At 47.8% G+C, this 286,937-nt stretch overlaps 6 protein-coding genes and 1 pseudogene across 8 annotated transcripts in view; 1 reads left to right on the plus strand and 6 right to left on the minus strand.

The window, feature by feature from the left end:
* Positions 1-13,133: 13,133 nt before the first annotated feature.
* On the plus strand, positions 13,134-96,958 carry Gdpd4 (glycerophosphodiester phosphodiesterase domain containing 4). Its single transcript, XM_051149323.1, has 16 exons — positions 13,134-13,322; positions 17,166-17,269; positions 29,141-29,234; positions 31,623-31,682; positions 34,295-34,393; positions 34,464-34,557; positions 35,339-35,416; positions 36,293-36,438; positions 42,554-42,636; positions 59,783-59,933; positions 74,852-75,073; positions 76,137-76,291; positions 79,694-79,841; positions 81,872-81,954; positions 82,897-82,952; positions 96,852-96,958. The coding sequence occupies exons 1-16, from the start codon at positions 13,134-13,136 to the stop codon at positions 96,956-96,958; spliced, it is 1,869 nt and encodes a 622-aa protein (XP_051005280.1).
* Positions 96,959-103,514: 6,556 nt separating this feature from the next.
* Positions 103,515-165,166, minus strand: Myo7a (myosin VIIA). The gene is made up of 49 exons (XM_051148986.1): positions 165,026-165,166; positions 160,593-160,706; positions 156,364-156,516; positions 153,397-153,414; positions 152,075-152,259; positions 151,486-151,607; positions 151,261-151,403; positions 151,003-151,116; positions 149,782-149,935; positions 148,810-148,886; positions 148,427-148,546; positions 147,662-147,804; positions 146,801-147,011; positions 146,147-146,282; positions 143,459-143,565; positions 137,236-137,373; positions 135,398-135,556; positions 135,006-135,098; positions 133,104-133,198; positions 131,926-132,010; positions 131,216-131,434; positions 130,719-130,826; positions 129,725-129,934; positions 129,130-129,333; positions 128,713-128,889; positions 128,196-128,285; positions 127,165-127,292; positions 125,321-125,447; positions 124,765-124,884; positions 124,206-124,379; positions 123,252-123,479; positions 121,831-122,001; positions 119,163-119,280; positions 118,479-118,605; positions 117,725-117,894; positions 116,816-117,006; positions 116,195-116,319; positions 115,664-115,821; positions 114,385-114,538; positions 111,588-111,743; positions 111,008-111,113; positions 109,962-110,075; positions 109,085-109,172; positions 108,798-108,904; positions 106,414-106,599; positions 105,891-106,007; positions 105,051-105,134; positions 104,105-104,224; positions 103,515-103,894 (listed from the first exon to the last, which is right to left on the minus strand). Exons 1-49 carry the CDS (start codon positions 165,137-165,139, stop codon positions 103,805-103,807), a joined length of 6,648 nt encoding a protein of 2,215 aa, XP_051004943.1. The 5' UTR covers positions 165,140-165,166; the 3' UTR covers positions 103,515-103,804.
* A 12,189-nt stretch (positions 165,167-177,355) lies between these two features.
* Capn5 (calpain 5) lies at positions 177,356-232,577 on the minus strand. Of its 2 annotated transcripts, none has more exons than XM_051148987.1 (13): positions 232,388-232,577; positions 215,701-215,895; positions 206,240-206,371; positions 190,702-190,910; positions 186,920-187,112; positions 185,881-186,074; positions 185,283-185,360; positions 183,739-183,934; positions 182,943-183,065; positions 180,511-180,707; positions 179,770-179,885; positions 179,189-179,325; positions 177,356-178,188 (listed from the first exon to the last, which is right to left on the minus strand). In XM_051148987.1, exons 2-13 carry the CDS (start codon positions 215,863-215,865, stop codon positions 178,006-178,008), a joined length of 1,923 nt encoding a protein of 640 aa, XP_051004944.1. In that variant the 5' UTR covers positions 215,866-215,895; positions 232,388-232,577; the 3' UTR covers positions 177,356-178,005. The 2 variants fall into 2 exon arrangements, with proteins under 2 accessions (XP_051004944.1, XP_051004945.1); XM_051148988.1 differs by lacking the exon at positions 232,388-232,577 and adding an exon at positions 216,061-216,126.
* Omp (olfactory marker protein) lies at positions 199,276-200,886 on the minus strand. The gene has a single exon (XM_051148990.1). It carries the CDS (start codon positions 200,126-200,128, stop codon positions 199,637-199,639), a length of 492 nt encoding a protein of 163 aa, XP_051004947.1. The 5' UTR covers positions 200,129-200,886; the 3' UTR covers positions 199,276-199,636.
* A 14,211-nt stretch (positions 232,578-246,788) lies between the features above and the next one.
* B3gnt6 (UDP-GlcNAc:betaGal beta-1,3-N-acetylglucosaminyltransferase 6) lies at positions 246,789-254,144 on the minus strand. The gene is made up of 2 exons (XM_051148991.1): positions 254,004-254,144; positions 246,789-248,532 (listed from the first exon to the last, which is right to left on the minus strand). Exon 2 carries the CDS (start codon positions 248,385-248,387, stop codon positions 247,209-247,211), a length of 1,179 nt encoding a protein of 392 aa, XP_051004948.1. The 5' UTR covers positions 248,388-248,532; positions 254,004-254,144; the 3' UTR covers positions 246,789-247,208.
* Positions 254,145-271,558: 17,414 nt separating this feature from the next.
* The window catches only part of Acer3 (alkaline ceramidase 3), a 97,497-nt gene continuing 82,118 nt past the window's right edge, over positions 271,559-286,937 (minus strand). For both annotated transcript variants that reach the window (XM_051148993.1, XM_051148992.1), the window contains exons 8-11: positions 279,976-280,077; positions 276,635-276,739; positions 273,166-273,211; positions 271,559-272,475 (exon numbers count right to left, since the gene is read on the minus strand). In XM_051148993.1, coding sequence (XP_051004950.1) covers positions 272,422-272,475; positions 273,166-273,211; positions 276,635-276,739; positions 279,976-280,077 — 307 coding nt within the window. In that variant the 3' untranslated portion in view covers positions 271,559-272,421. The remainder of the gene's footprint in view (positions 272,476-273,165; positions 273,212-276,634; positions 276,740-279,975; positions 280,078-286,937) is intronic.
* On the minus strand, positions 276,751-278,277 carry LOC127192349 (DNA repair protein SWI5 homolog; annotated as a pseudogene).

A 286,937-nucleotide genomic window follows, 5' to 3' on the forward strand; every position in this document is an offset into this window, starting at 1 on the left:
CTCCCAAGTGCTGGGATTAAAGGTATGCGCCTCCATGCCAGGCCTCTAACACAATCTTATTGGAGTTCTTCACACTTATTTTATTTTTGTCTAGGATCAGATAGGGCCCAATAAACTATCTATGGCAATATTGTATCTACAAAACGGTGTCAGTTCTGTTGGGGTAAAATAAATAAGTACTCTCCCAGATATCAGTGGGAGCCTATGGTTTTAAGAAACCTCAAGTCCCCAAGTCAGCTTTCATAACTGATTTCTAACAGCCTCCCGTGGGAACCTGTCAAGTAAGTATTCTTTGAAAGGAAGATGTTGTAACTGGATTTTTTGATCAATTCTTTGATATTCTTTTTAATCTGTTTTGAATGCTTTAATTTTGTTTCTCTTGCTTGAACATGGATCTTTAAAATTAGGACTAATGGGATCAGGCTATCTTTGCTCATACCCAAGACACCGACAGCTACAGCTTACTTTGGTGTATCTTGATGAGTGATAAGGGTGAGCCTCTCAAGAAACAGTCAGAGTAGAATTTTCAAAAAGTCTGCATATCACCAAAGATTGCCTAACCCTTTAACAATTACTGAATCTCAGGGGATGCCAGTAACTTAGGATTTCAGAATCAAACTGAGAAGAAAGGGTAAATATTTCAAGGCTTAAACTTCTTTTCTTCATCTACACAATTGTTGCTCTATCCACCTGACACCATACAACTAGAATCAAGGGAATTCAGTGCAGTCAGAAAAGGTGCAGCCACTGCGTGCAGTTTAAGGGTTGGTGGGTCTGTAGCTTCCAGGTACTTATTTAAACAACTATTAACTGACACTGGCCCAGAATTTCAACTGGTACTGATAGTAAAGAGATGAGCAGATGTGGTTGTCTTAGCTACTTTTTTCTGTTGCCATGACAAAACACTAAGGCCAAAGCAATTTAGAGAAGAGTTTACACTGGGGGCTGTTTCAGAGGGTGTATCCACGACCATCATGACATGCTATGGCAGCGGGGGTGGCAGCAGGCATGGCACTGGAGCAGTAGCTGAGCTTACAGTTTGACTCAAAGATAGCTAAATGAGAATGGGTGGACTTTTGAAACCTCAAAGCCCCAACTCCAACAAGGCCACACCTCTTACTCCTTCCCAAACAGTTCCACCTACTGGAAGACAAGTTCTCAAACGAGCTTGTGAGGAACATTCTCATTCAAACCACCACAGTTGTCTAGCCATTAGCAGCAAGTTGATTACAAAACCTCAGAAAACCAAAATAAGTAATTAACACCAGTGTGGCTAATACAGTAGTAAAAGGTTTATTCTGAGGGAGGTAAGAGGGTATTTAGGACAAAGTATTTAAATGAGTCTGTTGACAAGGCATAGCATTGAAGAAGCTGATCCTTGCATTAAGACTTACCCAAAGGGGCTAGAGAGATGGTTCACTGGTTAAAAGCACTGGCCACTCTTTAGAGGATCCAGGTTCAGTTCCTAGCACCCAGACGGCAGCGCAGAAAGTCTGGTGGTGCTGGGTAATCAGTATAAGTGGGGATGGAGGAAGAGGGAAAGTGAGGATGGACAAAGGGACAGAATCTGAGTCGAGAAGATTAAACTTGAGCTTTAGGGATACATTTGAAGGATAGTCAGTGCTGTTAGAAGATCAGGATGACCTGCTCTTTGTGGGGGACGGGGCTTGGGAGAGTGTGAGTAGTAAGATTAACTCCCTCTTAAAAGGTTGATGCACACTGAGGTGTCTAGGGGCTTTTAATCGTCTTTGAGGGCAAGAATAGAGAGAAGCAGACAAGAAATATTACAAGCAAAGCAAAATTTGGTCACTTTGCCAAACTGCAAAGGAAAGGGAGGTGTTAAGAATGAGACACTGAAAAAGAAAAGAAAAAAAAAAAAAAAAAAAAAAAAAAAAAGAATGAGACACTGGTTCCAGGCCCTATCATTTAGAGCCACAGGAGATGGAACAAACATGAAAAGAAAAAGAATGAATTTAATCCACAGTTTATAGACTTTTAAGTAACACATGGCATTGAGGACAGCCAGTGTGCTGCCGAGTTTCTGATTCAGTGAGAGACCTTGTCTTGGAAATAAAGCAAGAGCGACAGAAGAAAAGACCAGAAATGTCTGCCCATTCCCACGTGTGCAGACACACACAAACACACACACACCAAAGCAAACAACAAAAGCCAAACCACCTTAAAAAAATAAAATAGACTACAAGGTAAAGCTGGCTCATTGTCATGTTTGAAATATGACATCTTCGTTCTCCTTTAATGGGGGAAGAAGAGAATTAAATGGTGATCTGAATAATTTCACTACAAAAAATAGCTATCATGAATTAAGCAAGCAATAAGAACTACGCTTATTTTTTATACAAACCATAATAAATCAGAGAGCATTTACCTTTGAAGGCACAATTAAAACCCCAAGCATCACCCAACAACAGCAACCACAAACCAACCACAGTACTTGCTCCGGCCCCGTTTGAGCATGGCCACGCCCCCATGACGAGTGACCACGCCTCCGCGCATGCCCTCTGGCCAGCAGCTGCCGCTTACCCGTCCACCATCTTGAGAGACGACAGTCTTCACAGGTGTGAATTCCACATTTGCGTTGGGGACGGTAAAGTCACCGTAAGTAGTGAGCCCATCTCTGTGGCGCTCCCAAACATCACCCAAAACAGGAAGTAACATTGGGTTTACAGCCCGCAGCCAACCCTGCGGATCTCAGACCCAGGATATCCACCGGGGCCACAGGCCATGTTTCCTCTAGGGAAGAAGGGGTTTCCTCTCCACAGCTGTCAAGGCACAGGGGCAAAGCTCGGAGGGCCACCCGGAGTGCCACCCTGAAGTCCCTTCAGGATTGTTTCCTTGTCTGAGGATCACAGTCCTATGCCGCCTCTCAACGCTTTATCACTCTAGTTTTTGTGGCAAGAAGAAATGTGTTCTCTCAGTCCCGGGAGTCACTGATTTTCTGCCCAGTCTACCTGGTGTATGGTAGCATCTTTTAGATTGAGATTGGACGGACTTCAGGAGGAATAGATTTGGGAGGGTGTAGTCATGGTTCAGTTTTACACATATTTCTTTTGAAGTACCTTTAAGAAATCTAAGTGGAGATTTCTTCTGACTGTTGGAATGGGTGAGTAAAGAGGCGTGGGATGGAAATGACTTAATCGATCTGCTCCGAAGTATTACAGTTTCATGTGGATCAGCCACCATGACTAGTGCGTGAACTCAAAACGGATCGTGGGTACCTTGAAATGCTAGCGGTAATGGCTCTGAGTAAAAAGCTGTCTTTTATTGAGTATTCAGTTTATCCTCCTCCTGTCACAGAGCCTTTGTTCACATCTGCTGTTAGGTTGCCCAGTATTTACAACTAGTCACACCAACTACACACACAAACACACACACACACACACACACACACACACACACACACACACACACACACACCCTCAAATCAAGTTTCTTATTTCCATTGTGATTATTTTGTGTTAACTCATGATTCCTTTATAAATGTATTTCATTCCCAAATGTAAAGTATTCCAGTTAAGATTCCACGAACCTTACTGATTCGTGGATACATTTCCCTGCTGTTTAAAAATAATGGGGGTTGGACACAGGCCATTTGGAAATAAGAATTTTTTTTAAAAAATCAGACTTATCTTCCTTGATGTACATAGTAAATACAAGAGGCAGGGGGCAGAGCTGCAGAGAAAAATCAAAGGAGGAAGAATAGCATCAAATGGCCGGTTGGCCATGTACATCCTTTGCAAAAGCCACAGTGAAAGAGACAAAGCAATCCTTTTTCCACTGAAAGAAAGGCTTAGCCTTTCTCTGTAGCCTTTGTGTTCTCCACTGACTCCTCCTTCCCTGGGCATGATGTCATCTGTGTTAGCATGGAGTGTTTGTTTTTTATTGGTGCAAAATGTATTAAATCTGGCTTCTAGAAAAAAGATACATTCTTAAGACATCAATACTTTAATGAGGGTTAAAGCTAGTTACATGGCTTAATATATGGTCACTTCTTTTTTCCCCCTGACTTCACAAATGTTATGCAAGTATTCTGTTACTAAGCTATATCCCCATGCTGTCATTTTACATGTGATCACTGGAATTGCTAAAAACAAATTTTCTCATGAATTATGTTTTTAACTTGCAGTCATTTTACATGTGATCACTGGCATTGCTAAAAACAAATTTTCTCATGAATTATGTTTTTAGCTGGATACAGTGTTCCATAAATGTTAAGACTGGTTTGTTGTAATCATCTATACAAGTTTTAAGAAACTATTCCTTCTGTGTCTGTGTGTATATACATATGTCTGTGGATTACAGGTACACATGTGCTATGACTCATATGTGGAGGTCAGAGGGCAACTTCCCAGGGTCCTCTTCTTCCACCGTGGGTTCCGGAGATTGAACTCAGGTCATCAGGCTTGCATGGCAAGAACTTTTACCCACTGGGCCATCTCACTGGCCCACATACAGTTTTGTTTTGCTTTTGTCTTTTTATTGTGTCACTGATAGGTATGTTAAGCCTCCTACCCAACGTGACTGTGGATTTGTTTATTTCTCTTTTGGAGACTATGTGATTAAGTACATGTACATTTAAAACAATTTTTAAAATTATTTCTCATCGTTGCGTTCTTTTCTCTTTTGTCTTCAATAAGACAAAGGAAGATTACTTTGGAATAGAGAATAGATTTGGGAGGGCAAATGTGTGTACAGAGCCACTGCTTAGGAGGCTGTTGTGTAATGCTTGAGTAAGGACCCCAGGTGGGGAAGTGGCCAGGGAGGGAAATTATGAAACAAGATCATCTCCAAAGGTTCTGTTAGTTCTATGGACCTGTTATTTCAAGCTTCAACAGGAAAACTGAGTAGTCTAGAAATTACCTATAGTTGTCTAAATTATCCTAATCCTCAGAACCTGTAAGTCGAGTAATCTCCTGTTATATTGGAGGCCCTTGGCAAATATGATTAAGTGCAGGGTCTTAAGATGGAAGGACACCCACATTATGCAGATGTGTCCAGTGCCAGCCATGGCTACATAGCGAGTTGAAGCTCCCCTTGGTCTATATGAGTTTCTAACTTTAAAAAAGATAAGCAAACAAAAAACTCAGATAGAAAAACAAACCAACCAGCCAAACAAACAAAACTTATCTATCCCTTCTCTAGTGAATTACCTTACTATTTTGTAAAAAATGAATTGACGCATATGTTTCCTTTTTCTCTACTTCTGTACATCTTAGTTACTCTATCTTTAAGTCTTGGACTTAGTTTGAGTCCTCAAGATATATTGTTTGTGTGGTACATTTACACTATGGAATACTGCTCAGCTATTAAAAACAAGGAATTTCTGAAATTTGTGGACAAATGGATTGAACTAGATATGATCATAATGAGTGAGTTAACACAGAAGCAGAAAGAGTCAGATGGTATATACTCACTTATATCTGGACACTAGCCCAAGGGATATGTCCCATGAAAGTCTTCACTTACCAGGAAAGTGGGACAGAGGGGAGGACATCCTATTGGGACTCTAGGTGAGAGAAGCATGGGAGAATGGGGAAATAGAAGGATCCAGAAGGTCCTAGAAACCTACAAGAGGAACATTATGATGAGCAGATCTGGGTCCAGGGGTCCTGCTCAAACTATGGCACCTGCTAAGGACAACACGTGCAGTAAATTTCGAATCCCTACACAGATCTAGCCAATGGACAGGACATTCTCCACAATGAGTGGAGAGTGGGGACTGACTTTTACACGAACTCTGGTGCCCCGTATTTGACCACGTCCCCTGGATGGGAAGGCCTAGTGGCACTCAGAGGAAGGATAGCAGGCTACCAAGAAGAGACTTGATACCCTATGAGCAAATACAGGGGGAGGAGGTCCCCTTCAGTCATAGTCGTAGGGGAGGAGAGTAAGGGAAAAATGGGAGAGAGGGAGGAATGGGAGGATACAAGGGATGGGCTAACAATTGAGATGTAATATGAATAAATTAATAAAATATATTTTTAAATAATATATTGTTTGGCTTTATATTTCCTTTCTTTTTCTGAACACATCGTCCATCAGTATATTGCTTTCTATCAAACACTCCCTAGAGGTCTGTTGGAATTGGAATTGTGTTGAACCTGCAGAACACGGTAAACTAAGGTCATACTTGATTTTTCCTTCCCTCTCTTTTCTATGAAACAGTCTGAGAAGCTTGAGTGTCAGCTCTTCTTTAACGATTTGGTAGGATTTGGCAATGAATCCTGGTCCTGGCCTTTTCTTTGTCAGAGACATACTTGGTTACTGCTTTAGTCTTATTAATACCTATGGATCTGTTTAAATGTGCCACATTTCCATTATCCATTCACCAGTTAATGGTATCTAGGTTGATGCTAGATCTTTGCTACTGTGAATACAGCAGCAATAAACATGAATGTATCTCTGTGGTAGGATATATAGAGTCCCTTGGCCATATGCCCAGGAGTAATATAGCTGAGTCATATGGAAAGACTCTTTTTAGTTTTCTAAGCCACTGCTTGTTGATTTCCACAGTGACTGCATCTGTTTATACTCAGCCAAGCAACAGATAAAGATTCCCCTCTCTCAGCATCCTTAAGAACATTGTTGCCTATGCTCTCCTGATGATAGCCATTCTAACCAGAGTGAGATGGAATTTCAAAAGAGTTTCTATTTGCATTTCTTTGGTGGATAAAGATGTGTAGCACTTTTAAAAATAATTATTGGGCCTTTGTATATCTTTTTTTGAGATCTCTATTTAGTTCCGTAGCCTTTTTTTTTTTTTTTAAATCATGTTGTTTTCTTGCTTCTTTTCTTTCTCTTTTAAAAAAAGTTTTAAACATTCTGGGTATTAATCCTTTGTTAGCTATGTAGCCGGCAAGTATTATGTCCCATTCAGTACAGTCTGTCTCTTCATTCAGTTAACTATTTCTTTTCCTGTACCGAGCTATGGGATTTCTTGGTTTCTCATTTGTTAGTTGTTGGTCTTTTCCCTTGGGACTTATTACCAGTCAGGAAGCCCTGCCTGTGCCTGTATCTTGAAGTGGGTTTCCCACTTTTCTCTCTTAGTTTCAGAGTTTTAGGTCTTACATTAAGGGCATTGATCTGTTTAGAGTTAATTTTTCTGCATGGTGAGAAAAAAGTGTTTAGTTCCATTCTTCTACATGTAGATATCCCAGTTTTCCCATCACAATTTATTGAAGAGCCTCTTTTCTTCCAACGCGCGTTTTTAGCATCTTTGTCAAAAACTAGGTGGCTGTGGCTGTGGCTGTGTGAGTGTTGTTATAAAGGATGAAAATCCCAAATCATTCGATTTTATGCATGAAGACTCAGGAGTCAGATGCTGGGGTGAAAACCTACTAGCTCAGAGAGGTAGAGAAAGCACCCAGCTGACCTTCCTACTCAGCTCATATTCCCAGATGGAAAATGGAAAAACCCAAAAGTTAAAGCCAATGAGTTCAAGGCCAAAAGCATGCTAGCTCAGTTGATGGCCTAGAAGGAAAAAGCCAACGAGCCCAAGGCCAAAGAGCCCAAGGCCAAAGATCTCCTTCTGCTTCTCTACGCTGTCTTGAATACCGTCTCTCACAGTCTCTCCTCCTACTTAACCCCTGTCAGCTGGTTTCTTGCTCCACCTCTTGACCTAGGGTTAACTTTATTAAATCCTGTGCACAGAAAGCTCTTGGGTTAGAGGTGTGTGTAAGGGCTGGGCCACACCAAACAAGAAACAGGCTTATACAGTTCACAATTGGGGTCCACAATAGGATCAAATGTCCTGCAATATGTGTGCTTATACTGGGTCCTACATTCTATTCCATTGATCAGTATGACTGTTCTGTATGAGTGCTATGCTTTTTTATTACTGTGGCTAATCTGTAGTATAATTTGAAATTAGATAGAATATCTTGAGACAAGGGTGTTCACTCACCCTACTCCTCTTCAGTTTAGTGCTTGAATACAACAATGAGACAAGAGAAAGAAATACTCATTTTCCTCAATATTGCTTTGTCTATCTGGAGTCTTTTGTGCTTCCGTTGCCTGAATTTCTGTGTTGGAATTTTGAGGGAAGGGTTTCAATGAATGTGCAGATTGCTTCTGGAAGGACAACAATGTCCACAATATTAATTCTCTCAATACATGAGCACGAAGTCTTTCTGTCTTCTAGTGTCTTCCTCAGTTTCCTTCTTCAGTGCTTTAAAACTTCCACTGTTGTGGTCTTTCACTTCCTTGGTTAATTAGGCTTATTCTAAGGTATTTTCTAGGCTATTATATGAATATATGAATAGTTTGTTTCCTTTTCTCAGCATGTTTGTCATTGGTTTGTAGGAAGGCTGCTGCTGCTTTTTGTTTAAGTTTGTATCCTGCCACTTCATTGAAAGTGTATCATCTTTAAGTGATTTGAGCAGTGTCTTTATAGTCTCTTATGTTTAGAGTCATCATCTGAGAATAAGAGTATTTTAATTTTTCCCCCTACTTGTATCTTTTTTATTCCTTCTCTTGTTTTATTCTTGTTCTTGATAGAAATGCTTTGAGTTTTTCTCAATGTACTATTATGTTGGCTGTGGGCTTATTATATAAATTCTTTCCTATGCTGAGATATATTTCCACTATTCCTGATCTCCTCATGGCTTTTGTCACTAAAGGACATTAGACTTTGTCAAAGGCCATTTCTTCATCTCTTGAGATGATCATGTGACTTCTGTCCTTGAGTTCGTTTGTGCGTTAATTTGTGATGTTAAATTATTCCTCCATTCTGTAACGAAGCCACGTTCATCCTAGTTAATAAACTGTCTGATGTATTTTTAAGTTCTGTTTTTTTCTCCTGAGACAAGGTTTCTCTGTGTAGCCCTGGCTGTCCTGGACTTCACTTTGTAGACCAAGCTGGCCTCTGCCTCTCTGAATGCTGGGATTACAAGCGTGTGCCACCATGCCCAGAAGATCTCTGAACTTTTAATTGGGCACTTTTCACTACAAACTTCCCTCTTATGATTACTTTCTTTGTGTCTTAGGTTTTGGTAGGTTGTGCCTCCATTTTCATCCATTTCTAGGACTTTTACATTTTTCTTCTTGATTTTTTTTCTTGATTTTTAAAAACAACCTTTTTAAGGTTTATTTTTATTTATTAGTATACAGTGTTCTGCCTGACCAGCAGAATAAGGCACCAGATCTGATTATAGATGGTTATGAGCCACCATATGGTTGCTGGGAATTGAACGCAGGACTTCTGGGAGAGCAGCCAGTGCTCTTAACCTCTGAGCCATCTCTCCTGCCCCCTTGATTTTTTTCAGTGTCCCACTTATTATTCAATATTACTATGTTTGTCAGTCTCCATAACTTTGTATATGTTGTGTGGTTTTTCTTCATAGTGTTTCTAGTTTTGTTCTGTAGAATTTTTCTATTACACAGACTGTAAGAAATTGTTTCAATTTTCCTATATTTGTTGTTTTGATTTTTATCTATTATATTGTCTATTTTGTGAATATTCCATGAGCTGCTTAGAAGAGTGTGCATTCTGAAGTGTTTGGATGGAAGGTAATGCAGTTTAGCTGGAATGATGTTATTTAACTCAGATCTTTCTTTCTTTCTTTCTTTCTTTCTTTCTTTCTTTCTTTCTTCTTCTTTTTATTTTCAACATTACCTATATTGCTGAGAGTAGTCTACTAAAGTCACATCTTGTGTTTGAGATTGATGTGTCTTCACAGCTAGTAATATTCATTTTCTAAAATTGGGTACGACAGTGTTTGGTGGCTATATTTAAATTTTTAATGCCCTCTTAATAATTATGAGGTAAAAATTTTAATCTCTCCTAATTAATTTTGGTTTCAAATCTGTTTTGTCAAATATTAGGACAGTGACAACTGCTTGTTTCCTAGGAACATGCTTTTGCATTCTTTCCCCCCAAGCTTTCATCTGTCTTTGATGGAGAGTTGTGTTTCTTGAAGTCAGCAAATAGATGGATCCTGTTTTTCAATTCGGCCTGCTAGTCTATCTTTTGAGTGGGAAATTGAGACCATTAATACTCAGTTACTGCTGAAATGTGTATATTAATTTTTGTTACTTCATTGATCTTGATGTTTTCCTGTTCCACATTTGCTTAACTATAATAAGGTTATTTTTTATATCCTCATGGGTGTGTTTATCTTTCTTTTTGGTCTGAAGGATTGTTTCAAGTATCTTTTGAGTTGGCTTAATGATCACGAATTTCTTTATCCTTTTTGTCATGGAAACATTTTCCTTTCCACTATGACAGTTTGGCTGGGTATAGTGGTCTGAATTGGCAGTTGCTGTCTGTTAGAACTTGAACTACACCCTTGCAAGCCCCCTTGCCCTGTGAAGTCACTGTTGATAAGATTGCTGCTGCCAGGATGAGTGCACGTTCATATGTGGTTTGCTGTTTCTTTATTGCAGCTTTCAATATGCTGTCTTTGCCCCAATTACTTAGTATTTTAACTATAATGTGAGGAGGTTCTTCTCCGATCTTATCTGTTTGGTGTTGCAAATTCTTGTGCCCAGATGGGTGTCTTTTCTCTTAGATTTAGGATATTTTCTCCTGCAGTTTTGATGAAAATGCTTCCTCTGCTTTTAGCACAAAATTTTTCTTCTTCTATGTCCATGATTCATAGATTTAGTCTTTTTATAGTGTTCCGTAGATATTGAACGTTCTGTTTGTAGTTTCTTTTTAATTTGTCTTTGATCAACTGCTTTACATTGTCTTTGAGTTCTAATATTTACTTTCCCCTTGATCCAGTACTTTGGTGAGGCCTTCCTTGGAGTGTGTATGTGTTGCATGCACGTGAGTGTGGGGGTGTGCATGTGCACACACATAGGCCAGAGCCAGACACCAGGCGTCTTCTATCATGTTCTCGCTTACTGCACTAAGGTGACCCTTACAGAACCTGAGCTCACGCTGTGTTTGTTTACCTTTTGTTAGGTGTCCATCTGTGCTGTTGTCATAGCACAGACAGCCATGCCCAGCCTTTCACGTGGCGCTGAGGACTGAAGCTGAGCATGCCTGCAGAGCAGCTGCTCTTCCTCAGTAAGCCCTCTCCTCAGACCCATAGGGAGCATTTACTCAACGGCTGGGTTTCTCATTTCCATTCTTTCACTTTGGCTTTATTCAACATCTCTATATCCTTGTTCAAGTCTACTTTCATATCCTATGTTGAATTTCTCATTTCATTCACTTGTTTGTGTTCTCTAGGAATTCATTCAGAGATTTGTATCTGCTTTGAATATTCTTATAATCATTCTTTTAATTATTTGGTATTTTGTGTAATTCAGTCTCATGGGAGGCCAATAATTTGTGAATTGTTCATTGTGCATTGATTTTGGTTTTTCCTATTTCTTTGTTTTTTCATTGGAACTTACTCATCTAGGGTCAGGTGGCTAGTTGAGTTACATTTAATCGTGTATATTTTTTCAGCATTCACCTGTAGGCTCAGGAGTTGAACACTTGTGTCTTCCTAATTACTTTTTGTGTGCTTAATTTTGGGAGGCTACCAGCTTCTGCCTATATTCCCCTTTCTTGCTGCGTTGACCTCATAATTGTATTCATATTATAAATAAGTCATTAATAATGCTTACTTCCTTTGTTTTACCTCTCCTGGAGATTCTTGACTATCACTGGCTATTGTCCAATGTCTAAAAATTATTATTTTATATTTCCCCTGGGCTTTAGTCAATTATAATGGAAGGGACACTATAATTCTTGCTACTCCATTTTGGTCAAAGTAGAAGTTCAGACCAGTGATCTTGTTTGTTTGTTTGTTTTGTTTTGTTTTTTAAAAGATCGGTGTGTGTGTGTGTGTGTGTGTGTGTGTGTGTGTGTGTTCAAACATGCATGCATGTGTATAGGTACCTGAGGAAGCCAGAAGAAGTCAGCTCTCCTGGAGTTGTAGTGATAAGTAGTTGTGAGCCTCCCAGTGTGGGTTCCTGGAGCTGAATTTGGATCCTCTGGAAGAGCAGCAAGGAGTCTTAGTCACTGAGACATATTGCCAGGTCCTATAGACTGGAGATTCTTCAGGACAGATACAGACTGTGTTCATAAAAACAAAATGGAACATGGCTGAAAGTTGTCAGTAGTAACGACTAGTGCCCAGCATTAGATCCTTTATCACTTTCCACATATTTCTATAATTGTCTTGTTTTTGTTTGTTTTCTTCATGACTGTTCTTGTTTGTTTTTTTTAATATTTGTGTCAAGTCTCCACACACAACCCTGCTGAATTTACATGTTACTTGAAAGTCCTTTAGTATGAGAGCAACATTCTTTACATTTTGGGGTGTGTGTGTGTGTGTGTGTGTGTGTGTGTGTGTGTGTGTGTGTGTGTACATGTGCCACAGCAAAAGAGTGGTGGTTAGAGAGAAAATGTATGGGAGCTGCCTTCTTCTACCATGTGGATACTGGGGATCAAACTCAGGGTTTTAGGCCTGGTGGCAGGTGCCTTTACCTGATGCGCCATGTTGCTAACCCATGAACACCATTCTTGATCATAATACACTGAGAACATTTAATAGCTGTTTGCTACTTCCTTTTGTCTGTGGATGAAATGCCATGTGTGGCTTCTGTAAACATCCTTAAAGCAAGGCAGCGCTCTCTTCTTTGTTCTTCTACTTTCTGGTAGCTGTAATTTGGGGTGATAACCATAGCTTGAGTAGCCGTTTTAGGCAGAGGAGAGAGATGAAGAGTGAAATGGAAGATCCCTGGGTTCTTAATACCATTGTGAAGCCACGTGACCGCCCTCCAGCCTGCCCTCTCTCCCTCCCTCCATCCTCCTTTTCTTATTTCTCTTTCTCCCTTAAAATTTATTTTTTTTAAAGACCGACTCTGACTATGCAATTGACATCAACTTGAAACTAGCCATCCTTCTTTCTCCTCGACCTGAAGAGATGCTGGCTTACAGGTGTGCGCCACCATGCCATCTGATACTCAGTTCTAATCACATAACCTGTTGGTGGTGTTGGCAAAAGGAAAAATAAATGTGTATTTTTTTCAGTCACATGCCTTTAATCCCAGCAGAGGCAGGTGAATCTGAGTTTTCTTATCTAGCTATTGTTTATAGATGACAGCCTAAAGTAAATGAACAGGGGCTACCCTAGGTTCTGATTATTTTATTTGTCCTTCCAGCCAAAGGGTGAATCATGCAAAAAGAAATCCAAGCTGAGTCTGGGAGCCAGAACACAGGAAACCCAGATGAAAATCCCAATCCATGGATAGAACATTACTTCAACCACAGGTGCTACATCACCTTTCTGACCGGCTGCTATAGTTGCCACTGGCAATACAGAGAGTGGGAAAAAACAGAACTTGGATCCTGTTGTTGCTCCAAGGTATAGAGATGGAAAGGAACTAGACTAGCTCGGGTGTGTGTGGGGGTGGGGGAGTGGGGGTGGGGGAGTGGGAGTGGGGGGGGGGGGGTGGGGGAGTGGGAGTGAGGGTGAGGGAGTGGGAGTGGGGTGGTTGGCTAACCACTGGAGGACTCATTGGAACGTCCAAGGCCGGTACACGAAACTCCAGTTTTCCCATCAAAGTACTGTGAAAATTCTAGAGCCAGAGTGAAATGTGCTTGCTGTCTTCCTCCCGTTCCTTCCTCCTTCCTTTTCTCTCTTTTCCTTCTTGCTTCTTGCCCCCATCCCCATGGGAGATCAAACCCAGGCAAGGGCTGTGCTGAGCTACACCCACAGGCCCCTTGGTTTGTTGCTTGCATGCCTTCTTCCCTGCTCCCCCCCCCCCCCCCCCCCCCGTGTTTGAAGGCAGGGTTCTTTGTAACCCAAACTGACCCTGAGCTGCTATCAAGCCGAGCCGAACCTTGAACTCCTGATCCTTCCGTATCCACTTCTGCAGGTCTGAGACTACAACCATGTGCCAGTGTGCCTGGCCAGCCCCTCAACTTTATTTGCTGTTTTTTTTTTTTTTTTCCATGCTGTCTCTTTTATGTCATTCATTTACTCTCTCATTCGATTTTATATTTATTCATTAAATTTTGAAGGATATTTGGATGCAATTAGATGTTCATAAGAGATTACAAGAATGCCCAAATCTTTAATTTTCATTTAAAAAATGTTGTCAATGACAGTCATTGTCTGAGTCTTTAAATTTTTTTACATTTATTTATTTATTTATTTATTTATTTAGTGTGTGTGTGTGTGTGTGTGTGTGTGTGTATACACCACAGCACATTTGTGATAATCAGAAGACAACTTATAGGAGTTGGTTTTGTCCTTCTACCATGTAGGTTGCAGGGATTGAATTCAGGTTGTCAGACATCCTTACCCAGTAAGTCCTCTCACCAGCACCCTAAATCTTTTCTATACTCTGTCAGTTTCCAAAGGGAAAGTATGTTCCTGGGGGTAACAGGAGCGTGGGGGCACATGGGGTTATAAGTAGGATACAAGGTGCTCTTGACTCCTGGCCAAGCTCACTGACAGGACTAGTGAAGCTGGGTGGTGGCCTGAAGCAAACATAGCCTTTGTTCCTCTAAGCAGTATGTACTCGACCCCTCGCTAAACGGTGCTGGGTAGGGATCAGTGATGAGCACGTGCAAATGAGAAGAGAGACAAATCACGTGCCTTCACTAAGGTCTATGGTTCTCATCAACTAGCTCTCTAATTCCTTGTGATGGTATTTTATGCTATAAACATGCACGTTTTCATCTGCCTAGCCATCGATCCTTGGGATTCTGATGATTGTGAATCTAGTGCCTTGCACGTACCAGGCAAACACTCCTACCTCTGAGGTGCATCCCCTGTTCTGGGTTTCTCATTTCTTACATCTGGGTTGAGTAATTATAAAGGAAAATGCAGGGAATGGGAGGCTTCCCTGGGACAATCAAGAATGTTCTTCTGTCTCCTATATTTTTCATGCCCAGGTATTTGGCTTTTGTGCTAGTCACAAATGTGCTTCTGGCATGGTCTGCTCTCAAAGAACTCATGTTCCACTGGAGGGAAGTTAAATACATTCACTTTCTAGCATAGTGACAAGTGTATGTGTGCACGCATAGGCATATATGAAGGGAGAGGCCAAAGAAGGTGAATGGTGGTTAAGAATCGGCTAGGTAAAGATTTGGATGTGGTATTACATCGACGAGTTGACGTGCATAGGGAGCGTGGAGGCTGGTAGGTTGACTTTAGGTAGAGCAGAAATGGATAGAAAGGCGCTGGAAATGAAGTTGCAGAGGTAAACGGGTCAGATATTGTGTGGTTTAAAGAACTTACCCCTGTATTATAGGAAAGAAAGGACACCTAAAGAGGGCTGCAGATGTAACTCAGTGGTACAGAACACGCTTAGCATGCATGGAGCCCGGGGTTTGATCTCCATCACCAGAGGGGGTAAATATTTTAATCTGATGGTATGGCCTGAGCTATGATTTGGAATGGTTATTTGAATGTGTCAGAAGGGGTCGCTGCAGGAAGGCGTCTCTACCATTGAAGGAAAACAATGCTCCTAGGAAGAGGTGTGGGTGCTGTGGACTACAGCAGTGAGGGCAGGTGTGGAGAGAGATGGGATGAAGTACCCAGTCACTTGAGATCTACAGAAGATGCACAGTAAGACATACTGGGAAGCCATGCTGAAAATGCTAGCATTTGGGGCAATCTAGGATAATGCTAAGAATACTGGACCAGAACTTTGCAAAATGTTTGAGTTCTAGCTCTAACTGTAACTTGGGCTGCTTATGTGATATACCCGAGTCTCTCTGTAGCCAGGGAGTTAAGTAAAGTCCCTAGATGATTTTCAAGGTCCCCTTTTTACTCAGATGGAGTATAACATAAAAGGGAAAGACCACCAGATTTGATTTGTGGCTTTGCTACTGACTGTTCTTAAATTAGCGACCCACTGTTGCAAGTTATTTAACATGTCTGTGCTTCAGAATCCTAATAAGAGTACGGGAGGGATTGACAGCAAAGCCCACCACAGGAGTCGCTGGGAGAATAGGAGAGCTGCTATTCGAATATACTTTGAATTGGGCATGATAACACTGTTCCTACTTGATGAATATTATTGTTGTAGTGTGCTTAGGGTCACTGACTTGGGGAAGCAGCATACAGAAACACATAGAAGAGTATTCTGAGTGTGTGTGGGAGGGGCAGGGAGGATTAACCAAAAATCTAAAGATAAAAGAGCACAGTGGTGTGTTTAAAGAGAATTGGATATCCAATGCTGAACTTAGGGACATTTGAAGGAATAAATAACAATTAGGATCAAAAAAGAAAGTTCATATGAAACTATAACATCTTTACATTAGGCTGAAAGAAGATTCGAGCTTTAGCCTATAAACAGAGAGGAACACTTGAAAAATTTCAAGCCAGAATGGCGTGACATTAAAATAATAGAAACAGATTCGTTCAGCAGAAAATTATTAAGTATATCAGATATGTCACACCAGCCATGGCAGCTGAAGCCTTCCTCTGGCCTTCCAGTAGCTTAAATTCCAGTGGTATAAGTTACACAATAAATAATAGATGAAAATGCTTTCAAATAATAATATGATCTTTGAAGATGAAGTAGAAAAAAATGTGTTGGAAACTGGGAAGGGGGAGTGGTTAGAGTCTTCTATGAAAGCAAGTCCTTTGGTTGTCTCAAATGAAGAGACAGAGCCAGCCTTGTGTTGGGACAGATGCGTTCCAAGCAGAACTGCTAAGAACCTGGCTCCTGAGTTGGGGTGAAGCTTATTGTGCCACAGGAACAGAAAGCAGCTGGTGTGGATGGCCTCTGGAGGGGGAGTCAGTGGAGAAGAGATGGGGTGGGCATGGCAAGGGCTGATCCTGTGCAACCCATGGGCTATGCAAGGCTGTCTGGGTGGGGATGGGGTACAGGAAGCCCTGTGAGGTTCAGCAGTGAGATGTCTGATAACGTGCTGTTTACAGGTCCACTCGGGTTTTGTGTAGCAGTGTGTGTAAGGCGGAGTCAGCTCCTGTGCTCATCACCGCTCTACACAGCTTGTAGTGGTTTGCTGCCTCAGTGTCCACAGGTCTCTTCAGCCTGTCCGGATGCCCTTCCTATGTATGTTTGCCATCTTACTTTTCATTCCTACCCCTTATAAAACCTCAGATTATTCTCGCCTAGGGAGGGTAATTTCCAACACCAAAATGATACTGACCTTTGGCAAATGTATACAAGAGTTATTGAGATGACGTGGACAAATGGAGCTAAGTTAGACTTCTTTCTTTTTCCAGAAAGAGCTATTCTCTTTTATGTGCGTGGTAGTTTCATTCATCTTGTCTGTGATTTTTCTGTTCGTGTGGGCAGAAACCTCCAATGAATACAACGGCTTTGACTGGTAAGTGTCATTTCCCATATTTTTATTGGTATATGCGCTTCCTCGTTGGCTAACCACTTGGGTTCTCCCAGGTTGAACAGATCGGGCAGTGTAGCAGGGAGGGTGGTCAGTAGTGGGGTTTGCACAGCTTGTGGGTAAGAGCTGTCACTCTAGGGCAATACTCAAATGCTCAGCACCCAAACTTAGCCTTCCCTTCCGCCTTGCTCAGCTGCACCCTGCACACTCCGCGGGGGTCACAGCTTCCTCTGTGCTTCCTCATCCCCAGCCCTCAGACAGGACTCTGTCATCTCTCCTCTGAGAGCTCTGTTGATTACTGTTGCCCGTGCGTCTTGCTCCTTATGACTATGCCCCTCAGCCCTACTTTCTCTGCTTTCCCTACAGCCTTGGCTTCCTTCTTTTGTCCTTACGGGTCCCTTGGAACTCTAAACACAGGGACACATATCCTTTCTCGGCTCCCTTTCATGGCTACACTACTTCTGGACCACTCTCAGACAAGCCAGCTTTTCTGGCCCGATGCCTTCTAACGCCATTGTAAACCTTGTCTATTATTTGGTGTTTGTGGGAGAAGGCATGTTTAGACATAAGGCCGCCTCTTTTTTCTTAATAAAATTCAATTCATTTTTCTCTTTATTAAAGTTAAATCTAGTTGGCTTTTTTAAATGTAAAAAATGCAGAAAATTAGAGCTGGAGAGATGCTCAGTAGATAAAGGCATTTCCCGCTGGTCTGAGTTCAATCCGCAGGACCCAGGTGGAGGAAGGAGAGAACTGATTCCCGCAAGCTGTCCTCTGACTTCCACACATGAGAACACACTCACACAATGAATAGACTGTAATAATTTTATGAATGCAGGAAATTGGAAAATATCTAGTCACATTTTCAAGTGACAATCACAACCCAGCTTTTTCCTTATATCTTTATGTTTATACTTTTTTATAACTTTGTTTTGGCCTTTTACATAAAATAACCATAAGCAGTCAACAAATTATTGAAGCTCACATTGAATATCATTTTTAAGTGATTTCAGAATATGGCATGAAGATGCATTAACTTTCTTTCTGTATGGTGGGGGTGGTAGGACAGGAGCAGAGTCTTGCTATGTAGCTCAGGCTAGCCTCAAACTTGCAACCTCATTGACTCCATTCCCACTTTCCAAGTGTGGGGTTACAAGTCTCTGCCATCATGGCTGATTAGCTGGGGTTTGTTTGTTTGTTTGTTTTTGGCCAAGCATTATGAGCGTTATTCATGTCTTGATAAGATAATAATAAAGTGAAATCTTCATATTTTGATTAATGTTCCTCAGAAAAGATAAGTACAACTGGCATTAAGTTAAAGAGAATGAACCCTTCAGGTCAGTTCTGAACCAGCTGTAATCCCAGCACTCAAGAGGCAGGAGCAAGCCTGGTCTACAAAGTGAGTCAAGGATAGCCAAGGCTACACAGAGAAAACCTGTCTCAAAAACAAAAACAAAAACAAAAGAAAAAAATCAGTTCTGTTTCTTGCCAAAGTACTTTATCAAGAGGTTATGGCCAGTTCTGCTTACAGCAGAGCTAAATGACAGTTCCTGTACGAAGCTGCCAATGGCAGCATTAAATATTCCAGTTTTGATGACTCAAAAGTCTTGTTGATGGAGTTATTTTGTTTTGAGTCGTGTTTCAAAGAATATTTAAAAATAAATTCTCCTTAGAAATGTTTCTTCCTTCGTGCTTTTTATTCTTCCTTTGTGCATGTTCAATAGGTTTTATCAGTTTCTATATGATGTTTATTATGGATCCGTTCTGAAGTATTCTTCAGCACAGGTATTTCAGTATTCTCTGTGTGTATGGATTTTAAGATACCTGACATTGAGATCTACAGAGGACTAAGGCTGTACAACTTCTCAATTTCTGGTATTCACAGGTGGATTTTTTTTAGTCTTTTGTCATATTTCCTTTTTATTATTAATTAGTTTATTTACTTTACATCAGACTAGGAACTTCCCCTTCCTTTCCTTTCCCCTCCCGTCCCCTTCTGCCCTCTTTCTTCTCAGAGAAGGGGAGACCTACCATGACGTATCAAGTAGGACTGGGTGGATCGTTTATTGAGGCTGGACAAGGCTGTCCGGTTAAGGGAAAGGGATCCAATGGCAGGCAACGGAGTCAGACACAGCCCTGCTGTTGGAGGTCCCACATGAGGACCAAGTTGTACATCTGTCACATAGGAGTGGGGGAGGGCTATTTCCATCCCATGCATGCTCTCTGGTTGGTGGTTCAGTCTCTGTGAGCCCCTAGGGGTCCAGATCAGTTGATTCTGTAGGTTTTCTTATGGTGTCCTTGACCCCTCTGGCTCCTTTAATCCTTCCTCCTCTTCTTCCATAAGATTCCCTGCACTCCCCCGAATGTTTGGCTGTGGTCTCTGCATCTGTTTTCACCAGCTGCTGGATGAAGCCTCTCAGATGACAGTTATGATAGCCTCCTGTCTTCAAGTATAGCAGAATATTATTAATAGTGTGAGTGGTGGGTTCTCTCTCAAAGGGTGTGTCTCAAGTTGGGCCAGTCATTGGCTGGCTGGGTCAATGCTTTTGTATGTGAGTTGTTGTCCACCTCCCTCCATTGGAAGCCCTGCCTGGCTACAGGAGGTAGCCACTTCAGGCTTAACCACCTTACCCTCGCTCCCCCCGCCCCCACACACACACAGCTAGAAGTCTCAGCAAGGCTGTGTCACCAACACAGACTTCTGGGCACCTCCCCCATTCCAGAGATGTCCCCCCAATTTTCATTCTCTCTCCCAGCCCTCCCCCTTTCCCCACACCTGGTCCTCACCCCTGTTCCCCTCCCCACCCCTGCTCCCACCCAGTTTCCTCCCTCCATCTACTTCAGATGTCTATTTTATTTCCCCTTCTGAGTGAGAGTCAAGCATCCTTGCTTGCACTCTTCTTGTTACTTAACGTCTTTGGGTTTATGGATTATAATATGTTTATCCTGTACTTTCTGGCTAATGTCCACTTATAAGTGAGTACATACCATGCATGTCTTTCTGGGTCTGGGTTACCTCACCCAGGATGATCTTTTCTAGTTCTGTCTATTTGCCTGCAAATTTCACGATGTCCTTGTTTTTAATAGCTGAGTATTGTTCCATTGTGTAAATATACCACATTTTCTTTTTCCATTCTTTGGCTGAGGGACATCTATCTAGGTTGTTTCCAGTTTCTGGCTATTGTGAGTAAAGCCACTATGAACATAGTTGAGTAAGTGTCCTTGTGATGGAAGAACATCTTTTGGGTATATGTCCAGGAAGTGGTATAGCTGCATCTTGAGGTAGATCTATTCCCAGTTTTCTGAGAAACCTCCAGACTAATTTCACCAGTGGTTGTATAAGTCTGCACTCCTACAAGCAATGGAAGAGTGTTCCCTTTGCTCCACCTCCTGTGTCTTATATCCCTCATCTCTCCAGATGAAGGGATGTTGGATTTTGTCGAAGGCTTGCTTGTTTGTTTGTTTGTTTTTTGAGACAGGGTTTTTCTGTGTAGCCTTGACTGTCCTGGACTCACTTTGTAGACCAGGCTGACCTCGAACTCACAGTGATCCACCTGCCTCTGCCTCCCAAGTGCTGGGATTAAAGGCATGCACCACCACCGCCCAGCTTGTCAAAGGCTTTTCCAGCATCTAATGAGATGACCATGTGGCTTTTTTCCCTTCAGTTTGTTTATATGGTGGACTACATTTATGGATTTTCAATATTGAACCGTACCTGTATCCCTTAGATGAAACTTCTTCTTTGAACTTGGTGGATGATGTTTTTCATGTGTTCTTTGATTCGATTTTCAAGTATTTTTATTATTTTTGCATCAATGTTCATGAGGGAAATTGGTCTGAAATTCTTTTTCTTTGTTGAGTCTTTCTGTGGTTTAGGTGTCAGGGTGACTGTGGCCTTATAGCATGAGTTTGGCAATGTTCCTTCTGTTTCTGTTTTGTGGAATAGTTTGAGGAGTATTGGTATTCGCTAAAGCCATCTGGCCCTGGACTATTTTTGGGGGGGGCAGGTTGGAAGATGTTTAATGACTGTTTCTATTTCCTTAGGAATTATAGGACTATTTAAATGGTTTACCCAATCTTGATTTAACTTTGGTAAGTAGTATTTATCAAAAAAAAATCATCCATTTCATATAGATTTTTCAAGTTTGTGGGGGTACAGACTACTGATTCATTGGATTTCATCAGTTTTTGTTGTTATATCCCCTTTTCATTTCTGATTTTGTTGTTTGGGTTCTGTCTCTGTCTCTCTCTGTCTCTGTCTCTGTCTGTCTGTCTCTCTGTCTCTGTCGCTGTCTGTCTATCTCTCTGTCTCTCTCTCTCTCTTTGTTTCTCTCTCTCTCTCTCTCTCTTTCTCTCTCTCTCTCTCTCTCTCTCTCTCTCTCTCTCTCTCTCTCTCTCTCTGCCTTTTAGTTAGTTTGGTTAAGAGTTTGTCTATCTTATTGATTTTCTCAAAGAACCAGCTCTTGGTTTGGTTGATTCTTTGAATTGTTCTTTTTGTTTCTAATTAATTCATTTCAGCCCTGAATTTGTTTGATTATTTCCTCCCATCTACTTCTCTTGGGTGTGTCTGCTTCTTTATGTTCTAGAGCTTTCTGGTGTGCTGTTAAGTTGCTAGTATAATATCTCTTCAATTTCTTCATGAAGGCATTTAGTGCTATGAACTTTCCTCTTAGCACTGCTTTGATTGTGTCCCATAAATTTGTATACCTTGTGCCTTAATTTTCATTGAATTCTAGAAAGTCTTTAATTTCTTCTCTGACCCAGTAGTCATTGAATAGAAAGTTGTTCAGTTTCCATGAGTTTGTAGGCTTTCTGTTGTTTCTGTTGTTGTTGAAGTCCATCTTTAATCCATGGTGGTCTGATAAAATACAGGGGATTATTTCAATTTTCTTGTATCTATTGAGACTTGCTTTGTGTCCAAGTATATGATCAATTTTTGAGAAAGCTGCATAAAGTGCTGAGAAGAAGATATATTCTTTTGTGTTTGGGTGAAATGTTCTGTAAATATATGCTATGTCCGTTTGATTCAGAACATCTGCTAGTTTCATTATTTCTCAGTTTAGTTTCTTTTTGGATGACCTGTCCATTGCTGAGAGTGGGGTATTGAAGTTTCCTACTGTTAACGTGTGGGATTTAATGTGTGATTTAAGCTTTAATAATATTTACTTTACAAATACGAGTGCCCTAGCATTTAGGGCATAGGTATTCAGAATTGAGACATCTTCTTGGTATATTTTTCCTTTGATAAGTATGAAGTGTCCTTTCCCATCTCTTTGGATTAGTTTTGATTGAAAGCTTATTTTATTAGATATTAGAATGGGTACTCCAGCTTGCTTCTTGGGTCCATTTGCTTGGAAAACCTTTATCAAGCCCTTTATTCTGAGGAAATGTCTATTTTTGTTCCTGAAGTATGTTACTTTAATGCAAAAAAGTGATAGATCCTGTTTTCAAATCCATTCTGTTAGCCTGTGTCTTTTTATTGGGGAATTGGTCCATTGATGTTGGGAGATATTAATGACTACTGATTGTTATTTCCTGTTATTTTGATGTTGGTGTGATGAGTGTGTGTGTGTGTTTCCCTTCTTTTGGTTTTGGTGGTATGAAATTATTTATTTCCTGTGTTTTCTTGGGTGTAGTTAACGTCCTTGTGTTGGAGTTTTCCTTCTAGTATCCTCTGTATTGCTTAAATTTGGTTTTGTCATGAAATGTCTTATTTTCTCCATCTCTGTTGATTGAAAATATTGCTGGGTATAATAGTCTAGTCTGTGGTCTCTTAGAGACTGCAAGACATCTGTCCAGGCCCTGCTGGCTCTTAAAGTCTCTCTTGAGAAGTCTGGTATAATCCTAATAGGTCTGCCTTTATATGTTACTTGGCTTTTTCCCCTTACGACTTTTGTTCTGTACATTTAGTGTTTTGATTATTATGTGGTTGGAGGATTTTCTTTCATGGTCCAATCTATTTGGTGTCCTTTAAGTTCCTTGTACATTTATAGGCATCTCTTTCTTTGGGCTGGGGAAATTTTCTTTGTTGTTGAAAACATTTTCTGGGTCTTTGAGCTAGGAATCTTCTCCTTCTTTTATTCTCTTATTCTTAGTTTTGATCTTTTCATAGTATCCCAAATTTCCCGGATATTTTATGTTAGAAAGTTTTTAGATATGTCATCTTTTTAGACTGATGTATCAATTTCTTCTATTGTTTCTTCTATGCCTGAGAGTCTCTCTTCCATTTCTTACATTCTGTTAGTGATGCTTGCATCTGTAGTTTTTGTTCTCTTACCCAGGTTTTCCTTTTCCAGGACTCCCTCAGTTTCTGTTTCCATTTTCAGGTCTTGAACCATTTTATTTATTTCCTTCACTTGTTTGATTATATTTTCTTTTATTTCTTTAAGGGATTGATTCATTTCCTCTGTAAAGGTCTCTATTGTCATCATAAGATTGGAGTTAAGGTCATTTTTATTGTGATTCAGCTGTGTTAGGGTATCCTGGGCTTGTAGTAAGATAGCTGGGTTTTGATGGTGCCATATTGCCCTGACTCTTATTGATTATGTTTTTATGCTGGCCTTTAGCCATCTGGTTGTCTCTGGTATTGGCCGGCCTCAGGTAATACAGGCCAAGTCCTGGGCCAGAAAATGCTATTTTAACTCTATCTGTCCCAGGCTTGCAACAGGCCTCCAGGGATGCAGGTTGAGCTGTGGGCCTGGAATGGAGTGCACAGGGAACTGGTGGTTCCTGATGGCAGCAGGCCTCTATGAATGCAAGGATAGCTGTGGGCCGGGAGACAGAGCACATAGGGAAGAAAGCATAACTCACTGCTGAGTTGGGTGTTGGAGGGCAGCAGGGAGGGAGCTGGGGCATAGGGGACTCAGCTGTGTGTCCTGGGTAGCAGCAGGTCTCTGGGGATGCAGGCTGAGCTGGGGACTGAGAATTATATTCTCAGTTTCATACTTCCCTCACCCCTTGAGTGTGATCCAGGTCCTGTCTAGCACAGCAGCAGTTGTTTGGTAGTGACATACATAAAGCCCTTGAATTTCCTTTAATAAGAATCTGCTGGGGACTATTTTGGGAGTTTCTATTTTTTGTGAAGATGGCTATATTTCATCTTTATCCTTGAAGGATATCTTAGGCAGACTTAGAACTTTAATTTGCACTTTTTCTATTAGCACTGTGATTCACTCACTCTACCATCTTCTTGTTTGTTTATGCTGAGAAGTATGCTATTCATCTATGTTCTTTTGAACCTAATCTGTCCTTGAAAAATGTGCCTTGTTTTCTTTTTTTAAAATGTGCCTTCTTTTAAGAGTTTTCTCTTTATTTAGCTTCCATAGTTTTAAAAAATATTTTATTAATTTATTCATATTACATCTCAATTATTAGCCCATCCCTTGTATCCTCCCATTCCTCCCTCCCTCCCTACTTTCCCCCTACTGCCCTCTCCTATGACTGTGACTGAGGGGGACCTCCTCCCCCTGTATATGCTCATAGGGTATCAAGTCTCTTCTTGGTAGGCTGCTATCCTTCCTCTGAGTGCCACCAGGCCTCCCCATCAAAGGGACATGGTCAAAGCTGGGGCACCAGAATTCATGTGAAAGTCAATCCCCACTCTCCACTCATTGTGGAGAATGTCCTGTCCATTGGCTAGATCTGGGTAAGGGTTTCGAAGTTTACTACACGTATTGTCCCTGGCTGGTGTCATAGTTTGAGCAGAACCCCTGGGCCCATCCATCATAATGTTCTTCTTGTATGTTTCTAGGACCTTCTGGACCCTTCTATTTCCCCATTCTCCCATGCTTCTCTCACCTAAAGACCCAATAGGATGTCCTCCCCTCTGACCCACTTTCCTGGTAAGTGAAGACTTTCATGGGACATACCCCTTGGGCTAGTGTCTAGATATAAGTGAGTATATGCCATCTGACTCTATTCAATGGAAAAACGATAGCATCTTCAACAAATGATGCTGGTCTAACTCGATGTCTACATGTAGAAAAATACAATTAGACCCATATTTGTCACCATGCACAAAACTCAAGTCCAAGTGGATTAAAGACCTCAACATAAAACCAGAGACATTAAATCGGTTAGAGAAAAAAGTGGGGAAGATCCTGGAACACATTGGCACAAGAGACAACTTCCTGAACAGAACACCAACAGCCCAGGCCTTAAGGTCAACAATTAACAAATGGGACCTCATGAGGCTGAGAAGCTTCTGTAAGGCAGGAGACACTGTAAACAGAACAAAGCGATAGCCTACAGACTAGGAAAAGATCTTCACCAACCCTACATCTGACAAAGGTCTAATATCCAAAATATATAAAGAACTCAAGAAATTAAACACCACCAAAGCAAATAACCCAATTAAGAAATGGGGCTCAGAACTAAACAGAGAATTCTCAACAGAGGAATATCAAATGGCTGAGAAACACTTAAAGAAGTACTCAGCATCGTTAGTCATCAGAGAAATGCAAATCAAAACGACACTGAGATTCCATCATATACCCATCAGAATGGCTAAAATCAAAAATTGAAGTGACACCACATGCTGGCGAGGATGTGGAGAAGGAGGAACACTCCTTCATTGCTGGTGGGAATGCAAACTGGTACAACCATGTTGGGAATCTATCTGGCGCTTTCTTAGCTTCTTCCATAGTTTCATGATGATGTGCATGGGTGTGTTTTTCTTTGTTTCCATTCTGCTTTAAGTTTCTGTTGTTTCTTTAATTTGCAAATTTGATATTGGTAGTAGAGACTTTCTGTTGTCAACTTGTCTAAGCTGGACCTTAATTTCTCTTCACTGTACAATTTCAGTTCCCAGAGAAACTGGCATATGGTTAGGAAAGTAGAAGTGAGACAAGAGCCATTTTATGCTTTGAAGGTCGCTAACATGCACTGCAGTGCACGTGTATGTTACATCTGGTCTGCAGGCTTACCTCCTTGATATGGGGAACACTGAGATCTGCAACTCCCTCGTCTTTGACTGCACCTCTTTCCACAGCTTGCCTGAGTATTGTATAAGGGTTTCTCAGTGTAGCCTTGGCTGTCCTGGAACTGAATCTATAGAACAGGCTGGCCTTGAACTCATAAAGATTTACCTTTCGCTGCTTCCCAGGTGGTGGAGTTAAAGGCTGTGCCACTACATCCCATCCCTATTATCTGAGTTGTTGTACACCATCATGGTGAAGATTCTGTAGGTTGCTCATGCTATCAAAGCTTGAAGTGGTGAGAAGCAATACAGGTTCCAGTCCATCTGTGGAAGTTCTAGTTTGTTCTTACTCTTTCCGTTCCAAATTTTTCTTCCTGATTGCCCATCTGACTAACTAGCAGTGACTTAAGTGATGCCTAACACCAAATACAGGGGCAACAACCTCTCATGCAGATTTCGCCATGTTCCCATTAAGTGTGGAGTACAACCATATAGTAAATCTTCTCTGTACCACTTATAGTGGGTCTGTTTCTTTGAACAACCTTTCCATAGAACATATCCATAGCAGTTCTTGGGAAATAAAATTTTTTATTTTAATAAGATTAGTTTTTATTTGAAAATTATGTTTATGGGTGTTTATGCATGTATATAGAGGTATGGGCACTTGAATACAAGATTTTTAGGTGAAAGGTTGATATTATTGAGACTGCATATAGGATGCTAGTCACACTGATTAAGAAGACTCATATTGAGGCAGGCAAGATGGCTCAACAGGTAAATGTGCTTGTTACCAAAGTTCACAACATAAACTTGATCCCTGAACCCCACATGGTGTAAGGAGAGAACTGACTCCCACAAGAAGTCTTCTGACTGTCACGTGCATGCTGTGACATGTACCTCCTGCTCCCACAAAATAAATAAACAATATTTTTTTTGAAAAGAAGACTTGTATTTTCCTAAGAAGGCAACTTTCCAATGCCGAAAAAAACTGCTCAGAAAACATTAAGTAGGAAGAAGCAGTCTACATGTCACAATCCATGTAGACTGAGCCCACTGTGCAGTCATCAGTATTACACATTCTCAGTTTAAAGAAGTGGTGGCCAAGAAAAGAGACGCTCCTTCTCAGGTTCTATGATGTATAAGCAGTGATATAAGCACACTCTTCTTCATTCTAAATGCCATCCCATTTTGTCCCATCTATCCTTCCATGAAAAGTGAGCACAGATGATGGAGACAGAAGGAGTAGAGGGAGAGAAAGATCCTCCCAGTGGTCCATCCACAGCAGAGGCGAAAGAGCAGCCCCTGCACTTGCTAAGAGCCTATGGGTTCAGTCGAGTGGGTAGTGGTACTCACCAGTCATCAAATACCTCAAAGACAGCTTTTGGGGATGAAAAGAAATAAAAATAAATAATATAGTTAGCAAAATGACAAATGTCAATTCTGAAGTTTTTCTTGTTATTGAAAGCAAAGTCAATAATACTTTGGCTTATATGTGTAAGTCAAATGTATTTGTAATGTAAAACACTGTTTGGGTCTATTTGATTATTTAACTATAGGAATATGCTTTTTTAAGTGATACTATTTTTGTTCTGTGAATCCAAGTCTTTACTTCTCTAAAAACCATTTTAAATACTTTAAAAATATTTATTATTATTATTTGTGTGTGTGTGTGCATGCGTGTGTGTGTGTGTGTGTGTGTGTGTGTGTGTGTGTACACATGTATTGTGATGCATACATGGAAGCAAGAGGACAACTTTCAGGTGTCATCTCTCTCCTTCCACCACGTGGATTCTGAGGTCAAGCTCATGTCATCAGGTCTGGTGGCAAGCACCCTTACCCACTGAGTCATCTCGCCAGACTTGGATCTTAGCTATATTTTTCTGAATCTTTTCTTAGTGTTCTATTAAATGTGTTTTGTTTTTGTTTTTGTTTTGTTTGTTTGTTTTTTTGAGACAAGGTTTCTCTATGTAGCCTTGGCTGTCCTGGACTCACTTTGTAGACCAGGCTGGCCTCGAACTCACAGCGATCCACCTGCTTCTGCCTCTCAAGTACTGGGATTACAGACGTGCACCATCACGCCTGGCTAATTGTATCTTGTTGGGCATAATTTATCTATTTTGAGAACTTCAATGGATTCCTTTTTGACCTCCAGCCAACCTCAGAGGATATATATAAGACCTGGACCTGCCGTATTCTGGACACATTGGCTCAGGTCTCTAGCCCTCATTGCACGAGCTCCCTTTTACAGAGTGCCTTTCCCTTGCAGTGTCTTTACCCAAGAAACTTCTTGCTTTGAAAGCTGCCTGCCTGTTTTATATCTTTGAAGTACTTCTCTAGGTTCTGAGTGGAAAGGAGATAATTTCTGTTTTCTTGAAATGAGAAGTATAGATTCTTTGACATAGGATATCAAGACAAATACAACATTCTCTCTTCCAACAAGTCATTAGTAGTTTTTCCACAGACGGTACTTTAGGACCAACAGGCGTAGGGCACAGCTCTCTCATACAGACGAGCAATTAATATGGTGGTTATGAGTGCAGTTATGTAAGAAGGTATACATGGACCTGTACAAGGAGCTGGAGAGGCGACGCAACTAGCCGCTCGTATTGATGTAATTAATTTAGGGGGTGATTCTTTTCTTTTGGTACTGCAGAATTCCCACATCACATTATTTATTAAAGATGTTATAAATTTGAATATGTATCATTAATAATTTTTAAACATATCTCCATGTATAGAGGCTTCATTAATATACCTCTGGTTGCTATAGTACAAAATTAAAATACAAAATACCCCCAAAGCACTTACAGACCTGTCCACAAAGTGCTTCTCTTCTTGTCCCCTCCATTTTTTAATGCTTCAGTCTGTTCTTGTCTCTACCCTTAATGTAGTTGCTGTTACTGATTCCTACTATATTTTAAGGATTGGAACATTTTTTTCAGGGTCGTTTATCTAGGGACAGGACGCTGGTTCTTCTGGTCCATTGTTATGCTGAGTGTAGCTGGGATCATGGCTGCCTATACTTCTTTGCTTTTGGTGAGTGATGCTTCTCATTTCTTGAGCATCCTCATGGGATGCCCCTTCCTGTGCCATTGTAGCTATCTGGAGTCTTTGATATTAGTAAAGTCAGAGTTTAACCAGCTGCTCCAGTTTCATGAACAAGGATGGCTGAAGGAGGTTATGCTGTTTAGCATATGTGTCTAATCAAGCCGACCCTTTCTACTCTAGCCATTGAAACACCCAGAGCTTTACACCCACAGCCTGGGACTTCTACAGTTCTACTATGTAAATGCTAGTCACCTAGCTCAGATGCAAATGATTTGTGAATGACCCTGCCTCTGTTGCATGATAATGTAAAGTCATATTGCATGAAAAATGCACACCATGTAAGAGAGAGGTCCGTGGAAATGGAGGACCAAACAGAAAGATAACTTTAGCTGAAAACTGTGTGCTTTAATTTCATAATTCTATGTTTCCCCTGATTTTCTCTCTGACACACAAGAGTCCAACTCTTAAATATATTTCCAATTGCAATATTTTCTTCTAAAAAATATATTAGTTAGTATGAAAATATTGTAGTAAGTATTGAGTATGTAGAAACCAATAAAACTAAAACATGTAGTTTCTGTCTTCATGGAGAGCCCTTAGTAGAGACAACATGTTCTTTCTGTTTCTCACTGCTGTGACAATGTGACAAGTGAAAGTAGACCCTTCTGTAAAGACTCTACTACACACATGCAGAAGTATGTCCATGGTGACTCTAAATCCAATCATTGACAATGAAAACTAATCATCACAGGTTGGCATGAGATAAAGTTGTTGCTTATTCATTCAGTGTTTAGAATCTATAGACAACTGAGTCACAGACAAAATAACAACTAGTGATGGGACTTTGAAACAGTCACCTGTAGATACCCACATGAAGTTTGCCAGGAGCTTTAGAAGGGGAGAGATAACTTCTAGCAAAGAACATCAAGTAAAACTTCTTAGGAAAGGTAGCATTGGAAGGCTGGGAGACAGCTTAGGCAGTAAAGTGTCTGCTGGGTAAGCATGTGGACCTAGTTCAGATCTCCAGAATCAGACCCAGGGCTGCAGTGCGGACAGGGCAGAGACACGAAAGTCCTTGAAGCTCAATGACAAGGTAGCAATGAACTTCAAGTTCAGCAAGAGGCCTTTTATCCAAAGATAAAAGTGGTCCATGTACATGTATATATGCATGTATATACATGAGCACACATGACCACATGTGTACATATCCACACCAACAAGTACACACACACACAAACACACACACATGTAGCAGCATTGGAGTGGGGTCTTGAACAGATGATGGTTTTGGTCATGGAATTAAAATGGGAAGGAACACTGTGGGCCGAGAAAACATTGTGAGAAAGTAATAAGAGAGAAATATATTTGATATTTTGTTAAGAAGGGAATAATGTAGAATAACGGGGAGACACAAATGTGACAGATTTTGAAAGAGTAAGACACTTGGCAAACATGGGTTTCCACTTTAGGAAAATCGTTCTAGAAGTTGTGATGTGAAGGTCAGGAGACCAGCCAAGACTCTTAGTTTTCAGTGAGGAAGATGCAGGTGTAGTCTATGTTCTGGGCTATGTTCTGGGCCCCTGAACTGTACTGTGTTTACATACAATTAGTGGGAAATGGGACTATAGCTTTCAACTAATGATTCCCAGCAGTGAAAAACAAAGGTTACTGACTTAGCGATTTTGGTCAAGATTTTTATAACTAAGCTTTGGTTGCTGTCTAATTGAGAATGACAATATTTAATAAATGATATTTTTATAGGGCTGAGTATAAATAAATAGAATCATATACACAGAATTATTGTAGTAAAAGGTAAGTGCTTTGTACATGCCTATGCTAACATCTGAGGACTCAAGTTTGCAGTTTCTATGTTCATACTGACTTCAGGACTGGCTAGGTTTAGACTGAGATTTAAAATGTACTGAGCACAATCCAATGCTAATGATAATCCTAACATCAGCAGCAGTTCTGGAAAGAGCTTTTAAATGACCCTTGGGAGAGCTGGCTCATAAACTCTCTTCTCCTTACTTAGTGACTCTAAGTAATACCAGGCATGAGGGTCATCACAGGGAAAACAATGTGCTGGATCTCAGGAAGCATCAGAGGTAATGGCGAGGAGAGCCCAGGGGGAGGGGTCAGGCATTCCTCCTAGGGCACTAGTAGAAGCCAGAGACAGGAAGTGACAATTGAACTGACTCCAAGGGTCAGTTGCATGGGGGAAGAAGAGCCTTAAAAAAGGACCATGGTAAGAGAGAATAAAGAGTAGGCCAAGAAGCAAAGGCGGTGCCCATTATGAGAGGCAACAGAAGTACGGAACTGTTCTGGGCAGGACTTTAGTAATTTGAAAATAATTGCCTTGCCTTCTTTGCTTTGCAGTTACTTGGGGTTTTGTTGCTGTGGGAAAGGATTGAACTAAACCTGCATACATCTCATAAGGTAAGACAGCTTCGTCCTCATGGGAGGCTGTAGACATGGCGGCAGGGCTCCCCAGTGTTGCATGCTGCACATGCAGCTGGCCCCCTTTCACTGTTCCCTGCACAGATCTGCTTGTACAGTTTTAACTGAAATAAGCACATTTCTGACAGTAGGAACTGAAGCACCAAACTTGCTAAGCCTAAAAAGCTGTAGCTGGTTTTTTCTGTCTCTTACTGTTTCATGTCATACTCATTGGCTTTGTTCTTCCTGTCCCAGTGAAATCTTAGGCACATTTCTTACTTTTGCAATTTTTTTCCATCACAATAGCATTCTTATTTCAGTCATTAAAATTGTAATTCACTGTAGTAACCCAGTCTCCAACCCTAAAGATCTAAACCATGGTGGTTGCTCTATCTGGGCTTGACTCAGCCTCTGCCTGACGTGGTGGAGAGGGCAGTGGCTCTTTCCTCAATGGCATTTTCTTTGGGTCAGTGCCTGCTTTCTTATGATCCTCCCTGAAACTTCTCCTTTAAGATCCGATTGACAAATACCTTTGAAATGATACCACCATGGCTTCCCTCCAACAGTTCATACCCTGTCCTCCGAGAACAGACACCCTCCTTCCATTCTCTGTGGACCAGCAGCATCCTTGCAGCATGGAGTTTCTGACTTGCCCTCCCATGGACTATGATCAGCCTCAGTAGCATGCTCTTCTTTTTTTTATAGATGCTCTCAAGCACAATTGTGACAGCATGCTAATGTCTCTCTCCAAATCTGGGAGCATGTTGAGTCTTTTGAGTGGTACCCTTAAATCTCTACTTCCTCAAGTGGGAAATTCAAATTGAGGACATAGCTAAGTAATATTAAAATAAATGGAAATTGAAATCATGAGCTCTTCCATGGAAAGAATGTATATTAGAAAGAAAATAAAAAGTCTTATTGCTAATACTATCCATTTTAGACTTTGAACCTATTATAAATTAATCATCACCAAGAAACTTATTATTCTATCAGCCCCTTTTCACTGAATTTTCAGCCAAGAAATTGTTGGCATCCTACGTTCATTAAGCATAGCTATTATCATTAGCCAGGAACAGATGAGGCATAAACACTAGGCTAAATTCTAGCTACAGAATCTTACCCTTTTTACACACGATCAGCAGGAAATTGTTTTGTTAGCTTCTAGAATAAGAATGCCAGTGTCCCTTAAGTCTTATGTTTCAGTGAATTTTTTACTCTGTTTACCTCTGTTGAATACATGTTGTGATTACTGGATCAGTTTCAGACAACAAGATGCCGATCAAATCTTAGATTCTGGTATTCCAAAATGGAAATATCTGATCTATGTTCCATATCTGTAAAGTTAGACTGGTTTAAAATTTTGCTTTCTCTTTGTCTGGTGTATTCCTTAGAATTAATTCCTATACATCTTCAATAGGAGTTTTGTCCATTCAAGTTAATACAAATTTGCCATTGTTTTCCAAACCTTCTTGCCTGAACTGTTTTGGGGTCTAATTGCATTTATGAATCTGTGGGCAATGAAAAGCGAGGGAGACAGATTCTAAGGGGAAGTGACCTTCTCTTGGAAGGCAATTACTCTTTAGGGCTTGGAGGTTTACTTTTGTCCTTTTTCAGAATAACCCGGAAAGGATAGGTTTAACAGCACGTCTGGAATCTCTCGATTACCCAGGGATTCCCAGAGAGCACTTTCAAATTGCAGTGACCAGTCAAAACTCCTCATAAACATGCTAATAACTTGACTTCCTTATAATTCCCCACCCAAGGTATCAGTTAGCTAGAAATAATGGGATGCCTCTGTGAAATTTTCTAACAAGATAGAACTAATGTATCTTGGTTGCCTTTACTTTAAGCCTGGAATTACAGGTTTTTATGGTGGTAGGCAAAAGGACTTTGTGGAGTTATATAATTAGTAGAGTGGCGGATAAGGATTCTCTGTATACAAACGACTCCTTCTGTAAAGCAGCATTTCTATACACTTGTCTCAAAACACACTTCACATTTTAAGCTCGATATCAGAATGACTTACTGATGCAGGAGAGTGAAGACCTTTCATGAGTAGCTGTATTTTTCATGGCTGTATTTCCCCAAGGGAAAATATTTTATTTGTATCTTATGATTGTTTGCATCCTTTAAATCATTTGTAAATTTTGGTATTGGGTAAGAGGCAATTCAATAGATCAATTGCTTTATGCATTTAGTTTGCTAATGGCCTAATAAGCTGGTAATGCTGCAGTTAAGTATTTGAAAACTGGGCTTGCACTTTTTTTTTTTTAAGTCAAAGAGTGGGTAAAGGTTTGTAATGGCTGTTACTGAAATTGGGTGGCTGGCTAAGGATGAAAATAATTGAAAAGGGCCTGGCTAAAAATGGAAATGTCAGATTGGTAGTAGCATCAAGCCACACAGTTATGTAATTCCTTCCAGTCATGCTACACAGCAGAGACTTAGGAACAGTGGAAGTGAGTTATTGGAGCCATCCAACACCGAGGACTCACAGGAGATTAGATTGAAAAGACAGAGACCATGGTGTTCTACTTAATCCCATGTAATTCACAAGGACAGTTCTGATCCAAATCCGGTGCCGAGAAGCTGAAAAGCCCTTTCTACTTTCCCAGGTCTTCATCTTGCTGACAATTCTGCTGGTCTCCTTCTTGTTGTGTCTGTTAAACCGATACTGGAAGGACAAGTGGCTGATAGCGGGGCTGTCCCTGCAGGTAAGCGTCACCCTGTGCTTCTCAGCACGCTGTCCCCATGTGTTTAGTCTGACTTTTGTTTTTTTTCCAGATCTTTGCTCCCTTCGTGCACCTGAGCCTCATAACTGTGATGATTATCATTTCCTGGCCTCTAGCCATCTGTATGGCCCACTTGGAATCAGAAAGTAGGTACACCATATGAGGTGCAGCCGTGCCTAATCTTCCCAGCTTGCATATGCCACTCAGAGAATCAGAGGTGGTAGCCAGCCACCCATGGGCCTCTTTGAAATTCCTTTAGTATGTTATGCAGGGATGTTCTTCACAGTCTCACTTACCAACCAGCCTGTGATAATATTTCTATTACTAAGCCAGCTTTCTTCTGGGAAGGATTCTTTTAGAAAAACATCATTTTCCCTCTAGGTTAATGCATATCAGGGGCAGATGGGGACAGCAGAGGGCACTAAATTCTGCTTTATCCTGAGTGCTACTCTAAAGCTAGCTTGTTTGTACACAAATATCACTGATGCCAATTGATACTATGTCCAGAGAGCTCTGGTTACATTGCGTAACTGAGAGAGGTCTCCTGTGAGTCCCTGTCATACCTCGGAACTTAAAGAAGCAGGAGTGACCGCCTCTGCAGCTGTGTCCTCTCTATGCCTTTGCAACGATAGTGGAGACCAGGCCATGAGGGCTGTGTGTTGAGCTGCTGTGCAAATGGAAAGCAGCGGGGTCTTCTTTCTACTTCTCTTTTTTTTCCCCCTATGGTTAAATAAAAGGCACTTGCTTCCTGGCTTGTGGAAGGGTGCAGGCAAATGAAGGGCTGGTTTAATATTGGTGCTGGGTTTTGGGGTGTGTGTGTGTGTGTGTGTGTGTGTGTGTGTGTGTGTGTGTGTGTGTTAAATTTTAGAAAATATTTCTAGGACATGAACTTATAGTGAACAACGATAAACTGTTTTTCTGTTTTAGTTAAAATAAGAACATACAGGATGACAGACTTTGAACACAAAACCCTGGAGAGATGTAATATATTCACAAGGTTAAAAGGTTAGAGCTGAAGACCTCAATTTGAAAGTCACTGAAGCATAGGTAGTAACTTAAAAAAAAATCGAACAAGTGGGTGGAATCCTCAGAGGTCTAAAGCAGAAGGTGAGGAAGCAGTTGATGGTAGGAATTGAGGGTGGACTGGGGTGGGAGGTGGGTGTGCGTGCAGGTGTGCGTGCACGTGTGCAGTGGGAAGAAGAGAAAGGAGGAGGGAAAGAAACACAACTAATAATATTTACTAACTGTTATGAGTCAGCACTGTTGTAACAACTCTGAAGTTAATGTTAGCTGCCAGACAGACCTAATTTACAGAAAAAAGATAAAGACCCAGAGACGTTGCATCCCACATCCTCAGACACAATAAAGAGTGACAGAGCTTAGTGCTCACATTTCTGTCAGTACCTTGTGCACTGTACTGCTCTGCCTTAACTTAGAGGCTTCTTAGGATGATCTTCATGGCCATCAGGCTCCTTTAGAGCAAGCTAAGTTCTCCTCCAAGACGCTGTTTCTTATATTCCCTTCCTTTCTCCCCTCTCCCGGCCCCACAGTTTCCTCCCACCCATCTTCTGTACAGTTTTTACACTTTTACTTTCAAGTTACAGCAGTACTGCCTTAAGAATGGCTGTCTGAAATGTAGGTCGGAGGTAGACTACTTGCCTAGCATATATGGGGCCTGGATTCAGTACCCAGCCCTGAAAAAGGTCTTTGTCTGAGCAATCCTGTGTATTTATATCTGAAGCCCTGAAAGAGAGGACTTGACAGAAATAGAAAAGCAGATCGCGCACTGGCTGCTGCTTTAGGTAGTTAGCTGTTGGAAAAGGCTCTCCGTCCCTCTTTTCCTGTTTACCCACTTTGCTTGTCTGCTTCCAACTTTTTCAGCTCTACAAGTAATTGCTGGATTGCCCTTCCTTGTTATTCTTTTATGTCTTTATTTGATGCCACTGGGAATTTATTCTCCCTGCGTTCTGAAAAAGGAGAACTTAGGGCCTAAGCCTGTCTTCTTTGGACATAGAGGCGCACCCATGGTAGGTCAGAGTGTAATGAACATGGGTGAATACAGGTGTGTGGGGCATGTGGGTGAATGCAGGTGTGTATGGGGCATGTGGGTGAATGCAGGTGTGCGGGGGAAATGTGGGTGAATACAGGTGTGTATGGGACATGTGGGTGAATGCAGCTGTGTATGGGACATGTGGGTGAATGCAAGTGTGTATGGGGCATGTGGGTGAATGCAGGTGTGTATGGGGCATGTGGGTGAATGCAGCTGTGTATGGGACATGTGGGTGAATGCAAGTGTGTATGGGGCATGTGCGGGGGGCATGTGGGTGAGTACAGGTGTATATGGGACATGTGGTTGAATACAGGTGTGTATGGGACATGTCGGTGAATACAGGTGTATATGGAACATGTGGGTGAATGCAGGTGTGTATGGGACATGTGGATGAATGCAGGTGTGTGTGGGACATGTGGGTGAATGCAGGTGTGTATGGGACATGTGGGTGAATGCAGGTGTGTATGGGACATGTGGGTGAATGCAGGTGTGTGTGGGACATGTGGGTGAATACAGGTGTGTATGGGACATGTGGTTGAATACAGGTGTGTATGGGACATGTGGTTGAATACAGGTGTGTATGGGACATGTGGGTGAATGCAGGTGTGTATGGGGACATGTGGGTGAATGCAGGTGTGTATGGGGCATGTGGGTGAATGCAGGTGTGTATGGGGCATGTGGGTGAATACAGGTGTGTATGGGGCATGTGGGTGAATGCAGGGTGTGTATGGGACATGTGGTTGAATACAGGTGTGTGTGGGACAGTGGGTGAATGCAAGGGTGTGTATGTGACATGTGGGTGAATGCAGGTATGTATGGGGCATGTGGGTGAATGCAGGTGTGTGGGGACCTTGTGGTGAATGCAGGTGTGTATGGGGCATGTGGGTGAATGCAGGTGTGTGTGGGCATGTGGGTGAATGCAGGTGTGTAGGGGCATGTGGGTGAATGCAGGTGTGTATGGGACATGTGGGTGAATGCAGGTGTGTATGGGACATGTGGGTGAATGCAGTGTGTATGGGACATGTGGGTGAATGCAGGGTTGTTGGGACATGTGGGTGAATGCAGGTGTGTATGGGGATGTGGGTGAATGCAGGTGTGTATGGACATGTGGGTGAATGCAGGTGTGTGTGGGGCATGTGGGTGAATGCAGGTGTGTATGGGACATGTGGGTGAATGCAGGTGTGTGTGGGACATGTGGGTGAATGCAGGTGTGTATGGGACATGTGGGTGAATGCAGGTGTGTATGGGACATGTGGGTGAATGCAGGTGTGTGTGGGACATGTGGGTGAATGCAGGTGTGTATGGGGCATGTGGGTGAATGCAGGTGTGTATGGGACATGTGGGTGAATGCAGGTGTGTATGGGATGTGGGTGAATGCAGGTGTGTATGGGACATGTGGGTGAATGCAGGTGTATGGGACATGTGGGTGAATGCAGGTGTATGGGACATGTGGGGAATGCAGGTGTGTATGGGGCATGTGGGTGAATGCAGGTGTGTGGGGCATGTGGGTGAATGCAGGTGTGTATGGGACATGTGGGTGAATGCAGGTGTGTATGGGACATGTGGGTGAATGCAGGTGTGTATGGGGTGGTGTGAATGCAGGTGTGTATGGGACATGTGGGTGAATGCAGGTGTGTATGGGACATGTGGGTGAATGCAGGTGTGTGTGGGACATGTGGGTGAATGCAGGTGTGTATGGGGCATGTGGGTGAATGCAGGTGTGTATGGGGCATGTGGGTGAATGCAGGTGTGTATGGGGCATGTGGGTGAATGCAGGTGTGTATGGGGCATGTGGGTGAATGCAGGTGTATGGGGACATGTGGGTGAATGCAGGTGTGTATGGACATGTGGGCGAATGCAGGTGTGTATGGGGCATGTGGGTGAATGCAGGTGTGTATCGGACATGTGGGTGAATGCAGGTGTGTATGGGGCATGTGGGTGAATGCAGGTGTGTGGGGCATGTGGGTGAATGCAGGTGTGTATGGGACATGTGGGTGAATGCAGGTGTGTATGGACATGTGGGCGAATGCAGGTGTATGGGACATGTGGGTGAATGCAGGTGTGTATGGGGCATGTGGGTGAATGCAGGTGTGTATGGGGCATGTGGGTGAATGCAGGTGTGTATGGGGCATGTGGGTGAATGCAGGTGTGTGTGGGGCATGTGGGTGAATGCAGGTGTGTGTGGGGCATGTGGGTGAATGCAGGTGTGTATGGGACATGTGGGTGAATGCAGGTGTGTATGGGGCATGTGGGTGAATGCAGGTGTGTATGGGACATGTGGGTGAATGCAGGTGTGTATGGGGCATGTGGGCGAATGCAGGTGTGTATGGGCATGTGGGTGAATGCAGGTGTGTATGGGGCATGTGGGTGAATGCAGATGTGTGGGGACATGTGGGTGAATGCAGGTGTGTGTGGGGCATGTGGGCGAATGCAGTGTGTATGGGGTGTGGGTGAATGCAGGTGTGTATGGATGTGGGTGAATGCAGGTGTGTTGGGACATGTGGTGGAATGCAGGTGTGTATGGGGCATGTGGGTGAATGCAGGTGTGTATGGGACATGTGGGTGAATGCAGGTGTGTGTGGGGCATGTGGGAATGCAGGTGTGTATGGGTGTGTGGATGAATGCAGGTGTGTATGGGACATGTGGGTGAATGCAGGTGTGTATGGGGCATGTGGGTGAATGCAGGTGTGTGTGGGGCATGTGGGTGAATGCAGGTGTGTATGGGGTGTGTGGTGAATGCAGGTGTGTGGGACATGTGGGTGAATGCAGGTGTGTGTGGGGATGTGTGGGTGAATGCAGGTGTGTATGGGACATGTGGGTGAATGCAGGTGTGTATGGGACATGTGGGTGAATGCAGGTGTGTGTGGGACATGTGGGTGAATGCAGGTGTGTATGGGGCATGTGGGTGAATGCAGGTGTGTATGGGGCATGTGGGTGAATGCAGGTGTGTATGGGGCATGTGGGTGAATGCAGGTGTGTATGGGGCATGTGGGTGAATGCAGGTGTATTTGGGACATGTGGGTGAATGCAGGTGTGTATGGGACATGTGGGCGAATGCAGGTGTGTATGGGGCATGTGGGTGAATGCAGGTGTGTATGGGGCATGTGGGTGAATGCAGGTGTGTATGGGACATGTGGGTGAATGCAGGTGTGTATGGGGCGTGTGGGCGAATGCAGGTGTGTATGGGGCATGTGGGCGAATGCAGGTGTGTATGGGGCATGTGGGTGAATGCAGATGTGTGTGGGACATGTGGGTGAATGCAGGTGTGTGTGGGGCATGTGGGCGAATGCAGGTGTGTATGGGGTGTGTGGGTGAATGCAGGTGTGTATAGGATATGTGGGTGAATGCAGGTGTGTGTGGGACATGTGGGTGAATGCAGGTGTGTATGGGGCATGTGGGCGAATGCAGGTGTGTATGGGACATGTGGGTGAATGCAGGTGTGTGTGGGGCATGTGGGCGAATGCAGGTGTGTATGGGTTTTGTGGATGAATGCAGGTGTGTATGGGACATGTGGGTGAATGCAGGTGTGTATGGGGCATGTGGGTGAATGCAGGTGTGTGTGGGGCATGTGGGCGAATGCAGGTGTGTATGGGGTGTGTGGATGAATGCAGGTGTGTGTGGGACATGTGGGTGAATGCAGGTGTGTATGGGGCATGTGGGTGAATGCAGGTGTGTGTGGGGCATGTGGGTGAATGCAGGTGTGTGTGGGGCATGTGGGTGAATGCAGGTGTGTATGGGACATGTGGGTGAATGCAGGTGTGTATGGAACATGTGGGTGAATGCAGGTGTGTATGGGACATGTGGGTGAATGCAGGTGTATTTGGGACATGTGGGTGAATGCAGGTGTGTATGGGGCATGTGGGTGAATGCAGGTGTGTATCGGACATGTGGGTGAATGCAGGTGTGTGTGGGACATGTGGGTGAATGCAGGTGTGTATGGGACATGTGGGTGAAAGCAGGTGTGTGTGGGGCGTGTGGGTGAATGCAGGTGTGTATGGGACATGTGGGTGAATGCAGGTGTGTATGGGACATGTGGGTGAATGCAGGTGTGTGTGGGACATGTGGGTGAATGCAGGTGTGTATGGGGCATGTGGGTGAATGCAGGTGTGTATGGGGCATGTGGGTGAATGCAGGTGTGTATGGGACATGTGGGTGAATGCAGGTGTGTGTGGGGCATGTGGGTGAATGCAGGTGTGTATGGGACATGTGGGTGAATGCAGGTGTGTATCGGACATGTGGGCGAATGCAGCTGTGTATGGGGCATGTGGGTGAATGCAGGTGTGTATGGGGCATGTGGGTGAATGCAGGTGTGTATGGGGCATGTGGGTGAATGCAGGTGTGTATGGGGCATGTGGGCGAGTGCAGGTGTGTATGGGACATGTGGGTGAATGCAGGTGTGTATGGGGCGTGTGGGTGAATGCAGGTGTGTATGGGACATGTGGGTGAATGCAGGTGTGTATGGGACATGTGGGTGAATGCAAGTGTGTATGGGGCATGTGGGTGAATGCAGGTGTGTATGGGGCATGTGGGTGAATGCAGGTGTGTATGGGGCATGTGGGCGAATGCAGGTGTGTATGGGGTGTGTGGGTGAATGCAGGTGTATGTGGGACATGTGGGTGAATGCAGGTGTGTATGGGACATGTGGGTGAATGCAGGTGTGTGTGGGGTGTGTGGGTGAATGCAGGTGTGTATGGGACATGTGGGTGAATGCAGGTGTGTATGGGACATGTGGGTGAATGCAGGTGTGTATGGGGTATGTGGGTGAATGCAGGTGTGTATGGGGTATGTGGGTGAATGCAGGTGTGTATGGGGCATGTGGGTGAATGCAGGTGTGTATGGGGCATGTGGGTGAATGCAGGTGTGTATGGGGCATGTGGGTGAATGCAGGTGTGTGTGGGGTGTGTGGGTGAATGCAGGTGTGTATGGGGCATGTGGGTGAATGCAGGTGTGTATGGGGCATGTGGGTGAATGCAGGTGGGTACCGGGTATGTGGATGAGAGAAGGGGACTTCAGAAATATCAGAGATCCTGGGGGAAAGGGAATCCGGACAGGACAAGAATAAGGAGTTCATTGTATACGTTGCGCCTGAACTCAGGTCATCTAACTCCTGGTCTGCTTCTCTTTACTGTGACCAGTGCTGGGCTGGATAGAGTGAACAGAGTCATCCTCTTTCAGAAGAGAGCTGAGGGAGCCAAGCTCTGCTTCTCAAAGCCCCTTCATCCCCATGTCTAGCGTACAAGAAATGTTGAGATAGCCAGAACCTGGAAACAGCCTAAGTGTCCCTCAGTAGAAGAATGGACTAAGACTGTGGTACATTTGTACTATGGAATACTACTCTGCTATTAAAAACAAGGAATTCCAGAAATTTGTGGACAAATGGATTGATCTAGAAATTATCATAATGAGTGAGTTCACCCAGAAGCAAAAAGAGGCAAACGGTATATACTCACTTATATCAAAACACTAGTTCAAGGGATACGTACCATGAAAAACTTTACTTACCAAGAAAGTGGGTCAGAGGAGAGGACATCCTATTGAGACTTTAGGCGAGAGTAGCATGGAAGAATGGGGAAATAGTAGGACCCACAGGGTCCTGGAAACCTACAAGAAGAACTTTATGACAGGCAGATCTGGGTGCTGGGGTCCTCCTCAAACTAAGGGACCAGCCAAGGAGAATATAGGCTGTAAGCTTCGAACCTCTACCAAGACCTAGCCGACGAACATCACACTCTCCACCGTTGAGTGGAGAGTGAGATCTGACTCTCACACGAACTCTGGTGCCCCTTTTCTGACCATGTCCCCTGGATGGGGAGACCTGGTGGCACTCAGAGGAAGGATAGCAAGTTACCAAGAAGAGACTTGATATTCTAAGAGCATATATAGGGGGAGGAGGTCTCCCTCAATCACAGAGCTAGGGGAGGGGAGAATGGGGGAAGTGGGAGGGAGGGAGGAATGGGAGGGAACAGGGGAAGGGCTAACAATCGAGATGTAATATGAGTAAATTAATTAAAAAAATGTCAAAAAAAAAAAAAAAAGAAATGTTGAGAGGAGAGACTCTAAGGCATAGGGCTTGATGTCCCTTTCTTCCATAGTTGGCGCCAGAGAATACCATGATGTCCTTTGAGAAGGCCGTTGAATATGATGCCTCTGGCCTAGAGACAGATGTATACGTAAGGTAGGACTAGGGTAGAGGGTAGGGGTTTTATCTAATGTCATGGGAAAGGACCAGATGGCTTAAGGTGTAAGGAGAATAAGCCTTGAAAAGCGTCTCCCATGTTTGTATAACATGTTCGCACATGCCACATATAATGAGCCCCATCTCCCTTATAAAATATACCCCTCTACTTCTGTGTTCTTTACTATAGGCTTCAGCGCACATATGATTGAGATGTATTTCCAGTGTAAACCATGCTTGCACCTTACCCCGTGTACCTTCAGGACTTATTCATTAACATTGCCTAAATATCTGCTATATTCTAGGATGCCTGCTGAGTGTTCAGGAGATGCAGCTGGGTGAGCTATATCTTTCACCTTTATCTTCCCAAGAGGAAAGGAGATGTGGCATAGTTATAGGTGGCCACAGAGCAAGGCCATTTGATTTGTGATAGCGCCTTTCAGAGAAGGGTAAATCAAGAGCAGAGGAGCCTCGGTGGAGGAAAAGGATAGATACCTCCTATTCTGTGAAAGAAATAACCTGTATACTCAAGTTATGTTTGGGATAGCCTTAAAGGAAAATATTTTGCTAAGCAGATTTGGGGGCATTCCAGACAAAAGCATCAACCTATTCAAAGGCATCTCTTTTTTAAACAATGTATTTATTTATTAAGTATACAGTGTTTTGCTTGCATGTACGACAGAAGAGGGCACAAGATCACATTATAGATAGTTGTGAGCCATTATGTGGTTGCTGGGAATTGAACTGAGGACCTTTGGAAGAGTAGGCAGTGCTCTTAACCTCTGAGCCATCTCTCCAGCCCTCAAAGGCATCTTAATGAGCAATAGCAAATCATAGAGCTCCATACATGTGTAATGGACAGCCAGGGTAGGTGTCAGAGGCTAGATGGCCTATTGGTTTTGTGGTTGTTGGTTTGTTTCTTTGTATATGTTTTCTATTTTTGTTATATTATTATTTGTCTGCTTATATATTTGTACATATGTGCCCTGGTGTGTGTGTAGAGGTCAAAGGATGGAGTTGGTTCTTCCCTTCCATCATGTGGGTCGCAGAGATCAAACTCAGGTTGTTACATTTGGTGGTGGGTCCCATTGGTTACTGAGCCATCTCACCAACTCTGTATACGTTTGTTTTGGGAAGCCAAACCATGTGTAACTAGGGTGGCTTTGAACTCACTATGTAGCTGAGGATGATGTAACCTTCTGACCTTCTGCCTCTACTTTCTAAATGCTGGGATTACAGGGATATCCCACCACATCCAACTTCAGATTTATTTATATTTATATATATTATATTTTGGTTTTTTGGTGGGGGGTTTGGTTTTTCGAGACAGGGTTTCTCTGTGTTATCTTAGCTGTCCTAGACTCACTTTGTAGACCAGGCTAGACTCGAACTCAAAGTGATCCATCTGCCTCTGCCTCCCGAGTGCTGGGATTAAAGGCGTGCGCCACCACACCCAGCCTCATTGCTCTTGTTTTAATATGCTTTGGAAAGAATTAAAGTGTTGAGTAGCAGAGTGTAGCAATGGTCCAAAGAAAAACAAAGATACTTGGATCAGAGAAGGGCCAGGAAAGGGCGCAGAATTTATGTGTCTAGGCATCTTAGGAAGTAGAAAGGTTTCCTTCCTATGCTGAATGTATCAGTATATATTCTGAGCACATAGTCTTGTCGTGCTCATCCGGTGAGGCAAACAGAAAAAGGAACTTTTGATTTAACAGAGGAGTACTCTGGCTTCCAAGAAAGGGAATGTAGCTCAGTTCATAAGGCCTAAAGCGTAGGTGGTGAGACCCCAAATTAGGGTTTTTGGCCTTCTGGATGCATTAAAACTAAGTATTTTAATGGAGCTTCTTGTGTCACTTCTGGAAGCACCCGATGGTTGTGGACTTAAAACGGTGAAGGTTCTGGCCCAGTGAACCCCTCAAACATTATTCTCTGCTGTGATTTTAACTCTTGATGTTGACTATTCTTCCAACTTCTTATTTCTCTGCTTGTTGACATCTCTTTCCAAAGATTCTCTCTTCCAAATGCCTCTGCCACTTTGACAATCACAACCAGAGCTTCCACACCACCTTAGATGGCACGGCACCCAGGTTCCACCTAGGGAATGAAATCCATATCAGGAATCCTACCAGGGAAAGTGAAAAATAGAGAACTGCTATGTACTAAAAGATGACTCCAATTTTACATAAGATAGGATAGAAATAGGCTTTACAGCAAAGCCTAGTGTTCTCCTGCTAATCTCTGATCTGGATAATTTGACTCCTCTTTCTTCTGGTTCATTTGTCTAAGAATCTATCAACCTTGTATACTTTAAAAAAAAAAATCTTGTATGTTTTAAAAACACCCAGGTCTTAGATGTACTGTTTTTTTGTTTGTTTGTTTGTTTGTCTTTTGTTTTTTCTGCTTCATTTATTTCTTCCCTGTTTCTTACTATTTCTTCATGTCTACCTAATTTGGGTTTGGTTTGTTCTTGTTGTGCCAAACTCTTGAGTTGCATCATTGAGTAGTTTGCTTATAGTCCTTTCTATTTTTTTTTTTTAATGTATACCCTTAGAACTATAAATTTCCCTCATATAAAATTTTGGTATGTTGTATTTTTTATTTTCATTTATTCCAAGAAAGTTTTTTATTTTCTACTTGATTTTTTTAACTCATTCATCACTTAGTAGAGTGTTGTTTAATTTCTGTGAGTTTGTGTAATTTCTAGGGATTCTTTTGCTGTTGATTTCAAGCTTTATTACATTGTGGTCAGGTAGGATACATGTGGTTATTTCAGATTTTCTGCATTTGTTGACATTGTTTTGTGTCCCCAATATGTGGTCTATTTTAGCAAGAGTTCTATGGGATGCTGAGTTTAAAGTATAGTCTTCGGTGTGTGGTGGACTATGCTGTAGACATCTGTATAAACTGGTCTTGGCTACTTTGTGGGCTCTTGTTTTTACCACCTTTTATCCCCCAACCGTGTTTCACCTTATAACACTAAATAGGAATACTAGAGGGATGGAGATAAGGGAGAGATACCTGAATCTAATTTCTTTCTTTTTGTTTCTTCTTTGACTACAACTGCTAACAAACCACCAACCCCCCAAAATGACCAACAACCACCACCAACTGTCTCCCAGGACCCTAGCATTTATATGCCCTCTGAAGAGTTCCCAGAATCTGTCACACAATCTCAGACACTATCTGCAGCTGGCAAAAACATGCCTCAGTTAGGCCACGAGGCAAACCATAGTCAGATGCTCTGGACAGTCTCAAGCAGCCCCATATTCCCACACATGGGACCAAAACAAAAACACATTTAAAAAATATTTTTATATATACATTTAATACTATTACACATATATAAAATAAGCTACATACAGCAAGAAGAACCATGACACAATCAGGAATTATATAAATGTTACATTCATAATGTTTTGGCTATTTGCATTTGGCAACCTTGAAGAAAACATATTTCCTATCTTGGCGAGTCTAAAATTCTAAATGTAAGTCAATATCTATCATATCTCCTGTCAACTTAAATATCTATCAGTGTTATGGAGAGTTTTGGGTGACTGTTTAGGTAGCAAACTGTTTCATTTTTTTTTTTTCCACATTGGAAGTTGCTAGCTCACACTTCTGTTTACTCAGGTATTTAATTTAATCCTTCTGAAGTCTCTGATGGGGTTGAAGACCAGATAGTCTAGTTTTATAAAAACACATTCTTATAATAATATTTCTGTGGTTTTTTAAAAACTAAACCAAAATTCCAAAATTGTCACTATACATCTGTTAGGTCCATTTGACGTATGATGTCACTCAATTCCTGTGTTTCTCTATTTCTGTCCAGACGAGCAGTGTGTTGGGGAAAGCATGTACTGAAATCACCTACTGTTACTGACTTGGGTTAATCTATATCTTGAATCCCAGTAGTATGTTTTTAATGAAATTGGGGAGCCAGGGGAGGTGCACATGTGTTTAAGATTGTAATGTCTTTTTGTTTAATCGTTTCCCTGATCAAAATGAAGTGTCCTTCTTTAACTCCTCAGATTTATTTTGGTTTAAAGTCTGTTTTGTCACACGTTAGAGTAGTGATGTTTGTTTCCTGATTCTATTTGCTGGGGTGAACACAGTCTTGAAAGCAAAAGGAATTTTTTTCTTTTTTTGTCTTTTTTTTGTTGTTGTTGTTTTTTTTGTTTTGTTTTGTTTTGTTTGTTTTGTTTTGTTTCGAGACAGGGTTTCTCTGTGTAGCCTTGGCTGTCCAGGACTCACTTTGTAGACCAGGCTGATATTGAAATCACAGAGATCTGCCTGCCTCTGCCTCCCTGAGTGCTGGGATTACAGGCATGCACCACCATGCCCTGTGTAATATGTACAATTTTTGTTTGTTTTTTCTTAGTGGTTGCTGGGAATTGAAGCCAGGTCCTCTGGAAGAGCAGTCAGTGCTCTTAACCACTGGGCCATCTCTCCAGCTGCAAAAGGAGTTTCTTATAGATAATGATAATATGGTTTTTGTTTCTCATTCTCTTCATCTAACCTTTTATCTTTTGATTGGAGAATTAAGACCATTAATATTTGAAAGTTGTTATTAAAAAGTGTGTTGATAACTATTATTTTGTTATCTTTTTGCTGTTTGTGTTCTTACTTCTGTTTTTCACTACTTGTAACTTCATTTGTTTTCCTTTTGTAACCTTTTGGTCCCACCCATAGATGAAGATCTACAGGGTGGTCAATGGTCACTGGGAGTGGGAGAATTAGTTTTCTCCAGGGACATGCCTCTTAATAGGTCATCCAATCCCAGGTGGTCCCAGAACACATGTACATATGAGCAACACCAAATAGGCTATATATATATATATATATATATATATGGTGAGGTCATGAATTCAAGAGTGAGAGCACATAAAAAGAGTTGGAGAAAAAGAGAAAGAAGTAGAAATGATGTAAATATACCACTCATGTATGAAATTCTAAAAAATAATTTTAAAAAATACAGAGAAAAACCATTGCAAGAGTGCAAAATTTTATTAAAAAATGAGTGAACCAATTAGAAAATGAGCAAAAGGCATGTATGGGTATTTTATACAAGAAGATATACAGGTGACAAGTTCATATGTTGAAAGATTTTTAACTTCATTAGACATTAGGAAAATACAGGTAGTACCAACATTACTCATCTCTCTGAATGTTGTAGGAGAGAGCAAGATAGGGGCGGAGTCAAATCCTCTAATGATGCTCTCACCATAGACACACCCCTTCAAACAGCCATTCATTTTCAAGAGCTAAGAAAGTGAGGCGAGAGAAGAATCACCACATCAACCCCCTTCAACTTTAAGAAGCATGGAGAGAGAAGAGGGAATTATGGGAGGAGAAAAATCAAATACAGGACTTAGACTTCAAATCCAGTATCAGGCATGCCAGGGGAAATCCAGTGCCCAGCAGAGCCCCATAAACCCTGCCCCTAGGCCCACACTCATTACTGAGCTACCAGTGCTGTGTTAACTGGCTAAAGGATTATTTCTACCACGTCTCTCCCAATGTTGGGTATCAGAGAAGACAGCAAGATTCTACTTTCTGGGAGCAGAGCACAAAAGTTACTACTGGACTTTAACCACTTTGGAGGAGACCTGTGTCAGGTGGAAACTAAATCCCTACATAGCCCAGATCTTAGATGGTGCCTCTAAGCATGCTGAGCATCAGGCAGAGAGATCCCAGAGTCAGTAGGACAGACTCAGGTTTTTGCCCAGACTGTCATTAGCCACGGGTTGGCCTTGTTCACTCTCACTGAACGCCCAGACCATGTGGGTCCTTGTGGCTCTGAGACTCCAGTACCTCAGCTTTGGCAGCTGAGAGACTTCCTGAGCTACCTATTCCCAGACCTCAGGCAGTCCAGGTGTTCCTAGGCTAGTGCTCACAGATGGAGCCTTTAGAATTTTCTAGATCTGTATCCCCAAGGGGAGAGCTTTGCCTTCTGGCTTGATTCACCAGCAGCTGTAGTGTGGGCATGGGTCCCCCTCCTGAGGCTGTCCAGGTTCTAATAGAGGACTCAGCTATGACTTTGATTAGCTTTAGAGTACCCATCACTGGTGGCAGGGCCGATGTGAGGGTCCATTTTACAGGTACAGGGACAGAGATAGCTGTACTACCAGAGGTGAGCTGCCAAGGCTGGGTCATAAATTGAGATGGAGTACATTAACACTACCCCAAACTTGGATAGTAAGACTATGCTGGGGCCAGGCAGTGGTGCTGGTGCACGTCTTTAATCCCAACACTCAGGAGACAGAGGCAGGTAGATCTTTGTAAGTTTAAGGCCAGCCTGGTCTAAAGAGCTAGTTCCAAGACAGCCAGGGCTACACAGAGAAATCCTGTCTTGAAAAACAAACAGACTATGTTGGGGAGAGCATGGGGTAATAAACTTAGAACTTTGCCTTGGAGGTTATTAATCCTGGTTGTATGAATCCTAACACTGGGCAGAACCCTAACAGCCCCTGTCCTCAGGCCTGCCTGTGGAAAGCCCCGGTTTATTGATCTTCTACCCAGTGTTACCAATGGCTGATTGAAGCAATCTCCAGCTATGAGTTAGCAGGAGGCAGGCAGTTGACACAGTGTGCGCCTCAATTGCTGGCAGTCTGTCGCTGTGAGTGTGCCGGTATTGCAGTTTTGATGGCCCAGAAGCCTGGAGCTGGTCCCTTTGTGGTGCTTATATCCAGACAGGGCAGAATCTGCCATGTCAGAACACCTTCTGGCCACTGGGTGAGATCTTTGGACTAACATAGCTCTATGCAGAGGTTTGGGAGGATGGGCTGACCTTTTTAGATACTCTCCTAGCTCATGCTGTGAGCAGATCCCCAGCTGGGGGTTTGAGGTAAGCCTGGGCTCCCATCACCCTCTAGTGCTCAAACAGTGGCCACACTCTTGCACTGACTCCAGCACACACGGTTGCAGAAATCACGATAGACTGAGAGAAAATGTTAGAATGTCTGGAAAAGTAAGCACAAAGACAGAGTACAAAAACTGAAGCAAACACGTCACACGCCAATAGCATCAGGAATGTGTAGGGAACTCTGCCCTCACCCGACAGCTGACATAAGGTGAAAGGCAATGAACAAGTAGTCTTTGTGAATTTAAGATGTTTTAAAGAAACTCAGTGACCTTCAAAAGAAAACAATGATTCAGTACTTGGAAAAACTTGACAGAGACGGAAGCATTTTTTAAAAAAAATAAAGCTTAGTTGCACTGAAAAAAAACAACACAGTGACTCATATTAAAAATGTAGAAGGCAAAAGAGACCAAATACAGGGAAGACCATTTGAAACTGTACTTGGAGAAGAAGAAAGAGCATAAAGCATAAAGATTACTCCAGAAGCTTTAGAACAGAGTTAGAAGAGCAGACACCCACACTACTGGGCTTCGTTAGTAATTCCAAAGGGATAGGAAACTTATCAGAGTCAGCGATGAAAACACAACAAAACAAAAACTTCTAAATCCACAGGAGGAAAAAAAATATCCAGGAACAGGAAGGCCAAAGGTCACTAATCTCTCAACGAAATCTACCCCAAGGTAGATTTTGCCATGGTCAAACTCTCAAAAGTTGAAGGCAAAACAAATATCCCCAAGGTAACAAGAGTTCCCAGTGTCCCGAGGACAGACTTATCATTGAGGGCCAGGAGCGTAGCATGCGAGTTCTAAGAGCTGAAGAGGAAAGGCCTGCAGCCAAAGTGGATGCATCAGCCACTTTTCCCACCACTGAGACCCATACCTGGCCCAGACAGCCTGGAGAAGCAAAGATTTGGTTTGGGACTCGCTGTTCTCCACGTCAGTCCACAATGGCAGGGAGAACACACTGGAGCTGGCTACTTTATCCTGGGCCAGAAGGCAGAGAAAGGGGGGTGGCAGCACTTGTTCCTGTGCCAGCTGGTTTTTGTCAACTTGACACGAACCTAGACATATCTCAGAAGATGGAATCTAAACTGAGAAATTGCTTCCCTAGGACTGGCCTGGGGGCATTTTCTTAACTAATGATGGATAAGGAGGGCCCAGCCCAGCCTAGCTGAGTGATTCCGTTCCTGAGCAGGTGGTCCTGGGGTGGAAAGAAAACAAACTAAACAAGTCTGGAGAAGCAAATTAATAGACAGCACTCCACCATTGTCATAAATGTGAATAGATTAATTGTCCAGTTAAAGGACACAGAGTAACTGTGTTAAAAATATACTCCCTAACTCCAAGTTGCTTCTATTAAGAACTCACTTTACCTCTGAGGACACACATAGACTGAAATCAGCAAAGGAAAGGAGTAAGATGTTCTATGCAAATGCTGTCCAGAATAAACAAAAATGCCCATACTTAGATCAGACACGGTGGACTTTTACACCATATTCAGTAAAAAGGAGACAGGAAAGTCATTATGTAATTATAAAACAGTCAATTCATCAAGGTGAAATAATTTTAAATGTATAATTGTACCCAATATCTCAAAACCTAAACAATGCAACCAATGTTAATAGGCCTAAAGGTAGAGATAGACTTATACCATAATAATAATAATTCTAGCTTGTATTATTAGCAATGAATGATAATCCAAAGAGAGCTGATAAAGAAATGACAAGGTTAAGTTGCGCCCAACACCAAATGTGACTAAGAGGCATCTGTCGAACATGTCATCAAAGAGCCTCAGAACATAAATTCTTCCTAACGATGTTCTCTGCCATAAATCATTTGGTAAGCCATAAAATAATCTCAACACATTTTTAAAAATTGAATTCATACCAGGTATTTCTTCTAACTACCTTTCTTTCTTCCCTCCTTTCTTCCACAAAATTGCAAAATACAAAGTCAGCATACAGAAATCTAACACTGGGCTGGGAATATGGAACATGTTTTGTATTTGTGAGGTCCCAGCACCACACTCAACCAGTTGCCAGTAGGTGGTTTATTATAGTGGAAATCAAGAGGCTGGGGAGGGGGGTGGTCTGAAAGGGTAAAGTGTTTGTTCTGCAAGCATGAACATAGCCCAGATTTGTGGAATGAGAGGCTCTGTGCTATGAAAATGCCCATAGTACCCAAAGGACTCTATGGATTTATGTAATCTGTATTAATAGACCAATGACATTTTTCACAGACCTAGAAAAAAAAGTTTTAAAATTTGTATGAGACTACAAACAAAAAACTAAAAACAAAAACAAACAAACAAACAAACCCAAAACCCTAAACAACAATCTGAGCAACAAGAACAAAGTAGAAAACAATTACACTAGTCAACGTAACCCTAAAGCCTATTAGTATGCTGGAGTAATTAAGATAACAAGGATAGCCAGGTGTGGTGGTGCGTGCTTTAATCCCAGAACACATGCCATGCGGCAGAGGCAGAAGAATCTCTCAGGCCACCCTTGTCTTCACAGCAAGCTCCAGGGCAGCCAGGACTACCTTGTTTCAAAAAGCAGCAACAAGACACCATGAAACACAATAGATAATCTACACCCATGTATCTATGGCCATCTGGTGTTCAGCAAAGATTCCAAGAACACAGAGAGAAGAAAGGAAACCCTTTCAATAAATAGTGCTGGGAAAATTGGATCGCCACACGCAGAATAAATAATAAAATAATAAAATGATGCCTGTATCTCAGCCGTTAGAAAAACCAACTCTAGCCGGGCATGGTGGTGCATGCCTTTAGTCCCAGCACTTGGGAGGCAGATGCAGGCAGATCTCTGTGAGTTTGAGGCCAGCCTAGTCTACAAAGCGAGTCCAGAACAGCCAAGGCTACACAGAGAAACTCTGTCTCAAAAAAGAAAGAAAGAAAGAAGGAAGGAAGGAAGGAAGGAAGGAAGGAAGGAAGGAAACTATATGCCAATTAGAATCAGTGTAGCAAAATCTTGTGCCCATCAAGATGGCTGTGACCAAAGGTGGTTGGCAGACAGATGAGGAAGAGTAAGGATGCTAAGCTCCCACACATGGCCAAAGAAGATGAGAACTCTACAACTGCTGTCGGAAACAGGCTGGTGGTTAAAGAGATGAAAATATGTCCACAAAGAAATCACATATGAATGTCCACAGTGATACACCTTCAAGGCCACACCTTCAGTGTCCCGACTTCTTCTTGCTAGGCCCCACTTCCTGAAGGTTCCACTGTCTCGCAGTAAAACTATTACTCGTGTACCCACAGGCCTGCTTCTGAGCCCAAGTCCTTGCTTACATTAAGGGAAAACATACTCACTTAGAGTTTTCCCCACAGCTGGGCTGAGACCCCTTCTCATCCAGACTTCACCATCCACATTATATCATTAATTGTACAGACATATGGTGCTAAATACCTACTTCTACACGGTGAGGGGAAACTGAGGCAGGGTGCCTAGCAGGACATTAATTGCTCTTAAGATATTTCCCTGGAGCCGGGCGTGGTGGCGCATGCCTTTAATCCCAGCACTCGGGAGGCAGAGGCAGGCGGATCACTGTGAGTTCGAGGCCAGCCTGGACTACAAAGCGAGTCCAGGACAGCCAAGGCTGCACAGAGAGACCCTGTCTCGAAAACCCAAAAAAAAAAAAAAAAAAAAAGATATTTCCCTGGAGGTTTACGACTTAATTACTTATGCTAGTGGGAAAACTTTTACTCAAAGACAAGGGCCCAGCAGCTGGCAGAGCTCTGGGTCTCATTAACAGTTTTTGTGAGCCGGGGAGAGAGAGAGAGAAAGAAAACCATGCATTTACACACATTCAGTACCTCTATACATCTATACAGATAGATCTATTCTTACACACACACACACACACACACACACACACACACACACACACACACGCGCGCGACAATCTGACATGGACAATATATACATAAATACAAATATACAACAGGTGGATGAAGTGAGTTCCAGCGGGCTCCAACAATTATTTATTCCTGTCCTGGGTTTTTATATCCTCTAAGACAAAGGTTCTTTATGTATGAAAAAATTACCCCATTCAAAAATAGATATAACTGTTACACAAAAAGTGAGTTACAGTGGAACTATATCTAACTAGACATTTTTGCTCATTATAAGTTTAAAGCAGTGGTTTTATCTATATGCTCATTATGAGTTCAAAGCAGAAGTTTTATATTTTTATTTCATATGTACATTATGTGTTCAAAGGACAGTTTTTTTAATATCAAGGTTTTTACCAAGAAATATGTATCTGTCTTGTCTTGTAGAGCTAACCATTTATTCTTTGTTTTTATGTTCATATGGCTTTTCTTATCGTGGTATACACCTGGGCCTCAGCTCTAGACTAAACCTAGAGTGAATGTATTTCCTTGATCTCTAATTGGTTTCAACTTTGTTTTTCTTTTTGGAGTAAGTCATGTGGTTCACTGCGCTCCTAGTAGTTTTTGCTGTGCTGCAGGAGGGTTTAGAATTACTTGAATCAAGTCAGGAAGCATTATTAGGAATTATCATTTTTATAAGATTCTGTAGAAAATCTGCCCAATGCATAATGCCAGACATATGAGACCAGCATAGGAAGGCAGTACAGCAACAATAAACAGTTTTGAGGCAAAATCCCTGGGGCTTTGCCTAAATCAGGGATACATTCATTCACAGCCTTGCAAAAATGAGTGGACTGCCTCTAGGAAGCTCACTTGCTTGCCATAGACCCTTTCTGCATGCTTTGCTCCTGGCAATATGGACAATCGTGTGATGTTTATAGAATATATATGCACACTATAATACTGAAATAAGGCTAAGCATTCCTATTGCAAACCTTTCTTTGTAGTAAAAATGTTCAGAGGCCTGCAGGACAGCGAGGGCCACACAGAAAGATCCTGTCTTAAAAACGAAACAAGAGGCTGATGAGGCGGCTCAGTGGTTAAGAGTTACTGGCTGCTCTTGCAGAGGTGCTGAGTGCAGCTCCCAGTAACCAGATGGCGGCTCACAGCCATCTATAAAAAGGGATCTGATGCCCTCTTCTGACATGCAGGTGTACGTGCAGACAGAGCACTCATACATACAAAAATAAAAACAAGTAAGTTAAAAAAAGAAAAAAGAAAATAAAAACAAAACAATAAAACCAAGAGCTAGGAAATACAGAGTTAGCTCTGAGTCCCAGTCACTGGAGCTGGAAGATCAACCATCCCCCTGGTTTTGGGGGACAGAACTTCTGGGTTCTATGCTTTGTTCTGTTGCTACATTTTCAAATTCACTGCTCTTTGAATGATCTGTTGAATATCTGTATGTGGTAGGATTAGAGGTTTTCATCTATGTGGGCACGTGTGGAGAGCAGAAGTTGACATTGGCACGCCTTCTTCCAGCACGTTCTATACCCCTGCCTGTTGAAAGTCAGCTTTGACATCACATGGTAAACTGAGGTGGGGCATAAAGTTGGCGAGTAGGGACTGGTCCTGATTGTAGACAGTGAAGGGGGAAAAGAAGAAGAAAAATTGCATGCGCGCGCGAACACACACACACACACACACACACACACACACACTCAGAAGATGAAGCAAGACAAGCTCCAATGAGCAATCTCCAACAACTTCATTCATACACACACATGCATGCATACCTACACACATGCATACACACACACACACACACACACACTCAGAAGATGAGCAAGACAAGCTCCAATGAGCAATCTCCAACAACTTCATTCATACACACACATGCATGCATACCTACACACATGCATACACACATACACACACACACACACACACACACATGAAAGAGAGATAAACATGTTTTTCTTTAGATCACAAATGGGGGATGAGAAAAAGTTGTGAGAGAGCAGGTGATGTTTATCTCCTTAGAAGTTCAACCACCATGTGGGGGAGATTGATTGTTAACCAGCTGAAAAACATCCTTGAACAAAGTCTGAGAGGAGGTATAAATGTGAGCCAAAAACAGGAGGCGGGGCCTTTGGAGGCTTGGGATAGTTTTGGCTGTTCATAGCTCCTCTTCGACACACTGCTAGAGAGAAGGCTTTGGGGCTCCGGGTTCCGGCTGAGGCTCTGGATTCCAGTTGCTCCAGGTTCCAGCAGAAGAAATCCTGCTGATTACACCAGGAGAATCGTTCCTCAGAACTGATATCCTTATGGTTTCATTATTGTATTCTCTAATCTCCTTTTCCTTTCACTTAGGTTAGTCAGGTTATAAGTGAGGTACTCTTGGTTAATAAGTTCATAATAAAATATAATTGCTAAGAAAATTGAGCCTACACACATGCACACACACACACACACACACACACACACACACACACTCAGAAGATGAAGCAAGGCAAGCTCTAATGAGTAAGCGCCAACAACTTCATTCATGCACATACATGCATATGCATGTTTACACATTGGGTGAATGGGACAAAGCTCCAACCAGCTTCATGTATGTACACATAAATATTGGGTGGATAGAGCAAAGCTCCAACAAGCAGGCTCCAATCATCTTTACATAGATACATATATTGCACTTATACATGTACATATTAAACATATTAGGTGAGTGGAGCAGACTCCAATGGGCAAGCTCCAAAAACTTTATTTTTCTCTCCACAGCTTATATATCCCAGCAAAATCTCTTTCAAGCAGTATCAAAATTACATTGTGATTACATTCTATTTTTCTTTTGGTGAATGATCATGGAAAATTAGTGTGTTCTCCAATATCTTTACATGAAAAACATTTTATGTATTATAGGTGAAAAAAACAAATTATTCTCAAGAACCTACATACATTACTAACTAAGCAACCTATTATAGATTAACAAAGTGTAAGCAAGCAAGGTAATTTTCTCAGCCAGTGTCTCTAACTGGCAGGCTGCAATTTGCAGTTACAAAGAAAGAATCAATTATTTTATTATTTATGTTAAAAAGTAACCTTATAAAATCTTAAAAGAATCACAAATCTAAACTTTTATATAAAAAATCATCCATTTCTACTTTAAATCCTCAGGGTGCACATCTACCCATTAACAGTTTTTTTTTTTTTTTTTTTAATTAAATCATATCACGAAGCTGAGGGCAAAAATGGGTAAAAGAAATTAGTCATCACCTTGATCACCAGCGCAGCGTTAGCTAGAGAGTCAAGTCAGCAGTGCTGGTTGGGCTGCCATTGTCCTTGATCGCTGACCTTCAAAGGTCGCTAGCTCAATATTAGGAGTGTGCCTTTCGGAACTTTAAATTCTTCCCTAAGATTCCCACATCAGAGCCACTAACAAAAACATCTTAACCTAACTTCACTAACAACCTGTGTCTCCAGATTTTCTCTAAGGCTGGTGGACATTACTAACGATCTACATGTCTAAGGCCATTCTGAGGGTGGGCCCCAATTTATTAATCTGCTGCCGCAGCAACGCCTGAAAACATTAAAGTGCTATTAGTGTAATGGCAGGGATACTGCCAGTGAGGGGCTGGAAGGCCCCTTAGAGTTTTCATACAACTCACATATTAGGAAGGATGTAAAGACCACAAGGGCAACATGCAGAGCCATGCTCCATAAGAGCGCGAAGTCCTCAGGACACGTAGTCCTGGGGCTCTGCATCTCCGAGGCACACCCATTGTGGTTGTGCTAACCGGTGGGCCACATTTCATGAGTTCTAAAGCTGTTTTGCTGTTCTTCCTGCATAGCCCCCTACACCTGCCTCACACTGAGTCTCTTGCTGGACCTGGATTTTCTTATCTAGATTAGAATGGATGCTTGGGAGCCTTCAGGATCTCCCTGTATCCACGTCTGCGTGCTGTGCCCAGGTTTCTATGTGGGTGCTGAGGATCTTAATGCTGGAGGTTGGTCTCCTGCTGCTGTGTATTCAAATGCTAAATGCTGGCCTCCAGGACCTGGCGATAGTTCAGACAGGCCCATTCTCAAGTGATGTTGTGTCAACTTTGTTCCCTAGTTATCCCTGATTTGTTAATAAAGTTGCTAACAGCCAATTACTGGGCAGTATTGAGGTAGGTGGAGCTTTGGTTCCTGGACTGGGCATCAGAGGTAGGGACCACGAGCCTGGAGAGAGAGAAGAGAAGGAAGAAAATGGAGAAAGAGGATGTGGCCTGATGGAGTAGATCCAGTACAGACCGGACGACAGATTGGCAAGTAATTTGGGGACTGCAACTGGGAAATAGACAGACTAGCCTAGAACATTAGTTTAAATCATACCTGCCCAGTTATTGCACTAAGCTGCTTAAGTAAATCAATAGGTCTCAGTTATTGGGGGGCTAGCCTGGGTAGTAGAGCCCTTTAGAATTTAATAAAAATACCACAGCATCCTAACTTAGGTTCTCATTATTGCACAGTAAGTACTTTCTCCACTGGGCCACTCCCCAGCCTCAGTTGTAAATTTTATCTAGCAAAATTTTCATTTCAGTTATTATAATTTTCATCACCAGAATTTCAATTTCTTCTTTATATCCTACACACACACCCACACACACACACACACACACACACACACATACACACACACACAATTGCCTGTAGGCAAGGTTGGCTTTAAACTCGACATGTTCTGCCTCAATGTCCTGAGTGTTATGCCACCAGAGTTATACATATTTTATATTCATGTTTCCCTTGTATGATTTTTATGGAATTTATAATATTATTTTATATCATTTAACATCCTTGCCTAATCCTAATACCTTTCATTTTGAGTTTGCATCTGTCAAAGGAGCTCTCGGGCAGATATTCATATGTTTTTGCACCTTTACATCTCTAGTAAGTTTTTATTGCATGCTAGATATTATAATTTTACATGAAAGGGGCTATGTTTTGTTGTTTCCTTTTAGAGAACGTTGGAATTTGTTCTAGCAGGTAGATGATGTACTTATAACTAGTTTGATCCTTTGGAGGCTGTCTTACGTGATCTTCCGGAGGTGCTTACGTAGATGTACACTGTTCTAGTTCTAAGTTATCCTCATTTCTAAGGCACAGCCTTCTGGAATCTCTAAAGAGTTCCCATGTGATTGTTGATGTCTTCCATCTCTTGCTGGATGGAATTGACTGAGTCGCACCTCACATGAGTCCTGCAATTTAGGAGATTTTGATAATTTTTCTTTTCTTGGGTGTTTTTTTTTGTTTACAAGTTTTATTGCACTTATGTACTTGTGTGTTTTATTTATCTAAGTGCCTAGGCACACACATGCCACATGTGTAGAGGTCAGAGGACAACTGGTGGCAATTGGTTTTCTTCTTCCACCCTGTGGGTTGTGGGGATTGACTGCAGGTTGTCAGGCTGGGCAGCAAATGCCTTTACCACCGAGCTGTGTCATCAGTCCAAAACTTGTTCTTGCTAAAGCTCCATAGAGTTTCGTATGTGTAGACTGACAATTAGTCATAGTCACAAGATCTCTGTATGCACTGCTCTGGAACTGCTTTGCTTTGTTTTTGCATAGCTCCATCCTCCATGGGACTCTAGTCAATAATTTAAAACTTTGTTTAGCTACCCTGGTCTCTTTCTTCCCCTTGCAGCAGGATGGCTAGGTCCCTTTGGGCTCCCGCTTCTTGTACAGACTCTAGTGCTGACAAAACGGAAGCTGTGCCATGCTGTAGATGAACCACTCCACGCCTTTTCTCGGAGGCATACTACAGCTGTCCCAGCTGCTCTTTGCCTAAGTGGTTACTCCCTTTCTTTTATTCAGTTTTATAGTTATGACAAGTTAAGCAGCCCTTAATATCATGACCATTGTAGGTATTCTCTTGATGGTTATTTTAATGAGAAAGGAACAGAGAGTTTCATAAAGTCGGGGCATCTACAAAGCAACCAGGAAATAGAGGAACTGGGAATTGGTTTTACGATAATGTCCAATGTGAAGCAGATGCCATCCTGGAAAAAGGCTCAGAGGAACACAGGAAGCCTGTATGGACGCACGTTTCTTATGCGTGGGGACCCTGCCTCATACCCACGCCCGTTCACCTCATTCTTAGGTCATTACTGTACCTTGTGCTTTCCTGGCATCAGGAATCTTCTGCATAAGGAAGCTACTCGTTCCGCACCACCAACATAGATACACGGCTATGACAGATTGATTCCTAGACAGGAGAATGCTGCCATCTGCATAAATGGCTAGCACTCAGTCCTTTGCTGAGGTTTGAGAAAGCATGAAAAAGCCTTGCAAGGCTTACAACCCTGAAGGGCTTTGGGGACTCATTTATGCCATGGTGGCTGGGTTTATCCTTTGTACCTCTTCCTCTCTTTCCCCCTCCTGTCTGCAGTTTTGATCATGTGCCTTTCCTCATGCATGACTATGACCTGACTAGAACAACCAATATCAGAGAGGTCCTACCATCAGCTGCTTATAACCACACTGCTAGCTTCAATTGGACTTTCCTGTCAACTCTGAATGCCGGCAAATGGTTCATAAAGGTAGGACTCACATCCTTTGGTCTTGTGACGTGTGTGGAAACCCTCCTCTGTTCATGTGCTGCTCCTGGAGATAAAGGCGAAGGTGAAAGGCAGATAAGAGCATACAGGGTCCCTCCTAGTTTAGTGGCAAGGGTGTCACGTGTGATACGATGGACCAGCATTTGCTAGAAAGGCTGATGATAAACTTGTAAACTCAGCCTTTATTGTTTATTTTATGCAAGCATTTCATAGCCTTTGATAGTATGTTTGCAATGCACACAGCACCTACCTAGCTGTTTTGAATATCTCACAGTCTTCATGAAGCAGACTAGGAAACATATTTATTTCTGAATTCTTACTACTGGGTACAAGGCACATGGAATATAATGACAAATAACCCAAATAGAACAGTATGAGAAATAGACTGAGAGTCCAAAGGGAGAAGCATTAGAAACGAGAAATTGCCATACATTGTGATAAGTGCCAACTAAAATAAATGTCTTGTTGTTTCAGAAACAACTTAGTCTAAATAATGAGCATGGGAGGTTCTGGAAGAAGATGGACTAATTAAGGGGATAGTAAGATATAAAACATATTAGATATGGTATAATTTTCAGTCACTGTCTTCCCAAGGAAGTTGGAGAATTTATATTTTTTTGTTTTGTTTTGTTTTGTTTTAATTTTTTTACTAATTTATTCTTGTTACATCTCAATGTTTATCCCATCCCTTGTATCCTCCCATTCTTCCCTCCCCCCATTTTCCCATTATTCCCCTCCCCTATGACTGTTCCTGAGGGGGATTACCTCCCCCTGTATATGCTCATAGGGTATCAAGTCTCTTCTTGGCAACCTGCTGTCCTTCCTCTGAGTGCCACCAGGTCTCCCCCTCCAGGGGACATGGTCAAATGTGAGACACCAGAGTACGTGAGAAAGTCATATTCCACTCTCCACTCAACCGTGGAGAATGTTCTGACCATTGGCTAGATCTGGGTAGGGGCTTAAAGTTTACCGCCTGTATTGTCCTTGGCTGGTGCCTTAGTTTGAGCGGGACCCCTGGGCCCAAATCTGCCTATCATAATGTTCTACTTGTAGGTTTCTAGGACCCTCTGGATCCTTCTACTTTGCTATTCTCCCATGTTTCTCTCATTTAGAGTCCCAATAGGATGTCCTCCCCTCTGTCCCAGTTTCCTGGTAAGTGAAGGCTTTCGTGGGACATGCCCCTTGGGCTAGTATGCAGATATAAGTGAGTATATACCATTTAAGTCTTTCTGCTTCTGGGTTAACTCACTCATTATGATCATTTCTAGCTCAATCCACTTATCCACAAATTTCGGGAATTCCTTGTTTTTAATGGCTGAGTAGTATTCCATAGTGTATATGTACCACAGTTTCTTTATCCATTCTTCTACTGATGGACACTTAGGCTGTTTCCGTGTTCTGGCTATTATGAATAAGGCTGCTATGAACATGGTTGAGCAAATTTTCTTGTTGTGTGCTGGAGCATCTTCTGGGTATATTCCAAGGAGTGGAATAGCTGGGTCTTGAGGAAGCCCTATTCCCAGTTTTCTGAGATAGCACCAGATAGATTTCCAAAGTGGCTGTACTAGTTTGCATTCCCACCAGCAATGAAGGAGTGTTCCTCTCTCCCCACATCCTCGCCAGCATGTGGTGTCACTTGAAATTTTGATCTTAGCCATTCTGATGGGTGTAAGATGGAATCTCAGAGTTGTTTTGATTTGCATTTCCCTGATGACTAAGGAGGTTGAGCATTTCTTTAAGTGTTTCTCAGAGAATTCATATTTTATATCAAGGTACTATTTATGCTACTGAGAGATTGTTACCAAGGAGAACCATGGACGATTGTGGTGATGTATTTCAGAGATACATTACACTAAAGCCAGTGTGTGTAAGGGAACAGGAAGAAGGATGGAAGAGAGCATAGAATAACAAGACTGAAGGAGGGAGTAGTTGGGAGAAAGGTCACCAAGGCATGCAGAGGGGAGATTTAGCAATGCTGGAATAATAAGTCAGGGTACGCATAATTCCCCTTGGACAATTTCAAAGAGGTAAAGAGTATGAGAAAAGGTCAAGACTTCTGTCTTGAGAAAAAGAAAATAACATTTTCCAGCTTGTCTTATGACTGGGGAAAATTTATGACACCTACATTCCACTCAACCTGATAGTCATCAGAGGCTCTCATTTGAAAATAGGATAAGCAGTACATGCTCATTCCAAGGGGTAATGGTCATGTTTCATGGAAAAACGCAGTGAAGGAGTATGTAAAAACGGGCTTACCTTTACAGACTCCAGATTCACACCCTAACTGCTATTAATGTAAGAGCTAGCTGCAGGTAGATTTGTAACAACCATGTCTCCTCAGAATGTGTGTCTCTATGGGAGGATGTAAGCTGTAATGCTTAACATGAAAAGAATGAGCTGCCCCAGGCAGGCGGAGCACATCATTAATCCCAACTCTTGGAGGATGAGGCTGGTAGACCTCTGTAAGCCAGGGCTACAGAGTGAGACCCTGTGTTAATTCTCAAATAATCATAGTACTAACATGAAATGATGCCAGGTTTCTATATATATGTAGGCTATGTGATGTGTCTCATGATTCATAAATACATGAGCACATAAAACTATAAACACTCTATTAGCATGCATATTGGATTTGTTAGCCATTGTTAATGTTAGTCAATTCTTCTTACATTTTATTCTTTATGTGTGTGTGTGTGTGTGTGTGAGAGAGAGAGAGAGAGAGAGAGAGAGAGAGAGAGAGAGAGAGAGAGAGGGAGGGAGGGAGAGAGAGAGCGCATATGTGTGGGGAGGGGATGAGAGGACAGTTTGCAGGAGTTGGTTCTCTCGTTCTACCATGTAGGTCTCAGAGATCAAACTCATGTCATGAGGCTTGATGGCAGGAGCCTCTTATTGTAGGTGCCTTTACCTGTTGAGCCATCTTGCTGAACCAGTTAATGTTTTAACAGTGTGCCTTCTACATGAAAAAGCTATTGTGTATCAGATATATACAACATATGCGTTATTAGGATTTGTAGAATTAAACATAGTCCTAAAGATGAGCGTTGCATCAAACTGAGGTGTCTGATGAAACTGTAAGGTTGATGACTTGAGTGGGTGATATTTTAATCTAATGGGCAATTTTTTTCTGGGTTATTCCTATTGGAACTTTATGGTCCTTATTACCAAAAGACAACCATAATTTTTTTTTCTGCTTTCATTCCATCTGAGGGCTATGGCATGTAATATTAAGTATTTCGGTTGAATCTTGTCTTTGGTTTGGGTTTTCAAAACTTTTCTTCAATACTTCTCCTAAGGCTGGGAATGTAGCTCATAATGGAACCCTTGCCTGGAATATTCTAGACCCCAGATTTGAGCCTCAAAGCAACAAAAGAACAACAGAAACTATTTTCTGTTTTCAGATTCTTGGATTAGTTATAAGTGTTAAGATTGGGTGTGTTGTTATGATAGATTTGGGTGTTTGTTTGTTTGAATCAATAGTTTTATTTTAGTATGTTAGGTGGTATGAATGTAGTATTTAGTTTTACTATGATTATGGCTACTGAGAATTCTGAAACCTGGTGTTCAAATTTGGCTTATTTGGGGAACTTTAGGTTTCACTGTGAGACTTTGTTTGCTTTCTTCTGATGGGTCATCAGAAGGTAGTTGAAATGATGTTGCCTGTGATTTAAACTATTTGAAAGGGTAATATTTTATAGTAAATCGTTTTGCTGTTGTTTTAGGGTTTCTATTGCTGTGAAGAGGTACCGTGACCACAGCAACTCTTACAAAGGAAAGCATCTAACTGGGGCCGGCTTCCAGTTCACACATTTAGTTTATTGTCATCATGGTGCAGGCAAGCATGTCCACTGACATTGTCATTGTTCCAGTCCTGTTTATGCAGCCATTTCTAGGAGAGACTGGTTCTCAGCGGACTCCCTGGTCCTTCGGCTCTTACCATCTAATAAATAGTACCAATTATTTAGAAATCATCTCATCATCATTGTGACAAAATAATAAGTTCAACTCCATTAATATTTTTAACCTGATACTTATGAATGTAGACAGTTTTATTGATTTCATGAAAGATAGTTATTTTCTTTCTATATATAATGCTATGATAACATATCACAGACACCAGTTTGTTTTGCAATGATTCTTAGCATTTGTTCCAAATACCAATTACATCTGTGTCTTTAATAGGGACCTAGGGTTTGTCATATTGGATTGAATAGAATTTGTCCTTAAATGAGATCCTGAAGACATGGTCTTGATTTCACAGTTAGTCAAGGGCTACTGAAGAGAAAAGAAAGCAGGTTATTTAATATAAGTGACTGGATGCATCAGAATATAAAGGAGAGGAGGAGTAAAAGCATCCCTTTCTGAACTGAGGCTTCAGTGAGATAAGACCTAATACAAAGAATGTTTTACAGAAGCATAAGATTCAGGGTTTTCTTTTTAGACAGAGTTTCTCTGTGTAGCCTTGGCTGTCCTGAAACTTGCACTGTAGACCAAGCTGGCCTCGAACTCACGGAGATCCTCCTGCCTCTGCCTTCTGAATGCTGGAATTAAAAGCGTGCACCACCATTGCACAGCTTTAGGGTTTTTTGTTTGTTTGTTTTTAAGCCTTTATTGCATGAGCATCAAGAAGTAGAGCATAACAAAATTCTTAAATGAATAGTCATGAGTAGGGTATCTGTTATTTTTCTGTTGCTGCGATAACATATCATGACAAAACAAACAAAACAAAAATTTAAGGAAAGAAGGATTTATTTTATCTTATAGTTCCAGAGGGAGAATCTATAAAGGCAGGGAAGGCACTGTATGGTGACAGGAGCAAGAGGTTGGCTGAGCACATCTTCATCCACACACAGGAAGCAGAGAGACTAAAGCAAGAAGTGGGTGAGGCCAGCAACTCTCAAAGCCCACCCCCAGTGACATAGTGTAAGACTCCACCTCCTAAAGGTTCCATAAACTCCCCAAGCAGCGCCATCAACTGGTGCTCAGATACTATGAGCCTATGGGGACATTTTAATTCAGATCTCCCATTTGGCCCCTTAGCCCAAGGGTTCATGACACGAAATGCATTGAGCCCAACTTCAAATGCCCCAGAGTCTTTAATAGTCTTAACACTATTCTAAAGTCCAAAGTTTCTTCTGAGACTTGAGACAATCTCTTAACTGTTACTATAAAAATTTAAAAAGTCCTCCAGCACACAATGGTACAGAACATACATTTCCCACTCCAAATGAGAGAAATGGAGAGTAGTGAGGAAGATCAGACCAAAGCAAGACTGAAACCTAGCAGGACAAACACTAATCCTGCAGTTTGGGTCAGCTGTCTGGGGCTTTAGTTTCAAAGGGCTCATATGGCTCCACCCCCCATGGCTTTGCTGTCTGTAGAGTAAATTCCTCTCTTGGACTGCTCCTGCTGCCACGTGCAGCTCTCCTCGGCAGACATCTCATGGCTGGGGCATTCACTACCCCCTACTTCACCGTCAAATTGCCAACTTAAAGCAAACAAAATCCATAGCTTTCACCTTAAAGAAAAAGAAGAAATAATTTATTCTGGAGTCAGATTTGAATAATCATGGCCTGAAAACCCAGATTTAGGGTAGACTAAATGCCATGGTCCTCTATGGAGGCACTTTCATAGTTTTACAGAACAAAACATCAAGGCACTTTAAAAATACATTGTTGGAAACATCAGAGAGGTGTTTATATCGAGATGGATGAGCCTCTCCTCTGGGCCTCAGATGATATTGGTGGCATTCCTAGTGTGGGCACTGGTGGAAGCCACTGATCTGCTAAGTTAGTAGAGCCCAAAAAGAATCTATTTGTCATGACACAGGTAGGCAAGGAATGGCATTTAGAGAGCTAAAGTTAGCCCAAGATAAGGCAACTTGGCCTCTGAACTGACAGCATTCTAAACCTCCCCTCACCCCTGCAGCTCTAATCTGGCCATCAGTGAGTCTTTGTAGACACAGCTTTTTTTTAGGAATTGTCATTGACAGGAGCTTCACTCAGTGGCCTCAGACTTTGGCACACATTGCCTCCCTCAGCACTTCTCCAGAACCATGCAAGAACCCACAACCCCCTTACTCTTGTATCTTTCTTATCTCCCAAACCAGTACCATGTTGATAACACTGTTAGCTTTGCCTGACATCTTAGGATGAACCTTCACCTCCTTAGACCACAATACTAACAGCTTTTCTATGCTGTTACTTCAAATATATTTTCTACATTTATTTATTTATTATTTGTGTATGTGCCTCATAAAATGAGAGGCTTACCTTCTACGTCTTGTAAGAGACTTCGTAGAATTAGTGTTCATTTTTCTGTATGTTTGGTAGAATTCAACACTAAATACAGCTGAGCCTGGAGTTTTCTGGAAGTTTGTGTGTGTGTTTGTGTGCATGCGCGTGCACGCACGCATGCATTTACACATGTAAAGGACAGAAAAAAGATGCCAGGTGTCCTTCTAAATCACTGTGTGCTTATTCCCTTGAGATGAAGTCTTTCACTGAACCTAGAGTGTCGGTGTTCTGGATTCTGGACAAGAGAGACAGTGCAGGATGAGTTCAGGCTTCTCAGCAGCAGGGGATCTGCCTCTCAAGGACTGAACACTTCCTAGAACCTCTTTCTACTGTTACTCAAAAGGCAAGTCGATTTGCAAATGCTAAAAACCTCTAATCTGATTTAGGGGTTGTCTTAAAAGATACATGGCCTAAGCAGTGCTCAGCCACAGGAGACTTCCTGATTGTCTAGACATGTCTGGAGACTGGTCTGCAAAGGCTCTGAGAACCCTTCAGAAGAACAACTCGGTAAAACCCCAGATACAACCACTGACAAAAGTCCACTTCAACGCTTAGGTTTCGTCACTCCAGATTCATGCTGGATACAACGGTTCTGCTAAAATTTTGCTACACTAGAGTGTGCCAACTTTGCTTATAACTCCAGTATTTTGGAAGCTGAGGGAAGAGATGAAGAGTTCAAGACTTGTCTGGGCTGACACATTGTGTCAAAATTTTAAAAAATTAATCAATACTGGTATCTCAGAAGCAGTGATTCCTTACCATGTGCAAGGCCCTAGTTTCACTCCTGGAAACAAAAACACAAACCAAAATAAAAGAAAAAAAGAGAGAATGTGTATTCTGTGACTATTGGGTAGATTGTTACATAGTTGTCTTTAGAGCCAGTTGAGTAACAGAGGTTAAATTGTCTCTGTTCTTGTGGATCTCCCACATGGTTACTCTATCAGTTACTGACTAAGGCATGCTGAGTCTTCAACTATAATTGTTGGTTTATGTTTCTTTTCACATCTCTTAGGTTTTACATGATGAATTTAGAACCTCCATTGTGAAGAGCACACATATTTAAGATTGTTATCTCTCCTCAGAGAATTTTACCCCTTTTCATGATGTATGGAAGGCAGACTGATGACTTTCCCAAGATGTGCATGCCCCAATGCTCAGAATGTATTACTATGTTACCAGGCATGGTAAAAGGCTTTTGCACATGTAACTGAAGTTATGGGCCTCGAGGGGAGGAAATTACCCTGATTTTCCAGATGACCCCCATCTAATCAGTCTTTAAAAAAGACTTTCTTAGATGTGACCAGAAATATTTTACCAATGGAGAAGAGAGAGACAAGAGAGATTTGAAGTGTGACAGAGACTCAACCATCAACTGCAAGTTTTGAAAATAGAAGAAAAAGCCTTTGAAGCAGGAAATGCAGATGTCCACTAAAGGACAGGAAAGGCCTCTGGTGGGATTGTGTGGTGCAGCTATTCAATGGACACACAAATCACACCGCTCAGCACAGGCCTAAGTGAGAGGTTTTATTAGGGGACGAAGTTATAGAGACTATCTCTGAGGAGACAGAAGGAGAGAAGAAGAGTGGGGGAGGGGACAGGTCCCCTTATAAGGCAACCTCAGTGCATGTGCAGAAAGAGCAAACATGGCTTAGGGTACCATCACATCTTGGTGCCTGGTGATGATGTGTTCTGATGTCACTGAGTCTCTGGGGTGGCTTCAGAGATGCCTGTTGTCCCATTGTGAGTCCCCTGCAGCTGGCTGCAGAGATGCTTGACTGCTAACAGGCTCAACTTACGGAGGCCCCCAAGTCACAGGGAACTAAATCCTGCCGAGAATGTTCTCTAGAGGCTCTGAAATGGTGTGGAACTTGGTTGACACCTCGAGTTAAGCCATATAAGACCCATAAAGAACTTCTGATCTATAAAACAAAACAAAACAAAACAAAAACCACAGGAAAAAATGATCTGTGTTGTTTTAAGTCACTACGTTTGTGGTGGTTTGTTAAAATATAATACAGAATCAATCACGGTCAGGTGTGGCAGCACATGCTTTAGTGCCAGCACTCAAGAGAAGGGGGAAAGAGGATCACAAGTGCGAGGCCAGCCTGAGCTACACAGAGCCTAGGGCGAGGCTGGACTGATACACTGTCTCCAGAGCAAACTAATCATGGTATAATGATGGTCTGTATCCATGATGACAATGATACATAGGCATAGACAGAAAACAGCTCAACTAAATAAGAGCTCCTCAAATCTATAAGCATTGCTCAACATGAAAATGCTTTTTCTCTTTGACATGGCATCTCTATATATAGTCCTGGCTGTCCTGGAACTCACTATGTCGAATAGGCAGACCTCAAACTTACAAAGATCTGGTTGCCACTGCCTCCTGAGTACTCGGATTAAAGACAAGAAAACTATTTCAATGTGATTTGCCATGGTAATAATCTAAAGAATAATCTAAAGAAAAACTATGTAATCATTTAAGTTTATCTATCAGAGCATTCAACAAAATTCCATTTGTGTTGAAAAAATTCATATGTATGTGTGAGTTCATGTATGAGTACCTGTGTGTGTATACATATGGCAGCCAGAGATTGTTGGTGGATTATCTTCACAAAGCAGTTACCAATTTTTTTGAGTCGAAGTTTCTCACTGAACCTGGAAGTGGCCAGTGAGCCCCAGGGACGTTCCTGTCAGTGCTCCCTGGGCACTAGGATTACAGGCAGGTGTCACCACAGCTGGATCCTCACAGGTCATAGGACTCTGCCTCAGATCCTCACACTTGTGCAGCAAGTACAGTAAAGACTAAGCCATCTCCCCAGTTCCTGTGATGGAAAACTATGAATGAACTTGGAGTAAAAAATAAAGAACTTCAAAACACCTTCAGCTAACACCGTTAGCGAGATGAGCATAGCGAGAAGATGAGCACTGGCCTCCAAAGACGGAGGAGACACAGAAGTGCCCTCTTCACCTGTCCCATTAGCAGCACACTGAAACTTACGTGGCATGTATGCAAGGCATAAAAACAACTGGAGGGCTGAAAGCACATCCAGCGTCCATGTAAAAAGCCAGGCATGATGGTTAATATCTCCAGTCCCAGCACTGAAGAGGCTTGTTTCCCCATCAGTATACACTCCAGGCTCTGGGAGAGATCCTTCCTCAAAAATAAGGTGGAGAGAGATTTGAGGAAGACGTCCAACATCAACCTCCAGTCTCCATACACACATGCTGATATGTTCATCAACACATGTGCCTGTACCTACACAAATGTTTACACACCTAAACATGTCCACACACACTCAAAAATAATAAAAAATGAATTGTGAGAGATTGAAGATGACCTGAGAAGATGGAATGATCTTCCTTGCTCATGGATCGGGAGAATTAACATAGTAAAAATGGCCATCCTACCAAAAGCAATCTACAGATTCAATGCATTCCCTATCAAAATACCTACACAAATTTTTAAAGACATTGAAAGTTCAATCCTGAACTTCATATGGAAAAACAAAAAACCCAGAATAGCTAAAACAATCTTGTACAATAAAAGGTGCTCCGGAGGAATCTCCATACCTGATCTCAAACTGTACTATAAAGCAATAGTAATTAAAACAGCATGGTACTGGCACAGCAACAGGCTGGTTGATCAGTGGAATCGAATCGAAGACCCAGATATGAATCCACACACATATGGTCACTTGATTTTTGACAAAGAAGCCAAATCTATTCAATGGAAAAAGGATAGCATCTTCAACAAATGGTGCTGGTCTAACTGGAGGTCTATGTGTAAAAAAATGCAACTGGACCCATATTTGTCACCTTGCACAAAACTCAAATCCAAGTGGATTAACGACCTCAACATAAAACCAGAGACACTAAGTCACTTAGAGGAAAAAGTGGGGAAGAGCCTGGAACATACTAGCACAGGAGACAACTTCCTGAACAGAATACCAACGGCCCAGGCCTTAATGTCAACCATTAATAAATGGGACCTCATGAGGCTGAGAAGCTTCTGTAAGGCAGGAGACACTGTCAAGAGAACAAAGCGACAGCCTACAGACTGGGAAAAGATCTTCACCAACCCTACATCTGACAAAGGTCTAATATCCAAAATATATAAAGAACTCAAGAAATTAAACACCACCAAACCAAATAACCCAATTGAGAAATGGGGCTTGGAACTAAACAGAGAATTCTCAACAGAGGAATATCAAATGGCTGAGAAACACTTAAAGAAATGCTCAACCTCCTTAGTCATCAGGGAAATGCAAATCAAAACAACTCTGAGATTCCATCTTACACCCATCAGAATGGCTAAGATCAAAATTTCAAGTGACACCACATGCTGGCAAGGATGTGGGGAGAGAGGAACACTCCTTCATTGCTGGTGGGAATGCAAACTAGTACAGCCACTTTGGAAATCTATGTGGTGCTATCTCAGAAAACTGGGAATAGGGCTTCCTCAAGACCCAGCTATTCCACTCCTTGGAATATACCCAGAAGATGCTCCAGCACACAACAAGAAAATTTGCTCAACCAAGTTCATAGCAGCCTTATTCATAATAGCCAGAACATGGAAACAGCCTAAGTGTCCCTCAGTAGAAGAATGGATAAACAAACTGTGGTACATATACACTATGGAATACTACTCAGCTATTAAAAACAAGGAATTCCCAAAATTTGTAGATAAATGGATTGAGCTAGAAATGATCATAATGAGTGAGTTAACCCAGAAGCAGAAAGACTCAAATGGTATATACTCACTTATATCTGCATACTAGCCCAAGGGGCATGTCCCACGAAAGCCTTCACTTACCAGGAAACTGGGACAGAGGGGAGGACATCCTATTGGGACTCTAGATGAGAGAAGCATGGGAGAATGGCAAAGTAGAAGGATCCAGAGGGTCCTAGAAACCTACAAGTAGAACATTATGATAGGCAGATTTGGGCCCAGGGGTCCCGCTCAAACTAAGGCACCAGCTAAGGACAATATAGGCGGTAAACTTTAAACCCCTACCCAGATCTAGCCAATGGTCCGAACAGTCTTCACACTTGAGTGGAGAGTGGGATATGACTTTCTCACGTACTCTGGTGCCTCACATTTGACCATGTCCCCTGGAGGGGGAGACCTGGTGGCACTCAGAGGAAGGACAGCAGGTTGCCAAGAAGAGACTTGATACCCTATGAGCATATACAGGGGGAAGTAATCCCCCTCAGGAACAGTCATAGGGGAGGGGAATAATGGGAAAATGGGGGAGGGAGAGAATGGGAGGATACAAGGGATGGGATAAACATTGAGATGTAACAAGAATAAATTAATAAAAAAATTTAATAAAAAAATGAATTGTGTATACTAATGGTGTATAACAGTTTTTGTTTGTTTGCTTGCTTGCTTTTGCTGTGCTGAAGATCAAACCTAGGGCCTTATGTACCCTAGTCATGTGCTCTAACACAGAGCTACATGCCCGGTCCCAACAGGCTGCTTTGAAGTATGTCTGCATCATGTAATAGATAAATAAAACTAATTAACCTAGGCTTTACCACACATGATATTTTTGTGTGTGGTGAGAATGCTTAAATTGTGCTCTAGCATTATTATTTCAAGAATTGCTAAGTTTTTAACCTATAGTCAGCATGTTGCAAACAAAGCTCTTGAAATCATTCTTTCTGTCTAGATGCAATTTTGTATACTTTGACTAACATCTCCCTGTCCTTCCACTTGCACCACCAGTTCCGTAGTACTCATTTTTATTTTCTGCCTTTGTCAATAAAACCTTCGTAGATTTCATACATAATTGAAACTAGCATCTGTTGCTATGTGCCAGGCTTATTTCACTTAGCATGATGTCCTGCAAGGTGATCTGTATTATCTCAAATGACATAATTTATTTATCTTTTAAGGCTAAATATCCTAGCCATTGATAGATGCATATTGATTTCATGTTTTTCTATCACATATAAATCTCCTAGGGACACAGAGACATAAATATCTTTACTTTTCTTAGTTATACCCTATCTATCGTCCTTGGCTGTTCTGTTCAGATAGGCTTCAGTCTTTAGTTCCTTTTGACTTTCAGTTGTGGAAGTTTGTCTCATCCAACCTTTAGGTTCAGAGATTTTTTTTTTCAGTATATCCAGTCGACTAATAAGCCTGTCAGATATACGCTTAGTCTTCAAAATAATCCTAAAGGCTGGTTGTGGTAGCACAGATCTATATTCGCAGCAGTCAGGAGGCTGAGGCAGGAGGATTATAAGTTTGAAACTAGTCTAAACTACATAACAAGATCTTGGCTTTAAAAAGTTCTAAGAAATTCACGGATTACTGCATTACTTTCCTGTTTTACAGTTTGGGCTATTAAAACTAAGACTGCTGACCAAGAGTAGTATTGACTGTTAACTTGACAATAGAATTCCTGTCACATCTGCTGAGGATCATCTAGATTGGGTCAGCCTGTGACAAAGCCTGTAGATTAGGTTAATTGAGTTGGAAATAACTGCATTAAACCCCCGTGGCAGCTCTGTCCCCTGGGCTAAGGTCCTGAACTGAGTAAAAAAGGAGAAATCTAGCTGAGCATGGGCATTCATTGTTCTCTGCTTCCTGGCCACAGACACAATGTGACCAGCTGCCTCAAGTTCCTGCTGTCCTACCTTCTGGGAATGATGGACTATACTCTCAAACTGTGAGCCAAAATAAACCCTTCCTTTGCATTGCTTATTGCTAGGAATTTTGTCACAATGAGAAAAGTAATACAGAAAATTGGTACTGAGAAGTGGGGTCCATTGCTGTGACCATGTGGTCCTCAAGCCTTTGGGAACGGCTTTCAGGAGGATTGTGGAGGATTTTGGAATTCTGGCCTAGAAAAGCCTTTGAACGCTGCAAACAGAGTTTAATGAGTGATTCTTGTAGGAACTTGGTAGCCAAGAATGTGAAGAGAAACATGGAGGCCCAACTCATGAGGTTTCAGAGAGAAACAAGGGCTCTGTGAAGAACTGGGCTAGAGGCCACTTATGTGACAATCTGCCAAAGAATCTGGCTATACATTATGCCAGTGTCCTGACAAATTGCATAAGGTTGAATTTAAATGAACAGCAGGAAGCATACTGAGTGAGGATTTGTTTGTTTGTTTTGTTTTTCGAGACAGGTTTTCTTTGTGTAGCCTTGGCTATCCTGGACTTGCTTTGTAGATCAGGTTAGCCTTGAACTCACAGTGATCCACCTGCCTCTCCCTCCAAGTGCTGGTATTAAAGGCATGGGCCACCACGCCCGGCTGAGTGAGGATTTTTAAAAATTTGTTTATTATTTATACAGTATTCTGCCCACGTGTGTGTCTGCTCACCACAAAAAGGAACCAGATCTCATTACAGGTGGCTGTGAGCCACCATGTGGTTGCTGGGAATTGAACTTAGGACCTTTTGGAAGAACAGACAGTGCTCTTAACCTCTGAGCCATCTCTCCAGCCCCTGAGTGAGGATTTTAACTGTGGTCTAAGACATATATGAATACTGTGGAAGGCAGAACAAGATATAAATGTATAGGAACATACAAATGAGCCATCAGAACTTCTTGCTATCAAAGTCTCCTTAATTCAAGAATATTTAAGAAAAGCTTCACAAAGGAGGAAGCATTTGAACAGGCAGAGTAGGATTTTAGCCGCTTGATATGGTAAACAAATAAGGGAGCGGTACCCCTAGGATTAAACCCAATGAGCCCTGAAACCAAAGCGCATGTTCTTTCTATGAAGCAAAACTATGACAGCAAGAGCCCATGCAGTAAGACAGTGTGGTAGAAAGGGGGTGGGCCCTGCGAGTTACAGAAGAAAAGGCTAAAAAAGAAAGTTAAGAACACGGAGAACTTCTGGTTCATGCGTAAGAAGTTTAGAATATTAAAGAAATCGTTCCAAAGCCTTGAACCGCCAAATGGGCATGACATTGTATTTCCTTCCTATGTCAGAGGGCGTAGTGGGTTGAGTGGTAAGGTCGGCAGTATGGAGGCAGAACCACAGGGCAGGAAACCTGGGAGTGCTTTGACCAGAACCTGTTAAATGAATATTAATACTTAAGTAAAGCTCCTGAAAATTAGTACTGAGACAGTTTTTCTTTAAGCCAGCTGGTTCCCAAGTAATTGATGCAGAGAGACTGGTTTATTTTCATAGGCTTGAGCACAGCACTGGGCACTATGAATCTGTTCTGAAGCTCCATGGCTAATCTATCTTCCTCCCAGCCCAAATCCCCTTAATATTTGTGTTTCTGGTTTCCTCTGGAATTGGGTCTTTCTCATCATGCAACTGGACTTCTCCTCCTTGTGGTACAATCTCCTACTCCTCTCTATTTCTCCTTCCCTCACTGGAATTGAATGTCCCACACTATTCTCTCTAATGCCAAGGTGCTGGCTGGCTATCTTTATTGGCAAAGCAGAGAGCAAATGGTGAGCATGTTTACACAAACTTGAGACAGGAGATTCATAGAATAAACATTACAATGCTATGTCCTGATTGAAACCAGACAGTGGGGTAGAGAAATCAGCATTTGAATGACCAAGGGTAAACTGTAAACAATGCGCAATAACACTATGCCAACAAGAACCAAAATTTTCTTTATTTTTAGCATAAGCCATTTTGGGGCATGAAATCTTTATCAGAGGCTGATAAAAAAAGAGCCAGCAACCAGTCAATTGCACAGCTGGCAGAGTTATTGGAACTGGCAAAAAAGGAGAAGAAGTTTGTGATATTTGATCTTTTTGGCCCTCCACCAGGACATCCTCTCAGAAATACATTTGTTCGAAGAGTAGTAAAGGTCATCCTTGACTCTAAAATTGAGCAGCGTCTGGTATGTCTTCCTCAGTATTTATGGCAGAGGTGGGAGGTGGGTAACCTACCCAGGAGCATAGTTGAATTTAGCCTATGGTATAAGCCTTTTCTGAGATCTCTAAGTGATTCTGCTTCCTATTGAAATGAAAATTATCGTTTACATGGATTCAGACAGCAATCTGAGAATGAGCCAGTTAAAATGATCACAGTAGGGGAGAATATTGAAACTGTTTGTTATTCTAAGCAAAATATAAATTAGTGCATTATAAAGACTGATTTAGGAGTTGAGGATATGGCTCAAGTCATGAGGCACTTGGCACACAGGTGCGAGTTTAGCTATTCAGGACTCATGTGGAAGCTGTGCAGGCACGGCAGCCACCTGTAATTCCACACTTGGGAGGCAGAGACAGGGCAGGGCAAGACTGACAGCTGGACTAACTGGAATCAGAAAACTCCAGGATCAGTGAGAGACCCTGTCTTAAATAATAAATGGGAAACAATAAAGAACGTGCCTAGTGTCGACCTTTTACCTTTACATGTATGTGCACATGTGTGCATACATTACATTCACATATATGTGAACATTCACATATGCATGCTACACACACATACATGTGCAGGAGGAAAAAAGAATAGTGCATATAAGCTAGGCCTGGACACGCTGACTATAATTCCAGCTGCTCTGGTCAGAGGAAGGTAAGTTCAAAGCTTGCATGGATTGTAGAATAAATTCAACACCAATTTATACAACTTAGCAAGACTTGCCTTAAAATTTAAAAATTTTAAAGAGAGCTGGGGATATAGCTCACCAACACAATCCTTGCCTATCCTACTTGGGACCATGTGTTCTTACTTGACTCCAGAGGATGGAAAGGTCCTGGAGAAACTCAATTCCACAGCAGCCTTCCCCCCTTTTTAAGTGTTAATTAATGAAACAACTTTTCGATTTTTTTCTGATTGCTTCACTGAGGGCTAGGATCTTTCTCTGCTTGCTGTAGACTACACCAGTGCTGGGATGGAGCTCCACCCATCCTCCCTGGGCTGTTTGCATCCACTGACGGACTGTCTGTTTCTCCTTGCAGATATTTTGGTTGCCAGGTCATGATAGGGACTATGTCAGGTCCAGGGCTCCTGGTTTTCAGCACGTGGGCCGTTTATGGTCCAATGACCGTCTTACAAAAGAGAACATCACTATAATAAATGTTGACTATAAGAGGCTGTTCCACAGGGGGCTGAGGTAAGTGTTTGACCACCTCTCTTGGCGTGCGTCATCGCTACAACATTCACAAAATATAAGTTCTACTTGGCCTCCTTTTCTCCCTGTCATTGTTTTTATATCATCTTTGAATCCTGTTTTCTCATTGCTTCTTCTCCCTCCTTTCTTTTGCCAACAAACATTTACAATGTATAGAGGATGCTCCTTCTTTGCACTCTAATTCCTCCCCACTCGATACATATTTTAAAGATCAATTTACTAGTTTATGTGTGTATGCCCCAGTGTATGTGTGTGCACATGTGCAGTGTATGTGTGTGCACATGTGCAGTGTATGTGTGTGCATATGTGCAGTGTATGTGTGCATATGTGCAGTGTATGTGTGTGCATATGTGCAGTGTATGTGTGTGCATATGTGCAGTGTATGTGTGCATATGTGCAGTGTATGTGTGCATATGTGCAGTGTATGTGTGTGCATATGTGCAGTGTATGTGTGTGCATATGTGCAGTGTATGTGTGTGCATATGTGCAGTGTATGTGTGTGCATATGTGCAGTGTATGTGTGTGCATATGTGCAGTGTATGTGTGTGCATATGTGCAGTGTATGTGTGCATATGTGCAGTGTATGTGTGTGCATATGTGCAGTGTATGTGTGTGCATATGTGCAGTGTATGTGTGTGCATATGTGCAGTGTATGTGTGCATATGTGCAGTGTATGTGTGCATATGTGCAGTGTATGTGTGTGCATATGTGCAGTGTATGTGTGTGCATATGTGCAGTGTATGTGTGTGCATATGTGCAGTGTATGTGTGTGCATATGTGCAGTGTATGTGTGTGCATATGTACAGTGTATGTGTGTGCATATGTGACGTGTATGTGTGTGCATATGTGCAGTGTATGTGTGTTGCATAGTACAGTGTATGTGTGTGCATATGGCAGTGTATGTGTGTGCATATGTGCAGTGTATGTGTGTGCATATGTACAGTGTATGTGTGTGCATATGTGAGTGTATGTGTGTGCATATGTGCAGTGTATGTGTGTGCATATGTTACAGTGTATGTGTGTGCATATGTTGCAGTGTATGTGTGTGCATATGTGCAGTGTATGTGTGTGCATATGTACAGTGTATGTGTGTGGCATATGTACAGTGTATGTGTGTGCATATGTGCAGTATTATGTGTTATGCATATGTGCAGTGATAGTGTGTGCATATGTGCAGTGTATGTGTGTGCATATGTGCAGTGTATGTGTGCATATGTGCGTGTATGTGGGCATATGTGCAGTGTATGTGTGTGCATATGTGCAGTGTATGTGTGCATATGTGCAGTAGTAGTATGTGTGTGCATGTGTGTGCAATGTGCAGTGTATGTGTGTGCGTGTGCATATGTGCAGTGTATGTGTGTGCATATGTGCAGTGTATGTGTGTGCATATGTGCAGTGTATGTGTGTGCATATGTGCAGTGTATGTGTGTGCATATGTGCAGTGTATGTGTGTGCATATGTGCAGTGTATGTGTGTGCATATGTGCAGTGTATGTGTGTGCATATGTGCAGTGTATGTGTGTGCATATGTGCAGTGTATGTGTGTGCATATGTGCAGTACCCACAGAGGCTAGAAGAGGGTATAAGATTCCCTGGAACTGGAGTTACAAGTGATTGTTAGCTTCCATGTGAGTGCCGGGATTTGAACCAGGGCCCTATGGAAGAGTAGGCAGTGCTTTTTACAAACTGAGCCATCTCTCCAGCCTCTCCACACATATTTTTATATGCTTGGTATAGACATTTTACTCTGCACTTTTATAAGGTTGACTGTTTAAGATTGCATAGTTAAGTGAGATGACACAATATTTGTCTTTCTACCCCTGGCTTATTTTACATAATATAATGTTTTCCATGTTTATCCACATTGGGACAGATAACAGAGTTCCTTTTTTTAAAGGCTGACTGTATTGTACATAAGCACCATTTTATTTATTTATTTATTTATAAATATATTTATTTATACACTGGGTTCTCTGTGTAGCCTTGGCTGTCCTGGACTCTCTTTGTAGACCAGGCTGGGCCTCGATCTCACAGAGATCCACCTGCTTCTGCCTTCCTGGGTGCTGGGATTATGGCATGAGCCACCACGCCTGGTTTAAATCCATTTCTTAATCTATTGGTAGATCCTCGGGCTGATTCTTTATCTTGGCCTTTGTGAATAATGTGGCAGTGAAGTTGGGAGTGAGAAAACTCCTGAACTATCGTCACAAATGTCTTTGATACTGTCCTTCACTAGTCACACTCTATGTCCCTCCATCCTTTTCCCCACGGCCTAAAATCTTAACCCCTGGCAAAATGTCTATAATGCGTATTTCAAGAATGAACAAATTCATATTATTTGAGGACTAATTTTTTTTCACTTATCATAATCCTTGTAAATTTTATCCAAGGTGTTTATCTAAAATTTGTTTCTTTTTGTTGCTGAATAGTGTTCAGTAGTGTGTATACCAAGGTTTGTATAATCAATTACTAGCAGAAAGACGTCTGGTTATTTCCATCTGTTTGCATATGGGCTTGTGTGCAAATATAAGTCTTAATGTGGGAGATAAATGTGTCAAATTCTTGGCTATAGTAACTGAATGTTTCATAAGAAGCCACCAGACTTTTCCACTAAGGCTGTACCATTTTACATTCCTGTCAACAGCACGACCCAGAGTTTCTATATCCTTGGCAGTTTTTGGTGCTGTTACTTTTTAGTCTCATCTACTCCTACAGGTGTGTAGTAGGGTCAGTTTGTTTAAACCACACTGGTGCTTCCTTTGCTCTTTCAATTAATACTTAACACTAATGGAGCTACGAGCTGAGCTAGGCCTGGATCACAGAGAAGGGTGAACTAACAGGAGTTCTGCTGTGACTTGCTCGCAGTCAAACAGAAAATGCTGAGTGCAGAGTCAGGGTGGGAGGCGCTGGCATGGAATCCTGTGGGACCTGCCTGCCCAAGGCAGCGGACAGTGGCTTGTAGAAGCAGGCCATCCAGGAGCCGAGTACTCCTCCGAAAATTGGTTTTCTCAACGACAGCTTGAAATTGGTTGTGGTGGAGATATTTGCAAATTTGTAAATGCTGTAAATGCAACTTCCTGTCTGTTGCTGTTCCCCACCCCCCGCCTCAATTCTTTCTCCTTCCTCTTTCCACTTTCTTTGTTTTGCTACGTCCCCCTTAGGACGTTTTGTTGACCGGCGCTCCACTGGTGCTACAGGAGCAGAAGGACAGGACCAGCCCTTACCTCGCTTGAACCCTTTCTGCGGCAGTGAATACTAAGCTGGCCTGGGAACAGCCGCGTGCCCGGTGATTTAGGCAGTAGCTTCTCACAAACGTGCTTGTTCCCCTCTCGTTACTGAGCGCTCAACTGAGCTGAAGCCCTCTGTGGCTCTGTTTCTGTTCCAGACACTACATGGCAGCTAAAATCCACATCAACTTATATGTCATCAATGAGCCGTGGCTCTTCTCTCTGGCCTGGTGTTCTAGGATCAACTCTGTGACCACAGACAACATTGAGCTCCTGCAGCACCTTAGTCACCCTCTCTTCTTCATGGTGAGCTGCTTGTCCAGATCATTCTAAGCCTGGTCAGATTGTGCCATGTGTCCCCCACCGCCTTGTAGCTCCGTGTGCAGTTAAGCTACTTCAGAATAGGGGCGTCTGTGAGTAATGGAGCTGTGCTTCTCCCTTCTTCACCCAAACGCTTCTGGGTCCTTTTTTTGTTGAATCTTTACAATGCATTTTACAGGCTGCAATTAAACATCATTGGACATTATTGTTATTATCCCCATTAGGAAACTGGAGCTCTCAGGTGTCTTGGTCCACGGTCTCATGATGTAAGATTCACAGTGAGATCTGACGTTAGAGCTCTGTTATCGCAGGATTAAGCATGTGCAAGCACATTCACGCACACACACACACGTGCGCACACACACACGTGCACGCACACACATGCACATACATGCACACACACATGCACACACACACACACACACACACACACACACACACGAGGTATGGCAGCAACAACAGGGCATATTATAGAAGAAAGCTGGATCCCTTTGACTGCAAAGTGAAACTGTTTCTTGAATACAATGCTCTTAAGTACGTGGGCCCCAATCCCACCGCCTTACCCTGGCACCCTGGGGTGCCTGGTGGACCTGAAGATGTGCTCTGCAGCCACAGCTAAATCCAAGCACTTAGTGCCTGTGGAGGAAGCCATGGCTAGCCGGGCACTGCAACAGAGCCTGGATAGCTAGACTGGGACACATGCAACAGAAAACAGCTGTAAGGGAGTCTCAATGTGCCACTCCTGCTAGCCTCAAACTCTTGGCCTTAAGTCACTCTCCTGCCTCAGTTTCCCGGGTAGCTGGGACTATAGGCACACCCTACCATTCCCCACTGGACAGCAGTCTAGGAGTTGGAGAGATGGCTCTGCACTTAAGAGTGCTTGCTACTCTTCTAAAAGAGTTAAGTTCTGTTCCCACCACCAATATCAGGCAGCTCACAACTGCCCACAAGTCCAGTTCCAGGGGATTCAGTGCCCCCTCTGGATCCTGCAGACACCTGTATGTACACATGTGGCACAAGTAAAAAGAAAACATTTTTTAAAGATTAATTAAGTAATTAATTTATTTATTTATTACATAAACATTGCTCTGCCTGCTTGTACCCTTGGAGGCCAGAAGAGGGCAGCACATCACATTATAGATGGTTGTGAGCCACCATGTGGTTGCTGGGAATTGAACTCAGGACCTCTGGAAGAGCAGTCAATGCTCTTAACCACTGAGCCATATCTCCAGCCCCCAAATAAAACATTTTTAAAAGAAAAGTTTAATTTTGCTTCTTTGAAAGTTAGGCATTGGGCAGAAAAGCTTTAAAAAAGATTTAACCCACCAGCTTCTGTAGCATCAAGTAACGCCGGGAGAGAGCAATGAGTAGAGGGAGAAATCAGGTGAGGCGTTAGGAAGAGCATGTGAGCCAGAGCAGGAGACAGAGTTCCCAGAGTGCTGGGGCAAACAGCTGGACTTGGGAGAGTCTGGAGGGGCAGCTGTGTGAGTACAAAGGAAATACTTTTCATAGAACTGCATTTCTGTGATGAGTGTTGAGTCCGAGCAGTGGTGCCCAGGTACTGGCTCACAGCCTAGTCGGTCCCCTATCGCCTGGGGGTGCTGCGCCTGGAGGTTTTGATCCCTTAGGTCTGTAGGTCCCTAGAAAGCTGCACTACTGAAGGCTTCCCAGAACAATATGCGTGTGGGCTAGGTTTTGGAGATCACGTTACAGAAACAGGGCACAAGGTGTCAGATAACCTGGGTTGGAGTCCTGGGTCCAGAACAGACTTGGCGTGTGACTGCTCTATGATTCTCACAGGCGTCCGCCTTGAGAGTCAGGGAAGATGAAAGCGGTAGCACACTGGACTCGCTGCAGATGCCCTGCTTGTGTGCGGGTGCCTGTTAGAATATCTGGAGGTAGCCTCGTCTGTCCTCACTCCCTGTGGGCCCTCACCCCAAGTAGATAAGCAAGGGACTAAAAACCTTCCAGGTATAGAGCTATCTACCCACCTTCAGTTGGCTCATGTTTTGCAGACACCAGGGTACTACACATTCATGTGGATTTTCATGGATGTTGCTTCTGCGATTATCATTGGTTTCATATTTTATTATCACTGGTAAGTATATATGTATAATTCTAAATGCAAAATTCCTCTAAATAAAAGTAATACATGGGTTCTTTCAGAGAACTGGGGGAAAAAGGTTATTTTGTTTTAATGTCTTCCCGGGCAAAGTGTGTTTAGAATCTGAGCCTCTCACTTCACTGTGCCTGCAGCTCCCTCTCTCACCCCCTTTTCAAATAAGGACTCTCACGGGAGCCCAGTCAGGGTGATCTGTTGAGAAAGGACGAAAGGATGGAGATTGCAGCTGCCCAAACAAGGGCCTCCCTCTCCCCTCCTGGGAGGATTAAACAGAGCAGGGTACCCTGGCCAGGAAGACTGAGGTGCAGCCCTGGCCAGGAAGACTGGGGTGCAGCCCTGGCTTTGATTCTTAGTTGCTGGGTGACCTTGAGAAAAATCACTTTCTGTTTCCGGACCATACACCTTTTCATTTCTGCCCAGAAAATGACACTTAAGAATCCTTGCAGGACAAATGCTACAGGGTTTTGTTTTTGTTTGTTTTTAGTATTTTACTATTTGAGTGTGTGTGGTTATTTTGGCTACATGTATGTCTGTGCACCTTGTGTGTGCCTCATGCCCACAGAAGCCAGAAGATGGTGTCAGATTCCCTGGAACTGGAGTTACAGATGGATTGTGAGCCATCAGGTAGGTGCTGGGAATCAAATGTTGGTCCTCTGGAAAAGCGGCCAGTGCTAAGAGCTGACCACTGAGTCATCTCTGCAGCCCCAGGATTGTGGTTTTAAGATGAGAGCATTAACAGCTGGGAGAAGGATACAAATTTAGGTAGACATGGCCCTTTAGATCCATCATTCTGATTCCTGGCTTAGCCTTTAAAGAGGAAGAAGCCCAGGGCTCTGCTCAGGTGAGAGTTGGGCCACTGCCTTAGTAAAGCTGTCTGAAAGAGGCCTGTGAGCTGATGTGTGCTCTGCTTCCTTCCAGGATGAAAGAGCTTAAAAAACAGAGGTGGCTGGAAGCTGCTTCCCCTGCATCTACAGGTAAGCTCAAAAGCCTTGCTCCTTTCGTCCTCCTCTTTCCTCCACATTGCCTCCAGAAGACAGAGCCTGCTCTTCATGTCCCTAAGGAGAGCTGAGGGCTAGGGCTAGAGAGGAACATGGATATTTAGTCAGGCCCCTGTACTTGAGTTCCCATCTGCAAACTCAACCAAGCACCAGTGGAAACAAAAGTTATGCTGTTGCTGATATGAACTATGTAGCTAGGCTCTGTAAGGTGGCTGGTAATGGCATACACACAGATGTCTTTTTATAAATATTTATTTATTTATTTATTTATTTATTATGTATGCAGTGCTGTGCCTACATGTACACCTGCAGGCCAGAAGAGGGCATCAGATCACATTACAGATGGTTGTGAGCCACCATGTGATTGCTGGGAATTGAACTCAGGACCTCTGGAAGAGCAATCAGTGCTCTTAACCTCTGAGCCATCTCTCCAGCCCCAGATCTTTTCCCTATCATCAGTCGTCATCACTTCCGAATGCGGGTGCTTTCTAAACATGCTTGCTTACCTGATTTTATCATTGTGCAAACATCATAGAATGTATTTATTACAACTCCCCTCTCTCTCTCTCTCTCTCTCTCTCTCTCTCTCTCTCTCTCTCTCTCTCTCTCTCTCTCGTGTGTGTGTGTGTGTGTGTGTGTGTGTGTGTGTGTGTGTGTGTGTTAAAGTATTGTTCCTAGGGACATGATAAATGAAACGGTATGATATTAAATAAAGCATATGAACAAATGATGTAGTCTAAGACTTTACAACATGAGCTATAGCTGCCTGGCAAGATCTATTTTATAGTAACTCTTTTTAAGTAGCATGTGAAAATAATAGTAAAACACATAAATGTGACAATGCAGTCACCTGTGATCATGGCCACAAATTACAAGTTGTATCTGTTATGTTGCTGGAACTCCCACCAACGTGTGCTAACTGTACTGAGCTCTAACTAACGCTGGCAGCAGGGTCACTAAATAAGAACTTGAGTTCTGTCGAGCCTCTTTGTGGCCACTATCATGTGTTCAGGTCATGAGGATTAACATCACAGCACTGCAGTTCCTAAACCACACAGTGTAGCTCTTTCTGCAGCATTTACTTCTTTTGGGCATTACAGATAATCTAAAGATGATGTAAAGTATATGGCAAGGTGTGCATGCCTCTATATACATCTCACAGAAGAGATGTGGATATCTGCAGGCTTTGTTCCCCTAAGAAATCCCATAACCGGCCCCTACAGATGCCAAGGGACACAACTATATAGACTGCCATGGGTTCTGGAGAACCCTCCACTTCAGACTCTAGATGTCTAAGCACATATCCCTGGGAAAGTTCCAGAACAGATGTTTATTTCTTCGTGTCTTTGTATGTCCGTGTATTATATTATTGGTACCTAGTTGAAAAGAGCTGGAAATTGTCTGTGGTGATGGCCCAAGAGAGAGTAGGAGCTGTCCCATTTGGCCATTGAGGAAGCAAGCAAAAGCTGCAGGTGCTATCATTGAACCAGGCACCTGGATCTTCCATGCCTGTGAGGGCTGAAGGTGCTTTCTTGGTCTTCAGTTGTGGTGGTGTGTGTTGGAGAGTCCATAAAGAACACTTTGTAGGTCCTCAAATGCTAGGTGCAGTCTAATCTCTGACACTAACAATAGGAGACAACACATGAGTTCAAACAGGAATGATAAAGCTAGGTTTCCAGGAATCTAATGATGGTGTTAGGTCTCAAGAAATTCCTTTCCCAAGTCTGGCGTTTAGACAAAAGCCAGCATTCCCTCAGGGACTTAAGAAGATGATACCTACTTGCTGAAAGGAGTAATTTTCCGTATCTCTGGCAAACGAGCACATGGCTTTTCCTTTAACCGATGCCTGTGGTGCCTAGAGCCAGGTCTACGCTCTGGCTGGCTTTCTCTGTGTCTACACAATAACCCTTCTCTTTCACCACTCCTAGGAGCAGCCATCTCCTCATTGTCTTCCTTCACATAAAAAAGTTTATTCAGAAAAATATTTCAAGAGAAAGCTAGGTGAGCTGAGGTGGATTTCAGTGTGTCAAGAATTTCCGTCTGGGCGTCCCCAAGTGGAAAGGGAAACTTGTCCGAGAGACAAATGTTCCAGATCACAGAGGAAAGACATTCCTTGTCCTTGTGACTGGAGCCCACTGGGGAAGAGAGGACACTCCTGGCACATTAGTGTGGATTTTGTAGTAAAAGTAGACAAAGCAGGGAGCTCCATAGTGGCACTTATCCAGAGAAGGAGAGAAGAGAGGAAAAGAGAGATCTCCACATGGGGGTAGCAGGCCAGAGGCATAGCAGGCTTCTGGAGCCAGGAGACAAGTAGGTGACAATGTGGAGGGCACAGCAAGCCAGAGCCCAGACAGGAGGGATAAGTGGTGAGAAAGCAGATGGAGGAAGGCAGCAGCAGCGGAGTAGGACTCTAGAATTTGGAACTGAATCTTATGGATGGCAGAAGCCAGCAAATAAACAAAAGATCTCTATGCACCCTAGGAGAGTCAGGCCAGCTCCTTGGGAGGGGACTCATTTATGCCACATCTTGGATTCAGCAGCAGATGAATTAAAAAAAAAAAAAAAGCAATACAAAGGAAGGGCGAGACTGCTCTTAGGTATGGTGGAGGGAAAAGTTCACTGTAGCTAAAAGGGAGAGAGCATAGCCAGGGGCAGAGACATCTTCGAAGAGTCCAGAGTGAAAGTGACCCTGAGCCACACCACATGAGGAGAAGGAGGAGGGGAGATGGAGGAGCCAGACCAAGAGGCCAGGCAGGTAAAGGGTAGAGTAAAAGAGCCAAAAGGACCAGCATAGCAAAATGGCTGGATTATACAGGGAAGGGCAGCCCAGCTGCTGGCTGGAAAGTTTAGGGTAGGAGACAGGGTATGCCAACCAGGAGGGCCCTGAAGCAGGTAGGGGCTGTGGGACACTGGGAGAACCTGGTGGCCAGGTCCACTTTGATATGTTAACTAGGCACCTCAGCCATTTGTCCAGGTTTGAGAGTTCTCTATCACCGAGGCAGCTAGACAGACCCAGCCAGGGAGGGAAGGGAAGCCGGTGTTTAGTCTTAGAGAGCTGAGTAAGGTGCGATGGTTCATTGTTCTTTCTTTCTTTCTTTTTAAAGATTTATTTATTTATTATGTATACAGTGTTCTGTCTGCATGTATAGAGGGCACCAGATCTCATTACAGATGGTTGTGAGCCACCATGTGGTTGCTGGGAATTGAACTCAAGACCTTTGGAAGAGCAGCCAGTGCTCTTAACCTCTGAGCCATCTCTCCGGCCTGGTTCATTGTTCTTGATAGGGTTTAAGAGTCATGTGGGTGGGGGCGGGGGATGGAGAAAAAAAAATCACCTAGGAAGCACACCCTAGGGTGTACCAATCCGGATGTGCCTATGAGAACAGGTCCAGAGAGGTTTAAGTGAGGAGGAAACCCACCGTAAACATGGGCTGGGGGCCAAGTTTGAATAGAAGGAAGAAGGAAGGGAGCAGGAGAGGCAAGTGACCATCAGCACCCAGCCTGCTCTTCTTCCTCACTTTGGTGTCTCTGTGACCGGCTGCCTCCTGCTCTCAGCCACACCTTCCTAGCTATGATGGACAGTCTCCTGCAAACAAACCCTTCCTTCCTTGACTTCTGGCCAGGTATTTGAACTATTAAAAACAGCAACGACTTCAGATTTATTTTCTACCTACCTTATTTTCTTATCAGCGTTTCAATGTAATGGGTTCAAATTAAACTTGGTAATTTTTCAATTTTTGCAATGATACTATTGCAACCTCTGTCACCTAAATTTATACAGTTCTTAAATAGTTCATAATTGTCTGTTACAGAAACTAATTTTGCTTAATATAAGTAGAAAGTAAATGCAATAAAAGGCTATTTTGGATCTCCAAGAAATATCAAGAGAGCATAGAGCCAAATTTAGAGTCAGAGAAGAAACAAAGACTAGACGGAGGCAGGACCTTGACAAAACCACAGCCCAGATCACTCTGGGCTGAGGAATAAAGCAGGGTGCTAGAGCCTTCCTTAGACAGAGTTTCACTGTGTAGCCCAGGCTACAATGCCCGATTCTCCTGACTCTGCCTTTTGAGTGCTGTGATCATTGATGTGAGCCACCAGCCAGGGTGCCACATCTTACAACATGGCCACTTGAAAAATGCTACATCTGCCCCTCAGAGGGCATCTGCTAATAATGTCATCTTGTAAGGAATGGTATCAGCTTAAGACCTCCCAAGACCAAGTTCTGGGCACAAAGGGGATTTCTTTGTCCCAGAAGGATGAAGGGCATGGAATAAGAAACAAAGACAGGTGATAGAAGACAAGGAAGAAGGGGAAGGCGCATTTGTTCCAGAGCGAGGCAAAGGACTGCCTCTGGACAGAGAGGAGACGGATGTGGCCGGGCATGGTGGCACACACCCTAAATCCCAGTACTTGAGAGGCAGAGGCAGGCAGATCTCTGTGAGTTCGAGTTTGTAGACCAACCAAGTCCAGCATAGCAAAGGCTACACAGAAAAACCCTGTCTCGAAAAAAAAAAAAAAAAAAGAGAAATATTTTAAAAACAGATGATTGAGATGCTCTCGGCGAACTGTGAGAGGGATGTCTGTAACAGGTTTGGGGCCTTGGGTGGAAAGGTTGAGAGGACTTGGCTTTGGTTTCCAAAGTGGGACTTGGATGGTTAAGGGGAGCAGTCAGTAGTAGGATAGGGCATTGGCGACTGGGGTATCAGCGGTGAGAGGGATTGCAGCTAGTGGAGGACATTGAAGAGCCATGCAGAGGAAGAGGTGGGAAGCATTGAAGGAGGGACCAGAGAAGCTGAGGAGAGTCTGTTAGATGACCTTGACCCAAGTGAGGATTAGCCGTGTGTGTGTGTGTTTGTGTGTGTGTGTGTGTGTGTGTGTGTGTGTGTGTGTGTGTGTGTGAGAAAGAGAGAGAGAGAGAGAGAGAGAGAGAGAGAGAGAGAGAGAGAGAGAGAGAGAGAGAGAGAGAGAGAGAGATAGAAGGGGAGTCATCAGTTGGCACCAGCTGTTTGGCAGTCATTTGGTCAGAGGAAAAGTAAGAATGTGAAAAGAGAGGAGATTTGTGGGGAACAGGTGATTGTGAGGGAACACAGACCAGATGGTGAGGCTACATACCCAAAGCAGGGGTGAGGAGAGTATCCTGTGCTGAAGGAGGGTGAGGCAAAGTGTTAACTGTTTATGTAGTAGGGTAGCCTGAAGGGGAGTGGGGTGAGTCATAAAAGTGGGCAGCAGCTTGACGAGCTGTCATGTTAACATGACTATTTTCTTTACTGATAGTAGAGAGGTCAGTCTGACAGGAAGGAGTTGCCATCTGTATAAAAATTATTGGCAGAAGTAGCTAAAGGACTCTCGTGCGTGTGAAAGGGATGGGATAGGATGTCTTTGAGAGCTTTTTGACAGAGTGAAAGAGGATCTAGGTACCCTTGAGACAGAGAGATAAGTATGGATGGACTGAAGGGAGGACGGGTTAAAATGTGAGTGATGAGGTTTTGAGAAGAGAATTTTGGAGAGATAAAGTCTTTCCAAAGATGGTGTAAGGAACAGTGGAGTCCTTTGTAAGTTAGGAGAGACAGAGTGGTGAGGACAGTTTCAGGCTGTTGGTACTGTCACTCCTCACCACAGTGTAAACTCCTTGATAATTCAGATGTGTTCTTATGTTTTTACAGACCATCTAGACTCACTGTTTCTCTGTGGCAGGCTTGGTCTCAGTTTCCTTGCTCCATTATTATAAGTCCTTACTGCCTGTGTTTTCCTGTCAGTAAAAAAAAAAAAAAAAAATGTATTTACCTGGCACTTGTTTTGCGGTACACAATTTGAAGCACTATTCAGGTAATGGCAAGTCAAAGCTCTGTGCTTAAAAGGCTTCTTTTACAGTGTTTCCCACCTGTAGTCCCGTACTTGAGAGATGAGGTATGAGGATCGCCGCAAGTTCAAGGCCAGCCTGGGCTGCGTTATGAGTTCCAGGCATACCTGGGTTGCAAAGTGAGATTTTTGTCTCAAACAAACAAATTTGTGATTCTCATTGAGAATGTACTTAAAGAAAATATTTAAACTGAATTGTATAAAGGTTATGAGGCATGGTCTCTGACCAAAGGTTGGTCCTTTGCTTCTGAGACCTTCTGTGGTAAGCTAGAGACGTGTAGAAGATCTTTAAGCTCGCCTCTGTGCTAAGCTGTAGGGTCATAATAAGTGTTGAACAGTCTGGAAGGAGAGAAACACTTAAAGGAAAGAACTGCAGAGGCTGAAGAGATAGCACTGAGAGATGACTTGGATGTCATGCGTGACTGGCAGGAATGGAAGTATTTGAGGAATCCATATTTGTGCCTTTTCTGTCCTACAGATATTGAGAGCACAAACCTCCCCAAAGAAAATTCTAAAAATCAAGGAGTGTCACACTTCCCTGAAAGGCCTCCTGCCCAAATAGCGAGAAGTTCATGGCCTCCAGAAGTTCACTATGAAAGCTCAGAAGCCTCTGAGAAGAAAGCAGTGCCATTCAGGAACACGATTATACCAGTAACTTGAAGCTCTCAACACATCCAAATACCCACCATGGAGGCTTCCTCACAGAGCACACTGCCCACCTTGAAGGAGGGTAAATTGGCAGGATCCTTCATAGATTCCCATGTTGAAACCCACCAAAAGACTCCCACGTTGGACTCTTCTGAAGAAAACTATGGAACACTAGATTCCAGCACTTCCACTACCTCCTATATGGTGCTGTAAGGAAGAAATAGCCTTGCCCCTTTTTCTTCTCTTCCTTTCTGAGCCTAAGTATGGTGATGGTAGGGTGTGGTCAGGAAGGCTCACACAGGGGCCACAGAGGCTTCCAGGAGCAGCACTCTGGCCCTGCCTCTGTAAGGAATGCACCTGGGAGACAGGCCAGGGCCAACAGTTATGGGCCTGGAGCTGGTCGCTCTGTGGGTTTGCGGGGCTGTCGTGTCTGATACTTCCTGCTGAAGGGCTGGCTGGTCACTCAGCGTGTAATAAAGGCAACCTCTCAGGAAGCCAGGGTGTTGTTTGCCTGCTCTGTGGTCACCCAGGCTGATGGAGCCTGTGGGACAGTGCAGTGGTGACATTGTCCTAGGTCAGGGAAGGAGAGGTGGCATGGACGTGATCCAGGGGCAAAGCTGCCACCCACCCTCGGTTTTTGGTCTGTGTGCAGTGGGTGCTCCCTAATGCCTGAGTGGATGCTCCCTAATGCCTGAGTGGGTGCTCCCTGATGCCTGAGTGGATGCTCCCTGATGCCTGAGTGGGTGCTCCCTGATGCCTGAGTGGGTGCTCCCTGATGCCTGAGTGGGTGCTCCCTGATGCCTGAGTGGGTGCTCCCTGATGCCTGAGTGGATGCTCCCTGATGCCTGAGTGGGTGCTCCCTGATGCCTGAGTGGATGCTCCCTGATGCCTGAGTGGATGCTCCCTGATGCCTGAGGCTCACCATTTCCTGGTGGACATCAGCAGTGGCTCTCAGGCTTGAAGAAATACAGAAAATGGGTCCTTGTCAACATTGGGAGAAAATAGAGGAAGGCAAGCCACGATCCAGGAAGTACATTGATTAAACAATCAAAGCAAAACCTAAAAGGTATAGCATAAGCAGACCTATGTATAAGCTCTAGAGTCTGTCACCAAAAATAGATGTTGTCATTTCTCTCAGAGAAGAGTCAATCTATAACAAGAATCAAAATAAATATAAATATAAGTACAGATATTTAATTCTTCAAGGTTAATGGCAGAATTAGGATGAACTAAATAAACTCACTCAGACTGTTAATTCTTGGGATCCAGGAAAGAAGGTTGTTCTGGAATGAGAAGAAATCTGGGACCTAGGGCTGTAACACAGTGATTGAGCACTCGCCACTTCCGGTGCACAGGGAGGGTGGGTGAAATAACAACCTGTCAAAGGTAGGTTTTGGTTTGTTTGTTTGTTTTAATTTTAAGACAGGGTTTTGCTAAATTGCCCAGATTAACCTCACTTGCAATCCTCCTGCCTCAGCTTCCTGGGCATTGGAGATTATAGGGCTGTACTGCCATTTCTTGCTATAATAATCTTAAATATTTATTTTTATTGTGTGTGCTTGTGTGTGCACATGCACACTTGCACGCACATGCTAGTAGAGATCAGGAGAGAACATTTGTGTCATTCCTCGGAAGCTGTCTGCCTTGTCTCCCAATGGCCAGGAGCTCACCAATTAGGCTAGGCTAGCCCAGCAAGCCCAGGAAGCCCTCCCCAGCACTGGAGGAGCATGAGCCACCACCCATCACACCTGGCCTTTACTCCTTCCTTCCTTTAAAAAAACAAAACATTTATATTGTTTTTCAGTTGTGTGTGTGTGAGGGGTATTGTGCATGTGAGTACAGGTGGCAGCCAGAGGCATCAGATCCCTTGGAGCTTGAGACCTGATGCCCTTTTCTGGCATGCAGCTGTGCATGCAGATAGAGCTCTCATATATGTGTAAAATAAATAAATAAATAAATCTTTTTTTTGTTGTTAAAAAAAAAAAAAAAAAAAAAAAAAAGAGGCAGTTGTCAGCTGCCGGATGTGCATGTTTGGAACTGCACTGCAGTCTTCCACAGGAGAAGTGTGTGATCTCAGCCATTGAGCCATCGTCAGTGCAGCATGCCAGGGCTACAGGCCTGCCAAAGCACGGACTTTACCAACTGAAAACATTTCTCAACCCTTACATTTACTTACTGCTTTACAACATTGTGATAAGTGACGCACAACTGAAAGCCAGCACTCCAGAATCAGAGACAGGAGGATTATGAGTACTCACTGAGTTCCTGTCTCAAATAAATAAATGATGTCATAAAGTGTATGGAGCAAAGTTTATTGTTTTAACTCGTTTAGGTATAGTGCTGGGGCGTTAAGTAATTCACATAGTTGTAAATTTTATCACAGCTCATATCTAAAACTTTCTAACTCACACAGTAAACTGAACGGGCTGAAAACAAACAGACTGAGACCACGGAACGACTTGGGGAGCATGTGCATGAAATGTCTTTTTTGGGTTCTGTCTGGGCAGTGACTATTTAACTCTGACGCTGAGAACATGAACAACAAAGCCATGGATATAAGTGGTTCGGTGTCAAGCGTAAGCTTAGCCCAGCAAAGGAAACAGTCTCAAGGGCAGCGACGACCTGTGCACTGGGGAAAAGCAGTGCTTGTTGCACTGCTGGTTAAGAGGCTAATAGCCACAGCTTGTTAGGAACGTAACTCAGTAGCAAGAAAGAGCTGATTAAAATGGATAAAGGACCCAATCAGACATTTCTCAAAAGAAGACATAATGCTGACTGGCCTATGTGAGCAATGGTGGCCAGCATCCTATCACTGGTGAAATGCAAATGACAACCACACTGAGACATCACTTTGTGTGCCTTAGAACAGCTGTGACGGTTGGTTTTAGTCATTAGCTGGACACTTCTACAGTCACTTGAGTAAAGTCTCAGTGAGGGATTGAGCTTGACTTATGGGATTGCTTCGGTTACATTAGTTGAAGTGGGAAGATCTGTCCACTGTGGGTGGCACCATTCCCTGGACAAAGGGGCTCCTGACAGTATAAGAGTGGAGAAAACAAACTAGTATGCATGTGTTAAGTCATTATTTGCTCTTGGCTGTGATATAATGTGACTAGCCACTTTAAGGTCTTACTGCCTTGACTTCCCCAAGACCATGGACTGCAAGCTGGAAATGTCAGGCAAAAACAAAAACAAAACAACAACAATAAAGCAACCCTTTCTCAGAGTGTTTTTACCGCAGCAACAGGAAATTAAGATAATGACTACAGTGGAAAGAAGAAAAATAAAACATGTAGTGGAAGTTTTGGTTTCTTTAAAAACTCAGTTATGTTATGTAAACAGGTTTTTGTTTTAATCCAAAGTATGGGATTTGAATCTGCTTTAGTTTGTCCACAGCTGATAACTGCTTTTCCTCCATTTATATATGTGCATCACAAGAATGCAGTGCCCATAGGAAGCCAGAAGAGAGCACTGGGTCCTCTGAAGCTGTGAGCCACCCTGTGGGTGCTGGGAACGGAACCCAGGCCCTGCAGCACTCATAAGCTCTCTTAACTGCTGAGTTCTTACTCCACTCACTACACCCTGTGTGTTGTTGATGTTCTTTCTCTTCCTCGTCCTCTTCTTTTTCTTCAAATTTTATAAGATTGGGTGTTTTCCTTGCATGTGTGCCTGTGTACCACTTACATGCCGGCTGCCCACAGAAGGCAGAGGAAGGCAGCAGATATCCTAGAACTGGCAGTACAGATGGCTGTGAGCCACGATGTGGTTGCTGGGAATCAAACCCAGCCGGTGCTCTTAACCAATGAGCCATCTCTCCAGCCCCTAGGTTCTTAGCCCTGCTATTGCCTTCAGACTGGACTTGGACCTGGTAACAGTCGTAAGTCACATGCTCTTTATTTGGTCAGTTTGTAAAAATACGCTTTACGCTGGGCATGGTGGTGCACGCCTTTTTAATCCCAGCATTCGGGGAAGCAGAGGCAGGCGGATCGCTGTGAGTTCGAGGCCAGCCTGGTCTACAAAGTGAGTCCAGGACAGCCAAGGCTACACAGAGAAACCCTGTCTTGAAAAACAAAAACCAAAGCCAAAGCCAAAAGAATATGCTTTACTATTCAACATTGGATGACACTATGAAAGAAATTCCAGCTACTAAATAAGTTGATATTTCTGCCTACCTTTTAAGAAGCCTAATAATATAATTGAAAATGACTTGGAGGGCTGAGGAGATGGCTCAGTTGGTGAAGTGCATAAGGACCTGAGTTTGCTCCCCAGCGCCCCAATAATAAAGTTCACATATCTGCACATATCTGCAGCCCCAACACTTCCACCCTTTGTCCCACCCCCACCCCCCCTCCCCCCCCCGGTCCCTCCTCACATCAGTCTTATTCATCACACAGCTACAGTGACCTGATCCAGTTAAAATGCAGCTGCCATCACTCCTCTCTTTATTCACAACTTCCAGCCCCTCCGCTTTGCACGTGATCTTATGTTCCCCACTCTGTTCCAGCCACACACACCTCCCTTTCCTTCCAGCATCTACACTGCTCCTTCCCAGTGTGCCTTCACCTGGGTGTCAGTCAGAAGGAGCTCATTCCCTCTGCTCCTTTAAGATGTTGTCTTCAGGGCCTGGAGAGATGGCTCAGCGGTTAAGAGCACTGACTGTTCTTCTGAAGGTCATGAGTTCAATTCCCGGCAACCATGTGGTAGCTCACAACCATCTATAATGAAATCTGGTGCCCTCTTCTGGCCTGCAGGCAGAATGCTGTATACATTATAAGTAAATAAATCTTCTTTTAAAACCTTAAAAAAAAAAAAATATGGTATCTTAGCTCAGACAACACCTGAAACAGGTCTTTTCTGTTGGTCTAATTTAAAATTAACCACATTCTTAAAACTCTGCTCCTGATCAATCCTTTTGCATCAGTATTTATCTCACCCTCACATTTTGTTACTGGCCTTTTAAAATTATAATTTCTATTAGTGTGTGCACATGCATGAGTGTGTGTGTGTGTGTGTGAGAGAGAGAGAGAGAGAGAGAGAGAGAGAGAGAAAAAGAGAGAGAGAGAGAGAGAGAGAGAGCGAGCACAATGAGGGCAGAGGGAACATGCACACACTGTGACATGTAAGTAGAAACCAGATGACAGCTCTGTGGAGTCACTGCCCTCCCTCCACCTTTACCTGGTGTGGTGGTTTGGATGGGAAGGCTCCGTAGAGATTCGTTCGCTCAGAAGCTAGAGTGTGTGGTCCCCAGTTGGTGAACTGTTTGGGAAGGGTTAGGTGGTGTGGCCTTGCTGTAGGAGGTGTGTCACTGAGGGTAGAACTGAGGTTTCAGAGAACTTGAGCCCTTCCCAGAGTGCCTCTCTGCCTCCTACTTACAGTGTGCGGTGTGCACTCTCAGCTATCCCTGCCACCGTGCCTGTTCTCCACCGTGATGACTCTAACACCATGAAAACTGTGAGCTCAGCTAAATGCTTTCTTTTATCGGTTGCCTTGGTCATGGTGTTTATCACAGCAATAAAAATCCAACTAAGATATATGGCGTAAGTATCTAACGGGATGCAGCAGGCTTGGTGACGAGCGTCATCACCTGCAGGGCATCTCACCAGCCCATTGTTGCTAGTCTTCTCCTCGTCCTATGGGGATGTAAGCTCCACAATAGAGGAGATTTTTTATGGTTGTTTCCTTGTGTGTTTTCAGCACCTAAAAAAAAAAAATGCCTTGCATCTAGATGAAGCTAAAGGATTTTTTTTTAAAAGGGATTTTTGAAATGGGCTTAATATGTTCTACAGGCTGGCCTTGAACTTGCTACACACCCAAGCTGGTGTCAAACTCACAACTGTCCGGCTGAGTGCTCAGATTATAGGGACATGCTACCATATCCAGCTTCAAGAAAGGTTTTAAATAAATTCCAATAAAGGTTTAAAAACAACAACAAAACAAAACCAAAACACTTTCCTGAGGAATAATTGGCATCTAGTAAACAGTAGACCTATGAGACCTAGGAATGAGTTTTGGGCTAGGTGTGTACTTGTAAAACCTCTATCACAACCAGGAGAATCAGTGTCTCGCCAACCATGCCTTCTTGTGTCTGACACCTGCAATTCCAGCATTAGAGAGCTAAGGCAGGGACAGTGCTGCAAGTTTGAGGCAAGGCAGGCCTACATAGCAAGACCCTTTCTCAAGAAACAAACCAGGTGAGGTGGCCATATTGTCTGCAATCCAGATCATGGGGAGAAGAGGCCTGAGGGCCAATGGCTAAGGTCATCTTCAGCTATACAATGCACTCAGCACCAGCCTGAGCTACACTGAGACCCTGTCCCCCCAAAATGAGGAACAGCTTCTTGTTTCTCTGTAATATCTTCCTCTTGCCCTCCCATCGCACGTCCTCCCCAGGCACTCACCTGCTCCCACTGTACAGCCTGCATGTTCCAGAAACGTGTATATGTAACTAGAACCAATAATACAGAACAATTTCACCTGGCTCCCTCATCCAGTGGAATCACTTCAGATTTTCCATGCTGTCTGTGTCAATAGGTCCTTCTTCCTTGTACTGTGCTGTTGTTGGGATGTGGTCTGTTCCCTAGAAGTTACCATTTTGACTGTCATTATGGCAGGGTTAAGAGACAGAACCTTAAGAAAGAAGAATCTAGTAGCAGATGGTTGAATCATTGGGAGGTACTCTTTTTTTTTAATGCAGTACCAGTAGTGGGTATTTTGTTATAGTACCAGAAACCAAATGTTAGTTATCTGGTCACACATCAACAGACGCTCGAGTTGTTTCCAGTTTGGGGCCATAAGTTTGCCATGAATGTTTGTATGTAATGAATATTACTGCCAGACTTAGGCACATCTGGAAAAGGTCAGAAAGCTTTCAGGGGATCAGTTCTTTCTTCCCATCATGTGAGTCTTGGGGATCGAACTTAAGTTGTCAGGCTTGGTGGTGAGCAGCTTTACACACTTTGCCTTTTCTTTGGTCTATCAATTCTTATTATTATCATTGTGCATGCACACACAATAATAAATATAATTTTGAAGACATTCTGGTGTTTTATCTATAAATGTGTCAAAATATGTACATGAACTTAGAGAAACCCAATATTTTAATTACATTTATTTTCACATTATATGACTCTAGGACAGTTATACCATGTTATGTAGAAGGGGGTTTCCTGTAACCTGTATTTTTCACCCACAACCTTGGTCCCATAAATAATAACTCTGAGACTTAAATATATTTATAAAAGCCTAGGCCAATATAGTGAAGCATGGTCCCTGACCTGCTCATACTAAAATCCCATTTATTCTAGTCTAAGTTCTGCCACATGGCTGGTTACCTGTGTTCAGGTTTCATGCATCTGTCCTCCTCAGTGTCCCTGGGTGAATCTCCTTCAGGCTTCACTCTCTCCAAACGCTCACCCTTGTACCCCTATTTCCTGCCTCAGCTACAGGCCAATCAGCTGGCTATCAACAGGTGAAGAATCCATACAGTACACAAGAGATTGTACCTACAGTGTTATCTGTAGGAATTGAAAAAATACCAAAATCGGGGCTGGAGAGATGGCTCAGAGGTTAAGAGCACTGTCTGTTCTTCCACAGATCCTGAGTTCAATTCCCAGCAACCACATGGTGGCTCACAACGATCTATAATGTGATATGATGCCCTCTTCTGGCCTGCAGATGTACATGCAGGCAGAGCACTGTATACATAATAAATAAATAAATAAATCTTAAAAAACAAAAACAAACAACAAACAAAAAACCAAAATCCATGAGAGCTCCTGTCTCATGGAGAAGAATATGTTAGTATTTGCAAATAACCCCTCATATCCTCTCAAATTCTTTAAATCATCTCAGCATTGCTTGTCATACCAAACATAGTGTAGGGAGAATGTAGACAGGATAAACAGTGGTTGTGTTGGGCTGTTTCTGGCCAAAGGGAAAGAAGTCTGTGGATTCAGTACAGGCACAGTGTTTTTAATGCGCTTGTCTGGTATATCTAGTTAATGTAGTTTATCTAGTTGTGGAACATAACAGTACTGAAGTCTGGACATGTATCTCTTCATTTGCCTAGACTTTCTGAAATTCCTTTTAGCAAGGCTTTGTGATTTGTACTTCTTTCACAACTATCAGATTTATTTCTTAATATTACATTTTATGTTAGTAAAGATGGTATTTTAAATTTTAAATTTCCCGTTGGTTATTGAGTATCTAGAATGCACTTGATTTCCACATATTGATCTCACATTATGAAATCTTATGAAGTTCACTTATTCTTTCTAGTGAGTTTATTTTAGGTTCTAGTTTCCTACATGTGTTGGTCATGCCTTCTGTAAAATTTCACATTTTCCTATCTGGATGCCTTTGATTTCTTTTTCTTGCCTTATCACATTGGTTAGAATTCCAGGTAATTTGTGAGTGGTGAGAGTGAATGTCCATGCTAATAGAAAAGCATTTGGCATGATATTACCTGGAGTTTTCCCATAAATACCCTTGATCGGGTTCAAACAAAATGCCTTTTTGTGAGTAGTGTGTTGAAAAGGCATTTAGGATGTGCTCTTCCAAAGCAAGCTGAATGTAGTGGCCTCATACATTTTTGTCCTGCTGTTCCACCCCCACGAATACACAGGTTTACTTCATTTGGATGACATACCACGAAGTACTGCCCTTGGAACAGAGGCGCCACCCAGTTCTGGTGGTTTAGACCCTAAAGCTAAGAAAGGTAAGACGCTGCTGTTTATAAACTCTCTTTTGTAGCCCTGCAGAGACAGTGACCATTGTGATTTCATTTTCATTCATTTCAACTTCTTCTCTAATTTCCTTTTCTTAAGGAAAAGCATTTTTAAGATACCTTACATCTTAACTTATGTGCTATGTGTATATAAGATATGACTGTGCATGCCCTGCAGCATGCGTGTGGCAGCCAGAAGACAACCCATGGAGGCTGGTTCTCTTCGGCCATCATGTGTGTCCTGAGGGTTGAACTGAGGCTGTCAGGCTTGGCTAATGTGATCAGGTGGCCCATACAAGTTCTTAGTCACGCTTCGGACACCTGAACTATTTAATTCTGCAGAACTCTGCAGCCTTTTCAGGTCTCATGCCCATCACATCCTGCTTCCGACCCACTCGAGTCCTTGCTGCACACTCCTTGAGGCCTTGCTCTTCCAAATCCATGAAACATCCAAGCAGCGGTGCCACAGCTCTGCAGACTCAACCCCGCAGCCACAGGAAGCATTTGGGCAGCTCATAGATGCCCCTAGCAAACAGCCACATGGCACCTCCTGCTGCCCTGAAAGCAACCAGATGACCCAGGCCTTGAAAGGCTCTGTCCTCCAGAGGTCCCACACGCTAACCAAGCCGGCCTTTCTGAGTGGCATGTGCAACACACTGTCCCCTTACAGTTTTTGAGGGACTTCTAAACAGGCTGTTCTCAACTTAGCCTGCTGTTTCCTGAGCAGGTTAGCACGCCAAAGCCTTAAGGTCAGCGTATGCAGCCTTAGATACCAATCTCTTGCCTAAGAGAGCTGCATCCAAGCTACAAAATCTTTATCCCACACTGAGATGTCCCGTGTCCTTGCTAATGTAGACTATAGCCAAGGAAGCAACACAGGCATCATGCCAAAGTACCCACAGTGGACAATCAATGAAGCCCATTTCCTACAGCCCCCACAATTACAGGCCGGGTGTGGTAGCATGAAGCTGTAACCCCCATACCGAGGGGCCAGGAGCATGATGACTGCAACAAGTTTGAAAATAGACTTGTCTATACAGCAAATCCTGTGTCAGCCAGCGCTATATAATGAAACCCTGTCTCAGAAAAGAAAAGCCACTATCTAATGTTGACAGAGGCAGCTCTGGACACATCATATTATTCTTACAGGAATATAAGAAGGATGATTTGAAAAGCAAAACCAAACAAAACAAAAAACAAGCCCTGCAATTCCTCAAGAGGAACAGTAACACTCTAACAACAGACAGGGTGGGTGTGGGGGGAGAAAGTAAACAGATTACCTAAAAAGAATCAGAAAAGCGAGCTTAAAGAAATATAGATACTTAGTGAGATAAGAAAATACAAGAAGACAGTTTATAACATGAATGAAAAAGCCAGCAGGGAGATATATCATAAGAAAGAACCAGTAAGGAATATTGGATCTAAAGAACCCAAAAAGTGGAATTTAAAACATGGTAAAGCGCTTCAACGTAACTGATCAGGTAGAAGAAAGGCTTTCTGAACTTTAAGTCTTGAAATAGTTTTCAAATGGAAAACACTTTGCGGATTTATGAGACAGCATCATATAAACAAACATGCATTCTAACTGTTTCAGAAAAGGAGATGAGGAAAGGCATAAACTGGAGAGATGGCTCAGCAGTCAACAGCACTTGCTGCTCCTGCAGGGGACTTATATGGCTCATGACCATCTATAACGCCAGTTCCAGGGAGCCAGTGCTTTCTGGCTTCTGCTGGCACCAAGCATGAACACAACAAGCATATGTACATTCAGACAGTCATACTAAAGCTAAATTAAAAAAAAAAAAAGAAATTGGGCTGGAGCTCACATTTTTTTCTTTTACATGCTAAGCGCACATTCTATTCCTAAGTGATGCCCACAGCGCCAACTTCTCCAGAAATATTGCCATTGTTTTCTAATTTAAATTTCTTTTTCCAGAGAATATACTTAGAATGATTATTAGTTCCTTTATATTTATTGTAACTATTTTATGCCCAGAATATAGCCTATCTTCATAGATTTCCCCCATATGTACATGAAAATAATGAATTCTGTAATTTGGTAGAGTATACTATGAACACAAAGTAAGTCAATAATAAAACAAACTTTATTATTTTGGATAATAGTATTATTCTGAAATCTACTTGGTATGACATTAATATAAACCCTGACTTTTCTCTAGTGTCGTTATGAACTATCTTTTAGAAGCATTTACCTCTATTTATGTTTTTACTATCTAAAATGAGTGTCTTGCAGGAAGCATACAATTAGGATAAGTTTCTCTCCTGGAGTTATTGCACTCTTCCTTAGTTGGGTCCCATAATTCCTCACTGTATTGTTAACTCTTAAATAACTTGAAGAAATTTTTTTCATTACACTTTATCCACTTTTAAAGTTGATTTTCAAAAAAAAAAAAAAAAGTCGATTTTCTCCATGCTCTCAACCACCAGTTTTTCCATCAACAAAGTACTAGGATATACTAGGCCTCTGGTATGCACTATTTTCCTGGGTATTGGGAACAGGATAGCAAGCAAGCCAAAGTTCCTCCAAGAAATTCCCATTCTGATGGGGAAAAGTGTTTGATTTTGAGGGCTAAGTTGAAGCAGGACCTCACTCTGTAGCCTGTGCTGGCCTCAAGCTTGTAATCCTCCTGTCTTAGCATCCTGAGAGCTGGGAGTCTAGAAGTGTGACAACCCAGATGATCACTTGAAGCCAATGTCACTCCCGGCCTCCTGAGCACTTCCTTGGGGTCACACAATCACCTTTCTGTGTCTGTATGAACGGGGGGGGGGGGGGGCGGGAGGGTGCTATCTTAAAATTCGCACAAAACTGTGCAGGGATTGGAAGCTTAGCGTAAGTCAGTGGTGGGTTGGAGCCAGCTCTACCATGCAAGCGATGACCCCGAGTTTACCGTACAGCAAACAAAAATCTGGAGAGTGACAGTTGAGAACTCTGTGTTTATCTTTTCTCTCCCCCACAGGAGTCCAGGAAACAAAGCATACAACAGGAAAGTTATAGAAAACCCTGGCCACCTTCCAGCTGTCCTGGATCAAAGAGCAAACCAACCAAACAAAACTGAGATATTCAAACTCTATTTCACAGCAGTCCTCAGAGAGGAGGGCCTCAAACCACCAGATCCTTTCCAGTGAGAGTATTTGCCATAGGACTTGCCAAGAAGAATATCGAACCATCAGTATCTCCCCAGGGGAGATATTAGTGTCACACCACCAGATCCCACCCCCAAAAGAGGACGTTTCTCTATCTGGGCTTCCGAAAGGAACCTTGAACCACCAAAGTGTCCTAAAATGGATGTGAAATCACTAATGCTCCCCCAAAAGGGACCGTGTCTTCCAAGGGGAATATCAAATAACCAGTGTCCCCACAGGGAACATCAAAGCTCCAACCAAGTTCCTGCCAAGGAGATCACTAGGCACACTGCACACTGAACAACACTGTGACCTCTGGTAGCTAAATCCTCCCTTCACCTGGAATCTGTCTACCTGGTATATTCCTCCTTTATCATATCTTCCTTTTCCCTCTAGAGAAAATTTAACCTCACTTTGCCCTCTTCTCTTCCTCTCTGAGCCTAAGTGTGGTGATGGTAGGGTGTGGTCAAGGAGGCTCACACAGGGGCCACAGAGGCTTCCAGGAGCAGCACTCAGGCCCTGCCTCTGTAAGGAATGCACCTGGGAGACAGGCCAGGGCCAACAGTCATGGACCTGGAGCTGGTCGCTCTGTGGGTTTGCGGGGCTGTCGTGTCTGATACTTTCTGCTGAAGGGCTGGCTGGTCACTCAGCGTGTAATAAAGGCAACCTCTCAGGAAGCCAGGGTGTTGTTTGCCTGCTCTGTGGTCACCCAGGCTGATGGAGCCCTGTGGGACAGTGCAGTGGTGACATTGTCCTAGGTCAGGGAAGGAGAGGTGGCATGGACGTGATCCAGGGGCAAAGCTGCCACCCACCCTCGGTTTCTGGTCTGTGTGCAGTGGGTGCTCCCTGATGCCTGAGGCTCACGATTCATGGTCCCATCCATGTTCACTCAACAAATAGCCTTTGGCCTTATCAGGAATAGAGGTCAGACCAATCATCTGAAATCCTTCCGGGAGCCCAATGTTAGCAATAGTGAGTTGAGGTCCATGATGTTTCTTTCGTCCTTTCACACTCCCCTTGGACCTCTCCCTTCCCCCTCAGCAGGATGACATAGAGCAAATTATGATGTCAGCTTCTCTCCAGGCCAGATTTGTCCTGGTTGACTGTGAGGCCCTGTGAATGTTATAGGGCAGAGCATCTCCCTCCTTCTCAACAGCCTCAGCATCCACTCCATAAAAGGAGGCTGCTTGGTTTGGGGTCTCTGCTTGTATACACCAGCTGCCCTCTCCTACAGACAGAGGTGCAGCGGTCAGGAACAGCACCCCGGAGTGGTTAGGCATAGAGATGTAATGGGCCTGGGTGCTTAATGTGACATCTCAGGGAGATCTTGGTGGAAGTCCCAGACATTATCAGCTCTAAGGGATTCTCACCTGCACATTGGCAGCTACTCACCCTGCCCCTGCCCTGCCCGAAGTCCCTGCCCCAGATCTACCCAGCCACACCCACACTTCACTGTCTCAATCTGGTCACAATGCAGCATCACTGGACATTAGCATTTCACCCGAGGAAGTATTACTTATTGTTCTTGGATATGTCTTGATAAACCAAGGCGAAACTTCAGGCACAGTGTGAGGACCATTCTGCCCTCACTGGCCCTAGTTAAGAGCCAGGTAGTGATCCTTCTGCTAGACTACACACACACACACACACACACACACACACACACACACACACACACACACACGGCCTTCTCCTCTGACCAGTGGCCATCATTCCCCCCAACCCCGCCCTGTCTCAAGTGGTCTTTTAAGACTCAAGGACAACTTGGCTTAAGCATGCCAAACCCCAAATGTAGAGCAGCTTGGTCAGATGGGTAGAAGAAATCGCTTCACAGGTCACTCCCATACAGGTCTGTATCCTGACCCCACATTGTCTCCGCCAGCAAAGACTACAATGAGACCAGAGGATAAGACACATGCTTTATGCCCTCGGGTGGTCAGGGAGATTTTAGCAGGGACCCAACATGTAACTGTCACATACAGAAGTGATCCAGATAGAATCAGGCTTTGTCCAGACTCAGGAGGTAGTCTAGGGGGGCTTCCTGGAATAGATGATACCGAGGGTGTCCTCCAGGGAGTCCTCAGTGGTAGTGCTTATGGCAGGGGCCAGCGCTGAGGACCCTGAGCCCATTTCCTTGAGTGTCAGAGTATCAGTTCAATGCACACATGGTTTAGTTGTTCCAAGTACAGAGAGAGTTAAGTTGTCCTTGATTACTCTGTCCCATCAGTATACAGAAAGTCAAAAGAGGTTGCTTGGTGGAGCTGGTCTGAATCAGGAGAGGTGTCCACGGAACACAGGCTCTTCCAACAGGAAGGCCACAATGGAGTAGGCTGACAGTAACCCAGATGCCATACGTGGGTACAGGAAGGTTCTGACCTTGTGGCAGAGAGGTCAGAGTCCCAGCAGAGCTGGTCAGATGGCCAGAGCCTGAGCCAGCATCCTCTACCGTTCACCTGCTGCTCCTGGAGTTCCTCTGTTTGCTCATGGCTGTGAGCATCTGGCTGATATAGGAAGTCAGAAGATCATCCATTTTGTACCCCTGAAACCAGAGGTGAGAAAGTTAAGCAGAGCCCACAGGGGAACACACCAGCCCCTCACACAGACAGATGGCTCCCAGAGCACTCTGTAGTGAACACAGGACAGAAACAAAGCAAGTCCTGTCCCCAGATCCGCTCTTCCTCCCCAGTTGGCCAACAGACCCAACCAGGAGAGGTAGGGACCCATGCCAGGCACTAGGGGGCACTCTCACCAGTGACGTCTCACAGAGCAGCTTGCTCCCACGGACCAGGTTCCCGATGGTGATGTGGAAGTAGGTGTTGCCGCTGCTCCAGTTGGAAATCTTGGTGAAAGGGTGAGTAGTCAGGATGTCCTGGGAGAGCAAGTAGACACAGATGCACAGCATGACCCTCGGCTCTAGTAACCCCAAGTCCAGCCCATAGATAGTCCCTCAAAGAAGGCCTGGACCCTCACATGAGGAAAGGAACAAGGAGAGGCCACTCTGTGTGCAGCTTCCAGGGAGCAGGTCCCGTACCCTCCATGCCTTGCCTTTGACGCCCAAGGAAGCCCTGGAGGCTGTTGGGTACTTAGGGACAAATATAGAAACCTAAGTGCCTGAGAATACTCTCCACTGTTGATCTGAATGAGATAGCCGGGGTGAGTTTAAAGAGAAATATGGGACAGGGAAGAGCCTTGAAAGACACAGCTTACTTGGACTGTGTAGAGCCAAAGCCCCAAAAGAATGCCGAAGTCAAAGTGCCCATGTGGCCATGCCTCCATGCAACAAGGCAAAGATGACAGTCATTAGTGATTTTTTTCACCAGTTATTCAGGGATGCAACGTCTGGGGGACATAGTGGGACTGGCCTTTCCTGCAGCATTAGCACAGCTGCGCCTGCTATGAGGTTACCATCCTGACTGGATGGCCAGAGAACATTTTAAGAGGTGACAGTCTGTGGCATCCAGTGACGTCGAAAAGCTGAACACTAAAGACCTCATGGAGCTCAGCAGCAAGAGTTTGGTGGGAAAGTTGAAGGTTGCAATTTTGGTGGAACAAATGAGTAAGTCAGTGTAGCAAGCACAGGCAGCCTTTCAAGATGGGCACCCAGAGGCTCTCAAGTGGGGCCAGCAGATGAAAGGGCTTATGTCTGGGGCCTTGGTTGGTCCCCACCCCAAGCTGCTCACTCCTGCCCTGCTCACCTTGGTTCTGGGATCAATGAGGCTGACCCCGTACTTGTTGATGGCAATTAAGAGAATCTCAGGGAAGTTTGGTTCTGTCGTTTGCTAGCAAAGAAAACAGAGACACCATCAGATGGGAGTCCAAAGCAAGACAGGAGTTTGGAGACAGGCAGGAAGGCAGCCTTGCTAGGTCAAAAGCAGCTTGGCATGCTGTCTGCGTGGAGCCAGAGGCACAATGGCCCTGTCGGCTCTCCCATGGCCTACTGGTTTACCCTCTGCCCACAGCCTCGTGGGTCCGCAGCAGAGGCTCTGTCCTTTCCCTCAATCTGTAAGTTTCCCAATGGCCAGAGTAGCCATATGGTACTCTTGTCCCAGTCCCAAATCTCCAGTCTCGCTGTCCCTCAAGGAGACCCCACCCCTCACTCGCTTGTCTCCCTGCCTCTCACCACACTCAGCATACTTAACCTTTTTCATTTTATTTTCTGCCCAGACCTGAGCTCTCAGGCCTGGGCCCTTTGTCTACACAGAACCCTTGGCAGAGGACTTCCTGGAAGGCACAGCATCACCTGCTCCAGGAAGGCACCCTAGATTACCTCCTCACCCTGGGCACAGCCTTCTGGCTCTGCTACCTCACGAGCAGAGGTCCCACTATTACAGTACAAGCCCCCCTCCAATACTCCAGCGTGTGTATAGGACAGTCTCCCTTGGCGGGCCAGGTTCTGGTTCTTCCTGGTGGGTCAAAGTTTCTGTGCCAGCAGACGTTCAAAGTGATTGCTGTCACCTTTATTCCAGTCTCTGGGCTGTCTCACCCCCAAACCCTTTGCCTGCTTCCTGCCCTCTGAAACTCTCCGGAAGACATACCTTCACCTCAAAGAAGGCTGAGCCAAAGGTGGGCCACTTGAAGATGAGCTTGAGGAAGGCCAGCTTGGCCTCCTCCTTGGACTTCCCTGCGTGCTTGTTGAAGTAGGCGACGATGGACTGTGGGGGAAGTGAAGGAGGGTGGACCACTCTCAGCTCAGTCTCTGCCTGTCTACCTTGTCAGAGCCAGGCACAGGACAGGCAGTGTTGCCAACTACCATGGTCCCCACTTATCCCAGTCAGTTGATTTCTGATCCACCCCCAACCCATGCAGACAAACCAGGAGGTACCAGGTAAATTAAGATTACCTTGACAACTAGAATAGGACAAATTAATACCACAGGGCCACTAAACGCTTTGCACGGGGACTAGAGAGTGAAGCGGACAGAGATGGAAGACAGGGTTCCCTTATCACACAGGAGGGGCAGTCCCCTTGGCTGCTGGCCAGTACTTGCTGCCTCAACTCCTGGGACACCAGAGGTGCCATCCCAGGAGACCCCATTCGCACTCCTCCTCCGTGGCTTACCCTCTTCCAGTCATCAGGGGAGACCTGCCGGATGAGGTCCTGAGGTACCAGCTCCCTCAGCAACTTGGGGATGCTGGGGAAGTAGGACTTGTCCTCCTCAAACTTGACCCTGTAGATGAGTGCACCCAGCTGCAGCACCTCCTCCCGCGTGCACTTGTGGTAGCCTCGGAGGTATTTGGGCAGCTCCTGTCAGGGACAGAGCAGGGGCCAGGCATGGGCAAGCCAGAAGAGGGGTTCCTGTCATCTCCCCTACATCTGGGCCCAGTGATTGCCCTGCCTCAGCTGGCCTTGCTTCCTCACAGGACATGAGGTGCTGCAGTCAGTCCCAGCACTTGGTAGTTTGAGGGCAGGGCCATGGAGCCTTTCCTACAGCCAGTGAGGTGAGCTGACTCATTTCAAAGATGGAGAAACCCGGAGACAGGTTCACATCCCTCCTCAGCCCTAGCCACTTCCTGTTTATCTTCTTAAGGGTTTCAGTAGCTGTCGGTGGCCTCACTTGAACTTCCAGACCCGGAGCCAGGGCCTCTGCAGGGGGCGGGGGGTGACCATAGCAGAGATTAGGCCTCTGGACAGTAGCACTGTCCACAGGCTCCTGGAGTCTTAGGGCCATCTTATCCACCACTAAAAGGGTAGAGAAACTGAGGCAGGCCAGGGCACACTGCTAATCGGAGACCTGAGTCAATCACTGTCCACTCACCCTTCCACTTAACCCACCATCCACTCACCACTTACAGGTCTATCTACCCAAGAAGCTTCTTGCCATCCATTCATCCATCCATCCACCCACACATAGCCACCCATCTGCCCATAATTCATCTGACGTTCATCCTTCCACCCCTCCAGCCAGTCACCAGTCCACCTATCATGCACCCATCAATCCAACCAATTGTCGCTGAGCACTGACTATGACCCAGGCCCCATAAACAACAACACACACCCTTGTGGAACACACAGTCTCAAGTGAAAAGTCAGATATCAGTAACCAACTGTGAAGAAATCATTCACAGTGCTGTGTGTGTATGTGTGTGTGTATGTGTAGTGTGTGTGGTGTGTGTATGTGTGTGGTGTGTATGTGTAGTGTGTGTGTATGTATGTAGAGTATGTGGAATGTGCGTGATGTATATGTGTAGTGTGTGTGTGTGCATGTGTATGTAGAGAGTGTGGTGTGTGTGATGTGTAGTGTGTGTGGTGTGTGTGTGTGTGTGTGTGTGTGTGTGTGTGTGTGTGTGTGTGTAACAAGATCTAGACTTGGGAGTCAGGGAAGACATCCTCTAAGATGAAACTTCTAACTGCTCAGTAAGGAGCAGCAAGGAGTGCTGCTAGTGAGGAGAGGCGAAGGAGAGCGTCCCACCCAGAGAGCAGTACTGCAAAGGCTGGGTGGCACTTGAGAATCTGGAAAGCCGTAGCTGGAGTGGCCTGAGCCAGGGCTGACGACTACAGCAGCAGCACTGGAAAGAGGAGGCAGCACCAGGATCTGGAATTAGACCTGAGAGCAGCAGGAAGCCCCTGAGGAGCTCTAGGAGGCAGGATAGACATAGCTACCCCATGCAGAGGAGCGAAGGGAGTCCAGCCAGGGGAGACCGAGGAGCCAGTCACAGCTGCAGGAGAGGGCGTGGCAGAGCATCCCAGCTTAGTCAGTTAGTGAAACCATAGAGCTAGCGAGTTAGGCCTTGGGAGAGGTAAAAGTGGACTATCAGATGGTGTGTTGGAGGACCTGGTGGCATGGGGAGGGGCCTGGTGGGAGGTCTCCCAGGCTTGAGCAGGGACAGTTCTTGCTCCCAGGCCATGGTACTTTGCACCACAGCAGCCACTGCTCCCTTCTCCACCTGCCAGGCATCCTGCTTTGTTTTTCACTCATGGCTAAGAAGGCTGCGGCCAATCACAGAGCACTGAGCTGCAGTCACGGACACCGGGACCACAGCTGCACCAGCCAGCTGTGTGACCTGACCTGTACCACTTGGACTCTCTGTGTCTATGTGTCCCTCCAGAATAGAAACACGCTAATTTCAAGGGGCTGAATGGAAGGACAGAAGGAGTCAAAGGCAGACATGACAGGATCTGCCGGTGGGCGTCCCTGCAGGTTTCCTGTCTGACAATGCCTACAGAACCAAGGAGGGCTTGGATGGACTCAGCCACACCAGCAGGCCCTTTCATCCAGAGGGCTCAGGGCACGGAGCAGCCTGAGCTAGGAAGGACCTCAAAAGTAAGGGAACAGCCTTTAGGACCGGAAGACGAGACAGGGTCTGAGTTCGTACCACAGAAGGGCTTTTGAAGCAGCAGCTACAAGCCTTGTCTGTCAAAGGCAGCCCTCTCCAGCTCCCCAGTGAAACCACAAGGCTGATGGCCCATGAAGCAGAGGGAGTAGAGGGCGCGGGGCAGCTCACCTGGTAATAGTGGAAGATGGAGTCAGCCATGGGGTCCTTACCCGGCACCGTGGTGGTCCACAGCTTCTTCATGAAGAACACCTGGTAGGTGAGCGAGGGCAGGATTCCTGTGGCACATTGCAGTTGGTCACGCGGAGTCTCAGGAGAGAAGGTCCCCTGACCCTGCCAGCCTGGCATCAGCCCCAGAGGAGCCCCTTATTTGGCTAATGACAGTGCTTTACAGCCTGGCCCCAAGCCAACACATCCCTGTCCCCATGCCGCTAGCATCCGAGAGCCTAGCCCCTTACCATCCTTGATGGGCCGTGCTTTCTTTATCCAGTCTGTGAGGTGTCGAACAAAGTCAAAGAAGAAGTCGTTCTCAGGGACACTTATGACCTAGAAGTGTAGCCATTTGCTTTGGTTCTGGTTTTCCCACCGATGTTCCTGTCAGCTGCTTCCCTAGGAAGACTCCACCCCCAGCCAGAGCGGTTCTGCGTGTCAGTCCCACCCACAGCACCTGTGGCTCATCAGCATCTCTGCCTGGAATGGCGCCATCCCACCCAGTGCCTGGCACACCAATGCAACATAGTCAAACCAGGCTTTGCCTCAACTGGCTTCTGGCGTCTGTGTCCAGCTCCTCCGCCCCCACACTCTGACACCGATCCTCTGCACCCAGGAGCTCATACACACTGTCTTTGGGTCCCCATGTTTGACACAGTGACAGTCACAAAACGAGATAGAATGTACTCAGTGATCAGTAGCCAGGAACATCCAGGTCTCCCTTTAGGATGCTCTAGGAAGCCTTCCCTTTGAGGAGGCATTACACTGATGTGTGAGACTTTTAGGGGTAGCATGCCTGGGTCTGGGTCCCTGCTGTGTGATCATGAGTAAAGTTACCTGACCTCTCTAATGAAGCAGAGAGGTTCAAGGGTGAGTTTGCTGAGGAGACAAAGACAATGAGCCCTGTGAGTCCAGAGCACAGGCCACCGGGGCATGTGACTCTCAGAGGCACGTGCAGTGCCTCAGAGGAGAGAGGATGGGGGCGGCTGTGCCATGTGAGGGAGCCTTTGTGCCGTGCAAAAAGGAGGGGAGCAGACAGATGCTCCCATGCAGGTGCCTCTCTCCTCTTCACCCCCTATAGATTCCTGGGGTCCCAGCAAGTCTCCAAAAGTTGGGAAGACCCACCTTGTCTGCGATCTTAACGAAAAGGCTGAATCCCTCGGAAGACTTGAGGAGCAGCCGGCTAGCAATGCTCTGGCAGAAGTCCTTGGCCTTGGTGCTCGATTCCACCTCAAAAGCCTAGGGGCAGCACTCATTCAATTTCCGCAGGGCCTCCCCGACCCCATCTGTTGTCCCTCCTACCCTAGTCCCTCCCTGTCAAGACCTCTGACCTATTGGGTTACCCTGGTGGATCCAGACCTGCTTGAATGAAGCATTTGAAGAAAGCAACTCTCACCTGGCTCTTCCCAGATCTACTTTACCTGGCCCCTGGAGGTCCAGACCTGGATAGTGAGAGCATAGGCGGGGACTCACAAGCAGTGTGTGTGTGTGTGTGTGTGTGTGTGTGTGTGTGTGTGTGTGTGTTGGAGGTAGGTGGGGATGGTGAAAAAGAAAAGCAACCAAGAGTGTGGAGTGGGAAACAGCAGCCCAGGCTGTGAGATGTGAGGAGGGGTGGAGTCTGAGGGAGAGAGAAAGGAGAGATGGGATGGAATATTGGTGGGAAGGATTCTGGGACATTTTTGAGTTTGCCACAGACTCTTACTGTGGCATCTCCGAATCTCCAGGATCAGATAAGTTTTAAAACTACTTTTCAGTGCCAGGTGTGATGGATGGCACATGTCTGTAATCCCAGCACTTGGGAGGCAGAGACAGGCAGATCACTGTGAGTTTGAGGCCAGCCTGGTCTACAAAATGAGTCTAGGACAGCCAAGGCTACAAAGAGAAACCCTGTCTTGAAAAAGCAAAAACAAAAACAAAACTACTTTTCAGGATACAAGTTAAGATGTCACATTTATGACAGCCTGCCTGAGCGGGGAGGTAGGGGACAGGACCAAAGTGGAGGGGACTTATCCCAAGGGGTGTGTGTTGTCTTTTAATCAAGCCTTGGCTCTAGCTAAGAGGAAGAGGATTTCAGGGTATGGGGTGTTATTAGAGACACCCAGTGCATGCTGAGGGAGCTGGACCCTGTCCAGGATGCAGACCCATGTGCAGGGATGGCGGGGGACCCTCACCTCATCAGTGTCATCGGGGAAGTAGACCTTGTGGAAAATCTGGGTGGTTTTGTGCTGGATGGCCTCCACCTCCACCAGGTGTGGGGGGTACTTCCGGGACCCATTTCTGAAACACGGAGGGAAGGAGAGGCCAAGCATGTTCCTGGGCTCACAAGGTTGGGGGACAGAGGAAACCGGAGACGAGTCCCAGTCTGACCCCATCTTCATGCCCAAGAATGGGCTCAGCTATGTGGCCTCCCAGAACCCTGAGTTCCCAGCCAGTAAATGGGATGGTGACTGGAGAGAGGGGAGAGAGTGAGAGCGAAGAGTGTGAGTGAGCTTTGCAGAGTCTGCACTGGGGCCCAGGGGCCACCTTCCTGGTCCTCCAGAAGGCTGAAGCCTCTCAAGGAGCAGCCAGGCTTCCCAACTGTAACCCACATGGGGTGCAGCTCCTGCCACACAAAGCTGGGAAACCCAGAGATAGGTCCACATTATGCGCTCACGGCCTGGCCCCTAAGGGTTTGTCCTACAGCTGGGTGTGGCCAGATGCCCCACCCCCACCCCTCTCCATGCTGGCCCCTGTCCCCCATGGCTCCTGTACCTCAGGGCTTTCTGGAGCCTCTGCAGGCAGTCGATGGCAAGAGGACAGTGCTTGCGAGACTGCAGGAAACGCTGCACGTGAGGCAGGAGGATGTTGCTGGGTGGGAAGAGGCCTGTGCACAGCCACAGCAGCTCCCAGCCCCGTTCTTCGCTGTACCTGTGGGAGGAGGACCAGAGAGTATCACAGGAAACCTGCGCATCTTGGGCACAGGAAACCAGAGCTATACCTTCTGTCCAAGGACCAGAACAGACACACAACCATAGCAGCCAGAACCAAACAGTGCTGCTCAAATGCGGCCAAGCACCGATGCCAGGGCAGACAGTCTCCAGTCCACAGGGACACGGGAGTTCCTGTGCCGGAATGAAAAACTCAGCTATTCAGCACTCTGTCTGGGTCAGCTGAGATCTCCTCCTCAAAGCCATACATTCCGAGGGATAACATGGAAGTAAAAGTGTGCAAATTCCTATGCTGGCCGAGCTCCTGAACACGTCTATACTGTTAAGCCGGGTCTGAGGACTCTGCACTTTAACTTGAAGGCCAGATCATCCAGAGACTGGGCCCTAGTGATGGATGGAGTCTTACATGGACGGCCAGTCTCAAAGAGAAACAGCAAACACTTCCAAACTACCCTAAAAAGGGTGTTCCCTCTCTCCCAAGTGTGAGCTCTTTGGGAACTCAGCCACCAACTTGCAGCTTGTTTTTGTAAATCTTCCCTTTGCTTAATTTGTCTTGGTACGTTATTTTACCCACCTGCATCACTGGCCTCTTCAGACACAGCTCTGCACAGCATCTTGGTGGCCTATATGGGGCGGTCTGGGGCGGTCTTAGCTACTTAACCCGGTGCCTGTGGTGACTGATGGGTGGTCCAGAGGCAGATGATGGCCCTTGGCTGTGCTCAGGGCACAGACTAAGGAGGGTTTTTTCCTCCTTGGAGAAAAGCCATACTTCCCTCCTGTGGGTGATGGACCTTGGCCAAGACTATTTGTTCAAGGGACATGAAGGTAACAGAAAGCGGATGGCTGCCTTTGCCTTCTCTTGTGGACCCCTCGCTCTCTATGTGCTGCCCAGATGGCAGTGGCAGCTCGGCCAAGGGAACGTCACACACACTGTGAGAATTTTCTCTTTTCCCCCCACCCTTCTTCTTACAGGAAGGAACAAACTGTGTGGCTGTGTTAGCGTTTGCAGGTTCTCCTACCATTCGGGCTTCCTACCATCCGTCACCCTCAGGCCTGATTCATGGCCAGGATCGGCATGTGTGATTTTTCCTGGGGGCTGCTCCACCAATGGGTTTAGCTTTGGCGTGAGACTGGGTTTTACCTCCAGGAGTCGGAAGGATGCCCTGGTTTGTCACAGGACCCTGCGAGTATCACGTGTGCCTCACTAAACTCTTACACTAGGCTCATCTTCTTTAAACCCAGCTCCATCTCTGATTTTTTCTGGGGGCACATCCAAGCCCCTCCCCCTGGCAACTCGGCCCCCCAACTCCTCCCTGTCTCCCTGCTCTCTTCTCCTTTCCCTTGGGGATAGCCTACAGCCCCTCCTGTAGGCTGTTAGTTCTCAGGGTCCTTCCCCCAGGTTATTCCACAGCTTACCTGGACTGCCTTGCCTCAGAGGCTCTGGGATAGTCCCAACCCTTTTGGACAAGCTTTAGCCAAAAGACCTGTCATCCCTCAAATTCACCCCTTGAGAGCAGCCACCTTGAGTACACTGGCAATTTATTAAGCTGTAGCTTACTCAAACCCACTGCAGATCAAGACACTGTCCTGACTGATCAAAAGCTGGCCTCGTGTGGCTATCAGACTTCTTCAAAGGAGCCACCTCTGAGTCTTACCCATCAGCACTAGGGACAGAATTACCCATCAGCACTAGGATCTCATTTGGACAGAACCCTAACAGCAAAACAACAGCTAAGGACCTTCCTATGGAGTCTACAAGATCCTGCCTTGTAGGCTAAGCCTCACTATGAGGCCTGGAGGGGACCAGAGAAGGGGGTGCTCGATTGGACCCCTAAGATGGCATGAGCTCTGGGTCTCACCTCTGCCCCAGGATTAGCTCTCCCTGATCTTACCAAACCCTTTTATTTATATTCATGTGGGTAAGAGGGAGAGACTCACTGGGAGTTTTGACTCAATCACTAGGACCTTCCCAGTGCTCAGTTGCTTATCTTCCAAGTCATCAGACATGATGTCATGAGGCTGGCCCCTTGCCTTAAGGCACTGGCAATTGTGACTGCCTTGGTTGGAAGGCCTCTGTCTCAAGTCTGGGACAGAGTGTGATGGCTTTTCACTGGGGCACCATCTTCTCTTGGAATTCTCCTCCTATTTTTTGCAGCATATTACCAACAAATCTTGTTTTCTGGTCTCGGTAAAGGCTTTCACCCTGCGTGTGTCATGGGCCGTTCACACACTCTCGCACAGAATGGAAAGTGAAGCTGGGCCGAAGAGCCAGGTCGAGCTCACCCTGAGCTCTACAGTGAGCTTGGGTTTGACTTGCCATCCCTGCCTCAGGCTGGCCCACTGAGAAAGTGAAAGAGGGATCTCCCGTAGGCCCAATTCTCACAGCGCAGGAGCCTTTCCAGAGAGACTGTTGGGCTGACAGCCACCTCAGCCTGAATCAGCCCAGGGGTTAGGAATGGCAGCTGGGAGGGCAGGGCGGTGGACTTAGAGAACTGTGCTAAGGGATGCCCCTTCTTGGCTCTTGACAGGTTGACCTTAGGACCCAGGCCAGGCTGATGAGGACAGTCTACCACAGATGAGGTGTCAATTGCCTCAAAAGGTCCCCGCTCCTGTCTGCTCACCTGATGTTGTTGTCAGTCAGCTGTTTCAGGATCTGCACGTAGGCCTCATCTTTGAGGGGCTCAGCCTTCAGTGCCCCCTCAAAAATCTGGTCAGTGAGCTCATTGACGGACCGTGTCCTCTTGGATGGGTAGTCGCCCATGTACTTGAGCACAGGTGGGAGGCCATCAAGGAAAGTCTATGACTGAAGGGGACACACTGGCCTAGGAAGTAAGGGACCCGATTCTCCCTACCCTGGAACTCTGAGTGACACAGTAGGTGTGGCCTGCTCAGGATTTATCTTCCCTTCCCCACCATGGCCACCCTTCCTCAAGCCCTGACCCTACACCCCAAGTGTCTGAGGCAGCCAGAAAACATTGTCCAATCCCCAATCTGACTGATTCCCCAGGCCCAGCAGCTCCTGTCTCTGTCTCTGTTTCTGTCTGTCTGTCTGTCTGTCTGTCTGTCTATCTGTCTGTCTCTCTCTCTCTCTCTCTCTCTCTCTCTGTGTGTGTGTGTGTGTGTGTGTGTGTGTGTGTGTGTGCTGCTGGGGACTGACCCCACAGCCTTGGCCTGCTAGGCAAGCACTGTGCCACCCAGTTATAGTTAGTTCCAGCAGCCATAGCTTGTGTGTGTGTGTTTGGTTTGGTTTTTTGTTTGTTTGTTTGTTTTTGTTTGTTTGTTTGTTTGTTTTTGAGATAGGGTTTCTCTGTATAACAGCTCTGGCTGTCCTGGAACTAGCTCTGTAGACCAGGCTGGCCTAGAACTCACAGGGATCCTCCTGCCTCAGCCTCCCAAGTACTGGGATTAAAGGCGTGTGCCACAACACCTGGCCAGCTATAGCTTTTTAACAGACCCTGGGAGCCTTTCTGTGGCAGTACATCTACCCTCCAGATGTGCTAAATTATTTTGCACCCTGCTGATTCATCTCAGGGACTTTGTATACACCACGTGCCCCAGGAAAGCACTTCCTATAGGTTAGGTCAGGCCACTTCATGAGCTGGCACCATCACCACTGATTCTGGCCAGCACAGAATGCTTATGATGTCAGGGGCTGGCTCTTGTCACAGCTTCATCTCTGTGCCTGGCCCACCACAAGGCAAAATGCTTGTATTTCAACAGAATGACAAGATCAAAGAGGGTGCTGGATGAGGCTGTCCTTGCATACTGTGAGGTGCCGTGTACCCAGTCAGGGTCTTCCAGGGTCCCCAGAACCCAGCCAGCTCTGTGGAGAAGGGCCCTGTCATGCCCAGCCCTGAGTACCCTCTCTGCTGCCCTCCTAGTCCTCATGGTAGTGGATATCTATGAAGGCCATGCAGGCTTCCTGGGAGAGTTCTTCACTGCCCAGGATCTTCTTGAGTAGGGCCTGCTTGAGGGGCTCTCGTGTGTGGCTCCACAGCCGGTCCTTACCTCGGGCCTTGGATACCATGACACGGCTCAGCGTGTGCTTGGGTGGGGGTCTGTCAGGCACGGAAATGGTCAGTACCAAGCCCACCATGGCAAGCTGGGTAGAGAACCCCTCCCCCTCTTGTTCTTCTATTGTGCTTTGCACTGCGCAGTAGACTCCAGGAGACTCTGCCCTGCTCCCAGGCACCCTCAGCCAGAGCTAAATACCCCAAACCACAGCATTCATCTTCCTACCCAGGCTCCCTCCTCCACCCCCCAGGGCAGAGGTCATGCTTGGGTGGCACAGGTGCCACCCAGAGGACGGAAGGATGAGATGAAACCACACAGGGGGCTCATCTTGGACAACAGAAACTGCCTATGCTACCCCTGACCTGGCCCTGCTTACAGGTGGGGGCTTCCTGTCCCAGACCTGCCACCCAATGTCACCTGAAATAATCGTAGGAGAACTCCTCCAGCGTGTATGGCTTTGTGCGCACCTCCGGCTCTGCTGTACGCAGCTGCAGGAGTCGAACAACATCCTGCCTCTGGTCTGGGGTCATGGTGACCAAGGCCTGGGAGGCAAGAGACCGGGAGTTCATGTCAGCTGTTCAGTTGGGGCCACTGGGATCTGGCAAAGCTGGAGACTTCCAAGATGGCTCGGGGAGACTTGGTCTCCATGGGGGTGGAGACACCCCCCCCATGCCTACAGTCCCTGTGCCTCAAACATGCTGTGCTTGGAACAATCCAGACTCAGGAGCCTTGCACAGGAGCTGCCTGGAGAGCTATGCTAAATCCTTGACCTGTGATCCAGAAAAAAAACCAGACCCTCGCCCAGCTGTGGCCCCATTTCCCTTCAGTCATGTGACAATGATTCCCCCATCCCTACCCCTAGGCCCCTCATCAACTGATGCAAATTAGGTGGATACCCATACATTAAGTCTGTGGGCCCCTAAGGCCATCTACACAGAAGATGCAAATCATTACTGTATTACAATCCTTCATTCTAGTCATCAGATGTGAGAAGAAGAAAGGAGGGTCCAGGGGAGACTTCCAGCGCGGGTCACATACCACAATCTCCCGAGGTGGCAGGGTGACAGTGGGCATGACGTATACACAGTCAGTGGGGAAGTCGCCACGCTGCTTGGTCCTCTCGTTGATGCCATTGGCCCAGCCCGAGGTCATGACCTGCTCACCGGTGTCATGGTCAAGAATGATGAGGTCTCCCTTGGCAAAGCTGAGGAAACCCGACTCCTCACCAGCTTTGAGGCAGGGGTGAGTGGATCCACATGGGGGCAGAAAACGGGGCTGCGTTGGGACATCTTCATTTGGGCTGATGACCTATATACGCTGAGGCTCCATGCCATCTGCCACTCTGCATAGTCTTTGTGCAAACCCCATGTCCAGATTTAGCCACCGGTGTGGGTCACTCTCCTGCTCAAAGCCCACCCTTTTCCTCCTCGCTCCTCGCCTTGCCATTTTTTTTAATCAAGCCAATGCAATTTCAATTTTGGACACCCCAGCTTTCTCCTGCCTCTGTGCATGGCTCTCCTACGCCGTCTGTTTCAGATTCCTGCTCACGTATGCTTCCTGTTTGGCCCAGGCTGCATGGAGTGTCTGACCTCCAGGTTCCCACAATCTCTAGGTTTCCATTGTTACTGGACTATCACAGGACTGTTACCGTATCTCCCTTCCCTTCCCACAGGTTCTAGGCTCCATATTGATCAGGAGGGGTACCATTGTGTTATCGGGTATGGAGGACCCCATACAACTTGGAGATTGTGATAAGAGGTAAGTTACAGTCCTGGATGGAGGGGATGGGGGGAGAGTGTTCTGTGGGCTACAGGTAAAGGCGATTCTGCCTTGGGCTTAGTGTCTAGAAAATATAATAATAAGGCACCATCCACCTGTTGTAGGGAGGGCCAGGCCAGTTGTACAGTCTGTGACCACCCCTGAGCACCCATGTCAGCGGTCACTCACCAGGATTGGGGTTGTCCTGCAGTGCCACCACATACTTAGACCTCTTCCGTAGCCCCTCCAGGAAGGTGACCACCAGGTCACGGATGTCCTCGGCATTGCTGGATGTGAAGGTGTACTCGTCCCCTTTGATGGTGGCCAGTGTAAAGCTGGGGGCCATCAGTTTTGCTCCCCTACAGGACCAACACGAAGAACAGGGTCCAGCCGGGGTCAGCCCTGCCCAGCCCGAGTGACAAGCAGCACAGCCCAGATCAGAGCAGCCCAGTGAGAGCAAGATGCGGCACTCCCTGAAGGGGACCAAGGCCAGTCTGTCAGAGTGTCCCGGACTCCCAGATAGGGCCCTGCCAGGGCGAGTCATGGCCCACTGAAGTGATAAGCTCAGACACATTGTCCTCTAGTGCAGATGTAGCCATGGCTACAGCCAGGTCTGGTCCAGAAGTGGCCCACTCTGGCCCAGTGCACTGCTCATTGTCCATCTATGTCCCTATTCACTCTTCAAGGCTCATCCTAGATGCCTCTTCCACTAGGAAGTCCTCCCTAACCCTCCTCATATCTGGACCACATTCCTACAAGTCCCAGACAGATGCTCTGGGATGCACTGTGCTATGGAAAGTGGCTATTCCAGGACCCCACCACCCTCTGGATGCTTCTCAAATGACAAAGAGCTCACCATCGATAACACTGATTGTGTCCCCGGCCCCAGATGCTGCCCCCTCTCCTCCCATCACCCTGTCTGTACCCTAGCGGCCATCCCCACCTACTGCTGGACACTGCCATGATCTCTGGAAAGGACAGCTCCAGAAGCACCTGCTCCTGCTCGTCCACGAAGTAGACACCCGTCCAGTTGACAGCCACGATGACGTCACTCTTGGAGAGGGGAGGGCCTGGGACAGTGACAGAGAGTCTGAGGAGGGGGAGCCTCCCTGATCTTGGGCCTAGCTCCTCCTCCATATCCATAATCCTTATAAGAAGTACCACTCCTGCCCTGCACTAAGGTGAGACGTGGTGAGGGGTCAGACAGCTGAACCCCAGGGTTGTCTGTGGCTCTGAGACCTGGCAACTCAGGGAAGCCCAAAACGAACTCAGGGCTCAGGCAGAGCAGACGCGCAACAACAATCACAAAGGCGAGCGAAGCTGATGGACCATGTTGGCCTACATCAGCCACAGTCACATCCCCTCAGCCACAACCACCCACCCTCAGCTTCTTGGGAACAGCCCACGTATGACATGGCTACCTTCTTCTATCCATAGCGGGAGGCTTTAATGATCGGCTGTGCAACCCTGCGGACCATGAACTCCTACTGGTTATCACTGACTGCACGAGTCCCTCCCAGCTCCTCAGCAGTAGGACCTGAGAAGGCCAGGCGCACGCAGAGAGATAACCACTCTCCTCCCTCTGCATGGCTAGGGCCACAGCTGGGGCTGAGAGATGGGGAGATACCTGAAAACTTATAGGCTTCGTAAAACCTGGAGAACAGCAAGGGCCACTTGAAGCGGGCATAGTTGACCACATCCTCCTTGACCTTCTGAGTGTCAGTTCTCCTCTGGGCATAAATTCCCTGCAGAGGACAAAGTGGGAGCAATACTGAAGGGTAATGGGCAGGCTCTAGACACTAGCTGTCCTATCCCTGCTGCTCCCTCCAGCCCACAGGCACCCCGCTGCACTGCTTTCTCTTATCCAGTCAGCATCAGAGCTCTTACAAATCTTTCTGTGAGGGTCCCAGGCACCAAAGGAAAACACAACTGCCCCCCCCCCCCGGATTCCCCAATGCAGTGGCCCAAGCAAGGGCAATGAGAGCCATCAGGAGGCCAGGGCCAGGCTCAATGGGAAGAGCATGCTGTGTGGGGAGGCATGAGAGCAGAGAGAGGATACAGCATCATGCCACAGAAAGTCAAGTCCCAAACTGAGCCTTGGTGTGCGCCTTTAATCCCAGCACTCAGGAGGCAGAGGCAGGTGGATTGCTGTGAGTTCAAGGCCAGCCTGGTCTACAAAACCAGTCCAGGGCAGCCAAGGCTACACAGAGAAACCCTGTCTTGAAAAACCAAGAAGAAAAAAGAAAGAAAGAAAGAAAGAAAGAAAGAAAGAAAGAAAGAAAGAAAGAAAGAAAGCCAAGTCCCAAAAGTGGGCTTCTATAAGGCTGGGCAGGCAGGTGCAGGAGTGAGCAGGGTCAGCGAGGAGGAAGATGAGCCTGGAGGTAGGTCAGGCCTGGCAAGAGCTGCTGCAATGCTCCTGTAGGGAGCAACGTTTTGTTTCCTTGTTAGAATTCCATGGTCCTGGGGTAGACTCAAGTGATCAGAATAAATATGTGGCCTTGACAATACACAGACCCAACCCCGGATAAAAATCTTCATGCCAACTACATATAGTTCATATATATACCTACAGAGGGGGCCAGTGTGGTCCCACGCCAGGGACAGTAAGCACTGGCTGAGAGGTTGATGCAACCAATTTCATGTCAAAGTGTTCGGAAATTATGCATGTGTATGTGTGTGGAGAGAAAGCCATAAAGCAGAAGGCAGAAGGCTATATATATTCCCTCTATATCCTTGTGATCAAGTCTTCACATCCCAAGGTGCACATTTGAACACTGGGTCTGCACAAAGTGGTCAACATGAGGTCTTTCACAGGGTCCTATCCCAACAGGCCATGTTCTTATGGGAAGAGACAATCAGGACATGCGTGCTTGTGACCACGGGAGAGGACAATAAGAAGTAAGCAGGGTCAGGCATGGTGGCGCACACCTTTAATTCCAGCACTCAGGAGGCAGAGGCAGGTCGGTTGCTGTGAGATCGCTGTGAGTTCGAGGCCAGCCTGGTCTACAGAGTGAGTCCAGGACAGCCAAGGCTACACAGAAAAACCCTGTCTCAAAAAATAAAGAAAAATAAATAAAGAAAGAAACAAGCAAGGTGGGAATGTCAGGTGAAGCCAGCCCCACAACGCTCTGATCTCAGCCCAGGAGGCCCCAGAACCAACATGGAAATGTGTGTGGTTCCTACATCCAGTGCGGCCTTCTTCCTACCCTCCTGGAAAAGATGCTCATTTACCCTGTCCAGTGCAGCAGAGCCCAGAGCTCTGGGACATACACTCGAAGGAGCTGGGATCTGGGGAAAGACAAACTGACAGAAGAGCATGTCTATCTCACTCATGACTATGCCCCCAAGGCCCGATTTCAAAATAAAAAAAAATGCCGCCACTCCACCAAAGCAGCCACACGCACAAGCCTTTCTGGAAATAAATACCAGGGGCAGCTGGGGCAGCAGAGCTGGGAGCTGAAACTGTTTGGGAGGCAAAGTGGACCGGCTTTGGTAACTTGCCAGATGTTAAGGGGGAGCAAGAAGAGATGGTGATGAGGAGATTTTTCTCTTAGGAGGTGGAGGGATGTAGGAAGGAAAATACTGTAGAGGAATTAGTGTCAGGCCTGGAAAAAAAAAAACCCTTGTAGGTGACACTCAGGACCAGGTGGGCCCGCAGTGAGCTAGCCAGAGAAGGTGAAAGGCGGGTGGCAGGTTCCACAGGACACCTGGGTGAGGGAGAGGCTTGTCTGTAGGGCATGAAAGATGATCCGTGGGGACCTCCAGTAACTGAGGCTAGGCCTGGCCTGCTCTGATACAGCAGAGCCTTGGAGATGTGCTCAGATCCCTCACAGCGGCCCGCCCACGCCTGGTTCCTGCTTCTGCAGGCCCCTTAGCTCCACAGGGATTTTTCCATATTAGGTCACGGTCTGGGACTTCAAAAGGAGCCTGTATCCAGAGTTCCCAAGCAGGAAGCTACTAGAGTTTTTAGAGAAAAAGAAGGTACAATTCCTAGACAACCCCCATTAGTCCTGAGAAGTCACTCAGAAAGCACAGCATTGTAAGTAACTGGAAAGGTCACCCTCAAAGTCCATGACCCTGGGGATCCCTCAAGAGGCCACAGGATCACCTTTGAGCCTTCTGGGTACTGAGCCCAGAGGAAGTGACAAAAGACACATATGAATGCTGTGTATGGTGGGGGATAGCGGCAGGAGGCCCTGGTCCACAGCCACTCCCAGTCAGAAAACATCAGATGCCAGCTGTGGTGCCTCGGATGCTCGGAGCTGCCCCTCCTCTGAGCTCCTTCTTTTTCCTACCTTCTTGTGGGCGGCAATGGCCAGCTGCGCCCACTTCTCGAGAGTCTTCAGGGACGTAATCTCACGGTCAGGAATGTAAGTGGGCACCAGACTCAGCAGACGCTCCAGAATCATCTCAGAACCGTAGTCCACGAAGTACTGCTGGGAGGCCAGCTCGGCCAGGTCATCCTCCTGAAAAGGATGCACACCATCACCGCCACCACCCTGAGAATGCCCTTCTAGCCCAGCCCCCTCCCAGCCATGCCTCCTATAGCATGGGGACCCCGACCCTCAGGACTCTGAGTTCTCCCTGTCTCCCTGTCGTATTTTTCTCTGCACAGGGCAGCTACGAGGTCCCTAAACCCACAGCCATAACTCTTGCCCTGTTCCTGGTTCTCTTGGCACCAGCACAGAGCTGGCTTCTGTCTAGGGCCACATAAAGTGAGCCAAAAAGAGCAGCCAGCTTATTTGATGGTGGTCAGACAACTACGACTTATTGTTGCATGAAAGCCACTCTGGCTGGCAGTTTAGAAGAAAAATAGAAAAGCCTGTCTTGGAGCGTAGGGCACTGGGGATGGCCTGATGATAATGGTGACAGCACATCACTGCCACTATCAAGCCAGGAAGAGTCAATGTGGAAACAATGTGGCTCTATTTTCAGAGAGCCAAGTGAGAGTCTGGGCTGGGCCTTTCTCTGCCTAGGCTGGTGCTCAGAAGCCAGGGCAGTACTCCTTGGGGCTCCTGGGCTTCTCTAGAGTAGCAGGGTGATAGAGGAGGCTTTCGGGGACCTTGTAGGCAACTGCTATTTTCCAATGGATGGAAAATGTTTCCCGACTTCAGCAGCCAATATGGTGGCTCTAACAGACTCTGAATATTAGCTTCTCAGCACACGCACCATCAGTACCACCACTACCATTACCACCAGTGTCACCTTCGCCACCAACACCAATAAATGCCATCATCATCACCAATAGCAACCACTCTCAACATCAACCCTATGGCCATCTCCATCCTGCCATGGCCAGCAGAGCCGCAGGTACTTGGCAGCACCAGCATTATCTTCAAAAACAAGGCTCTCAGTTCTGCCCCGAGAAGGAGAGAAACTGAAGCACACCTGCAAACCGTGGTCTGGATGGTAAGACAGTCCCTTTAGAGAACTCCCTAGAATAAGAACCGCACCACAAACATGCCCATCTGAGAGCACATGCATCACGCACGTGCACTGCAGACTGCGTGGACCCCTCCCAGTAGGGAGCCAGGATAGCTTCCTAAGCATCTGCTCCACACGGCTCCTGTGAGGTTCCGGAGCATTGAATCCACAAAGAACCCAGGAAACACCCAACTGCCATCAGGCCAGTCTCGGCACCAGCTGACAATAGCCCTTAGCCCAGGCATAGCACATGGGCAGCCGTGGCATCTTGTGGCCCAGGCACCTCACTTACCTTCTCACACCTGTACTCCCCAAACTTGACTCCTCGCACCACCTGCTGGTAGATGAGGTTAGTGGCCACGTTGTCCTCGGAGGGGTTGTGCCAGGGTGTGAAGACCTCTTTTCTAAAGAAGAGCCTCCACGGGGCGTTGCGCTCCTGTGCACCCTGCTCCTTGGCGTACTGCTCACACTGGGAGATCGCATCCATGACGTGGTCACTGCCACTGCCCAGGGAGGACACCTGTGAGCAGAGGAGAGATGGCACAGTGGAAGGATAGGCAGGCTCGGGGTCCACTGTGTCAAAGGCATGGGTATAGATAGAGGCCCAAGGCCCAGAGGAGGCAAGAATGTGTCCTGGGTCCCCTGGGATGCTGATCTCAGGCACAGGCTCTGAGCCGGCTTGTAGCTTGCACAGTGACTGCTTCCCAAGGCTCAGTAGTGGGCCTGTGTACATGGAAGACCTTTATTCTCAGAGCAAGCAATATTGTAAAGCAAGCCATTACTAGAAGAGCCAATTAGTGAGGGGAAACGCAGGCAAACTGTGCCCAAGCCCAGGGTCTTGTCCCTGGGTCCGCCCAGTGGCAAAGTTCCAGGCATAACTCAGAAGAAAAAGACTGTGGGTCCAAGCCAGGGAGCTCACTCAGCTGGAAAAGATGTGGAAAGGGCCCTGATCAGACCCCTATATATGACAGCAGGGGATGTGACCCTGGGAAACAGAATTGCCTGCTCTCTGACCCGCTGGAGCCCCCAATCTTTCTCCTTTCTCAATGGCAAGAGATGGGCCTCCTCCTAGGCACCCATTTGGAGCAAGCTCTGGACTGCTGACTGTGGGGTACACAGATGCCCGAAGAGCTTGACACCATTCCCCCAAATCTGGCAGCTCTGGTTCTGGTTTAAAGGATTCAGACATGAACACCTGAGCCAGCAGGTGGCAGCATTGTACTGGGCTGGGCTTGGGCCACCGTACCTTATCAAACAGGGCAATGTAGAGGGAGAACCCAAAGCGGTCCTTGAGTGAGATCTTGTCAGCCAGAGCATTGCACAGCTCCTTGGCCGTGGTGGCTGAGTCCGTTAGCAGGGTCTTTGTGGTCCCGTCCATGAAGGTCACGGGCAACATGATGGGCTTCTTGGACTTGGTGGCCTGAAAGTGATCGAGAGGGTCTTTGGTCTCTCTATGCTCTGGCTGCCTATTGGGCTGGAGCTGACCCTCGGACCACCAGCATCCCACTGGGACACCACCTGGATCTGTCACAGGTGTCTACCCTGAGGGGACATTTAAATGTCTTGTGCCGGGGACCTAAGGCTAGAAAGACAGCATTGCAGGAGTGTGGCCTTGACTCAGTTCCATGGGCATAAGACAGGCGGAAAGGGTAAATGACAGTTTGAGGCTTTCATATTTGGGTGTGCGGAGTGGATTTGGGGCTCAGATGCCAGAACTCAAGGAGCCCTACAGTCCCACACGAAGGGATGCTTCTGGGACACTAGGGAGCATGTGCCCGCATGTATGTCATGTGGGCCTTGCCAACCTGCAGCTCCAGCCAGCTGGGTGGCTGTGTCCGAGTTCCGTTGACAAAGGTCCTCCTCAGGCGCTCCTCACAGTATGGGGCGTAGCCAGGTGGGCCCCCATGGATGAAGTTCCGTAGGTACTGCAGAGAGGGGACTCAGTGAGGCGGTCTCTACCCTAGCCACTGCAGCAGCTTGGAGCCTCTCCAAGCTCCCACCCTCATGGCACCAGCTAGTACTCAGAGCCAGGCATAGAGTGCTATTGAAGTGCCTGTCCCAAGATGTGTTCAGGGTGCTCAGGACACATCCGCGTCACACTTGAGCTCTGCAGAATGGGACTGACAGAGCCAAGTGCTGACTGCCTGGGCAAGGGGGACCCTGGAGGAAAAGGCTGACTGGGCAGGTGCGAGACCTTCAAGGACCTGGAAGGAGCTCTGTCTCCACAATGGGACGTGGGATTCCAGAACTCCTAGAATCCCACATGAGGAATATGGGCCATTAGAGAGCGCACACCACATACACGCTGTGTCCCAGCATAGGGGGGCCCTGTACCCTTTCTCCCCCTCCAGCCCCCCATACCTTAACAAACTTCTCGGAGGGGGCAAAGCAGCCCACACAGAGAGATACGAGGATCCAGCCCCTGGCATAGCTGCTCTTGGATGGGTTGTGCGTGAGCTGCTTGCTGATCTGGCAGTAAATCTCGTCCCTGGGTGGGGACAATACCTCAGAGTGACACCCAGTCACCGCCACCACCACCACCACCCCCCCCACACACACCACAGCTGCTCTGTCTGACCAGTCCATCTGCCCAAAGTTTGCCAGGAGACAGAGATGGGCTGGGTGAAGAAGCTGAGCATAGAGTTCTTGCTTTAGATTTGCAGGGTCTCCAGGAATAAGGCAAAAGCTCCTGTTAGTGTCTACAACCCACAAAGTGACCTGTATCCTAATACAAGTTCAAGGGTACCAGCCTGGGTTTGCCTAGCCCCGGCCAATGATGTAGCCTGACCTGGGGACCCCACAGTCAGGGACAGTTTTTATAACAGTGACTGACATGCCAGAAGTAAGCCAGGCACATGGGAGTGTCTCAGGGGCCAGTGAGCACACATCTTTCCAGTACACACGCAGCACGGAGTGATGTGGTGACCACCAGGGGCCATTCGCTGCTCCTCTTCTCTGAGGGCCGCGCCAAGGAGGAGGCAGGGTTGTCACAAACCAACACAATTTCAAGGTGCTATCTCATCCATGGCCCGAGTCATTTCATAAAACAAGGGCCATTTTAAATATCCTCAGAGCAACACTCATTCCTGTAAGTGAAGCTGGCATGGCTCATCCAGGTCCCGTCTTGCCACAGACCAGTGGGAACTGTGTGCTGGAGTCTCTGGCCCCACTCAGCCAACAGGCAGAAGGCTAAGCAAGGGAGGAGAGGTCATCTGTGATCCCCCCAGGAGCCCACTCCTCAGCCTTCTTTGGCCTGGGACCCCTGGCACAAGACTTCTGAATAGTCTACATCAGGTGTGGCAGAGAGACAACCAGGTGGCCACTGTTCCCTCCTGGTGGCCCTGGGTAGCTTCTTGTTCAAGTGGGGTGTTAACTGGCTTTAAAGAGTGGTAGAAAGCTCACATCTGGCTGGGTTAACTGCCTGATTGTATTGATGACTCCGGAGTCTTTGCACCAACTTGCCAACACCCAGGGCATCAGTGGCGGGGGGGGGGGGGGGCTTCTCTTGACCCAGGGATGGGAACCCTAGAAGGGTCTCTAGGCAGGAGACCCACAGTAACCTTGCCACTGGCCTGGGCCAGCTGCGCTGAAGGTGAGCCAGCAGCAATGGGGTTAAAGCAGAAAGCTCAGGTGTGACCATGATAACATAGCTACTAGTTACGGAGACTGCTCACTCATTCACTCTCACAGCCCTGCATTCCCTCAAGCCTCAGATGTGTAAGACATACATACATACATACATACATACATACATACATACATACATACATACACACACACACACATACATACACACATACACACACACACACACACACACACACACACACACACACACATTTGGTTTGTCAAGACAGGATTTCTCTGTGCAATAACCCTGGCTGTCCTGGACTTGCTTTGTAGACCACACTGGCCTCAAACTCACAGAGATCTGCCTGCCCATGCCTCTCCAAGTGCTGAGATTAAAGTTATGCACGACTACACCTGGCCTGTGGGCACTAATCTCATTCCACCTCTCCAGATGAGGCACAGAAAGGTGAAGGACATAGGTTAGGATCACATGACTAGCTAGCAACACAGCTAAACACTTGCTTAATCTGTGGCTAATGAGTCAGAGCCACTACCAGCTACCTTGAGACCATGCCCACCTAGTCCCTGCCTGGAGGTGCCTGGCTATGGCATCCCACTGCCCCTCGGACACTGACCGCAGAGCAGGCCGCAGGATGCCATTGCCGATGATGAAGTGCAGCTTCTCCAGATTCGAGGTGGGCCGATCCTCCAGCATGCTGTTCCCCTGCACCGTGGACTCCCCATCGTGCAGCCTCTTGGTCACCTAGGCCAAGAAGGCGGGCTTGAGCCAAACAGGTGAGGCTGCAGTGCTGTCCCTGCCAGGCACCCCACAGGAGCAGGTGGATGCACGAACAGCCCCTCAGCGTGTCGGTACTCCATCCCTAAAGACTAATAACTAGACCACAAGGCTCAGGCCACCAGCCTGATGCTATCTGCTACAAGGCTAAGTCCTCCGTGGCCTCCTCGGCCCTCTGCACCTCAGTCCCACCCCCCAGGGAAACCCTTTCATCCAGGATATGCCCCATGCCTGACTCTGAGTGAGACCACCATCTCACATCCACAGCACCACAGTACATCCCGGGTCACAACCACCTGGTTACCAAGGCCCTTGTCCCTGACGTGGCCACCCTCAGATCTAGTTCTCAGTAGATGTGCGTCTCTCTTCTGGCCTCACACAGCCACAGGAGCAGCTGCACAATGCACTCGGATATAGTAAGAGAGACTCCATCATAGACAGAGACAGCCATGCACGGTCCTCATATCAACTGAAGCCACCAGCCTAGATAGCCCTGGGGACCAAGGCCTTGGTAGCCTCAGAAGGTGAGGGATGGATTAATGAATGGCAGTGCCAGGACTCAAGAAGAAGTCGGCTCGCAGGCTGAGAGGTCCTGGGACAAAATGCAGGGTATATGCAGCAGCAAGAAGTACCCTCCTTTTCAGGTGTGTGCTCGGCCCCTCCCCATTCTTTCCCCTGCCCTGGGAAGCTCCCACCCCAAGCATTTCCATGCACTCCTATCCGATGGTTGCTTCAATGCTATGCTGCAGAAGAGAGAGGTGACATCCATTCCTTCTGCTCCCACTCCCAGGGCCCCCAGGTCAGCTGTGCCGCAGCCTGGCTGCCTAAGGAACCTCTGAAGGGCCACCAGGCCCTGGGGTCTGTCCTTGCCTCTTCGGTGAGTTTGGACTTCTTCTTCAGGGTCAAGTGCACCAACTTGTGTCTCACACTGGTCTTCTTCTGCCCCTCGGGGAGCTGGGCCTACGTAACAGAAGCACGGATGACAGCTGTGGACAGCGGGGCTGTGGGGGTGTCTGTGTCATTTGTACATGTATGCTCATGAGGTGCAGGCCATGAGGCCACTCTACCCTCGCTTTCACTGAGACTCAGAAAATCACAGTCACTGTCTGAGGTCTTCCAGGGAGTTGTCACTAGCAGTGGCTCCCATGACAAAGTCTGTCCGCTCTGCCATGTGGCCAGCCCCTCAGGTATGAAGAGCACTTTACAGTAGGCAAATGATGACACATTATCCCCGGGGATAGACAGAGAATGGAAGGGGTGGGGTCAAGGATGAGGCAGAGACAGGACAGAGATCATAGGATTCTTTCTCCAGGTTGTCGGAGGCTGGCATGCTGATACCACCCCCGCTAGGCTAAGACAGCTGGCAGCTAGGACACCTCGGCCTTACCTCGCCCTCCCCCTGCAGGGCCTGCAGCTCCCTCTTGTATGTCCTCTTGCCTAGGGTCCCGTAGATCTTCGTCATCACGGGGATCTTCTCACTGCCATCACTCATGGCTGTGTGGTACTTGGGCTCTGGGAGGTCCCCCATGAAGCGGAGGATGGTGATCCACACAGCCAGTGCCGCCTGGGGATGGAGCACACATGTAAGAAAGCCAGAGAGGAAAAAGGACCTCGCCTAAGTCGTAGGAAGAGCCTGTGCTTGGAGGAGAGAAAGTTGGAGAGAGAGAGAGAGAGCCACCTGCAGTGTAGTCTGACCCTAGGCCAGGTGCTAGGCTAAAGGTCAGACCTTGGCTACCACCAAGGACAGCATCCACCAATCCCAGCCCAGGCGCACGAGCCGTGACCAGGCCTCAGGCAGCCTCACCAGCTGGTCCCCCTCATCATCGTGGTAGAGCAGGGGCTGCTTGAGAGGCCTCCGTGTGTAGGAGTGTGTGGTCGTGCCCTGGAAGTAGGTGGCAGCAAATTTGGCGAATTTGTACTCAGAGAGGTCCTCCTCATCCTCGTCAGGCAGGGGCAGGGCTGCATCCACATCCTCTTCCACCATCTCCCTCCGCCCTCGCTCCAGGTCCTGACGAACACAGAGAGGTTGTACCCCAACTGTTAGGCCGGGCCCTGTAGCCAACAGGACCAGAATGGAGGTAGCACTGGCTGCTGTCCCCACTCCATCTCTTGCAGAGTCAGCCCCTCCTATCAGCGGGCAAGGCCTCTGCTGCTTCTTTCCACTGTCCAAACAGAGCCCAGAACACAGGGGAGCCTCAAAGACAACGGGTAAAAAATTTGGGAATGGTTCTAGGGCGGGACAGCAAATGGTCCAAGGCCATGTGACAGGCAGAGGCTAGGTGGGATCTGAGACCCCTAGTCCTTCACCCACTTTGTCACCACTGCCTTCTAACTAGAGGGCAAAGGATGTGAGGGGAGAGAGGGGTGCCTCAGGAAGTCCTGACCCAAAGTTCTGTTACCTCAAAACCACTTGGTGCCTGGCCCTCCTGGCCTGGCAGGCCACCCGAAGTCCCCAGGAAGCCAAACATCTTGTCCACCATATCCGAATGGTTGATGGGCTCATGGCGGGCCTTCTCCATCTGCTCCAGGAACTCCTTCTTCCTCCGAGCCTCCTCCTTCTCCTTCAGCTCCCGCTCTGCATCCTCGCGGGCCAGCTGGGCCAGGCGCTCCTAAAGTTGGGGAGATGCTGGGGAAGTAAGTCAGCACCCAGAAACATAGCCTCAGAGAGCAGCTGTCCTCAGGGGGCCCAAGAGAGAGAGTACCAGCAGCAGCAGCAGCAGCAGCAGCAGCAGCAGCAGCAGCAGCAGCAGCAGCAGCAGCAGCCCCAACTCCACTAGGGTTCTGACAGAGGGGAGGGCTGACTGAGCTCATAGCCCTCACGTGGGTCAGACAGATGTCCAGCACCCCTGGACCACAGGAGGGCACCTCCTCTAGCATTCTCCTTTCCTGGCTCACCCCTGCCTCCAGGCCCTCCCCTGTTTTCAGGCCACAGACACCATCAAGTCCTGGGCCGTGGAGCTAGGTGGGAACTGTACTAGAGTTGACCAAAAGATTAACATGAACCATGTTTAAAAGGTAAAATAACAATATTGTGTGCACCTCACAATTTAGCTGTGGCTTTTAGATAAGCTACACTTCAGTGTTTGGTGGCACATGTGGCTGACAGGCCTGTGTCGGGCAGCATGACCCTGGTCACTCCCTGGTCAGGCTTTTGTTCTGGGTGTCACCCCCTAACCAGGAAAGTGCTGTGGACGCAGCCCTCTGGCTCCAGTCATAGGCCAAACCCCAGGCTAGAGTTCAGCTGCTGTGTGCTGAGGGCACTAGGAAGAAGTCTCTGCTAGGATGAGGGAGGAAGATGGCAGGGCCAGGTGACACGCAGGCAGCGATGGAGAAAAGTCGTGGAGGCAGACTGCAGAGCAGCTACCCAGGGGAGCCGTGGAGGTCCTCGCTGACCTGATGCTTGCGTTCTGCCTCCTCCTTGGCTTTCTTGGCACTCATTTCCTTTCTGAGCTTCTCCTCCTCTGCCAGCCGCATCTTCTCAGCCTCGAGGCGCCGCCGGTACTGAGGAAAGGGAAGCCATGTGGCCATGGAAACATGTATAGCCCTTGTCACAGCTCTGTCTCACCCCACTGCCATCACCCCCAAGCTCTGAAATGGAGGGTGAGTTTGCCACACACAAAAAATTAAAAGGTGATTGAGTTGGTCCCCAGGACACACATGGATGGGAGCTCATTGGATCCCAGAGCCAGACCAGATGTGCCTGTCTCCTTAAAATTCACGAGGGACCAGGGCCTCAGTCTTTGGTCTGTCTTAAGAGGAGGCAGAGTCAAAAGTGTCACTTCTGGCTTTGGCTTCCTCAGCAGTCACCAGGAAAGGGGTGGGGAGACACCTGAGACAGGTAGCACACACTTAGAAGCCATCCACTCTTGGGGCTCAGAAACCCCCCTCACCTCGGCCCGGAGGCGCCGGTGTAGCCTGCGGGCGATCATGCCTCGGGCATACGCCTGCACAGTGATCACAGCCCAGAGGCGGTGGCGGAAAGCCTTGCGCACCAGGTAGGCACGGCAGCGGGCCTGGAACTCAATTATGCGCTGTCTGGCCAGGCGGTACTGCTGGTGCAGCTTCCGGGAGCGGTGCAGGGCCTGCAACCGCAGGAAGCCAAGACGCATCTGCAAGGACAGCAAGCCATGCTCAGACCTGAGCTCCCGCCCAGATAGGTGAAGCCAGGAGCAACATCCAGGGCACAAACCTCCATCAGACTGGACCCACAAAGATACCATTCATGTCACTCAAACAGGGCCCCCCACAGAGAGCCCTGCCTCCTTCCAGGAACTAACTGGTGTCCCTTCCTTTTTTCCCCCACCTCCCTAACCCAAGTCCAGGGCACAGCCAGGTGTTCTACTGAGTTGCATGTGACCAGGCCTCTCCTGGCTCCTTCCAAGATCTCAGTCTTATATGCTTTGGCTCACCAAAACACGAGAGAAAAGCCCACAAAACACGGGAGAACCACCAGAGGTAGGCCAGGGCTTGACTGAAGGTAAGGTAAGGCTGGCTGGGGCATCCTCAGATGCTGGTTAAGTCTTGCTGCCAACGAAACACAGCCTGCTTCCATGGCCTGGCTAGCAGCGTCAGGGGTAGGGCGTGGGAGGGGGGGACTCACCAGCTCATAGTTCCTTCTACAGTAGTGGCCCCTCCAATGTCTCTGGATCAGTGTGGCAGCATTCTTCAATTTCAGGAAGTTGGACCTGAAAGGGAGATAGAGATTGGTGGCTTCAAAGCGGAGAGCTGGTGGCCTGGGCAGTACATTGGGCCCCTGGCCTGAGATCTTGGGCAAGGAATAGGAGCTCTCCGTACAACACACGGCGCCACCATCTGGAAGGAATGAGGAGTAAGGCCTGTGTCTGTCTGTCCTGCCTGGCAGGCTCATCACAGGAGACCTTTGAAGGCAGGTTGAGTGAGTGCATGAGCGACCAAATCAGGGGTGAAATGACGTGAAATAGGGAGCCCTTTAAATTGTCTGACTCTCTCACTTTGTACGTGAGGAAGCTGAGACCTGGGAGACTAGAACCAGAGTCTCTGTCACTGCCTGCCTCTAAAGAACCCGGTGCTGCTCTCTTGCACCCAGTAGGCTGTTTCTTAAAACCCACAGTCGCCTCTGGCTTGATGGGGACAGAGACCACACAGCAACAGCTGAGAGTAAGAAAACACAGGAGGGGAAGGGTGGCCAGGTCCTGGCAGAACTCCAGGACCTGCATGCTCACTCGCTTGTGCATGGAGAAACAAGGCTGAGAGCTGATCGGAGGAGGACGGATGGCTGCAGAGAGAACTGGAGGAGGAGCAGGTTGGGAGGAAGAGGCTGGCTGATGCTCAGGTGATGAGGAGACAGAGGGAGGAAAAGAGGGAGGGACAAATGAACTGCAAACAAGGCAGATTGTGGGTTTCTGTGGTACCCGAATGATACTCTAGAGCTGGCCTTGCCCATGTGTGGACCACCACCGATGTATGCGTGTCCTCAGTGTAGAATATGAGCTTACTCCCTTGTAGCTTATCAAATCTCCAGGCCTGCCTAGGTGAGCAGGATGTCGGTGGACATATCTCTTGTCTCCACGTGTGTGGGAAGGGCAAACTGCTGTGTGGTCTGTACCCATGTTCCTCCATGACTTTGTGATCATGTGTGCACACCACACACGTGTGTGGTGATTTCCATGTGTGCACCACGGGTATGCATGCTCATTCCTGGTGTGCATGTGGAGAGCCGAGGTAAGGCAAGCAGAGGTGGGGAGCGGAGGCTCTCAGTCTGGGGTGCTGAGGGAGCAGAAGTTGTTGACACAGACCTACCTGTCTTTGAAGCCCCGGATGACCTTCTGGAGGAGGATGACTCTGTCTGTGATGGCTTTGTCCCGCTCCACCTCCAGCAACATGTCATGGTGGTCCTGAAAGACAGAGCTCCTGAGCAGTGTCCCCCCAGGACCAACTCCTCAGTCCAGGCAGAACTATCTTCCTTCATAACTCAGCCTTATGTGCTGTCACAACTCTATGTGCATGTCAGGCTCCCAGCCCTGCTGGGGGGCCTGTGCAGTGACCTCCTAGTGCCATGAGAGACTGTGGGTATACCCCAGAGGCCTGGGGACAGGGGGAGGAACCAGAGGAGGTAGAGGCACCTCATTTCACTATACTGGGGAGCAGACTCAATAATGTCACATCCTGGTTCCTCCCATCATCATTTCAGCCCTGGACTCTGCTATTTTTCTCTCTATATCTTGGTACCAAACTCTTTATCAGGAGTCTCCTGGTGCCCATCCATCCTCCTCTGGCCCTCTCCTTCACACGCCGTTGGACAACCTTCCTACGACCTTCCACACCTACCCCACAGCATATGTGTCACCCTGACACTCAATACCACTCCATGTCCCACCAGGATCCTCCGCCTTCTCCCCCCCCCCCGGCCCCGACTCCCAGACCCCAGTCCTCCAGCTGGTTAGATGATGCTTGAAACTTCACTGGTTCATGCAGTACATATGTAGATGGGACATCCCATGGGGAGGCACAGTGCTACAGGAGACCAGGCAGGTGTGTGCCTGACTGGAAGGCTGGCCTTTGAGTCTCACTAGGGGAAGGTAAAACCTATCTAATAATCAGACACTCAAAAGCTCAGCCTTGGCCTTCTCAGTGAACAGATGAACGAGCTGATGGGTGGATGGATGAACGGATGGATGGCACCGGGACATGTGAGATTCCTAAAAAGCACAGATGTGTGAGCATGAGGGCATGGTGCCCCTATGAGTCTTCTGGTGCTAGATACCACCGCGATGCTGTCTGTTGTCTCTGCCAACACATGCCTGGCACTTGACCGTCCCACGTTTCCTGCATCACTCAGCCTGACTTCAGTCCCTTACTTCTTGGGCACAAGACTTTCTACCCGACGCCACTAGTAGGAGGACATCGGGAGGCCTGGCACACACAACTCACTGTCCAGCCAGCAGTCAAGGAACATACAGACATATATCACAAAGCAGAAACGAGGGCATAGGAGGTGCAGGGGCCGACTGAAAGCCCACACGAGAGGAGTTAGACAGACCCCCCTCAATCAGACCCCCTAAAGGCTGCTTCCTCCCCCTTTCTTCTCCCAGCTCGCCTTCGTTCAGCCCTGCCCCCACAGAGGAGGGGCCCTGCTCTGTCACCAGAACCAGAACAGAGGAAATGGAAATGAGGAAGGCCACACTGTCCCTAGCAGTGTGCTCTCCAGGCCATGACTGCCCAGGGCCCAGCTTCTTGCTCCTGCCTACTATTTCTTAGAAGGCTGTGGGAGCCAGGAACTCCAGCTGGATACTCAGATAGAACCATAGACAATAGTACACAGTTGACCCTCACGACACTGCCTGCAGGAAACCACAAGAAGGGGTCTGGGGTCTACTCCTGACCATCCCAGGCCCAGCCTGTCACAGACAGAAGTGAAGGCAGAAATCACTCGGCAACTTGCCTAAACCCCCGGGTTGAGAAGCCCAGGCCCTATAGGGTCTGAGTCCCTGGCATGGATCTGACAATGCAAACCATTTTTGGTCATTTAGCTCTAACCTGGGGTCAGCGCCTGGCCCCATCAGTTATCTCTAATGTCCACGTGCACACACACACATACACACACACACACACACACACTATGTAACTCCCTCAGAAACATCCCATTGCAGGGAGGCCGCTGGATATGGCCGAGCTGTGGCAGCCAGGACAGACTGCACTCACCTTCAGAAAGATCTTGGTTTTGCCAATCTGCCAGTCATCATGTGTGCCCAGCACAGCCTCGGCCATACGCTGGCATGTCCCTCGGAGGTCGCCCTGAGTGGAAGAATAGGGTATTGAAGACACAGAAAAGCTCCCAAGTGTCCTTGAGATTGGGAGGCAGGTCTGTCCCCGTCTGGCTGTGTGACTGACCCAGCCTGGCCCTGCCTTTGGCGACTATCTGCTTTCTCTTCAAGCCAACTAGATGACAGCCACCATGGCAGCTTCAAATGTGCCCTTCTGTCCTGCCCTATCTTCACAGCAGTACCTGATGTGGCCAAGTAGATGCCAAGCTCCGGTCATTGTCACAAACCATACTGGGATCCTCCCCGCTGCTGGTGTACCTGGCTTTGTACCTGCTTGTATGCTGGCTTCACTCCAGGTAGCAGCACACGGTAGCGCTCCACAAACTCCACAAAGCTGTAGCGAATGGGGTAGCCCGCACGGCGGATGCGGATCGTTTCCATCATGCCCGAATATCGTAGCTGGCGCACACACAGGTGCCGGTCGAAGAGCTGCCAGGCCAGAACCAGAGGCTTCAGGGCAAGGCCACTGCGGGGGGGGGGGGGGGGGGGAAGCAGGCCCTGCCCTGTGTTTGACTGGCACAGACAGAGGGCCTGCAGGTGAGGCAGCCATGGGCTATAGGATCAGATCACAGAGAAGACATAGGCCCGTATCCCTTGGGAGACACAAGAGGCTTCACGGAAATTGAAGGAAGGTTCTTCCAAGGCCGGTGGAGAGTGAACATGTGGGGAAGGGTGGAAAGTTAAAAGCGCAAGGCCTGCTGGAGGGAACATGGAGGGGGCTGAAAAGCCCAGGCCAGGGCACAGTGAAGGCTGCCAGAAGGTAGGTACTCGGCACAGCCCCAGGCTGCCCTTCACACGGCCTCCATCGCTGACCCAAGGCTATTTAAACAACTCTCCTTAAAAAAGAGGTACATCCTTCTAATTGACACACTGTAGCCAATGTGATCCCTCCAGACAGGACTACACTTGTCAGATAAAAAGAAAATGCAGAAAGCGGGCACAGGGGCCTTCTAAGGCCAGGCTAGGAGTCTGGGCCTTGCCCATGGGTGGCAGGATCCGGGGAAGGTTTGCAGCCATGAGATGTGGAGCAGAATTTACTTTAAGAATAATGCCATGCCGGGCTTGATGGGGCATTCCTTTGATCCCAGCAGTCAGGAGGTAGAGGCAGCTGGGTGTCTGTGAGCTGATCTGTATAGTAAGGTGTAGGCCAGGTAGGGCTACATAGCAAGACCTTATCTCAAAAGAAGAACACAAATGACATTGCCAGTGTCGTGAAAGGGTGAGCGGGTGGGGGCAGGGCTAAGTGGGAGGCAGAGAGGCAGGTAAGGAGGCTAAGACACTGAAAGGCCCCGGGCTGGGAAAAAGGTCCCAGAGGGAGCGAGTGCCCAGCCCTGTCACCCTGCACAGGGGGACCTGAGGTCTGAAAAGGACAAGACTCACCCACTCTGGGAAATGATTTCCTGGCAGGGACAACTGTGTGCGGAAGGTCGGCTTCCGCAGCCCATTTCCTCTCCCTCTGGGTCACTTTCCCCAGCCTTCCCTCCCTCCCTAAACCCCACACTCAGCTTCCCCTGGATGCCTTCTCTCCTCTGGATAAACAGCTCTCAGGGCCTGCACCAGAAGTAGGGAGCTAGCAGCTAGGCAGCCTGCGGGGACCTGAGCCCCTTAATAGCCCCGAGCAGCATGTGACAACTCTAATTCTTGAAGGACTGTCACTTCCTCATAGGCAAGAAAGGCTAACAAATGCTGTCACTAAGAGTCAAGAAAAAGGACCTCCAGGCAAGGAGTCCAGAAGGACTTCCTAAAGGAGGTGGGCATTGAACTGGGGGGGGGGGAGGGAGGCTTTCAAAAGAGGGGCCCCAGCATGAGCCACACTGTTCTTTGCTAAGCACTTAATAGGCACCCTGCAATCTGGAGGCATGGTCTCTGGGGAAGAGGTGGCTCCGATTTTCATTCTCAAGGAAACTGATGCACAGGGCAGTGTTGACTTTAGGCACAGCCACTCAGCTGGGAGGCAGCGAAGTCAGGGTGACTTTGGAGCCCCTGTGCCTCCAGCAACTTGGTAAGCCTTCTAGTCCCCTGAGAGAACAACACCTTGCGTTGCCCACCGGTCCCACCCATCTCGTGCCCCCTCTACCTCCCCCCGCCACGTCCCCTCCGAGGCTCACCATGGGCTTCTTGAACTCATTGGGTTTGATACAACGCACGAAGAAAGGCTGGCAGGCGCCCAGTGTGCGCATCAGCAGCTCCAGCGACCGCTTGAACTGGCTGCTGAGTGTAGGCGAGCGCTTCCTGGTCTCAGCACCCTGTAGCAGGGGACAGACAGACAGTGATGGGAGGGGCCACGCCTTCTCCCTCCCACCCTCCAGCAGCTGGCCAGGAGGGAGAGAAGCACCAGGGAAAGCCACCAAGGTCAGTCAGAGCCTGAGCATATGGGCAGTTGGGGATTTCCTGTGACACCCCTGGCCTGGGCTGGAGCTCAGACCTCAGACACGCACTCCAGGGAGCTTCCTAGAACCTCCAATAGTGTCCCTCCAGGCCCCTCCCACCATCAGCTGGGAGACTCTGGGCCAGGATCGGTCTCTCTCTGAGACCTAGTCCCTCCCTCTGTAAATGAGGGGTTCAGCCTTGGTGTCCTCAGGATGCCGGGGCCATCTTAGTGACAGGGGTGCTGAGTCTCCACTGTCGCCATCCAAGCAGCCACCTGGGGTGGTCACTCCACCCTGGAGGAGTCTTGGAGGGCTGCACAAAGAGCCCATGACCTCTCCTGCTCTGCTTGTAGGATTAGCCGGTGGGGTGGGGGTAGGGGGCAGTGTGAGCAGCCTGGATAATCCTCCTGCAGGGCCAGGTCGCTTTGCTCCCAGATCCTGATGAGCCACTGAGGCTCTCTACACCCCCTGCCTATATGGCATCCTCTCAGAACATTGTAAAATAACAGGGAGAAAGGGGACGAGGGAAGACCGAGGTCAAGCAAACAGGAAATGAACCTTCTGGAACATTGCAGGACACAGATTAGAGAGAACACAGAATTGTTTTCCTGGCTGGTGTGTGTGTGTGTGTGTGTGTGTGTGTGTGTGAGAGAGAGAGAGAGAGAGAGAGAGAGAACTCTTTAGTAAACTTGACTTTGTTTTAACATTACTATTTTTAGAGGAATAATCCAATCGTGTCCTTTAGCATCAAAACTATGTCGTGCAGGGGGCTGGAGAGGCGCCTCAACAGACAGCGTGCTTGCAGAGGGCTCAGGTTCTCAGTACTCACAGGACTGTTCACAACAACCTGTAACTCCAGTGCAAGGGACCCGACGCCCTGTGCTGCCCTCTGAGGAGTCCTGCGTGCATGTGGCTCATTTCTAGTCACTCAGGCACACAAATAAAATTAAAAAATAAAATAACTACTTTAAACTCTGGGGTGCAGAAGCACATGTTTGGGGTACGTGGGAGGTAAATCCAGATGATATGCCATAGCGTCCAATGAGTTCTGCAGGAAAGCAAATGTCTTTGGTTCCAAAACACGAAGTGGTTTTTTTTTTGTTTGTTTGTTTGTTTGTTTTTTGTTTTTTGTTGTTTTTTTTTTTCTCATCTCAAGTTCCTTTGAAGAGCATTCAAATTTTTCCTTAGGGGATCTCGGGGTGGGGCGATGTTTGCTCTGGCCCAACAGAATTCTTGATTCAGCAACAGCACATACATACAGAGCATGTGGCTCATAACACAGAGCATACACAACACACACCATATGCACATAGCATACGTGCGCCTACTGCACACATCCCACAGCGTACACACAGAGCATACACACGTACCACACACACATGCACGCCCTACAGCATCATACACACAGGTGATATCTGAGCATGCAGACACCACACATGACATACATGACAGAAGCACCCACATGCACATATTTAACACGCACATAGCATTTGCACCATATAGCATGCACCATACTGCATATGCACCAGGCATGCACATACCTCTCACAAAATACATGCCCCATGTGACAATGCATATAATTCACACACAGCATGTACACCATCCAGGATAAATGCATACACATGACACAAACATGGTAAGAACGAGACACTCAGCACATTTGCTGAACATATACTATAAAACACATGTGACATGCACACTCTGAGCCTACATGCATCACACACTCCCCCCACAGCTCCCACACACAGTGCACACTATGTAGCACTCATGCATATATATGACTTGCACACACTAAGAGCACACAACACACCTCCCTTGCAGCACACACCCCTGCATGCACATGCGTAACATGCACATGCGTAACATGCACATGGCATGCCCACTATGTGGCACATGTACACAGGACATGGACAATAAGAACACAGAACAGGGCACACACTCTTCAAGAGTCTGTCATCTTGAAGCTGTTTCCTTCTCTCTGTCCTCTCTGTTGGGGTCTCATGAGGATAGGCCAGGTCTGCCTTGCTTGCTGCTATGTCACCAGGTCTGGGTACACTCACAGCTATGTGTGCACCAGGACACACATCAACACCTCGGCCCCCTGGGGTATGGCTACACTGCTTTCTGGTGTCCTCCATGGTACATAGACTGTCCCCTTCTAGCTGTGCAAGCTAATTCCTTAGGTGCTTCCTCATGACCCTTCCCTCATATGAGATAAACCTTCAGGTCCAGTTCCCATTAGCGGGGCCCAGCCTCAGCCTAGCTCTCTCATTTCTCCCACTTTAGCCTTTGCACTGGTTGCCTGCTTTGTCCCCACATCAGGGACTCTACAACCCCACTCACAAAGCAGCTGGGGCCTGGGAATTAAAATCAACCTCATTCCTCCCCACTCAAAATCCTCCAGAGACATCAGTTCACTTCAAGGAAAGCCAAGGCCCTACGGGGATCCATAGGCCCAGGATCTACTCCAGTAGCTTCTGGTCCCCACTATCTGTTTGCACACCAGCCTCCTGGGTCTGCCTGGAGTGCACCTGGAATATTTGCACGTGCACACCCCTCTTGAGGAGGGGTAGTGCTTTCAGCTTCCTATCCATATCCCAGTAAGGCCTGTCCTGAGCCTCATGCACAACCACAGGGCCTGCCACCACCTCACCCCCACCCTTCCCCATGTGTCTTCCACCAACAAACAAACACAGCGTGCTTCGTTCATTTACTGGCTCTCTCACTGTTCCCCCCTCTGCTGGAACACAAGACTAAGAACAGGGTTAGGTTTGGTATCTATTTGTTTACCACTGTGTGCCAGGACTTAGGGCAACACGTGGCATATGTAGGGCACTCGATAAGCATTTGTAGATGGAATGAGTGACTGTGTAGATGAATGAGCGAGTGAGTGAGTGAGAGAGTGAGTGAGCAAGTGAGTGAGTGAGTGAGCAAGTGAGTGAGTGAGCGAGCGAGCGAGTGAGCGAGTGAGTGAGCAAGTGAGTGAGCAAGTGAGCAAGTGAGTGAGCAAGTGAGTGAGTGAGCAAGTGAGCGAGCAAGTGAGAGAGTGAGTGAGTGAGCGAGCGAGTGAGCGAGTGAGTGAGCAAGTGAGTGAGCAAGTGAGCGAGTGAGCAAGTGAGCAAGCAAGTGAGAGAGTGAGTGAGTGAGCAAGTGAGTGAGTGAGGAAGCGAGTGAGTGAGTGAGCGAGTGAGTGAGTGAGCGAGTGAGTGAGCGAGTGAGCGAATGAGCGAGTAAGCAAGTGAGCAAGCAAGTGAGAGAATGAGTGAGCAAGTAAGCAAGCAAGTGAGTGCAAGAGTGAGTGCACGGGGGCTGGAGAGATGGCTCAGCGGTTAAGAGCACTGACTGCTCTTCCAGAGGTCATGAGTTCAATTCCCAGCAACCACATGGTGGCTCACAACCATCTATAATGTGATCTGATGTGCACTGTATACATAATAAATAAATAAATCTTTAAAAAAAAAAAAGAGTGAGTGCACATGGCTGAGTGGGTGAAGGACTGTGTGGGATTTGCTCAGCCGCCTAGCTCTGTCCTCAGAATTCCTGATTTCTGAGTCATCTGTGGGTGCTCAGGAAAGGCCAAGGTGAAATGGGCACAAGAAGGGTCTGAGGGGGGACAAATGTCATCATGGAGTCCGATGTCTGCCAATGAGCAGGCAGAAGTGAGCAGCTGTCTGGTGGCCATGACAAGGATGAAACGTTCCTCTGGGTACACCTCATGCCTGCAAAAATGGCCTCCATCTGCTTCACTGGCCCCTGTAACAGTGGGTTAGGACAAGACACGGTGCCCTGAGCTGCCCTGGAGCAGCAGACACAAGAGTCAAAGGCTCAGAGTGCAGGAGTTGGGGTCTTGCCCAAGCAGAGGGCTTAGGTTCCTGTAGGCACCAAAGAATTGTGGGTTTTCACCCTGACAGAAGAGCTGTAGCCTTGGGGGAAATCCCCTAAGAGGGCAGCCAAGTTTCCAGCACTTGCAGATTTTTCTTAGACTGGGATGTAGCTCAGTTGGTAGACTTCTTGCCTTGCAAGCATGAAGAACTGAGTTCAATCCGCCCCCCAAGGCCACATACAAAAAGAAGAGTTTGGCAGTGTACACTTGTAACCCCAGTGCTGACGGACAGAGCCAGCAGAACAGGGCTGGACTCACTGGCTAGTTAGCTAGCTGAACCTACGCGGTGAGTTCCAGTGAGAAACCTTGCCTTAAAAAGCAATGTGTATGGCTCCTGAGGAGGCCCTCTGGCCTCCATGCACATATGCACACACACACACACACACACACACACACACACACACACACACACACACACACACACACACAGACACTCACAGACTCTTGTCTGCTGACCCAGGGAAGCTCAGGGCCATATGACCATTCCAGATGACAATGCTGTGTCACACCAGCATTGGAACCTGTCTCAGCACAGTGAAGGGACTTGTCCAAGGTCACAGTCAATCACTGCTGATGTGTCTGTATGCATCACAGCCAGGAAACAATGTGCTGTGTGTGTGTGTGTGTGTGTGTGTGTGTGTGTGTGTGTGTGTGTGTGTGTGTAAGAGAGAGAGAGAGAGAGAGAGAGAGAGAGAGAGAGAGAGAGAGAGAGAGAGAGAGAGAGAGAGGGATCAGAATCATCCACAGGAGGGAAGAGAGTCCCTATCTAGCCAGGCTTGTTGTTTACTCCTCCCCTTAACACCCAGGGTGTTGGGTTTATCCCCAGGCTCTGCGAGGGCCCAGGAGCGGGGCAGATACAGGGCTGTCAGCACTGGGCAGAGAGGAGAGCGGGAAGCAGAGAGGAGGTGGGGCAGCGGTAGCCCAGGGCCTCAGCACCTTTGGAATAGGAAACACCGTGGCAGCCAAGACCTGAAGGTGGCGTCAGAACCACTGTTCCTGCTGACCTCCCCAGGGTGTGTCCTTAGGCTAAATGAAGCCCCTCCTGGACCCCAGCCCCTCGTCCACAAAACAGAAGACCACCTGTACCTACACTTAAGTGTGTCATCAGAGTCCCACCGAGTCCTTAAGGCCCATGCACACAGAAGTAGGTACAATCATGGGGCGAGGCAGAAAGGGCTTAGGAGCTTTCTCTAACTTGCTTCTTGTAGGCCTCAGTTTCCCCTCTAAGAAACTGAGGTTACTGTAGCACACACAACTCAAAAACCAAAACCACTCCATAAAACCACTCCACAAAAGAAACCAAAAAACAAAAAAACGAAAAACAACCACGCCAAAAAGAAAAAAAAAAAAAAAAAAAAAGTAGCCCTCTCTCCCTTGGAGTCAGCCCCGTAAGGCTGGGCTCTTCCACCAGGATCATCCTGGGCCCCTGGCTGGGGCTTTTACCTTCACAGAAGCCGCTGCCTGGCCGATAGTGCCGGATGAATAACCACAGAGATACTATAAGGGGAACCACAGGCAGGTGAGGCGGAAGTGGTGTGGGTGAGAGAGCCAAACAGCCACTGAGACAGGGCGGGGCAGGCCTCGGGTAGAGGTCAAGGTTGGCCATCATCCCAAGCAGGTTAGACCCCTGCATCGGCACCAGACAATGGTGACGTCCCCCTCCCTACTCTCCTCCCCAGGGAAGTAGGGACACAGAAAGGAACGAACTAAAAGACAACAGCCCAGCAAGAAACTCCCACTGACCCCTGCCTGCACTTCCCAAGGGGCGGTCTACTGTATCAGGGCCCAGGGTGGCCAATATGCCACACACATCCTATGTCTCTCCTTGTGCCCTTCCCGCATCATCTGTCTCTCAGCCTCAGACCCCAGGCATGACCTGGGCCAGTAAAGGAGAACCAGACAGAGGCATCTTGCAGGCCTTCTTTTCTGGAGCCCAGCTAAGCGCTGTCCGCCCCCCCCCCCCCGTCCTTACTCTGGGGTTCAAGGGGCTCCATGGATGGAGAGGATTCAGGGTGGGGTCTGGATTCAGGCCTGGCTTCCAGGTCCCCTCCTGCCCAAAGGAATGTCCAGCAGCCTTACCATGGCAACGTCGGCCTGGAAAATCTGCTTTATGAACTTGTTCCGGGAAGAGTGGACCAGCTGGATGATGTCCCCATGCAGGGTGTCTCGGTTCTTCTCCAGGAAGCCTGGTGGCACCAAAGAGCAGTCATGGCTTCCCTCGGCGAGGGATCACCCAAACCCACAACATCTGAGCCAGAAAGACCCTCAGAATTCACCCAGGTTACCCACATCCACTCCAACATGTCGGGCACTGGGCCTGGAGAGGACGTTGGCTTACCTCAGATCACAGAGAAAATGAGAAGCAATCCCCCAAACACACAGCCCCACTCTCAGCCTATGTAAGAAGTACAGGGGGGTCTCTATCTCAAAAGTAGAGCGAGGGTACCTTCCCAACTGTGCCATCCCCAAGACACCATGAGCATTTTGAACTAAGATGCCAGAGTCCTTACGAAGGGGACCCGTCCCTTAAGAGAGAGACAAGTTGATGCTATGAACCTGCCAATAACAGAGCAACTAATTACCCCACAAGTAGGCAGGACAGTGTACTTTACAGTGTCCTGCCCGTGTTCTGGGACTGGCCCTATCTTCTCCATCTGACAAGGGAAGAAACTGAAGTCAGAACAGCAAGCCATGGCAGAGTTAACACTCAAACCCAGGACCCTGGTACCAACTCAGAACACCTAAAAGGGGCTGCCAATCTCAGGGACAAAGGAACTAGGGTGGTAGAAGAGATGAGGTGGCCACAGGCTAGAGATGCCTGAGGGGTGGGAACACAGGCGAATACAGGACACGGGCCACCCCCGAGGGCAGACCCTGGGCCGGGTGTCATGGTGATGGAAGAGTCGAGTTACAATGACAAGGTCTTGTTAGAGCTATGCCAGCCTCAACATGTGACATGAAAAAAGTCCCTTTCAAGGCTTTGGTGTGCCTGTCTGAGAGGAGAAAGGTGGTACTCACCACTGCAGCAAGCCCTGCGTATACCCACTGATTGCTGGACCGGTTTATGAGAGAGCATGACCCATGGCCCTAGGTCGCTCTGAATGTCACAGGCCTTTGGTCCTGGGTGGGACCATACAGGACAGTGGGCAGGATCTCAGTGTATTACACCCACTGTGAATGCCAACTTGGGGCTGGCCTTTCACATCTAGGTGGGTGGGAGGGTCAGTAAGGCTCTCTGCAGGAAAACTGCAATGCTGCAGGAATTGCGGAACCGCAGGTGAAGTTTCTGCCACCCTTCTGCCTAGTTTCCAGCTTTTCTTTTTAAGATTTGTGTTTGAGACAGACTGTGCGTCTGGCTGCTCCAGAATTTACGGAGATCCTCTGTATCTATTTGTTGTTGTTGGAGGTTTGGGATTTTCAAGACAGGGTTTCCCTGTGTAGCCTTGGCTGTCCTGGCCTCGCTTTGTAGACTAGGTTGATCTTGAACCCACAGCGATCCCCTTCCTCTGCCTCTCAAATGCTGGAATTAAATGTGTGTGCCACCATGCCCAGCTCTCTGTCTCTACTTTTTGAGTGCTTTTGAGTGCACCAGCGAGATTTATCTTTCTGTGTATGCATATGAGATATACAGGTGGGAACCCATGGAGGGCACTGGATCTCTTAGAGCTGGAATTAAAGGCAGCTGTGAGCCAGCTAACATGGGTGCTGGGACCTGAGCTCAGATCCTTTGGAAGAACACTTAACTGCTGAGCCAGCTCTCCAGCCCCCTTAGGAGAAGGGAAGGTGCCTGGGCACCGCTTTAATGAACTGATCTTGTCGCTGGAAGTTTCTAGGCCTCACTTTGTGTCTTCTAGGCTGAACCAGGTCATAAAAGAACCGTTTAATTCCTGTCTGAGCTTCAGTTTCCCTGTTATACAAAAGAGCGCTGAGCCCTCCCAGAAGAACCCAAAGCAGGAACTCACACAGACCCGATGCCCACAGCAGCACCGTTTGCGCTACCCGAAGGGCAAACAATCCACGTTCCCATGTTCCCATTAGCACATGCACAAGTGAACAGTGTGGTGTACCCATGTGGCAGAATGTTAGTCAGCCATGAAGATGAAGGAAATTGACCCGTGCCACAACATGGATGAACGCAGACGGCACTGTGACCAGAGACAGAAGCCAGACTCTAAGAGCCAATCCCTTGACTCTACTTACATGAGTGAGGTACCTAGTGGGTGAGGTCATAGCGACAGAAATTAGAGTGGAGGTGATGGGCTAGGTGGAGGGTGGGAGTTACTGATTATACATGTATTGACTTCTGTGTGGGGTCGTGGAAAGCCCTGGAAAAGGGTGGTGGTGAAGACTCACAGCATTGTAAAGGTGTGTCGTGCCACTGAATTGTAAAGTGGTTACAGTGGTAAACTTTGTATTATGTATGCTTTGCCACAATTAAATGTGTGTGTGTGTGTGTGTGTGTGTGTGTGTGTTTTTAATCAACTTCTGAATGGCTAGAGATGTAGCTCCCAGGTGGAGCACTTGTGTAGCATAGCTTTTACCCCCCCCAATATAATTAAAAAAAAAAAAAAAAGCAAAAGTAAGTCAAGAATTAGAGAGGCACGGGCAGGGGGTCTCTGTAGGTTACAGATCAGCCTAGTCTACATAGTGAGTCCCCGCCCAGCCGGGGCTATGTGGCTCCCTCTATCCTCTCTGAACTCTGCACCTTACTCCTAACCTAGAGGTTGGAGCACAGAGAGAGAGACAGACATGCAGCGCCGCTTATACCTTGGGTCTCATAATAGACAATGCCTGCAAAGTGGTTGATTCCAAACTGGGTCTCGTGGCTGTTCTTGGGTGGCACGTAGTTGGCATTGAGCCTGTGCTGTGAGTTCAGCTTATGCAGCATGGTGGCATCTGTGCCCTAAGGGAACAGAGTGGCCATTGGCAAGGCCCTGCCTTCCAGGGGTTCCCTATGCTTGTCTTCCCAGCCCTCCCCCCACTCCCCCCATCTTTCTCAGTAGCTGCCCCCACCACACCCCCACACAGGCTCTCTTAGTTTCACTGCCCATCTGTGAAGTGGGTGAACTGGAACCACACAACCTTGAACGCACATCCCCAGGCCTAGGGCATCTATTTCTCATGACAGAAATATTTGGAAGGCTAAGGCTGGAGGATACCCAGAGCCCAGGAGTTCGAGGCCATCCAGATCAATATTCGAATCTCAACTTTCTTTTCCCCTGAGAGCAGTCCGATGCTTCCTTCCCCATGTCAAGCCATAGTCAGTCCATTATGAGCACGTATCCTGAGCCAGCAGTGTACTTAGATCTTGCTGGTTTGGCCCAGGGCCCAGGATGCAGGTAATCCCCGCTCACCACGTGAACACCCTGGACCCAGCCCCGTCACGTTGCAGACGGGGAAGCCGAGGCTTTCTCTGCCCACCTTGGGGAACTTGCTCTCCTCATCAATGAGGGAGATCACGTTCATAGGCCGGTTGGCGATCATGTCCAGCGCCTCCTGGTTGTCAGTGAACTCAATGTGCAGCCAGTCGATGCTCTCTAGGTCGTATTCCTCCTGCTCCAGTTTGAACACGTGCCGCACGAAGAACTGCTGCAGGTGCTCGTTGGCAAAGTTAATGCATAGCTGCTCGAAGCTGTGGAGGGCAGAGGACCACAGACACGTGGCGCCCAACTTCTGCCCTGTCCCTCCGACCCAGCCCTGACTCCACCTGCAGTGTGACCTCCGACACAAACTCCTCTCGAGTGGGCTATGGTAGGAATGTCTAGTCAGCCCCTATGCAGGAGACTCTGAGGCTTGGCAGACGGAGGACATGTCTAAGGTCACTGAGGGTCAGAGGAGAGGTAGACTAGGGGCCAGGCTCTGGGATCTTTCCTTGAGTGACCAGGCCTCATATAGGGCCAACCAAAAAGGGGAAAGTGTCAGGACACTAGGAGGGTGGGCCATAGAGAGATACCAGATTGTCACTGAGAGGCCAATATCTAGCAAGCAGAGAGAGCCCTGATGCCGGCCCAGCTGAGCAGCAGCCTCAAGTCTTATATTCAATACAGGGGTCTGCAACACCCTACACTACAAGAACTGAAGTGACTCTGGTCATAAGCTCAGAGACCCGAGACCACCTCCCAAGCCCCCGGTATCCAACCAGGCTGGCCTCGGCTGACCTGGGGCTGGGCATGGAAAGGCTCTCCAGGATGACTGGTAAAGTGTTCCAAGTCTGGTGGTGGTGGTGGGGATGCCCAAAGGAAGAGTCCTGGCATTTTCCAGGCGTGGGGTCCCCCACACTACCTGTTCACAGCAAAGTTCTCAAAGCCAAAGATGTCTAGGAGTCCGATGGACCGGCGAGAGTTCTTCACTTCCTGGGAGGGTGGTTTGTAGATTGCTGCGTTGATCTTGTCCACAATCCACACAAAGAGCCGTCCATAGATGCCCTGAAAGGCACCCATCAGCCATGGAGCAAGCCACACCTTCCCTGAGTGGCAGCCATCATTCCTAGACTCTTTGGATCCCTGCTTGAGCCTTACCCATGCTGCTAAACCGCCCTCCCCCCAGTCTTCAAGCATCTGTCCTTGCTCCCACACATGCACTTCTGACTCAGCAACGACTGTCTGCTCTCTTAGAACTTCTCCTGACCCTGAGGCTGGGAAGGAGTCACCTCAGGATTCAGCAACCTCATCTGCATGTCTCCCCATCCTCTGAGCACCTTGAAGGCCCAGAGTCCAGCATAGGGGTGGTCCACACTAGGGACATTTTGATTGGCACATATATGGGTATAGCAACGTGTAGATTGGGAGTCTTCCACCAGCCAGACCCCATGAAACCTAAGGGAATGCCCCTGGCTGAGAACAGCTCATCAAAGCAAGCCTGAGGGGACAAAGCAGGGCCCCTGGGGAGTGCAGAGCCAACTCCTTTGGCATGCCTGGCCTTTGATCTCAGAAGATGACAGAGAGAAATTGGGCCAGAGTCTATAAGCCACACTCTAGCCCAGGGGCTGCCGAGCAATGGCCAGCTTTGGAAACACTTTGCATGTAGACAACCACTTCGTTCACCCACCTTGACAAAGGCATCTCGCACATCCAGCGCCTGCTCCCTGCTGAGAGGGGTGGACACCGTCTCGCCACGGGTGATGAGGGTGCGGCTTGTGAGGCAGCTCATCAGGTCTGGGGGGTTCACCTAGAGCAAACACTCGGGTCCAGCCCCACCCTGGCTGTCCCCTTTCCTCTCAGGTGGCTCTCCTCCCCATCTCTTCTCAGGTACCACAGGGCCCCCGGCCCAGAGCTCACAACACTACCTGCTGTAATCACACCGGCCCGGGACCACACACTCTCTAACTGAATAGAGTCTCCAAGGGCTCCTCAGGCGATTCCCACCTCAGCTCAACTGAGCCGGACATTGACCTCAGAGGGACAGTTGGAATGGGAGAGGCTGGCACTGACCTCAAGCAGGGACGCTGCCGTGGCCAGCGATGGGGAGAAGAGCACTTCGCACGCATCCAAGTTCTCAAAGGTACGGGCTGCCAGCAGCAAAGGACACAGTGTCACGCAGGGAAGCAGAGCGGTGGGGGGGCCCTGCCTTGTCCACACAGACCATCACCAGCATGGTCAGTGTATGTCTGATGAAGGTTCTCATGACAGCAGGTGGGGACTGTGAGAGTAGGGACCCTAAATGCCAGCACCTAGCGCTGAGCCTTGCACCCAAGATGAGCCCTCTGGCCTCAGCCTCCCCCTCAGCCTCTACCCTATGGTCCACGGTGGCAACCATGACACCTTTGGGACAAGACCTTTGTGAACTTGGCCTTTCCCCAAATTCACCTCATCCTCTTGGGCCTCAGGGCCTCTGCACATGCGCATCTCTCTCCTCAATGCCCCTTATCTTTCCAGACTCACTAGCCCAGGGTTGCATTGCTGTGGGAACAGACATTCACTGCATGAACTGGCCAGGATTCATGCTGGGCACCAGTGAAAAGGCAGAATGTATTCTGGTGCCTTCTTCCAGTGGACCACCTTCACTCTAGTATGCGGTGGTGTCAAATAAGTGTGCATGCTCTGCTTCATCTTCTCCCCCTCACAGAAGCTGTTTGGTCATTCACACCACGATGTGAACACTAAGATCTACCCTCTCTTGGAGACACTCAGCCTTAAAGAAGACACCAAATGTGCAAGAGGTCTTAAAGGGCCTGCAGTCAGCTCAAGCTTTGGGGCTGGGGTGGGGGTGGGGTGGCTGCAACACAGGGTACCACTCTTGAGACTGATGTCAGGCTGACATCCTCCCAGCCCGCATCCCGTATGATGCCCGCATTCCGTATGATACCCACTGCAGCAGGCAGCACTGCCAACCCCTGGAAGCTAGGTGCCACGCTACCCTGAGTGGGGTGTGGCACTGGGGGGCACGGCACCATGGGGCCTCACCCTCATACTGCAGATTGCCCAGGTGCAGGATGGCAGCCAGGAGCTTTGAGATCTCCCAGTTCTCCGTGTCTGTGAACATGAGCACCTTCATGGCTGAGCGGATGTTGGCGTACTCCTGACTGTCCACCCGGCCTTCACAAGTGATGCAGTTACCCTGGGGGGCGCAGGGCATACAAGAGGAGGAGGTTAAGGGGGTGTCAGGGAGGCCAGGAAGGCAGTGCCCCCAGGATATCTAGAATGTTCCTGTGGTGTTTCTCCATTGGCACCCTGACATAAGTAAGAAGAACTGGGCACTACACAAGGGTTAGTCCGTCACTCGTTTTATCACAGCTCACTGTACCAACATCTCGCCAGGCTCCATGCAGCTCCAGCATGCCCACTCCTAGGGGAGCTCCCATCAACTGTAAACATGTGTGAAACACAGAGGGGAGCTATAGATACAGCCTGCTCACTGGTGTGTGTGTGTATGTATGTGTGTGTGTGTCAGCACACACACACACAAGTGTGCCAGCCAGCTAGTTACAGAATAGAAAATCCCCTCATACCCATAACACTCGTAAATCCCTGCCTAGGGAGATAGTGGTGGAATTCTCAAACTAGCCTGCTAGGAGTACAGCCTCTAGGGCAGTGGATCTCAACCTTCCTAATGCTGCCACCCTTTTATGCAGCTCCTCATGTTGTGGTGACCCCCCCCCACCCACCCATAAAATTATTTTGTTGCTACTCCATAATTGCAATTTTGCTACTGTTATGAATCGTAATATAAACATCCGTGTTTTCCAATGATTGTAGATGACCCCTGTGAAAATCGTTCAACCCCCAAAGGGGTGACGACCCACAGCCCTAGAAAGCCACAGAGTGTCAAGCCAGCCCCACAACACCAGAACCTGCCCCTCAAGAAAGCTTGGAGGCTCAGGCCTCAGCAACCAGCTCCCTCAAGCCTAGGAGGCCCAGCAGAGGCCTTAAATGTCTAGCTTATGTGTACAGGCAGGTCCATGTGCTTGTTTCTGTGACTCCTGTCTGCTGTGTCCCTGTGCCTCATGTTGACCTCGAGAAATTTAACTGTGGTGAGAATTCACTAGGGACATGTGCCCAAGTGAAGGAGGGGCTTTAAGGCACAGACAAGCCTGAGTGGGCTGGTACAGAACCACACTGGTGAGTTTGGTCCTGTCCCACATCACTGAGACAGGTGTTTACCCCAGGGTGTCACCCGGGCCTCACCATGGCCAAGTAGTTGTAGTCAGCTGCCTGGCCTAGGCCCAGCTTTCTCTTCTGCTCTTCACTCATGCCTTCCAGCATACAGTAGAACACGTGGTAATTCCTCTCGTCAGGCGCCTGGAAGTGGGCCCAGAGAACACACAGAGGCTGGAGTCTCATAGGGGACCTTGGACACCCCGTGGAGCAGATGGAGCTACAGTGTGGTGGATGGTGGCTATGTGGATGGTGGTGCCCACCCAGCCAGCACAGGGACCGACTCACCTGGCGGCAGACTCGTGACTTCTCCAGCAGGTACTGCTCTATCTTGGCGCCCTCGATGGCACCGCGCTTGTTAAAGTGGATGTCAATGTACTTGCCAAAGCGGCTGGAGTTGTCATTGCGGATGGTCTTGGCGTTGCCAAATGCTGCAGGGTGGTAGGGATCACAGGTGAGACTGGATGGGCATCATATCAGCAACCAGTGCGCACCCTCAGGTCATGGCCTTACCTTCCAGGATGGGTGTGGCCTCCAGCACCTGCTGCTCAATCCATGAGTGCTGTCCACTGATGGCTGCTAGGAACTGCAGGATTAGCTTTGTGCTCTCTGTCTTGCCAGCTCCTGACTCCCCGCTGCAAAGGGTGGGGGGCGGGGGAAGGGGCAGAGGTGGCAGGGTAAGCCTCAGCCTTGACTGTCCTACTAGCTCTGATCGGTACTATAGGTCTGATCCTCGGGGACACAGGGCTCTGGCCCCCCCACACACACACACCCGTCCCTCCTGGTCAAGAGTATGAACCATGTGAACTGTTCAACTGATGCTTTGGCCTCTTGCCTTGCCCACGAGATAACGAAACAGGTTTCAACTGACCGTCATTTAATAGGAACCTTCAGGAAACAATGTTGACCTCACATGCCAACATCAGCCCTTGTAGTGTTAAGAGAAAACAAATGTAAGATCTGGGAATGTGGGGGTGACACAGCACAGAAGGCGCAGCCAGCTCCTGGGGAGCATCCTGGCGTTCTAACCTTGCAACAGTTCTGAATGTGTTAGCAGGAGAGCCGAGCTGGGACTCACTGGCAGTGAGGCCGCGCCACCCACCTGATGATACAGCACTGGTCCCGGCTGTTGCGTTTCATGTTGAAGTAGCAGTTGTCAGCAATGGCAAAGATGTGGGGGGGCATCTCCCCTATCTTCTTGTTGGTGTACTGGCGGATGTGCTCTGGCGAGTAGATGGAGAGCAGCTGGTAGGGGTTCACCGCCACCAAGATGGAACCTGTGTATGTCTGCAAGCAGCAAGGGACAGGAGCTCGCACTGTCCGGTGGGGGTGGGGAGGACTCTACCCTGTGCAGCTCTGGAGTCCACAGAGGCGGGGGTGGGTGGGTGGGGGAGCTCGGACTGGCTTTGGGTCTGGCTCAGAGACATTTGGTGAAGGGAGGAGGGGACAGCAAAAGGTGCCTAAGCCTGGATTGCGTTGTCTTATAATGGATGAAAAGCCCATTCTTGTGAAGATGAATAGCACAGTGTATTTTCAGATTCAGAGCACAAAGTACGGGACAACTCAAATGCTAGCTCCTTCCTTCAGCCCCAATCTCTGTGCCTAAGACTTTTAGAGCAAAATTTAAAAACCGGACTACGCTTAGAGGGGAGACTGGGGTGGTAAGGAAGCCATGAGTGGGGCCGAGTCATCAAAACCAGAAGCGTTGGGGCTGGAATGTGGTACAGAAGGAGCTGGGATTTGGGGCTCAGGAAGGGACTTTCTCTGTAGCTTTCCCCAGGGCAGAGGTGCCTGCTGTGTCCCATGGATGGAGCTCAGGGACCTGAGGCTGTCTGCATTCTGTTCCTGTATGAGAGCATGGGCTAGACTTCCTGCTGTGCCTTGGGGTCCTGTCACACCAGGGCAGAGTGAGTTTACCTCTCCCTACTCCCACTCACCCCAAGCTAAAAAAGGTCAGGCCCCATCTGTCATTGGTGATGATATATATTTGGATGTCTGGGGCCCAGTGAGGCTGAAGACAGATACATTTGCACAGGGGAAGTGGCGCTCTCGCCTGTCTCACCAACCTCACCACCTTTCCAGGATTCGGTGCATGACACAAGAGAGCCACCATTTCCCAGCAGCTCAGCCCAGTGTGGCATGAGGGGGAAAGCAGCTGTGGTGCCCAGCCCAGGGCAGGGGAGCTGTGCAGAGAAGCGCCAACCAAGCCAAGCGACCCCAGTTGTAGAGCCCAAAAGCTTCTTTCCCCTTTAAGCCACCTCCTCCAAGCTCGGCAGCCAGGAGCTCCCAAGACTCGCTTTCACAGCTCAGCTCAGTGCCAGGGGCCCAAATAGGAAAATAAATGAAGGAAAGAGGCTAAAAGGAGCTGCCCAGCCAAGCCAACAAGCCTCACCACCTTCCATGGCCTGCTACTGTGCCACTCACCCGCCCTCCACAGTTGGTCTGTTACAAAGTAAGAGACAGATAGAGAGACAACCAGTCAATGAAACAGAGGCCACAAAAGCATCTCTGGGAGCCCAGGCCTAGGCTAAACAATTAGGTGACGACTCTGTGGCTGCCGTTATTATATACCATCCTACACAGTGGTGGAATATAGCTGACTCTTGTCTCTAGATGGGGGTCGGAGGAGCCCATCCTCACCTGAGAGTCAGCCTCAAGGAACATTGCTTTGGGCAGCCTCAGTCTTTTGGTTTGTGAAAGGAGCTGCTCTCTGCCCCCTCCCAGGGCTGCTGTAGAGACTGAAGGACAAAAGCACCACCCTTGCCAGGTACTAGGGACATAAGTGCCACCTTACTCTCTTCTTAATGCTCGCTCAAGAATGTTACACCTGTCACCAACACACAGCAGGAGGCTGACTCCCCACAAAGTCACTCCACAGTCCTCATCATCGGGGCTTACAAAAGCCCTTGCATGCTCTGGTGAGAAGCAGGAGCTGGCCAGCAGCAGGGGATAGGAGTGTGACAGGCCATGACCTTTGGGGTGATCTGCTGGAGAAAGGTCATCCTGGCAGCTGTAGGAGACTGATGTCGTTTACCACTTCAGACCTAATGATCCAGCCTACAGAATCACCCTGCGAGGCTCAGTGACCGGAACGTGACAGAAAGAAAGATGCTGCAACATCCCAAGACCTCCTGGTCCTGTGGACAGACTCTTACTCCACAACTGCTCCAGAGCTCTTTCCGTTCTGCCTGCAACCTGAGGGTTTCATGCCCTTCACCCAGGTGAGCCCACCACTCCTTCCTCCCTGTCACAAGCCCTCTATCCCAACTATTCTCCCTGGTCTGGGCTACCAGGTCCCTATTGGTCCCCTGTGGTACTTCCTCACCTGCCTCCTGTCCCTGTGATTGCTCCATCTCTCCTTCACTTACAGCCTAGGTGAGCTTCACTACATTGTCCTTTGCTGGGACCCATCCCTGCTTCCTACGATCTCAGGGCCTGTGGCCTGAAGCCCCTCAGTGTCCTGCTGCACCAGGCTGGAGCACATCGTCCAGAAAATGAGGATGTTCTGTATGGCCCATTGCACCCCACATATCCCCTGCAGTACATGTTATTGGATGCTTTGCTTGGTGGCTTTGGTTCAAGGCCTTTGCCTCCCCAGTGCCTGACACAGAATACAGGACACATTCAGCACTGTCAAGTGACTGACTAGCATTAACGGGCTGAGTGGGCAGCATCTGTGACCATCTTCAGGGTGTGGCAGGAAAGGGAGCTAAGGAGGGAACACCCTGCCAGCACTCAGGACCACACTAGCCACATTACCACAAATGAGGCCTAGGATGAGACAGGTGAGAAAGACAGAACACTGTTAATAGATACACTACTGTACACGTGGAGAAGAGAACACACATAGCTGTGCACACACGTGACGGTATATATATATACACATGCATGCACATATGTGTGCCTGTCTCACGCCTGAATGTATACACAAGTACTCACGATCAGACAGATGTGTGTGCAGACACATAAATGTACACACACATGCATACCATCTGAGTACACACAGTCTTTCCCCTGCAGACAATGTGACACAGGTCCCATTACAATCAGTCAGAAGGACAACTACAATTTATAGTGCACACATCTGATTAAGACCTGAGGTAAAAGGCGAGCATGCTGGTGTACATGCCTTTAATCTCAGTGCTTGGGAGGCAGAGGCAGGTGGATCCCTGTGAGTTCAAGGCTAGCCTGATCTACAAAGGGAGTCCAGGACAGCCAGGGTGACACAGAGAAACCCTGTCTCAAACAAACAAACAAACAAACAAACAAAAACAAAAACAAGTAAAACAGGAGGTAAAGGCTCTTACTGTGCAGGCCTACTGGCCTGAGTTTGAGTAAAAGCTTGGATGCAGCAACAGGCATCTCTAATCCCAGCTCTCCTACAGAAGAGCTGTCTGGACACTCTCAAGCCGGCTAGCCTAGATTGGGCAGCAAGAGCAAGCCTGCCTCAAAACAAAGTGGAAGGAGAGAACCAGCCTCCCAAAAGTTGCCCTCAGACTTCCACATGTGGTAGCCGTGGCACACGTGCACCTGCACAATATGATAAGTAGTTGATTTTTAAAAAGCAGGACTCTTTCTCCAGCAGGGAGGATGCCCCCCGCTAAGAGGGCAATGCCAAGAAGACCTCTGGGGGGAGGGGACAAGTCTGCAGCTCCAGGTGTGAGACATGGCCAGTTTGCTTTCTAGATAGTCCTAGTCTGTCATTTTTAAATGACTCTTAAATTTTCTGTTTTAATTTCTGATACCATAAACATCACCATAGAGCCCAAATGAACAAAGAGTCTTTGGCTCCCTCATAATTTTAAAAGGCTTTGAATTCCTTCGGTGAAACCCTTGGAGTGCCCATTCACTCAGTGTCTCCGGGGTGTGTGTCCTGCCTGGTGTAAGTTGTCTTTGGGGGGGTCCCTGCTGCCCCAGTTGGGTGAGATCAGATTTATTTATTTCTCTACAGAATCACTTCTCTGCATTCCACTAAGATCCAATGGTGTTTCCACAGGGACAGGACGGGTGAGCTGGCTGGTTCTAAGGAGGGTCTGTGGTCCCTCTTTTCCTTCCTAGTGACACAAGCTCCTTAGCTAGCCTCCCCTGATCTTGAGGCTTCAGGGTAGCGCCCCCATCTCATACCAAAACTTAGCGGGGCAGCAGTCCCCAGCTCCCTAACTGGCAAAATACTAAGCCTGCCCCTGAGGAGCCGTGGCCTCTGGTTTCCAAGTCTATGAGGGCCCGCAAACCTGCAGTACAACAGCTCCCGCCCCAACCTCAGTGCCCAAAGCCTGGACCCAGTAGGGACAGGGTTCAGGTGGAGCACCCCGCTGCAGAGCCAATGAAGTCCCAGGAGTCTGGGCCTCTGGGCGCTACACTGGGGAGGGGGGTAGCCGTGGAGGTACTCACGTAGATGAGGTGGTCCCGATAGCGAATGAGCAGGTTGCGCAGAATGCCCGCCTCGTTGAGGTCCCCCAGGCGGATCATGTCCTCCACACCGTGCACCGAGGTGGGGTGCATCGGCTTGATGTGTGTGGCATTTTGAGGGGAAATCCAGTGTTCCTGTAGGCAACACAGCTCTTCCTGTCAGCTGCTGCTCCTGGGTCCTAGCTGCTGTGCAGAGGGATGGGAGCCCTGGGCCTGCGATAGGGTCCCGCCGAGCAGCTCTAACTGGCTTGAGTCTAGTGACTTCGCTGGTCTCTACCCATCGAGCAGCTCTCCTGCATGGACATCTGAGGAGGGCAAGGCTAAGGCTTTGCCCCTACGGATGGTTATCATTAAGGGGATCAGGTCCCCCGCCCCAAGTCACTTTGAAGGAGAGAGTGAAAGCAGAGTAACTGGAATTTAAAGGGCTTGGCTTCCAATTTAGGCTCCAGTAAACAAATACACAAAAATAAGTTTAGAGAGTTCAGTAAGGGTTGTGGAGAACCGCCTCTCCGGGGAGGTAGCTTTCCACCTGAGACCTGAATGAAGAGAGAGTTTCTGTAAGAAGTGAGGAGAGAGGGCCAGGCCCAGGGGACCAGAAAAGCAGCCCTTCCCAGGCTGTGTGGGCATGGCATTGGAAGGGTGGCAGGACCAGGGGCAATGCCAGTAGGGGCCCCAGGGTGTCTTTTACAGGCCTGGCTGGTGAACTATATGGAACTTGGGGAGGGGAGAATTTCTGGACCTGAGGTAGGATTTGCAATAGTCTCTGTCTCTCTGTCTCTCTGTCTCTCTGTCTGTCTGTCTGTCTGTCTGTCTGTCTGTCTGCCTGTCTGTCTCTCTCTCTCTCTCTCTCTCTCTCTCTCTCTCTCTCTCTCTCTCTCTCTCTCTCTCACACACACACACACACACACACACACACACACACACACACACACACACACACACACACACACGTCTGCGTCTCTTTCCTGCAATATTCCCTGAAGCCACCAGATGGCAGAAGAGGCCATGTAGGAGGCTCTTGGATTCTTTCCTCTGGAAAATAAAGCCTCAGTTTCCTGGGATTGCTGAGGTCAAGAACCTTCTCACATCCCTGGAGCCCATGGGTTTCCTAACAGAAGGAACACACTCATCAAAAGCCAGGACACTTGTACCTCCTCCAGCTGTTTTTAGATGTCACCAGCTCCAAGAGGAGTCCCTAGATTCAATCCCAGGCTGCCCCTGATAGATCTGATCACATGATCTTGCCCATCTGACCCTCTGTTGGATGCCATGGTAGCAGCCACGTGCTGGTCCACACCTTTCCTTTCCTCTGTCCTTTGCTCAGCCCCTGCTCAGCGAGTGAAGAGGTAGCTCAGAGCCGGGCAGGGCAGGGCCAGCCAGAACCCTGAGCCAGCTTCCTAGCATTCCATGGCACTCCAGCAGGAAAACTTAATCCAATCCAGGCCCTCAAACAGCCGTTCCCAATGCACAAGGGGCCCAGCAATGACGTCAAGGACCTGTCTACACTTTCAGCCCCGTGTGGAACATTCCTCTCTTTCAAACACTCTGATAAAAGATGATCCATTTGGAAAATTCCCTTTGCCTGTCCCTAACCCCCATATAGGAACAGAGAGGACAGGCCCTCTGGGCAGCTTTCTACCTGCCTTACTCTCTCGCCCATAACTCCTTCCAAAACAGGTCAGTTAGAGAGTTCAACAGCATCTGTGGGCAGGTGCTGAGGGCCGTCAGACCGGAATGGAGAGAGTTGGCCAGGCTCAGGGACCAACAAAAACAGCCCTTCCCAGGCTATGTGGGTGTGGCGTGTAAAGAGGTGGGGGTGGGGGGAGGCAGTGACAATGGGAATTCGGCCCCACTAGGGTGTCTTTCACAGGCCTGTCTGGTGAACTGTCTGGAGCTGGGGGAGGAGAGACAGGACAGAAGCCAAGCAGCATGCCACCTTCCTGGACCTCCAGGGCCTCATTCACAAACAGAAATAGAAGACAATAGTGCTCCCATCCTGGAAAGGAAGAGCAAAGTTCTCTCATCTGGAGAGCCCTGTCAGGTGTGCAGCTCACTGGGGCCTGGGGGTACACTCAGCTAGGTATGAGTTGAACGCCCTGAGCCACCCAGGTTACAAAGACCACATGGGTTCTCATCACGACCCACAAGACAGAAGTGGGACCTGGGTTCACAGTGACAGTCAGACTCAAGGTAAAATGACTGACTAGGTTAAGAAGCACAGCCAGCTCCACGCCCCTCCACCATGTGGGAGGACGCCCCGCTGAGGGCAGCGGCTTTTCCGGTCAAGGTCCACAGCCCACAGCACGGCCAAAGTGTAACAAGGCTACGAGTGGGGAGCTGGTTCTGAAGGAGAGAGCGACAAAGACAGAGAAAAAGACTGGAAGTGTCTGCAGGAAAGAAGAGGAAGAGAGGAAGAGAAGGAGAGACAGGGGAACACAAAGAAGTACCACGGATGCTTCTGAAGACTGGGGACACATTTGGGACCAAGCTTCCTGAGACTAAGTTGAGGGGACAGGTGTTCTGCTGAGGGGGGTGGGACCCCCTGGCAAGCACAGGAATGAATTTCACAGAGGCAGGAAGGCCAGAGCTTCCGAGGTCCCCCAGTGGTCTCCCTCTGCCCCCCCCCACGCCCACTCCTGACTACCTGATCTCTACTCTCAGGAAAAAACGGGGCCCCAAGGCCTCAGCTTCCCTAACTTGTCTCCATCCCGGGTTCCTAGTCAGTCCCGCCCCTCCCCCTCCAGCAGTCCTCACCCTTAGGGCTTTGGCTGGGGGGGGGGGCGGGGGCAGGGGGAAGGGGTGTGTGTGCGCAGGATGGGAGGGGACCTTCAGGATCCTGTGACACAAAGTTACGGGGATACCATCTGACATGCAACCTGACCCAGGTGAAACTCTACCCTCAGGTAGAGTCAGTCCCTGGTCCCCAGCTTCAGACCTGGGGAGCTTCAGCAGCAGGTCAGCTGCCAGCCCACTCTGCACAATGCCTCCCCATGACTCAGCCTCATAGGCGGTTCCTAGAGAACGAGAGCTCAGAGGAACTGAAGGGCGGAAGGGCGGCCTGGCCTCAAGCCCAGGCACAAGCCTCCCCCACCCCCACCCCACCCCTGCAACCTGAGTCCTGTAGCTGCCGCTGAGAGGCAGGAAAACATGCAGAAGTAGAGATCCTACATTCTAACCCCAGCATCACTGATTGTAAACTTGGTGACTCACAGTCACCCGATGGGGTCCCAATTACTGTCTGCCCTGCCTTTCACAGGGACCATGAGAGTCCAAAGACAGAATCCACGCAGGGCCTTAGGGATATCAGTCTCCTGCGCTCACAGCTCCTGAGCCTGCCTCCCCTTGCTCAAGCAGGGCCTTCTTCAAGTCACTGCATTCTCTATCCCCTCTTGGTCCTCTCCAGGCGACGAGACTAAGACAGGACTCCAGGCTAGGCTGTCCCTAGAGCCAGGCACAGCACTAGACACAATCCTAATGATGGCAAGTGGAAGCTTCCTAGGTCTTTTATATTCACTACATTGCTGTACTCTGCACTGCACCTGCATGTCCCCAATGCACACACGTGTAAGTCAGAACAGAGACACACATGCACACACATGTGCATACTCATGGGCACGCACATACACCCACATGCTAAGGCACATACCCATGCTGCAAACTTATGCCCCAAGACCCCATGGCTGCCTTCATATAGACCACCTGCCTTCCTATAGACCCTATAGGTACCCTATAGACCACCCCTTCCCTTGGGTCTTTGCCTCCTTCCTCAGGGCTACATCGCTGCTGCCTACCAAGCTTGCACTCCCAGGACCGTTTCCATGCAATGTGAAGGTTAGACTGATCCCACGAGGGCAACGTGGACCACGAATTCCACAAGACAATAAGGCAAAGCCCTAGCATTTCTAGGTGGCCGCCAACTACAGAGGTGCTCAGCACATGTGGGTCTTATCTTATTAAAGAGAAAAACTAAGGCTTGAAAGGACGCAACTGGACTCCAAAGTACCACTGAGCCGTGCCAAGGAGCTCCCCAACACAGCATCCTCATCTCTATGTCCCAGAAAGGCCTGAAGGCTTTGCAAGTGTGCAAACAGGAAGCAAATGGGGGGTGGGGGGTGGGGAGGAATGGTTGGACAGTTCCTGGTCACTTTCTATTCTGGGCACCTGCTGCTGAAGCCTTCCCAGGTAGGGTTAGAGGAAAGAGGGTTACTCACGTTGCCTTCATCATCCACCACCTGGATCTGTCCAGAGTCACAGAGCTTCACCACAGCCCCGATGGGCACGTCGAACTCCTGGCCCGACTTCAGATCCATCCACACATAGTCCCCCTGTAGGCAGGAGATCCCAAAGCTGAGCCTGGAGAGCCAGTGCGGCCCTCTCTCCCATCACCACTGAGGCGTGGAATCTGAGCCAGAAGAGAGGGCAAGAGGGAGCCCTTATTTTCTGGGGGTTCGTGGTGGCCAGCCTCAGGCTGGGGCTCACACAGTGCCATCAATGCACCTCCTGTAAGCCAGGCCCTGCCTGTCATCTTCAGCTGAGTGAGCTGAGGCTCAGGAACAGGATCAGCTGACAGCACAGGAGGGCCACCTCAGCCCAGGCCTGTCTACAGCTATGCAGCCCATGGCCTCTGGGCCTGCAGGCCACATGACAGACTAGAGGCTACGCCAGGCACACCGAATCACTTCTTTTCTTCCCTAAAGGGGGACACATGGACCACCAGGCTGCAGCACACATCACTGGATCCATCAAATCATTCTAGCAACGGGTTTTTGTGGATCTTTTGCTCTCTGCTGAGCTTGGGGTGAGAGGCCACATCAGTTCCTACTTGTGAGGAGAGCCCAGGCCTTGAAGGTGGTGAGGGAGGGACATTTTAACTCAGGCAGGTGAATTAAATCCCAGATTCAGAGAACTGGACGGAGAATGATTATATTCCATGCTGACGTATTCAACAACCATGTATCGGGCACCTACTGAATACAGAGTCCTGGTTGCTTTAGAAGGAGAAGAGACCGCTATAGAATTTCCATTCTAGCTGAAGACATTAGAATGGCAACCACTGAGCAAAGCTCTTCCCAGGATCCTGTGGACACTGGTGAGTAAAGTAGAAGGAAAAAGCCCGAGGAGATGGAGATGACAGAGCACGACAGGAGAATGACCACTCCAACTTGGCAGTGAAGGAAAACCTCTGTGCTGAGATCTGAAGAGCAGAAAGCAGCCAGCCAGGCAGAGAACCCCGAGAATGGCATGCACAAAGGCCCTGAGACAGGAGGGAACTTTAGGGAGGCAAGTATAGGAAGGACAGAGGTGGGTGCGGTCCAGGCCACAAAGGTCCTTGGTGGCCTTGAAGTAAAATGTCTGCTTGTATTCTAATCTTACTGAAAGATGTGTTCTTCTGGAGAGGGGTTCCCAAGCTCTCCTGGAGTGTGGGAGAGCTTAGCATCTTAACAGGCATATAATTTCACATCAAGTACGGTTGAAATGTAACTGGCTCACTACAGACCTATGGGCATGGCACAACCAGCTCAGGGCCTGGAGTTAGGAGCCAGAGTCCTAGGCCCTGCTCACTGACCCTGAACCCCAGTTTCCTTGCCCCTCTGTCAAGGGGAGAGCTTGGATATACAGCTCTTTCAGCTCCTGTCTCCCATCAGAACTGCAATGGCCCCTGGCTTGCTCATATGAATGGGAGTTAGCGCATGCGGAGACAAGCCAGTCAGCCCTTGGTCCTGCTTGATCCAAAAATGACCAGGCCTAGGGGACAGGAGAGTTCACATTCATGGAACATCCATTGGGAGCCAGAGACTCCCTTCTGCTTGCAATCACCTGCCTTTTTAACCCTCACAACTGTTTGCCACCTCCAGCCCCTAGGTCATCTGTGACTGTCCACACAGCCACAAAGCAGTGGTTTTTTCCCTGACCTTGGCTTCCTCAGCCCTGCTAGGGCACCTTGGTCCTGTGCTCTGTGAGAGCTGCGTGTGTGGGCTGCCCATTCTCTGGGGACAAAACAGGAGCAGATGGGAAGGTACTGCCCAAAGAGGAGCAAGCTGGGCTGCCCTGAGGTGAGTCGTGACAGAAACAGGTACCAGGTCCACAGGGTCAGTGAACCACACATGTCCTAAGTATGACATGGAGCTACCCACACCCAGAAAATGGCACAGTTATGACTTTCTTTCTTGAGACAGTGTCTCATGTACCCCAGACTGGTCACAAATTTGACACATGACCAAGGATGACCTCCTGTTAGAGTGCTGGGATTACAGGCACGTCATGCAACGCTTGGTTTATGCAGTTGGGATCAAACTCAGGGCTTTGTGCCTTCTAGACAAGTTCTGACCCCCCTGAGCTACACACTCCCAGTCCCTGGGTTTTTCACTTTGACAACTCCAGTCTGGCAGCTGTGTGGAGAATGGAGTCATCTGCTGATTTCACAGCCTAGCATCACACTATCTTAGGCAAGGATGGGTCCAGCCGCTCACCCATGGCTCCCCAGAGCCTGGCTCAGAAAAGGCCTCGGTGGCAGGGAAGGCATGGGAGTGTGAGTGGATGTGAGCATGTGCGTGGTGTGAGTGTAAAGGAGGACATGTGACTATGTGTGAGGGAGTGGCGGAGTGTGGTGTGGTGTGTGTGTGTGTGTGTGTGTGTGTAGAGAGAGTAAGCACAGAGCAGAATCTTCAACTAGTGGTGTGCTTCAGAGAAGAGCACTTGCCCAGACACATGAGAGTACAGATAAGTTCTATTGGAGAAAGACAGGCAGGAAGAAAGGAATGAGGGGAGGGAGGGAGGGAGGGAAGGAGGGAGAAAATAGAGATGATTTTTGCTTGTTGGCCCAGGAGCCAGATGACTGCTCTATGGAAGTCCTAAAACCTTCCAGAAAGTTAGATTTTCCTCTGGAATGAACTGTTCCACCAGCCTCCGTGATACCCAGGTTAAACCATCCCAGCTGTCACCCAGCCCCAACCTGAGAAAGCCCAGGCCCAGGACTCTTTTCTCACATCCCTGAGGTTTAGCTCTGAACAAGACAGGCCGGGGGCCTCCTAGCTGAGCGACTCCCAGTCCTAAAGACAAACTGAAAACCTAGACAGAGGACAGCTGAGAGCCAGGCCTCTGACTCACTTTGTGTCTCCTGGCGCACAAAATATTTTTCCCACTGAAAGAACATAGAATAATCAAATTAAGGTATCTGGTGTGAGCCAGGATTAAAGGCTAAGAGGGAAACTGAGGTGCTCAGAACACACAGCAAACAACAGGCTGTCCCCAGGGGAGTGGACAGTAGTCTGGGCAGAAAGGGCCCTTGTATCCTAAGATAGCTAGCGCATAAAGGCATCTATTTTATAGTTGAAGAAACTAAGGCCCAAGAAGAAAAGGGAGCTTGATGCATCCCCTCATCAGATGGCTCACTGACAAGTCTGGTAGCCGCAAGAGAATATGGAAGCCACGAATAAGACCTGGTTCCAAGCTGGGCGTGGTGGTGCACACCTTTAATCCCAGCACTCAGGAGGCAGAGGCAGGTGGATCGCTGTGAGTTTGAGCCTGGTCTACAAAGTGAGTCCAGTGCAGTCGAGGCTACACAGAGAAACCCTGTCTTGAAAGAAACCAAAAAAAAAAAAAAACAAACCTGGTTCCTGTGGCCAGACTCAGGCTACTGTACTGCCCAAAACCATGCCATGAAAGGCACCCCTCTAGGAACCTCACCTTGCAGTCACAATCTCATTTGTGACATGGCAGATGCTTCAGTGTGTGTGGGGTGGGGGGGAAGAACTGTGCAACTTGGACCAAGTTTCAGCTTTTCAATTGTCAACTGACTCCCTGGATCAGCACCTTCCAGGCCCAAGCTCCCCCCTGCCACACAGGACCAGCTGCAGGGACTTCCTAGGGCCCCGTTTAATAGTCTCAAGCATACACCCAATCCCCAACTGCTTTCAGGAAGCTAGCATTTAGCCACAGTAAACACAGTGGTCAAGAGATGTGGGTTCCAATTTCAGCTGTGCCACAGGGCTGCTATGTGACTTGAGGGGTACAGTCTTTCCAAGCCTCGCTTTTCACCAGTCTTAGAAGGGAAGAAGTCAGCATGTCTGAAAACCAGAGCCCCACAAAAAAATGCCACCTGTGACTGCTGTCTGCCCTACTACTTCTAGGCTTGGGGTCAGTATCACATCAGTACCAACGCACAAGCCCTCAGCCCCTTCCTGCCCCTCCCTTCTTCTAGGACAGGTCTTTTGCTCTGGTCTCTGTGAAATGACAGGAGCGTGAATTAGAAGACCCCTCATTCATTTTTCTAACCACTCTAGGCCATTTTGTAGGTGGAGAGGTAACCAACGTTTTGCCACAGGAGGAACAGTGACAAGTACTAGCCTTTGGTGAGAGTGAGGACTCTAGGATGCCCTTTCTCTGTGCCTCAGCATGCTCTCTGAGCTGGACACCAGTAAAAAGCTGGGAATTCGAGTCTTAACTTGGTCCAGCTAGCCTGCCCCTCCTTCATGGCATCCCTGGTTTTCCAGACCCAGGGAGGTGAGGCTTCGGCCAAGCACTAGTCCGGTGCGGAATCCTAGGGCCGCTGTCTCCCCACTGCTCCCCACTGGGCGGCTCACTGCCCGAGAAATTGAAGGCCAAATGGCCGAGCCTTTCCCTCCCGGCCCGGCCCGAGGCTCACCGGCATGACCGCGAAGGTCTTGAGCGCTTGGTTCAAGTTTCGCACCAGAGCCCACTTGCCAGGCGGCGGGGCCGGTGCCTCGCCCGGGTCAGCAGGGCCGCCGGGGGAATCCATGGTGTGCGCAGGTTCTGGTGGCCGCACGACGCGACGCGACGCTATGCGAACTCCAAATTCACTGAATCCCGCGCGCCACCCGCTTGGGAACCCTAAACCGGGCCATCTGCCACGGGCCCATGGCAACGGCGGCTTAGGTGACGCCCGTGGGCCTGGCGGGGAGGGGGCACTGCACTACTGCGACCCCTCCCACGGAGGAACCTTGACACCCCAAGATTCCGGGGGTGCTTCTCTAGGACCGCAGCCAGGAAAAGTGGACCTTATATTGGCTGCAGTTTTGGAGAAAATCGGTCTGTTTTCTATAGAAGGAAAAGCCGGGCAGCTGTTGGAGGGCTCAAGTAAACTTCAAAAAAGTTTAGGACGATAGAGAAAGGCGTCTGGTTCCATGGCCGCCGCTGGGGAGTTAAAGCTAGTTTAAAAAAAAAAAAAAAAAAAAAAAAAAAAAAAAATTCTCTCAGAAAAGTGTCTTCAGGGGAACTGAACCCTGACCTCTCCAGGACCTCTAGTCACCATCACAGTTTAATCTCACCTTCCAGAGGCTTGACTGCTCCTCTGTCTCAGCATCCAAGCAAGATGTGGCACCAGGCTCCAGTCAGCGCTGAGCCAGGAGCCAAAGGCCACTGTCAGTGGACGCCCTCCAGCCCCACCCTCCCAGCCTGCCTGAATCTCTGCCCTCCCTATTTTCCTCCTCTTCTCTCTTTTCCCTTCAAGCCCTGCCCCCTTAGCAAACACCAGCAAGCGAACAGAATCTGTGAGAACAGGGAGGGAGGACCAGAGAGTCAGAGCCTACAGGCACCTCAGAGCCTCCTTCTCCGTACACATCAGTCTCAGCCTCAAGGATCCAGAACGCCACCATTCCATACCAAACCTTTCCACCCTCAGGGACCCTGCTCTCATCAGAGCTCTTCTCCATCACGCTCAGAGCCAGGGTACCTCTCCCTCCCTGTCTGCCTGCTCATGAGGTGCACAGAACACAGACGGGGAGGAGCTGACGGGACTCTGGCATTTCCAACTGTCCCTACCAAAGCCTTTGCTGAGCACAAACCCGGAGTAGGGCACAGGGGGCCCTGCTAATGCAGCATGTCCTTGAGCCCTCGTCCTGGTGGGATGTACAGGTCTAGGCACAGATAAGGAAGTACCACCAGATAAGCTGATGTGGACACAGCTCTGTGGACTCTGGAGCCAGACAGCTTAGGTCCAGTACCGCTTGGCCACAAGTTCTTCGGGCAAGCTACTTTAACCTGGGGTACCTATGTTTCCTCATCTGCCTGTTGCAGGATGGTAGCACCACAAAGGGATGTGGATTTGTGGGTTAAGCTGGGGTTCCCCACTATTCTGTGAACAAACACTGTGTGCTTGGTGGCTGCTATTGAGTGAGGGCGTCATGGGAGGAGAGACTGCTAACTACACATCTCTTAGGCCTCCATGAGAGGAACAGCACAAAGAGCAACTATAAGGGAGAGGGGAGACAATGGGTCTCACGCTGGAGAGAGAGGCTCCTTGGGGAGGCCCAGCAGGCTGCTGCTGAGAGGTTGGCTCTGCAGGTGGCACTGGAAAAACAGCAGAGACAGAGATGGTCAGAGGCAGAGGTGGGGCAGGCGGAGGGGGCGGGGAACTCCTTGTTTGCTAAGAATCTTTACTGTGAGTACAGCTGACTTCTCTTCAGAAACCTTGGAGGGGCTAGGCAGTGGTGGCTTTAATCCCAGCACTTGGGAGACAGAAGCAGGTGAATCTCTTCTGGTTTAACTCTGGCTTGAGTTAAAGGCCAGACTGGTCTAGGCTGAGTTCCAGAACAGCCAGGAATATAGAGAGAAACCATGTCTTGAAAAAAAGAAAAAGAAAAAGAAAAAAAAGAAAAGAAAAGAAAAGAAAGAAATCATGAAGGGCAGAAGACAGGAGGAAGGTGTTCTTCAAATGTAAATAAATAAATAAATAAAAATCTAGGTATGGTGTCTCAGGACTGTAATTATGCAGAGGTGAGAGGAGTGGAGGTTTGAGGCCAGCCTATGCTGCATGCTGATTCAAGGATGGCTTGAGAAACATAGCAAGACTCTATGTTTAAAAAAAAAAAAGAAAGAAAGAAAGAAAGAGGGGCTGGAGAGATGGCTCAGAGGTTAAGGGGATGGACTGCTCCTCCAGAGGATCTGAGTTCAATTCCCAGCACCCACACAGTGGTTTATAACCACCTGTAACTCCAGTCAGGGGCTCAGCACCACACATGCATGTATTACACACACATACATGCAGGGAAAACACTCATAAACATAAAATACAATAAATAAATAAAAAAATTAAAAAGCATAACCACACACATGATAATAACCAGTACTGTACTTTGCTGTGTAAGTCTCCCTTTCTCCTGTAATTAGAAATGCATAAAGTGGTGATAATTCTATGTTAATACGTTTGACACATAGTTTAAAGATGTAAGCTGTGAGTACAGAATGGGTAGATTTGATTTGTTTTGTTTTGTTATGTCTTTTTGTGTTTTGAGATGGGGCTTCTTGTAGCCTTGATTGTCCTGGAATTCACTCTGCAGACCACGTTGGTCTTGAACTCACAAAGATCTGCTTGTCTCTGCCTCCCAAGTGCTGGGATTAAAGACATGCGGCACTACCACCCGGCCTAATTTGATCTTTATATTATTGTATATTTAAGATGTTAGTTGTAAGCCTAAGGGAAACCATAAAGGAAAAAAATCTTTAAAAAATTTAAAAACAATGTTTATTTTTAAGAATTTATTTTTATTTATGTGTATGTGTGTATGTGTCTGTGATCAGTGCCCTGGTGGGATTCCTGGAGCTACTTACAAGCTGTTGTGAGCTAACTCCCTAACATAGGTGCAAGGGCCTAAATCCCAGTCCTCCACGAGGGCAGGACAGCAAGCACTCTTAATTGCTGAGCCAACTCTCTAGGCCTTAAAGTTGTTGTTGTTGTTGTTGTTTTTTTTAATATACAAAGAAAGAAGAAGAAAACCATAAAGAGAGGAACCGAGAAAGGAATCAAAATAGTAAACTGGAAAAACAACAACAAAAAAAAATCAATTAAACACAAAAGATGGCAGCAACGAAGGAGCTGGGGCAGGAAGTTACAAGGTATATAGGGGACAAGTAGCCGAACAGCAGAAGGTCTTGGCAAGGGCCCAGCATGTGTAGAGCCACAGCAGCACAGAAAACCAGTCGTGATGCATGCCTGTAACCACAGCGCTGGGATGGTGTGGACAGTAGGAGCAGAGTTCAAAGTCAGTCTTGGCTATATGGTAAATTGGAGGCCAACCTGGGATTTGGAGACTGGTCTCAGCAAATGAAGTCCTGAGCAGTATGGCTTTAACTGTAGGCGGGTTAAACGCACCCAGCTGAAAGGAAGAGCTTCACAGAATGGATAAGAGCAAGCACGGGATTCCACTTCACTTTAGATCCAAGGTCTCCATGCAGATAGCAGTCCAGGCAAACAGTAACCAAGAGAGAGCTGGGTGTTCACATCTGTATCGGGCCCTGATACTGATATACAACAGACTCGAAGCCGTGAGTTAACGCAGTGTAAAAGCTCCTTTGTCCCTTGTTGCAATCCAACCATCAACGGACAGCCCAGAGCTATCATCATCAAACCTCCCTCCGCCTGCAAATCTGGGTCAAGTTCACATGGCTCTGACCCTGGCCCACCACCAGAACAGAGTCATGTCAGACAGAAGGGAAATGGCCTCCTGAAGGTCCTCAAAGAAACAGGTGTGTACCACAGAGGCCTGGGTTCCTGCTTCCACTGTCACCCAGCCTGGCCACCCTGGGGACATCTTCTTGGAGACCTTGGTTAGAAAGGACTCTGGCTATAGCTGCATTACTTTCCTGATACTGACTCCTAGGCTTCCTCCTGGTCCCCTGGGTTCTGGCCATCGTGCTTTTGTTTCCGGATGACACTCAACTGGGATGGAAACTGCTTGAGGGACCAGTCTGTCTCCTTGGTGCTCTGCCTGGCGTGGAACTAGGCCTCAGTGGGGGCTCTGTGGGGCAAGTGGATGAGAACCGGCTGGAAGAGGGAGCCTTGGACATGTAAGGACGCCTTAGGGACCTTGTCTAACTCAGAAGGCCATGAAGACAAGGGATGTACCCAGCCTGGCAGCAGGCTTCCCAGCCAAGAGCCTCTATCCTGCAAATGCCAGCCAGGGACAGTCTGACCTCTCCTCCCCCAGGCCCTGGGCCTGCTCTTTGTCTCTCTATGTGCCCCCCCCCCAGGCCTCCCCTTCCTGACAGTTGTCTGCCCATCATTGTCACTGTTCCCTATCTTGCCCAGGCCTGCCCAGTTCATGCTTCAACGATTCCTCTTGAGCCTCGATTTCTTCCCATGTGGAATAAACTGAGCTCCCCACCTCATAGCTGAGCCACTTAGCATGATGGCCATAGATACCACATCGGTCAGGTGGAAAAGCAAAAGGTTTTCCGGGAGTAACAGAGTTTAGTCCTACAAGTGTCCTTTGTGCCTGGCACCCTGTCATGGCTGAGGGCATGGCCAGGCGTGAAGGGGGAATGAAGGACGCATGAGTTGAATCCGTGGTTCAGGGAAGGCTGAGGTACAAAGGGAAAGAGAAAGGATGGATGAACGATCTGCCATTGATATTTCCCACATGAGGACAGCCTACACATGGAAAAAGAATCATCAGGCCCTTTGAGGTCTCCTGAGAGTTCCCCATCCCAAATAAAGGAAAAGAGCAAAGCGTGAGGAAACATCACAACGCCATTGTTAGTAGGTGTGCGGCAGCTGACCTTTGTGGGAGGCCTGGCTGGACAATTTATTAGCATGCCATTTTACTCTCAAACCTCCTACAGGCAGAAGCTACCATCAGCCCATTGTGAAGTGATGGTAGCAATTAGCCTACAGCCGCATAGCTGGAGTGCCGAGGAGCTGGGAGCCCTACTCAGCCCTTGCATGCAAATGGTGTATTCATCTCAGGGCATCTCAGCACCTCAGCACTGAACACACCTCACAGCGAGTGGGCTGGTCTCCAGCTGGGAGGCTGAGGAGCAGGAGGAGGCTGCCCTTGTGTCTAGGGCTCCATGGAGGCCCAGGAAGTCTGAAGAGACGTCTGCAAGGCTGCACTGAGGCCTGAGAGGATGTAGCCAGAAGAGAGGGGGAAAGCCAAGGTGAGGGGGAGGAGCAGAGTACAAGACAGGCGGGAGTGGGCAGGTGAAGGAACAGAATCGACAGTTTGGGGCTTACAGCCAAGGTCGTGAAACAGAAGGGGCTGGCATGCTCAGCTCAAGGCTCCTCCCAGCAACATCAGAGTCCATGATGGCAGCCAGCAGAGCTGGTCAGCTCCCGCAGCTGGGGTACTTAGTACAAAAGACATAATAGAAACGTGTGCCCCATTTGAAAGGGTCTAGAGCTACCATTCACTCACAGATCTGCTTCCCACAGGGTCCCTGCAGGATGAGGCCTGCCACCATTAAGAGATAGTCGGAAGCAAACAGCCCAGGGGGAGTGCTAGGATTCAGTTCGCCTACCTGTGATGTCATTGTCTACCTGCCATCGGTGCGTGGCCCTACCCAGGGCTATATAAAAGAATGGCCACTCTTCCTTTCTCTTCTCTTCATCTGTCTCTGTCTCCGTCTCTGTCTCTGGGGTACCCCTCCCCCCTTTCCTTCTCTCCCCATGCTCATTTAATAAACTCCTCTATAACATAATATCTGGCATCTGGTACCTTATTATCTTATCTTATTGCTTTATATCTTATCTTATTCTCATACATAAAAGGGAGGGGGTCCGGTCAGGTAGAAGCCTGCTTCAGAGGCCCTGGGGAAACAGGCCTATGGGGACCCCACATTCTCCTTCCTGGGGGAGTGTCTGTGTGAATCCCCCACCCATTAACCCCCTTTAGCCTGGCTTTGGCTTTTTCTGATGAACCATTGAACAAGCTCTCAGACCCTAAAGATTTTCCTGATAGAGATCAGGAGCCTGCCTTTAGCTCACTAGCCCCATGTGGCCTTGGTGTTTCCAGCCAAGCTGATCTTTTGGCTTTTCATAGGCTGGGCCAATAGGAAACTGGTGGCGGGAGTCCCCATAACACCCAGGCTCATAGCCCCAAGGCTCTCTGCCAGGCCCACCTGGCCCCCTGCCCACATTCCGGGCTCCCACTTTGGAGACCAAGAAGAAGCTCATTAGAGTCTCAGGCTGGTCATGGGGAAGGGCTGAGGCTAAAAGACCAGAGTGGCCCTGGGGAGGAGGAGTAGGGGGACTGGAAAGCTCAGCTGATGGGCAAACACCTTTGCAGATTCCCTGGGGGAGCTCCAGTTTAGGCTCCATCTCCCCAGCTCACTTCTGCCCAAGGTGCCCCCATAAGCAAACTTGCTAGCTGCTTCCCCAAAGACCTTCCCCCCTGGGACCTTCATACATGCTGTTCCCCTGCCTAGTGCGCCTGGGACTCAGAGAGGTGGGTGAGCCATCACTCCTGCCCAGAGACACAGGCCAGTGATAGAAGAAAGGCCCTGTGAGAGGCAGGGGCTTCTTCACAGCTGCGTTCTGAAGACTAAGTAGGAGTTTCCCACGCCGGAGAACTGGAATCAGTTTCCATGGCTAAGTGCATGGGACAGTGGAAGACAGCTACCCAACACGGCCCTCCCTAGCTCTGAGAGAGAAAAGATGGAGTACACTCACCTGCTGAAGAATAACCATGCTCCTGTGTCAGAGTGCCTGCCGGAGTGACCAGACAGAGTTCTGTGGGAAGAGACCACGCCAAGCCCTGAGCCCAGGCAGCTCTGAGTCTGCAAGGCCACCTAGGCTCCTCCCCAACCCCTCCCCCCTCCCCCCTGATTTCCGTCCCTCTAATCACTGCCCAGAGCTGCTAAGCCTCTGTCATTCTCTCAGCCTTTGTCATCCAGGCCCCCAAAAGGGCTCCTATAAAGTAGCATATTTAACCCCACACCAGACATGAAAGCAAAACTCAGAGAAGGACCATCATTTTCCCAAGGTCACACAGCAGAGCAGAGAAGAGTCAGGACTAAGACTTGGGGTCTGGTTCCAGTTCAGGACTGCTCCAGGAGTCATAGGTCACATGGCAGAATGGCCTAAGACCTGTTGGTGGCCCTCATCTCCTACTTCATCCAGCACAGGGCTAGGCATACAAATAGGCTCCAGGTGGGTTTGCTGCACTGTGCGGTCACCAGAGGCATCCCCAGCCCATAGGCTCTGGTGTGAGGCCCCTCCATTCCTGCCTGGCCTGCCCCCCAGAGTGAGCATTAAGTTTTCACAAGGCCCCATTCAGAGGCATCTGGACATTCGATCCTCTGCCCAGGACACTACCTGACACCTGAGCCCTGACCCTCCAGGCCCTGGGTCTCTGTGGGCACCTGGTACCTCCAGACACCTACATCAGCCCAGATACCTGACAGGGGAATAATTACAAGGGCAGCAGGCAACAGTCAGGATCACTGGCATCTGAAGAGACTGCCTGGCTCTTGCCCCATTCCTGCTAGCGCAAGGCTACCAGAACAGACTGGGACCTTGGAGGGTGGTGCAGGCCAGAGCTGAAGACCATGGAAAACCTCAGGGTTCTCCTATGCAGGGCACAGAGCTCCGCCTCTCTGGGCTCAGGACATTCGGTTTCTAAAGTAAGAGATAGACTGTGTGCAAGGTTGTTGATTTTCAGATTGAGAAAACACACACACACACACACACACACACACACACACACACACACATATATATATATATATATATATTTTTTTTTTTTTTTCCCCTCTCCTCTCCCTAGGCCTATGTCTGATTTTACCTTGTCCCCTCAGCAACCCTGGCTGTGGCCTTCGTATTCCCAAGTCACAGATGGGATATGTAAGGCACACAGAGAGGAAACAATTTGTGCAAAGAGCAAAAGATTGTCACAGAGACAACCAAAAAGACCGAGGGAGGGGCACCCATGCCCTCCTCCCCCTGTTCTCATGCCCATCTTCTCCTCTGGCTCTGGATGTCCCTGTCCCAGCTCCAACCTAGAAACAGCCCCACAGGCTTGTCAGCTGCTCCCTCATGCAGGCCACAAGTCTCTCTGTGCCTGGCTCAGGACACTTTCTTTTCCTTGGCTATGGTGGCCAGGCCCCTGTAGGCTCAGGGGAGTCAAGTCCCTGGAGGACTGTGGGGCAGGGGCTCCCCAGGAGGCCCCAGCCTATGACTCCTCCCCAGTTCAAAAGTCCCAGCCCGGGCAGCTCATCCTTACCTGGGTCTTATCTGTCACCCTCTGAGTCGCTACCTTCCAGCCTGGGGTCAGGGGCCACAGGTCAAGAGCACTCTGGAAGCCTGCAAACACTCTGCCCCGGGGCTGAGTCTTGCTCTGGTGTTGCTCTGGGGTCCTCCTGGGCTTTTCTGTTTCTTGTTGTCTCCCAGGGTCACTCTCTTTCTTTCTGTTTAGGGCAGCTGTCCAGCCTGCACTGCCACTCTCCCCTCCCTCTCCCTCCTTCTCTCTCTCCAAAGCCTTCTCCCAGGAGGCGGAGCCCTAGGGGGCCTCTAAGGTCTGGATGTGGTGACATCAGCATGAGGGGCGGGCTGTGCTGGGACTAATGTCCAGAGGCTGCCCGAGGCTCTGTGTGAAGCACCGGCCAACTAGTAGAGATGCAAGGCGTGGAGGTCCCAGGAGGCACTGTTGGCCAGTGTGGAACTAGGGCCTGGGGTCAACCATCTGGGGCCTCTTGTTATATGTGTCACTACCTGCTATCTCTGCATGGTTGGGACTCCTGAGCTGGTCCCACCTTGGTCACGATTTTGCTAGGCCCCAGCTCCCAATGGCCTCCCTCCTGCCCCGGCTTCTCTCCTGTGTGACACTACACTAGAGACCCTATAAGATTGGCAGGCTTGGCAACATCTGGACCTGTGGGGGTGGGAGCGCATCCAAACCAGGACTCCCCAAGTTGTGCCCCCCATGAGGCTCTAAGCCTGCCCCCACAGCTTGTTCTAGGAGTCCTGTGCGTGTTATTGTCTGATTATCCAGACGGGTTGCCAAGCCACCTGTCCAGGAGCAACCTCATGTCGGACAGAGACAGACTCATCTGATGTGAAACAAAATGTGTGATTTTAAAAAAGAGGGTGGGGGATGAACTGGACACAAAATACTCATAATAGGTGACGAAGGTGGGCTGGAGGTCTCCCTTTACCCCACCCACTCTTGGCAGCTGGGACACCTGTGCTAGGAAGCTGCATTTGGGGGGGTGGGGGGGGGGCGGGGGCAGAGGAGTGCGCCCTTGTGATAGAAATGGTCGGGGTGGGGGATGATCAATGGCCCAATAGCGCCACCTGCTGGGAACAGCTAACTGCTATGAGACTCGGGCTCCGGGAAAGGGAAAGCTACCTCTGCTGGTCAGCTCCCTCAGACCAGGGTGCCACGGTGCAAGGTATCCCAGGGACTAAGGCCGAATTGCACCTGGTGCAGCCCTCACCCATGGGGCTGATACTTACGGACCAAGCAAGCAGTGTGGGCCTACACAAAGTGGGAACGACAGAGCCCAGGTGACGAGGTGGCACCTGGGGCAGGTGTGCTTCATTGAGGGCAGAGGTGCGTGGTGGGAAAACAGTGGGTTGAGAAAATGGTCTCAGAAACACTTTCTCAACACCCAAACTCTGCTAAGCAGGTCACCCAACCCAGGAAATCTGGAAATCCGCTTCAGGTTTGTTTTCTCCAAAACACCTGAGATCCAGCAGGCTGTCAAAGATGGTTATCTTGTCTGTCTTGGAGGCAGAAAACGAAGTCCTAGCATAGTGGTCGTTGTCAGAACAGTCTTGCCTTTTGAAAAAGCGTTTTAATCCCTTCTTCTCCGCCTCACATTCATCCCACCTCTGCCTGCTTTCTGCGCCATCTAGAGGCAGCATCAATTTCCAGCATCTAGCCTTTTTGGGGTACCACATCCAGACCATTGCAGAACTGATCTCAGCTCAGACTGCCCTCACCCACTTCTCACCCCTTCAAAGCCATCAATGTATTCCATCCATTTTGCTTTCAACAATCCTAAATTGGCTTACTGCCTGTGGCCCTGCCCATGTATCCCGGAGCTCTAGCTACCTGCACCTTCCCAGCAGCTCTGCTCTGCCCACTTGCGTCTGTGCATGTAACTGTCTCCTCTCCACTGTAACAGGATGCAGACCTCGAACCGGCAGACTGAGAGTTGTTAGCGCCTATGGACTCCCACGCTACCCTATCTAGAACCCTACTGCGTCATGATCAGAGGGTTGCCCAGTGGCTGGAAGGCTGTTCCAGAGCAGGAAATGCGCTTCCATGTCCCCAGGGCCTGGGATAGGCAAGGCTCAGCAAAGCCAGCCCCACACTGATTTGCAGGGCGGGGAACCTGAAGGATTACACAGAGCTGGGTGTGACTCCCACTTCCTTCCTGGCTCATCCCTCTGACCAGAGAGAGGTCAGTTACTCATTACCCCATACCCTCCCAGGGGGAAGAGGACAGATAAAACACACACAATAAGGTTCTCTCTAGAGTGGCAGTAATATTTATTCTGAGAAGATGGCTCCTCCCTCTTGACTCCAGGGCATCGTAGCCTGGAAGAGTGAAGGCCAGGTCCTGGTGGTCCATGTAGGGCTCATCACCTGCAAGGCTTCCTGGGTGCTATCTCTGCTCCACCCTGTCCTCACCTGTCCTGTCCTCAAGGCTTCCTGGGGACCAGAGGTCCCTGCACAGCCAGGAGCCAGCCTGGCGGAGCTTGATAGGGAGGAAGCAAGACCAGGGCTGCCGGTCCAGGTTCTTCTGGAGGTGGGAGGCAGTGGTTTGTCGCCCGTAAGACTTACACACATTTGCTACTTGGTCCTGGTTTGCCCTGTGCCTCAGAGGGATATGGCTGAGCTAAGACTCACATGTCAGGCCCTGAGACCCAAGATGGCGTAGCAGGTGTTTGCTCCTTCATTCCTGACGTCAGTCTTCCTTTGCAATAGCCATAGAGAAATGATTCTGTGAACGTGTATACAATAGAGAGACACACAGAGGAAGTGGGTGGCCTTGCTCCTATTCTTGTAAGAGTCCTCACAGGTAGGAGTCGCCAGCCCCATGCTGCAGAGGGAGGAGTTGAGGCACGGGAGGTTTAAGTGACTTGCTCCTGGTGGCATGCACAATCCCAGGCCCCGGTCTTTGAAGGGAGGAATCCTCTCGTCTTTATTTCAGCGCCTAGCCCTTCCCATGGCTCCGGTCCCAGGCCAGGAGCAGAGCCACCGTGGAGCAAGATGGCAGTCAAGAGTCCAGCACCTCCAGGCAGGAAGAGGACCACATAGTAGGGATTGGAGACAGAGTAACATTCCTAAAGGGGACTGCTGCTGTTGACCCAAGTGTCAAAGCTGAAGGAGGGACAGAGGGGGACCCTGTGAGCCACAGCACCAGTACTAAACAAGAGTCTGCAGCCAGCCTGAGGGTACCCAGGAATGAACATGCCCAACTCCACACCCTCCTCCTCTGAGAAGGTCCCACTTCGCCCATGTTCTTTCATGCCCAATGTCAAAATAAAAGCAGAGGACCAACAAAATGAGTTTAAAAAGAACAATGGTGCACCAGGCGTGGTGGCACATGCCTATAGTTCCAGCACTCGGGGAGGGAGGGGCAAGGGTAACTTTGTGAGTTCGAGGCCAGGCTGGTCTACAAAGTGAGTCCAGGACAGGCAAGGCTCCACAGAGAAACCCTGTCTCGAAAACAACAAAACAAAACAAACAAACAAAAAAAAAAAAAAAAAAAAAAAAGAAAGAAAGAAAAGCACAAAGGTGAAGGCTGACGTCCTTCTACACTGGGATTTTTTTAAATGCTAAGACTATCAAATGTTGAGGACTGAAAGGAACAATTTGGTCTGGATAGCAAGGGCATGCTGCCTTCTGTGGCTGTTTGGGGGTGCCTGTGGAGAGGCCCCTGGTCAGGAGAGGGAAGTCCCTACCAGTGACGCTGGAGAGATGATCTAACCCTGGAGGCCTGACACCACCCACTACAGAGTCTTTTCTTCTAAGAAAAGCCCATGGTTTTTTTTTTAGCAGAAGCAGTGTGTCCCCCTTGGGTCTCCCATAGCCTCACATCAACCTGCCTGGCCCAGGCCACTCCTTCCAACATCACAAGTGGAGGTTGGCCACAGCCCTCCAGGGAGAGTGACATCAGTGCCTGTTCCTCTGGAAAAGTATCTGCCTCAGACCTGAGAACGGGGAAGCCTGAGGAGGCTCACCGGGCTAACTGGGCAAATCTCTACTGACTACCGAAATGGACGGGGTGGTCAGGCATTAGACAATGAACAAACGTCTCCTGCACATGCCCACTAAGAGTTCTTTCAAGATGGTTCAAACACGAGGTGCCGTGGGCCTGGGGATGTAGCTCAGTTGATAGAGCGCTTGCCTAGCAGACACAAAGCCCTGGGTTCGATACTCAGTGCTACATAAACTGGTGTAGTGGTGCATGCCTGTAATCTCAGTGCTAGGAGGCGGAGGCAGGGAGATTAAAAGTTTAAGGTCACTCTAAGCTATATAGCAAAGATGGGGGGTTGGGAAAGCTAGGAAACAGGGGAGGGAAGGGGCTTGGGACATGGCAGCTTGTGTGTAAACAAGTGACATATTCTTGGCACTCCTCGGCAGACAGTAGGTCCCGGGGAAAATGTTTTCAACAGATAGCCCCTTAGCAGCAGTGCCCACTGGGTAGAGAGGGCTACTTTCCATCTTAGGCAAGAAAAACTCCCCAAGAAGGGTAATTCTTTGGGGCCCTCCAAATGCTGAGGCTCAGAGAGGGGCAGGGCTCTCCTCAGGTCACACAGTGGGTCAGTGGAAGAGTGGGGGAAAGAGCCCCAGTGTCTGGTTCCCAGGCCGGTCCCAGGTCAGGTGGGGACATGCAAGTAGTGGTGAGAACTGGTGGGGCCAGGCAGGCTGGCCGGTGTCAGACAGCCGTGAGAGAGGCACTGCTGAGCACGCGCACGGCTACGGTGCCTGGCAAGTCGCTGGGCTGCCGGCTACTGCGGTCCCGGAGGTGGAGGGTGTGGAGGGCCTGCAGGTCATCCGGGTCAGTCTTCAGGTGCACCTGGCCCAGGAATTCATCCTTCAGGACTCGGTGGTTCCAAATCTGCGAGGAGACAGAGGGTGGGGTAGGGGCATATCCAGGGCAAGGAATACAGCCTACGGCAGGTGGGAGTGAGGGCAACAGGGCCTAGAAGCCAGCCAGGGAGAAGCCTGTGCCCTGGACTGATGGGGTACCCTTCTCCAGAGCCTTGGGATCCCCATCAAAGCATGCTAGCACTTAGCGCAATCCGTCACTCTTAGCTCTAGTTTACTAACTTGAACTTGGGGGTTTGGTAAAACCTTGGACTTGACCTAATTCTGGCCCGCCCTCTTTTCTTTTGTTTTTTGAGACAATGTTCACTGTATAGGTCTTTCAGGCTTGGAACTTGTGTTACAGATCAGGATAGCCTTAAATTCATATTCTGTCTGCCTCTGTCTCCTGAGTGCTGAGATTAAAGGCGTGTACCACCACACTCAACACTTCATTTTTAATATTTGGGTTGAGTCACCTGCCCCTAATGGCCGTCCTACAAGTCTGTGATTTGACCCAGTGGGACCCAGTGTTAAGAAAACTTGGAAAATCTAGTGGCTCCCCTGGGGGTGCTATGCATTTGTTTACAGATGGTTTCTCGCCCAGAGAGAGGCTGCTCTGGGCCTGATAATGAGCTTGGAGTCACCGTGCTCCAGGCCTGTCGGCCTGAGAGAACAGAGCTGTGCTCAAGGACACTATAGCATTCAGACTGGCTCCTCAAGGCCCTAGGAAACAGCCACATGCCACACATGATCTCAGTGTCACTTTTCCAAGTGCATCCATGGTGGGAGCTCTGAGGAATAGTGACCGAGGTGTTAGGCCAGGTCAGCAAAGAGGACCAGTGACCCCAGCTGGGAGACCAACCTTGCTGGATTTCTGATCCAGGCTGATTAATGGTCAGCTACCTACAGAGGAGCAAGAGGTGGGCAGGACAAGTGGAGCTAGTGCCCGCCTGGGTCCCTGTCCAGGGGTCCTACCCCTTGGAGCGGAAAACCATGGGCGGGGGCAGGATATGCTTGTGGGTGGGTCTCACCTGCACGGTGATGGGCTGAGCCAGCTTCTTGCGATAGAAGATGCCTTTCACATTGTACTCTGGTGTCGAGGTCCCTTTCTGCACCGTTGAGCGAACCTTTTCGCCCTCACATTTGATGATCACATATGAGTTTGCCCCTGGAGAGAGGACGAGGTGGGGGGGGGGGGCATGGGATGAGAGCCTAACGGGACAGGTGATATACCAACCTGGTCTTTGTCATAAAGAGGAAGGGGAGACAGGAGCCTGATTCACCTTCCAGACAGGGGGTGCCCTGCCTTCTAGGGCCAGGCAGAGGAAAAAGTAAAGGGTGCCCTTGCCCACTGTTCCCTGTACACAGATTTCTCACCTCAACATATTCTTGGCCCAGAGAAGCCATCCCTGAACCCCCCCAGCAGCTATCTGGTGTTTCCCCCCCCCATAGGGACTCTGGGGAACCAGGAGGTGACCATCACTAGAAGAAGCCCACATCACTCCCTGGATGGCTGGGCCTGCAGAGTGAGTCCTGTAGGTGTTGGGGTCTCAGGAGGCTGGGGTCCGCGCTGAAGGAGACGAGGCCTGAGGTAATCTCTACATGAGCTCACCTGTTGGGGAGTCTTTGAGGCCAGCAGCCCCGAGGACATGGACCTGGGTCACCTGTTGGGGGTAGCCACACAGGGAGCTCCAACAGGTACGAGGGGGCTCATCCAGGCGCAGCTCCCTGATACAGGACAGGGTAGGCAGGGCAGATGGGTGGCAGAAAGACAGGGTTCAAAGTAAGGAGCAAGCCAAATCTCAAGGCAGACCCAACTACCCACTGCCACAGGCTGTCGGCCTCTCTGTCCCTCCCCCAGGGTCTCATGCTCCTGACGGTACCCTATTGAACTCAGTACTTCCTGCACGACACATCCTCTGCTGCGCATTATAAATATCAACTCTAATCCTCCAAAGCCAGTCTCCATGGGACAGGTGATAGTGGTGGCAAGACCCATATTAAAATCCAGTTGGGTGGGACGCTCAGTCCATACTACCACTGACAACATGGTGTCGGACCCTCTTTCTAGAGTCGGTCTCTATTTTTACCTATAAAATGGAGTGGTTAGGCTTCCCATTTGGGGTGCGAGAAGCTAAATAAAATAAGTAAAAGCCTCTTTGTAAACTGTTAAATGCATATAAAAGTCACTGGGCAGGCAAGCAGGGGAGGAGAGAGGCAGTGGATGTCCATCCCTGAGGAGGGTGGTGCCTAGGCACCAGTCCTTGAGCAGACACAGGCAGGCTAGGGCTGCAGATTCCACTAGGCCCTGCCAGCATCGACTATACTGTCACCCGCCGTTACCCACACACACCGGCAGTTGGAGGGTACATCTGTGAAGACTCGGAGCAGGAACTCGCCAGTGTGGCCTGGCTCAAAGGTGGTAGGAATGATGACGTAGCGGCCCTCGGGCTGCTCCGTCCGCAAGAAAACGCTACGTGAGTTGATGTAGATGGAGCTGGCGGCCTTATGCTGCAGGCTGTGCATGCGGTACTGGCGGTTCTCCTCCACCTGTGTGGAGACAGAAGGCGATGGGCCACACACAGCCCCGCACCAGAGTCTATCCCATCTCCTGCGGGCTACCGTGAAAGAATCAGGAGGATACACGGACAGAAAATACCCAGGACCAGCAAACCTATCAGGACAAAATTAGCTCGGCTAGGCATAAGGAAAAGGGTATAGAAAGCACTGAGGTTCTTGTGCTCACAGATACAGGGAAACTAGGAACATTAAACACGCAGGGTTGTCTCTTCAAAGGAAGAAATGTATAACCTGTTTTGTGCCCAGAAGGGTGGAGGCAGAGGCGGTCAATGAGCTGGTGACCTGTATGACTGAGACCGCACCAGATCCTCCCCCAGGCTCTTAAGATGTCACATGCAGTTAATTTACAGACTCTACGGTTACGGAAGATGTCACATGTAGTCATGTCGTAAGCTCTATTGTGCACACAGGATTGAGTTAATTGTCACCAGGAAACTTTTTTCCAAAATTGTGTTGTGCTTAAATGTGTGTGAAATAAACCACCCAGTGTCAGACTCTTGAAGTTTGGACCAGCACGAGCTACTGAGTCCTACTGAACTGGAGCTCCTTCTTGCCTCACATGGATCAACCCTCTGCAGTGTCTGCACAGACGCCCACAGAAGGGTCTATTGTAGTGGGTGGCAAGGACCTGCTGAGTGGACCTTCTCTTCACAGAGACAATAATCTAGTGATGTTACTGGGTTACTAGGTAAGAGTGTTCAGTTCTGTGGTCTATGACTTTTACCTCAAGAAAAATAATTTAAAAGTGGGGGTGGGTAAGAAACCCCCTGGTAATCCCAATGATTTTGCAAGGTCTTTTTTTTTTTTTTTTTTTTTTTTTTTTTTTTTTTTGAGACAGAGTTTCTCTGTGTAGCCTTAGCTTTCCTAGACTTGCTTTGTAGACCAGGCTGGCCTTGAACTCACAGATATCAGCCTGCCTCTGCCTCCCCAAGTGCTGGGATTACAGGCGTGAGCCACTGTGCTTGGCTACTACAAGGTCTTTTTTAAAAACTTTATTATGTGTGTATGTGTGTATATGATGGGGGAGGGCACGTATGTCACAGCACTCATGTATTGGTCAGAGGACAACTTTGTGGAGTTAATTCTCTCCTCCCACCTTTACGAGTGTGCCAGGGAATTGAACCCATATCACCAGGCTTCGGTTGCAAGTGACTTTATCTGATGAGATTCCTTGCTGAACCTTCTCTTGTTTTGTTTTGTTTTTGAGACAAGGTCTCATATAGCCCAGGCTTGACCTCACTTTATAATTGAGAATGTCCTGGGACTCCTGATTCTCCTGTCTCAGCTTCCTAGGCGCTGGGATTACAGGCATGTGCCACCACAGCCAGCCTGACCCTGGAGTTTTGTCACAAAGACACCAAAATACAGTAGACTCCCACTCCCACCCCTGCTCACCCACAGTTCCACTTTCCATGATTTCAGTTACCTACAGTCAGCCATGCTCTCTGAAAACAGCAAAAGGAAAATTCCAGAAATAATTTATGTATTTCCAACTTCAAATATGTCGAAATGCTACACCATCTCATCTCATTCAATAGGGCACGAGTCACCTTGTCTGGCCAGTGCATCTGTCCTGTGTTCAGTGACCACCAATTACCTGCTTGGTAGCTGCCTTCCTTATGGCTATGGTGTGGTGCCACCTGCAGCTTGGGACATCCACTGGGAGTACCAGAACTTATCTTCCTAGTTTGGGAGGCCTACTTATCATGGCATGCCTAACTCACTCACCAGCCACGAGGACATCCTAGACAACTCCTGAAAAAGCACTGCATGGCACGGCACAAAGTGTCACAGCATGTCAACACAGTATGACTAAGCCAGCACAAGGTGGTGAGAAAAATGGTCTTGCCATAACCATTAAATTCTAGGGACCAAGCATGCACCAGGGCCTCACACCCATGTGGGTTTAGTAAGTTCTGAAGACCTGACATGTCTGTGGGGCTCTGCCATGCCAACTGTCTCTATCACGTGTGGAGGATGTCAACTTCCAAGCCAAGGGGAGTGACCAGAGGTGAGTCTGCCCATCTCTGCTCAAGGTTATCGACTTCTGTGCATGGGAAAGCCTCCGACATAAGAGGCGACAGGAGACGAGAGGCCCAGCCATGGGGGAGCGGTAGCGAGACCATCAGGCACAGGGGACCTCGCAAGGCCCAGACCAATCCCCAGTATCCCTTACCCCAAGTGGGGTGGGCCTGCAGGTCTCACCTTATAGATGTCGAAGCCGATGGCCAGATTCTCGCCTTTGCCCTCTCTGCGAGTTGAACGCTTAGGCCGCTGCTGGATGCAGATCAATACTTCATCCTCTGCCTTCTTGACTTCAAATATGTACTGCAGGTGTGACCATGAAAAGAGATCCAGGTCAGCCTCTGCTCCCGAGAGCCTAGACTCCGGAGCAAAGCCCCAGCCATGTTGGTGGTATGAGCTTGGCTCATGCTGTCTACTCTCTGAGTCAGTCCCTCCTCTGGGAGATGAGCCCATTAACTCATACAGTGGCCACCCTGCCTGGAGACTGGGAGAGCTAAACGAGGTGATAAGTGCTCACCTCAGAGCCTGGCATACAGTTGGTGCTCAATAAGGACACATTGCATCAAAGGTAAGGCCTAAGCCAATGGGCTATAGCTGAGGAAACTGCTGGGGAGAGTTTCCAGTGGGGGACACAGCCTGGCCACGTTTCCTGGGAATAGCGAAACTGTGCTATTGTGAAAACGAGGGGTCTGACCACTACTTGGCCCCTCATTGTGCCTGAGACTCTGGACAAGACATCCGTAAGTCCCTGAGAGCCAATTCCCTCCTTGTGACCATATGCAGTACAGATAGTTAAGGCAGGGACTTCATGGCCCCAGACAGTGTCCACCAGGCCCCTCACTGCACAGATAGCCATAACAGAGGCTCAAAGACAGCTAGAGACACCCCCGAGTCACTCAGCAGCCCCCGGCAGGGCAGCGGTGAGGTCCATGGCTGATGCAAGGAGGGACAGGGTGGGGCCCCTGCACAAGCCCACCTGTGGGTTCTGGAAGAAAGTGTCCTTGTGATTGATGCAGCCTCCGCTGCGGTTCTGCTGTGGGTCCTCGTGCCTCGTCCAGGCACCGCGCAGCCGGGCCTCCTCCCATGTCTTATGGATGCTCAGGTAGGACGTGTTAATCAGGCGGCACTTAATGATGTCGGTGAAGTACCGGCACATGTCCTCGAAGGTCATCCTGTGTGCGGGAGAGGAGTGAGCTGGGTGCAGCCCGCCATGTGCTGAGCCACAGGTACACACAAGACCCCTAAGACCTGGAGTCTCTCTTGGGCCCCAATTTCCTCATTTGTAAAATGGGATGAGCACTGCCCACTCACGGGGCTGGCAGTGCGTTGAGCGAAACAAGACCGTGCAGTGCTGTTTCCCACACAAAGGGCAGCTAGTGTGTCGGCTGTGATGGCTGCTCACAGTGCTAATGACCAGTGTGCACCTCTTAGCATCTTATTGCAGTTTTAAACATTTATTGTTAGGGGGAGGGCACTGGGGGTGTGCAGCATGCATGTGGAGGTCAGAGGACACAGCCTATGGGAGTTGGGTTGTCCTCTGACTGTGTGGGCCATGTGGGTTGACTGCGTGGGTCCTAGGGACTGAAGTGGGGTTGTCAGCAGTGATGGAAAGTACCTTCTCATCAGCCCCGGGGTGTACATATGCCCAGTCTGTTTCCACCCATTCTCTTTCATGGCTCCTGTAAGGCCTGAATCAACTGGTGGTAGACAACCCCCTCCCTCCCTCCATGGTAAGCTGTTGCCAGGCACATCTCCTGGGTCAGGGCAGGTACGAGAGAAGAGCCGTTCAGAGCAGCCTTTTCCGTGTTTTAACTCAACCGACTCCTGAACCAGACGGCACAAAGTGGGCCGTGTCCACAGCAGTGCAGACTGCAGAGCCTGGATAGCTCCACACATACCAGCAGAAGGGGGCTCCGTTAGGGCACTTGCATCACTAGGACCAGATCCCCAGCTGGCCTGGGGGTTCGCATGGCGTATGCCTCACGTGGAATACCTTGTACCTTCCCTTCCTGTAAGCGGCTGAGCCTCCCTATCAACAGTGCTGGTAGAAGGGATTCATGGGGAGGGATGGAAGGGAATGAATGAGTTCAAGGGATGAAGGCAGGGGATGTGTACAAAGGAGGGGATAGAGACGGGAGAATGAATCGGTATGGGGGCTGGGCGAGGGGGTGGGTACCGGAAATGACTGGATTCACAGGATGAATAGGGGGATGTGTTCAGAAGAAAGAGTGCATGCAGGAGGATGATGACTCGGGGCAGGGGGTGCATACAATAGGACGGATGGAGAAAGCGCACGTGAGGAGTGGGCACAGGGTGCTGGAATCAGAGGGACGGACCTAGGGAGTGGCTTCAGGAAATGGATGCAGGGAATGGGCATGCGAGACAGACACAGGGAATGGCGGGCCGTTGGATGGATATAGAGGAATGGATGCAGGGGAAGGACATAATGACTGGACAGAGAGGGATGGCCGTAAGGGGTGGACGCTGGGGGTGGGTGCAGGGTGGGACAGGGACGCTCACCAGAACTCGCCATCATCCTGCACAGTCACGCCCATCTTCTCCCGCTCACTCTTGCTCACTTTCTGCCACTGCTCTGAGCTGGAGGTGTGAGTATCAGAGAAGGAACAGTGTAAAAGGAGTGGCCTGCCAGGACCACGCCCCAAGGGATAGCTCTGGGTCGGGCCGCCCACAGTGCGGTGCGATTAGAGGAATCAGAGGTCATGCCCAACCCAACACTAAGAAGCTTATTCCTCCCAGGGCTATTAAATCAGGGATTAAAGCTGGCATGAAGGGCTATGACCCTTCAGGGCCACTGGCCTAGTACAGAGCATCAGCCCATTCAGAGAGCTGGTGGCCTCCTTCCCCACTCTCCGGTTTTATCCGTTGGTACACTGGCCTCTGTGTCCCCACAGTTCAAGGCTAGCTCACCTTTCTCCGGGCCACTGTCCTTGATGAACCCCACCCCCCACCCCACCCCCACCGCAAGACAGCAAGCACACACAGTAAATGTCCTGTCTTTTCCACAGGCCACCTCTCCCACACCCTGCAAGGCCCGGTCCAATGTCACCTCTTGTCCTTGCCTCTACACCTGTACCCACCCCCAACCCTAGGGCCTCACGTGTCGCTCCAGGGCCCGTTCCACTCCCGCTCGCCCCAGGGGTTCCTCAGGCGGATCATGTCCAGCTTCTCCGACTTGAAAAAGGCCAACAGGCCATGGCCCAGGCGCACCTTGCGCACATCAGTGACAGCATACGCATGGCCCTTCACCAGGCCACATGCCAGGCGGGCCTCCATGTCAGCTGCTGTCACAGCCTGCGGAAGGACAATGGGCACATACAGGAAGGTCACCCTGGAATCCAAATTAAGGCACTGGAGCTAGGCTGAGGAATGACATCGCCCCCTTCAGGTAGGGATGGAAACTGCAGCTTCACAGAAAGAACCTGCTTTGCTAAGGAGTCAGAACACCAGGGGCCACACTCCGATGCCAGCCGGGAGTATATCCGTGACATCTTGCCGCAGTGCAGCTGATTGCTATATATTTTGAACTTTTCAAGTCTCAATACATAGGCCTGGATGGCCTAGAATTCTCTATGTAGACTAGGCTGGCTTTGGACTTGGCGCAATCCTTCTGCCTCTGCCTCCCAAGTCCCAAGAACTGGTACTACAAATGTACAGCACCACACCTGGTGGTCACACTCAGAAACTTTAAGAGCTGTTTGTGAGGACATGAGCAATAGGAAATTGACCCTGATGGAAGTATTTACACTATGGGACACAGCAGGTACCACAAATCAGGGCTCCGTGTTTCTAGAGAACCAGCTGACCAGACACCACAGACAGCTCCTAGCTTATCCTGGGTTCAAATCCAGCATTCAACGAACCCACCTTTCTCCCATCAGTGACTACTCAGAGGACCCTCCTGGAGACCAGCTTCAGGGAGCCTGAAAGGGGTCTGAATGATGAAGGGGGGCGTTGCATGGTGCAGGGGTTAAGGCTGGATCTGCATTGCTGCTCAGCTCTGGTGAAGGGGAGCTGTGCTCTCCCACCACTCCGGTCCCCAGGAAGCCGGGAGTCAGTGTGATGAACTGGCAGGGGGAGGGGCCAGGCTCAGCCCCACTCCTTCCCATCAGGGCTTGGGGTCTGCCCTGCAGTCCTACCTTGATGGAGGCACTGATGAGGCCGCCTCTGCTGTGCACCTTCAGCACGCGGTCAAAGAGCTGATTCCTCTTGGCCTCATCGTTGGCCAAGTCCCCCTCGGTCAGGTCGATGGGTTCAGAAACACCACCTGTGAAATCTACTAGTGCATCGGCCGTGTTGCCTCCATCCAGGGCCTGGTAACAGCCTGCCAGCCTGGGAGACGACAGACAAGGAATTCCCAGCTCAGGCTCCCAGGCAGATCTAAATCTTTGTCCTCATCCAGGAACTGCCTGAAGCTCAGAAGTCAAGCAAACTGCTACAGTCTCATAGCAAGCCACAGCACAGCCAATATTAGAGCCCAAGTCTTAACTCCCAGGTCCTCAGCCAGGGGAAGGTAGTGGCGGCGGCAGCCCTCAGGACACAGAGGCAGGAGGATCTCTGAGTTCTAGGACAGCCTGGTCTACAGAGCAAGTTCCAGGACAGCCAGGACTACACTATACAGAGAAACCCTGTCTTGTAAAACCAAACCCAAACCCAACCCAAACCAACAACAAAAACAAAATAAAATCCAAAACACCCCATTGTACACAGTCTGTCTCACTGAACATCACCACTGTAGGACTCAAATTCTCTAGGCTTTAAGAAGCCTTTCTTTACAAATCAGTTGTTCAAATATGTATCAGTCCTACTTAAAAGCTTAAAAGTTCACACACAACAATTAGGGTAAGTGATGTAGTTCATAATGACAACAATGCACAGCTCTAAGGAATTGGTTTTAAAAAGAAATGCTCTATCTAATGCTCTGGAACATTCTAGAAGGTACTACAATGGGGTAGGGGAAATGCTTGCTTGTTATGCTTGCAGAAGCAGTCCAGCTGGATCCCACTTATGTTCTCAGGGGTAAGCAATAATCCCTTAAAGCTGCTTCTGGTCAGAGACATGGCTGTTTCTGGGGACTGGGAGATCTGTGTCCAGTTTCCTTGAGGGGGCTTTAAAACTATATTAGTCATCTATTGTATGTGACACAGTGACTGAGAATATGAATAGCAGAGAGATACGCAGTACAGTGACATCAGTGTACACTGAAGAGACACACCCACAAAACAGTGCCGTGCTTTGTTAGGATGTCTACAAGCAGCAATCACAGCTCTTAAAAGAAGCTGGCATGGGAGAAGGGGGAAATAGAAGGATCCAGAGGGTCCTAGAAACCTACAAGAAGAATACTGTGATGGGCAGATCTGGGCCCAGGGGTCCTGCTCTAACTATGGCACCAGCCAAGGACAATACGTGCAGTAAACTTCGAACCTCAAACCAGATCTAACCAATGGACAGGACAGTCTCCACAGTTGAGTGCAGAGTGGAGAGTGGAGACTGACTTTCATAAGATCTCGGGTGCCCCATATTTGACCACATCCCCTGGATGGGGAGGCCTGGTTGCACTCAGAGGAAGGATAGCAGGCTACCAAAAAGAGACTTGATACCCTATGATCATATATGGGGGTGGGGGGAGGTCCCCCTCAGTCACAGTCATAGGGGAGGGGAGTAGGGGGAAAGCGGGAGGGAGGGAAGAATGGGAAGATACAAGGGATGGGATAACCATTGAGATGTAATATGAATAAATTAATAATCTATATTAATAAAAATAAGCTGGCGTAATAGCACATGCCTGTAACCTCAGCACTTGGGAATAGGAGTTCAAGGCCAGCTTCTGCTGCTCAGCTCTGGGGAAGGGGAGTTTGGGGAAAGCCCACAGGAGACCCTGTCTCACAACACCAAACATGATACTGCAAGATCATTTGTTAGAGGAAAGACGGTGCAGAGAATAAAAGAGGAAACTGGAGGCACAGATGCTAACGATGGTGATGGTGAAGGCAGGGAGGGAGTGGCCTTCATTGTTTTCTATAGCTTCTGGATTTGCTCTAAAAGGCACATACTCATTTTACAATTCAAAGAGTAAATAAGAACTGGGGAGGCAGCTCAGTGGTTAAAGCAATTGCCAGGCAAGCCTGAGGGCTAGAGCTCAAATCCCAGAACCCAAGTAAATACAAGTAGATGTAAGACCTGTCATTTCAGCCTCGGCAGGGAGAGACAGGATCCTGGGACCAAGCTGGCTAGCAAGACTAGCCGAATCCGTGAGCTCTGGGTTTGACTGAGAGTCCTGCCTCAATCAGTAAAGTGAAAGAGCGACCCAGGATGTGTCCAACATCAACCTCAGGACTCCACATGCACACACCCACACACATGCACACACACCCACACACAAGTGTACAAGTTTGCCCCCACACACAAAAATATACCTAAGTACACCTCCTACACACAAATGGAAAAGGAAATTAAAAGTTAAAAGTAAATAAGCAAATAAATAAATAAATAAAAGCAAGAATAAAATGATACAGCCACTATGGAGACTTCCTCAAAAAGTCACATATTGAACAGTAACATGACCTAGCTGTTCTGCTGCCAGGATACACTGGAAACAGGTGAAAGCAGAGACTTGGACACTTGCACACCCACAATCACAGCAGTACTATTCACAGCGCCCCGAGAGGGGGCACTGCCCAACTGCCCATCCACAAACAGATAAGGCTGGACGTGGAGCTGCAGTGGAAAATCAGCAACAAAAGAAAAACAAAAACAAAATGCGGAAATAAGCTGCAGTGTGACCCGACCTTGAACATATCACACTGAGTGAAAGGAGCCAGACCTAGAGGAACAAATATTGTAGGGTTCCCTGCATATGAGGTGCCCTGAACAGGTAGATTCATAGGCAAGGACAGGAGTTCACCAGGGCACAGGGAGGAAAAAGGTAAGTTATTGCTTAATGGCGAAGAATTTCTGCTGGAGCAGGGTATGAAAAGTATTTGGATGTAGGCAGTGGAGACAGCATTGTGGGTAAGAAATGTGTGGCTTAGTGAGAAGTTGTGTGTGTGTGTGTGTGTGTGTGTGTGTGTGTGTGTGTGTGTGTGTGTGTGTGTTTGTGTGTGTGTGTGTAATCAATAAAACTTTATTTATAAACTAAATTAAGAGCTGGAAGTGTAGCTCAGCGGTGGAGCACTTGCCTAGCAGGCAGAAGGCCCTACACTGCATCCCGCCAGTGGTAGTGGAAACACAGTGGCCACTAAAGGACCAGCAGCTCTGTTTTCTTAGGGTTATATTCACAGGTGACTTTTCCTGGGTTAGCTTTTCCTTTTCTTTCCCTCTCTTCCATGCAGGCTCAAGATTCCTCTCACACTCTCTGCTACCTCTGACCCCTTCACATATCCTCCAAAGGCCTAGGGAGCGGACCCAGGGGAGGCTCCTCTCAGGCTAGCTGGAACCAGCTGACATTCCTGCCCTGAAATGAGCATCTTTGCTGGTGCCCACTCTGTGCTAGGTCCGACAAGAAGAAGACAGGCATCTGACCCACCCACGGTCCACCATCCAGACCAGATCTCAGGTGCCACATCTCAGGAAAGGCTCCCAGGGAGGAGGTGTGGGGGTGGAGTCAGCACTGTGCACTGGAGGGTAAGATACACTGCCATAAACATGAATGTCAGCCCCACCTGCCTGCCTCCTCCCAGCTCTTTCCCTTACCGTCCAGGTCACCGCCGAAGCCAGAACAGGCCCTGTTGGCAAGGTGCTTGGGTCTAGGCTCTGAGCATGCTGTCTGCTAGGCTCCAGCCCCTCGCCTCTGTGACAGGAGCCCTTCCTAAAGGCCCATGGAGCCCATCACTGGCCTGGCAACTCAGTCAGGTCATCCTACCCAGACAGTTCCACCTGGTCAACCCACCTGGCCACCCCGCCTGGCCACAGCCACACCTACTTGGCATAGGCCTTCTCCACCAGGGCACACCAGAACTCATTTCGGGAGTTGGAGTGGCAGTAAATGAGCTGGTTGTTGACTGTGGGCAGCCGGTCATCGATGACCACGTCCACCCACTCCCCAAAGCGCCAAAAGTGGAAATGGAAGATTCCAGCATAGGCGGCAGGCTTCTCAGGGTCCCATTCCTGCTCCTTCCAGTCCGGGATGACCTAGGTGGGAGAAAGGAGACAAAGTGAGGGCACTGAGAGGCAGCTGGCTCCTGAGGAAAATGCGGTGCGTGTTCCCAAAGAAACGGAACGGGAGTACTGGAATTCATCTCATCTCTGCGTAAACACTGGGACCTGGTGAACACTCTGGGCTTGGGACTCAGGTTCTGTGTCTGTCAGAGCCAGAGGCTTAGGCCCCTTCTAGCCACAGTGTTGTAAGACCCCACAGGCTTTCCTCCCTGCCAGCCTCCCTCACATCTGCCCCCTCCAGGCCAGCCTCAGGCAGAAGCCAGCAGCCATGCCAGACTTGTCTCTCTCCCAACCTAAGCAGCTGCTCCCAGCTCCTGCCTTCCTCTGACTTCTCATCAGCACCACCTGGCCCTCCCCCACACCATCTCTGGTTCTCAGACACTTTAACAGCATTGACACCCACAGGCACCTTGGCCCCCACTCAGCGGCAAACCAGCAAGATGACGTCACTCTCCTAAGGGGCCTTCCTACCCAGCCTCACTTCTTTACCTTCTCACGGTTCCCAGATCAGCTCCCTACCCTCCTTCCTCACACGTCTTCTTCGAGGGCCACTCTGTCATCCAGGAATACCCGCCCCCCCCCCCCCCCCCCCCCCGGCCGACTCTCGACCAGACAAGGACCCCTATACCTCAGCCTGTGGGCCAAACACTTCTCTGAAATCCGTACTTTCACTGAGTTAGTAGAACAAGCAGCACGTCACTCAGGCTATGCTGCTACCTCAGAAGGCTCAGCTCTTTGTGGTAAGGCTAGCACCTTGCTTTACTCCCACCTGGCACAGGTGCATCTGTGTTACACATATGTTGACCGAATGTATGAACTCACGGTCATGCATTAGGATTCTAATATGTAGCATGTTGGAAGCACCACACAAACGCCAGGGCTTGGGCCTGATGCACCATAGCTGAATATAATTTTCATAGCAGCTCCACGAGGAAATTGCTATTACCCACCTCAGCTAGGCAAGTGGGAAAATTAAGGCTCAGAGATGAAAAATCATTCATCCAGAGCCACAGAGTTAGGAAAATACGAATAACAATAAAAGCATGTACTTTGGAGGCAGATGGATTCGAGGCGAGGATTCAAACCCAGGCCTGCGTGTTTACAGGTGAGTTATTTTGCAGTATAAATTACTTTGTGGGCCCAGGGCCATGCTAGCCGTTGAAGACCAAGAGGACCCAGGCACAGTACATGCCCTCAAGAAGCCTTGAGCCTGGTGAGGGAGGGAGGGAGGCACAGGGGGGACACACATGGTGTGGAGCTGGCCACAGCTGAGCAGATGTCCCAGGAGTTGGCATAGGTGCCTCCCAAGCTCAGGAGGCAGGCCAGGAAGGGGGAACACCACAGCTCTCTATGTCAGAGTAACCAGCTAACTCTGCTGGGTATGATCCAAGCACAGCTGAGCACCACCTGGAGCACAGGCAGTTCCTTCGAGAAGAAAGTCACTAGTTCAGATAGCAGTGCTCAGGCACGCACATGGGGTCGGCGCGCAAGCTGCAGCCTTAACCGTACTGGCCGGAGCCTCCGCCCTCATACTAATTAGGGATGTGTTGTTTATACACCTTACACATCAACAGGGACTCGAGCAAAGGAGAGTAGACTCCAGTGAGACAGTGGAGGCTGAAAAACAAAGATGCCAACTCTGGGGAGAGGTACTACCACCACTCCTCTATAAGGAATCTGGGGAGGTGCCAGGCACAGGTCAGCTGTTTCCTATGGTGCCCCTGCCTCCCAGCTATGCAGGATGTTGCCCTGGGAAGTCACTGGCAGAGGCTGCCACAAGCAGTGTTCCAATATGGGCCTAGCAACCTGGGCCTGGGTCTGTAACCAGGCTTTGCCCAGTATTGCCGGCTGCTTCCTTTCTCTCCTCACCTCTGTCTTCAGCCAACTCTATCACCTTTTGAGATAAAAGCTCCCAGGTTGGTCTCTGATCTGACCCCTAGCACTGCCTCCCTGGCTTACTTTCAAGGCAGAACACTGGGTTTAAAAAAAAAAAATGGGGCCTATACAAGGTGATGTCATTCCACTGCACAGATGGGAAAACTGAGGTCCAGAGAAGCTGCCCAAGGATACAGAACCATACCCAACAGCAGAGAGCCACGCCCAAGGGCCTGGCCCACTGCCTCGCTGCCTCCTCCCCTGAGATTCTGCACTGGGTGCTGAGGACTGCAAGGGAAGGGGTGAGGAGCCCTCAAAGGGCGTGGGGAGGTATGCTGGGACCTGGGAGGATCATTAATCAAACTCAGGGCTTGGCCCTGAGCCCATGGCAGCCCAAGAAGCAGCTAACGAGGCTCCAGGGCTAGAGATCCAGAGTCAGGATCTCTGGGGGCCTCAATTTCCCCTCCTGCACCACGGCCGTTAGAACTGGTATGGAGTGGGCTCCACAGTGGCTTTTCACTCTCAGCCTCTCTGCAGCCTGCTGGACAATGAGGGTGGGAAGAGGAAGTCCAGACACATCTAACCACATGCCACACGTGCCTATGTCACAGGTCAAGGAGGCCTCCAGCCTCTGTATCTAAGCCAAAAGATACAGGAAGCTGCTGCAAACAGACAGACCCACCTGAGTTTTGGGAAGGGAGTGGCAGTGAACGTTCAAGTCCACGAGGTCACAGTGACACAGAACAGTCACTACGGGAGGAGGGTAGCAGATGGACTTACTTCTTGAGATGGGAAATTTAAAGAATGAAATACAGACCCTGTTTTGATTTTTGTTTGTTTTGTTTTGTTTTTCCTGCATAGCATACCATAGGGCAACCAAACAGCAAGGGAAGGGGGTCTCTGAGAAAAAAAGGTAAGAAGTGAGGAAGAAAGAATGATACTGAGTTATTTATAGTTTGAAACCATTGATGCATTAATTGTTGGGGGTATAAGATCCTAGCCCTGGGTTGTGGGGAGTTTGAGGCAGGAAAACCAAATTCTGGGCCTGCCTGGCCTAGACCCTGTTTCAAAGAATTAATAAGGGCTAAGGATGTACCTCCATGGTAGAGGAGTGCTTGCCTAACATATGGGAAGACTGGGCTGCACCCTGCCGCCCTGCACCAAATTGGTGTGGTTACCTCATGCCTGTAACCCCAGGACTTAGAAGGTGGAAGAAGGGATGACCAGAAATTCCCACACAGCTGCATATCCGGTTCTAGCCAGCCTCACATAAGAGACCTCGTCTGAAAAACCCCAAAACTCTGAATCTTAACAAGGTCCAATGCTGGGCTACAGAAATACAGGAGCCAGAGGACATGTCAAACACCTGCAGTGAGGATGCAGCCAGCAAACCCGACGCAGGGAGAAATGCACAACCCAGCTTCTTCAATAAATAAATTGCAGGGGGAAATGATAAGAAGATAGGGCAACTGTGCCACAGCTATTATGAAGTTCTGTTTGGTTCCCACGTAAGCAGACTGCCGAGCCTGCACACAGACTGCCGACCCTGTGCATCTTTCAAACTAGAGCGTTTACTGTGTGCTCAGTGACTCAGGGTTTTCAGACTAGAAATACTCAGTGAGTAAAGTATATGTAAATACCAAAAAACCTGAAGTTGGAATTCTGGGTTCCAAACATTTTGGTTTACTTTAAAATATTGTGGGTGCATATGAGTATTATAGCAAATATGTGTATGTTTATGTGTGTGTGTGTGTGTGTGTACATACACACACACACACACTCACACACACACACATTAAGAGTTAATGTGTGTGGGTATGTTGCCTGTGTACCACTCGCATGCCTGGTGCCTGCAGAGGACAGAAGGTACAGACAGTTGGGAGCCACAGTGTGGGTGCTGGGAACCGAACTCAGGTCCTCTGGAAGAGCAACAGGCACTCCTAACTGCTCAGCTCTCTCTGCAGCCCTATAACTACATAAGTTTTAAGTGAGCCCTTCCCTTTCAGAACTATACCCATCAACATTTGTGGATGAAGTGATGCTGGGGACGTGAGTGGGGTACAGATGCAGCAAGACTGAGAGTGGCTGCCGCGAAAGGATGTTTTGTGGTCCCTATGTGTCACTGGGGACACCAGAGCCTGGCCTGGCCGTGGAACCCCAAGGAGGGAAGTGGGGGCCTCTCTGCTCATCTTCTCACCTTGTCCCCCAAGTTTCTCCTTTTAGGACCCATAGACATCTACTATGACTGTGAATACCTCACGATGACTCGTGCCACACCCTAGGCACCTGGCTCGGCGGCACTGTCCCTTCCTTTAGCCCCAGGCAGCTCAGCAGCCCCTCTTGGCCTCCCAGCACTAGTCATCCCCCCCCCCCCATCCACTTGGAGGTATTTCCTTGAGAGGGCTACAGGCAAATGTGGTTCCACCTCGGATCCCTAGCACCCAGCACAGGCCTGGCCCAGCACCAAAGCTGGCTGGGAGATGCTAATGCTGGTCAGAGAGAGGCTCCTAATTCACCTACCCTTCCCTCCAGGGCTGTTACGAGGATGATAACAGATGGCTGTGGGGAGCCTCACACATTGTAGAGGGCTGTGATATCTGCAGATATGTCAGCCTGAGGACCTAGGGGCAGGGAGGTAGACAGCTCCTGGGCAACCCTCCCTCCCAGAGTCATCAAGAACCTCCAACACCACAGCCTATCAGGTCTCATGGGGATAGTCTGCTTCCCCTTCAAGGAGGTTCCCTTCTGTCAGAGGTCTAGGGGAAGGGAATAGGGCGGAGGAGGGAGGAAGGGTGGGAACGGGAAGATACAAGTGAGGGGATAACAACTGAGATGTAATCTGTATAAATTATAATAAATTAAAATTTAAAAATGAAATGTACATGAAACCATTAAAAAAAGAACGTCCAACACTACCTGCTCCCTTTCCTCCCTTCCTCCCTCTCTCTTATCTCCCCCCCTCTCCCTACCTCCCGCCCCCAGCCCCCTCTCTGTATGTGTGCAGGTGTTCAGGCCCTGAAGTAGAGGGCTATGGGATTTAGAGCCCTTCATACGACCCATGGGATCCACACGGGTCCACATACCAGTGCAGACAGGGTGCCCCGCAGCGCCCTCTGGTGTTGAGTTTCCCGGGAACCTTTCAGACTCAGGCACCTGGCTGGAATGCCCCTTGCTCAGCAGCTGACCCTGTCTACACTAGGCTTGGGGGTCAAGAGCCCAGGAAGGGTGGCACTGCCCAGGTGGCACTACCTACGTGTAGTGTGAGCAAGTGTGAAAGTGAGTGTAAAGAATGGGGAACAGGCACGAGCTTTTCAGATCCCAAGGGTTGGCTTAAGGGCATTTCTGAGCAACCCTGAGGAAATGGCAGAGTGGGGGTTGTTGTAAGAGGGATCCTGTGACACCTGAGCTGGGCGAGGTGAGGCACAGGCTTTGGGTCTCAAACCCAGTAGTCTCTGCTGTGGGATTCTTCAAGTCTTAGTTTCTGACTTGACACGCTTCAAATTCCCCAGGCTTCAGATACAGACACCATCCCTATGTCCCGGAACAGTGAGTGCAGAGCTGCTCGGGGGTGGGCAACACTGCTCAGGCCATAGTGACCCCTGCTCATAGGGCAGGAGGACTCTGGCCTTCTACTCTCTAGGCACAGTGGGACATCTGATCCTGATTATTATAATGGGGGTGAACTCACTCCATTACTACTCTCTGGGACCACAGAGCCCAGCCTGGCATCTGCCTGTCCCTTCACAGCACCTGCTGCCATCAGCACTGGCCTGCTGTGCAGTCTTGGGCAACGCCCTTCACCTCTCTGAACCTCAAGTTCCTATTCAGTAAACAGACCTTCCAAGCCTTCTCAAGATGCTATGGAGTTTGTAGGAGTCACTAGGTTAGTAACAACTAGCCACTGGAAAGCAGGTGACTTCCAGGGTGTTTGCGTTACTGACATTTGTCATTTGACCTTCCCAGAACTGCTGGGAGGCACCACTGATTACCAGGTAGGAAACGGGCCTAGAGAGGCTGCCTGGGGCCATACGGCAGGTCAGTAGCTGGTAGAAGAGGGCCCCACAGCTACAGACACTGGCTCTCTGGCAATCGGAGGTTCCAGGGCTCCTCCTTCCATGATTCCCAGTGGTTTCTACAGCAAATGGGCCCTGGACTTTGGCCCTCTCAGAGGCCAGCTTCAAGGCTGGCTGGATAAAATGGATGGAGATAGTCTGGGGAGGGACACAAGGCAACACAGAGGCTCCTGAGCCATGAGGAGGCAGCTCAGGGAAGTGTCTCTGAAAGCCAAGAGTAGGGGCAAGGTGCCAAAAGCGAAGGGGAGACCCCCACCTCCACATACTCAGAAGCTAAGGGAAAGCCAACTCATGGAGCCCTGTGGGAAACCCAGTCCTGATGAGGTACCTCACTGCTACATCTTCCTCTGTAGGAAGCCATCCTAATATGCCTGGGTCCTCAGAAGAGGTGGGCGAGCATCTTTCCCCAGCCCGTCTCAGGAGGTCACAGTCGTGGGATCAAAGGTCCAAGGGCTCAGAGCCAGATTCCCAGACCCCTCCATGCCCCAGGATGGAGGCCTCTCCCACTGGGCCTCAGTTGTCCCTACCCAAAAATGGGTGAGTATGAGAGATGATGAGAGCTGAACTGTGAAAGTCCAGTGGGGCTCTAAGGTGACACCATCTACAGCTACCCCAATGCCAGGATCAGAGGAGAAAGTTTTGAAGACATGGCCCAGAATCAGGGACTCTATTTGGAAGGTCAAGCCCAGGAGACAGTCAGGAGCTCCTAGGGGACACAGAGCCCAACAGTGACCAAGAGCAGACTAAATTGCTATCAGACCCACTCACTACACTCAGTCACTCCTGTGGTCCCTGGCCACGAGCATGGCCTCAGCTTGCTCTTTTATACGGCAGAGGCTGCGTTGCTACCTGCGGGACAGCTAGGAGACCTAAGACAGGTGACACCCAGTCCTGACGAAGGACCTCACTGTTCCCCCTCATCCTGAAGGGTTGGCAAGGTGGAGCTCCTCAGAACTGCCCTGCCCCTCCAGGAAAGGCTTCCGATGCTATGAGCTTACAGTGAGAGAAACAAAGCACATCACGGAGGCATACCACACACCACAGCACACCGCAGAGGTGAGGGCACACAGTCTTTATTGGGGATGTGTGACAGGTACAGCAGAGACACGCAGCTCCTCAAGGGCAGATGGAGTGAGGCAGAGTTAGGGGACAGGCATTGTGAACCAAGGGGGTCTATAGAGCTCTAGGGAGAGGTCAGAAAGAGAGGCAGAAAGGTAGAGGCACTGTCTAGGTATGACTCCCTAGAGTCAGCAGGGTCCAGAAGCACAGGCCAATGCTTCCGCAGGTACCGTACAGAGCAGAGCCACCAGTACAACAGACCAGTGCCGCAGCCTATCTCCTGCCTCGGAGGAGCTGGGGCTTGCCCTCCTGGCAGCCCAGCCCCTGGGACAGCTCCTACCTTCAGATCTTGACGCACTGGTATCCCAGGTGGAGGCAGCCTTGAGACAGACTCGGGGAAGGGCACTGCTGAGGTGCCCCTGGCTGATGCTATGTGGCAGGAGAGGCGCCTCCAAAGGGAGGCTCTCAGCATGTGCAGGGTGAGAGAAAATGAGCCTATGGCTAGGACTGAATCTGCTGATAACTGTTTTCCCGTCACTCCGGTGAGTGGGTTGCCCTGGATGGCCTCCGAGGCCAGCACTAGGCATCACCTCGAGCCTACTTCAGCCATCAGCCATCATTAACTGCCCCCCAAGCCTTACCCATGTGCCTCCGCTCTAGGAGACCAGCCAGGAGATGCCCAGAGAGGTGACAGCAAGGACACAACACCGTGTTCCTGACCAGCAAGCGGCAGAGGCCAGCCTTCCTAACAGGGCCATCAGTGTTTCTAGCTCAAAGCCCTGGATCCCTCTAACTCGGTTCTCTGCTTCACCATTTGAGCCTCAGTCTCCCAGTTTAAAAAGCACTGCGCCAAGGAGGGCTTAGTCAGCATCACCTCCACTGAGCCCATGGACCAGACTAGCTCAACGATTAAAGTTAGCCTACCCCTTACCAGGAATAGCCTTTGGGCATGCATCCATACAAATATAGCACGATACCTCTCAATATACATATGTGTGTGGGTAGCTAGAGCGACACCAATTCCTACGCGTTCTTTCACTTCTCCACAGAAACCCGAACCAGACCAGCAAAGTCAGCCACCCTTTGCCAGTCACATCAAGCTCTGTCATCCCTGCTGTCACCCTGCCCAGTGTCTTGAAGGCCCTAAGGTCACAGTGGGCTGATGCTGACACTGGGAGAAACATCATCTTCCTGATGCCAGAGTGCCACTGGGCATTCACCTCCTGGCTCCTCCAGCTTTGGCCAGCAGGGGCAAATGCCTTCTTGCCAGGTTCCCCGGAAGGCAGTTTCCTGTCATTCCTGTCATGCCTTAGTCTTCTGTCCCTGAAGAAAATCAGTGGCTGGCTGTTTGGATCTCTTGGTCAGTCTCTTGCTCTCTTAGTCTCCCTCTCTCTCCACCACAATAAAGCAGAGATGGCAGGTGTCCGAGTGGCCCATCCATTTGCCCACGTGGCCCGATGTGGCCTCTATTGTCTATAGTAGCGGTGTCCAGCTTCTAGACTACAGAGCCATGGGAGATCCCTGTGAGCCGTCGCATTGGCACCAGGGAAAAAGAGGGGTACTCGGGGAGCCTCTGGCCAAAATGAGCACAGAAGGAGCAGCTAGAAGAATGTCCCCAAAATACACAGGAAGAAGGAGGTCCAGGCAGGGGAGAGCTGTGGGCCAGAGGCAGGGCGGCAGCCAGGGCTGTCATCAGAGCTGGTTAAACACCACCGAGGCCTTTAGGTTGGCAGGCTCCACGCCCTCGCCAAAGGTGATAAGGAAATACATGACCTTGCGGATCTTGGCCAGGTCAGACAGGCGCTCCCCAAACTCCAGGGCATCCGCCTCATTCCAATCCATGGCATCGGAATCTTCCTTGCGCCAGAAGATGGCAGCGGGGTCCAGCAGCTGGCGTGTCATGAGGTTGGTGAGGTCAGGCGTCCAGTTCTGCGAAGTGCCCGTGATGGTGACCTTACCCGGTTTGTCCAGGACGACATTCCAGCGGTCAAACTGCAGCTTCTGTTGCTGGATGAAGTCAAGGCGGTAGACGGACTCAGCCGGCCGGAGCAGCTTCTCACCGTCCTGCCTCTTCTCCCCGCGCTGCTTCAGGCTCTCAACACGCAGCCGCATCTGCTTGGTCAGGTCTTGGTCTAGGACCAGCGGCATATCCAGCTGCTGCTTCTGTGGCCCGTCCTCTGCCATGGCCTAAGTGCTACAGCTTGTTGCCACTGTCACCGCTCCCGCCAGCGTCAAGGAAGCAAATGGGCTGGATCCTCAGATGCCAAGAGAAGAGGCCACCTGAAGGCCCGCCTCCCTTTCCAGCCTCTCCTTGTCGCCACTGACCCTCTCTGGCCCCACCCAGTTCTCAGAGCAGGAGATGCACATGAGTGTAAGCCCAACTGCCTCCTAAGTGGTAATGCTGTGCTGTAGGTTGGCTGGAGGGTGACAGGTTCCCTGGGGACCAGAGCACTGATGTCAACTGCTGTGGCAACCACCTTGACTACAGTGGTGGTGGCAAGCTGGAGGCGCGCTTGTTTGTGAAGGCTGTGGTACTCCACAGGGCTGTTGGGAGCTAGGTGGGGGTTCTAGACAGACACATGGAGGTAACCGAAGACCGTCCGGCAAGAGGGGACAGGGTAGCACCAGTGTTGCACATCATTAGTCTCCTGTAGTCAGCCAAGCCTACTTGGTGCCATCGTTGCGTCCTCCCCTGCTCCCAATTCTCCTGTGGCCACCTGCCAAGTCCCGTCAGTCCTGCTTCCCAAATGCCCTGGGTGTCTGCCTCTCCTTTAACGTTAGCACTGAGCCCAGCTGTCACCTCCCATCCGAACCCGCAACTCTCAAATCCCAAATCGTCTGCCAGACAGATGGCTGGCTCTGCTCCCGGAGGCTGTGGTTTGATCGGTCCTACCACACACACTGCACCACATAGCCAGGCCCGGCTCTCACTTCCACCAAAATCCTACCGGCCGTTTTCGCCTACACAGCTCCTGCCCCTCCCCCTAGGAGACATGAGGTCAGGGAAGAGTCTGGAGACTTACATTACTGGTGAGGGTCGGTGGGAGGCAGAACCCAGACAGTGTATGTGGACAGATGGCGGAACTGGAGTCTGTGTGCGCATCTGGGAAGTGGAGGCAGAGAGATGCTACTGTCTCGGGATGCCACCCACAGGAAAGAGGCATGGGGTGAGGCGTAGTAACTGAAAACAATCAAAGGGTCTCGGGGACCCGAGCACATCACACCGCTAGGTGGAGGCCAGGTGAATCAGTGGGATGTTGGAATTATGAACAGCAGAGCGCACCATGATGGACAGCTTACTTGTTTTGTTTTGTTTGAGACAATGTCTCAAGGTGTAGCCATCCAGGGTGGCCCTAAACTCCCAGCATTCCTCCTGCTTGAGCCTCCCAAGTGCTGGGGTTACAGGTATGAGTCATCGTGGCTGGCTGTTTTCACTTGGGGTTGTTTGTTTTATGCAGGGCCTCTCCAGCTGAACCACTCCTTCTAGACCTGTTCCTTTAAGGTGGGAGCGCAGTAAGCTGCCTACACTGGCCTCAATATCCAAATCCTCCTGCCTCGGCCTCCCCAGTGCAGGTTTTAGGATGACAGAAGAGGATCTCTCAGTGGTATCAGTGTAGCGCCCTCACTTAGCATGGACAAGACTCTGGGGTCAGTTCCCGAGTGCTGAGAAAAAGAAATCAACTTCAAACCCTGGGGTGAGTCCTAGCAGCAATTCTAGAACGCAGCATGGACGGAGATGAAGTCAAGCTGCCTGCTCACCCGCCAGCCTTCAGGACAATGTGGCTGAGAGCTATTACTGAGGAACTTCTACTTATTCTCCAAAGAGAAATAGCTCTGTGCTTCCAGCACTACATTCTAATCTTTAAAAAAAAAAACAAAAAACTTTTTTTTCACTGCATTTGTTCATTGTGTGTACATGTATGGCATGTGGAGGTCAGGGCATAACCTGAGGGAATCGGTTTCTCAATCCACCACATGGGTTCCAGGACTGAACTCGGGTTGTTAGGCAGCAGGCTCTGTTTCCTACCTAGCCATGTGGCAAGCCCAGCTTGTATTTGCATGTCTGCTTAAGTGTTTGAGAGAGAGAGTGGTGTGCGTGAGTGTGACTAAGCGTGCAAGCGAGAGTGTGTGACGTGGCAGCTGATGTGTGTGAAGAGGGTACTGGGGACGAAAGGCCGAGCTATGCGTAGGGCAGGCGGGAGCTTTTGCACAGAACTGGACCCCAGACCCTGTTTTGTGTCTAGGCTATTTCCACAGGACCAGATACCCTGACAGGGCAGGTGTTGGGTCTGTGTTGCTCATCACTGTTCAGAAATGCTGACTGTTGAATGAATGAATGAATGAATGAGTGAGTGAGTGACAAGGACTAAAGGTCATTAAGGTACTCAGGGGCCTAGAAGGTGATGCAGAGGTGAGTGTGAAGCACTTCAGGGAAAGGGGCTCTAGACAAGCTGCAGGCAAGCCAACAGTGGTGAGGGTGAAGATGGATGGTGCTGATGCCAAGATCTGTGACGAGAGTTATGGGGGTCAAGAGCAGAGGGCAGGTGTTAACTTCATAGACACAACGATCTCCAGGAAGCCTGAGAAATCAGAGGTGGCAAGCACTTTGTGCCAGGCAACAGGCCAGCACGGAGGGCTGCCAGCAATGCCAGAGGCTGAGGCCGCGGAAGCATCTGCACAGACACAGGCAGGGGGAAGAAGTTGGGTTTCTGCATCCTGTGGGAAGGGGGAGGGGCTCGAGTCTTCTAACAGGGATCCAGGGCCTCTAGGGAGGCCTGGCCTACACCTGGGGGTGGGCGGAGGGGTCCACCTTGCAGGGAGTTGGCGTGAAGGATGTGTGGCTGCTGCCATGGGGACTCACAGGCCCGGCAGGTGGAAGGGTGGCAGGAGCCAGCAAAGAGCTGTGTGGTATGCTGTGGCCAGTGAGGGAAGAAAGACCTAAATGCCACTCAGCCAGCCAGCCACCTGACAGACCCTGTGAGGAGCCATGAAAGGCTGGATGGAGGATGGGACTCAGGAGAGAAAGGCTGCTCTTACGTGGGCCCTGTGGCTGCAGAAGTGTCTGCTGAAACTCCTCAGCCCCAGCAGAGAAAAGACTAGAAGGAAATAAAGAACCCGCTAAGTCTGTGGATGGTGAAAGTCACTTGCTTGTATTTCTCATCTTCCAGCGCCCAGGACGTACCGGGTACCCAGGCTATGGTTAAGTCCTCCATTCGCCACCTCTCAAGGAACCAGTTCATAACTGAGGCACGAGCTGGGACAGGGTGGGACACATTCGCTGTATTATCGTTGTTTTTTGTTCTGACTGAGGCAGGATTTCATGAGCAGGCCGAGCAGGCCTTGAACTCAAGACCTTGCCGCCACAATCTTTGAAAACTGAGGAATAGGGTGAAAGCGGGAGGGAGGGAGGAATGGGAGGATACAAGTGATGGGATAACAGTTGAGTTGTAATCCGAATAAACTAATAAAATTAAAATTAAAAATTAAAAAAAAATGATAGTAAAAATAAAATAAAATAAAAAATAAACTGGCCACAAAGACTGTTGCCTGGCCTCAGGACCCCTTGGCTCTCCCCAACACTGTCCAGGACTGCCAATGCCATGGCTCACTCCCCACCTCCAACACAGGCATATTCTTCCCTTCTGTCTCTTCTGCTGGGAAGCTGAGAGCAGGCAGCAGGCCCATGCCATGTATGGGGCTGCAGCTCCGGGAGAGCCTTGGATCTGGCCTAAGCTGGACCTGGTGACAAGTATTTAATGTGATTACATTCTAATTGTGGGTTCTCAGGGTCTGGGTCACCTCAAATCCACTGTCTGCCTTAGGGAACAACCTGCTGAATTGGGGGGGCAGCATACTGAACCTCTGGGAGCCCATAAGAGAGGGAGCCCTGCAGAATAGATAATTAGGTGGGACGCAGAAGGGAAGAGGGTCAAAGTGTGCAAAGAAGGAACTTCTAAGCACCTAGGATTTGTCCATGAAAAGTTGAAAAGTCAGGTTCACACCGAGGCCCAAGGTCCATGACTAGCAGCCAGAAAAGACTCAGCCTGGCTGGCTTTGAATCCTGTGTCCACCAGCCCCAGGCCACCATGAAGTCTAGGGAAAAAAGCAGCAGCTTCCTAGAGGACAGGCAAGAGTGTCCCAGGCCTGACATATCTGTGCCTGAGGCTCAGCCCTGGGATGTACCACTGGGTCGGGGGTTCAGGTTGTGACCCCTCCCCTCCTGCCCTTCCAGGGGGAGAAAAACAGAGTAGGGCAAGGGAGGCCCCACAGGGCAACAGGACGGAACTAGAGGGGTGACAACAAACAGAACCGAGTCAGTGGGGACAGCAGGGGATGTAAGGCACAGTAATGAGTTCCCCAGGGTCTCCTTGCGTGAACCGCAAGGCTGTCACCATGGTAGCACTCAGAGGTGGAATGCAATTAGCCTAGAGCACCCAACCTTGCCCAGCTATCTCCCACCTCCACCCCTGGGGGGCCAAACTCCTGATAATCTGCCTAGAAGACCATGGTGGTTGAAGTCTCAGCCCTACAGGAAGCTAAGTTTGCACACTGATGAGAAACAGGCCTGCCCACAAGCAAGCCACCTCCTCCACCAGCTAGACAGGGAGTGGGGCCTGGGAGGTGAGGACAGTGAGACACAGCTAGCGCCCGGTCAGGCTCCTGTCAATCAGACACCCAGGGAAATGGGCGGGTGGCAAGGTCAGCTTTGGAGCCATAGCTCTGAACTGGGTTCAAAGTGCGGCAGCCTCTCTGTTCCCCAAGCTCTCTGGGTCCCTCCCTGTTCACCACGCCAGGCTCAGCAAGAAAGGGCAGACTGGGTCAGATCTGCCTCTGGGGAGCTCACCTAGAGGGGAGATGCAGATAAATAGGCAATTACAGGGCAGGGTGGAACAGCACACAGGGCCCAGATGCCCCTCCAGCCCCAGGCCGAGGCCTTGCAGCCTGGGTTCAGAGTCGGTGCTGGAGGCTGCAGCATTGAGGCCTGAATCCTCTCTGGTGCTTGATGCCCATAACACACACATCCTCTGTCGTCCTCCAGTGTGTGAGGCTGTCTAGCATAGACTTCCTAGCCATGGCAGTGGACTCTACCTTAGCACCGAGGGCCCACATCGCTCAGTTGCTGTGTCCCTGACAGGGACACCTACTGGGTGGCTAGGGCCCCACACCCTGTCCAGGATCGGGAGACGATGACAGTACCTGCTATGGTCTTGGCTTTGGCTAAGGCCACAGCTCCCTCTGATGGCCGGCCGAGGGATGCCTAGGAAATCAAGGAAAAAACTTAACCCTATTCCTTGCTTCCTGATTCATGGAAACCTTCTTCTTCTTCTTCTTCTTCTTCTTCTTCTTCTTCTTCTTCTTCTTCTTCTTCTTCTTCTTCTTCTATGTTTAAACGTATTTATTTGTTTACTTGTGTGTCAGGGGCACATGTGGAGGTCAGAGGGCAACTTGTGGGAGTCTATTCTCTTCTTCCACCTGTGGGTCCTGGGCTTCAAACTCAGGCTTGATGGCATGGGCTTTTGCCTGCTGAGCCATCTCCCCTGCCTGGAACATTTGGATGTTGTACAAATAATAATTATTATAATATAGGCCAGTGTGGTCATCACTGACTGAGAGTCACACTGCCAGGGGTCTTACAAGAAGAGCATCTCCTCCTCTTCCTCTTCCTCTTTCTTTTTTTCCTTCATCTCATGCAGAGTTTCATACATTCCAACTAGTCTTGAACTGAAAATGGCCTCCCCTCCCCAGGAAGGTTTTTATTTTAAGTACTGTATTTAAGGCCTCTTGCTGAGTGCTGCCACAAAGGTTCAAGTGGCAGGTCCAGGCCCAAAGTGCCAAAACTTTATCCCTGGCCCAGAACATCAACAACAGGAACCCAGGAATCTCAGAACACGGAGTTGTCCAGACAGACCACACCCTGCTGAGCAACTGGGAAAACCGAGGCCCAGAAGAAGACAGCAACTGGTCCACGTCACATAGACATCAGTTACTGTGTGCTGATGGTGTCCCCACACTGAGGATGCCACAGGCAGTGTGCACACTTCATGGGGGAGATTCTCTGCTCCACAGACACTTGTCCCTCAGTAGTGGGGAGGGGACACATCAGAATCACCTTGGGAGTTACTCTGAGGATCCCAGGCTAGCCAGGTGAGGACAGGCCAACCTGTGAACTCTGACACTCAGCCCATCCCCGCACCAGGCTTCCCGGAAGTGCCTCACTGATGCCACACACCTGTCAGGCAGCGAGAGCCGTGGGCTGTGTGACTAGCCCTGCACCCACCCAGCCCCAGGACTCACCTTTTGCCAGAGTGACTCTCTGGAGGCGAGTGACGAGCAGGCAGCCACAAACCAGCAGTTGCCCACCTGGCCCTGGTGCAGGTCATGGGAGCTGATGCCATCTACAAAGAGTCGGGGATCATCACAGATATCCTGTGGAGACGGAGGGGAACGACATGAGGACCTGAGGGTACAGGTGCTCCTCCACGGCCCACGGCAGGAAAAGGGCTCTCTGGCTCTACGGAGGGTCACCAGCCCCCTCTCCCACAGAAGGGAGAGATATAGCCAACCTAAACCCAAACCCAGCTTTCCCAAATTCCTTTCCACTAAGGCGTGTTGATGAACGGTGTCTGAGGAAGGACCCCAGAGTGCTGGGCCCTAGAGCACCATCTTCTTGCCTTGAGTGGATCTCCCTGTCTATCCAGCCCTGGAGACCAGCCACAGTGCTGTCAAGTGACAAACTCCACAAAGGACTCATGATGAGCAAAAAAAAAAAAAAAAAAAGGAACTTCAGGCAGCAACGGGGTTGCCAGTGCATTCTAAGGATGAGCAGCGGATGCTCAGAGAAGACCAGGGACTTGTGAGAGCGCAGGACACATAAATCTCCAAGTGGGGCTGAAATCCTTGATTTTCTATGGAAACTGGAAAGTATGGCTGCAGGGGCACAGGACACGCTAGGCACCAGGCTGTGACAGCTGGTGGGGCAGTCATGGCTGGCAGTACTTGGGCCCTGCCCCCATCCCAGCTCCTGGAAACTTGGTAGTTTTCCCACCTCTCCACTCTCCTCTCCGTGCGGGTTGCCCTCAAAGGCCCACAAGGCAGTGCTGTGGAGTGGGGGAAAGTGCGGCTTTGGTTTCTGCAGCAAGAAATACACTCTGATAGCACAGCTCCCTGCCTCCCACAGGGTCTGACCCACTCACTGCCCAGGCTGGAGCTGGATGCCGACGCACTGCATTTCTGACGGAGCAGATAGCAACACAGGCCCAGCCCAGGAGAACAGCCAGGCACACAGTCACAGCCCCCTCAGAGCTTAACACTCCCATGTGGGCCAGGCTTTGGCAGCTCTAGGCGGGAGGGGTCCCTTTCCCTGTTCAGATTAAGTTTTCTCAGAGCTGTGAGTGTGTCTTCTGCCAGCAGGCCCACCCAGGCCTCCTCTCCATCAGTGCCTCGTTCTGTTCCACAGGGCTGAGAGGAGGTGAGAAGGCGGGGAGGGGAAGACTCAGACATAATGCTGACACCATGACCCTGAGAACCGAGCACTGATCCCGTTTCACAGATAAGAGTTGAGTGTGGTGCCTGGGATACAGCTGTTTCCTTTGGGCTTGACAAAGTCATCTCCATCTAAAAGCCAATCAGCTGTGAGGACCTGTGAACTCAGGCCAATTCAAAGTCCCTTGGGGCTGGGGGAGTGGCCCACAAGCCTCACAATCTCAGAGGCCCTGGGCAGGGGGGGGGGGGGGTCATCACAGGATCCTCCGAGCCTTCGAGCCTTCGCATCCCCAGCCCTGATATTGTCACTGTCACTCCCCAAGGTAACCGTTGACTGGGATTCCCAGGTGGTACGGCTGCCTATGAGCTGTGCCTGCCCAATGAACTCCATTAAACCCACTGGTCCAGCATGTTTGGCTTGAACAAAACCCCTTTTTTCACCTGCCTGTGCCCTCCCAAGCAGGTGAGTAGAAGTTTCTTCATATCTCCCCAGAAAAAGTTATGCAACGAGTGAGACCTAAACAGAGACCAGACAGAACCAAAGACGAATCACGGCGGAGCATCTGTGGGGGAAATTCTGGGAGTGCACAACTCCTAATTTAGGTGACAGATGCATGGGCGCTCAGACAGTATGGCTGAGGCTGAGCCTTCTGTGCTCAGGGGGAAAAAAAATCAGACTGTGGCACACCCCTAGGAGAAAGCCCAGGCTAACTTCTAGGGCCTGGAGAGATGGCTCAGAAGTTAAGAGCACTGTCTGCTCTTCCAGAGGTCCTGAGTTCAATTCCCAGCACCCACATGGTGGCTCACAACCATCTATAATGTGACCTAATGCCCTCCTCTGGCCTGCGGGTGTTCATGCAGGCGGAACACTGCATACATAATAAATAATTCCTTTTTTTTTAATTTAACTTTTAATTTTGTTTTAAAATTTATGTAAAATTATGCATTGAGAGTTTTAAAGTAAACACTATTAACTCAACCTTAGTATCATTCTTTCGCACGCCCGTGCGATGTGGTAAGGAGTGTGTCCTTGTTTGCACGGGACCTACCACATGGGTACCCGATACCTCCAAAATAACAGGTGGACTGGTCAGAGACTATATTGCAATCTCTGAAAGTAGCACGCACGGGGACAGAGTTGTAAGAACGCTGTGGTTGGCAGCCACAAGCCCCTGGCTAAGAGTGACAACCAGAGGGTGAGTTGTCTGCCCAGAGGAAGCGGGCCTGCCTAAAGAAGGCAAAGTGAAATGTGTGTTTGGAAGCTCCTAGAAGGCTTCAAACCCGAACACTTGTTCACCAAAGGGGTGAACTATAGGGAGGTGGCAGGCTGCAACCGCTACTCCCCTCCTGCCTCCTGCTGCTCCCCTCCTACCCCTGCCCCTCCCCCCGCTCCCCTCCTACCCCCGCCCCTCCCCTCCTACTCCCGCCCCTCCCCTCCTACCCCCGCCCCTCCCCCGCTCCCCTCCTCCTGCCCCCTCCTACCCCCGCCCCTCCCCCGCTCCCCTCCTCCCCTCGCTCCCCGCCCCACCGCAGGTAAGGGCTAGGCAGGGCGACCAGAGGCCCTGCCATGAGCTGTGGATCTTTTCTCCCTTACTAAAACAGAATATTTGAGCTTTGACGGATAGTGGAGTCACAAATAACCTTGGTTCATGGCAACCTCTGAAAATACGGGGGCGGGGACGGGAGTGATCAGGAAACAGAGCCGTAAAGTTGAAAAATATTGAGATTAAACTTGTTCTGCGTGGGCTGTAATTAACACCTGCTCCAGTTTGACTTCTACCTCTCTCCCCTGTGGGCAGGTGGGGCGTGTGTGCTGCTGGGACTGAGCTGCGGATGTGACTTGCAAAGGCAGCCGTGTGTGGCTGGGAAAAATGGGCAAGGGCAACTTTCACGTACTCAGTTTTCTCCTTCCATCTTTACTTGGGTCCCAGGGATCAAACGCACGCCCAGGCTCAACTAACAATCACTCTATCAGCTGGGCTGCCTCACTGGCCCCATCCTTGCTCTCCTAAAGGCACAAACACGTGGTAGCACTGCATCACGTTGTAAAGCCCAGGAGGTCCCTTTAGCTGATAAGCCCCAGATTAATTTGCATTTACTTGAAATGGATGCAGCAGAGCTTCACGAAACCCCTCAACCTCTGTAAAAAGATTTCATTGTATTACAATGGCCTCTAAGTGTCTCATAGACTTACAGACACATCTGAAAGCTGTGAAACTGCATCAGCAGGAAAGAGGATGAGAAATCAGCCTGTGTGGGGTGCAAGGCCCAGGCCCAGCTGTGAAACACTGCGAAACACCCACGCTTCCCCCTCCTCGCCCAGGTCCTCATTGCTACTATTAAAATTTTTTGGGAGTGGACTTCTTGGTGGCACAGCCACAGATGGTCCTGTAAGTAGCCCCTTAAACTCACTGGTTCCCCCAGGTTAGCCTAAGGCAGAACCCTTTCTTTGGTTTATAAGTGCCCTCTTTACATCCCCAGGAAAAGTCACACCCCAGTGTCCCAGGCACATAAGGAGAGCTAGAACTGCCTGCTTGGGAGTCACTCGGTTCGTGGGCGCTTGCTGCCACACCCAGCAGCTGAGGCCCTTTCACAGGGAGCCAGCAGAGGGCAGGAGAGGCCTGGAAGGCAGAACTCGGTTCCTGCCTGCCACTTGCTGGAGATGCAAACCCACGCCAATGCTCACCCTCTCTACTGGCCCTACAGTGCTATGTGTAGCCTCCACAGATGGTGGTGATGGTGGGACGTTCTTCAGGGAAAATTAGGATAACGGGATCTTGATAAGGTGTTTGGGACTCATCTGCCCAGAAAACAAAAGCCAAAATAAAATGACAGCGCCAGGAAGGGTAATGTCCCCAAGGGCACTAGCTGGGAGAACTTTTAGCTGAGGCTATGGGGGAGCCAGCGCTAAACTGCATGGTGGCTCTTCCAAGGTACTGGTCTGCGTCCTGCTATCTCTAAACAGAGGAAACCCAGGCAGGGGGCCTGCTTCTTGTCCGCAAGGCCACTCCCAGGAAGCTCCCTCAGCCCGGCTTCCTCCTCCTAATCTTATCTCCCACCCAGCTGCACCCTCCCCAGCTTCCCAGTCAGAGGGTGTCTCAGCTCCAGCAGCGGAGGCTCCCCAGAAAGGAGGAAGGATGGGGGCTGGGGCTTCACATCCACAGCACCTGCTGTCACCAAGGACACGTCAGGAGATGAATCAATGTGCTCATCCACCTCAGGCCTCCCAATCAGTCCCGTGACAGACAAGAGCCCCCCACCTTCCCACCTCACCCCCACCCCCAGTCCCGCTCTAGAGGAGGCAGAGATATCCAAGGTCAAGCACAACCGAGCGAGCAGACAGGGCAGAGCGGGTTGGCTGGGCGCCCAGCCTGGGCTCTCCCCGCCACTGCACAGCTGGACCAGCCTGGTTCTGGACCCAGAACACCCTCCCGCCATGCCCACCCCAGCTTTGGAAAGAAGACTGGGAAAGATGGGGTTCCTGAGTTCAGCCTTTATCCCATCCCTGAGCATCCACCTGCATCGTCATCTCTGACTTAGGATCTATCTGAGGTCTGGGATCTACCTTGAGTCAGCTCTGAGAAAACATCACAAAGACAGCTGAGGACTGATCCCCGCAGGGCAGGAGCACTCTGAGAACAGGGTACTCCTGACAGCTCTTTCACAGACAAGGGCACCAGGCGCAGAATAGCAAGGCCACGTGTCCAGGGCCACACAGCAGGATGAACTAAGATTCAAACCCAAGAGTCTGCTCTCTTGCCTCCATCTAGGTGCGCTGGGTCCTGTACATGAGGAAACCACCTTGTGTGTCAATAAGACCATGGGGAAGAGATGTCTAGGCCTTGCCCACCACTGTAAGATAAGGTCTTTCCTGACTGGCCACATACGTTAGGGACAGGCCCCATTACAGGCAGGCTGCTGGAACAAGCAAGCCGGGCCTGAGCCTCCAGGAGAACAGGGAGGTGACAGCATGAGACCAGTGAGATGAGAGAGGCTGACAGGAAGGTGGTATCTTCAGAGCAGATGTGGGGAAGATGTGGGCAGAAGTTTGGGAGAACAAGCACCCCCAAATTGAAGATGAAATCAGGCCTAGCCACAATCAGGAGAAATACTGTCCCCCGCACACTCACACTCACACACACACACACACACACACACACCATACACCACATACACACACATATACCCCTACACACACATACGCCCTACACTCACCCCCTATACACATACATACAGCCTATATACACACATACCCTATGTACATATGCACACCCTACACACAGGCAAATCCTACACACACCCTATATACACACACACACACACACACACTTATACTCTATTCACAGACACACCCTACATACACATCCTACACACACACACACACACACACACCCTACCTTGGTGCCAAACCACCCATGCACCTTCCAGCCGTGTCCACATCAGCTTTTTAATGGCGGCTCTAAAAACACAGTTTAATTATTCCAGGAAATCCCTCTGGCTGCAGAAGAGACAGTCCCTAGAGATAAGCCAACTCCTAGGAAAGACAAATCTCACCAGTCAGACAACTCCTCTGCATATGCAGATTTCCTGGCTTTTGCTTCGTCAGGCCTGTGAAGAGTAACGCTGCAGCAGGCAAGGCCAAATCTGTAAATGAACTGATTTCCTTTCCTGCCTCCTGGTTCTGACTGTTTATTAACCGTGAGCTGGGCCTGAGGCCCGGGGCACCATTTTGCTTGTAGGTCTCTCTACCTGCCGGTGAGCTCCCTCACAAGGGAGGTGTTTGGCACAGGGAGGCAAGTTGGAGACAGAGGCTACCCATAGGGCATGGAGGGATGACAAAGTGCCCTAGACTGGACTGCAGAGGGCCTGCTGTGAACCCTGGATAGAACTGTCCCCCTAGGCTGGGGTGCTACTCCTCTGACCAGGATGCCTCTTGGCATAGGCTTCTGAACCTGCAGTCACCTCAGCGGGTTAGACCAGCTGGCCCAGATCTGACTAGGGCTGAGCCACACCCCTCCTGGCTCAGCAGGAACTTCAGGTTTTCAGCTGGTGCAGAGCCAGGCACACAACCAACCAGGGAGGTGCTGGGTGTAAGAGCCGAGCAGCCATGCACATAGCTGCACCTTCAGTATATTGTCCTTATCCTTCCCCCTGCCTCCTCCTGAGCCTAAGGTCACAAAAGGAATGGCCGTTGCAGGACCTTTCCCTGGGACAAAACAGAAAAGTCACAGAATGTGGTGCCTGCTTCCTCCACTGTTGCCCTCCCTCCCTCTCCCATCTCCCAGCAGCAATCCATCCCATCTCCTCCGCCTCCTCTAAGGCCAGGGCCTTCCCTGATGCTCTAAGCAGACTAGGGGTAGGTACCCAAGAAGCCCAGTTATAGGCAGAGCAGAGGACTTCCTATAAAGGGCTGAGTGCTCAGCACTCTGAGAGTGGCACCTTTCCCAGAAAGAGCACGAGTCTCTGGGCAGGTGGGGACATCAGGCTGCTTCAAGGAATGCTGTTCAAGGGCTCCTATGTGCCCCCATGCATTCTATCTGGAACCGCCAAGCTGATGTCCGACATAGGGAAGGCAGAAGGGGGGGGGGGTGTAGAAGGCTGTAGCCCAAATCCTGAGAACCAAAAGTGGCTTCTGCCCACATCCCTGGCTCCCCGGAACCTCCCATCACCTCCTCGTCTTTCAGCAAGCAGTGGGGGAGGGAGGAGGTGGCAGCGGGTATTCCTAGTACAGAAAGAGATACAACAGGAACCCTTAGGAGGTAGTAAGATGGATGCCCAAGAGGGAGACCTGGTGCCACCTGCAGAGCGGATGACAAGGTACCAAGCCAGCTCTGGCTCCCCACCATGGGGCTGGCAAGAAGGATGAGAGCTGCTTGCTGCTGCCTCCGTGTGTCTGACACCCCCAGTACCTCAACTTCTAGGAACCATACTCTGCCAGAATTACCGCCACCCCAATCCTCACACCCCCCACACACTGAAAGATGAGCAGCCACGGCCCAGAGATTGGGACACTTTTCTCAAGGCCACAGGTCGCTTCAGGCTGGGATCAAGCTTGGCTGTCTCAAAAAGTAGGCTCTTCATAATATCTGGGGAGAAAAAAGGCAATGAGGAGAGTCTGACTGACAGGAGGGGGGCTGGGAGCTGGAGAGACAAGAAGGCTGGCACTCAGAGGCTAGGGAGCCTGGGGCCTAGGAGGCTCCAAGGCTAAGGTGTTAGGGAGCTGAGGAAGGGCTGCAGACTGGGAGGCTAGGAGGTTGGAGAGACTGAGAAACTGGGGACAGGACGGCTGAGTGCCTGGGACTTGGGAGGCTGGGAAACTGCAAGCTGGGAGGATAAGAGATAGGGACACTGGTGGCTTCGGGGCTGGAAGGCTGTCTAAGGAGAATCTAAGAACAGAGAGGTCACCGTAACGGCCAACCGAGAGAGGAGTTTATGGAAGTGGAACTGCAATGTGCTGCAGGGACAAATGGCCTTTTGCTCCGCTTACAGTCTTTCAGGCCCTAGGACCTCTCGGGAGCACAGCTGCCCCAGGCCAGTCTTGTAATGGTCAAGGTCTGGACAGCCCACTCCTGACCCAGGCCGCTCCACTTCCTCCATTGTAGACCTCGCCATCAGCTGACACTTACTCCCTTCCATTGCACCAGGCCCATGGGATCTCCTCTGCCCAACGCACTGACCCAGTAGGGTTCAGGCCTGACCTAGACTTTAAGGCCGACTCCTGTCCCATGGTGTCCCCCCGCTCTGGTGTCCCCATCCGTGCCAACCACATGTGCTGTGTCCTAGCCAAGGTGGGCAGCTTGCCCTTCCTCTTCAGCTACAGCTAGGACGGCAGCTGGATGAGTGCCAGGGAGGTGGCGAGACTCCCGAACCCAGGGGAAAGGGCTCCGAGAGGGCAGTTAACGCCATCAGGTCACACAGCAGTGGCATGACCCTGTCATCACCCTGCCCAGCCTGCCCTCCAAAGCCTGGGGCCTCGTGAAGCCCATCCTGGACTGTGGCCCACAGTCTTAGGAAGAGGTCAGGGCAAGGCAGCAAGGGGGAGGCAGCAGGAGGAGGCTCAGGTGTCCACTTTTCCTCCTGGGAACCAGGATCTTACAAAGGCCCTTAAGAGGCAGCTCGTTCCCCGGGAACCAGGATCTTACAAAGGCCCTTAAGAGGCAGCTCGTTCCCCACGCCTTGATGAAGCAGATAGCAGTAGGCATGAGAGAGTAGACCCAAAGTCCTGTTGCTAGGTCGGACAAGGAAGACAAAGTCAGAAGCTCCCCAGAGCCCCAAGATCTGAGGCCAAAGAACCCAGGGTGTCGGGGTGTGGTGTCGGAGGTGGGGGTGGGGGAGGGTGTAGGAGCATTACTCCTGGATGTGTGGTCCCTTCTTCCTCTTGGCCTCAGTTTCCTTCCCTGACAAGAGCCCCAGTTCACAGCAATGCCCAAGGCTGGTGGTCGGGAAAAATCATGAAAGTGGAATTTCATTTTTTCTCCAGATGTCCAAGGACCAGAGAGACTGCACAGTACAAATTTGACTCCCCACCAAATGCTGCTGGAACCAGAGGTTTGCATGGCTCCACAGGCCCTCAGAACTGACATGCCAGGTACAGGAGTGGGCAGTGTTTCTCTCTCTTCTGCCCCAGGTCCCACCTGCTACCTACGCCTCTATGTGACTTCCCCACTGGCCTCACCCTGCAGCTGTAGGTTCTGAGAACAGGGCAGGGAGGAGACTGTGACCACCTGCCCACGTGACCTGGAAGCACCTGGTTTCCCACTGTCCCCTGTCAGTGACTGTCTCTCTGTGGCCAGCTTAGTGGTGAAGGCCGGGAATGGGCCTGGGCCGGTGCCCTCCAGCACCGTAGCCTTCACCCGGGAAGCCCACTCTGCAGGACCCTTCTGCCCATGTCACACATAGGACTCAGAACCAAGTCATTTCTGCTAAGCATGCAGCTCTTGGGCTCTGGACCAACACTCAGGGTACAGGTGATGCTGGTTCTCCGCTGTTCCCTCACAGCTCGGTGACAGTACGTGCTTTCACTTATACAGGAAGTGACTTTAAAAAATCAGCAAAGCAAACTTGCCCTCAAACATGACTCCACGCCTTAGTGCACGCAGGGCCCGTTCACGACATTTCATATACACCCCAAGTGACGCTGGGAAGGAAAGTGGAGTCCTGACGCACCCTTGGTCCATGAGTACTCCATGCCTTAGAGGGCCTGGCTGGGCAGATAGATGGTTACCTGTAGGATAGGGGGCCGTTTGCCCTGGGCAGGGGAGCTGGACACTAACCTTAGGCCGCTTCCACCTGACTGTGGGCCCTGGGGTGCCCTTATAGTAGAGTGAGTCGTCGGTGGCAGGGAAGTGGGGGTCCTCAAAGAGCACCTTCCTGCGCAGACAGGCCCGCTTCAGCGCTGAGTAGTTCTGGTCCTCGTAAGCCTTCACACAGGAGAACATGGTGACCACGTCCCCAAGAAGGGGAGGCCCCTAGGAGACAGGAGGATGAGAAGCCCATCAGTCACGGGCACCCTAAGTCCTGGCTGAGCTCCGGCCAGCGAGTGCACTCCCCTCCCAGCAACATTCCAACAATACAGGAAAGGAGAGGTGGGACAGAGCCGGGCCGAGGTCTGCTCAAGGTCACACAGCCAGTACCTGCTATAGGGCAAGGAGGCGACAGGAACGCACACCGCCTGCCTCGCCAATTGAGAGTGTCTCCCTTCTAGCAATACCAGGCCCTCAGGCCACCAGTGCCAGATGTCCAGGGCTGGCTCAGGCCACACCCACCTCACTCTTTCAGTCTTGTTTAGCCAGCCCTCCTTACTGCTCTGTGGCTGAATCATACAAGCGGCCACCTCCGCCCGCCCCCCCCACCCCCCACCCCCAGGAGCTTGTGGCCACTGTCACACCCACAGGACTCAGCCATGGGCATCTCAAAGCTCTCTTCCTGACTCATTCCTGCCCAGTGGAGGAGAACCCTGACACAGGTTGCTCCCAGCTGTCACTCGGCACACTGTATCCTATGTGCACCTTACACTTAAGGAGGGAGCAGGTTCCTGTCACCTGGGGCTCTATTCACTTCTCAGGGGGTCAGGAGGCCACCCTACATACTGTACTTTGTACACTGACCAAGTTCAAGGGACAGACATTGCCCTAATGTGGTCAGGGGAGGGCCTAGGGAGCAGGGGTTGGGGTGGGTGGAGACACAGCAGTAAGGCTTGGCCCATCAAGAGTGTTGGCAGGGGTCTCTCACACTCCATCTTTAACCTGTCCAAATCTATTCATGCCGAGGCTCACCAAGGGACAACACATGCCACTTTATTGAGGTTCAGGCTGGCCATGAGGGAAACTGAGGCAGGATTCTTAGAATGGTTTCTGGGCAAAGTCTGATAGTAGGACTAATGTAGACACCGATCCTGGCCAAACTACTCATCTGCCACGTGACTGTGGAGAAGTCTTTCAGCCTCTTTGAGCCCCTTTCATTAGTCTTCACGATGGTCACGTGGTCAGGTCAGGGAGAGAATGGTTGCCCTTACAGTTAGCCAGAGGCACTGGGCGGAGCAAAGAGAGCCAAGGGGTCAAGGCTCCTCTCATTCCAAAGAGCCTCCAGTTCTCGGGCCCGCACCACACGCAAGCCACTGAGGAAGAGGTTGTGTCCACTGCTGAGAGCAATGCCAGGTGGCTATGCTATAGGCCATTTTCAGAATGAGGGTGGCGGGGGGGGGGGGCTCTGTGAGGCAAGGCACTTCACCTATGTTCCCATGGAGGCGGTGAACTTGAACCCTGGCCCTCAAGTGGAAGAGGCCCACTTTGGCCTCAGGAGAAAGTGCTAGGCAACGGCAGGCAAGCGCCCTACACAACCTTCAACTGAGCTGCGGCCCAAAGCAAAGGAAGACAGAGGACTCTCTAGGGCAGGGGAGAAGCAGAAATGACAAGGAGACATTAGTTTATGTGGACCCAAAAGCACAGCAAGGAGGGTCAGTGTCCCGTTGACCTGGGGGGGGGGGGGCAGCAATGCCTTGTACTGTATCTGCAGTCACTATGCCTACTCAGGGTTGCTAGGTGACACAAGCCAACCATTTAAGGTCCCCAGTCTCTGCTCTGCCCCCCACACCCGGGGGCGGGGTGTCAGTCTTCTCTAGTCCTAGGCCTCCCTTAGTCTTGGAGCCCTAGGAAAACAGAAAGAAGAGACGGCAAGTCACTGGGCCTTAAGGAGCCAAGCCGGCTCATTTGCCCTGCAGGCTCCACCAGCAGGGAGGGACTCAGGAAGGAAATTAAGCCTCAAGAATTAGATCAGGGATCTTAGCAATCAGCTACTGCGGTTCCAGTATTTCAGATTCCCTAAGACCCCAGAGAGGGAGCAAGCTGGCTGAGATCACACAGCCAAAATGACAAATGAGGCTTCTGGCTACTCTCCAGGCCGCAGGGAGGTCAACACACTACAGGGAGGATCTGCTCTCCCAGGAAGATGGGGCAACCAGGAGATTCCGGGCGAGGGGGAGTCGAAGCGAGCGGGGGGGGGGGGGATGGGGTGGGGGGGGGATGGGGGGGGGGGGGGGGGGGGGGGGGGGGGGGGAGGGGAAAGACGGCAGAGACAAACAGGAGTGGGCACCAACAGAGGTTCTGCTACCCCTTAGTCATCCCCTCCTCATGCCTGCCAAGCAAGCTGACCTGGGCCTCCCGGAGTCCTTGTGGGACCTGACCTTTCCATACTCAGCCCCATGCACCCTCCAAGAGACTGTACCACATAGTACAACATGGGGTCAGAGGCTCAGGGGATCACAGACTGCAGCCTCTCCCTGTGACTCCAGGCACTGTCTCAGAAAGCAAAGTATAAACGGGAAGGCAGGAAACCCAGATTCACGCGCCAGCCTCTCTCCCCAGGCCTGTGCTCCAGGCATGCTCACTTCTTACCTGTGTTTGAGCTGGACAAGACTCTGGGTAACGCACAGGACAGGCTGGGCCTCCCAGCCGTTCCCTTGCTTCCTAGTCTCACTCTTGCTGTCTTTACCCTGGCGGCCAGCACTCCAGTGTCAGGCGTTTCTTGCAGGTCCCTCAAGCAGTGAGCTCAGGGCACTTGCATGTGTCTCTCCTTCATAATCCTGCTCTTGCCTTGGCCACCTGGAGCCCCCAGGAGCCCAGCACTGGTTTACATTATGCCCATTTGGACACGTCTTGTCCATTTTCCAAGTCTACCCTCTGAGGACAGGGCCTCTGCACCCTCACTACCCACAGTGAGGTGCTGGGATTCAGTAACCAAGGAACCATCGTAACAAATGATGGAATGGAACTCCAACCCAGGTGCAAAGGACAAACTCGAAAGAGGCAGGGCTGGGGCTGGGGAGGTGGCCCAGTGGTTAGGAACACTGCTTGTCCTTGCAGAGGATGGAGGTTCTGTTCCCAGCACTCCAGAACAGTTCACAATTGTAACAGGGGATTCAAAGCCCTCTTCTGACCTCTGGGGGTACCAGGCATGCACATGGTACCCAAACATATATGCAGAAAAAAACCCCACTCATACACATAAAAATAAACCAAGATAGAGGAGGGGGTGGGGCCCTAAGGGAAGCTGCTCTCAGTCAGCATTCATCTGGAGCCACCCACCTCTGCCCACTGGGCCAGGCATCCGTTTGCCTCCTGACCTTCCTGATGGCTGTGTGCCAGCTGGGGCCCACACCCCACTGCCAGGCTGAGCTGGCTATGGCCCTGCCCTTCAGCCAATGTGACTGAGCCTGGGTTACAAGGGCCCCAGGACTGGACTAGCTGGAGGCTTGCACAGGCCATGCAGCCTGCAGGGTCTTTGTCAGAAATAAGAGCTTCTGGAAGAAGAAATAGTGTAGCCTGGACAATCAAAGAGCCAGAGGACAGGCTGAGCCTGAATCCAATAGCAGGATCATACAAAGGGCCAAGAAGAGCCAAGGCCATCAACAGAGGCCCAGCTAGGGCAGCCACACCCCAGTCAAGCAGCCTGTCCTAAAGTTCCAGTCACCGAGACACTGCCAGGGTAGACAAACAGATCAGTGGAACGGAACAGCACAGCACAGAGTCTACACGGTCCACAGGTTTAAAGACACCTGGTGTATGGCTTGGCACAGGAAGGAGAGAACCATTGTTTCAGTGAAGGGCGGGTCACTTACTCTCCACATGGGAGAAGAGCCACCTTGACCCTACCTCACACTACAGAGAGAACCAACCCCAAGAAAACGGCAGTGGAACCCCAGCCACGGGGCTGCCTACCACTAGCATAACGTCGCTGGAAAACTGGCTCAGCGGTTAGGAGCACTTGGCATTCCTGCAGAGGACCCATGTTCGGTTCCCAACACCCACATGATGGCTCACAACCAACCATCTGTAACTCTAGTTCCAGGCGACTCAATTCTTTCTTCGAGCCTCCACAGGAACAGACATACATTTAAACAAAACACCCATACGCATAAAATAACAATAAAACAAAAATAAACAACAACAAAACAGTACAATGTAAAAGAAAGAGCGACTCCAAACATCCAGCAAATAGAAGGGGAGTGCTGGACTTCACCGACCGGCAAGAAGCACAAGGTAAAACCGTGGGAAGAGACCAGCACATCCTACTAGGGGAGCTAGAGGGAGAAGCACCGCATGCTAGCTGACACATGTCCCAAGTGTGGAATGGGTTCAAGGCTCAGTAGCAGCACAGTGATGGGTTAGCATATATACCATCCTGGGTTCCATCCTCAAAAACAAAACAATGAAACTCCAAGTGGAGCTCTGACACCTGGCAGGGGTGGGCACCTACACAGTGACTCTGCAAAGCTGCTTGAGACTCTGCTGGGGAAGAGCAACACATAGGTCATCGTCCTGTTAGTTTACTCTGAGACTCTATCAACTATATGCCACAGAACCAGTGAAACACAAGAATGTTGAGCACAGATTTCTTTTTAAAGATTTTTTTTTTAAAGCGGTGGACTCCTGATTCTCCTCCTCCTACTGAGCACGTGCGAGAATCCCAGACATGTCGAAGCCTGAGCTAGCACAGTAGAAGCTGTTATGTTGAAAATCAGAAACTCCAAGTGGATCAAAGACCTCAACATAAAACCAGAGACACTAAATTGGTTAGAAGAAAAAGTGGGGAAGAGCCTGGACCACATTGGCACAAGAGACAACTTCCTGAACAGAATTCCAACAGCCCAGGCCTTAAGGTCAACAATTAATAAATAATGGGACCTCATGAGGCTGAGAAGCTTCTGTAAGGCAGGAGACACTGTCAACAGAAGAAAGAGACAGCCTACAGACTGGGAAATCATCTTCACCAACCCTACATCTGACAAAGGTCTTAAAGCCAAAATATATAAAGAACTCAAGAAATTAAACACCACCAAAACAAAAACCCAATTGAGAAATGGGGCTAAGAACTAAACAGAGAATTCTCAACAGAGGATTATCAAATGGCTGAGAAACACTTAAAGAAATGCTCAACCTCCTTAGTCATCAGGGAAATGCAAATCAACACAACTCTGAGATTCCATCAGAATGGCTAAGATCAAAAATTCAAGTGACACCACATGTTGGCGAGGATGTGGAGAAAGACGAACACTCCTTCATTGCTGGTGGGAATGCAAACTAGTACAGCCACTTTGGAAATCTATCTGGCGCTATCTCAGAAAACTGGGAATAGGGCTTCCTCAAGACCCAGCTACTCCACTTCTTGGAATATACCCAGAAGATGCTCCAGCACACAAGGACATATGCTCAACCATGTTCATAGCGGCCTTATTCATAATAGCCAGAACATGGAAACAGCCTAAGTGTCCCTCAGTAGAAGAATGGATAAAGAAACTGTGGTACATTTACACTATGGAATACTATTCAGCTATTAAAAGCAAGGAATTCCCAAAATTTGTGGACAAATGGATTGAACTAGAAATGATCATAATGAGTGAGTTAACCCAGAAGCAGAAAGAGTCAAATGGTATATACTCACTTATATCTAGACACTAGCCCAAGCGGCATGTCCCATGAAAGTCTTCACTTACCAGGAAAGTGGGACAGGGGGGAGGACATCCTATTGGGACTCTAGATGAGAGAAGCATGGGAGAATGGGGAAATAGAAGGATCCAGAGGGTCCTAGAAACCTACAAGAAGAACATTATGATGGGCAAATCTGGCCCAGGGGTCCTGCTCAAACTATGGCACCAGCCAATGACAATATGTGCAGTAAACTTCGAACCTCTACCCGGATCTAGCCAATGGACAGGACATTCTCCACAGTTGAGTGGAGAGTGGGGACTGACTTTCACACGAACTTTGGTGCCCCATATTTGACCACGTCCCCTGGATGGGGAGGCCTGGTGGCACTCAGAGGAAGGATAACAGGCTACCAAGAAGAGACTTGATACCCTATGTGCATATACAGGGGGAGGAGGTCCCTCTCAGTTACAGTCACAGAGGAAGGGATTAGGGGGAAAGCGGGAGGGAGGGAGGACTGGGAGGATACAAGGGATGGGATAACAATTGAGATGTAATATGAATAAATTAATAAAATATATATATATAAAGAAAATCAGAAACTATTCAAAGGCCACCAATAAAGGACTGGGTGAGAGGTGTTGTTGCTGTTCTCTGTTCAAATAAGAGAAAACAAGCCCATGGTTGTGCGCAGCCCCAGAGATGGAGCTCACAGGCATGGCATTAAACAACAGGGGCACTGGTACATGATTTCATTAGACCAAATTGAAAAGGCAGGGCCGGATCGCCCTGATGCCAAAGCCAGAAAGGAAAGTTACAGGCAAGCTGGAGAAGAGGCTCAGAGGTTAAGGGCACCTTCTGCACTCTCAGGTGACCTGAGCTGTATTTCCAGCACCCACATGGGGGCTCACAACCACCTACAATTTCAGCTCCAGGGGATCTAATGGCCTCTTTTGGCCTCTTCAAGCACTGCACTCAGGTGCACGTACCCACATACATACATCAAAAGAAAAAAGAAAGATACAGGTCAGAGGTTCTTGAGGAATACAGACACAGAAAATCAGGAGAGTTCCAGCAGTGTAGTCAATTTCTGTATGGATTCATATGCTACAGAAAAGCCTCAGCAAAGGACTAGGGACAGAATTCCGCAGCATCTGAAGAGGATGCTCACTGTGACGCAGTAGGCTGGGAAAAGACTGACTCAGAAGTAACAGTGGAGCTGAGTGTGATGGCTCCACTCACGGTCCTAGCCCTTGAGATGCTGAGGCGCCCAGGACCACCAGCCGAGGGACAGCACTGCCTACTGCAGTTTGGGTCCTCCCATATCAACCACATTAAGAAAATGTCCTACAAGCCTGTCTACAACTTAATCTTACGGGTGCATTTTCTTAATAGAGGTTTCCTCCTTTCAGATGACTGTAGCTTGTGTTCAGCTTGACAAAAAACTAGCCGGCACACACACACGCACATACACACACACACACACACACACACACATATACACACACACGCAAACATACACACACATACATATACACATACATACACACACACACATACATACACACACACACACACACACACATACATATACACATACATACACACACACACATACACACACACGCAAACATACACACACATACATATACACATACATACACACACACACACATACACACACACGCAAACATACACACACATACATACACACACACACACACACACAGAGAAAAACTATGATAATCAAAATACCATGCATGGCACTGGGGCATGAGACCAAGAACAAAGAGGAATTCAGAGGGTTAGATACATGTTTAAAGTTCATTAATTTTCAGCAAAGGTCTCACCATCACTCAGTGGAAAAAGACACTAGATTGCAGTCAAGGGGGTGTGAACAGGGGAAACTCACATGTAACAAAATATAATTATACCCTAATTTCACATGTGCAAAACCTAGCTCAAATGTATTAAAGACCAGAAACTGTAAAGTGAAACTACCAGAGTTAAACAGGGCAAATTCCATGACACTGGTCTGGGCAGTTATTTATTTATTTTTATATAATTCCAAAAGCACAGAAAGCAGAGGCAAAAGCAGACAAACAGGCCGACAGCAAACTAAACAGCTTCTGCAAGGCAGGGGATGTGATCCACGGAGCCAAGGCAGCCCACAGAATGCAAAGCCGACTTCTGGTAAGAGACCAATTTATAACATAATAAGGTGCTCGTGCAGCTCAGTGGCCACACAGCAGGCGCTCAGCTGGAAAACAGGCAAAAGACCAAAACAAATGCTTCTCAGAAATGAAATATGAACAGCCATCGGGTCTATCAACATCAGTAGCCATCAGGGGAAAAATCAAAACCGAAAAAGACATGTAAACATGCTCTCTCACATCTGGTAGAGTTCTTGGACGATGAACGGAGCTTGGGTGAGGATGTGGACAAAGGGGACCCGTGCAGCCACGTGGACAGCAGCAAATGAGTGTGCACCTATGACACTAGCAGTGGGGAGATCAAGGCAGGAGGACCATGAGCTCTGGGCCAGCCTCGGCTATATGCTAAAGCCCCTATCACACTCACAAAACAATCTAAAACAGGCCTAGCCTGGGCCAGCAATCCCACGCCTGCAGCCACTTTCATTACAGTAGAGCTCACCAGAGATGGTGGAAGAGACGCCTGCACGCCTGTTCACCACAGCAGAGCTCACCAGAGACGGTGGAAGAGACACCTGCACGCATGCTCACCACAGCAGAGCTCACCAGAGACGGTGGAAGAGACACCTGCACCCATGCTCACCATGGCAGAGCTCACCAGAGACAGTGGAAGAGACACCTGCACCCATGCTCACCACGGCAGAGCTCACCAGAGACGGTGGAAGAGACACCTGCACGCATGCTCACCACAGCAGAGCTCACCAGAGATGGTGGAAGAGACACATGCACCCATGCTCACCATGGCAGAGCTCACCAGAGACAGTGGAAGAGACACCTGCACCCATACTCACCACAGCAGAGCTCACCAGAGACAGTGGAAGAGATGCCTGCACCCATGCTCACCACAGCAGAGCTCACCAGAGACGGTGGAAGAGACACCTGCACCCATGCTCACCACAGCAGAGCTCACCAGAGACGGGAACTACCGAAGTGTCCACCAATAGACAAATGGATAAGGACTAGTGGCCTAGGAGCTGGGGAACAGCTCAGTTGGCAAAGCACTCGCTTAGTGTGACTCCCAGAGGTATGTGAAGTGGGCACGGTGGCGTGGAGGATCCAGAGTTCAAGGCCAGACGCTACTACAAAAGAAATCCAAGACTAGTCTGGGCTACATGAGGCCTTGTTTGAAAAAGCCAAAACAAGGGTCAGAGAGACAGCTCAGGGTAAAGCACCCCGCTACCCAGACTTGGCAGCCTGAGTTCAACTCCCAAAACCCACATCAGGGAGGGAGGGAAAGAGAGAACTGACTTCACAGAGTTGCCCTCTGACCTCCACACACCTGCTGTGACATGCCTCCCCCCACTCCCACACAATAATAATAACAACGATAATAATAATGGTAATAATAATAATAATAATATTGATGAATTTTTAGAAAGCGGGTGTAACTCACCGCTAATGGCTACCGTGTCAGCCAGTCAGTTTTCTGTTACTGTGATAAACAGCTGAGATGACCAGCTTCTAAAGAGAAAGGCTGACCTGACTCAGAGTTCGAGTGGTCCCAACCCATGATGGGTGAACACATTACATTCAGGCTTCTAATGTGGGGCTGGACAGCACTGTTGGGGACCTCGAGGTGAGGCAGACCTCAAAATCCATAATGATTGTGCAAAGTGAAATCAGGAGGAGAAATCGGGGTTCCTCTCCAAATGCACACCCTCAGTGACCTGAGGACATTTCCTACCTCCAAAGGGTTCTGCCACCTAAGCCCTCAGCACATGGGCCTTTGGGGAACATTCCCTACCCCAACTATGGCACTGTTTGTGCTTTCCAGTCAGGTGTATTCAGAACTGCTCACTCCCGAGGCAATCCAGATGGAGAGGGAACCAGGGTGGCAGATGTGCTGGGGGCGTGCGCTGGGGGCGTACGCACTGTGGTCAGTGCTCCCAAAGGCGGAAGAGCAGGTTGCAGGCCAGGGAGAGTGCTGGCTACACTTACAGATGAAGCATGGGATATATCTCCATGTTAGAGTGTGTGGCGAGCATGTAGAGAGGGTCCTGGGTGCTCTTGTCTCCATGTTAGAGTGCGTGGCTAGCATGCAGAGGGGTCCTGGGTTCTCTCCCCAGCACTGTGAGCAGGGGTGAGGCAAGCCCCACTTTAGTTATATTCTCAGTAGACCTATCTCTTTGTCCTGCCAAAGCTGTAGTCTGCCTCCCCCTGCAGCCCACGGGGGCCTCCTACTCTCTCTATCCTGAGGAAGGGACAATGGACAGATGAGGATGGAGCAAGTGTGACGGGAAAGCTGGGCTCTGGCCACCCAGGCTTCCAGGCTCCGGCCACCCAGGCTTCCAGGCTCCTGGCTGTAGAGACTTCTGGCTGCGGAGCGGAGGCAGCCAGGCCCAAATGAGTCACCCAGCCAACGCCAGGCAGGCTGGCACCCACACTGGGAAATCCTGTTGTCCTTCCCTTCTTATCGTTTCTGTTGGTGTCCAAACCCTCTTGGCCCAACGACAAGGAGCTCCTGACACACCAACCAGCCAGGTGGTGGCCCTGTTCACCCCTCACCCCCACCACCCCCAAGGCCGGAGGGGCCAGGGCCAGGCACATGGAACACTGAGTCTGAGCTAGCCCTAAGGGATGGAGGTCCAGGATGCCTGGATGCCTCCACATATACACAGAGTGGGGAAAAGTTCTTTCTTGGCTCTGTGTGGCCCTGAGTCACAGGCCTGGCCACAGCTGTTCTTATTTGGGATGAGGTCTTGCTGAAGGCGTCATAAACAGACAAGAGCTGGGAGGCCTCTGCAAGCAGGAGGATGTTGAGGTGGGCTACGGTAGGGTGGGGGGGCGGAGGGTACTTCAACCCCTGGGCTCCTGTGGGCCATGGGCAGTGACAGGAAGAAGCTGAAAATGTAGCCAAAAGCCTGGGGGAGAGGCTGGCTTCCTGCACAGGCTCTGCCCTGGTGACTAACTTGCCACTGTTTGAGCTCTCAGAGACGTACTCTTCAGGAAAACCCTCAGCTCGGGCACCACAGGATGACAGGGGTCACCTTTCCACACCTCACAGCCCGGCATCACACGCTGCGGAGAAGGCACTGAAATGGGAGTGGGGTGAGGGTGGGGCAGATGCAGCATGTATTCTCAGCAAAGGAGTGGATTCCACTAGGATGAGGGAGGGAGGGCAGGATGCCGGAGCCCAGGATGCAGGTGCCACTCACTCCCCTGACAGGACAGACAGTCATGTGACCCCAGGTGCTCCTGCTTTCTTTGACTTGAAGGTTCCTACCATGAAAGGTGGGGTAGAGACCGCATTGATACTTGATTTCTAATCTGGTAGGTCTGTTACCAGGACAGCCATCCTCCCTGCCGCCCTCCCCGCTTTCGCATGGGCAGGCTATGACCCTAATTCCACCTTCTTCTTAAAACTGAGGGTTTGAAACCCAATGAGTAATGGTACCCAATTCTCAGATGGGGAAACTGAGGTGCCTTTTCTCAACTCAAATTTCCTGTACAGCTTTAGAAGCAGATGGGGCTGTTTCCACTGCCTGGGGAAGAGGCAGGAACATTCAGGACAGAGGCAGGAGGAGCCTGTCCTACATCAGAGCCTGGGGCTGCCTGGCCCACCACCCGGGTCCTGCCCCTGCCCCTGCTCAGTGCCTGGCCAATGGGGCAGCAGGAGTCAGACAAAGTTGTGCCCCGAGGTCAGCTGGTGGAGAGAGACAGAACCAGGGGGTGGGGGGCACAGAGTCTGCTCTGGTGGGGGTAGGGTGAGGGAATGGGGGGGTGGGCACACTGTGTGGACAAGGGCTTCAGAAAGGCGGCAGGGCAGGAGGAGAAGGAAAGAAACCAGTTAGGGCCAGCTGGAGGACAGGGTGTGGGGGAAAGGAAAGAAACAGGATTGAGCAAGCAAGCCCAGAGAGGCAGGCTCAGGATGTCAAAAGTAAGTTAACAAGGAAGCAGAAGGGAAAAGGAGGCCCAAGCTGGGCCGGCGAGGACAAGACTTGGACCAGGAAATCTGGCTGCACTTGGTGAGAGGCACCTAGTGTGACATGCGGTTGGCTGTGGGAGTGAAAATAGGGCCATGGCCATCAGGCCAGGGTGCTCTGGGGTCAGCTGGGCTCCTTCCTTGGAGGCCTCCTAGGGTGATGGACCAGACATCAAGGTGAGTGGCATGGGGTGACACTTCCAGGCCCTGTACACTGCTCTGAGCTCTGACTATCCTTCTTGCCCATAGCAGCCTTTGATGCCAGTGTCCCCGCCCCATGCGCAGGTAGAGACAAACTAGAGCTCAGGAAACCAAGCCAGGCTTGGAATGTCCCACTCTTAGAACAAGGAGTCAGGGCCAGGAAGGGCCAAGCAATTCATTTGGCCCGTTTCCCCTCATACCTATTCCTACCTAGCAGAACTCAGTATTTTCACACACCTTTCTTTCTTTCTTTCTGTATGTCTGTCTTTCTGTCGTTCTTTTTAAACAGAGTCTCACTAAGTAACCTTAGCTGGCATGAGATGGAACTGACTACACAGACGGAAAAAAAAAATCTGCCTGCTTCTGCCTCACCCCACCCCAAGCGGTAGAGTTAAAGTCATGTGCTGCCACACCCTGCTTACCTGCCTCTTGAAAGATGCTGGCAAGGGCCCAGTGACCAGCCATGCACTGGCTTTATTGAATGCACATCTCACATGAGCTGAACAGTCCTAGCAGGATGGGACCCAGTCACTGGGGTGACCGCAGGGACATGGTGAGAGTGTCCCCTCTTCTACTGTTACTAGGTTCTGGCTCCCATCGACTCAACCAGGGCCAGAGACAAAGCAGCGCAGGCCTGTCTGAAAGGATGCAGGCAGGGGACACAGCCAGCCACTGAGAGTGACCTCGTGAGCTATCCAGGACCTTGACTAGGGAAACCAGCTGTTGTAGGCACTGGGGAGTAGGTGTAGGTGTGTGTGTGTGTGTGTGTGTGTGTGTGTGTTGGGTGTAGGTGTGTTTGGGGAGGGAGTTCTGCAAAAACATTGCAATCAGTTTCTTCCCTGGGCTGATGGTGACTCCCCAAAACCTCCGTATCGGAATCCTTAGACCCGGTGGGCCTCATGTAGCACTAAAGGCTTGAAGACGGAGAGGGGGAGGACCCTAGGTGGGTCCTAAAAGTAACTGTAAATGTCCTTTGAAGAAAGACCAGCGCTGGGAACATGGCCCCACGGCAGAGTGCCTGCCTAGCACAGACAAGGCTCTGGAATCATTCCTCACCAGTGCCCTGAACAAATGAATGAATGAATGAATGAATGAAGCCATGTGTGGCAGCACATGCTGGTGTCCCTTTTGGAGGCAGAGGTATGAAGATGAGGTGTTCAAGGTCTAAGGCTATACTGAGCTACAGGAAACCTTGACTCAAATAAAAGGGGGTGGGGAGGAGCCAACAAGACTGTTCATGGGGTAAAGGCACTTGTTGCCCAAATCTAAGGACCTGGGTTCCAACTCTACCACCCACGTAAAGGCAGAAGCTGTAAAACGACTGCAGAAAGCTGCCCTCTGAGCGCCACGCACCAGCCACGGCGCATGCACAGCCAGTGGACCACAAACCTCGCGAGCACACGGTGAGACATAAAACTGAAAATAAACAACAACAGAAAGATAGGGAGACACAGAGAGGCTTGAGTGCAGCAGAGGAAATGGAATGAGACGGTAGAGTAGAAAGTGGGGTGGCTTAGTCACAAGGACTGTCTCCCCTGGAGCCTTGAGAAGGAGCTGGCCGGCAGGTTAGTCCCACAAGGCTCATCTCTGACTTCCGACACCCTGGACCACAGGAGAGTGAATCTACCTTGCTTTAAGCCTCTGACTTTCTGGCCTTTTGGGTTCAGTAATGATGAGGGAAAATGTTCCTGATGAACAGGGGACCCGGTGAGTGATGGAGCCCGACTGCTCCCTCCTGCTTGGAGGAGGATGACATTATAGCTTGAACTGCCCCAGTGTAACAAGAAGTCGCCTCTTACAGTTAGTTACTAGTGAGAGGTGGTCACAGCATCCCACCTCAGCCTGACTGACAGAAGTCACCCAGTTGGGGGGGTGACAGGATACCAGGCAGGGACCCAGTAGAAGCAGACATATGTGCAGCCTTTCAGCCATTGTTCCACACCTGTGCACACATGATAGCAATGGGCAACCTGGTGCCCAGGAACAGGCTCTGGTCTGTTCTGGCCACTGGTACCTTCTATATCTGACCACATGCCCCACCAAGACATAAGATCACAGGACACATCCACGCGCCACCCTAGTCTCACAGGCAACTCTGGGAAGCCTGGGGTCCCAAGGACAGTGGTCCCAACAGTAACAACAGAGCATGGTTAACTGAGCCCTCAACTGAGGCCTAAAGGAAGCTGGTGGTTCCACCTGATCTGAGGCAATCCCAAGGTGGCACCGCTAGCCAGAGAAGAGGCTGCCGAGGTGGAGCGCTTGCAGACCAAGCCTGAGGACCACAAGGAACTATGGGAAAGCAAGGCTTGACAGAGCAAAAGAAATGTCTGAAGGAATTGGGTAGTTGGGAGGGGCCCCGCAGGCTCTGAGAGATAGGGGAGGAGAGGGCTCAATCAACATGACCAGCTACAGAGATAGGCCAGCCAGCCCAGGCTGCTCAGCCTACAGAGCTACTTGGAGAAGGTGTGACAGACCTACTGTCTGTAACTGGGGACAGCCAGGACTCATACCTATGAGCCCTTTGCAAGACATGTGTAGGGTGCCCCTCAGCTGCCCTACCCCTGCTTCTCCCAAGGGTTTGTGGTGGCCAGAGGACTTGGCCAATCTGACAGAGAGAAGTAAAGGGGGGATTCAGAGTGATCAGCAGGTCCTCTCATTCCGGTGCCCACTTCAGGGGGACCGTCCCACCACTGTTCCATCCTCCTGCTCCAAAATGACCCTCCCTTTACTCAGTGAAGGGACTTGGTGACAATGGCTGTCAACTGGCTACCAAACACCTCACAGTAAATGCTGCGTCAGCAGATTCAATGTCACCATCACCATCCCCAAGTTTCTGTGACAGGGCGGCATTTAGCCTCCCTCCACACACCAGAGGAAACCGAGGCACAGGCAAAGCTCTCTGCCTCAAGGGCACAGGCAAGCAGAGGGACAAGGAGCCAGTCTTGAGGAGAAAGAAGACAGGCCCTTCAGGCAAGAGGATGGTGGAGAGTGGCCTCCCAGTGCCCTCTAAGGGGCCACGCAAGGCCTCCTTCTATGGGAAACGGGATCTCAGGGCCATCCCAAGAGCATTAAGGGAAAGTAGGGTAGAATAAGACAGAGACAGCACAGGCTTCTGAGAAGCCCACAGATATCTCACCGAAAGCCCCAGGCTTCCTGCCACCAGTGCCCAACCCCCATCTCATGTGGTCCCGTCTGAGAGAAGCTTCCCCTGGAGCTCCCCGACTCCTGGGAGCCCCAACATCCCCTCCTGTCTTGCCACACCTAGCCCAGATTGGGTGCTGAGAACAGAGAGGAAGTGGGGGGGGGAGTGCTGCTGTCGTGCTTAACCTTTATCACAACCTCCACCCCCCCAGACACACCCGCCTTCCCCATTGGCTCTCAGCTTCACACCTTTGTGCTTTGTCCACACTCTGTCCTGGCCTGACTGGAACTCTAAGGTCCTTTCCTCATCATATTGAGCTTCCCAACCCCTTTTGAATGAACTATCGGCTCCCGGGTAGCGATGGTCCCTGCCTTATTCTCAGCACTCAAGTAAGGGCCTCATCTGTTAGCCCACCAGCCTCTCAGTGGGAAGAGAGGCCTCTTAGGGCAGGCAGACTCCACCCAGGCTCTGACCCGGCCTGGAACAGAGGCCGCAGTGGGGCCCACCACACCCCATTCCTCTGGCCTTCTCTTCCACCCAGGACACTAAGCCTGTAATAAAGTCCAGCAATCCTGGGAGGTCTCAACCCTCTCTTGAGAGGCAGAACATCTCAGGAAGGTCTCCCTGGCTCTTTGAACACTTAGCAGCCCTCGGCAGTGGCTGAGTGCTCCACCCTCTGGCACAGAGGAGATTGTGCCTTGTGCCTTGGGGACCTGGGTGCCAATTCTGGCTGGGTCACCTTAGAGGGAGGCTGGCTTCCCTTCTGCAGCTGGGGCTCATCTGTGTGAAGTCTGGGGCGGACTCGCACCACAGGAAAGGCTGCCAGGGGAAAATTTAGCACCTGTTAATGATCTTCAGTCTTATTCCACCACTGGGCCCCTAGGAAGAACTTCCTTTGCCCCCCACCCCCCAATCATGAGAGATGGAAGTGGGAACCTGGCTAGTCTCCAGAGAAAAGCCAGTCTCTGCCAGACCCGCCCTGCTCCCAGCACCGCACACCCAGTCCTGCAGGCAAGGCGAGAGGCACCCACTCAACCAGGAGACTATGGCCAAGAAGGGGTGCAGGATCATACAGCTGGGATCTTTGGCTTCATGCCTTCTCCAAGCCGTGGAATGGGGGCATCAAGAAAGGTTAAAAGGTTGAATGGGTTGAGGGGCACAGAGGTGGGGACAGGAAAGGGAACTTGTAAGGAAGATTAGAAAGTCAAGCCCCTGTTATAAGCACACTCCAGCGCATGTGCGCTGGGAACACGACCTCAAAACACCCAAGTGGAGGAAAGGGAGGCCCCTCAGCCAGGGCTGCGGGTGGAGGTGGGGATGAGTGCGGGTGGGGGGGTTGGGAGGGCGGGAGGATCTTGGGGGAGGGAGGGCAGGGGCTCCGCCTTCTAGGCCTGCAGCCCAGCGCGCAACTCCCAGCCCTGAATCCACGGGATGTACAACCCTTGCTCGGATTCGTGCTCCGGAGGCACGCACTGGTCCGCGCTGCACCTGCACACACATACCCAAACACACACTAACGTGTGCGCTCACACACGCCTCCCTCCACGCAGCGCCTCCTACCTGCGGCGTCGCCGCAGCTGGAGCCGGACTCCCGGGATGCAGGGCACAGTGCGGGCACTGGGGCGAGGGCTGGACCAACTCGTGCCACAGCCTGGGAATCTGCAGGGGAGATACTACCCGGGCAGCCCGCGGACTGGGGTTGGAGCTTGGACCCCGGGGCTTCGGTCTGCCCCGCCCCGCCTCGCAGCCTCCTCCCATTTGGGGCCAGAGGCGTGGCCTCGCGGGGGTGGGGTGGGGGCAGCTGAGTGCGCATGCGAACCCGAGAGGCCGCCCAGTAGTGCTGGCTAGGAAGTGGAAAAGTGGCCCTGGCCCCAATGCTCCCTCCTTCCCACCCCAGTATTATCTGCGGTAGGAGAGCATCTCAGGGTGCTGACTGCCCAGCTCGGCGTTGGCTCTGGCAGACCTGCATGGCCCACCAAATGCTGGCAGAGGATGTTGGCTGACTTGGAGGATGCATCTCGTTCGGGGAGGGACTCAGCCAGGGCCAAAGACGGAGTGGCCCTGAGAATGGGAGGACCCAATGAGACTAGAACCCTTTCCTCCCTTTCCATTTGTTTCTTCACACCCACTCCCAAAGATTTTGGCTGGAGAAGAGGAATGCAGGCCCTGGTGAAGTGCCCAGAGGACCGTAATCAGTTAAGCAAAGTGGCCCTGTCCTGTCTTGCTCTGTCCTGTCCTGGGTGTTTATCTGTGCTCAGTGTAGATTGGAGCAGCAGGGCTTAGATTTGGGGCTCAGGTTCTTACTGTACATAAAAAGGCAACTGCAATCCCCACTCACGCCAGGCTATTTGGGGAACACCATAAGGGTTGCTGGATGACCAAGGCTGGCCAACAGCAGGCCCGGCAAGACACCCTGTAGCACGCTAAGGCTGCAGAGACAACACTTGTCTGAGCTGGTCTTCCTGGTTGCTGCTGGCTCACTTTGCAGGGGAGAAACTCGGCCCAGTTCACCCCTCCAGCTTCCTGGCCTCTGTTAATGATTACCTCAACCTCCCAGTCACCCCAAAGGCTGCCTCACCCCTGTCCTGTCCCCGGCCACCAAAATGTAGCTCTGTCTGGTTACCTGACTGGCCAAACAGAGTTGTCAAGTAGTTGCTATCCCTCACCACTCAAGCACAGTGTTCCAAGGGCTGTCCCAGGGCCTACTTCTCCGTTTCCCCTAGCACTGGCCTATGGCTGGCTCTGGACAGAAAGCCTGCCAGGCTTATCCAGGGTTTCTTAAGTTCTTTCTGTCCCCACAGAAAGGCTCCTGCATCATCGACTTCTCACGGATGCCCTTGGCCAACAATTCAGGTCTAGATCCAGGCCTCACCCCACCAGTTACTGCCCAAATTCTTTATTCCGTGGTCTCAGTTTCCTTGTCTGTCGAATGGGCTTTCTAGGAGAAGTGCATGGTGATTGGGGATAGAAAACTCAAAGGGTTCAGCCAAGGCCCTCAAGCAGGCACCTAGGCAGCATTGCCTCTGGCAGGCCAACTCTTATATCCTCCGAGATAGAACAGGGGTCATGTCTGGCATCCAGATCCCTTTTGTAGCTCCGAGTATGGGGCCAGGAGAGGGGTATCATATTGTTGCCTGGATTCATGGCTTCTGCCTGGACTCCTTAGCTGTGTGAGCTTGGACAAGAGACCAACAGCCCTGCAGAACCGCATAGCAGCACCCACCCTGCAGTTATGGAGGTTGATTGGTTTCATCCCTGGGGAGTTCTTATGGTGGTCTCTAGCTGTCACTGTCATCTAGCCCAATTGTATGGATGCAGTGTCTCCAACAGCACAGGCGTACACCCTGTAACATGCTGATTCGGCCCAGATGCTTTATAGAATGTGGCTTAGACCAGAAGCCCTGTCTCAGAGCCCGTCTCTGGCAGCTTCCGCCTCCCTGATGCATGAGTCAAGAAACTAGCAAAAATGGTGACCCACTGAGGGTACCTAGCCTGATGGAGGCACTTTGATCTTTAGGGAACAGAAGAGAAGGACATGTCAGGAAGAGCCAGGCTGCCAAATAAGGCCTCGGGGGCGTGGGGGCGGAGGGTGATGCATCTCTGCCGATGTGTTGGCCCCAGGACCCTGCCAATTGGTTGTTATAAGCTTAGTCATCTAATGGTGCCATTAAAAGCCTGATGGGTAGGTGTTTTCCCATTAAATTCTCACAGTTATTAGCCCCACTTAGCCAATGCCCTCAGGGAGATGCCCCAGGTCACACAATTAGTAAAAAGCAGAACCATACTGATTCTGCCAGTTCTTGTGCTGGGTCTCTTCCTCCTCCTCCTCTCCTGGCCTTCAGGGAAAGGACGTCTGTGTAGGCCCCTTGACCTGCTGCCCAACCTCTACTTGAATTCCCTCATAACTGATAACTCTTTTCTTCTGGGGATAGAATCTTTTGTATCCCAATCCACTCTACCTAGCTCTGCAGAGTTCTACACCCCTCACCGATGTCTGGGAACAGAATTGTTCCTGCGTGTAATCGTGTTACAGTGTTTCCCAGGCGAAACTCACAATGATCATCCGTTTTCCTTTTCCTTTTTCTTTTTTCTTCTTTCCTTTCTTCAAATCATTTCTGCTGGCCTTGAACTGCCAAGGTCAGATAATTCTCCCATCCCAGCCTGCCGAGTGCTGTGTTGTGTTTGATTGTGAAATGTCCCCATATAAGTTCATGTGTCTGAACACTTGGTCTCTAGCTGTGTTGGAAGGTTGTAGAACTTTCAGGAACTGAAGCCTCATAGGAGGAAGTAGGTAACTTGGAGGACTTTAGATATTACAGCCCAGTCCCCTCTTCCTGTCCACTCTGCTTCCTAACTATGGACTCAGTGTGACTAGCACCTCATGATCCTGCCGTCATGTCTTCCCATCAGGATGGACTGTGTCCTCTCTCAAACTGTAAGTCAAAACAAATTTTTTCTAAGTATCAGCTTGTCATAGCAATGATAAATGTCGGTAATACAAAAAATTGGTATCATGAGTGGGTTTTTTTTTTTAATAGTAAACCTGACCAGGTGGTTCTTAGGTCATTGGAATTGCTTTGCAGGAGGGATGTGGAAGGACCTGGGGCTACGGACTGGAGAATCCCCTAGAAAGTGGTAAGGGGAGCTCAAAGGGACATTCTAATGGGAGTTTGGAGGACAAGATGCCAAGGGAAATGTGTATAGTGAGAGTGCAGCTCATGAGGTTTCAGAAGGGAATTAGGACTTTTATCAGGAATTGGATTAGAAGTCATTTGTATTGCATTCCAGTTAAGAATCTGGGTACATTCTGTCCATGTTCTAAACATCAAGTGAAACCAAACTAAAACAAAAACCAAAAACAAACAAACAAAAACAATGGCTGGGCTTGGTGGTGCACACCTTTAATCTCAGCACTCCTGAGGCAGAGGCAAGCAGTTTGAGGCCAGCCTGGTCTACAAAGCAAGTCCAGGGCAGCAAAGGCTACACAGGGAAACCCTGTCTCGAAAAACCAAAAAACAAACAAACAAACAAAACAACAACAACAACAACAGTGGACTGACTTGTTTGGTATAAAAACTTCCAAGACAAGATATAACAGTTGTCAGGCTTTGTCTTGACAACTGCTCATTGCTCTTATCCAGGTCCACAGTAGAAAGAAATGAAAACATATAGTTTGGTGGGGGAAGGAGGGAGCTTACAGTTGCAGGCCAGGCAGATGCAAGGGCAGCTGTTGTTGAAAGGATTATCCTTATTAAAGAAAAAACCTAGTGCTGTGCCCTGGGATGATTTAAAAAAAGGGGGGGGGGGGCAGGAGAGGGTACTCTGAAAGCAAGGCCTCACCCACTGAAACCCCATCCTATAAAAATGCAAATTCATTAAAAAAGAGAGACCCTGAACTAAGAAATGTGTTTTGGTTTGCTTTCTTGTTGCTCTGCTAAAAACCACAACCAAAGGTACCAAACCCCAGCACCCCTCCCAGGTGTGTCAAGGTGACACCCAAGATTAGCCACCATAAAAAGGGTGCTCTGCTGAAAACAGGCAAGCGGCCAGCAGGCAAACCCCAGCCATCTAAGGATGCAGTCACCAAGTCACACAGAAGCCACTGCCACAAGGGGGCAAAGCTACATGCTGAGCTCAATGTGGAACAACTCTGCAATGCTGTCCACGGGGTGCTGGATTTTCAGGCACGGGGACAAGAGTTGGGGGGGTGGTGGTCATGGAGGTTTCTAGAAGGCCACAGGGCTAGGCAACGGGTGGTGGTTTCTTTGCAAGGAGGTCCTAAGAATCCTTGGCATGAGGCTTAATATGTAAAGTCAAGTTGCAGTGGAGTCTGCAGGATACCGGAGATGCCGGGACAAGGCTTTGACATTTGCCCTACTGGGTTTTGGTTTTGCTTTGGTCTAATCTTTCTTTGCTATCCCCTGTTCCTCCTTTTTGGAATGGAAATTTTACTCTATGCCATTGTATGGTAGAAACACGTGACTTGTATCGTTGTTGTTGTCGTCGTCGTTGTTATACAGAGGCTCACACTTAAGAGACAACTTCAAATCTCAGAAGAGATCTTAGACTTCTGAACACTGTTGGGACTGTTAAAGACTGTGGGGGCGTTTGAAGTTGGAATAAATACGCTCTGCATCATGAGATATCCGTGAGCTTTGATGTAGAGCGCTGAGGTTTAAATGAGAAATGTCCCTCATTTCTCTGTGTGTTTGAACACTCGGTCCTCAGCTGATGACATTGCCTTGGAAGGTCCGAGGTAAGGCCCCACTAGAGGAAGTAGATCGTTGAGGGTGGGCGCTGCAGGATATTGGACTACACTGTGAACCCCAAGATTGTGTTGCTTACTGGAAAAACCTGTTTCTAGTTGTGGTGTGGCTCAGCCCTACCACACACCTTTAATCCAAAAGCTTTCTGCATGAATGAAATAAAAATCAACCATAGGTCAAGAGGCAGAGCAAGCAGCCAGTTGACAGAGTGAACACAGGAAAAAAAAACCATAGAAAGTTAGGAAAATGGATAAAGAGGTGCACAGGAAGTAGAAGGGAGGGGCATTCCGTTTTGAGGAGCACACCTTCCGGGACATGGGCTGAGGAGGAAGGTCAGCTGGGTGTTTTCTCGGCTTCTCTGAGCTAGCTAGCAGGCTTTCATGCCAGCATCTGGATGCCGAGTCTTCATTGGTAAAACTGGACATTTGGGATTTTGTTTAAAAAACAAAAAGAATGGGCTGGAGAGATGGCTCAGTGGTTAAGAGTGCCATCTGCTCTTCCAAAGGTGCTGAGTTCAATTCCCAGCAACCACATGGTGGCTCACAACCATCTGTGATCTGATGCCCTCTTCTGGCCTGCAGGTGTATATGCAGGCAGAACACTGTATACATAATAATAAATAAATCTTTAAAACAAAAACAAGGAAATGGGTGGGCCTTGAGGTTTGATAGCCTGACCTCATTTCCTGCCCACTCTCTGCTTCCTGACTATGGATACTGTAAGACCAGTCGCCTCATGCTCCTACCACCTTCCCTTCTATCCACAATGGACTCTATTTCTTCTTAAACTATGAGGCAACAGAACCCCCCACCCCCAGGTTGCTTCTTATGAAGTATTTGGTAGCAATGAGAAAAGTAATAATGGTGCATTGCTGTACCCGAATTAATATGCATTTTAATCCCAGCAACCAACCCTAGTCCTATCACTGAAGAGGGCTGGCTGAGGGGATGACTCGGTGGACAAACCACCAGCTGCGCAAGCCTGAGGACTTCAGTTCGGATCCTCAGAGCCCGTGAGAAGCTGGACAACAGTGTGCATCTGTCACCTCAATGTTCTTACAGCGAGATGGGGAGTGAACACAGGAAAATTCCCAGAGGACTGCAGGTCAGTCAGTGTGTCATATACAATGACAAAACAATGAGAGACGCTGTCTCAGACAAGGTGGAAGATGAGGAATGACACCCAGGGTTGTACTGTGACCTCTACACACATCCCACAGCATGTACAGGTCCCCCCGTCATACAACATACATTCACATGTACTAAAGTCAAAACTAAAAGCTGCAGAGCGCCCCTCAACATGTGGACTGTCAAAATAGAGGCTCTTGATGCCTGATGGCTTGAGGTGGGACATTGTGATACCCATGTTAGTCTGTCCCATACAGCCGTTTCTGGCCAGGGATCAGGAATACAAGCTGGGGAGTCCAGGGCTGGGTGAGATGGTGCGTGCCTGCCACACCAACTTCAGTAGATTCTGTGTGACAAGTTCCACAGACTAAGGCGTTAACTTCAAAGGAAAGAGGTCTCTTGGAACCAGTTGTGTTAACTCTTGGCTGGAGAAAATATATTGAGCCCTAATTCTCATGGCAATTCATTAATTCTGTTCCTCTTCTTATCCACGAGATGTTCCTGATAGGCTAGGCTGAGATTTTTAGCGAGAAATTGGATAAGAGACCATCCCTTGAGATGGAGTCACTAGCCATGACCTTCTCTCCGGGAGAACCAGCGCTTCACTTTATAAATCATTTGTAAAATTACAAAATAGTATCATGATTGATAAAAACACTTTTCCAACAACAAAAATATCATATTGCTATACATGTGTTGTCAGAAGTGGGCTTTGGTATACAGTTAAGTGAGCCTTAAATAAAAAACTAAAATAGTTTAAAATCACACCTTGAAGATTCACAGAAGTACAGGTTAGATACTACTGACCATAAGAATTTTTACCCTGCTCTTGGAATTATGCCATTCGCCTTGGATAATTTTGTACTTTCCTGTGCCAAATAACAATGATGCTATCTGTTCTGTCCGTAACAGCGTCACCACACACATCTTCTGTGTTCTATTCGTGATTGCTTCACTGAACACGTCTTCTAAGAATTGCAATACTTATTTCACTACGTATAAAAATCCTTGCTTGAGAGCTACAAAGCACATTCAGATTCAAACAGCCTCTGTTTTGTTTCTGTTTCTCACCGCCTAATCCTTACCCACCTAGTCTTCGAGGACCGTCATCCCAGGGACCCCCATACCTGGCTGGGGTGGTCCGTAGCACACGCCTGTGATTTCAGCACTCGGGAGGCTGAGGCAGAGGATAGAAAGTCAGTCAGGGGTTGGGGAGGTGGCTCTGTCAGCAAACGAATTGCTGTGCAAGAATGAGAGCCTCCGTTCTGATTCCCAGCAAGAAAAAAAACGAGCCATGTGTGATGGCGTGTGCCTGTAGTCCCACCACTGGGGAGGCGGAGTCTAGTCAATCCCTGGAGTTCACTGGTCAGCAGAGCTGAAGAGGATGCTCCAGGTTTAGTGAGAGAGCCTGTCTCAGAAAATAAAGTGGGGATAATTGAGGAATATAGCAGTGTTGACTTCTACCCTCCACATGCACATTTACACCCACCCACCCACCCACACACAGAGAGAGACAGAGAGACAGAGAGAGAGAGACAGAGAGAGAGAGAGAGAGAGAGAGAGAGAGAGAGAGAGAGAGAGAGAGAGAACACTAACTGAGAACAGTATGGACATTTGAAACCCCAGCCCCAGTGACACACAACCTCCTCCGCCCACATCACTTAATCTTTCCAAAGAGCCCCACCAGCGAGAACCAAGTATTCAAACATGAGCTGAGGTCTGTTCCCATCCAGACCATCACAGTAAGTATGACGGAGCTTTCCCATCATCCCATCTGAGGGAGGAGAACCACTTTGGGCTTAAGGCCAGCTTTAGCTATACAGTGAAACTCTGGCTCAAAATTAAACAAATAAAGAAATAAAAAGAAATGCACGTCAGGAAGCAGCCTAAGGTCACGTGGCTCGCCTGTGCAGAGGAAGTCGGACAGATAACTGAGGAACAGCCGAGACCTGACTCCCCACTGGGCAAGTGGAAAGAAGCAAAGAGCTGAGTGGGAGGTTGGGGAAGAGGAGGGCGTGGCATGTCTAGCTAAACCTTTCTTAAAATGTATTATTGAAATACAATTCGCCTATCATAAAAGTCACCCTTTAGACACTTGGGGCTGTAGATCAGGGTTAGAGAACATTAGCCCAGCATTAAATGATAATTCTTTTTTTTTTTTTTTTAAGATTTTAATTTATTATTTATACAGAATTCTGCCTGCATGTGCGCCTGCATGCCAGAAGAGGGCACCAGATCTCATGGTTGTGAGCCACCATGTGGTTGCTGGGAATTGAACTCAAGACCTTTGGAAGAACAGCCAGTGCTCTTAACCTCTGAGCCATCTCTCCAGCTCCTAGATGATAATTCTTTAAAGTATAAAACTCAGTGGTTTAATATTTTAAACTGCATAGCCATCACTGCACGTGAACTTCAGAACATGTTCATCACCCTAAGAGAACCTTAGTCTTCACCTGAAGTCATGCTCCATCCCTCCCACGAGTTGCCCTGGGCAACAGCTAGTCCGCTCTCTGGCTCTTTGGACATGCCATTGTGGATGTTTCATATAATGGAATCATGGGACATGTGCCCCTTTGTTTCTACAGTCTTTCACTTGGCATACTGTTGTCATGTGCAGCATGAATCAGGACTTTATTCCTGTTTATGGTTGGATAATAGTCCATTGTGCAGATATGCAGATTCTCTTTATCCATTCATCTGTTGGTGGGCGGCCGGGCCCTTCACACTTTTTGGCTATGCGCTGTTAGGGGGCATTCACCAGAGAAGACTACACGGGCATGGATTTAAGCTAATAGAAAGTCTTTATTAGCTGGCCAGGGATTGCACTGGGTGTTTGGGATCTCAACATAGCACTAAGCCCATCTCAGGGTGGAACTTTTAAGCACCATACTCTGGCTTGACATACTTGGGTTAACAAGAACAGTTAGCCAGAAGCAGAACCACAGGAGCCAAAACAAAACAAAACAAAAACAAAAACAAAAAAACCAAGGTTGGTTCATTTAGAAACTTTCCCAGAACTCTGGGCTTTGATGAATTTAGTCTGGGCAGGTGCTGCTGTCTGTGTGCTGCATTTTACAGTGTGAATGGTGCTCTCACCATGGAGTCAGTGGTGCCAAGGTCCCAGGGCCTACTACGTCTGCAGCCCTGTTTCACACACACTCATGTAAGAGTTTTGGGAGGATTTGCATTTTCAGCTTTCACGGGATTGTCTGGGGGATAGAATTGTGATTCCTGGCTAATTCCACGAGGCTTGCTTGCCTGTGTTTGGTGCTGAAAACAGCACATGGGGGTCTCAAGCACGGCAAGCTCATGCTCTCACAGGGCAGTGGGTTGCAGCCCTAGTGTCACGTGTTTGATTTTAATTTTCATGTATCCGTCTTTATTTAATGTGTATGGATGTTTTGCCTACATGTATGTCTGTGAAACACATATATGTCTTGCGCCTTTGGAGGCCAGGAGACAGTGTTGGATCCACTGAAACTGGATGGCTCTGAGCTGAGTGCTGGGAAAGGAACCCAGGTCTCTGGAAGAGCAGCCAGTGCTCCGAACTCCTGAGCCATCTCTCCAACCCCCCAGCACAGTTAACTTAAAAACAATTATTTAGGGGCACAGTGTTCAAACATATATGCAGCTAGAACAGTCACACATGTAAAAACTTAACGTATTTTTAAAAATTAGTTATGGGGGGGGGACAAGTGTGGAGGTGAAAGAAGAACTTTCAAGAGTTGGTTTTCTCTTTCTGCTGTGTGGGACCCAGGGACTGAACCCATGTCATAATGTCTAGAAGCAAATATCTTCACATGCTGTGGTCAGGGGTTTGTGTGAATTCCTGATCCTTCTCCTTCCCAACAGTCAGGATTACAGGCATGCACCACCACATCTGCATGGATTTTATTTGTTTTCGATTTGTTTGTTTGTTTGTTTGTTTGTTTGTTTTTTAATGTATGAGAGCTCTGCCTGCATATACATCTGCAGGCCAGAAGAGGGCATCAGGTCCCTTTATAGATGCTTGTGAGGCACCATGTGGTTGCTGAGAATTGAACCCATGGCCTCTGAATGAACAGTCAGTGCTCTTAACAACCCCCCCCCCCATTTGTTATTGTGAAGTCTTATTCCCTGCCTCAGCCTCCCAAGTGCTAGTGTGGCAGGTGTGTACCACCACACCCTGACAATGTTGTTTTTCCTTTTAAAGAGCTGCTATGCTGCTTTTCAAAGCACTCAGAGTGGGGACACCGTCTGTGCCCCTGTCTTTGGCAGGTAGAAGTGTCCACGGTCCCTCTATAGCCGGGACTCTGCTCTGTGTGAGTGGCTCAGGACTTTGCGGTAAGTGGCTGAATGGGGTCTGAATGGGCCCTAGGGGCTGCCAGGGAGAGGTGGATCCTGGGTCCCTTGAGGCTTGGGCACAATAAGGCTCACCGGAAGAGGAAGCCTTAGAGTCCCACAGAAGGCTCCATGCTTTTGCACCGGGAGAGCCAAAGGTGTGGGGTAAAGTACTAGTTCATAACACTGGGCCCTTGGGACACACAAGTGAGCTGGGGCCAAGGGGCTGCTCACTGGAGTCTCAGCACCCAGGCAGCTGTCCTCATCTCAGAGTGTCTGGGGGCAGATGTGGGTGTCAGGGACGTCCTGTTCCCCAGGAGCTTCCAGAGGGGTCTCTGGACCCCTCAAACTCAGATGCTCTGAGCTCCAGCCTGCCTTCTGGATCTGAATCCTTAGTCATAACTTGGAAGCCAAAGCCAGGCAACCTGTGTCCCTGGCCTGTCAAGCACCTGCTCCCCGTGCCCTCCCTCCACAAAGCATAAGCACCTTTTAGGAATCAGCCTCACCTTACTTGAAGCCCAAGGACACTGGACATCCTGACCAGGCCCTGGAGTGCCTTCCAATTCTTAGAGCCCTCCTCTTCGTCCTCCCTCAGGTGGGGCTCCCTGGGAACCATGCTCCCACTTTCTCTTGTCCTTCCTTCCAACCTTGCAGCCAAGGGCCAGAGGCAGATCTCCACTCACTCTTCGTTCTGCTTAAAACTGTTGAGGCTGAGAATAAAGAGCCAGGATGACATTTTAAAAACCGATGCCACCCGAGTTCTTGGGGGCATTGGGGTTAATCTGGAAAGACGGCTTTTGTATGGCTGGAAGCTGTGTTAATGGAGCCCTTTGTCATTCTCAGACGGGTGGGGTGCAAGCTGGGAGGAGGGGCAGCCTGCACCAGCCAGGATTAGTCTGAAATGACTGTGCCAGGGTGGAGAGGGCCTTTCGGCCCCGAAGAAATTGTTAGGATGTCGATTTAATGCTGAAAGATTGGCAGTTCTCCCAGAACCAAAGGGCAAAGGGAGGGCCAGTTCAGTAGCAGTTTGGACCCAATAAAGATGACAGACAACCCAAATTGCTGCCGGCCTCCTCTCTGAAGCTCCAGGCTGGACTCTGCAGCTCTCAGGCCCGGGGATGAGTGACCAACAAGTGACCAGCAGGTGGCAGGGCTGGGATACCGCTCAGAGCCCCCAGAACAGGCTGGAAGCCTCTTTCTGATGCACTATAGACCTTTGTGATCTTGAAAGTGTCTTCTGGCCATCAGTCCTCACCTTGGCCAAACGGAGACCATACCAGCCTCATAGTTCCTGTTTCTGGTGATGAGAACCCAGTGAATCAGAGGTCCAGCTGTGACTTGATGACGTGCTGTCTCTAGACATTTATTTACATATTTAAAGACATCGTAAAGGCTGGGGTGTCGAGGTGCACGCCTTTAATTCCAGCGCTCTGGAGGCAGAGGCAGGTGGGTTGCTATGAGTTCGAGGCCAACTTGGCCTACAAAGGGAGTCCAGGACAGCCGAGGCTACACAGAGAAACCCTGTCTCAAAAAACAAACAAAACAAAAAACCCAAAAATAAATATAAATAAATAATAAATAAAATAAAAAACATCTTAAAACATGCTACTGTTTTTGTTGTCTCTTCTCATAGTCAGTCCCAAGTGCCTTTGGTTTCTCTTATACTGATGTTTAGCAATGTTTTGTTTTGTTTTGTTTCTGGAGACGTGCTCTGTAACCTAGGCTGGCCTAGAATTCAGGCAGTCAGTCCTCCAGCCTCAGCCTGAGTGCTGGGATTACAGAGCAGCCTGGGCAACAGGGCGAGATGCTGTCTCAAAATACTAACATAAACAAATGAAAGTACCAATGACAAATAAAAACACCAACAAAAACAAATGAAAACATCAACATAAACAAATGAAGCCAGACCAAAACACCAACAAAGCAATAGCAAGCTTTTCTTGGCTGCTTGATATAGAAACCACATTGAGTTTATACGTTGATTTTTGCATCTGGGAAAAGGTGTATTTTCTTACTAATTTAATCAGTTATCTGTGAGGGTTTTCTATATTTGGTCTAACCATTCTCAAGAAAGCATTCTGTCCTCTAGAAGGATATTTGGGTTTTTGATAAATCCAAGCTATACTTATGCTTAATTTTATTTAGATTTTATATGAAATTAAGCAATACATTGATTAAAAAAAAAAGTTCGATTACATCATGTAAGAATTTTATTTCAAGATGGGGGTGGGTGGTGACATCCTTACAGAAAAACCTAGTAAAGCAGCACTTGAAAATTCAGGGCAGGAGATCAGAAATTCAGGGCCATCCTCAGCTATGCAGGCAGTTGTGGGCAAACATGGGTTTCATGAGACCATGACATACATACGTACATACATACATACATATATACATACATACATACAAACATACATACTTTAAAAGAGGAAGTTAGTTTGATTTAGCTGATCAGACTTGGCAGCTGAGCCATCTTTCCAGCCCCAACTTCTGAGACTTTAAAAACTAATTCTGGGGGCTGGTTTTATAATTCCAGGCATTAGGAGCTGGGGGCAGGAAAATCAGTATTTCAAGGCCATCCTCAACTTGAGTTCCAGGCAAATCCAGGCTTCCCACCCCTTTTGACACAGGGTCTCGATGAAGTCGATTTAGCCCAGGCTCAGAATTCGGAACCCTGCGCCTCAGCCCCCAGAGTGCTGCGGGTTTGGGCATTGATCATTGCATCCTTCTAGTTCTTATCATATTTACGTAGGATTTTTTTGATCTATCGTCGTGACTCAGGAACATCTTTTCCCAATCCCTGAGGGCCTTAGGAAGTCAGAGTATGCTAGCTTTTCAAAGGGCACCCAAGAGTGGCCTCTCCCTGAGGCGACTGGGTGTAGAGTGAGGGCAGGTAACACGAGGTTATGATCCAGCTCCCCAGCCGCTAGTCTAAGGCCTGGAGCTCCATGCCTTTCTGGACACCAATTGGCGTTGGCCACTGGGAAACAGCCCCGCTGGCTGGCCTAGCTCCTAGGAGAGATGGACGACGAGGCAGGCACGCCCCCCCTGGCGGCGGATTGGCCCGGAGGCGGCACCTGCTATGCTTGATCTTTCAGGCGACTTTACAGTAGTGCCCAGGGGCCTTTCCCGTTCCTGGACACCAGAGCAACCCAGCCTCAGAGATGAGTGGCCAGGACCCAGAGTCACACAGCAGACTCAAATCTGCTGCCTTCCCACCTTTTAAGCTACAAAATGCCAGAATTTTGTCTTTACCCCGTCCCCCCCACCCCCCGGCCCCGACAAATGGAAACAATCTTCTGTCAAGGAACTGAGAACAAGGCACCAAAACAAGGAATTCAGATTTAATGATGCTCAGTTGTCCATGTCCACAATGAGAGCTGACAACAGGACCGTTTATTGAGAAGAAAGCATGTTTGTCACATGTAATAATACACGTTCTTCATGTATTATTTACTCCACAATATTTATCGGCATCCTGGTAGACATAAGCAATGGTCCTCCAAGGATGTCCACATCCTAGTCTCTGAAACCTGCGACTAACTTAGTTGACATGTGAGCGACTCGATGAACTGTGATATTGCTAGTGATCTGGCCTTACAACAGGAAGATGTTAGCTGGCTGTAGAGCCAAATCTGTATTCTACACTTTGGGAGGTAAAGGCAGGAGGCTCCAGAATTCAAGATCATGCTTGACTACATAGCAAATTTCAGGGCAGTCTCAACAAAAACCAGACAAGAAGCTAAGCCTGGGTTATCCAGGTAGACCCGGGATTTTTAGCAGGGAAGGAGAGCAGTGGCTGGAGAAGGAAGACCCAAAAAGGAATCTGACATTGCTGGGTTTGAAGACGAAGAAAGTCTCCCTCTAGAGGCTAGGTGATAAGGTGTGTGTGGGGGGCGTAGGGGTGTTCTTCCCTAGAATACTTAGGAAGGTAGGCAGTTTTACCAATAGCTAGACTTCACCCTAGGAAGTTGAGTTGTCAGAAAACTACAGGATAAGTGGGCCTGTCCTTAGGCTTGGAAAGTCGGTGAGACTTTGTTACAGCAGCAACAGGAAACTAATACAATGTTTTCACAGATGTACTCCACACCACTGGGACAGACGACCACTGTCCACTCAGCCATGCCCTTTCTAAAACATTAGGCAAGCAAGGCTACTACTGGGAGTTCACAGTCAGGGCTGTAGAAAGGTGGCTGCGATGGCGCCTTCTGACGCTGCCTGCCCTAAATGAGTTTCCCTTTTCAATTTGACCTCACAGGAGTCCTGAAGCATGGGGGAAGCAAGGCTGTCAGACACCCCTTAGTTCCAAGTGTACACTGACTTTTGGGAGCTCTACTCATCCGTGGAAGAAACGGTGGAAATGACAATTCATAATTGCGCTGTACTGGACAGCTGACATTGATCTTGGCCGCCATGCCTCCTCTCTTGCTGCCCACAATGAATGGAGGATGGAAGGCGGGTGCCCTGGAAGGCTGGTATGTGAGGATGAACAGATAGCTATGCCTCGCCCAGAGGTCTTGGAGTTGGCTTAAAACAAGAAAAGCATCACCTACATGTCTGAAGCTACCCCTGACCAATAGGACCAAAACCCCTGAAGTCGAGGCCAGGAATATGCGCTAGGATACAGTGCTTTCCAGATCTGTCCTCAAGGTGACATCAGTGTGCATCGGTTCAAATAGGAAGACGTGTTTTCAGCTTCCCTCTGTCCTGAGGAGACTCTGCATTGTGTCTGCGGCTACAGTGCAGCTCCGGGTTGTGCAGAGCCTTCCACATGAGCAGCATCTCATAAGGCGCGAAGCGGTGCACCAGCAGCAGCTCGCGGTACACGCAGGGGTCAAAGGACGACCGTCGTGCACCGGGCAGTTGCACGCCGAAGGGCCTGATGCCCTCGTGGCTGCTGGGCTCCAGGCCGGCCCGCTGCAGACACATACCCATGTAGGCATCGTCGATGGGGAAAAGCGGGACATGGCGTGCCGCGCTGCGCAGGACGCGGGCTGTGTGGCTGGACAGAAGGAAGCCGCCACCACTGCAGTATATGGGGTAGGCCTTGCCTGGGAAGAGCTGCGGGGGCACGAAATACTTGCTCCAGCTGTCACGGATGGGCACAGAACCATCCATGAGCTGCCCGGTGAAGAGGTGGCGCTCAGGCGACTGCATCTCCAGGAAGTCCAGGACGTTGGCGGTGTGCACGAAGACGTCATCGTCGCAGCTGAGCAGGAAACTAGCGCCTGGGCAACGCTCCGCTGTCCAGTCGAGCAGGTGCAGATGCTTGAGTGTGAGGTTGAGGAAAGTGTCCCTGAAGTCCCACTGCAGCATGTCGCCATGCTCGCGCGCCTCCAGGCCCAGCAAATCCGCCAGCTGAGGCTCACGAGCCGCCTCTTCTGGAGGGGAGGTCCCTAACAGGAAGAGGCGACGCACCTGTTTGCCGTGGTAGCTGCGCTCCTGGCCCCACGTACGCCGGATCAGCTCACGCCGCTCATAGTTCGCAGGCGAGGACTTCACGGCCAACAGCAGGAAGACACCCCGGGGGCCCACGCACTTGTGGGGCGCGTCCCATAGCTGCGGGAAGCGGCGGCAGTGGCGGTAGCGCAGGAAGTCTTGGATGCGAACCGGCAGCTGCTGGAAGCCAGCTGTGAGGTTCACAGAGGCGTTGGCCACGCAAGCCGGCAACGGGAGGAGCAGCAAAGGCCGCACCGCTGCTGCGGAAGACCAAGGAGCAGCCGTGGGTTCCTCCGTTTTGTCCTGCGTGGGCTGCTGAAGGAGCCACTGGTGCAGCACTACAAAAGTCACACCCACTAGAAGGAAAGCCAGTGTCTTGGGATTCTTGGACCTGCGGCTAGGCAAAGCCATCTGGGAGTTTGGGGGAGCAAATCACAGATGAGCGAGTAATCTTTCTTTGATACCAGTGGGATGCCTCTTTATGCCCATTAGGTCTCTCCCAGAATCCAGCACAGCCTCTTCTCAATTCTGCCAAGAGGTTAGCGGAAGCTGAGACCTGCATAGCACAGGTCAGTTAGTCTATCAGCACACAGGATGAGGCAGGGGGATCCAGAGTTCGGGTCATCTTCTGCTACAATAATGAGTTCAAAGTCAAACTGGATTACATGAGACCTTGTTTCAAAAACAAATAACAAAAAACGACTGTCCAACCAACCAAAAATAAATAAATAAATAAACGAAAAGGCCTGGTTCAGTTGGTACAGTGTTGTCTAACATAAAGGAGGTCCTGGTTGGGTACCCAGCACTAGAGGAACTGGGCACGGTGGCTTGAACCTATAATCCCAGCTTTCAGATAGGCTGAGGCAGGAGAATCACTGAACAAAACAAAACAAGGAATGGGGGCAGGGGCAGGTGAGGCCAGGACATGAGCTAAACTATATATCCTGGTCACTGCTTGGAACTGCACCACAGTGAAGCCAGTCAGATTTCTGGCCCTGATGTTCTTCAGGAGTGGTGAGGCTTGAGTGTCCTGTGGGTACCAAATGATATTAGACTGTGACTCATTGGGATTCTCCACTCTACATGCTCCTGTGTCTACCTGTTGGTATTGGTTATTGTCCAAGCCTTCAAGGTCAGAGCATTTCTCACAGGTTGCCTGTTCATACCCCACATCTTTAACCCTTTCCCTACTTAATTGTGCACGTTGGCACTATCACTCAGCAATGTCACTTTTTTGTGTGATATTTATTTTGTAGACAAGGACCACGCATAGCCCATGCTAGCCTCAGACTGCATATGTAGTCAAGGATGATGACCTTTGACTTCTGATTCTCTGCTGTGCTGCCTAGTTTTTAATGTCAACTTGACAAAAGCTAGAGTCATCTGAAAGAAGGGAACCTCAATTGAGAAAATGCCTCCATAATATCAGGCTGTAGGGCAGCCAGTAGAGCATTTTCTTAATCAGAGATTGATGGGGGAGGGCTCAGTGCATTGTGGATGGTGCCATCCCTGGGCTGGTGGTCCTGGGTTCTATAAGAAAGCAGGCTGAGAAAGGCATGGGAAGCAAGCCAGTAAGCAGCACTCCTCCATGGCTTCTGCGTCAGTGCTTGCCTCCAGGTTCCTGGGGTGTGTAAGCCTCAGGAAGTGTAAGCCAAACAAACCCTTTCCTCCCAAGTTGCTTTTGGCCATGGTGTCTCATCACAGCAGTCATAACACTAAGCCATCTTGCTTCATTTTCTAGTTCTAGGGTTGCAGGACTGGCCAGCTGCCACCTGGTTTGAGGCGGTGGGAGCAAACTCTGAATGTTGAGGGTACACAACATCCTGCTCTCTCACCTGGTAACCTGCCACGTCTCTTCCTGTCCTGGAATTTTCCCCTGCATCATTTGCTAACCTTCGCCCATCTTTCCTATCTTAGTTACTTGTCTTGTGTACACTTGAAGAAGTGAAACCCCGAGAAAGCTTCGTGGGAGGTCAGTAGGTCAGAGGAGAGCAGGCAAACTGTCAATCACTCCCCTTTACTCCCCTTCTAGCCCACCAGCACCTCTGGGCCAGGCAGAGAATCTGTGTTCTTCACCATTGTAGGTTGAGGGGACAGTGTGGTGTGGTGAAAACTGCTTATCTGGGTTCAAATCTTGCTTCTGATACTTTCCAGTTGCATGTTAAGAAAGCAGACATAGGCTTGTTTCATACCTAGCCCTCAAAAATATTTTTGGTGTTGTTGTTTTGTTTTGTTTACAGTTTTTTGAGATATGGCCTCGCTGTGTAGTCTAGACTAGCTCAAAATTCTGCACCTCCTTGTCTCAGCCTTCCAGTGGTAATTTCAATAACCACTGCACCCCACTCCTCTGAAGAGGTTTTGTTTGCTTATTTTCTTTCCTTTTCTTTTTTGTTGTGTCTGGTATTAGGGAATCAAACTGAAGGCCTTGCACACACTGAGCAAGTGCAGTGCCACTGACTTACATACCTAGCCCTCTTAGGACTTTTAGAGACGAGTAAATAGTAATGTGTATAAATAATTCAGTACAGAAGCCAGGGATGGGAGTTCACGCCTATAGTCCCAGACTCAGGAGGAAGCACAGGATGATCACTAGTTCAGAGCCACCTAAGAGGACCAATGAGGTGGCTTAGAGGAGTAAGGTGCTTGCTACTAGAGCTAATCCCCTGGGATGCACATGGTAGAAAGAGAGAAATGACTCCCAGAGGTTTTCTTCCAACCTCTACACCTATGTCATGGTGTGTGTGTGTGTGTGTGTGTGTGTGTGTGTGTGTGTGTGTTACAAATAACTTTAAACAATAATGACAATTATAAGTAATTTTTAAAAAACCAAAAGGAAAATAATAACTTAGTACAGTATTTAGCACACAGTAAGTGTTCAGTAAATGTTAGCCAATATGACTGTCAAGTGCTGAAGAATGTTCTAGAACATGTGCTCAACATGTATTTTCAGATTTTTTATATATATTGATAGGTATCATATATATGGTGTATGTATGATATATATCATCTCAATGCGCCGTCCTGGAATGGATTGTGCTCTAGCGCTTGTGTGCTACAATCCATACAGTGTCTAGCTGAGTGCTGTTGAGCAGGTGCTGGGGCAGAGTGGCAGCAGTGAGTTGCTGTGACAAGTGAAGGAATGTGCACACACTTATCAGTGGCACTGCTAAGCACTGTTAGAAAAGTCCCTGTTTTGCTCAGTTTGCCTCAGTGTTGATGCACTATAGGAGGGACAGTGACACCCTGTGCCCACATTACTGTCATAGCTTTTCAGTGCATACTCCCATGTCTAGCAAATTTCAGCCAGTGACTTTAATTTTGTTCCCTCCCACACACACACCCTGCCACTCTTTTCTTCTTTCTTTCCTTCCTTCCTCCCTCCCTTCCTTCTTTCTTTCCTTCCTTCCTTCCTTCCTTCTTCTCTTCTCTCCACCCACCCAGTTTCTTAAATACTCCAGCCTGACCTTCAGACTCAAGTATCTGATGACCTTGAGCTTTGGACCTCTCTGCCTCTGCCCACCAAATTCTGGGATTACAGGCATGTGCCACAATGCCCAGAGGATGTTACTGGGAATGGAACCCACTGTTTCACACATCCTGAGCAAGCACTGCACCAGCTGAGCTACACTGGCAGCCTATAAAGACCGTTTCAGTGAATAACAGAATAAAATATGAATGAACATAGGATTTGGAGTCTCTGTAAGTGGGCTGGAGTCTCAACTCTTTCTGTGGGTTAGTTACCCTCCTAGGTTTGAGTCTCCTCCCTGAAAAACATTAATCATACACCTAGGTGGTCACACAAATGCTAAAATGCCTTACAAATGCTAGTTAAACTATTCTATTTTAGGTTTACTTTTACTTTTTGAGACTGGCTGGCCTGAAACTCACTATGTAGACAAAGGTGGCTTCAAACTCACAAAGAGCTGGGATTTAAGGCATGCACAACCAAGTCCAGGTTACTTTAGCTTTTTTGAGATAGGGTTTACTATGATTTAGACTAGTTTTGTGTTGGCTCTGTTTTTTAACAATTAAACTTTATTATACAACCCAACTAGCTTATACAAGAAGGAAAAAAGGTTAAAGGGACAAAAGAGTGAACCTTCCGGTATCCGTTCCACGGGACGGGTCCTTAGGTGTCTCTCTGGCCCGCGTGCTGGTCCGGCCTGTTTGTTGTTTCACACGTACCCAAGCCCGGGCTGAACCTGTTGTTCTCTCCTCCCCACCTGCCTGAGTCACATGGGAAGGGCAGGCTGGCTCCCTGTCACATGGGAAGGGCGCGACGGGGAGATGGAGGTACTCTAGACTATACAATAGCTTAGTTTTAATTCATGCTTTTCACTTCTTTGAGTCATTTCTAAAAAGAAAAACTCTTTAAGTCTTAATGCATCGGTAAATTTGGTTTCAAAGAAGAGAGCATTTCCTGCCGTAAGCCTGAAGAACCTGGATCTCTGCCAGTGTGCAGTGTAAGAAGAGGGAAATGATGGGTGGGGAAGGGCAGGCTCTTCCTGAGGGCGGAGCTGACTCTCTGTGCTAGGATGTACAACCTCTGACTTGGCTCTAACTTGACACCAAGTGCCTTCCCTTTGGTCCTTTTTGCTGGATCTCTCTTTTCTCAAACTACTCTTCCAGGTGCCTGGAGTCTTCTACAGCTAAAGCTCTGCTGCTCTCTATGGGCCCTGCTCCTTTGCCTCAGCTCCAGTACCAGCTCCTTCAGGCCACTTTCTGGTAAGTCCAGATCGACAGCTCTGTCTCCTTCCTGGTGCTGTGGCTACTGAGCTTGAATGAAAGAGGGCAGTCTGTCTCTTGAGCTGCATCTGTGGGACTGGGCAAGTTGTCTCAGAAGCTTATGCTGTGACTTGATGCGACAAAATATTTAATTTTTTTTACTTTTTTCTTTTTTCTTTTTTATAATTGATTCATTTGACATCCAGATTGTTACCTCCTCAATCATGCTTGAATCGTCCTGTTCCCACCTTCCTTCCCTCTCTGTCCCTCTTCCCCTCCCCTAGACCTCTGACAGAGGTGGCTCATCTCCTCTACCATCTGACCACAGCCTATCAGGTCTTATCAGGACAGCCTGCATGCCTTTCCTTTGTGTACCTCAGGGCCTCCATGCCAAGGGGAAGTGATCAAATCATAGCCCCAGAGTTTATGTCTAAGCCAGTCCCTGCTACTCCCCACCCTAACATTGGAAAATGAGCTGTCCATTGGCTATATCTGAACCAAAGGTCTATATTCTCCAAATGCATTGTCCTTGATTGGTGCATCAGTTTGTGCAGGCCCCTGACTAAGTACTTAGAAACATGTCTGCCACAGGCTGAGCACTGCAGTAATTTTAGTGCTAGTAGGTGTGCCCTCATGGGGCCAGGCTAGTGGTCCTCTGAAGGAATGACTCCATCTTTCCACTGGTGCTTTGTGGTCTTCTGGCTGCAGCTCACTGCTTACTGTGCTCTCAATTAGCCTCTTCTTTCCTAAGAACTACTTTGGCTATTTCCTCCTTGGGTTTGAGCCCAGATGGCAGGGCAGCACCCCAGAGTTTTCCTGGGGCAGCACTTGAACAGAAGACATGACAAGCAAAGCAACTTTTGCTATCTCTTGGGCCTCTCCTCAGTACCCCATGAAGCCCTTGGGGCTGTGTGAAGTGTGCAATTTTCATCTCTAAGAAGGGAGTTGGGTAAGAGAAGGATACAATAAATCGCCCCAAAGAATAAGCCTAGGCTATGGCAAGATGTTTCAGTAGGATGGCCCTGCTGCCAAGCCTGACAACCAAAGTTCAATCTCCAGGACTTACATGGCAGAAGGAGACAACTAACTCCTGCAAGTTGTCCTCTGACACCATGTATATGCTCTCTCTCTCTCTCTCCCTCTCTCTCTCTCTCCCTCTCCCTCCCTCCCTCTCTCTCTCTCTCCCTCTCTCCCTCTCTCTCTCTCTCTCTCTCTCACACACACACACACACACACAAACAGACACACACACACGCAAATAAATAAATACGTTCCCTCTCAATAAGACCCCATCGATCTTACCTTGTGTTTGAGAGAGGAGGATCAGGCTGTGCCATCCCAGACTGGACAACTCTTGTTACACACTGGGTCCCACCCCTGTGACAGTGGCTTAGTTTAGTATTCTTGCATTTGACCAATCCCAGGCCATGACTCCTCCTCCTCAGAGGTAGGGTGAAGGTAGTCACAGGTTTCCTTAGTTTGTGCAACTAAATTGCTTGCTCTTGCAAATCAAGCTTGGATGTCGCCTCCCCAGAAGACTTCTTTGGCCCCTCTACCCAGATTTTGTTGTATATGCTTCAAGGGAATACAGGTAGGATGAGCAAAGCATCTTAATGCTGACTATCATAGTCAGGGTTCCCTGCTAGAGTAGACATTCTAGGTACAGGATCTGTTGTTAACATGGAATATTCTTTGAAGTCTTCATTAGATAAATTGCATACAGGGGCTTGGGAGATAGCGCAGTAGGTAAAGTGCTTGCCATGTGAGCACAAAAGCCTGAGTTCTGGTCCCGAGAACCCTTGTTGAAAGCCCAGGCATGGTTGTGTAGACCTGTAATTCAGCTCTGGGGAGAAAAGTTAGTGGGGCCTTGTTGGCCAGCTCCAGGCTAATGGTGAGAGACCCTGTCTCAACATTTAAGGGGGAAAGTGATGTAGGAAAGACACTTTGACCTCTGATCTGCACATACACCTGCATATGTACACGTGCATACCATACACGCACAGTGTTCGTATATATACTTTTTAAACACAAAAATGATATTACAGTAAACTGATTTTGAGAGTAGGGATGCTGGAATCTAGGGACTTGTACATAAATAACCCCAGCCCTCAAGGAACTCACTGTATCTTGGGAGAGAGAAACCATCTGCAAAATGCAAATGAAATTTTAAGACATGAGTAGGCTGGCAAAGGAAGCTTGGGGAAGGGCTCCCCAGTGAGCCCAGAAGGCTTCACGTTCAAGCTGCTTTCTGTCAGGTAGAAAGACTTATATGCAGACAGCCACACTCACTATTTCTCAACATTCTGTGGTTTGACTCAAGGGTTTTTTATGCTGGACCCACCAGCTTCTTCTTGTGCTATCTATATGCAGCGAGCAGTACGCCAACGGCTGGCCTAGCTGGGACTGCTGAGTTTCATGGCACAGTGGCCTCAGGGCTCTGGAACTTGCATAAAGTCGTTCCAAATAGCTTATTGATCACAGCATCATAAGAACAGCCCAGATGAAAGGGGCAGAGAGTTCCAGAAGGTCATGATGATATATTATCAATCCCATTGAGGTCTGAAGATGATAAGGGGTTCCCAGAGCAAAAAAGGAGAGGTGTAGAGGGTGTGGAGGCACTGAGCAGGGGAGCATGCTTGTAAGGTACTCCAGCAATACCATAGGTGGAGGCACATTAGGCCTGAAGACAAAAAGACAGTTGAGAGGGCCGGGGAGCAGGGCCCTGAAGGCCATGCCTGGACTTTTGCTTGGTTTTTTTGAAAACTTTCACAAATCCTTGTGTTCCCTTGTGAGTCTGCTGCAGCAGCCTACACTGGAGCCAAGGCTGACAGAGGGGAGATAATCCAAGGCCCAGGAGATAGTGCTTGGTACTAAGGCCTAAGTAGGTAGGGCTCTCAGAGTAGATGGGGCATCTTCATGGCTTTGTCACTTACTAGAGGGTCAGTGAGAACATTCACTTCTCAGGCTTCTTTTTTTTCCCCTTACCTAGAAGGTCTGTGAGGGTCTGCTTGAGATGAGAGAGGGGTGGGGGCAGGGAAAGGGGTAGGAGGTAGACTGAGGTGGGAGGGACAGAGCAGAAGTTTCTAATGGGCTGCGTCTAGAAGGTCAGGGAAGTCTGAATACTTACTGGAAACTTCATAGAAGGGTGAAGCTCTGAAGGGGCTGGAAGCACTAGATACTTAGGCAACACCAGTCCCAGGGAGGGATTTAACCACATTCCTCTACTGTACTGAGGCCCACCATTTTTGAGGCCATAGCTGGGTGGCTGACTGGATTTGAACCCATTTTCTGTAAGCCCCTGAAAACTCTTACCAGAAATGTCTTCTGGAAATTTGAGAATAAGTTGAGGTGGAAAGAAGGGTTCCTGGGGGTAAGGTTATTAGAATAAAATGAAGACTTTAAGAAAAGCAGTTATGACCTCTCTAACAAGTTTCTGGAGTGGCCAGAACTGATGTAGGCAAGGGTGTGGGCAAGAGTGGCTTTGAAAACATATGTGCTGTTCAGAGGGTTATAAAAGGGAGCGTAAGTCTTCCTTAACCTTTTACTTTATAGCTGGTGGTGTAAAAAGCTGTGGCCCAGGGTCTATGCTGCCACACCTTAGTGTGAAAATCAGGAGTGTAATAAGAGCCTTAACTTCTTACTTCTTCCAATACAAACAGGTTTGTGAGCACAGGCCAGCCCCTGATATTTGTTCTAGGCCACACAGATCAGTGAGAGGGAACCAGGAAAGGGGCTGACAATTTGTGTCTGCCTGTAGTTATGAGGTACTCAACAGTCCCAGGCCAGGGGATTTTAGGATGACTGTTTAGAAGCCACTATTGGATTTATGCTACAGAGTGCCAATCCTGCATTTCACAGATATAGGACCTAGCGTAAGTGCCTTGGCCACAGCTACACAGCTCTTCAGTGGAGGACCAGGATCCTGTCCGGTTTTCACATACACAGAAGTCATTAATAGCAGATGACCTGACAGGATTATGTGGCCTCCAGCTGTGTGTGCCAAGCTCCCTCATGCCAACCATGCAGCTAATTCTGCTGAGAGCCATACCCTGCTCAGCCTCGGGGCCTCTCTAGGCTTCCTTCTAGGTGGCTAGTGTCTCAGTTGAGGGTCTGCTGGCTTTCGTCAGCCTATGTTGATCTGTGTCCATGAGACCTGGAATCTGAGGACCTGAAAGAATGGGGCAACTATAGTCTAACACTGTAGACAGCCTAACTTCAGAATCAGGGTACTTTATACACGATGTAGCAGAGAGAGCAATGACCTAAGGAAGGCTGTTTGAGTTCAGAAAAACATGATCAGACAGAAAACATGTAAACAAACACCAGTAAGCACATGCTGAATACTGACAGAGCAGCCTTTTCCCAGAGCTTTCTCAGGACAGAGCAATTTAAACACAACTGCCTGGCATGTACTGCAAGGACCAAACTAATGCCACGTCCTAGATATTCTGTAACTAATGCCATGGTCTGTATGCTCTCTAACTACTGCCATGTTCTGTATGTTCTGTGAGAGCGTGTCCCCTAGGTGACCCTTCTTCCTGCATTCCAGGATTGACCATGCACTGCTATAAACTGCACCTGCCAGCAGTCTCCAGAAACTCCATCCAGGAGATTAGGTATAATCAGCTCCCGATGTTCCTCCGATAGAAAAAAAAACTTCCCCTGGAGACCCAGCCTCCACCCAACCCACCTAAAAGTTGACTTTCCTGTGACCCACAACCCTTGCTTACGGATTTTCCCCTTTATAAGCCTATTGCTGCTCTCCTATCCTGTTGCGTCAGGAAGGATTGTGTTCCAAGCTCCAGCCCATAATACAGGACCCTGTATGTGTTGCATCAATATCGAGTCCTGGTGGTCTTTTCGGGGATCTCACAATCTGGGTACTGCAGTACTATAGATTATATCTGGGAAAGCACAGAGTCAAGGCAGAAGGCCAAACGCCGACTCAGGGACAATGAGGACAGCATTCAGCACATCCTTTCACTAGATTGAGCTCTATAGCTATGATCTGACATCCAACAAGAATGAACATATCATATAAATTGAATGCAAATATTTGTCACAGGAGGCATGAAATCACATTCAAGAACAATCCAGGAAACAAAATACACCTGAGGTAAAAGGCCCTCTAACTTTTTTCCTGGAGCCTCTCTCACAGTTCCCCAAAGCATTGTTCATCACACGTCATTCTTTTGACTGTATTCCAACATCTCCTCCTTTCTAATTTTTTTAAAAGCAAGAACAGCCAGCGTGGCAGATAAAGACAAGTGTTCTTAGACATTTATTCTTGTTTGGAACTATAGACATTCTAAGAAATGCATGAAAAGATGTATAAGTGTAACATTAGATGCAAGAACACGACATGTGATACTCTGCCACCAGGAATGAGGATCCATGCCATGCAAGGCATCAGAAATTCCCTTTTGCTATTCGTTGTCCCCAAATTCCAGACAAAGGCTTAGAACGTGTCTGAAAAATCTTCATTTTGATACCCAGTGGTCTCGTTCTTTATATCATATTGAACCTACAATGGCTGCATGTAGGGCTGAGCATCCTGAAAATGCTGGGAGGCTTCAGTAATAGATTCTCATTGGGGCAAATTTTGGAATCAGCCACGTCTAGAAGCATGCTCACATAGGCCTTTGCAACACCAACAGTTCACCCAGTGGAGCTACAGTCAGATTTCAAAAAGAAAAGAGCTGGGCCGTGGTGTAGCAGACCTGTAATCAGGAAGCCGAGGCCAGTTTGAGTGAAATAGACATGTACAAAAAGCCAAACAAACATTGGAAGTAAAATGATAATTTAAAAGGATATCCTTTTCCCCTTTTAAAGAAAGTGCAGTGGTTTAAATAGCACTGAAACTTCCCAGTGAGATGAATAATGACAAGATTTTGTTGTTTCTACTTTGCAGCTCCTTCCATAACCCAAGGGTGGGGATGGCCTCTTGCAACTTCCAGCACTTGGGAGATGGAGGTTAGGGCCTGAGATCAAGCAAGTCTACACAGCAAACTGGAGCTAGTTGAGACCCTGACTCAAACAACTGCAACAACAAAACAGAATGGCCCCTTTCATAAACATTGTCAAGTACATTTAACAAAATTTTAGTTACTTGCAAAAAAAGACAAACCGATAAAACCCCATGACGTCACTGATAAGATGCAGAACAAAGGCAGAGGTAAATACACAGACAGCCATCATCGCCTTATAATATTGACTGGCATCCCCTTTCTTTCTGTGTTTTTGTTTGTTGTTTGTCTTTTGTTTTGTTTTGTTTTGAGACAGGATCTCACATAGCCTATGTTAGGATTCTGCTTCAGTCTGTCTGTGATGTCATTGCCTACCTGCCACAGAGGCGTGGTCCTGCCCAGAGCTATATAAAAGGACAGTCCTAATCCCCCTTACTCTTATTCTTACCTCTTACTCTTCCCCTCTCTTCCTCTGTCTCTCTCTGGGGTACCCCTCTCCCCTTTTCTTCCCCCCACCCCCAGGCTCATTTAATAAACTCCTCTATAACATAGTATCTGCTGCCTGGTACCTTATTATCTTATTGCCTTATATCTTATATTAAACATAAAAGCCTAGGCTGTCTTTGAACTCACTACGTAGGCAAGGATGACCTAGAGTTTCTGACTCTTCTGTCTCTATTTCCTGGGTACTAAGACTAGAGACTGCATCACCACACCAGGCTTTATGGGGTTCTGGGAGTAAGATTCAGGGCATCTTGTATGCTAGGCAAGCAGTCTCCCAACTGAGCCACATCTCCCAACACGCAAAATAAAAAAATAAAATGTTTTCTTGTCATGAAAATGTGTAGTTGGGAATTAAAATAGATTTAACAAAAAATTGCTTACAAGAACAGAATAATATAGAATCACACTCAAGTTAAGAGGAAGTCAAAGGAAGGGGAGGGAGGGTAATAATGTCCAAACCATGTAGAACACACAAAGGAAAAACAAACAAAGGCACTGGAATAAAGGTGAATTAGCAACACCTGCAAATCAGCCATGATCTCCACACAAAGGGAACAGAAACCTTTTTACTGTGTGAGGCCTGACTTTGGAATTGAATGTACATGGCATTCACAGTTTGTCCTCATAAGCAATGGTCTTTGAAGAAGTAGCTTCAGTCTTGCCCACCAAGGGTGTAGATAACTTTCTGATGAGATGCTGGGAAATTTACTCTGTGAGACCAAAATAGGAAAAAATATAGCTTGCAGGCTAAGAGTTCTGTTTTCAGTTAAGACAAAGCTCCTGCTTGTCCTGTCCGTTGGACCCATCTGCACCAGATGTGCTTGATCACATGTGGATGGGGGCTATACGGGTAGGACATACATCAGAATGTACACTTGCCCCTAATTGGATGTAGGCAGGAGTCATGCAAGCAGGGACTATGTCAGGACATATGCTTGCTCCAGATTGGACCTGATAGGAAATATGGTGGCCACATGGTTTTGCCTTTTAAAGTCCCTGCAAATCGTGACTTGTGGCCATTGTCTGGAAAACCGGTAGTGGACCTAACCAGAGTCCATCTTTCTGGCCAGTATTTAATTAAGACTTGCTTCAAATTTGGCTCAAAATTGTAGTAGTGGTCTTATTCTTACCTAGTGGGATTAACATTTTCTGGAAGCCCCAGCAAGATTACCTGTTAAAGTAACTTTTATTTACCTGATTTAATTGTCCTCTCCAAGGCTTACTGCCCCCATCTACTAACCTAGGTATAGTCCTGGAAGCTTCTAGGCTCTGTACAACCTAATCAGGGCCTAGAATATTTTCAGCCTCTGAGATTTGCTATTGAATAAGCTCATCCTTTCTACTTCTTTCTGAATTTTTGCTGGCTGGATTAACTCAGCTGTTCTGGCTCAAACGTCTTTCCTAGCTGACTGATTCAAACTGGCTTCTCTCAGCCTCTGACTGAATTGCTCTGCTTGGCCTTAAACTAAGGTTAGCAATCTCTTCTAATCTTCAGGCTCTTTCTCATCCTCTGGCTCATTCTGTTGTCACCTGTGTCTAGTTTGTTCTCTCTTCAAGCTGTCTCTGTAAAACTGTCCCAGTAAAACTATGTCTTAATTCCACGAACTGAACTGCCATGAATGCACCTCCACTGCACTGTCTCTTAACTCACTGACTCATGTAAACAGGCTGAACAGAACTCAGACATGTGCATACCTCTGTTTCCTAGGTGCTGAGATTAAGCCTGGACCCAAGCTTTTCTGTCCCAGGCTGCCCTTGAATTTGGAACTGCTTGCCTCTGTCTCCTGGATTAAAGGCATGTCTGTATTTCTAGAAGGTCTTTGTATATGATCTCTTGCCAGAGCAGCCATGTTCTGAACTAATATTCCTCGACACCCACCTACATTCTAAAACCAAACCTTCACTCCAGAACTTCAGGGCTGAGGGGCTGCTTCAGGAGGCATGTGCCTTTGGACGTTCCAAGGCTCCAAGGATGCCTTCAGTTTGTAGACTATTGGAGTGAAATTCTGAGCTGAGGAAAGCAGCAAGCATCTCTGGAGGCCTCCTGGCGAGTCATAGTCTGGGATGTGGGATCCTGATCTGGGATGAGGAGGTGGGTCAATGGGACCCTCAATATTTTCCCATCCTGGGCAAATAGCAAGACATCACTTGCCTGCCTGGTTATAGTTGGCTGGAAAGTGTGACTATCTGTTTTGTGTTTTGTGGATAGGTCTGTGTTTTCTGGTGTGTCCATCAGTTTTGTTACAAACATGGAACTGAGACAGAAATGGATACTTTTGCTGCTTCTCCTGCTGCCAGCCACCACTGCTACCATGGCTGCTTTTATGGCCAGGACTCAGAATTTATCTCTGAGATCTCTGGTCAGTAGATTCAGGTTAGCAGGAGTCCAGATGTCTTTTGGATGTGCATAACACTGGGATTGTTTTATGCTGTTCTGCTTTACTGAAAAGCTGGATCTAGAGTTGGGTTATGGCTCTCCCGTGTGTAAACCCAAGCATATTTAAGTTTCCTCTATGTCCTGTATCAGGCAAGCCAAATACTGTGACAGAAGAGAACAGAGCAGAACAGGAAAAAAAAAAAATTAGATTTTGGCTGGGCATGGAGGTGCACGCCTTTAATCCCAACACTTGGGAGGCCGAAGCAGGCAGATCTCTGTGAGTTCAAGGCCAGCCTAGTCTACAAAGTGAGTCTAAGACAGCCAAGGCTACACAGAGAAACCCTGTCTCAGAAAAAAAAAAAAAAAAAAAAAAAAGAACCTGGTTGACACGAAGATTCTATACCTCAAGATTTATAGGCTTATTTTTATTGGGTTTGGTTACAAATCTGTGAAAAAAAGTTAACTTGGAATTTGTAACAGGGTTGATAGTTAAATATGTTATGCACAGATAATCTTTTTTTCTTTTCTTATTTATTTGTATTACAGCTTTTTAAAAGTCTCCTGTACATGTTTTTAAGGTTCAGCCTAAAACAAGTAACTAAAAAACAAGTAAACTTGTTTAGCTCAGATAGATAATGGTCCTCAAAACTTTTCAGAGATCTGAGGAATATGGCATTTAAAAGATTTAACAGCAAAGTGTGGAGGAACGCCTTGAGTGGATGTAGCAGTTGTCAATAAGCGCTGCTTAGCCAGTCAGCTGGGCAGAAGGTCAGGAAGTGGAAGGCGGGACTTCCATGGGAGGTGGGAGGAGCCTGAAGGGAGTTGAAGGTTGACAGTTGACAGTTGGGAGTTGGGAGGAGAGAAGTCGCCTGAGGAGGATCAGATTGGCAAGTGCTTGGGATATATGTAGGTTATGAGGATTAGAGTAGTTTATTTTAGTTTATTGTTAGACTCGTAGACGTTTAGATTCTGCCCATTGTAGTGCTTGTAGCTTTAAAAATACAATTCAGTCTCATTGTGTCAGTTATTGGCATCCTAGGCCAAACAGATACAATTAACTGTAACAGAAAAGCTTACTGTGTCAGAAAAACTCCAGTTCCTAAAGGTGACCCCAAGGTCTCCAAAGATGATGATGGGATACAATGACTCCACGGGGATAGTGGCAATGTTAATCAATGGGAAAACAGCTCCAATGCCTCACTCACCACCAGCACCTTGCCTAAACTGTGGACAAACAGGGCATTGTAGGTGTGCCTGGCAGCTGGTGGCAGCAGAGATAGAAAAATATAACCAAGAAATACAGAACACAGCAAGCTCATACATTCAAAGAAGATCAGTCAGAAACATGAGGCGGCCACCATATATTCATACATTCAACCGAGCCTGACATAATCTTGCTTTGGCTCCAGGTTTGTAACAAAACTTACGGATACACCAAAAAACATAGACCAATCCACACACAAAAAGCAGACAAAACTTTCCAACAATAAAACAGTCAGACTAAATGTTTCCTGCCTCCTTCAGTGTCGCAATTCCAAGGGAGAGCTGCCTACCTAAGTAGCTGCACAGCATTGCTCCATAGGGGGTCCCTGTTGTTAAATTTACCAGTATTGCCTAATAATTGCCCCACGTCGAGGGCCACTTGTTGTTGTTGTTAATTTACCGGTACGGCTTAATAATTGCTTATTATCAAGCCTATAATTATTATTAAGATAGTATAACTCGCTAGCAATCAATCAAGACACAGACACCTGTTATATTTTTAAAATAGCCTTAGTTAACCTGGGGCAGGGCAGATATTAATTCTCTAAACTACTTCCCATAGTGGGCAGGTATGGGTAGGCATCCCATACCTGCCCCAATCCCATACCATCTGCTTCTAATAACTTCTATCAAGCTACCTCCCACCCATAATCCCAAATACTTGCTAATGTTCTTCATCTGGGTCAAATCTCCATCCACGCTGGCCACATGCTTCTCCTCCATCTAACCCACGGCGGCCTTCCTTCTACTCTCCTCCTCTTGGGTCTCTCCTCTTCTCCGGTCTCCCTTCTTCCCAGGATTCTCTCTGTCTCTCCAGGCCCAGGAACCTTAGCCACACCTATCTCATTTGCCCTGCCCAGGTGCAATGGCATTTTATTAATTAGCACCAAAATGCATCAGATCAACCTCCAACAGGTACCTGCCTGTGGGCTTCCACATGGGTTTGGGCTTTTCTTCAAAGCAAAATTTGTGTGGAATGTTTTTGGGTTTTTTGTTTTTTTCTTTTTTTAAATCTCACTGGGGCCTCCAAATGTTAAGCCTGAGATTTGTTAAAGAAAAACCAGTTCCACGATTTTGAGCCAAATTTGAAGCAAACTTTAATTAAATATTGGCTAGGAAAATGGACTCTGGCCAAGCCTACTCCTGGATTTCCAAGAAATGGCCACAGGTCACATTTTGCAGAAGCTAAAAAGGACAAACCCCACAATTACTTGCATTTCCTATCAGGTCCAATCAGGAGCAAGTGTTCATCCTGATGATTTGCCTGCCTATGTAACTCCCATGTGGTGTCCACATGTGATTAAGCCCATCCGGTGCAAACAAACTTGTTTAGGGGATCAAAAAATGTAGTTCATTATTTCCCAAGCACCTTATCCCCCAACATTTCTGTCTTTGTGCAAGTGGGGCTTACAGGTTAACCTTGGCTCTTACACATACTTCCACACAAAAACTAAACAAATAAAACTTTAAGAATCACAGAAACCTTCAAACTTTTTTCCTTACCAAGATTCTTCATGGAATCTATTCCTGTCTTCCATCCCCCGCCACCTGCCACCTTTACTTTTCCTGCAACACTTGGAAAAGATGAGCAAGCTCCCAATCAGAAGGCACCAGCTCCAATTTATTCCTTTCTTCTTCCTTCCTGTCAGTGGTTTATGGCACCTGTGGTGGTTTGAATAAGAATAGCCACATAGGCTCATATATTTGATTTCTTAGTCATCAAGAAGTAGCACTATTTAAAAGAATTAGGAGGTGTGGCCTTGGAGGAAGTGTGTCACTAGGAGTGGGCTTTGAGGTTTCAAAAGCCCAAGCCAGGCCCAGTGTTTCTTCCTGCTGCCTTTGGATCTCAATGTAGAACTCTCAGCTACCACGTTTGCCTGCATGCTGCCATGCTCCCACTATGAGGATAATGGGCTAAACCTCTGAAATGTTCAGCAAGCCCAAACTAACACTTGCCTTTTATAAGAGTTGCCATGGTCCTAGTGCCTCTTCACAGCAACAGAACACTGACTAAAACAGTGCTACAGGGCCACAGATCGAAGAGCTCACACTAAAGGCTGCCAAGGAAAGCCTGTACTTAAGACTTGGAAAGTAAAGGAGCTGCCTGCTGCCTACATGCAGAGAGTGGCTTTGCAGGGCAGGCCATTGTGTGGACTAACCATTGTGGCACTGGCTATGTATAACTATTACAAAAACAGGTAAGGTTCACTCAACCCTCCATCCCCAAAAGACTTCAATTAGTGGTGTACATCCCTCCCAGGCTGACAGTCTGTTGGGCTTCAAGCCCTGGGGCAGATGCGAGACCACAGCAGCACCTAGCTGTGGTCAATGCATCTCCATGGCAATGAGCCACAACTGGTTCCAGGACAATTGAAAAGGTCATGGGAAAAGTGGCTGGCCTGCGGCATTCTGCCTTGGGCCATGCTAGCGCAGACACTTATCTACCCAATATTAACTACTCCCCCATGTACACAGGTGAACGTGCCTCAAATCCTGGGCCGGAGGAGCAGAGACCTGCTCCTATGCTTTTAGCAATCTGTACTTCCCTCCTGGGGTTCCCATTGCTGTGCTTCTAAAATGATGTTTCCTGGGAGTAGGCCAAGCCACCTTTCCTTAGCACAGACATTTTCAAATGCCCACAACTCATTCACTGCTCATGGGATAGGTTGCAGGCAGAATGAACAGCTGCCAATGTACCTAGGCATATGGAGCTGCTGGGCACAAATCATGGAAGTGAGAGTGGGAAGAGGAAGAGTTACTTTAAAATCTATTATAGCATGTTTGATCAGTGTGGGATTTATGTGACATCTAAGTGTTCAAGTTTAAACTTGGCCACCTTTCCCAATAAGCCAGCTAAAGACAGTACTAGTAAGGGAACAACTTTTTTTTTTTTAATTAAATTTTTTAGTGTGTGTGTGTGTGTGTGTGTGTGTGTGTGTGTGTGTACACACACCATAGTACATGAGTTGAGGTCAGAGAACAACTTGCAGGAGTTGGTTCTCTTTCTACCACATGGGTCCCAAGGATCAAACGCAGGTCATGAGGCTTAGCAACATATGCTCTAACATACTAAGTTATCTCACAAGCTCAGAAGAGATTTAAACATGGTCACAGTAGGAGAAATGAATAGGGGAATCTGATGGTCCCCAAAGCATCTCTTGCATACTGGCATGAGCTTCAAACATGATTAAGAATGAAAAGAGATAACATATTGTCTAGCCTGTTGTTTCCTCAATTCTGGTTTTACAAGATGGTCCGAGAAGTTCTTACTGCTTGAAGAAATGGATCTATGTCTGTAACACATTTGGCAAGCCACCAGCCAGGAGTTGAGAGGAGGATATCAGACCCCCCGGAACTAGGTTACAGGCAGTTGGAGCTGCCTGATATGGGTGCTAGAAGTAAACCTGGGTCTTCTGAAAGAACAAAAAGTACCCTAAACTATCAAACCATCTCTCTATTCCCATGTTCTGTTACTATAAAAACTTTATGAAACTGTTACCATGTGGATATCTGTTCCTGGTCATGGTCACTCATGTGTGCTTCTAGAATACTCTTTAAGCCTTTGAAGGTCAAATCTGTGGTGTGTGTGTGTGTGTGTGTGTGTGTGTGTGTGTTTGGCACCAAAACATGGTGCTCCAAGGATGAGCCCCTTTCACCAGAAGAATAGCCTGGAGTGGTGTCAGGTACCAAAATGTGCCCACTATGCCCAAGCACTTAGTCTACCTCCTCAAATAGATGCTGGTGAGCTTTTTCAGGGATCTGGACTTGCTTGGTTTGGGCCATAGTCCATTAGTTTATTCTGAGTTGGTGAGTAGTCAGCAGTATGGCATCCATTGTGTTTGTTTCCAGTGCAGAACATATGGCTTAATTTTGTTTTCAGAATGTTTGTCTATTAACTTGCTAGCATTCAGCCTTTTATCTCTTTGCCACTCCTCTAGTGTCTAATTTGCAAAAGAATATTTGAAAATTGTAATTTGGTACCCCAGACAGTTTTGTTTGGTAACTGTGTAAATTCAACTTATAAATATTTAAAAATTAGGTAAATATAACTAAAGATAACTTGATTTTATGCTTCACAAAATAGAGAAATTTGATCCCCTCCCCACACTAAATTGGAAGACCTGGGCAATAAGAATTAAACATCACAAATGGACAGCCTACTTTAACTGAAGTTTTAAAATATCTAAAGAAAAAAACTGAAGTTTTAATTTACAATTAATAAGTTTTACAACTACATCTACGATAAAGAAATGTTAAAAATGAGCAAGAAATTAACAAAAACTTTTAAGATTGTATAAGAACCGAAGACAATTTCTAAAAACTAAACAAAACCCCCTAAGCATTCTCAGGCTGTGCTTTTTTGTCTATCAAAGAAAAGAACTGTTGCAGTCTAATTTAGGATAAAGCCTAAAAAGAGAAGGGAGCTCATTCTAAAAATTCCCAGTCCTCCCTAACAGCTTTACCTCGAAGCTTTCTTGTGTCACTAAGCCTTTCTTCCCCTCCAACAGACAGACTTGAATTCTTCTATATGGATCCACTTCACTGCATGTAACCTGTTGTCATTGTGTCATGCCTACTCATCGTAATTGTTCTCATGCAATCATCACTGTCATTCTGTAATCAGAAAGAAGTAAATGATAGAACTCTGTGGCCATTTTATTTATACTTTTTAAAAAGTCCACTTTATTGTGTGTTTCTCTTAGCAAGCTTAATTCTTTACAAAAGGTCTACTTTGTGTGTACAAGTGGTTTGCCTGCATGTATATATATGTGAGAAACTGTAAAATTGTAAAATTATAAAATGTAAGACCTGAGGCCTCTCCCAGTTCTTGTTACTGCTAGCCTCAGGAGTTCCACCCTAGTTCCCAGAATAGCTACATGCGAGCTCCCCACTATCAAAGGTCCCATAGGGTTTCCAGTAACCACCCTAGGGACCCACACCCAAGTCCCCACAAGAGGTCTCCCAACGCCAATGTCCATATGGTCTAACTTGATAAGCAACCCCTCCTGCTTTGTGGTTTTAGCCTTTAAAAACTAACCTGTAACAGCTACTCGGGGTCCTTCACCTCCTGAGTGCTGAGGGACCCTGATATATCAACAATTGGGACTTCTGATGTGTCAGTAATACATTTTACCTATATATCCAGCCTGTGTGACTTGAGTGGTCTCTCGCGGCGACCCCCTTCCTGAATTGGACTCTAGGGTCCAACATATGCACCCCATGTATGTCTGGTACCCTTAGAGGTCAGAAGAGGGCATTGTATACCCTGGAACTGGAGTTATGAATGGTCATGTGCTACCTTTGGGTGCTGGAAATTAAACCCAGATCCTCTGCAAGTGCAACAAGTGTTCCTAAATACTGAACTATTACTCTACCCCATTGCTAGGCCTAATTTAAAACATGTGAGTAAATATGCATATCTGAGAGATATATGAAAAGGCACAAGTGCACACTGCCTCATAATAAATAAGTATTCTTAACTTTCTGAAATTTGTTCAAATGATGTTTTTTGCCTATCAAATATTTTATGAACCCTTTAAATGCTATTGTATATGTAAGATGAACAGCATTAATTGGTGTCACAACATGAAAGCTCCATTCTACTAAATCTTACACTGGATGCACAGATTTTGATAAAGATTTTCTTGCAAAATCAGTTCTGAAAAAGATTAAAATTTTATTTCATTTTTTAAAGTCAAGATTAACAAAAATAAAACAGCATGAAAATGCTTTATGTTGATCCAATTTTCTGAATGCTATGTTAAGAATTCTGTTGGACTGGTTCCTTTCAGTGTTCTTAGTGTACAAGTGCTGGATGTAAGATTTCTGGTAATGCTGAGATACATCTAGAATGATGGTTATATTTGTGAAAGATCTTTAATTTGAACTTCCTTTCCAAAATGAAAATTATAGGAGCTACAATACCATTAATCAGTAACATCAGACTGGGTTTATGTACTCTGCATGTTATAAAAAGGACATACTATTTATTAAGTCTTACCACAGAAGAAAGTCTCCCTCATTTTGGCTACAACTCAGCACACTGCTAGAATCTTATTTCTCTAGAGATCCTGGGCAAGAGACAATATACTATGTCTGACAAGGTATTGCAGCTGGTTAAAAAGGGGACCGAATGTTTGGAGATAGGATACATACAGACTGTAGAGGTCATTCTAAGGAAGTTACACCAGTGTTCATAAGACCCAAGTCTCCACACGTGCCTCACGAAGCCTAACACGAGCCTCACGAAGCCTTTAAGACAAGGTCACTTACACCTATAAGTCGAGGCCGAAGGACTTAAAGGATCTCTTCAGACAACAAACAGGATGCTTTAACTTCATAAAGGCAAAGATAAACTCTATTCTAAATCTATCATAATTATAGCTATGTTTTGGTTTTTAAAATTCTTTTTCTTTTGGCACTGTTGGTACTCAATGGTTACAATCCCATGCTATCTTCCCTTTAATCCATTCCAGATTTTTTTTTTCTAAAAATTGCTCTTTTGTATTTTGCCATGATTTTAATGCTTAACCACCAGTTGGGTTTTTTGTTTGTTTGTGGGTTTTTGTTTGTTGTTATTGTTTTTGACAGTCTAAAGCACCATATCCAGAAGATTTTACACAAATATAGCTATGGTTTTCCTCACTTTGGTCCTTTCTGGGGCCATTGGTTGGCATAATCATACTATTCTTGATTAGATTCTTATACTGACAATTTTTAAAAAATATATTTATTTTAGGGGTATGAGTGTTTTGCATACATATGTATGTGCACCACATGTGTGCCTGGTGCCTGCAGATGTCAGAAGAGGTCATTAGATCCACTGTAGTTATGGATGATTGTGAACAACCATGTGGGTGTTGAGAATCAGACCCAGAGCTGCTGAAAGAACAATTAGTGCTCTTAACTGCTAAATCATCTTTCCAGCCCAAGTTCTTGTATTTTTAAATATGCAAATTTTATGTCATCTAGGATATGGCAATTTCAAACTTAACTCATTATGATACAAGGATTCAAATCAACTCCTCCAACAAAAACTGCAAAGCCTCCTCTGCAACCAACAGATAAAATAGGAAGACAGCTTTGGTCTCTCTTTGGCAAGAACTATACCCTTCATTAGCATGGAAATCATACAAAATACATTATCTTCCTTTAGCTCCTCAAAAAAGATTTTTGGAACCACAACTCTGAGGATGGGTGTAAACTGAGGTAGGAGAAGAGGAAGTTCTAGAGCTAACAAACAGAAACCAATCCCAAAGGAAGACTGGAAACCCCTGCAACTGAGGTCTATCCATAACAAAACAGCATCCTTTTAAAAAGCCCCACCTTCTCTAATAGACAGAAAAGATGGAGGCTATATAAATGTCCTATAAAGAGTAGAGACTCTCTTGGCCCAGGACCTGTCAACCTTAGACCTTGGCCCACTCTCATTCCCAGGAATGCTTTTCTTTTTTCCTAATAAAAGGTCTCTATTTCCATCAGTACCCATGTGTCCCCGATCCAGGTCTTGCTCCAGGAAACAAGAACCTGGGAATCTCAGTGGGCGTACTCTGGACGCTGATCCATGCTATAATAAAGGTACAACTAAGGCTCTCTTAGTTTTGTGTTTGGCAAGTCTTGCTTTCATAAAAGGTGTTTGTTTAATGGCCCTCTGGGATGCTAAAGGAAGGAAGCTAGGACTTGGGCTTTCAAAAACTAAGGCCAGAGGGTGAAGGAAACATTTTTGGTTTTAAAATGTGCCAAGGCTACTAATGAGCCAAACACTTTTTTTCTTCTTTTTCTGAGACACAGTTTCATTATGTATCTGTGGGAAAGAATAAGCCTTGTCACAGGTGGGAGCAGTCTTGGCGGGCTTTACCCTTGGGGCACCCTGAGTGGAGCCATCCTGGGTCTGGAATTCAGGAAGCAGACCTGGGAACCCCACTTGGACTATTGTCTTTCTAATGGACCCTCACCGGGAGAAGGAGACGGTCCTTCCCAGTGACTTAGGTAATTGGGGAAGAGAGAATAACAAAGTCAGCTGGGGAGAGAGCGTGAGAGCAGCGGACCAGCTGGACCAGCACGCGGGCAAGAGAGACCTGCCCCGTGGAACGGTTACCGGAAGGTTCACTCTTTTGTCCCTTTAACCTTTTTCCTTCTTGTATAAGCTAGTTGGGTTGTATAATAAAGTTTAATTGCTAAGAAACAGAGTCAACATGTATCCCTGCCTGGCCTGGAACTATGTTAGGCCAAGCTGGCCTTAAATTCACAGAAATCTGCTTACCTTTGCCTTCTGAGTGTTGGGATTAAAGGCATGCATCACCCTGCTAGGCTAAGGCTAGCTAATGAATATTGAAAAAAAAAAAGGGGGGTAAGTTTTTTTACTTTTAACCAATTTTGCATGAAACAATTCCTACTTTTCTTTTGAAGCCATATCTCAGGATCCAATCAATAGATATATGATCTGTTATTTACTGTTTGTAACAATTGAGAATTGAAGTCAATTTCTTCTACACTCAAATCCAAATTAGAGCTATTATATTTGCCTCACAATGAGTTCTAGATGTAGTAAAAGTTACAAGTCAGCACTGTTTCAACGCTGGTATTTCTTCTCCTCAAAAAATAAAAGAGCAAATACTTCAGTAAGCTTTATGCACGACAGTTCTGACCATTTTGCATCTAGTTAACCTGACATATGTGCCTGGACATAGCCTTGACTTTTCTGAGACCTGTAAAATATTACATAATGCAAAAGGTAAAAAAAAAAAAAAGTACAACTTTCCCTGATAACTTCACTTAAACTATGCTGTCATACAGAATATGGGTAGGCTAGACCACCAGTTAAATTTGCTAGACACAAAAATAACAATTTGAAGATCAAAGAAAGCAAGGCACCAGCCTTTGCTGGTGAGAAGGACTACATTCCACAGTGCCATGGGAGAGCTTCTGAAGGATGGGACATGGCCCACCCCTTTGAGTGGCTATTGCCACAGAGCCCAAGACACATCCTTGGAGGTAATGAGAGCAGAGCCTGCTCATTGGCAGGTCAGAGTTTTCTTATGGCACTCCAGCTAGCACCAAGGCAGACAGCGAGGAGCTACCTACAATCCCACAGCCAGGTCTTTCCTTTTCTAATATTGGAAAACCATCGATGACGTTAATAATATAAATCAAAGCTGACACAGCTAAGTGCTGGCTCACACTCGACCACCTGGATTTGGGATTTTGCCAGTCCTTAATGATTTTGTTTAATATTTAATCAAAAATTAACAAAAGTATTGTTAACATGCTACTCTTGTAAAAAAATACAAAAAAGGAAAAAATATTAATTTTCCATGAATGACCAGCACAAACTATTAACCTGTTAAGAAAAGCCCAACTTCTCCACCATTCTAAAATATAAATATACACCATCTGTTTCTTTGTAAGCGTCTTAGGTCCAGGACAAATGAGATAAAGCCAGGAGCTAGAAAAGAAACACCCCACAGACCAATTGTTCATTCTCTGTGTGGCTGAGTCATTCATCTCTTGTGACTGGCATGGTGCTTTGAATGTGCAAGTCTTTGGGGATTTCTTGACCATCTTGCCAGAACTACAGTAGTTGTGCTTTCTGTTTTCTCAGAATAATTCATCAGTGCTTCCTCTGAGGTTCAAACATGATCACTGGCCAGATTCCAAAGAGAAACTGCGGAAACAAAGGAGGACAAAGTGAGAGAGGAAGAAAGCATGTTAAGCCTGGAAAGTAACGTGGAAGGACAGTCCCTAGGAGGCTGGACTGCAGCGAATGTTAGGTTTGTTAGTATTAGCAGGCCTTTCTGACTTGTATCAGATCTCAAAAACTATTTTCACTTAATTTATTTAAAAGTATTAAGCATCTACTTTGTCAAACATGGAAGCAGTTATTTAATCTATATTTCTTAAAATTTTGGTGCATGTGTTTATGTGTCTATCATGTGTGTGTGTGTGTGTGTGTGTGTGTGTGTGTGTGTGTGTGTGTGTGTGTGTGTATGAGTGTGCACATAAATGCAGTGCTTGTGGAGGCCAGAAGAGGGTATTCGGTCCCCGAGAGCTGGAGTTAGAGGTAGCTGACATGGGTACTTGGCTCTCTGAAAGAGTAGGACATGCTTTTAACTGCTGAGCCATCTCTCCAGCCCCTTAAGTCTTTAATTCTTAAAATAATGCTCTTAACAACTCCAGTCTGTTGAAGTAACTCAGGCTTAAAGAAGAGGCTTGTCTAAGATCACAGAGTAGTAATGGATAACTAGTGCTTCAGATCTGATGTCTACTGCTTCCACGTCTGTGCTGCCCCTGTTGTTTCTTACATGCATTGATCTCAGGACTACCCACCACCCTAGCCTGTACAACACAGACTTACCTTCACTTTTGGCCTGTACCTCAGGTAAAGTGTCCTTGTATATAAACTGAAAGAAAAGTGGGAACATTTCTCAGACAAATCAACTCATAGACTATAATTTCAGGATGTTTGTAGTTTAGAATCAAGCATGACATTTTAATGCCCCATGTAGTTGGTATCACAAATCCATCTTTGAAAATGCAGCTATAAGCATTAATTAAATAAAAGTATGAGAAACACAGAGAGGTAACAGTTTCCTTGGTGTCTGTCTTTAAAGTGAGTCACTCCTGGAGGTGAGGTTAGATCAGCACATGTGGCAAACATTGCTGAATTTGTCCCTGAAAGATACCCGGCTGTCTGTAACATACAACATATATAGTTTTATGTATACTACACTATTAAAATGCATTTAAATAATAACAAAATAGATCATGACAACATATACAAAACCTAATTTCCTAGTATTTCAAATAATGCAAAATTCAAAAGAATCTACTAGTTAAATTTATAGAATTTAATATGGCTATCCTATACCTTTCTGTACTAAAACTGGAGCTGCAGCAAATGACAGTTTAGCTGTAACCTGGACATTTGCTAGCTATAAGACTTTGAACTTGTTAATGTCTGATACTTTTAAGTATTTATCCAACAACAACAATTTCAGGCCATCATAATCTACATAGTGAGAACATTAGCCACCACAGGGATACAATACTGGGAGTCTCCAGAGAACCTCCTCAGCCCAAAGATAAGTGCGGCAGCTGAGACTAGGTACACAAAGAAGCCACTAAAGTGAAGACAGCTCTGGTGAACTGTGAACACTTGTCCAATATAGACTCCTATGAACATAACCCACAGCAAAGATGAGTGTCTACAAGTTGCAGTAGGCCCTCCCCTACCTTGTGTCTGTGATTGACCACCTCCACACTTGAGAGCACATAAAAAAGCTATGCCAAGGCTTCCTCTAGTTCTCTTTCCTATTTTTCTGCCTCTGTGGGTGCTCTTTTTTCTTTTACTTCACTCTTAGTAGTATTTCCACTTTACTATGTATATTTTTAAAATATGCATATCCCCCAAACCCCCTTTTCTTGAGGAAGGGTCATCATATGTAGTTCAGGCTGGCCTTAAATTCACTATTAGATGAAGATAACTTTGAACTTTCTGATGTCTTAATCTTTTCCCATTTTTTTTTTAAATAAAAGAAAATGCACTCAGCTTTCATTTGGTAAAATATGTATTCTTTGCTACCTTAAATTTTTGGATCAGAGTTTTGCTCAGATATGCATGCAGGCATGTCAATTATTTAAGGAGTTATTGTTTTAAAGCCAGCAATGCCACATCACACAAGGCTACAGGGATCAAGGTAAGAGAAACTAAGATACTGTCAAGATTTTACATTACCAATGGCTTTTTTTTCTTTCTTTCTTTTTTTTTTTTTTTTACATTTCAGACAACCAGATAGGTACCCAGAAGTCTTCAGTCACTTGACTTAAACTAATGGTTTAACTAATTCCACCTGTCCTTTCTGGCTTTCTTTTCCCTCAGTCATTCTCTCTTGGACTCCAGGAACAAGAGTTCTGATCAGTAGGCCCCATCTATAAACAACATGCAATGATTTGAAACTAGACTCCCACCTAGCTCTGCATGGCTACGTGAAGTTAATGATCAATAAGGCCAAGATTGCTTATCTTTGCATGTTTATTGATCCTATTTCCACTTTTCCACTTTTGTTCCTTCCCAATTAAAACCAGAAGGTCTAAGTACCTCAAAGATAGAACTGAAGACATTGGGTCTTGTGGTACTTTCTGCTATAGCTATACTGAATATAGTTTATGGCATCTTTACAAAGATGCTCTACCATACCAGAGATCTCCAGTGTACACCTAAAGTACTCCACAAAACCAAGGTACCTCCTAAATCACAATAATACAATCCTTCTAAGCAGATAATTAATAACACATTCAAGCTACAGTGCCCTGATCTCCATTTTTAACTGTCCCAAGATTTTCCTTTTCTTTCTGCACTAGGTTCCTACCCAGGCACACACATACCAACAGCCTACACCTTACAAGTTTGTCTTCCCTAGCTACCAGAGCTCAACTTTGTTTTTCATGCAGTTGCTACTCTTAAAGAACACATGGTTATCATTCTGTAGAATGATCTTCAACCTTCACCAATTTTCCCTCAAGACAGAGCAGACCTGAGCCATGAATTTTGATTAAAAGAAAATTTAAGAAAAATTCTCTCTCTCTCTCTCTCTCTCTCTCTCCCTCCCTCCCTCCCTCCCTCCCTCCCTCCCTCCCTCTCTCTCTCTCTCTCTCTCTCTCTCTCTCTCTCTCTCTAGGGTTTCTCTGTGTAGGCCTGCCCTGATTGCCTTGGAACTCATTCTGTAGACCAGACTGACCTCAAACTCAGAGATCCACCTGCCTTTGCCTCCTGAGTGCTGGAATTAAAGGCATGCACCACCACCACTGCCAGGCTTTCTTTTTCTATAAATATTTTAGTCTGTTCCCAACAAGAATCTAAGGCTAAATGTGCCATTGGTGAAGATCAGTGTGCACATACTCATTCATTAAATAGCATTACATAGTGGGTGCTAACTACTGCACATTTGAAAAGTGGTAATAAATAGGTAAGCCCTGCTCTGGACGAATTTACACCAGAGTGGGGGAAGAAAACAAGTAAATACAAACATAACTCATCATAAACACTTTGAAGGGTCTGGAGCAATATAGTTCAGCATTTAGGAGCACTGGTGGCTCATAATCATCTGTAGCTCTAGTTCCAGGGGATGTGATACCTTCTTTTGGCTTTTGTAGGCACCAGGCATACATATGGCACACACAAATACATGTAGGTAAAACATATAAAATAAAAATAAATAATTTTTTAAAAAATCAAATAAATAAATAAAGTGATTTGAAGAGAGATAAGGCCTGATAAGTGGGAAAAGGATGAAATGGAGGTATGACTGGGTGGGTGACCAGTGAGAACATAAACTCCATTTTGCCCTAAATGGCTAATCCTAAACAGTCTCTTTAAAGACAACAAAAGGGGGTAAAGTGATTACCAGCTTATTTCTGGAAAAGGATCCCCCTACTCCCAGAAGGTCCAGACTGAAAACTATAAGATCATACACCATCACGCCTCCTTGCCACTCATCCAGACTTGGGTATAACTGGGTTTGTTGGATACCAGTCAGCTGTGAGCCATCCACTTTCAGGAAACACATGATAGACTCCCTAATTATCAGCCTCTCCATGACCCTATACACATGACAGAAGTGTGGGAAAGGATTTTTTATGGTACCAAGTGGCAAAGACAACACTGGAATATAAGTCCTGATTCTGTCTCCAACATTTTATATTTACACCTTCTTACTTGAAGTATAAAGTTAAAAAAAAAAAAAAAAAGAAAGAAAGAAAGAAAAAAGAAGAAGAAGAAGAAGCAAAGTTCTTCCAATGCTAGTTAAAAAGTCTTTCTTTCCTACCTGAAAAGGGTGTGAAGATAAGAACCCAGGCCAGTTAAAATATGCCACCATGCATGAAACTGTGTTGTAACACCTAGGATAGGGGGCACTCTCTTTCGAAAGCTCCTGTGTGAAGAAGAGGGAAACCACAATGTTACAAATGAAGCTCACTAGGGCTGACATTACATTTTGAAATATTCTTTTTTTTTTTTTTGACAGCTCATATGTTTATTAACAAAAGGGACAACCACATGTATCCATTCACAAATGTAGGAACCTTAGCACTAACACATCTGAGCCCTCCCAACACCCTTCTTCTCCAGGATCCACCCCCAACTGTCTGGGCTCTTTAGAACATTTTGGGCTTCTACCCTTTTTTATCTGGAAACCATATGAATGTGCTATCTGGGCTCTCTGCTCTTCATGTCCCCACGGGCCATGGATAAAATCTGCACGACTCTGCTCAGTCATTCAGGTCTAGATCAAAATCCGGATATAGCTCCTTGGTGGTGACACCTCGGGTCACAGTGAGCTTGCTCAGTAGCATCTGGGCTACATCCTTGACGTCATTGTACTCATGGAGGAGGGAGATGTGGTCCTCCAGTTCACACACACAGCAGCCCTCTGCTCCTAGCTGGGAGATCTCCTTGTCCAGCATTTCCTGCTTCTCCTTCAGTTTCCTCCTCGCTGACTTCATCAGCCTCTTCAGACTTGGGAGATGGCGGCGGTGATTGGAAGGGCCCACAGCCACCTCGGTTGAACTCTGACTCAGTCCCCTGAAGCCTGAGGTCCGAGGTACCCGGATTGAGGACAGGAATTGCTCAGAAGGGTCCAGGGTTAGGGTTAAATGGTTGCTTCAGGTAATGAGAAAGCCCCAACCCATTTTGAAATATTCCAAAATATGGCAATTATTTAATTTCTTATATTTACTGTCTTGTTTTCTAAAAGTGTATTGTGGGAAAGCAGTATTTCCAGAAGTTTTATGAAGAAATGACTCAAATTAATGTGGAAAACAATTTATTGACATCATGTTAATTTTAATGCATATTAATTAATTAAAGGCTTTGAAAAGTCTTACCATAGAATCTATCTTTTATTCTAGGTAACCACGAATCCATGGAAATTGGTTTTTAGGTTATATTTTATTAATACTCTGAAACAACTATTTTCTGAAACACACTTTGAGAAACACTAATCCAGTTAGCTCTCAGTTCAGGAAACAATACACATGAATTCCTTTCATCTCAGTATGCCACCATACAGTCTATAAATTCCTCTCATATCTATGGTTTCACATCTAAATGCTTCTTTGGGGAACCAGTCATTAACAAAATTATATATGGCAGAAACTTTAAAAAATATATTAATATTAACATATATTAATATTAATTTAGGTGCCCAAGTTGACACCTAGTTGGGTCTCAAATTCTTCTGATTAAAGAGGTATATATTACATGAATATTCATTAGAGAAGAAGAGCAGCGTGAAAGGACAATCCGAGGCCACACTGCAGGTTAGTGGATCAGACCCAGGGCATGACTAGTCACTCGGTATATAAGCTTTGCTCTCATAGGCATTCTGCTGGATATTTCCACTTCAGAAGCATGCATCTACAACTTAGTTTCTTACTTTACTTTTTCTACGCTGGCCCCACAGGGTTTCATGCAGTCTAGGCTAGCTTTCACGTCCTGAACCTCCTGCCGCTGGGACTATGGTCATACACCACCATATCCAGCTAGATCTTAGTGTTTAAGCAAGGAATGTATTTACTTGTCTACATTTACTTACACAACTTTTTACTACAGTGATCTAAGCAAAGTATATATTTATTTAGCTACATTTAAAGTTTCACATTTACATATACAACTTTTTAATAATGAAACTATAGAGAATTTCAAACATATGCAAAGGTATATAAAGTAAGAGCCATATGTGGTAGTACATGCTCATAAGTCTAGTACTGGGGAGATGGAGACAGAAGGATACAGAATTCAAGATCATTCTTGGCTACTTAGTGATCTCAAGGCCAACCTGGTCTATGTGGGACCCTGTCTTAAAAATAGTCACCCTCCTCTAAAGTAAGCAAAATAACAATACATCTACTACCAAACTTCAGTCATTATCAAATTAGGCTAAACCCATGTCATCTGAGCCGTGACCTATGTCTCTCTTCCACATTACTTTGAGGAAAATTCTAGATATCATATTTTAATCACTAACTATTTCTATAATCACTAGAAAAAAATCTTTAAACCATAGTCACAATACTATTTTTCATCTAAAATATTAGTAACCCTTTAGTATAAAATATATAATTATTAATCGAGTTCAACATTTCTTTAAAAATTTTTTTATTTCAACATTTCTTCTTATGTTTTCACAGTGAATCAAGATCACAAAAGGCTAGGAGCACTGTTAGCCAATGGCTAGCCTGCACTCCTTGGTTTTGTTTTTTGGTGTTGGCAATCCAACCCAGGGTCTCATGCATACTAGACAAGCACTCAACAATCTGAGCTATACCTTTAGCTCCCTTAATATCTCTTTAGTCTTTTAACATTAGGTTAGACTTCCATCTTTCTCCTCTTCTGTAATTTATTTGCTGCAGAGACCAGGTCATTCAACTTCTAAGTTTCCAATAGTCTAAGCCTTGCTGATTGACATCTTCCTTGGAAAGTTTTACATGCATTTCAAATGGTTATTACGAATCATTCTTGTTTACTCAATGAAGCAGAGTAGGTAGTTTTCTTTTTTTTTTTTGAGACAGGGTTTCTCTGTGTAACCCTGTCTGGCCTAGAACTCACTCTGTAGACCAGGCTGGCCTCAAACTCACAGAGATTCACCTGCCTTGGCCTCCCAAGTGCTGGGATTAATGGTGTGTTGCCACCATGTTGGTTTGTTAGGTAGTTTTCAAAGACATAGTAAACCTGTGATTAACTATATAGTTTTGTGATACACACATACAAAATAACCCAAGATTATAATATATTCTGAGGTTTAAACTTTCAGGCAATTAAATAGATATTTCCAAAGTTTAATTTTACTGTGCTATATAGTGTCAATATTCATAAAAATTCATTTTAGGACATCATTGTTTCTATACACCTACAAAATTCTTAATACAAGAATAATATAAAGCTGGGCATGGTGGCGCACGCCTTTAATCCCAGAACTTGAGAGGCAGAGGCAGGCTGATCTCTGTGAGTTCAAGGCCAGCCTGGTCTACAAAGAGAGTTCCAGGATAGCCAAGGCTACACAGAGAAACCCTGCCTCAAAATAAATAAATAAATAAATAAATAAATAAATAGAATAAGCTTAATACAATGCTTCCAAGATCATTTTCTAGGAATGAAAATATATCTTACCTCAGCGAATCACAAAAGATGTTATCTACATTCCACAATAAAAATCCCAATAAAAAGATAGTCAAGGATGTATAACCTAGACCTCTAAGCCATGGATAAACCCTGTGGAAAAAAGAAACAACATGACAAATCTTCAAGTCACATCATGATCGGAGGTGAGAGCTGGAAGTCATCATTTTTATGAGAAAGGAAAGTCCTCAGGCGACTAAGAGCAAGCCCATCTATTAACCTAATGTTTTTGCCAATCATGTGTTACATTCTTCAAAAAGGTTTTTTGAGGTGAGTCTTACTATATTGCTACTTAGGCTGGTCTCAAATTTCAGGGCTCCTGCAGTCCTCTTGCCTCAACCTCTCCTCAAGGAGCAGAGACTATAGCAGTTCACCATGTGCCTGGACATTTGCTGAATGTTTAGCTATTTAAAGGTACTGAGAGAAAATGATCCATCAAGACTGGTAAGTATGTGAAGGAGACAGTCTGATATACTTGACCCCACAGTTTTTCAGTGGCATGGGAGAGATAAGGGAAAGGTGGTTTTAGAGCCTGTTTGGAGATTCTAGCCAGGGAGCGCGGCTACTTGTATACCCTTGACAGAAGACCAGTCTTCCTCTATTCAGGGAAGGTCATCCTTGTCCTCTTTGACTGAGCACATGCAGCTTCAGGAGGGACACACATGGCAGTGAGGGAGGAGGGGGACACCCACCTTGCTAGCCAGATCAGCTGAATTAACCCTGGCGAACAGTGGGGTGACATATGTTGCAGTCAGATTGCCCTCATATCTAGTGAGCTTAGAATTAACATACCTTGAATCAAATTCTTTGCCAGGCACTGAACACACAGGCATGTGTGTTCACACATGCACATACACACACACACACACACACACACACACACACCCCTAAATCACAGAATATACTGAGTTCTTAATGTGTCAGGCAGGGTTCTAACTAAGCATTTCAGTGGGAGTCAGTTAACACAACAAAGCCCTGCTCTCAGGATATTATGGTTGGGGCAGGAAACAGTATTGGTTATAGCTGTTTTGAAGAAAAGTAAAGTAATTTGGAGGTAATATAGAGGTATTTGGATGGGGAACACTTTTGTCAAATCTGTAAATATATATATGAGGCAGGCATTCTTTTTGCTTTGCTTCTGAGGAAGCTGAAGAGTGGTGAATTGGTTCAAATATAACAACAGCAGCTTATTCACTTTGTACAACTTTAATAAAGTGGATTTTTTTTTTTTTGAGACCGGGTCTTGCTAGGTAGCCTTGGCTGGTTTGCAACTAGGTTGATCAGGCTAACTTCTAACTTTTAACTATCCTCTTGCCTCTGCTTCCAATGTACTAGGATGATAAGCATACACTACCACACCTGGTTTAGAACATACATATTTAAAATGTACATCTAGGGGTGAGAGAGAAGGCTCAATGTTAAGAGTACATACTGAGTTTGGTTCCCAGTACCCATGTTAGGCAGCTCACTAAATCAGGGGTTCCAACTCCCTCTTTTAGCCTCTGGAGGTACTGTCACTTACTTGCCCATAATCACATATAGACAAACCCACATAAACACAATTAAGAATAAAATAAACTTCGAAAAATGCACATGGGAATCCAGGCTTAGTGGCTCACATCTCTAATCTCACATTTGGAAAGCTGTGTCAGAAAGATGCTGTAGTGGGAGGACAGCCTGGGCTATGGAGAGAACCTGTCTCAAGAAGACAAAAACAAATGAACAGAAGGTACATGCAACTTCTAGTGTGACCAAAACTAACATTATTTCAGAAAGTGGGAGGGGGATAGGAAGAAGGAGAAACTGAGGAAACTGAGCTTGGAATCATACTAACTGTTCCCTTTGTTTGATGACTTCTTTCATTTGGTGTTGAGATTCATTCATTCTTCCATGCATATGAATACATTATTTACTTTATTAATAATACTCCACAGCATGGATATAACACAATTTGTTTGGTTGTCCAAATGTTGAAAGACATTTGTTTCCACTTATTGACCATTACAAAGAAAGCATCTATGAGCATTCCTAATTAAGATCATGTGTTGAAATACACTTTCTCTTCTCTTGGGTAAATAGGTAGGAAAGAAATGGCTTGGCTGTATGAGATGAATGTTTAGTTTTTCAAGACACTATCCAAGCATTACCTCCTTTCTCTTTCCCATCTCATATCATTTCTTTCTGGGTCTTGGAAGGAAAACTAGGATCCTTGACATGTTAGACAAGTTTGCTACCACTGGGCAGTAGTCTCTCAGGCAGTGGGGTAAGGGCTGGTACTGATTTATATTTACAAGTGGTTTCAGTTGTTCTGACTCCATGCAAAACTGGTGTGTCACTCCAATTCATTTCAGTCATATCTCTAGTAGTGCAGTGGCATCGCATTGTTTTTATGTACACCCCCTCAAATCAATAAGGGGTATTGCTTGTATACTTATCTCATCCATATATTTTCCTCAATATGGTATTTATTGTTTGAGTTGTAAGAGTTCTTCATAGATTCAGGATATAAGTCCTCTGTTGAATATGTATTTTTGAGATATTCTCTCCAAGTCTGGGATTTGCCTTTTGTTTCCTGGACAGTCTCTAAAAACCAAGTTTGTAATTTTTTTCAAGCCAAGTTCTTTCTATGGTTTGCCTAGGATGGCCTTGAGCTACAGGGTCAAGTTATCCTCCCACTTGGCTTCTTGTTCATGTTACTTGGTCTGTCAAAAGTTTGTTAATTTTAATTAACTTCAAACTTGAATTTATCATTTTTCTTTATAGTTTGTGCTCTAATAAATCTTTGCCTAATTAAAGTTTGCAAAAACTACTACTAGAAGTTTAATAATTTTACTTTTACATTTGGAGATATGAATCACTTTTATTGTATTTTTATAATATTTTATAATATTTCAGGACTAGAACACTTCCATAGAAGGCATATAAGGGTATGTGGTTGAAGGCTGTCTTCACTTACGGTGGCCCACACCTGCAATCCCCACACTTGGGAGGCTAAGGCAGAAGGTTCATATGTTTAAGGTCAGTCTGGGCTACCTACCAAGAGAAATTATGCTTCAAAAAAGAATTAGTACAACTGGTTGAAAAGATGATCTTTTCTTTTCTTTCTTTTTTTAAAGATTTATTTATTTATTGTTTATACATTACTCTGACTTACATGCATGCCTGCATGCCAAGAGAGGGCATCAAAACTCATTATAGATGGTTATGAGCCACCACGTGGTTGCTGGAAATTGAACTCTGACCTTTGGAAGAACAGCCAGTACTCTTAACCTCTGAGCCATGTCTCCAGCCCCCAAGATGATCTTTTCTATTAAGTTATCTTCACTTTTTTTTTTTTTTTTTTTAAGATCAGGCCAGTATGGTGTGCTAGTCTACTTGAGGTATTCTATATTCTATCCTTACCAGCTATAGTACACCGCCCAGTCAGGTATAGTAGAATAAATCAAGCTCTTAAGTTCTCCCACACTCTCTTTTTAGTGCTGAAGACCGGGCCTTGTGTACGCTATGCACATACTCTACCATACCCATAGCTCTAGTCCTCTAATGCTGTTCTTTTCCTTAAAACTGTTTCATCCATTCTTGGTCTTTTGTGTCCTATGTAAATGTCAGAATCAAGTTCTGTATTTAAAAAAAAGAATTCCAAACACCAAAGGGTGTTTGGCCTACATGTATACCTGTGCACCATTTATCTTTGCAGCTTCTTCTTTGGATTTGACGCTTTGGAGTTCTTCTTACGTCTTTTTAAGCTAGCCAGCATTTAAAGGTTATTGCGTTTTACAGAGTTCCATGCCTCTCTGGGAGCCTACGTCTGACCTCTCTCCCAGCCCCACAGCTCAGAAGAAAGTGCCTGGTGCAGATGCTTCGTGTAGTGCAGTTCCTGCAGGAGCATGTTTGTCTCCCAGAACACCCTGCCTTAGGAATGCTTTCAGACCTGAACTTTTAAAGACAGACTTAATAATGTGGAATATTTTTTAGATACCACTTTTATTAGGTTGAACAAAAAAAAGTTTTGCAAATTTCTTGGCCAATTTTTTTTTAAATAAAGTTACTTTGGACTAGGGAATGCATTCTTAAAAAATAAATAAGCAGTTAAAAAAAAAGCCTATTGTGTTTTACTCAGAATTTCTAGGTATTTTATTACAGAAGGAATTTAAAGAGCTCAGGCACAATTTAAAACAAAAGTTTGAAAGTTCTTTATAAAGAAACATGTTCCTGGGTTCTAGGGATTATCAAGTTAACTAAGTTTTTAAAAGCTCACAGTGAGCTGGGCTATGCTGGCTCACATCTTTAATCCCAGCACTAGGGAGAGAGAGGCAGATAGATAGATCACCAAATTCAAGGCCAGCCTGGTCTACAGAGTGAGTTCCAGGGACAGCCAAGACTAAATTGAAAAACTCTGTCTCAAAACAACAACAACAACAACAAAGGCTCACAATATATTCAGGAACAGATATGGAGAAAATGAGCAATGCTAAATAAATTAATCACTAAACAGAGATACAAGAAAGAAGGTATGGCAAGGCGAGAGAGAGAGAGAAAGAGAGAGAGAGAGAGAGAGAGAGAGAGAGAGAGAGAGAGAGAGAGAGAGAGAGTGTTTATTTTATTTCATAAAAATTATCACTAGTAAATACTTTAAAATCTTTTTATTATATTAGGGAGTGGGCAATATGTGTTTTGTTGGTAGCTTAGCATGTTGCTTTGCGGGGGCGCGGGGGGTTGGTTCTCTCCTTTTACCAGTTAAAATTAAGATTTAACATGTGGGTCCTGGGGATAGAACTCAGATCATCAGGTTTGGAGGGAAGTGCCTTCACCTACTTACTGAGGCATCTCATCAGCTCACTGGTAAGTCTTTTTTAAAGGTATGTGTTTCTCAGCATACCTATAGCCTATCACACTGAAGTTAAGTTGAGGAATGTATTTTTTGTTTCTCTACATCTCCTTAAGGTGTTCAAATTAAAAACAAAATAAAGTGGGAGGTTGTGCTTCTGGAATGATGCAGTAAATAGTTCTTCCTATTCTTTTTGCTAAATTCCACAAAATCTTGTATATTATAGATAATATTAAACAGACATTTGAAGACTTCTGAAAGGGATAAAGATGGAAGTAGACGAGGTATGAGTCCTGAAAAAGATAGTGTTAAATTCGCTATGTTTTCTTTTTAAATCAATATTATTTTAATTGACAAAATGCAACAAATTATGGCTATGTATACTTATGAGACACATGCCTATGCTGTATATATACAATATGTAATAATTAAATCAAGCTAGTTAGCATACTGTATCTCACTTGTCATTTTCTGTGGTAACACATTTCAAATTTATGATTTAAGCTGTTTTAAAATGCACATTACTAACCATAGTAAAACGTTGCACAACAGATCTAAAAATTGCATTCCTCCTGTCTGACATTTTGTATCCTGTAGAAAGAATCTCTTGTGTCTATATGGAAGTATCACCTTTCAATAAAAAGCTAATGGTCTATAGCTGAGGCAGGAAATAGGAGGTGGAACATCTGGGAGGCAGAAAGGGCTCTGGGCTAGAGCCAGGCACCGGAGAGTTATCTGGCAAGATGGGAGGAGAATAGACACATGGTACCTGAGCAGAGGTAGCCAGCCACATGGCAGAATGTAGATTAGTATAATGAGCTATTTTAGGCTATGATCTAGTCAGAGAAGAGTCTAGCTATATGGCAAAGATATTAGTAAATATTTTGAGTCTCACGAGTCATTATTATGCAAGCTTGGAGAAGGGAGAAAAAACCATGATAGTACCCTTCCACTAACATTTTCCCATTGCCTCCCTGCCCCCTCTAGCCTCTGATAATTATCATTTACTCTATACTTACAAGAGTTCAACATTTTCAGTTTCTACGTATAGTAGAGATTGTGTGGTATACTTGGTATTTTTTCCTTTTTAAAAATTGATTTTTTAAAATTATTTATTTATTTAGTGTGATGCTTGCACACAGGTACCATAGGGCCCACATGAAGGGCAACTCACAGGAATCAGTTTTCTCCTCCCACCATGTGGGTCCCAGGGATGAAACTCAGATTGTTAGTCTTGTTGGCATGCACCTTTTACCTGTTAAGCCATCTCACCAGCTCAAGTGGTATTTCTATATAAACCTGGGTTATTTCACTTAGCACAATAATGCTCTTCAGGCTCATCAACCATATGTATTCTTTTTGTTTGTTTTGTTTTTCAAGGCAGGGTTTTTTGGTATAGTCTTGGCTGTCTTGGAATTTGCTCTGTAGACCAGGCTGGCCTCCAGAGATCTGCTTGCCTCTGCTTCCAAGTGCTAGAAATGAAAGTGTGGACAACAACTGCCTGACACCATATGCATTCTTTTGGTCTAATATACTCTGGTGTTAAAAGAGAACAAGCCAGTATCTGAAATCCAGGCACAGGCAGAAAAGATCTCAACAAAACCTACTTTCTCCAGCCAATGAAACATGAAAAGGGCCAGCCTAACAAGACAGAAAACTTAAAATAATAATCCCTTGCTATAGTCAGACATCACAAAGATTGTAATTCCTTCCTCAAGCTATGCAGCAAATGGAGAGCCCAGACTTGCATCCTTTTTAAGTATGTAGGAAGTAGAGGCAGAAAGATCACAAGTTCAGGTCCATATTTTAAGAAGACTGGTGTCCTTACAGGAATATGGCCATGTGAAGAAACAGGCAAAGGCAGAAACTACAATTAAGTATGGCTAGAAGTGCCAGCAAAACACCAAAGAAAGGAAGCAGTGGGACAGCATGAAGACACCTCTATCTGTACTTTCAGCCTCTAGACCCAAGAGGCAACAAATCCCAAATGTTTTAAGGCACTCAGCTTGCAGCACTTTGCCATGACAGCCCCAGAAAACTGACACAGACACTGAAAAGGGAGGTAAGGTTTCTGCCCTGCACTAGAAACTGACATTGGACCTTAGCAGTTATATACGTACACTGA

The sequence above is a fragment of the Acomys russatus genome, chromosome 7 (assembly GCF_903995435.1).
Source record: "Acomys russatus chromosome 7, mAcoRus1.1, whole genome shotgun sequence".
In the NCBI taxonomy this organism is placed as follows: Eukaryota; Metazoa; Chordata; class Mammalia; order Rodentia; family Muridae; genus Acomys; species Acomys russatus.

Bases quoted from the DNA above. Each gene is read 5' to 3' on its own strand.
- B3gnt6 (XM_051148991.1), bottom strand. From the start codon at position 248,387: ATGGCTTTGCCTAGCCGCAGGTCCAAGAATCCCAAGACACTGGCTTTC.
- Capn5 (XM_051148987.1), bottom strand. From the start codon at position 215,865: ATGTTCTCCTGTGTGAAGGCTTACGAGGACCAGAACTACTCAGCGCTG. The intron at 185,361-185,880 runs GTGAGGCCCTAG...TCACACCTCCAG, and splicing joins AACGGGCCCTGGAGCGACAC to CTCAGAGCAGTGGCAGAAAG. The intron at 179,886-180,510 runs GTGTGTGTGGGT...GTCCTGTATCAG, and splicing joins GATGTACCCTCCAACTGCCG to GGAGCTGCGCCTGGATGAGC.
- Omp (XM_051148990.1), bottom strand. From the start codon at position 200,128: ATGGCAGAGGACGGGCCACAGAAGCAGCAGCTGGATATGCCGCTGGTC.
- Myo7a (XM_051148986.1), bottom strand. From the start codon at position 165,139: ATGGATTCCCCCGGCGGCCCTGCTGACCCGGGCGAGGCACCGGCCCCG. The intron at 148,547-148,809 runs GTCAGTGCCAGC...TGTTTGCTCTAG, and splicing joins CGGCAGCGTCCCTGCTTGAG to GTGAACCCCCCAGACCTGAT. The intron at 119,281-121,830 runs GTAGGAAAAAGA...TGTCCTCTGCAG, and splicing joins CCATTGCCGCCCACAAGAAG to GGAATTTATGCCCAGAGGAG.
- Gdpd4 (XM_051149323.1), top strand. From the start codon at position 13,134: ATGCAAAAAGAAATCCAAGCTGAGTCTGGGAGCCAGAACACAGGAAAC. The intron at 13,323-17,165 runs GTATAGAGATGG...TTCTTTTTCCAG, and splicing joins GATCCTGTTGTTGCTCCAAG to AAAGAGCTATTCTCTTTTAT. The intron at 35,417-36,292 runs GTTAGAGCTGAA...CAACTTTTTCAG, and splicing joins TATATTCACAAGGTTAAAAG to CTCTACAAGTAATTGCTGGA.